Source organism: Rhinolophus ferrumequinum, chromosome 20 (genome assembly GCF_004115265.2).
Source record: "Rhinolophus ferrumequinum isolate MPI-CBG mRhiFer1 chromosome 20, mRhiFer1_v1.p, whole genome shotgun sequence".
In the NCBI taxonomy this organism is placed as follows: Eukaryota; Metazoa; Chordata; class Mammalia; order Chiroptera; family Rhinolophidae; genus Rhinolophus; species Rhinolophus ferrumequinum.
Window position 1 is genome coordinate 11,532,837 of NC_046303.1, and position 284,241 is coordinate 11,817,077.

The 284,241-nt window shown below is 52.8% G+C and overlaps 4 protein-coding genes, 1 non-coding gene and 2 pseudogenes across 11 annotated transcripts; 1 reads left to right on the forward strand and 6 right to left on the reverse strand.

The window, feature by feature from the left end:
• Positions 1-46,976: 46,976 nt before the first annotated feature.
• Positions 46,977-57,857, reverse strand: GHRHR (growth hormone releasing hormone receptor). The gene is made up of 13 exons (XM_033088616.1): positions 57,759-57,857; positions 57,027-57,136; positions 56,800-56,906; positions 55,957-56,052; positions 54,754-54,853; positions 53,867-53,999; positions 52,281-52,434; positions 51,989-52,049; positions 51,339-51,408; positions 50,488-50,579; positions 49,805-49,934; positions 49,078-49,119; positions 46,977-47,279 (listed from the first exon to the last, which is right to left on the reverse strand). The coding sequence occupies exons 1-13, from the start codon at positions 57,813-57,815 to the stop codon at positions 47,154-47,156; spliced, it is 1,278 nt and encodes a 425-aa protein (XP_032944507.1). The 5' UTR covers positions 57,816-57,857; the 3' UTR covers positions 46,977-47,153.
• Positions 48,285-48,464, reverse strand: LOC117012573 (uncharacterized; annotated as a pseudogene).
• Positions 57,858-81,187: 23,330 nt separating the features above from the next.
• Positions 81,188-92,265, reverse strand: AQP1 (aquaporin 1 (Colton blood group)). The gene is made up of 4 exons (XM_033088601.1): positions 91,691-92,265; positions 82,973-83,137; positions 82,609-82,689; positions 81,188-81,855 (listed from the first exon to the last, which is right to left on the reverse strand). Exons 1-4 carry the CDS (start codon positions 92,078-92,080, stop codon positions 81,676-81,678), a joined length of 816 nt encoding a protein of 271 aa, XP_032944492.1. The 5' UTR covers positions 92,081-92,265; the 3' UTR covers positions 81,188-81,675.
• An 18,904-nt stretch (positions 92,266-111,169) lies between these two features.
• MINDY4 (MINDY lysine 48 deubiquitinase 4) lies at positions 111,170-215,193 on the reverse strand. 3 transcript variants are annotated; one of them, XM_033088709.1, is made up of 18 exons: positions 215,031-215,193; positions 208,445-208,564; positions 204,659-204,894; positions 202,585-202,831; positions 197,227-197,654; positions 167,759-167,817; positions 162,770-162,876; positions 160,178-160,294; positions 158,821-158,909; positions 150,914-151,015; positions 149,264-149,327; positions 148,101-148,166; positions 142,529-142,596; positions 129,274-129,337; positions 126,229-126,390; positions 120,516-120,696; positions 119,880-119,952; positions 111,170-111,756 (listed from the first exon to the last, which is right to left on the reverse strand). In XM_033088709.1, the coding sequence occupies exons 1-18, from the start codon at positions 215,091-215,093 to the stop codon at positions 111,708-111,710; spliced, it is 2,295 nt and encodes a 764-aa protein (XP_032944600.1). In that variant the 5' UTR covers positions 215,094-215,193; the 3' UTR covers positions 111,170-111,707. The 3 variants fall into 3 exon arrangements, 2 of the variants coding, with proteins under 2 accessions (XP_032944600.1, XP_032944601.1); XR_004421170.1 differs by lacking the exons at positions 111,170-111,756; positions 119,880-119,952; positions 120,516-120,696 and adding exons at positions 121,151-121,208; positions 125,038-125,125; XM_033088710.1 differs by lacking the exons at positions 111,170-111,756; positions 119,880-119,952; positions 120,516-120,696 and adding an exon at positions 123,314-125,125.
• Positions 112,753-114,776, reverse strand: LOC117012059 (oxysterol-binding protein-related protein 9-like; annotated as a pseudogene).
• Positions 208,033-208,136, reverse strand: LOC117012584 (U6 spliceosomal RNA). Its single transcript, XR_004421192.1, has one exon. It is a non-coding gene; the product is annotated as a U6 spliceosomal RNA (small nuclear RNA).
• Positions 215,194-240,986: 25,793 nt separating the features above from the next.
• On the forward strand, positions 240,987-279,041 carry CRHR2 (corticotropin releasing hormone receptor 2). Of its 5 annotated transcripts, none has more exons than XM_033087961.1 (13): positions 240,987-241,108; positions 248,998-249,091; positions 254,513-254,638; positions 266,619-266,704; positions 267,442-267,551; positions 267,864-267,981; positions 269,648-269,801; positions 270,286-270,346; positions 271,468-271,540; positions 275,882-275,967; positions 276,127-276,262; positions 276,645-276,686; positions 278,158-279,041. In XM_033087961.1, exons 1-13 carry the CDS (start codon positions 241,022-241,024, stop codon positions 278,296-278,298), a joined length of 1,314 nt encoding a protein of 437 aa, XP_032943852.1. In that variant the 5' UTR covers positions 240,987-241,021; the 3' UTR covers positions 278,299-279,041. The 5 variants fall into 5 exon arrangements, with proteins under 5 accessions (XP_032943852.1, XP_032943853.1, XP_032943854.1 ...); XM_033087962.1 differs by having other exon boundaries at positions 267,445-267,551; XM_033087963.1 differs by having other exon boundaries at positions 267,448-267,551.
• The last annotated feature ends 5,200 nt before the right edge of the window (positions 279,042-284,241 follow it).

Sequence of the window (284,241 nt, forward strand, 5' to 3'; positions counted from 1 at the left end):
GCAGATCCAGCCACTCAGCAGAAGCTGAAGCAATCCGTTTGCAGAAATCCGTGGGGGGAAAAAATGGATTTTTTTCTTACTGCGCTCAGAGTCTTTAATTTCCTGTGTTTGACCCCAAAGGGCTTTTTCATCGACAAAGCGCTTGGTTCTGTGGGCAGTGTGGTTGAAGAGAAGCTGCTGATGGAGATTAGCGATTGGCTGGTATGCTGAAATGAAGGCTCTGAGAAAAGGTGGGCGAGCCAAACCAGGCGTCGATTAGAGGCAGAGGGCAGTGGGGTGGGAGCAACGCAAAACAGCCAAGAGAGGGCCGACTGAGAACAGAAGCCAGGTCGGGCTGTGGTCAGGGGCCAGGTGGCAGCGAGCAAGTTGCCAAACCAGGAAAAAGTGCTCTTGACAACAGACACCTGGAGACAGAGACCTTTCAAATCAGCTGAGAGAGACAGGGAGTTAGGGCTGGGGGCCAGCTGGGAGCTTCTAAAACCAGAGACAGTTACCGCAGAAGCTTAGATCGGAGTCTCTACCCATCCCTCCCTATGTGTCCTGAACTCCAGACTCTTTCAGTGCCCTGAGCTGAACTTGTGGCTGCTGCATGGAGGAGAAATTTCTCCCCTGGGTGAAGGAAGAAGGAGTAGCTTGGGGAAGACAGGGCTGGTGGGTTTATGAGAGGCTGGGGGTGGCGGGAGAAGCATTCCCTGTCTTCGACCACAGAAGGACGGGTATGAGGGGCTCTGCTCCGCTTTAGCTACAGAGAACTGGAGGCTCACTTTGACCCAGTTAGGATCACAGCCAGATATAAGAAGGACTTCCTACCACATGAAATGAGCTGCCTGGGTCACCCTTCCCAGAACCCCCGGCCTTCCTCTCACCTTAACTGGGGCCGCTTGACATGGCCACTCCCTGCCCTTTTCAGGAAAAAGCGGTGCCTCGTTCTGGGGACTCTGCAGGAATCTGGCCAGCCTGCAGGGCTCTGGCCCAGGGGGAGCCCAGATGTCCTACCTCGGGCCAGTGAGTTCTGCAAGTGACTGGAGTCTCACCGGCTCGAGGGTGAGCCTGGAAACTGACCACACCCTCCTCTTCAGGTTTCTTCTTCTCCTGCCTCGTTTTCTCCTGGTGTCCCTGGCTTCTCGCTCTCAGCCTCCCGTTTGGGCGCCTTCTCCGGGACTCACCCACAAAGTGTCGGCGTGCTCCAGGGCTCCACCCCCAGCAGCCCTGTCCCCAATGTCTGCACTCTGTCCAGGTGACCCCATGGCTTTAAACTCCATCTCTCTGCTGCTGAGCCCCTGATGTCTCTCTCCACTCTAAACACCTCCCCAGTACCCCGCTGCCTCCTGGACGTCTCCAAGCGGCTGTCTGCAGTCATCTCAAGCTGAGCGGGACCCACACAGACCACTGAACCCTCTTCCCAACCTGCTTCCTCATCCGGCTTCCCCATCTCAGTGAACAGAATCACCTGCTGTTCAAAGCAAACCCTAGGAAGCATTCTGGTCCCTTCCCCGCCTTCCTACTTCCCCGTGCCCACTCCATCCGTGAGTCCTGTGGATCCTGAATCACCCCACTTCTGTCCGACTCCGTCTTCACCACCATCACCCAGCCATCATCCTCATGGAACGTGGCTGAGCACCCAGATTCTGGAGCCAGCTCTACACTTACTCCCTGTGTGGCTTTAGGCGAGTTACTTAACCTCTCTGGGCCACAGCTTCCTCACATGTAAAGTGAGGATACTTAGAACCTCTCCTTTATGAAGTAATTGTGAAAATTAAATCAAATGATTTATTTTTTAAAAAGAATAGCGCCTGGCACATAGGAATCAGTTTAATCAATGATATGACTGTCCAGCTCAGCACCATCCAATAGAAATATAATGTGAGCTATAAACAGAAGCCATGTATGTCATTCAAAATTTTCTAGTAGCCACATTTAAAAAAATGAAAAAGAACCAAGTGGAATTAATGGTAAGGATACCTTTTATTTAACCCAATATACCTAAAATACAATTTTAACATGTAATCAATGCAAAATATGAATATTTCACATGATTTTTGTTGTACCAAATCTGGAGTCCGGTGTCTGTTTTACACTCAGAGCACGTCTCAGCTGAGGCTAGTGACATTTCAGCACCCAAAGGCCCCAGGAGGCCCTGGGCGGTGGCATCAGCCACTGCAGATCTAAGTGGACTTGATGTTTCCATTCTCCTACAGCAGTCGCTTAACCTCTGCATTACTGACATTTTGGTCAAGTGGTAGAGACAGAATCTGAACCCAGAGTCCATATAGAAAGAGCTAGATGTGAGTGCAGTGGCCCTGGGTTACTCAGAAAGAGAACAGAAGCCCTGGGAACAGCATTCTCAGAGCAGGGCTTTGTAAGCCCAGCAGCACAGTTAAGATTGTGGTCCAGATAACCCTTTGTCGTGGGGCTTGTCCTGTGCACTGTAGGATGTTTAGCAGCAGCCCTGGGCTCCACCCACTAGATGCCAGTAGCATCCCCACCGTTACCTGGAGTCGGTCGTTGCCAAATATCCTGGTGGGGAGTCATTCCTGGTGGAGAATCATTGTCCTTGACTCTGCTGTGTGTACATTTTTCTAATGACCTCTCACTGCACTGAGAATAAAGTGTAGACTCCTCATGATGGGTGGCAGAGACCCGAGACCTGGCCCCCACCCGCTGAGCTCACCTTCTCGTCTCTCCCTGGCACCCACCACGCTCCAGTCCTCCCAGCCTCCTTGTACTTCCTGAATAGGCCACGTTCGTTCCCTCTGGGGGGGGTTCCCTCTACTGGCCATGCTGACCCCCCTTGACCTTCACTCTGCTGATCCCTTCTTATCATTCAGGTCTCAGCGTAAGGCTCAGTGCCAGCCCCCAGCCTCTCTCTACCTGCCCCCAATCTGTCACCGCCCTTGTTCCCTACCCATCCCTGTAGTGTGTGTCTCTGCGCGCCACCTGATGTCTTCCTAGGTTCCTGCTGTCTGTCTCTTCCCTCTGAAACATGTGCTCCACAACCACAGGGACCCTGTCTGTCCGGATGATCACTGTCCTCCGCATCGGGAAGAGGGCCGGCACAAAGGAGGTGCTCTCCGTTAGTATTTGCTCTGGGCTCCAGACCTCAGCTCAGAGGCCCCAAAGTCTCCGCACTCAGCCGTACCAGGAATCTCCCTCGACTCAGAGTCACTGCCTCTCCCGTGTTTGCTTGGCAGCCTGCTCTGGATGGCAGTCAGGTTCTGCCCTGTGCAGTGGCAGTTTGTAGAGGTGCTGAGGGGTGAAAACCCACCCACTGCAGGGTCGTGTTTGCCAAGAAAGGGCGTCTTCTTCTAATTCACGCGAAGGGGCCACTGGCACTGATAGCATCCTTACCCATCTGGCTTCCTGATGCAGCCCGGTGCCCCATCCCAGGGGAACTCTCCATTGTAGCAGTGGTCCCTTCTGGTGCCTCAGGCCTGGCTGGCCCCATGGGACCCAGCCTGGATGGGAAATGCCTGGATCTTTGCTCTGGACTTGGGAATCTGCTGGAGGTGAGACGGCACCCCCTCCCCCATCCTTGTCTGTGGGTGCTGAGAGATCTCCCCCATCCCCCATCACCCCCTCCCCTCGTTAGTCACTTGCAGAAGCCCCTGTCTCCAGGACTCTCCTCTCTGCACATCCCCCGTCAGCCCCACCTCCCAGGACCAGCTCCAGCTGCAGTATCTCTCAGGACAGGGATGGGATGGTGGACCTAACGCAGGAGTGACTGTAACCTAAGGGAGAACCAGCCCCCAGGGCCGGCAAATCCTAGAAATGGCAGAGGGAGAAGCTAACAGAGCAAAGCCCGTGGGGAGGAGAGTCCTTACCAGTGGCCTGGAGTGACGAGCAGAGAGTAGTTTCTGGATCTTCGAGCAAATGGTTCTGGAGACCTTGTCTAATGACACCCTTGACAGAGACAGCTGCAGCGCCCTGTTGGGGCATTTGGGGCAGTTTTCTGAAGACAGTTCAGGGCCTCTTCCACAGGTCTCTGACATCCTGGCTCTTGTCTCAGGCCATTAGTCTGGAGGCCTAGAGATCGGCCCCCACCCCTTTCATATATGGGGAAACTGAGGCCTAAGGCTGTGAGGTTCCAAAAGGAGGGTTCTGGAAAGCAGGGGTCAACGAGAGGGCAGTGTTAGGAGGATGAGGTAGGGGGAAGGCAGCCAGGAGCTCTGAGCCACTTTCCCAGGCCCCCTGGCCCCAGTGCTCCCCCCTCCCGACCCCACTCAGCCTTTGTCTGATTTGCTCCCTGCGACAGCTGGGGAGGCTGAGCCTCGTCCTGGCTCCTGCCATCAGCCATCTCTGTGTGACACTAAAGATGTGTGTGGAGCCAGGCCTGGGCAGCGAGCTTGGCAGGCAGCTCGGCGTTGCCTGGGAGACCACAGAGGAGGAAAGCTGCTCCACACGGCTACCCAGGGACAGATGGCTGGTGGTCCCAGAGGTGTCTCTCTCGAGGGCCACAGCCTCACATACACTTTGCTGGGGTCTCCCAGACACCCATGAGGCAGACAGAGAAACTGAGGTACGGAGGGGTGGCGTGCCTCACTCACAGACACACTGAGGGTCTGTGGGGAGAAACTGAGGACACAGCCAGAGCCCTGCCCCCCAACCCTGGATTCTGCGCACCTCCTGGAGCTGCAACCCAGGAACACACAGCCAGGGGGCGTGTTGGTGTCCTGGCCAGGACTCCCACCCTGACCCTCTGGAAAGACCTCAGGCTCTGGTACAGGCCCCTACTCTGGAGCAGCCGGAATACGTGGCCGCAGAATGAGGAAAACTCCCAGCTCTGGGCATGAATAAGCAAACACTGAGAGACAAAGCTGGGCTCTCTGCTGGGCCCCGACTGGGGAGCCCCATGAGGGGTGCTGACATGGGGGCCGCAGGCCTCAGGGCTGGGGAAATCCACCCCCCTCTTCCTTCCACACAGGAGGAAATCAAAGTGTGTGCTGGGTGGGGGAAGAGTGCAAGCCACTCAGAAAGCCTGTCTGGCCTGGTTCCCCTCCTTGAAGCTGGATAAGAAGGGGTGGAGCCTCCCTCAGACCTCCAGAGACCCCTGGTGCCAGGGCAGGGGTAGGAGGGCGGCACCCATGATCCCCCAGGTGGATATGGCTGTTTTGCTGAAGGTGACTCTAGAATAGACACTCCTCAGCCCTGCTGTGTTTAGTATACAAGCCTTCCAGCCAAGTGCTTAGAAATGCTGAGCGGGGGTGCTGATCCTCCAGCAGGAGAGGGGCTCCCTATGGCCAATCCACGGAGACCCCAAAGCTGGTGGCTGCTTCCCTCTACCCACCTGCCAGTTCGTGAGTTGGTGAAGCGTGAACACCCAGCTTGGGCTGGAGACTGAGGCTGGGTCCTGACGGGGGTGTTGCAGGTAGGGCCAACAGCAAGGGATGGGGAAGCCCTGGGAGTCATCCCGAAGAAGGGGAGGGGGGGGACGGCCCCTCCTGTGAGACATCTGGAAATAGCCAGAGCAGCTCCAAGCACAGATCTTGATGGGTGTCTTCTCACGGAGCAGGAGATGGCTGTGTGCTTTCCAGCGCTGAGATTCAGGCATGAATTAAATGGGAGACAGCCTGGCAGGCTCTCGGGTTCACTGGGTTCACATAACTGCAAGAAATTGCCCCACAGCCTTCTCCTCCATGTGGCAAAAGGAAATCCCCACCTGCTGGAGGTTGTCGCCCAGTCAGCTTCTGCTCCACAGCGCTGCCTGCAGCCCCCGGGGCCTCCCACCCCCACCCCCACCCCCACCCCCCGCCTGCTGCCTGAGCTGTCAGCCCGACTCCCAAACAAGCTGATTATCCCCATCTGGGGAAAACAAAACATGTCAGCAGCCGTGCCTGCGAAGAGGCCTGTCTTCTCAGTGAGAAGTAATCTGAGGAAAACACCCAGCTCTCATCTGAAATAGGAAGTGAATGAACACCCAGGGCTTTCTTAGCCCGGCTTTCTCCTGACACGTGGAGGCAGGCCTCCACCAACATCACCTCCTCCTCCGAGAAGCCTTCCAGGCCTAGACTGACCCTGCCCAGGTGACCCCATCACAGGCTTCACTGAACCCTCCCAGGGCCTGCGGGGAATTTCCAGCCAATTTTCTCCTATTCAGCCCCAAAGCTTTGGTCTGTGTGTATCTCAAAAGTGGACTATTGGTTGTACTGTTTGTTGCTTTATAGGAATTTTGTAAATGGCTCTGGAAATGGGCCGGAAGTCTTGCTGACTCCTCCTGGAAGAATTCTCTTCCTGGTTGAATGGGGTGGACTAGGCCAGGGACGCAGCAGAGTTTCAGATCCAGCTTGCCTCAGTTTGGGAAGAAAAATTCACGACTTAGACGTTCCCTCACGATTTCCTGCCCCTGTATTTGCCGCGGGTTCCCTCCACCAGGCATGCCCTTCCACCTAGCTGGCATGCCTACATGTCTTCTAGGGTAGCTGTCTTCAAAGCCCAGCCCAATCAAACCCCGGTCCTCCCCAGCTTAAAGGGCCCTGAGCCCCCAGGCCAGCCTGTGTACCTCTGTATCTGGGGGGACATTTTCAGCCCCCCGACCCCGCCTCTAGTCTGGGAGCTCCTGTGGGCAGGGATCACGTCACCATGTCTGTCTGCCCAGGAGTGTCCAGGAAATGTGCTAAAGCGAATGCCAGTGAAAGCTTCCACCGCCCCAGCCTGACTTCTCTACCTGCTTCCACCTGTTAGCTGCTGGCGCCGCAGCTCCCACGTCCTCCCCAAACTCTCAGGAGGACCCTTGTGTGGCGTGACTCAGAACCCTCCGGCCCCTGCCTCTTTGGGGGACTGACCTTCTCCCAACGCCTCCTCCAACGAGCCAGGTAGAGTGATAGCGTTTTACACATTGATCTGATCTAACACACACAGCACCACGGTGTGTTCGGGGTCATGCCCCCCACTTTACAGATGTAAAAACTGAGGCTCAGAGCAGATACAGGCCTCAGTGGCAGAGCAAGGTGCTGAGTCGCATGCCTCTTGCTTCCTAGGCCAGGGCTCTTTCCTCTCCATTCGACCAAGCCTCAGGCAAGAAGCGCTGCTCCTCCACAGTGAACCCTATCCTGAGCTCAGGGCAACCCGGTCCTATCACCGTCGTCGGATAAATGTTAAGGGGCATATGGCATATGCCAAGTGCAATGCTAAGGGTTTTGCGGGACTTGATACATGATACCTCTCAGAACAACCCTTTGAGATCTGTGCTTTTATAATCTCCACACTGCAGGTGAGGAAACAAAGGCACAGAGAGGTTAGGAAACTTGCCTAAGGTCACAGCTCATAAGTGGCAGAGTCCATACTCAGTAGCATTCAGGCCAGAGACACAAGAACTACAGCTAGCCAGAATGATGCCCTGGGGGCATCTGCCATGTGCCCCCACACCATGTGGCACCGTACAGAGTGCCAGCTCTCCTCCCCAGCCTGCTTACAGCCCCTGAGAGTGGGCCCAGAGTCGCCACCCTGTCTCCCTGACTCCCCATTCTGACTGTGAGCTCATCAAGGGCAGGAACCAGATTTATCTGCGTTTATGTCCTCCCACGGGGAGCAGAGATCAGAGCTGAACAAAAAGGGAGAACCATGATTCTACATCTACGTTTACTCGGCCTGCTTCCAAGTAGATGTGAGGTGGTTTCGATATTGAGATGCATAATTAGGACAATACAATTATTCTGTAAAACAGAGCTGTTGGAATCCAATCAGCAGTCAGGAAGATGGTGTTCTCGCCGGCCAACAGCAGGCAGGCCCCCGGCTGGGATGCAGGAATCTGGGCTCCTGTCCCTGGCTTTGCCACCATCTCACATAAGTCGTTCCTCCTTCTTAAGTCTCGGTACCTACCTGTAAAGCAGGTAGGCCAAATATATCATGCGGATGTTGAAGCTGATGGATGGTTTTTCTAACTGATGGAACCCTCGGGGATAATCAAGGACAGTCCAGTGGCTGCTGTGGGTGGGGCTGGAGCGTAGGGTTCAATAGGTGGGCCCAGCCCATCCTGCCACAGCAATCAGAGTGACGACTTTCATGTATTTTAGTCATTGAGCTTCTGCTAACAGCGTTTGAAAAAGCCACACCGGACAAGACCTTCTCTGAAAGTCTTTACGTATTTAAAGCCGTCCCTCTCTCTCCTCACTGCAAACCTGCCTACCCAAGCCAAGCCTCTGTGTGGGCAGAGCCCGGTGTTCCCAGGAGGACGTTTGAACCCAGAGGGTGAGGTACTATTGCCCTTCAGGGCAACAGCTAAAGTTCAGGGGCTCACAGCTGGCAGGGATTGCTAACACAGAAGCTGGGGTCCCCTTTCTCTCTAGACTGGAGCTCGCCCTGTGCCTCTAAGACCCAAGACGTGCGTGTTGGTCAGGGAGCCACGGGCTTCAGGGACCCACCCTCACCCCTCAGCCCAGCTCTGCAGCACCTGTGCTGCCGGCAAGTGCCAAGGACACTGTCTCCCCAAAGAGGTCACAGCAGATGCAGGAGGGCAGGCAGGTGGCCCAGATAAGCTTCCATCCACCGGTGGGGACTGGATGTTCCCGCCACAGCAGCTTCAGGGATGACTCAGCTGCTGCCCAGACTGCCAGGTGCTCCCCACATGGACCTCGGAGGCTGTGCTCGCAGCTCCCAGTGCCCAGGTGCTGGCTGCCTCCCTCAGCAGCAGCATGGCGGTGGGCACTGATCTTTGGTCACTGTGACGGGGTGGGTTGCACAGAGCCATCCACTCTCCCAGCCAGTGCTCCTATGGCCATCTTGCTGGTACACCTTGTCACCTCAAACTCTGCTCCAAGCCTTAGCCTCCCGCAAGCGTCTAGTCCCCAGCCAGGGTTATTCATGCAATAGGTCTGAAGTGCAGTGTAAAATTCAGGTTCAGCCTCCGTGGTACCCCTAGCTCCCTGCAAAGGGAGAATCTGGGTTCTGGGAAGGGGGTGCAGGAGTTGGTGACACACTCAGGCCTGGGGTGGTCTAGTCATCTAGCTCTGAAGGTGGGAGGAAGAGAGGAAAGGGGGTAGGAGAGCCACGAGGACAGATGGCCTGGGAGAGGGTAGAGAGGCTTGGTAGTCAGCTTCTCCATCTCAGGACACAAGATGGAGGGCCTTCCTGAGCTTTGGGGACCTGGAGTAGTGTACCCCACATTCCTTTCAGGGCAGTTGACAGACCCCAGCCCACTGAAGGGTGCCCGCACCAGGAGGCCAGACTTGGTTCTGGGATGCGGGCTTTTGCAGCAGCTGATACCAGGCTGTGACTCGGAGTCCCCATGAGCTCTCGCCAGCCTCAGGCCTCCCCGCGTTGCCCTTCTGCGACACTGGACGCCTCTGACCGTGCCCTCGGCTTCCTGACCCCATGCATTGCCACTCTCTCTCTGTCTCCCCTTAAACAATGGTGGGTTTGGGTCTTGACCCTCTTCTCACTCCTAGCAGAAACTTGTAGGCAGCATTTGGAAGGGTCACAGTCTCTGTGGGAGGGGACAGAGATGTCCCCCCACAGGCTCTGATACTCCCACCACCCCCACTTACCCACCCAACTGACTGTCATTGTCTCTCTACCGTCTATATGCCAATGGGCCCAAATCCCTCATTCAAGCCCCAGCCTATCTATCCAGCCATCTTCTGGGCTTCTCCACATGGACACCTCAGAGAGACTTTGGTCACACAGTCCAAAATCAAGTCCATCACTGCGTTATGGCCCCACCATCCCAACTGCCAAAACCATAAACCTAGGTAGGACGAGCGTCTTCTGCATGATCACCCCCATCCAGGTCTAATCTGCTCTAGCCCGTCCCTCATCTGTATTAGGAAGGTATTGAGTCCCTCCTTTTAACCACAGGAAGTGCTCAAGCCAGAGACCACTGGCTTTATCGGTTGTAATATCCTCTCAACTGGTCACCAGGCCTCTATTCTCACCTACTCTCTAGCCAGGGGTAGAGTGAGTATTGCCAGCTGCTAATCTGACCAAGCCATGCCCTTGCTCTAAAACCCTCAATGGCTCCCTATTCCCCATTGCCTCGTGTCTAACACCCTCAGCCTAACTGTCTGCAATCAGCTTCCAGGTCTACGTTGTTTTCTTTCCTGACGTACTCTCCACTCCAGCATTCCCTGACCCAACCAGGTGGAGATTTCCTTCACCTCCCCACTCCTGTCTCAGGTCATTTCTAACTCTGCCTTCACTAGGACGAGACAATACCTCCACCACAGGGCTCTCCTGCCTCAGCCCTCGTCCAGGTCCTGAAGGATCAGCTCCATCCACCATCCACCTCGTGCAGGAGCCTCCCCACCTGCTCTGGGCCCCACCAACCCCCCTTTTCTGAGTTCTCCTGACTCAGCGCACTAAGCCCTACCCTCCCACCTGGCTGTCACCGCGGCCTGGGCTCTTCCCTGGCTGACCTGCAAGGGAAACTAGTCTCCCACCAGCCAGGGGCTTCCTGAGGGCATAACCCTGGTCTCTCATCCCAGTCTTTCCAGTAGACCAAGCAAGCAGAGACCAGGATGCAGCAGGGGGAGTGCAAAGCAGCGCCTCCCTCAGTATCGAGAGGGACCACTCTTACCTGGACGGAACAACTTCTTACATTTTTCTTGGGGAAAAACTGTGGGCCCCCAGTGGTCCTGGATGGGTTTTACACCATGTCTTCTTGTGGGGAGGGGTTTAGGAGCCTGCCTCTTGCCAGAGGGAGGGCCTGGGTCTAGGCTTCCTGACGCCTGGCATGTACCCCTTCCCCACGCATCGACCAGGCCTCAGGATGGCTGCTTTCGGAGGCCCTGGCAGGCCAAACATTCTCGAATTCAGAAGCTGCTCTCTTTGTCCCTGCCCACTGCCTTGCTCACCGCCCTCCCTTCTCCTGAACTGAAATCTCCAGGCCATTGTAGTCCAATTTTCTCCTCAAATAGATGGGTGATTATGCCATTAAGGTCTTCTATCTGCTCTTCAAAATCAGCAAGGAACAGTACATGGGACAAATAATGAGGGTTGTTAGGCAGGAACTAAACAGAAGTACTTCCTGTACCTGTCCCCATCCCTCGACACCCCAAACACCCTCCCCAAAGCCTGAGCTGAGAGGAGCGCCAGCTTCCCCAGCTGGGCATGGGACCCTGGCAAAACACTTATCCTCCCAGACCCACTCATCTCCCCAATGGGCGTTTAGTATCTTCCCCCAAAGGATTAGACAAAGGTTATAAATATTTTAAAGAGCCAAGGAGGAGCTGCTCATTGGAAACTGTTGGTGTTTCCATCCATCCATGATCAGCTTGGGTCCCCTCACCCACTTTGCAGGCTGTCTGCACCAGGCTCATGCTCCCCTTTCAGTGGACAGAACACATGAGCAGAAGTTCAGTGTTTGCCTGCTGTCCCCGCATCCATTCAGAGAGCCGCAGGTAAATCGCACGTATTTATGGAGACCTTATCATATCCCAGACTTGCAGCTCTACTTGGATTATCTCTTTGAAACATCATAACGCCACCACAAAATGATTCCATTTATACACCCAGTTTACAGTTGGGCAAACTGAGGTAGACAGTGGTTAAGCAGTGGGCCACAGAGACATTCAGTGAGCAACTGGCAGGGTTTTGAACCCAAGCAATCTAGTTCCTCGTGTGAACTGTGCCACACTCCCTCCCCAAGTCCCCTCTACCTAAGGACCGAGGGAGGGGGCCTGCGTGGCGCTGGGCCCCTGGATGCCCACAGACTAAAGAACTCACTGAGGTTGTCCTCACCCATTTTCAGAGGAGGCGAGCCACATCAGGTGGCCCAGGAAGTAGGTCTTGAAGGAGGTACACAAACAGGTATATTCTGCTTTGTCAGGCCAAGGGAGAAGGGGGGCAGCGGAAAGCCCTCCGGGATTCCCCAGCCCTGCTTCAGCCGGCTCTCTCTTGCTCTTTCTTTCTGTCAGGTCTCCACCCCCACCTTGTACCGCTCCCATCCTCTTCCACCTGGTCTGGCCTCTGGCTGTCTCCTCCAAATCTCTGCAGGTCACCTGCCTCTCCCCTCCCCAAAGCAGCTCCATCCCAGACAAGAGCAGGCTGAGAGGAGTGCAGGAGTAGGCTGTTCGCTGCCCTGACCTGGCTGCCAAGCCTGCAGGCCAGAGGCACGCTCCTGCCCCTCCCACCCCAGCCCCCCACCCCAACTACCAGACAAGATCTTGAGCACCCACGCCCACGCCCACATTTCCTGCTGAGAGGCAGAATGAACCCAGCTAGCCAGAACTAGCACCCACACCCAGCCCCCGTCTCTCCTCCCCTCTTCCCACCCCACTTCCTCCCAGATGCATTCAGTCACTGACTCAGCAAACACCAGTAAATGCCTGTTCTGAGCCAGGTACAAGGCCCCGTGCTGGGGTCAAGAGGTGAAAGGGACACAGCCCGGGCTCTGGGCCCCAACAGAAGGGAAGCACTGGGAGAAGAACAAAGAAGCCAGCCATGGCCCCTTCCCACCGCAGACCTGAGCTAGGCGAGGGGAAGAAAGGGCTGTGAAATCAGTTTCCGAGTTTTAAGTAACTAGGATTGTGCAGAAACAACATGGGACCTGTCTGAGTTTTCATCAAATAAAGCACAAGACTTCCCCAACAAGACATTTTAAAGGAGCTGCGGGATACAAGACTAAATCTGTTTTCAACAGACCCAAGGCCTGGTTGCTCAACATACACGTAAAGCCCCGAGACCGGTGCCTGTTCCAATCAACGTGAGCTAAAAGATCATCATCCCAGGCCCTCTCGGTCCCAATGGACCTCTCGGGACCTCAATGGAACAAGGCGCTTAGCATGTGCTCCCAGCAGCACGTGCGTTCTGGGGTTGTCCTTCTGTTTATCTACCCTGGAGTTCCTCCCTCTGCAGCCCTGCCACAAATCCATTCAGGGTGTTGGCCAGGCAGGTCTGTATCTTACCTGAGCCCCAGTGCCTCTATCTGCAGCAGGACGAGGCAAACGAGATCCTTTCTGCAGTCTTAGCCCATTTTAACTGTTCAGGTATTAGCAGGGGCCCCCTTGCCTGTGATCCTGAGAAGGAATAAGTGTAGGTGGGCACAAGACTATATAGTGAGTCAAAAGGTAACGTTCAGGAGGACATTTCATATATTCTGGATTTCTGGCTTCTCCTGAGCAATTGAGCCAATATGTCCACATGGCAACAGTTGGGGTGGGTAGGAGCAGTGCCCACCACCCAAAAAAAAGCTCTCCGTTTGACCACAGTCCCCTACTCCATATCACCCCCCATTCCTAATGCCAGCTGCCATTTATCATGGGGCATGTGCTGTTGTTTTAGTAGAAAAGGATTTCTTTGTCACTGTGTCACTGTCCAAAGTGGAAAATTGAGCTGGAGGGACATACGTTTTCAGAGACCATAGCAAAGGGAGATGAAAGGGAAAAAGGAATCCTTGGAAAGATGCTCAGCCACCAAATGCTGGTCCTGTGCTCTTATGTGACTTCTGACCTGAGACTTACAGCCGGTCCGGTTCCGTGAGTGTTTTCAGGCTTCGCCAGGGACTCCCTGGCTGCTGCCTTAACAGGAGTGAGGGGTCAGCATGAGCCCCCAGCCCCTGGGTATTTCTCTGGGGGGCTCTGCATCCCCCTTCCTCACTCACACTAAGACATTCTTCTCTAGACCCAGAACCTCAGGTCGCAGCAGGGGAGGCACATGTCTCCCCAGAAGGAAGAAGACTCGCATGGTGCCAAAGCCAGCATGGAGCCAGCCTGGACAGGAGACGTGGGGACCCCACTGGGCCTTCCTGAGCTGGGGGCCTTTCTCTCAACCCTCAGTCTTCATCTTCTGCAGATCCCCACTTAGAGAACCAGCTGACAGTGGAATAAATTCACCTCCCCCCCAGGCCCTCTTCCTCTGCTGGAGTTGCCATGACAACCAGAGTTCACCCTCTATGCCAAAAACAACAACAAAAGCTCCACCTTCAGCTATGAGGAAAGGGGGCAATGGAAGGCACGTGGTCCAACGCTCTACCTTCTTCCACAGCCCCCAAAAGAAGTGTGCAGCTGGGAACTGAGAAATCTGCAGCAGGCCAGAGGCGAGGAGGATAGGGCGGCAATGGTCTGGAGGGATTTTCCCTTTTCCTTTGTTTTCCATACACTCACGCACAGCTCACTCCTGTCCCAGCAGTACCCACACATCCATCTAGTGGGCAGATGACAGAGGGAGGCAGTACAGGGGCTCAGACACCAGCTGTAGCCCTCGGTTCAGAAGGAGCCCGGCCTCCCAGTCTCTGCCTGGCCCATGCTGTGTGACCTCAGACAAAAACATTTCCCTGTCTGGTGCCCTGAATCCTCAGGCGCTGGCCTCTACATGCCCAGCTCTTCATCACTAAAAGCCAACTCAAGGAGTCGGAATCTCATTCACACTGAGGTGTAAGTGACTGAGAAGGCTTTAAGCAGGATGTGAGATTTTTAGCAGCATGGCTTTACCCTGAGGCGTGAAAAATGGAAAGGACAGTTCCAGAATGACAGCTGGGGAAGAGATATGGCAAGCGGACCCTCCAGGTGGGAACAGGAGGCTCTAAGGAGCATGTCTCCAAAAAAGAAGAAAAAAGAAAGAAAGGAAACGTGACTTTGCAGACTACCTGAGGTGGCTGACAGAATTGAGAGCATGTTTAGGTTTTGTTGCAGAGTTTGGGAAGAATTCATGGTAGGTACATGAAAAATAAGTAAGTAAGAAACAAACAAAAATTAGTAACGTCAGAAAACAACAAGCCCTACAGATGCCACTTCTGAAACTTCTCTCAGGTGTTTCCTTCCACTCTTCCTGGATTCCGAAGGTCAGTAGCCCCCACTCAGGCAGGGTTTGGGATTCTTCTCAGGAAACCTGGACAAGCCCATCTGGAAAAATAAGCAAACTCGGGTTGGGTGCCCTCACCCCCGCAACAAGGAGGCAGGCTGCCATCTGACCATCTCCAGGAAAGCCCATCAATAGCCCGAGACCAGACAGACAGTCTGCATTTGAGGGGCTCTCTTAGTCCCATGTTTCCCCAAAAATAAGACCGGGTCTTATATTAATTATTGCTCCAAAAGACACATTAGGGCTTATGTTCAGGGGACGTCATCCTGAAAAATCATGCTGGGGCTTATTTTCCGATTAGGTCTTATTTTCAGGGAAACATGGTACAAATGGGCAGATGAGGATCACCACACATTTGAAGAAAAAAAAAAAAAGGACATTAAAGGTCAAAGTCCAAACAAAGAAAACACAAGGTCAAACTACAAAAAAAGACAATAGAGACAATGAAAGGAACAGAAGAAAACCTCAATGACAACACTAATGATAACATTTTTAGTGAAAAACAATCACATCCAGACACAAGGAAGTTTTGAAAAAGGAACAGAGAACAAATACGAGCTCTGAGAAATTAAAATAAGAAAAGCATAGGGCAACTGGATGGCTCAGATGGTTAGAGCGCAAGCTCTGAACAACAGGGTTGCTGGTTCGATTCTCACATGGGATGGTGGGCTGTGCCCCCTGCAACTAAAGATTGAAAACGGCGACTTGACTTGGAGCTGAGCTGCGCCCTCCACAACTAGATTGAAGGACAACGAGTTGGAGCTGATGGGCCCTGGAGAAACACAGTGCTCCCTAATATTCCGCAATAAAAAAATTTTTTTTTAATTATAAAATAAGTAAATAAAATACGAAAAGTATAAAATTTAAAAATCAATAAAAGGGTGGAAGATAAAATGTAAGGAATCCATTGAAGAAAAGAAAATTTTAAAAAGAGAATGTAGGAAAAAAATATTACAACAAAGAATTAGAGCTCCATTTTAGGAAGTCCAACATCTGTGTAAAGAAAATTCAAACCCAGCAATCCCTCTCCTGGGTATCTACCCAAAAAAATCTGAAAACATTTATCCATAAAGACATGCGTGCTCCAATGTTCATTGCAGCTTTATTACGGTGGCCAAGACATGGAAACAACCAAAATGTCCTTCAATAGATGAGTGGATAAAGAAGTTGTGGTATATATACACAGTGGAATACTATTCGGTGGTAAGTAAAGATGAAATAGGACCATTTGTGACAACATGGATGGATCTTGAGATTATAATGCTAAGCGAAATAAGTCAGACAGAAAAAGTAGAGAACCATATGATTTCACTGATATGTGGTATATAAAACTGAAAGCAACAAAAGAACAAGACAAACAAATGAAGGAAAAAAACTCATAGATATAAACAATAGTTTAGGGGTTACCAGAGGGTAAAGGGGGAGGGGGGTTCTAAAAAGGGTAAATGGGGTCTAATATATGGTGATGGAAAGAGAACTGACTCTGGGTGGTGAACACATGATGTGAGATATAGATAATGTATTACAGAATTGTACACCTGAAATCTATGTAACTTTACTAACAATTGTCACCCCGATAAACTTTAATTAAAAAAAAAAATTCAATCGCTTCTCGGCCTTTTAGCTAAGATCAAGTGTAAAAAAAAAAAAATTCAAGAAAGTGAAGACAGAAAATGGAGACGAAGAAATGATCAAAGAAATTATACATAAAAACTTACCAGAATGGAAGGACATGAATTTCCAGAATAAAAAGATCCACCCAGTGCCCAGCCCAATGGATGATAAAAAAAAAGAAAAAGAAAAAAAAGAAAATCATGCACAAGAAGATTAAGCAAGGTCATGAAGAGACCTTAGGAGCTTCCAAGTGACAGAGCAGGTCACAGGAGATCAGGAGTCAGAATGGCAATGGTTACTATACTCTCCAGCAACCCTGGAAGTTAGAAGACAATGGGCAATACTTCTCTGGAGAAAATATTTTCAATCTAGAAATCCATGCTCTCAGAAACCATCAACCAAGTGTGAGGATAGATTAAAAATATAAAAGCACTGAAAGTTTTGCTTCCCATGCCCCCTTTCTCAGGAAACTATTGGAGGATTCATGCCACCAACACAGGGAAAGAAAGCCAGAAAGGTAAAGAAAAGAGATTCCAGAAAGGAGAACGTGAATATAGAAGGTATGTGTCAGCATGAAGGTGAAGCACGTCCTCAGAGGACAGCTGGGTATCAGGCCCAGCGAGCAATGAGTCCAGATCAAATCAAGAGCATCAAGGGGAAAATGAAACTGATGTATCTGATTGCGTGGAAACTACTATTGATAGGCGAGTGGCAGAGATGTCAAATGCTTAGAAAAGACTAGCAATAGATATTAGACATCAGGTAAATAAAAAAGGTGTTTATTAACTCTAGAAAAAAAAGAAGAGTTATATAAAAAAAGAATGCAGTTATAATGTACAAATGGGCTCAGCAGTGCTTTTGTTCAATTGGAAAATAATATCTGGGGATATCGGAAGGACGGAAGGGAAAGAAAGCAGATGGAGATGGGCGATTTAAGTCTTTATTTACTATGGCAGGAAGTCAAAAGCTAAGGCCAAAAATTGATAAATCAAAAAATACTGTGTAAGTATATTAAATGAAGCAGAGGATCCAACCAGCGATGTAGAAGACAAGGTAGCAGAAAACACCCAACCAGAACAGCAAAAAGAAAAAGGAATCCAAAAAATTGAGGAGGGTTTCGGGGGTCTCTGGGACAACATGAAGTGTACCAACATTTGCATTATAGGGGTACCAGAAGGAGAAGAGAGAGAGCAAGGAATTGAAAACCTATTTGAAGAAATAATGACAGAAAACTTCCCTAACCTGGTGAAGGAAATGGACATACAAGCCCAGGAAGCACAGAGAGTCCCAAACAAGACGAACCCAAAGAGCTGCACACCAAGACACATTATAATTAAAATGCCAAAGGTCAAAGATGAAGAGAGAATCTTAAAAGCAGCAAGAGAAAAGCAGTTAGTTACCTACAAGGGAACCCCCATAAGACTGTCAGCTGATTTCTCAACAGAAACTTAACATGGCAGAAGGAAGTGGCAGGAAATATTCCAAACGATGTAAAGCAACGACATACATCCAAGATTGCTCTACCCAGCGAGGCTGTCATTTAAAATCGAAGGACAGATAAGGAGCTTCCCAGTCAAGAAAAAGCTGAAGGAGTTCATCATCACCAAACCAGTATTACAATGAATCTTAGAGGGACTTCTTTAAGATGGGAGGGAGGTTAAGAAGGGGTGAAAGGGGAAGGGATTAAGAAGTACAAACTGGTTGTTATACAGTCGTCTGGGGATGTAGGTTATAGCATAAGGAATATAGTCAACAATATTGTAATAACTAGGTATGGTGCCACATAGGTACTAGACCTATCAGGGTGATAGATGGGAATGGGGTGGGGTCAGGGTGGAAAAGGTGAAGGCATTAAGAAATATAAATTGAGGGGCGGACGGGTGGCTCAGTTGGTTAGAGCGCAAGCTCTGGGCAACGGGGCTGCAGGTTCGATTCCCACATGGGCCAGTGAGCTGCGCCCTCCACAACTAGAATGAACTCAATGAGCTGCCGCTGAGCTCCCGGGTGGCCAGATGGCTCAGGTGGTTGGAGCACGGGCTCTCAACCACAAGGTTGCCAGTTCGACTCCTTGATTCCCACAAGGGATGGCTCAGTTGGTTGGAGCGCAGGCTTTCAACCACAAGGTTGCTGGTTTGACTCCCGCAAGGGATGGTGGGCTGCGCCCCCTGCAACTAGCAACGGCAACTGGACCTGGAGCTGAGCTACACCCTCCACAACTAAGACTGAAAGGACAACAGCTTGACTTGGAAAAGTCCTGGAAGTACCCAGTGTTCCCCAATAAAGTCCTGTTCCCCTTCCCCAATAAAATCTTTAAAAAAAAAAAAAAAAAGAAAGAAATATAAATTGGTAGTTAATACAGTATGAGGCATATAATCAACAATGTTGTAAAGATCATGTAAGGTGCCAGATGGGCACTGGACTTATCAGGGGGATCACATCACAGACTGTGTAGATGCCTGACCAATGTGCTATATATATACCTGAGGCTGAAGTAGAATAATATTGAATGTCAACTATAACTAAGTATATAGGTATATACAGTCACGGGATGTGGAGTGCAGCATAGGGAAGGTAGTTGATGGTACTGTAACAGCTATATACGATGTCAGAGGGGTAGTAGCTTGGGGGGTGGGTTATCACTTTATGAGGGGTTTAAATGTCTATTACGTTGCTTTGTATAACCTGAAACTAATAAAATAAATAAATAAATAAATACCGTGTAGGCATATATTTAGAAAAATGTAGCTAAATACAGGATGAAACACCCAAAAGAACTAAGGTTGATTAGAGCCAAGAGCTGTTGCTGAACTTGGAGGAAGGTGGATCAGAGATTGGTACCTTTCATTCTACACCTTCTAGTATAATTTAACCTTGATTATGTGCTGGTGTGATTTTGACTTCCCGAAGTACAATTTGTTTTTTGTTTTTTCATTCAATCCTTGTATCTCCATGACCCAACCTGGCACATAGTAGGTTCTCTGGCACATGTGTGCTTATGGAATGAATAGAGGGAGAGCTCCCGGAGCTGTAAGGGCTTCCTTCCTGTGAGAGGGAGAAGAAAGGAAGGGGGTTCTGCACAGGACTTGGGCAAGCAGAGAGAAGGACCCTGGTTATCCGGAGAGGAAACAGGGGAGCCAAGGGGTCCTCAGAGAATGAACAAGTGCATCTCTCGTATTGTTTAGTCCTTCTAGGAGTTTCTGAATTCTAAAAGTGAGCCCACAGAGAACGCCCCAAAGGAGTGAGGGTGGGAAAGCACCACTTCCGTTTCCTTGGCAGGTGGGGCCTCCTTTGTTCATCGGGATCACATAGCCTCCCACTCCGTTCCTCTCTGCAAAGCTCACACCTGCATCTGTTATTATACTTCTTCCCAAGCGGGAGTCTCCAAGCCCCTGCACAGCAGAACAGCCTGCAGAGCTTGCCCCCGGTCGCATCTGTCTGGAGCCCCTTCCTAGACAGTCTGACTCTTCTGATCTGGGTGAGGGGCCCGAGCTTCCGGGCTGGAACTAGGGGGAGGCCAGTAAGGCACTGATTTGCAGGGGCAGGTCCTGTCTTCATTTCAAACTGTGATACTGTGTGCATCGTAGATTTCTAAATTACTTGAATGTTTTAAAATATGGCATTAAAAGATTATTTATCTTGATTACTGAGTTTAGAGTGCCTCTGAATTCGGCACCCCGGTGAGTGCCTCACTCGCCTCACCCTAGTTCTGGGCCTGGAATCAGCATTGTTGGTTTCACACCTTGCCTTGGGCTGAAACACGGGGCGTCGTCATTGCTCTTGAAGCCTCCTCGGAAGTGGAACAGGGCTTCCCACGGCCCTAGAGACCCTGCTCAGGGAGGACAGGCTGTACGTCAGGGCCGTCCTGGTTCTGGGCACCTTGCAGAGAAGACCCCGCAGCAGTCTGCCTGTCCTGGCTCCCTCTGCTTCCTGGGGGACAGCCTCAAGATGAGCATGGTGACGCTGTTGCCCCTGGTGTGTGCCGGGAAATTTCTAGGGAGGGAAAACCGACATCTGTGCAACCTTTTTTTGGAAGAGCCATCCAAACACAGAACACCTGACACAGAACCCTTCGATTTTCTGAGGGAGTAAATTAAATGCCTGCCCATTGCTTGACTAGCTAACCCTCATGGTGGTTCCCACTGGTTTTAGGGACCTTTATCGAGTGGAGCAGAACGTCATGTGCTAGCTAATTATCACTTACCACGCACCAGGGGCTGTGCTGGCGCTTTGAGCAGATTATCTCAGTGCATTCTCACGCCATCTCATGAGGTACACACCATGATCACCTTCATTTTACAGATGAGGAAACTGATACGCAGAGAGGTTGAGTGACTGGCAGGAGGTCACACAGCTGGCAGAGGGTCGAGCTGGAATTGGTGCTCTGTCATCCTGACCTGACCTTCCCGCTCAGACTCACTCTAGCATTCTGACTCTACCAGCACAAGTGTCTGGTTTCAGACTGTAGTCAGGAAGACAGGGTCTCAAGATGGAGTCACCGCACAAGCCTGGGTAAGCATGCCCTCCCCGTGCTGTCTCGGGCCTCGGTTTCCTCATCTGAACAGAGAGCTTGGGTGGTTATGCTGGCTGTTCTGCACTTCACATGCAGGAATCCTGTGACTGCACCATTTGGGTCCCTGTTCCCACAGTCAAATATCCTGTCAGTGTTTGTTCTGAAAATTCCATGGAGGAGAGTGAGCTGCAGGACAGCAGGTCAGCGGGTTTGACCCTAAATCCTGAAGGAAAGGACAGTGGTGGTGTTCTGGGCCAGGGTCCTGGAAACCTCCCTGGTCGCCTTCTTCAGAGGATTCAGCAACTACCCTAAGCCCTGGGGGGCCCTGGCCTTGCCAAGGATCTCCTGGCTCAGCAGGTAAAGGGGCAGAGGGCGGGGTTAGAGCCCAGGCTGGGGGCGGGGGGACTGGTCTTAGGGGGTGGAGCTGGGGTGGAGTCAGAGAGGCCTGGAGGGGCTGGAGCCCCAAGGGAGAGAAGTCCTCAGGAAATGCTGGATCTGTTCTTTGCTCTGAGGCAGGCAGGAAAAAGCCACCTAAGGCCCCCACCAGCCTGTGATGTGTGTGGCGGGGGGTGATAGAAAGGAGATATTCAGGGAGCTGAGGTTCAGTGAAGCGTCTTACAGGGTAGCAGGGGTCCGTCAATGGTCAAATACAAGGCACTTGGAGGTGCTGGGAGCCAAGTCAGAGGCCGAGAGGAAGCCGCAGCCCTCCCCCAGGAGAGGGAGTGGGTGCCGTGCCCTCCAGAGCCTGAGGGAGCCCCAGAAGCTGTGAGTGCCTGGGAAGCCATCACAGGGGTGACCAGTGATTCTTCTGAGGATGCTTCCTGCTTCTTTGTGGCCAGGTGAGAAGTCAGTAACTGGCCAGGGCCCTGCCCGTGACCCACTGCCTGGGCCGTGTGGTCTGTGTGTCTGTCCTTCCTTTTCCCGTGCATATGTGTGTGGGGCGGGGTGGGGGGAGGCAGCCAACAGGCAGGTGGCCTCTGCTGGGTACATGGAAGAGCCTGGAGGGGTCCTGTCTACGATGAGATCAAGGGGGCTTATCCAGACCACCCCTCCCTGCCCCCAACTCTGGGGGGTCCCATGACCCCTGACACTCTGTATAGTGGGACAGCAACCCCCTTGATCACCCTTAGTTCACAAACACTTGCTTCTCACTCAGCATCTCAGGATACCAGTCACTGGGTAATGTAAAGGGTTTGGGACAGAAGTGACTGGTCCTATAGAAATGGACATACCGACTAGGTCAGGAACACAGGCTCGATTGTCTTTGATCTGTAACCTCCTGACCACGGCAAATTCCCAGCCCCACCCTCACTTCCTTTTTCCCTCTTTCCTGGCCCCCTCCATCTAGGGCATCTTGGTCCCCAATTATTCAGAGCTGCGGGAGGCATGCCGGGGAAGAAATTAGAGCTACACATCAGCTATTCTATATTTACCACCTGACGGCTGAGGAGGATCTATCTTCTGCACAATTAAATGAAAAGAGTTTTAATATCGGCAGGCAAAGGACTCAAGCACCAATGGAAAATTAGGTTAGAGCCAGCAATTGAATTAGCACCGAGCTGCAAGTGAAATGAGGACTCGGACACGAGCGGGTCATCCTTCTCCTGGCCACAGGCCCTTCGTTGGTGGGGGCCAGGGAGGCTGGGTTCCTGAGATTGGCCCCACCCCATCCCTGAAGACCAAAGATGAAGAGGAGCAACGTTTCCCAGAATCCTCTGCAAAGAGAAAGCCCTTGGCCAAGTGTGGCAGAAACCGGGGTTCCCCCCAGCCAGTCAGCCAGCACATCCTGTCCTCTCCTGCCATATCCTCCCCTTGCCAGGTTCCGGCCCTCATCTCCTTTCCCCAGGGCTGCTGCAGCTACCCACTGCCTCTAGTCTCCCTTTCCAATCCAACCTGTAAACATGCACAAACCAGTCTTCCGTAAGCCGGCCTCCTTCCCTCTGTCCCCAAGTGATAGTTGTCAAGCACACAGCAAAAGACTCCAGCCAAATCATTGTCCCTTCCTTTTTCCCCCAATTTTTCACTGAGTTCCTTTCTTTAGATTTATTCATGTGAATTGCATGAATGCACCCTAGATCTGCTAGGTGTTGATTTGGGGGCAAATCTCCCTGTGTGGCCTAGGGAGACGGCACATGCATGTCACACGTGGTGTTTCTGGCCGTCTTCCTTCTCTAGGCACCACGGCTGCCCTGACGAAGCAAACCCAGATCGTTGGCTAGAAATGACGGTGAGTCCGTCCCCTCAGCTCCCTGGAGGTGGACGTCATGTCTCCCATTCCAAACAGAGCGCCCGGACGCAGGCCGTGCAGCCCTGCCTCGCGTGCAGACCTCCAGAAGGAAAGACACAGCCGCCCACTGGGGCTCTTTTGGCCGCGGTCCTCCTTTCAACCTGATGGCCAAGTTCTTCCTTCCTCTTTCCTAAGCCTCTCTGGGAGGAGTCCAAGTTTGCTGGCATTATTTCAAGGGAAGACAGAAATCAGCTGGTGATTACCAGAGAACCCCAGTCACCTTCCCCAAACTCCCAAATCTACCAGCCTTGAGTGTGAACTGGGGGTCTCAGGTTGTTATCCCCATCGCAGAGGGTAAAACTGAGGCCCCAGAAAGTAAAAGGATGAGCAGAAAATTAGATACGGGATGAGACTGTCCTGAGACTCATCTGGAGCTGAGATCAGCGAGTGGAGCGTTCTCCTGCTTACTGCCCCTCAGCTCACGACACATCCAGTCCTGTGCTGAGATGGGATCGTCAGACACAGTGCAGGGCCTGAGACTTTACCCTATTTATGAGCTCACAAGTGAGCCTGCTACTGAGGATACAAGACTCCTGCCTGGGGCAGAGACACAGTACTCAGCTACTCGGGGCAAAGGCAGTAAGCAGAGGTTCACGTTAGTTAGCACTGATACTGCCATGCCACCCCAGTCCCACAAAGGCCGTGTGAGGGACCCATCATGGGTGGGCCACTCCATGGGTTATCGTATAGGAGGGAAACACTGAGCTTGGGAGAATCCCCACTTTTATTGCAAGTGGGGAAGGAAGGAAGCCTCCTCTCTGCCTGGTGACAGATGTTACTGCATCTCTCAAGAGTGCTTATGTCAAACAGGGCCTTGCATACTTGACACACCCAGGAGGAAGCTTCTGGGATGCCCAAGGCCTGTGGCAAACTGTCTCTCTCAACAGGGGGACGATACAGGAGAAGGGGCTGGCATAGCTCCTACCCTCAGCATGCTCCAGATGACCACACTCCGGGGTTGCTTCCTTGGAGTTCCACCTTTTTACCACAGAAGCAGCACCGGGAATTGGGGCTGGGTTTCCCAGATATAGCACAGTAACAGCAAATAGCTAAAAGAAGTGTCATCAAAGGAGGTCTGAGTAAGACCCTATAAACATACTGGAGAAATCGATCTATTACATCAAAAAGCCTAGACTAAGCCTTCATGAGTGTATCAGCTAGGATGAGACAGACTAGACCGCAGTAACAAATAACCCCTCAAACCTCAGTGGTTTAAAATCACGCAGGTTTTTTTATTATTCATTCTAATGCCCATCTCAGTCAGTAGGGCTCTGTTTCAGGCCCCAGACTGATGGTTCAGCCAATATCTGGACCTTTTCCAGGAACCGAGGCTGAAGCAAAAGAGCATGTACTGGCTCCTAAAGCTTCTACTGAGGAATGACCCGCATCACTGCCACTTACTTTCCGCAACCCAGGGTAAGTCAGATGGCCATAACTAACTTCAGGTGGGTGTGGAAGAGCTGTCCTGCCCTGCGCACAGAATGAAGGAGCCAGAGGATGCGGACCCAGCCCTATGACACCCCAGCGAGGGTCTGTGCGCTCGCTACTCTGTAGAGAAACCAGAACAGGAAACCAAAGACGAGGCATCCTGGGTGTGCTTTATGAAAACAAGTAGACAAAACGGAGTTCCAAGCAGCACACACCTGCCTCGGCTCTACGTCAAGAGAGGTTAATGGATACACACATTTTCCAAGTTGTCCCCAAATAGTTAAGATATTAATATACCATAGGGTATGATTCTCCACGTTGATTGACCTTTTTGGTTATCTCGGTACCAGTCTTCTGAGGCTGATCTTCCTCTGACTTAATACTCCCTGGACCCCAGGGAACAGTTAAGTAGGTCTTCACTGAAGGATTCAAATCAATAAAGTTCCTTCCAACTGGGAGGCAGACTTGGGAAGGTAGCCAGGTGGCTGCTCCCTCGTACCCTAGCCTTCCCTTCCTACCAAGTCTCTTCTCCATCTGACATTATTGCGCTTCCCACTTATCAGATGGGTGACCTTTGCCAAGTCACCAAATCTCTTTGTGCCTCGGTCTTCTCATAGATAGAAGGGGGGTGCCATAGTGCCTACCCCATAGGGTTTTATGAGGATTATTTAAGATGACACATGTAACATGCTTAGAACATAAGTCTGCCACTAATGTCTGAGACAGAAAAAGATTCACTATTTTTATCGTTGTTCCATGGACACACACCTGCTCCCAAGATTAGTAAGTTTCCTGACCCCACTGCACCCTACAGTTTTGAACGTGATGCTGCCTCCGGATCTGCTAGATGACTATGATTTCCTCTTCTTTGCAGACTTTCTGCTGACTCCAGGTGGGGAGCAGGCACCTCTATCCCTTAAATGTCCATGAGGAAAACAGTGGGTGCTCCCTCTGGTTGGTCTCTGTACTGGTAACATTGTGTCTGGTGTTCTCCTACATTCCTGAAAGCAAACACAGGTCAGCACTGAGCACGGATTTCCTGTCTGGTCTCTATGAAGAATAGCAACTTCTCCAGCTGCCCCAGTTTTGACCCTAATTCATGAGAAGTAATAAGCCAGGCTTATGATCCCAAAGGTGTATTTGTCTTTTGCCTGGCAGAGCATCTGGATCTCCGTGGGAACTGAAAACGCCCATGCTTAAGGCAGCGCCATATCCAAATAGCCTTCCACCTGTATTGGCTTGCTAGGGCGGCTGTAACAAAAAGCACAGCTGGGCGGCTTAAAGAATAGGCACTTATATTCTCACAGTGCTGGAGGCTGGAAGTCTGAGAGCAAGGAGTCAGGAGGGGTGCTTTCTTCTCAGCCCTGCCTCCTGGTCTCATAGATGGCGGTCATCTCCTGGTGTCTTCACGTGGTCTTTCCTCTGTACCTTGTGTCCCAATTATCCTTCCTGTAAGATCACTGGTCATACCGGATCAGGGCCCATCCCAATGGCCTCAGTTTAACTTAATCACCTCTTGAAAGGCTCGAGGTCCAAATACAGGCACATCCTAAGGCACCGGAAGTGGAAGTTAGGACTTCAACTTCATATGACTTTGAGCCCCAGTTAGGTCCACGATACCTCCCATCCTCAAGTTGTAAGCCCAATACAAGGGCTGGGGGCGGGTTTGGATCCATCTCAGTCTATGGTATGAGCTGCCCACTCTGGTATCACCATCCCAACCATCTCCTCCACTGCCCCCAACTATTGCAGCGTCCCCCAGCCCGATGTCCCTGCAGGAGGCCTCCCCCTCGCTCCAGCCCACAGTCACCTTCGCACCCCTGATGTTCCACAGGCCCGTTCCCCAAATGTCCCATGGGATCAGCCCCTGCCCCTGCCCGCAGCCTGGGGTCACTTCAGGCGACTTGACATCCCCAGAGGGCCCCACAGAGGCTATGCTCGGGGAGGATCCGGGACATTCTGAGGTCCAGCGGCTGCAGACAGGAGGACACGGGGCTCGTGGCGAGGCTGGGGAGCGCCAGGCTGCCTTGGCTCCGGATGTGATATTTGGGATTTGGGAGCAGGAAGAGAGGGGCCTGTGAGGCCTCCCGCTGGATCTACTAGTCCTCCCTGACCCCACCCCTCGCCCACTCGCCCTCAGCAGGAGATCACGGCTAGCAGATGTTCCAGATGCTCCCAAGGGCTCCTCCGCCTCCACGCCCACAAGAAGGTTAAAGGGCAGGCTTGTCATTTCCTGGTGGAGGAACCATAGCTAACCACCAGGCCCGTCGTTTGTGGCATTTCCATGTGTCTCATGACACTTCTGCTTTGAATTCTTCTTCTGTGTGTCTGTCTCTTTATTACCCGGATCATCTGCCCCTGTGGCGGTTGGTCTCACAGCGGCAGGAGGCTCTGTAATGGGAGGGAGGGGCTAGCTACATCAGGGGCTGTTAAGTCTTGTTTTGGTCTAATATTTGTTTGTTCTTAGGCATTAGTGTAACCCCAGTGCCTGGAGCCGTACCTGGCACATGAAGAATATGTGTTCAATAAAAATTTTCAAATAAATAAATGACAAGGAGGAGCAAAGCGGGTCTGGGCCCCTGGTACAATGCTGTGTAAACTAGAAAAATTTTGCCGGAGGACGAGAAGCAGCTGACGGTCCTTAGGAGCAGCAGCTGGGCTGGCAGAGAACTTGAACTCTAGGCTTTGGTCCAGAGGTCAGGATAACAGAAATGGAGAGAGACCAAGCGAGGGCACAGATGGCAGTGAGCCCCCTGTCATTGAACGTATACAAGGTTAGCTAGACACCAGGAGTCCAAGACGTGGCCCAGAGGGAACAGACCAGAGTCCCCGAAAGATAGTCTCAGACTCGATGGTGACGCAGCATTCTGACTGCAGACCTGGCTCTGCCTCTGGCACCCTGGGACCAGGGCAAGCCCCTACCTTCTCTGAGCCTCAGTTTCCTCCTTTATAGAGAGTCAGGAAGCGGTATAACCTTGAATTTCATGAGAGCCACTCTAGCCCTGAAGGTCAGAATTCTTGAGCCTTGGGAGAGTCTGTCCCGAAAGGATGGGCCGTGGTCCCCCCAGAGCTGCTCTCTAGAGGGAGGAGGCGAGGGATGGGGTACGGAGCCCAGGCAGAGGCAGGCAAGGGTCCCAGTGAGAACTGGCTTTGTCCCGACTCCCACGCCTCCAGCCAGCCCCCGCGGGTCCTCAGCCCTGGATCTGGTGGCCCCTAGGGGGCTGGAGGAAAAGATGAAGGCTTAGCAGGGTCAGGGGCCGGGGCAGGCTCCCGGGGCAGCTGAGCGTAGAGGCGGGCCTCCAAAGAACGCACGTCAGGCAGAAGGCCTGGCTCCCAGCTCCTGCCCAAACTGATTCTCTGTGTGGCCGTGGGTAAGTCACCCTCCCTCTCTGAGTCCCAATGTCCAGCTTTACCAAGGCTGCGTCTGGACTCTACTGGGATGGGGGCAGGAAGGAGGCAAGACGAAGCAGGCAGGGGCCTCGTCTTCAGGAACTCTGGAAATGACTAAAATTGGGGAAAGGAGGAGAAAGTATCATGTGGGAAGGGATACACATGGCAAAATCTGTAAACTGGGTTCACTGATCTCTGCCTTGCCTTCCTGCTTCTTTGTGAGAGCAAACAATAAACACCTGTATCTGCGTGTCACTTTTCAGTACTAGAGTGTCCTCCACTTCCTCCTCTTATTTATTTGCAGGTTGGCTCAGAAGCTGGGTGTCACCGTGAGGAAACAGGCTCCGAGGAGTTCAGGGACCCATGCAAGCTGTTCTCTCTGTATGGGACATTCTCCCTTCTGCAGGCGCCCACGTCCTCCGGTGTTCCCCTGTCACACTCGTGTCATTGCTGCCTATTCCCTTGTCAGCCTGCTCCCCAGTCTGTGAGCTCCAGGAGGGCAGGGTGCTGTCTCTCTGGGTCACATCCTAACACAGGGTCTGGGACCCTGGATGGCGATGGTGGGGGCCTGAGTCTGAGCTGGATCCCACCCAAAGAAAGGCCCAGAGCCAAGCAGGAGTGTTAAACAAAGAGTTCTTGAGGGCCGGCCCAGTGGCTCAGGCAGTTGGATCTCCGTGCTCCTAACTCCAAAGGCTGCTGGTTCGATTCCCTCGTGGGCCAGTGGGCTCTCAACCACAAGGTTGCTGGTTCAACTCCTCGAGTCCCGCAAGGGATGGTGGGCTGCGCCCCCTGCAACTAAGATTGAACACGGCACCTTGAGCTGAGCTGCCGCTGAGCTCCCGGATAGCTCAGTTGGTTGGAGTGTGTCCTCTCAACCACAAGGTTGCCGGTTCGACTCCCGCAAGGGATGGTGGGCTGCGCCCCCTGCAACTAGCAACGGCAACTGGACCTGGAGCTGAGCTGCGCCTGACACAACTAAGACTGAAAGGACAACAACTTGAAGCTGAACGGCACCCTCACAACTAAGATTGAAGGGACAACAATTTGACTTGGAAAAAGTCCTGGAAGTACACACTGTTCCCCAATAAAATCCTGTTCCCCTTCCCCAATAAAATCTTTAAAGAAAAAAAAAAAGAGTTCTTGAGAGAACTTTGAATTCAAAGTATTTGATACAAAAGCTTCAGGGAAGTCCTGGGAGAAATCAGAATTCTGGATCTCTTTACACATATTTTAATTCTATTTCAATTCATTTCCACAAGCATTTTTCTAATGCCTCCTTTGTGTTAGGCACTGCTGAACAACCTGAAAAAACCCTGTGCTCCTGGAGCTTACATTCGAATGGAGAGAGAGAGAGATGACAGACAAGCTAGAATGTAAGTCATACTGTACATTAGCCATAGGTGCCATAAAGAAGAAAAGAAAGTGAAAGAGTAGCATAAGACGTCGTATCCTGCAGCTGGTGTTGAAGGGTGCCATTTGGTCAGGGGACCTCACTGAGGTGAAGGAACAAGCAGTGTGGGTATCTGAGGGATGAGTGCTCCAGGGAGAGGGGACAAATGCAAAGGACCTGGGCAGGGCCAGCACGGAGACCAGATGGCTGGAGCCCGGCAAGCAAAGGAAAGAAGAAAGGAGATGAGTCCACAGAAGCAGAACTGTGGTAGCCTGGTGCAGGCCACTGTAAGGCCTTCCACATTTACTTTGAGGAAAATGGGGAGCTACTGGAGAGTTTGGCAAATAATAGGGTTGATTTTGAATTATAATGTTGGGAGGAGGGAGGAACCACCATCATATTTTTCTCTGAATCCAGCCTTGGTATGAACTCAGGTCCAACTAACTCCAAGCTCAGCATTCAGTGGTACTCCCGTGCCTCTGAGAAGGGTGATGCTGAAAGCAGAGGGGCCTCTTCACTTTGAGCGCCAAGCCCAGACCCGGGGGTGTGATGGGGGAGTAGAGGGAAGAGCCAGAGGCCCAGCAGGCAGCCTTCCTGGGCTCTGAGCAGCTCGGTGAAGGAGTATGGCTCCCTCTACAGCAGTAGGATGTGGCGTCTGCCCTCAGGCCCAGGCTGGGGATTGCATGAGGAAAAGGAGAAGGGAGAGATGAAAGCCTGGGCCGGCCAGTAGGCCCTGGGATTGCTCAGTAGTCTCAGCTGGAGTCAGTTCCAGGATCTCCTTGGTCTGGTCCTCCCCACCCCCAGGCTCCCAGCAAGGACCCCAGGTCACCCGGCCAGGTATCACAGAAGGTGCCTCCCATTAGACCCATAGAATGCTGGCAGGCCCCGAGGGAAGGGCGCTTCAGAGGAATTTGGCAGGAGCCACTGCTGGGTTACAAGAGGGAAGAGAAGGTGACCACAGAGGCCAGGGGGGAGGGTCAGGGCATCCTGATCACCGCCTACGTGGGATCAGCACCTTCCCACTCGCCATTCAAACCCGGAGTAGAAAGAACCCAGTTAGGAGGTGTATGAGCTGCATGACTTTGAGCAAGCAGCTGGGGACTCCCTGTGCCTCAGTTTCCCCAACTGTGTCATGGCGAGAACATGCTACTTCAAGAGGCTTAAAAGATGGTACAAGTCAAGGGCTTCACACCGAGCCTGGCACACGAGCGTCCCTCACACAATGGTCCCTCTCATCAGCACTCAGTCAGTCCGGTGACTTCTCTCCCCGTGTGCCCCTCATCCCTGGAGCTGGGCTGGGCTCAGCAGTCGGGAGAGCAGGGGGACTTCTGGGCTCAGCCTGAGGGGAGTTCCTGGGCTAGCGGGGTTGAGGCAAGAACCTAAATAGGACACCAGAAGTGAGCTGGCAACCCACAGGGCTCTCTGAAACTTTTGTTTTCTGCTTCACCCACAGTGAGAAATACATCTTTCATTATGACTCAGCATAAACATTCACAGATATGCACAATGGAAATTAAACTTTCATGAAATAGTACTTGCCCTCACTCGCTGTGACGCACTCTATTTTCTATTTTCTTCCATTTCATTAAAAATATTAAATGCTGGTCACAACCCAAACATAAAAAAGATTAACGAGCTAATGTGAATCTCCAGCCCCGGGCCTGAAACGCAGTTGGGGTCACGACTGGCCTGGGTCAGGTTGTGTGGGCTGGCAGAGAACACGGCCATCGCCGTGGGACTGTCCTCATCAAGTCGCCGCAAGGCCAGTGAGAGACCTGAAGAGAAGACCCAGGAGGCAGGTGCTCCTGAGTAGCTGCTTCCGTCCAGACCCTCTCAAGGAGGGCACTTCTGCCCAGAAGAGCCACCCCTGGGGGAACTACAGGGGTTATATTTAGGCAGAGAAGTCCAAATAGCAGCAAATTAGCATGGGGGTTTGCACAGAGCCTTTGCTGCCAGACTGCCTGTCCAAATCCTGTCTCCATTACCTCCCAGCTCCACGGCCATGGGCAATGCCTCTCTATGCCTCAGTTTTCTCATCTGCAAATTGGGGATGATAATAAAGGATTCTCTGAAGAGAGAGAGAGAGAGAGAGAGAGAGAGAGACCTATTAACATTTTTATTGCTCAGTCAGATGGTGTCTACTGGTTGGAGGCCAGCCAGTTGTGTGCCAAAATATGCCATGTGGGACCTCCGGGTAGAGCTGTCTCTCTCCACAGACCCCACACCAGGGAGCCAGGTCCTCCTTGACACTAGTGGGGAGTGGGTGGGGGAGGGGGTCAGGTCCAAACAGCCCAGCCCAGGCGGCGTGGACAAGGGTCCCTGACCACTGCCCTCTGCGAGGGCACTGTCTTGCCCTGGAGTCAAACAGCTCCACGTTCAAACGCCAGCTCTGCTAGTTCCAAGTTTCATGACCTCGACGCAACCTCCGTGAGGCCTGCTCTGGCATCTGTACAATTGGGAAGGTCCCCGTCTCGCAGGGGCTGCTGTGAGGATTAAATAAGGCGAAGCATGGCGTGAACTAGCCCCGTGCTTGACACTTGGCAAGGGGCATGACAAATACAAGAGGCCTTGCTCCTCTGTACCTCTCTGCCCAGTTCCCACCCCCGTTCTCCCCAGAAACCCCCAGCTCCCAGCACAGCCTCTTCCCGAGGCTCTTCCGGGTGCTCGGCTTTGTAAACAGGTCTTGTGGCGGCAGCAGCAGCAGCAGCAGCAGCAGCAGCAGCAGCAGCAGCAGCCTTAATTTTAGTTCTGGGCTGGGTAATTTCGCTTGATTACAGACCCTGTCAGTGCACCAAGCACTGTCGCTGCTAGGAAGCCAGCAGGCCTCGGCAGGACAGGGCTGGAGCACACGCTCACACATGTGCCCACACACATGCCCACACACGTGGGGCACAGCCTCGTGTGCACACACATGCACCATTCTTCTAGTACCAGGGCCCAGGGGTCCTCAGACAGGCTGCATACACACTGTTTGAGCCCACACTGATTCCTATAGGAAGGAGCTGAAAACAACACATGTGCACACGTGACCGTCCCTGCAGTGGATGACAGCTCTAACAGTAAGGAGAGGGGGACAAGCATAGGAAAGGTTTTAGGACAAGCACTCTCACTTATCCACCCCTTCCAGAATCTTCAGTCTCTCCCTTGCCTGTGGTGCCCAAGGAAGAGCACAAGAAAAACAGATGACCCATGTGTTCTGCTCTGAGACCTCCTCAGGGCTCTGTGCGTGTGAGCACGTGTGAGTGTGTGCCTGTGTCTGGGTAGGTGCATGAGTGTGTAGACATGAGGCAGGTCAGACATCTACTGTGAATCTTGACCTTGACCCTGGGATCAGCGGTGAATAAGACAAGGGATGCCTGACAATAGCCACAAACACATAACATACAGTTGATCGTCACTATTTACCGAGCTCGTGCTCATGAGTGTGCCTCCTAGCTAACATTTATTTGTACCCCCAAAAGTCAGTACTCGCCATGCTCAGTCATTCTCGGACATGCACGGAGCAGTAAAGAACTTGAGTGGCCCAACACACATGCTCCCAGCTGAGGGCCAACAAGGCGACATTCGGCCACCCCGTTTCAGCTCTCATGCTATAAACAAATGACCTTCTCGCAGCCTATTGAGTTTCAGGTTTTTCACATTTTTGTGCTTTTTGTTGGACATTTTGCTGTTGCAAGGAACCCCCAGTGCAGTGCTGAAGTGCTACCTAGTGCTCCCAGTTGCAAGAAACTGCCTCCCAGAGCAAACACGAGTGCTAGGTAAGCTTCTTTCCATCACGAGCTTTGGGGCTGCTGGCCATGAGATCACGGTTAATGAACCAACAATATACAGCCGGTCTTGTCTCACGATGGGTCGACATGATTTTTCAACGTTGTGGTGGTGCAGTGATGTGCCTTCAGTAGAAAACGTACTTTGAATTGTGATCTTTTCCCAGGACAGCGATCTGGGGTATGTTACTGCCTCGTGATGCTGGACAGCAACTGCCAGCCACAGCTGCCGGTCAGGTCAGAAATCATGAGGGTAAACAACCGCTCCTCTACAGTGTCCCGTGTTGTCAGCGTTTTGTGAACATGGTGTTTTATGTTGTGGCCTCCCATCATGTCTGTAAAACGCCCATCTGTGTCTCCAGCTTCTGGTGAGAAGAAAAGAAGGCAGGCAACGACTCTTGAGATGAAACTCAAGATAACGGCCCAGCTGTAGGCTAACAGACGTGTTCTGAGCACGTGTAAGGTGGGCCGGGCTAAGCTGTGACGTGCAGAAGGTTAAGTGTATTACGTGCATTTTCAACTTAACAATATCTTCAAGTTCTGATGGGTTTATCCAGACATAACCCCGTCTTCGTCGAAGGGCATCTGTATATGAAGTAAGGTGTCTATAACCAGAAACATAAGATTAAGCATTGATCGGTTGACAAAAATATTATCACCAGAGGCTTTCAGGAACCCCGTGCTGCATTTCTCCAGAGCGGTGGTTCTGTATTTGCTAACTCAGTGTTCATGGCAAGTTTTTAGAATATAACTACTGTGAAGTATGAGAATCAACTGTAGTTACTGCGAAGTGCCATGAAGAAATAACACCAGCAAATGCACTGCAGCGGTGAGCGATGTCACTGGGTGATCAGGGCGGGCCTGAGGCAGTGACAGTGGTGGGACGAGGGGTAAGACAACAGCCATGGGAGGTGCTGAAAGAGGCCATTGTGCTGCAATGAGCAGCAGCTCAGGGGCTCTGGGGACCACGAGAAGGTGGATGTGCCCAGGGCAGAGCACAGGGCAGGAGGGCAAAAGAGGCTGAGGCCGGGGAACTGGGCTGGCCCAGGCCACACAGCGCCTTGCGAGCTCCAGAAAGGAACTCACGATCGTTTTCCCAGTCAAGTTGGAAAGTGGGCAGTGTCGGGATTAACTATCCCTGCCGTGTGGGCCATGCCCCAGAAGGGCCAACACAGTTACAGCAAGGGGGGTGTCGCAGGAACCCGGGAGGGGAACCAAGGTAGTGGTTCTGCGTCTCCTCATGGAGATTCAGGAGTTACTCCTGAGACAGGCGGGAACGGCTGGCTGATGCGGTTAACACTCACAGAACCGGGGGACCAGCAGCAGCAGCTGGTCTGCGGCTGGCTAAGTGAGGACGCCCAGATACCCACGCGGAGCTGTCAAGGACACAGCTGGATCAGGGGTCTGGGCTGGGTGGGGCACATGCATGGGAGTCGCACGTGTACCCTGAGGGAAATCTTCCCAGCCAGGCTGCCATCAGGGCGTCGACAAGACTCCCTCTAAGGGGATTTCACTGGCCCCGCTACCCTACCCCAGCCCTGGCCCCCAGGCGACTTCCTGTGCTCGACCAACACAAAGTGAAACCCTGAGAAACCTCTCCACACGCAAACATGGATATTCCCTTTTTAAAAGACTTAATTCAGTCCAACAGGTCACGTGTTCCGGGCCTCCCCACTTTCATGTCAGCTGCTCCTCCCTGCAGATCTTTCCTTTCTTTAAATGCTACTCATCCTTTCAGGCCAAACATCCCATTGCTTCTGCCAGGAGGATTTCTTTGACTGCTCTGCCCCACAACTGACCCGTGACATTTGAACCCCCACAGCCCTGATGGCCTGAGTTCCACAGCCTCTGTTCTCAGCATGCATACCCGCCCCCAAAAGCAGGGCTTAGGTCTCCTGACTTTCCCTTCCACCCTGTGAGATCCCCTGGGCCCAGCCCTAACAAGAGGGGGTGCAGGAGATCAGAAGACTAACACCAGTCAGGATCAAAGCCAAGATTCCTGCAGGACTAAAGTTGAGGGCTGAGGCTGTGCTCCATTAGGGCTCCAGCTGGGCCCAAGTTCAAACTGAGGAAGGGGCTGCAGAAAGTACTGGCGCTGTGGGCGGAGCCAGGGCTGAGCGTGGAGTCAAGGTCAGGACTAAGCCTCACGGTGTCTTGTGCTGAATCATGTAGTGTGTGAGGCAAATTTGTTCCCATGGCTGCTGGGCCGAGAGGCTGAGGGGGCCCTGCAGCCTTCCTCAGAGGCTGGCCCAGGGCCATCTGCCTCCCACCTGACTCCACCGTCCTCTGGATGCCCAGGAGGGGCCCTGCCTGGCAGAGATCTGTTCAGTGAGAGCCCAGAGTTGCTCTGTGCCAGCACCATGCCTGGTTGAAATGTGGGCCACACCGGTGCCATGGCGATGCCACCACTGCCAGCCTTTCCCATTCAGTAACCATGGGAATGTGTGCAGGGCTGCGGCTGCTTACGCAACACCTCCGAGGCAGGGGGACAGCCTGCCCAGCACCTCCATCCCCTCTGCCCGCTGGCCTGAGCTGCTCCACAGGAGGGACGCAGAGACGGTCTGTGAACTCGGGTTATGTCATCCCACCTGCCATCCCCAGGACCCCCCCGCCCCGCTCTGTGTGACACACACACACAGAGCACCATCTCTGGAAGGGATGCTTGGTCTGGGGGGAAGTGGGGAGGAAAGAGAAAGAAGACACAGGGGTGGGGGTTGGGCAAGCAGAGGAGAATTCTGACAGATGCGGATAGCTGGCCATCTGGACGCACGTGAAAGGCTCCAGCCTCCTTCAGCCAGCCCCAGGTCCCAGATGTCCAGTATCATAGAGACAGGCCAGCTGCCTGATGGATGGTTCTGTCACTTCCCACAGCTGGAAGCTGGGGCCCCATAAGGGAAAGAAAGAGACAGAGAGAAACAGAGAGACAGGGACAGAGAGAGAGACAGAGGGAGAGAGAGAGACACACACAGAAAGAGAGAGAGAGAGTCTGAAAGACATACAGGGGGAGAAAAAGAGACACAGATACTGAGAGAGAGAGAAAGAGAGAGAGAAAAAAAAGAGAGAGATACAGAGAGAAACAAAGAGTCTGAAAGACAGAGACAGAGAGAGCAAAAGAGACAGACAGATACAGAGAGAGAGAGAAAGAGAGATGCAGAGAAAGGCAGAGCAGGGAAGCACCAGAAGAGAAAAACCCACACAAAGAAGCTCATACAGACCAGACAGGACAGACTCTCAAAAAAAAAAAAAAATCCCAAACATCTGCGGTTTTTCCTTCTTGCTGGTTCCCAAAGACTGGCTCCCAGTCTGAAGGCAGCCCAGTTCCTAATGGTTCCAGGACCCTGGCCCCTGGAAGCCCCAAAGTCTGGAGGGTGAGGCCATCCCAGGATTGCTGGGCTGGACACGCCCGGGTTCCAGAGGGCAGAGGGCATGGGCAGGTGCCCGGATCTTTCCATGCCCCGGGCCCCCTGCCTGCAGGCCTCTCCCTCTGTTGCCTTGTCTGGCTCTCCCTCCAGCTTGCCCTTGTCACTCAGCATCACCACCCTGCCTGAGCCCCCTCTTTCAACCACCAGCCTTTGGCAGGCTTCCCCTCATCACCGGAAACTCAGCTCCAAATCCTCCTTTCCCCTCAACACCAGCCTTCGTCCTGGTTGACCCCAAGGCCAAGCACATGACCTTCTTCCTGCTGGCCTTGCGTTCCTTTGCAGCCCTTCTCTCCAGGGCCCCTCTGCTGGCTCGCAGCAGCCACGCCTTCTGCTCCAGGCAGAGCCCTTGCCACAGCTACAAACCACACCATCAGTGACATGCATCCTCTCGGATGGCAGTCATCTACCCTGCCAGGTCTCCTTCTCAACACCCCCACCCAGATCGCTGACGTGGATCAGATCCCATGCTCATCCACACAAGGGCTCGTTTGCAAATATGGCCAAGCCTGGAGTGCCCCTGTCTCCTGGGCAAAACCCCACCGTGAATAAGCTCAACTTGGCCTTCTCTGTGCCAGACACTCTCCTCTAGGGAAAGTGGTGTTACTCTCAGTTCACGCTCTGAGGTTTGCAGCTGGGCCGTCAACACTGCCTGACAACTGGCCACACTTCCTTCCGACTTGTTCTCTCCACCGTCTGCACTATTATTTCCAAGCCACTTTGTTCTCCTCAAGACCCCCACTGACGCCCGACTCGCACCCCCTGGCAGACAACCTTATCTTCACGGTGAATGAATGCAGGAGCCAGCAGCCGGCTGCCTGCACCCGCCCGTCCTGAGGCCCACACACCTGCCTGCTTCTGCCGCCATCCCCGGGGCAGAGACCACCCTTCCCAGGTCCAGGTGCCCTCACGTGGCATCTGGGCCCACTTCCTCATTCCTTCTCAGGGACCTCGCTCTGTGGCTTGACCTAACCACCATCTGTCAAGGACTCCAATATCCATCTCATCACCATTTATCCAGGTTGTCCTTTTGCAACAAAACAAATGCACCCCACATTCCCCTCCCAATACCGTCCCAGACAAGCCTCAGTAAAGGGTGTGTCTATGCGGCCCGCCTCCGCTTTCTCATGGCCAACTTACTTTGAGCACCCTCTAGTCTGGCTTCCACATCTATCTTTTGCCACAACTGCTCTTGCCATGAGCTCTACTGACACATCCAGGGGCCACTTTGCAAGCCATGTCTTCAAAGGCTGCGTATTAGCACTCACTCCATCTGCTGGTCTCTGTCTGCTGCGCTGCTCTTTGCTTGGTCCCCAAGATTCCCGTTCATCTGGATTTCCCTCCCACCTCTCCATCTGCTCCGTCTCAGCCTCCCCCATGGCACTTGCTGCTCACCCCACCCTCATCTCAGAGAGCTCTCCATTTTTTCTCACTACAATCCAGCCACAGCAGCTTATCAGCCCCCAAAATGCCACATTCCTTCCTACCCCAGGGCCTTTGCACAGGCTGTTTCCTCTACCTGAGATTTTTATCCACTTCTTTACCTGGCCAACTCATATTCATGGTTCTAATCTCAGCTTAGGTATCACTTCTTCCAGGAAGCCTTTATTTTTACCCCCCAGACTGGATTTGGTCATTCAGCCATTTGTCCTTTTGGTACTCTATTTCTCCTTTGTATACCTATTGCCATTATTATGTAATTGTTTGAATGGCATGATTGTCTCCTGGTACTGGACATCTGTCATGCTTGTGGCCAGCCAGCATGTCCTGAATGCCTTTCCTATGTCTGAGGACCTTGCCCCAGGATGCAGGCCTCCTCCAAGGTAGAAGTCAGAACGCGCTCTCCCATGAAGGGAGCTAGCAGTCAGGGTCAAGAGCAAGGCTGTGCCATCCGTGACAGACAGCCCTGTGAGGCTTAGGTTTGGAAGAAAGCAACAAGAGGAAGCCAGTGCCAGGTGGAAGTGAGTTTTTGGCAAGCACAGTATGAAGGACTTTGGCTTTTCAGGACAGCCTTGTGGTGTTCTGGCCTTCGGTCTCCAGTGTTACTGCTGTGAAAAGCTGTGTCTGCGACCAAAACTGGTAGAGTGGGAAATGTGCCCGAGCGGTCTCCTGGTGTGGGGTGGGCACTGCTCCTGGCTGCACTCCTGGAGATCGGTGAGCTCCCTAAAGTTCTTGAATACACTGTGCTTCTGCTTAACCCAGCGTGAGGGCTCCTGTTATCTGCAGCGGGGAGCTCTGACTCATATCCTCCCTAATCAGCCTCTAAGCCTCTTGAGGAGCAGCATTCTGGAGTTGTTGGCAGCTGTGCTTATAGGCTGTAGCAACTAGTTAGCAAATACTTAGCAAGTGAATGAATGAGTGGCCCAGCAGAGCCCAGAGCCCTAGCAAGGAACACCCAGGAACATCCCTGGGGGAGAGCAAAGCCTGGGTCTTATGCCCACCATCCTGTCCTGCCATACCCTTCCTTATAAAAACATTGCTCCCCAAGCTGAGATCAGCCACATTCTTGCTTCTTGCCCAGCAGATGGTGGTGGCGCTCAGCCTGGTGGGACTCTAGGGTTTATATAACCAGCCCAAGTCCCCTCCTCCAGGAAGCCTTCCCTGATCACTTCTGTCCTCTGAGCTCCCACAGCCCAGAGTCTGAGCCCCACATTCCTGTTCTTACTTACATCCAGGTTCGGGTTCCTCCCTGGGAATCTCCCCAATATTCCTGGGCTCCCCAGGGACAGGGAGTGGGCCCCTGATTTTTATTCTTGCCTCCTCCCCACAGTGTGGAGGAGCACAGACTCACCTCAACAGAAGGGAAGTATCTTCCTTCCCTTTAGGAAACTCCTTTCAGGCCCTGAGGGGAGACTGGCTGGAAGGAAGACCCTGCAGTGGATGATGGAAAATCCTACTTTCCCCATCCAAAACCGGGGTCTCAGGGACACTTGCTCCTATTCTGAACCCTGTACAGAGACTCTAATGAGCACTGATTCGTCTGTCTCTTCAGCTCTCACTTTTCTTATCAGCATCTTGCTCCTCGAGACTGGGGTCTGGAGGAGATTGGGGGTGTCCCATTCCTCCTCTCCTCCAGGAGGCTCCTGCCCCCATGCGGACTTCCTGTGTCCCAGGCCCCGCCCAGGAGCCCTGTGTCCATCTCCAGTGTTGGGGCCTCATTCAAGGTTCTTGGCCGCAGTTATTCTGCCACCTGGTGGCAAAGTTGAGCATTGTACACCTCAACTCCCTCATTTCCTGCATTCTGATGTCCCTTCTAAAGACGTCTCAGAAGTCACCTAATGTCCAGCTCTTTTCTGCTACAGATGACGATGCTGACTCCCTGAGAAGGGGAGGGTTTACCCATCAAGGGATCAGCCCAGAACCTCACTGTAGCCTCAGGGCAGGGATCCCCATAGTGGAGGAGACTAGAACAGTGGCAGGGATGTGAGGCTCCAGTTGACATGGAAAGGAGCAAGGAGCCGACTTACAGCCATAAAGGAAGCCCCTAGGGAAGGACAGACAAGTTACAGAGCAACCTGCTATCTCTGCCACCACCACAAACTCACCGCTAACACTAACTGCTAACCACTAACACTGACCCCTAACTTACTGCCAACAGTAACTGCTAACACCAGTTAAACTCCGAGGGAACCACTCTCTCGGGTTGACAAAGATATTGTTAATAATAATGATGATGCAGAAAAACCAGCACACTTAGACTGCTTCTGCAAGAATATACTGGGCCAGCTTTTCTTGGAGGCATTTGCCAACGGGAATTAAAACACGTATCATGTGATGGCATTGGCTCAAAAATTCTAGGTCTAGGAGTTTCTTCTGAAGTGTTTATCTTTTTGAGGTTTATATGAAGAATTGCACGCAAGGAAGTTTGTCATCACAACTATTTATAAATAAAATTGGAGCAACCTTCACCAATAGATTTGTTGAATGGTTATTGGCTAAATAAAGAATATTAGATAGAATTTACAAATTACGTAGCAAAACAAAAGGTTTGCAAGTGTTCTGCAGCAACCATTCATTTGCTCTTTTCTAAAAACAATTTTATTGAGATATACGCGGAATTTAGATGTCATAAATTTCAGCCACTTAAAGTGTACGATTCACACAGGAGATCCAAGATGGAGGAGCAGCTAAACACTGCGCCTGCTTCCTACGTGAGCAAATTAAAATTACAACTAAGCTAGAGAACAACTAACCTGGAGAACCATCTGAAGTCTGGCTGACAAGTTTTCTAACTAAGAATATAAAGAAGCCACGTGGAGACTGGTGGGCTGGGCAAAGACACGGAACTGGCTAACCCCAAACCTCCGTGTGGTGGTTGAGAAGCCGGAGGGACATCTCAGCTGCGGAGGTTTCTTCCCCAAGGAGCGAGATACCCCAGCCCCACACCGGCCTCCCCAGCCAAGAGGACCCTCCACACACAACATCTGGCTGTGAAAAACAGTGGGGGTTCCAACCATCAGGGTGGGCAGGAAACCCAGGCGTCCTCTTAAAGGATCATGCACAGACTCTCTCACCCAGGCACTCACCTTGGGCTCCAGCAGAGGCACAGTAACTCGAGGGGTGTTGGAGACATACGGGGGAAAGACTGAGTTGTGTTGCTTCAGCTAGAGGGATGGAGGACTGTCAGCATTTGCCCTGTGAGGAGGTCCTCCTCGGTGCAGCTGGCAGGCAGGCGCCAGCTTTCCTGTGTTGAGCACGCCCCCTGCACTTACAGCCAAATCTGAATTTGATTGGCCTGGTGAGGTCCGAAGCTCCAACCTGCTGCCTCACCTGGGATCCAGCCCCACACAACACCACCAACATTGCAGGCACTTTCTCCTCAGCAGCCAGCCACGCCCACATTGCACTCTTTTTTGGAAAAGTATCAGAGTCTGTGGGCCCCTGACCTCCCTGTGCTCTGACACTTTTTCTGAGTTGCTCCAGGCTCAGCACTGGCACTGAATCAGAATTTACATTAACCCGGTGACCACAACTCTTCCCATTCTAGTGACTCCCTGAGACCTTGTCTCACCCAACTTGTGTACCGCATGAGGCTTTATCAGTGGCTGAACCTTAAGGGAGCTGGCAGGTGGCAGGAAGCCTCAGGGTTTCCTGGCATTTTGCAGAGCTACTCTAGGCCTGGTACTTGTGGCAGATGTCCTCGGTTTGCAGCGTGGCCTCTCCCACATGCCTCCAGGGCTAGCACAGGCAGTGAACTACTGTGGATCACTTTGTAGCTCCTACCAGGTAGTCCCCGGCTAATCACAGGTAAAGGGGCCTGCACCGGAGCCCCTCCCAAGAGGCCCCAGAACCAACATACTTGGAGGTTAGCTTCAGACCACAGCAGAGCACCACCCAATTAGCCCCACAGGGGGCATACCCAAAGGGTGGTCTCAACAGGCACCGGAGCCCACTGGGGCAAATCCCACTCAGTGGGGTAAGTCCCCACACAGCAGCCTGTAAGCTGTGGATGTGACCAAACCCCACAGCCAATCAGCCTGAGGGTCAATCCCACCCACTGATGTGCCAATAGCAATCAAGGCTTAACTATAACAGGAGGGCACAAACTATCCACACAAGGGACACTCCTGGAGCCACCCAGGGCAGGTGACCAGGGAGACTGTGCCACTGGGCCCCACAGGAAACTACGTAAAGCCACCCAGCCAAGAGACTGAGGGATGTAGGAGATCTACTTAATACATAGAAACAAACACAGGGAGGCAGCCAAAATGAGGACACAAAGAAATACATCACAATTGAAAGAACAGGAGAAAAATCCAGTAAAAGAACTAAATGAAATGGAGGCAAGCAACCTGCCAGAGACAGAGTTCAAAATAGTGGTTATAAGGATGCTCAAGGAACTTAGTGAGAACCTCAACAAAGAAATTACAAGCATAGAAAAGGGACATAGAAACCATAAAAAAGAACCAGTCAGAAGTGAAGAATACAATAACTGAAATGAAGGATGTACCAGAAAGAATCATCAGCAGACAAGATGAAGCAGAGGATAAAATCAGCAATTTGGAAGACAAGGTAGCAGAAAACACCCAACTGGAACAGTAAAAAGTAAAAGGAATAAAAAATATGAGCATAGTTTAAGAGACATCTGGGACAACATCAAGCACAGCAACATTTGCATCATAGGGGTACCAGAAGGAGAAAAGAGAAAGCAAGGGATTGAGAACCTATTTGAAGAAATAATGACTGAAAACTTGCTTAACCTGGCAAAGAAAATAGACATATAAGTCCAGGAAACACAGAGAGTCCCAAACAGGATAAACTCAAACATGCCTACACCAAGACACATTATAATTAGAATGGCAAAGGTTAAAGATAAAGAGAGAATCCTAAAAGCAGCAAGAGAAAGGCAACTAGTAACTTATAAGGGAGTAGCTTATAAGATTGTTGGCTGATTTCTCAACAGAAACTTTGCAGGCCAGAAGGGACTGGCACAAAGTATTCAACATGATGAAAAGCAAGGACCTACAACCAAGATTCCTCGGCCCAGCAAAGCTATCGTTTAGATTCAAAAGACAGACGAAGAGCTTCCCAAACAAGAAACAGCTAAAGGAATTCATCATCACCAAGCCAGTATTACAAGGAATGTTAGAGGAATTTCTTTAACATGAAAAAAAAAGATCAAAATTATGAGTAATAAAATGGCAATAGCTACATATCTATCAACATTTGCTTTCAATGTAAATGGGTTAAATGCTCCAATCAAAAGATATAGGAGGGCTGAATGGATAAGAAAACAAGCCTCTTACATATGCTGCCTCCGAGAGACTCACTTCAGATCAAAAGGCACACACACAGACGGAAAGTAAAGGGGTAGAAAAAGATATTTCATGAAAGTGGAAATGAAAAAGGAAAAAAAAGCTAGGGTAGACATACTTATACCAGACAAAGTACTTTAAAACAAAGATTATAACAAGAGACTGGTAATCCCACTTCAGGGTATTTATCTGAAGAAACCCAAACCCTACTTCAAGGGGACGTGTGCATCCATATGTTCATTGCAGCATTGTTTACAGTGGCCAAGATGTGGAAGCAGCCTGGGTGTCTGTCAATGGATGAATGGATAAAGAGGAGGTGGTACATACATACAATAAAATATTGCTCAGCCAGGGAAGGGAATGGGTGCCTGCCATCTGTGGTGGCAGGGATGGACCTGAGAGTGTTGTGCTGAGTGTCAGAGAGACAAAGACAGATGCAATGTGATTTCACTTAGATGTGGAATCTAAAGAACAAAATAAACAAATAAATAAAACAGAAACAAACACAGATACAGAGAACATATTGATATTTGCCAGGTTGGGGTGAGTGAAAAAGGGGAAGGGATTAAGAAGTACAAATTGGTTGTCACACAGTAATCATGGGAGGTAGGGCACAGCATAAGGAATACAGTCAATAAAGTTGTAATAACTATGTTTGGTGTCAGATGGGTACTAGATTTGTTGGGGTGATAGATGGGAGGGGGTTGGGGGGCAGGGTGATAAAGGTGACGGGATTAAGAAGTACAAATTAGTAGTTACAAAATAGTCATGGGGATGTAAAGTAAAGCACAGGGAATCTAGTCAATAATATAGTAATAAGTATGCATAGTGCCAGGTGGGTACTAGATTAGTCGGGGGGACCATTTCTTAAATTATATAAATGTCTAACCATAAGCTGCACCCCTGAAATTAATATAAAATAATATTGAATATCAACTATAATTGAAAAATTAAAAAAGGGAGGGAAGGGGAAGAAGAGGTCCAAATTTCCAGGTATAAAATAAATAAGTCATGGGGATGTAATGTACAGCATAGGGAATATAGTCAATAATGTTGTGATAGCGTAGTATGGTGTCAGATGGTTGCTGGACTTATGGTTATCACGTCTTTAGGTCTATAAATGTTGAATAACTATGGTGTACACCTGAAACTGATATAATATTGTATGTTCACTATATTTTAATAAAAATCTAAAAAAATAAAATAAATTGAAAAAGTGTACAGAAAAATAAAGTGTACGATTCAGTGGGTTTTTTAGTATATTCACAGTGTGCAACTATCACCATGATCTAATTCTAGAACACTTTATCACTCCTAAAAGAAACGTCAGATCCATCAGCGATCGGTCCCCATTTCCCTCTCCTCCCAGCCCCTGGAAACTTCTAATCTACAGTCTACCTCTATGGATTTGCCTATTCTGGACATTTTCACATAAAAGGACTCATATGATATGTAACATTTGTGACTACTTCTCTCACTTAGCATGTTTTCTAGGTTCACCCAGGCTGTATCGTCAGGTATTTCATTCCTTTGTATTGTAGAACAATATTCTATTGTGTGGATAAATCTCATTTTGTTTATCCATTCACGAATTGATGGACATTTGGGTGATTTCCATCTTTTGGCAAAATGAATAATGCTGTTATGAATATTCATGGTCAAGTTTTTGTATAGACATATGTTTTCCATTCTCTTGCCTACGTACCTGGGAGTGAATATGCTGTCGTATGGTAACTCAATGTTGGACTTTTTGAGGAATGGCCAGACATTTGCCAGAGCAACTGCAGCATTTTCCGTTCCCACCAGCAATGTATGAGGGTTCCAATTTCTCCCCATCCTCAATGACACTTGTTATTGTCTATTTTTTACATTTTAGCCTTCCTAGTGGGTGTGAAACAGCGTCTCCTTGTGGTTTTGATTTGCATTTTCCCAATGACTAACGATATCGAGCATCTTTTCATGTGCTTATAGGACATTTTTATAACATGTATGTTAATTGTAAGCATAAGAAACAAGAGATAAATTTATAAATATAATATGATCTCAAGATATTTCAAAAATGCAGAGAAAATTCTTTTCAGAAACATACAAAAATATCAACGGTGATTGTCCTTGGGTAATGAGATTATGGCTGATTTTTATTTTCTGTTTTAATCCCTTGTTTATCTCCCAAATGCCCTGCAATGAGTATGACTTCTTGTATGAGCTGGGACTAAAGGAGGGGGTTTGACAGGGTTTTTAGACTGGGGCCACACCTTGTCATTTGTCTCACCAGGGAGGGGCTGGGCAGTTGGCAGCATGGCCAATAATGTGACCTTGGGTTTTATATGCTGCATCTCCTTTCACTGAACCCCCTTGACTGTAGGGGCACAGGGTGTCCATCAGAGCAAGAGTGGCAGGGAAAGCTTTCTGGAGGCCAGGGAATGGGGCTGAGTTTGCAATACAGATCTGCTGTGGGTAGACCAAGAAGGAGAGAGATTTCGTTCTGATCTGCAGTGTCCATTTCTGCCTGTTCTCTGTCCTGAAATCTCCTTCCACCACCATCAGTCAACAAACACATCCCCAAGGACAGTGCCCAGTTCTCGTTCTCCTCCTTCCTGCCAAGGAGTAGGGTACAGGAGAGATGGACCATGATGATATTACCTCAGGGTCCTCACGTGGTGGAGGAGGGGGCAGCAGGCTGGGCACACAAGGAAATCACACAATGGAGGGGACATAAGAGAAAGACCTAGAATTGCAGAATCCTCACCGCAGAGAAAAATAGGAAACGGGACCCAAGCACCTCGCAGAAGAACAAACCCAAAAGGCACAAGAAGAGATGCTCACTCACTAGTTAAGGAAATGCAAATTAAAACAACTGAGATGTCACTTGACACCCATTTGACTTGCAAACATTCAAAAGCTGGGTAACGCCAAGTGTTGGCGGAGCTGCTGGTGAGACTGCAGGCTTTGCAGGCATTCTGGAGCGCAATCTGGCATGACTCTGCCAGGTTAAGAAAAAGCCTAACTGATGACCAGGCACTTCTAACTCCTGGGCATGTGTCCCGGAGAGACGCTCATTCACAGGTCTGTGAGGGGACCGGCACGTGGTTGTTCACCTAGAGGGAGGAGGAGACAGCATGGGTCACAGTTAGCCAGTGACACCATGTGACACCATATAGCTTTCAAAACAAGGGACCAGATGAGAGCACGGCAACACCGGGCATCTCTTAAAAGCACAGTGCTGAGGGGAAAGGTGTTAGAAGCAGGATGTGAGGCGCATAACTGACCGCAGTTATGCAAATCAAAGCCAGAGACACAAAACACTCCATATTTTTCAAGAACACGCAGAAACACAAATATTCACATTCAACACTTTGGAATATTTGCCTGTGGAAGAAGGGGAATGAGAGTGGAGGTGGAGACAAAAAGAATCAATATTTAAAATAAATTGAACAAGAAGATCCTTGCACAGACAAATGATGGTGACGTCGCATGAACTGAGGAATGATACACGCCCTCTGCACCAGAGGTCCAAATAAAGGCTGCCGATCCCTCCGCAGGGAGGTGTAGGTATTCACTCACACAGGTATCTATTCATGCACAAGTTTATTGGGTCCTCTGGCCTTGGGCCATGGCCCAGATGCCAGGAGGAGGGACATGAAACCAAGAAATCAGAATTACACACACAGGGACCTGAGGGAAAAGAATCAGGGACAGTACAGGGAAGAAGGGCTGTCTCTGCCCAGGGCTGGGAAGCCCCTTGGGTGGAGGCATGAACTGACGGCTCCCAGGGGACGCTGGTCCCACTCCCCTGGAGGGTGGTGGACCCGTCGTAGCTGCCCAAGTTCAGGTGTGGACCTCAGTCGCCTGATGTGACCAGCCTAGCACACAGACGTCAGCACCTTGGCCCTCGAGCGGGAAGGCAGTGTCCACTTGGCACGGGTCCTCCGGGCTGGCAGAAGCTCGGGGTCATGGCCGTGCCATCTCCGTGAGATCTCAGTCCTCACCTCCAGGGACAAGGGGGGAAATGTTAGACCGCTCCCACCGCCACCTCTTTACTCAACCCCAGGGGGCCTGAGAGCGCAGGGAGAGCGCAGGGAGAGGAAACAGAGTCAGGGGGTCCCGGGCCCGCAGAAGCCATGGTTGGCCACAGCCACTGCTAAGTACTGTCTCTGGAGGACACGTGTCCTCCTTCCTGTGCGGATTTCTGGCCATTCCCTTTGCTCTTCTCTCTATCTTTTAGCACAGCCTTTGTCTGGGCCCAGCTAAAGACATTTCTTGAGTTTCTGGCCTGGTAACTATTCTGTCCTCCCTGAATAACTTAGACTATCCCCTGCTCTGGGGTTCAGCCCTTCCACTGGCCAGTGAGCTGACTTGTGGCCACTGGGGACCCATCCAGAGGACATGACCTAAACTCTGTCTGTCTCAGCAGCTGTAGTTGAAGGGACTGAAAGAAACTGAAAGAAAAGCAGCTTGGGAGGTGGGGAAGTGGGGTGGGGGGAATGTCTGTATCTTCATGTCTCCAAGGGGCTGTCGGGGGCACAGGGAGCTGGGAGGATGTGACCTTCCTGACAGAGCTGATCTCAGGCTGCGGTGAAAGACAAAAGGGAGACAGATCTCTGTTCAATATAAAGGTGAGCTGACAACAGAAAGAGATATTCGTAGGTAGTAAGCTCCCCATCACCAGAAGTATGTAACTATCTGGTCCCCAACAGTTCTTCCTGGGCCAGAGCCCTTCACAACTCTCTGTGGAGTCCCCTTTCCCAGGCCCCACCTGCCTCAGCCAGGGCTGCTCCTTGCCCCTCCCAACGTCCCCAGGGTCCATCAGCCACTACACACAGATACTGTAGTCCTACATCTGCAGTCGAACACCAGATAAGGCTTTGTGAGACTCAGAGAGGCTGGAGTGGGAACGAAGAGTGTCAGAGGGTGGGGAGCCAGTCAGATTTAGAGGTGGCAGGTGAGTGAGGGGAGAGCAGCGCTCCCCAGCTGGGGGCCAGGCCCATGCACCTAGGTCTCCAGCAGAACGCAGAGCGCACTGCAAATCCGTGGCCACCAGAGGGAGCCATGACACCGCACACAGCACAGGGCAGGTCAGTCAGGGACACTGAGCTCAATTCTCAGTGGCCCACCTCTCCCCACAAAGCAAGTCTTTCCTACACTTGATCTTAGCCAAAAGGCCGAGAAGTGATAAAGCAAGTCTTTCCTAAGGAAAAAACATGCGGTGTCTTCTGGGTGGGATGTTTAAATTGGCTCTTCTCCCATCTTCCCGTATTTCTACATGGGCGTCGGCACTGTTCTTTTCATGTGTCTGTCTCCCAGGTGCCCTGCCTCCGTGCCCTTGACTCTGCTGTCCAATATCCTGCCTGATTCTGCATCCAACTCTATTTTCCTACATCCCTGTACGGCTCCCTCTGACTTTCTTGGTTCCTCTTTCTCTCCTGGAGCTGGCTTATCCCCTCGCCATCTTCCCCTTTTGTTCAATTGTAGGAAAACAGAACTGAGAGATCCCTTTAGCCCACCCTTAGATCCCTCTTCTGATCCTGAAAGGCTTTCTACACCCCAGCTGAGTGGAGAATAAACTTGGCCCAGCCCAGCCCAGAGGAGGGATGGATAAAAAAATGTTTACAGGGAGCATTCAGGTTCAGCTTGATCCAGGAGATCAGGACAGATTCCCACAAAGGATTGCAGGAGTCAAGGTTTGGCCTGAGCTGGGATTTACAGGGCCTGGGCAGGAGATAGGGGGCCTTAGGACTTGTGGAAGGGAAGGCTCAATGAGTAAGAATAGCCTGGACAGTCACATACCTCTTGGTTGAGGAAGCAATACAGGATGGCCACGATGAAGCCCTGTGGGGCCAAAGAGAAAGGACACCATCAGAATACTCGGGCCTGGCCGCAAGGTGTCCACAGTCTTTCTACTACTTCTCCCCTTCCCACTCCCAGGTTATGGCTTGAGCCAGGCCTTTGAGAAAAGGGGAAGGTAAGACGCATTCATCACTTACTATGTGCCAGGCACATTGTCTCATGTAATCGTCATTGCAAGCCTTCTGAGTCTGTACTCTTGACCCTATTTCTCTGATTTTCTTTATTTGTGCATCTCCCAGTATTGAGCACAGAGCCTGGCATATAATAGATGCTGAGTAAATGTTGAATAGGTTGAAGGAAGGAAGGAAGGAAGGAAGGAAGGAAGGAAGGAAGGAAGGAAGGAAGGAAGGAAGGAAGGAAGAAGGAAAGGGAGGGAAGGAGGATATGTGGGTGCATAGATGAATGAATAGATGGGTAGGTAGATGGATAAGTAGATAAGTACAGGGTAGTTGAATAAATAGGGAGATGAATGGATGGAACATGGACAGAGGAATAGACAGTTAAATGAATACATAGATGAGTGGCTGAAAGGCACAATCAGCAGCTGTGGAGCGCTGCCCTCCCCTCCTACCACCATGAGGTCTACTGAACCTCATGGCAGGTGGGCAGCAGCCCCTCCCACCTGCCCAAGGACTCAAAGCGAAGGCGCGTCTGTGGGGGCCTTTACCTGAAAGGAGCCCAGTCCCAGCTCCAGTGGGAGGCGAACGCCCAGGCCCGCGCTATCAGGCAGGAAGTTGAAGATGATATAGTGAATTCCAAACAGGGGGATCAGGAGAAGAGTTGACTTGGAGAGACGCCTGCCGGAGAAGACAAGCCCCAGGCTGCCGAGGCTGGAATTTGAAACTCTTATCTGCCCAGTGCTTACCTTCCCTTCCCACCAGCTCCACCTATCAATTCTACACACCAGCCACCCAGGGGGACTCCATCTTTCCCACGTGCACCCAGGGCTCCTTATTTTGGGCCCCTGGGTCCTGCTACTCCCTGTACCAAATGCTCTTGTCTCAGTTTATCCCAGTCAAAGCCTATGCATCTTTCAAAGTCTAGTTCAAAGACCACCTCCTCCAGAAAGTCTTCCCTGACCATACCCCACCCCACCCACAGCTAGGAAGGATCTCCCGCCACAGTCTCCCATAGAAATCGATCCCGGCCCTCATCAGCCTCTGGCCTCGTATGTGGCCATGGGGAGGCTCCACCCTTCCCACGCTGTGTCCCTGGAGGGCAGGGACCAGTCCTCGTCTCTCTCCAGGATCTTGGGGAGGAGCACGGGCCAGGATCGTGAATGGCTGATTGTGAATGAAACCGGACCACGCTGGCTCCTGCTCCCAGCCGCCCCCAATACGCACGCATTACCAGTACTGAGACTGGGTGTGGAGGCTGCCCTGAGCTGGCTCCAGTTTCCTCAGCAGGATGCGAACGATATTGAGAAAAAGCCCAAAGTTTACCTGCAAATAGAGGTGCAGGAAGGCAGAAGGCAAGGGTCAGGGGGTGGCCCTGGTGGCCTGGGGTGGGGTCTCTTTGGGAACTAGAAATCCCAAAGCCTTGAGACACAAGGTTGTTCAGATGGATGAATATACAGATCGTTGCTCTAGAACTTGTAGCCTGAAGACTGGGAGGTCCCAAGCTTAAATTTCAGAGGGCAGGGGCTCGGGGTCCCCCTCACTCTTCCATCCTAGGATCAAGTGCGGGAGGTCAGGCCTTGCCATCCTGCCTCCAGCACCTCCAAGGGCTTTTCGGGCACAACGCAGGTGGCCTTCACTTTGCATGATTGCTGAATTCGGGAAGTGGGTGCGTTCACCCAGGGCATGCAAACCAGTCCTGGCCACTCTTTTCTCATGGGAGAAGGTGGAGGGTTTCAGCTGCAGCACTCCTTCCATTCCCTCCCCCCACTCCCCACCCCCTCCACCTCCCCACCTCCTGGCTCTCACTGCAGTAGCAAATGAGCTGCAACCAGGGTACCAGATTCATCCAAACTCTGAGCTAAAAGGGGCCTGAGTGCTGATCGAGACCCTCCTAGACCCCGGTTTTACCAATGGCATATTCAGGTCCAGAGAGGGCCTCACAGGGAATCTGTGGCAGAATCAGGCTGGAACCCAGTTGTCCTAAATACCAGCCTGAAGTCGTGTTTCCTGTGTGTATGGCCCCTGGGTGGACCCAAGGAGGTTGGCTGAATAAAACAGAGAACACTGGCCCCAGGGACTGACCCCAACAGAGAGGACGATGGGCCCTTTGATGATCCACCAGTAGGGGGAGCTGTTGTCCAGGTCCCAGCACCTACGGAGAAGACAATCCAGGGCGGACGCTGGTGCCAGGAATGCAGCCGCTGGAAAGCCTTTTTCCGCAGTAATGCATGCATCTCCTTCCTCCCCTCTTTCCACCTCCTGGCCTCCTGGCTGCTCTCTGTGTCACTGGAGCCTTCCAGCTTCCCCCCACTTCTCATGCAGACCATCTTGTCTCTCGGCCACTTAGGCCCCTTTTAAAGGGATGCCCCCCACCACGTTGGGCTCACACCTTCTCTCCACCTAGATGGACGAACTTCTTGAACATCAGTCTGTTTGCTGCCTTCTTGCTGGCCCCAACACTTCTCCCATTCCACGAGGCCCCCACTTGCAGCCACCTCCCACCTCTCCCGGAGCCCCAAAGCTCTAAGAATCTGAGTCCCCTTCCCCCGCCCGCCCTGGGCTCCTGCTCCTCTGTCCTGTCCACGGTCGGCCTCCCCACCTCCCACACGCCCGCCCAGCCTGGGAGTTCCTCCTCCTCTGCCCAGCCTGGAGAGCAGCCCTGTTGCTTGACTGTCCAGGCCACGCCCCACGGGCCCTCAGACGGCTGTGACGAGACCATCGCCCAGACTCACGCAACGTCCTCGAAGGCCAACTTGCAACCCACCCACGTGACAGTGAAGAGCAGAGGAAGCCCTGTGGGGGTACAGAGGAGACATGAGTGAGGGGTCTACATCCTCAGCCTGGAGGCGTGCCCCTACCTCCCACCACCACTGCCAGCCACGCAGGGTACAGTGAAGGCGGGACCAGGTCCCACTCTCCAACACTTGTTGTTGGTCTACAGGCCACCTTTCCCCTCTCTGGGCTCTAGGTCATCGTCAGCCCTCCACCTCACCCACAGTGCCGAAACCAGCCCTCTGGGCTCACCCCAGCCAGCGAGGACCAGCCACCAGAAGGCTCTCCTCATGCTGGGCGACGTGGAAGCCAAGAGGCAGGTCAGGTAGACAGCTTCTGCCAACAGCCAGCTGAAGTTGGTCATGGTGGCGAAATGGGAGGTGGCCACAGCGACCTTGCACAGTACCTGTGGGCCAGGGGACTGGGTGCTTCAGAGCTGGGACCCTGGAGCCCCACCCAAGTCTCCCTATCCCCCTCAGGCCCCCTCCACCTGGGCTGTCCCAGAGGGGACGCAGGAATATACTGGGGTGGTTAAAAGCACCGAAATGGGATCTGGACAGCCTGGGTTCAAATTCACCATCTATTAGCTAGGTCACCTCCCCACACCTTAGCTTTTCATCTGTAAAAGGAAAACTTCCAATACGAATCTCATGGTCTCATCAGAAGGACTAATTGCAAACTCTGTGTATGAATTACTATTATTTTCACTTTCAGACCACCCTTCCTGAGCTCGTCAATCCCTAGAGCTGTAGATATGGAAAACCATTTATTCACGAATGGCTCCATCCTGCAAGCATACACGCATGCACCCCACACACTCATTCATTCCTGCATGACTCGCTCATCTGTCAGAGGTGAAGAGCACCACCTCTGAGCTCAGGCTCGGTCCCAATCCCACTACTAAGCAGCTATGACATTGTCAATTGTCCCTCATCTACAAACGGGACTAAAATGAAAACATACGTAGGAAATAAAAGGTGATAATAGACACAAAAGGTTTAGTGTAATGCCTGGCACATAAGTCACATATACATAATATATATGTGTATATATATATAATTACTTTCAAAATTAATTAAGGCCATCTGTTGGTTGATTCATTCATTTCTCCGCTCCCTTCCAGCACCGTTTCAGAGTACCTGGCAAGTGCTGAGCCTCCGCCATCTGCCCAGCTTCCTTTCATTTTCCGTCTACTCTCATTCTCCTATCTCTCCACCCCCCTGTTGACGTCCCTGTGTCTTAGATGTGCCCCAGGTGCTCCTGTGTGCGAGTTCGTTCACCCTGGTCCCTCCATTTGACATGTCTTTCCTCCCCCTCTCTTCCTATCGTTGCTACCCACCCAGCTCCAAAGCCGTCTCCTCCCTGAAGCCTCTCTTGTTCTCTCCCAGCTCTCAGCTCCCGCCACTTGGCAGTCCCACAATCTGGTGCCTTCTGTCCTCTAGGAGGGAAGGGCCCATCTCTGCCCAGCCCCTCACATGCCCGCCCTCAGCCACAGACAGGTGAGTGCTCAGAGGAGTGATAAAATGAAGAGGCTGGGTGGTGGGAAATATGGTTGAGGCCGGACTAGGGAATGGAAATGGAAATGCTGAATATGGCGTGGATAGTAGACTATGGAAACGACTTGGATTTGCACCATAGTTCAGGAAATAGCATGGGGACTTAGGACCTGACCCCAGAGAGAGGTGGGGCGGGAGGGCGCGTTCTTCTGCTCTACTTGGCAATGCCGGAGCCCCAGGGTCAGCCCACAGGACTGGGCAGCCTCAGGCAGGGGCATCTAGGTCTCTGATCCAGCCTCCTTCCCCCCACCTGCTCCAGCGCCCCCCAACCACGGCTGTTACAGTGGAGAAGCTGCAGTGGTCCGTGTTCTCGCCGTGGAAGAGCATGGCGTCCTTCAGGAACACAGCTCCCGCCTTGAGGATAAAGGTGGTAAACAGCTGGGTGTGGATGTAGTTCCGGGGGCAGTGGAGCCTCCTGGAGGGGGCAGGGAGGGATGAAGAAAAGGGGGTGAGGTGGGAGAGGGACTTCTGGTGTGCCTACGGCAGGTGTGGAAAGGCTGAGCAGGGTGGCAGGTGAGCTGGCTTGGACTGACGTGGATTGGATTGGGCTGACCTTCAGGCTTCAGTTTGAGCCGCGCAGGACAGCTGACCAACCACTGCCCTGGGCTCAGTGAAGACGAGGGGACAGAGAACCCTAGCCCCTGACTTCAGGGAGCTCATAATCTGAGGGACAAGGACAGAAATGGCAGGGTACAGCCCAGGGGAGCCCTCCGGCTGGCCAGGGAGATGAGGCTCATCCCTGTGGACAGAGAACAGCACAGGTCAGGTTGTGGGGCTCAGGGCCTGAAGTCTGGGGGAGGGTGGGGCTCAAGAGCGCCAGTGGCCGAAGGGTCGGAACGCTCATGAAGGGCTCCACAGAAGAGGCAAAGAGGTTTCTCAGAAGAGGGTGGGAACTGGGCTTTGAGTTTGGACAGACATAAATGCACTGAGAAGAAAGGAGGCAGACTTTGCAAGCAGATGGAGTAAGTTCCACATGAGCAAAAGTGAAGAGGTGGGCGTGAGTCCTGGGGTGTGAAAGGATGGGCCTACGCACGGGAAAAGAAACGTTAGAAATGGCCGTGGCACCTAGATCTGGGAACCCTGGCATAACCAGGCCAGGAATTGGGCTTGAAGCTGTGGACAGCGGGGAGGCAGCGAAGGTACTTGTGCAGGTGATGAAGACGGCGGACCTGAGAGCGACCAGGATGGCGATGGCCACCAGCAGGGCCACGACAGAGACGCTATGGCCCAGGGTGTAGATGGTCTTCACCGTGGAGAAGTAGGATTGCTGGGAAGGGTGGAGATGGAGAAAGTCTCAGCTACTGAGCATGAGGGAAAGGGAGGCTTCACAGTCTACCCGGTGAGGCTCTCTGTTCTACCCTGAAACTGCCCATCTGAGGCTGGGGTGTCCGTGGGGGCCATGGCAAGCTCCTTCCATGGCCTGAAGTGTTTGTTTTCAGCCTGTCCTCCGCCTAACCTCCTGGTGACAGGGAGGGCGGTGACAGGGAGTGAGACGCTTCACTCCCACTGTTGCTCTGGGGTTGGGGAGAGGCAGCAGCAGAAACTCCGCATCCCTGGGGAATGACAGGAGCTCAGGAGGAAACTGGGCTTGTTTACTGACATCCAACTTGCTCACCACGACGTCCCCAAAGAAAGGGGACAGCCGGCAACAACCACAGGGAAAAGCTCTTTCCATGACCAAGTGTTTGGCTCAATCAAAGTCCAGCCTGGACCCTGAAGGTGGAGATGTGGGGCGCAGGCCGAGGGACGGGAGCAGGGGCCCAGCTCCCCTGAGGGACACAGGTAATCCGAGCCCCTGTCTGACTCAGTCTTTTCACCTGAAAAAATGGTCAGATTCATGCTTTACCAGGCTGAGGGGAAAGAAATATAAGATTATGGGCATGGAAGCAAGCCCTGCTCAGTTTGGAGGTGTGGGGCGTGCCGGCTTATTCGGGGTCACTGCGACCACTTCTGAGCAGCAGTTTCTCTCACTTGCCTACACCACAGCCATACACACTGCTCCACAGACAGGAAGAGAGGGAAGGAGCTGGCCCAGGAGCGCGGGGAACATATATTTCCCTGGAACCACCCCAAACTCTCTGCCCTGGAGATGAGGGCACAGAGAGGGGATGCCAAGGAGATGGTCTCCAGCACATCCCCCGGCCTGCCCTCTGCCTTCCCTCCCGCCAAGCAACGCTCCCACCTATCACCCTTGAACAGATTAGCAAAAGTCTCTCTTCCAGACACTGCCATCTTCTGGAAATCTGCTGCAGTTGATATTCCAACCTGCTGCTACAACGGAATGGGCTTGCCCTACAGTTGTGAGGTGCACCCCACCCCCCAAACACCTCCATGGCCACCCTTCCTGCAAGACGCCTGGAGCCTCTTACCGTCCTCGGTCAGCAGTTCCAAGGGCACAGGGCAGGCCACAGAGTAAGGTGGGAAGGGCTCAGACCAGCCTGCGATCGTGCAATCCCGCTGCACAGCCCCTGGGAGGCAAGTGGAGGTGGGGGGGAGCAGAGGTCTGGTCACAGCCCCTGCCCTCTCCCCAGAAGGGATGGGAGCCATGGGCCATGAGTGACCCTGGCAGGCTGCGCAGACAGCCCCTCCAGGCGGCAGAGAGAGAGGAGCCTTCTCTGTAGACGCCTGGGTTCCAGGTCCAGCCTGCCTGGGACACGTTCTGAAGCCTTTCTCTCTGGCCTCAGAATCACCATCTTTAAAGGGAGAGGACCATTCCTTTGAGAGGCAGAGTAGTGAGTTGGGCCCCCAGCATCCTAACAGCCGGGGGGAGAAAGGAGGCCCCCCTGCTCCTGGAGGGACTGTCCAGCGCAGCTTCCCAGGCCAGGGAGGGAGGCAGAGCGATGCCTTCCCTCCTCCCACGAGGCAGCTGGTAGTATCTTCGCGGTCAGACAGGCTCTGCCCCGCTCCACCCCACAGCCAGCCCTCCTGTTACCATCCAGGGAACACGTACTTGGTGCCAGGCCGTGGGTCCAGCACTTCTGCTGGCTCACTAATCCTCCCGCCTATGCAGTGAATGAGCTTGTTCCCCCCAGGTCACAGGTCAGAAAGCTGCGTTTCACTGACTTGCCCAAGGTCACACCCAAAGAGAGGACATTGTTGAAACCCAGGTCTGCCTCCCCCCACCCCCCAAGCCAGGGTTGTATCTGCCCACATCCCGGCATCACCAGACGAAATCACCTCCCCTGCCCACCCACCACCACACCCCAAACCCTCACCTGGCTCTGAGCTGAAGTGAGAGAAGAAATCCGGGCAGGGGAGAGTCACCCCCTCACCAGAGTCTGCCATCGGCCAGCACAGCAGCCCATCCCAGGTCCTGGGCAGCCTGGATACAGAGATGGGGAGCAGTGCAGACTCAGCCTGGGAGACAGGCCCGTCCAACATCCTAAGAGATGAGCCTGGAAGAGATAAAGGAACCCAAGGAGCCAGCTCCTCCCTCCCAAGCCCCGTACCCAGGGTGGCGTTGGGTACCCCCTCTGCTGCCGGCAGACACGCACTCTCATCCTCCCTCAACTGGGTGATGAAGTCACACTCTGGGTGCACGTGGCCCAAGACCTGCAGAAAAGTTAACAGGTGAGCCAAGCCCGTTGAGTGTTCCTTCTGAGTTCTCTGGCCCAAATGACCTGAGGACAGAGACAAAGCCGGATTTGTTTCTGTGTGCCTGCTGGTAAGCACAGGGCCTGGCTCACGGCACTGACCCGTGGGCTTGATGGAAGGAGGGAGGGAGGAAGGGAGGGAGGGAAGAAAGGAGGGAGGGAGGAAGAAAAGATGGAGGTCAGATGGAAGTTTCCCTTTTTCATCTCTTGGAAGTAAGTTCTAAGACACATTAAACAAAAGTCTTCAGAAGATCTCATGGGAGAAAGAGAGGAAGGGAAGGGAAGGGAAGGAGAGGGAAGGAAAGAGGAAGGAAGGGGAAGGGAGGGGAGGGGAGGGGAGGGAAAGAAGGGGAAGGAGAGGGCAGGGAAAGGGAGAGGAGGGAAGGGATGGGGAAGGGAGGGAAGAGCCATGGGATTTAGGAGTTCTCCAAGCCACAGCCTGCCACCTTCTTGGTAGGGAGACTCCTGCTCTGGGAAGGGCAGTGAGGATCCCAGCAAGCTCCAGCTGGACCCCCGTATAGCCCGTAACTCCCAGATCTGGAGCCTAGTGAGAGGCAGGAGGGTCTGAGCTGGCTACTCACAATTGGTAATGAGCTCAGAAAGCAGAGGCTGCAGGCACCCCGTGCCCTGCTGTCCATGGTGGGGGTCAGCAGTGGCTCCCTCAGTCAGCTCACTGAGCCCCAGCTTTCTTCTCTCTCCTTCCTAGGTGGTTGTTTGCATAGGCAGGAGCCAGCAAAGGGGACAGAACTGGCTGAATATTCACCAGGATTGCAGGACGCTGTGCACAGCTCAGGCCCTGTCCTGGCGTGGGACTCCATGTCCCCAGCAGGGAGGGGCTAAGTCCCCCTACTTCCATCCTCTCTGTCAGTCAGCCTGTTTGTCTATCCTGATAGTGGGGGCCCCGGGAGGTGACAGCCCCAGGACACTTCTTGCCCCAGTAGGTCATATTCTTAACCATTTTCTTCTCTAAGCTCAGCCCCTGCTGGTCCACACTGGAGGGAGCCCCTCAAAATGAACGTGGCTCAGAGAAGAAGACTGAGACCTGGGCCCGTCCTCAGGGAGCCCCCGGTTTGGTTGGTGAGCTTCAGCCTTGTCCCAGGGCTATAGAGGATGGGCTCAGGGCTGTGGGGACCCAGCGGGAGTGGGTATGGGTGTCAGTGGGGGCTGGGATTTGGAGAATGAGCCTAGGAGGAAGCATGGTTACAGGGCAACCAGCGTGGGCTGGCCAGAAGGTGTCATCAGCAGGACATCATTTCTTTCCCTCACAAGGGACAGCAGCCTGGATGGCGAGGTGAAGTGTGCAGATAGCTCGGCTCTGGCTTGGGGTTGGGGGGGGGGGAGCTGACTCTCCAGAAGTCCTGGGGGAAAACAGGGGAAATTGAGGCTCAACAGAGGCTTTCAAGGGGATTCATGGCGCTGGCCATTCTGAATGGAGCAAGAAAACTGTTATCTGTTGTCACGAGCAAAAACAGGAGAACTTTCACAGCCACTCAAATCGTTTTCAACATTCGTTACCCGATCATTTTTGTTGCAGTTTTAGACTTTAAAACGCGGACAGCGTTCTACGTTACCCTGGATCTTGTCCAGCATGTTGAGATTCAAAAGCACATTTTAAGCTGCCAGCACCTGGGAGGTCCTGGCAGTTGGAAGCAGGTCTGCATGTCCCAGAGCTGGCTGGACTGGACACCAGTGACACCAGACATGTTTACAGCTGATGCAAATCATGAATGATGAAGGATATCATCGCCCCTGCCACGTCTGGATTAAGGATAAAACATCAACAGGGTTGTATCTTTGCATTTGTATTCATCAGCAACAAGGTGTTGGAGAAAAACATATTGAAAAGAAAACATGAACCAGCCCAAAGCCCAGACCCCCCTGCCCTCCCACAGGTGGTGGCATGTGCTCCCTGGGGCACAGTGTGAGCAGCCGGTACACGGACTGAGTGCAGTGTTTTTCAGGGTTGGAAACGCGCTCCTCCGTGGCACACCGAGTGAGGATTTGCAGGTTGGGACAGCAGAGCCGAGTAGGTGACTTAGAGGGAAAGCTAGATACACCCTCTGCCCTGCCCTTCAGGTAGAAAGAAGCAACAGCCCAAGGACAAATATGACCACTAATCACTGTGGATAATTAGTGTCCGTGTCATTAGCATTAATGATGGTTAATCATTGATATTGATACTTAATAATAATTGTTTTCTACATTAGTGGTTCTTTTTTGTTTACCCTTCTTCCGCTTCCACCCCCTCACCTCTGAGTTCAAGCCATTGTTTCTCAGTCTAGCTCCCTGGCCCATGCTGGTATTATGAGCCTTGTGCTCCCCCGTCAGTGGACACAGACCTTCAGCTGTTCTCCACAGCCCAGCTCCAGAGAGCTGTTGTTCACAGTCTTAGCTGTAGAGGGCGCAGCTCACTGGCCCATGCGGGAATCGAACCAGCGACCTCGGCAAGCACGGCTCTCCAACCACCTAAGCCACCAGGCCAGCCCTAAATTAGTGGTTCTTAAGAGGAAACAATGTGTCCCCCAGGGAATGTTTGGCAATGCCTAGAGATAGTTTTCATTATCACAGCCAGAGGTCAAGGGTGGGGAGCAGGCGTGTCAAGGTGTTACTTCTGTATAATAGACAGAAACCAGGGATGCTGTTAAACATCCTACAGTGCACAGGATGTCCCCCCGCACCCACAGAATGAACTGTCCAGTTCATAAGATCAATAGAACGAAAGCTGAGACACACTGATCTAACCGTTCCTGTCCCCCAAGGATTCCTGCAGGCCCACTGTCCCTTCTCAGTAGGCCAGGGTCACTGAGTCCCATCTCTGTCTATCTCTGTATCTACTCAGAGTTCAAATTCTGCCTCCACCGCTTGCTAGCTATGTGACCTTTCTGAGCCTCAGTTTCTCCACCTGAAAAATGGGGGGTGATACCTTCCTTGCAGGGTTGATGGGATAATTAGTCAAGGAACAGCATATAACGTACCTCATAGAGAATTTAGCTCATAGTGGACAATCACTGATGGTAGCACGTAATAAGGATGGATTATCAGCAAATAAAGTTAGAACAATCAATTCTTTGTATAGAAAAAATTAGATTTGATCTCTAGCTTGCATTTACAAAATATAAATTTCTATAAGGTTTAAAGCCCTAACTGTAAAACAACAAACTAATAGATTTTTCCCCAATAATAGAAATTTGCTTCTATAACCTTAGAATAAAGGAGATTTTCTCTATAAAAAATAAAAACCATAAGAAAAGATTACTTACGTTTGATCCCATCAACATTTTTAAAAAATGTATTTTCAAGAAAGAACAACACAGGTAAAACTATAAGCAAGGTACAGACTGAAAGAAATATTGGCAATAGTGACAAAGAAGACATAACATCAAAAAAATATTTTTTAAAAAATATCTACAAATTAATAATAAAAATAGAAATAATCCAATAGAAAAGTGAGCAAAGGATATAAACAGGCAATAAGTAAAATATAGGACCAATAACAGAAAATGATGTTCAACATTACTAATACTCAAAAAATAGGAAATAAAAATAATAAGCTACCCTTTCTCACCTATCACATTGCCTAAAATTTTAATGTCTGATACTATGATGTTTGGAAAATAAGGTAGGGAAATAGTATTTTTATACTGTTAAGATGGGGGTAAACCTGGGTACACCTACTTTGAAAAGCAATTTGATATTATCTGTTGAACCTATCAATGAACATGCCTTACAAACCAGAAGTTCCGCTTCTGGATATTTGCCCCAGAGGGCAGCATTGTTTATAACATGTAGCAAAAACAGAAACACAAATGTCCAACAATAATAGATAAGTAAAATGTGATATAGTCATACAATGAAATACTACAGGGCATTAAAAGATGAATGAAGTTGATTTACATCGACATGGAGAGATTTCAAAAAAATGTATTGGAGAAACTTCTGCTTCCAGCCAAGATAGCATAACAGGGAATGATTGACCTTCTTCCTGCGTAACCTCAAGAAATCCAAACAAAATACTCAAAATATTGGGTTTTAATAGGTGAAGCAAAAAAGTACATATGATCATCTCCATTGATGCAGAAAAAGCATTTGACAAAAATCTAACACTCTTTCAAGATAAAAATACTCAATATGCTTAGAATAGAGAGAGTTTCTCTAACATGACAAAGGTCATATATGAAAAATCACAGTGACCATCACACTCAGTGATGAAAAACCGAAAGTGTTTTCCCTAAGATGATGAACAAGACAGGCTGTCTGGTTTCTCCAGTTCTTTTCAACGCAGTCCTACCGTAGAAGTCCTAGCCAGAATAACCAGGCAAGAAAAAGAAAATAAAACTCATCCAAATTAGTATATGTGCTGCCGAAACGAGCACAGAAACTCATCCAAATTAGAAAGAAAAAAAGAAAATTATTTCTGTTTGCTGATGACACGCTATGAATATCCTAAAGAATACACACATGTTTTATGTTGAATATTATATGTCAATTATATATTGAATATCCTAAAGAATACACACATGTGCGCACACACACACTTTCAAATACATTGGAGTAAACTTAACCAAGGAGGTAAAAGACTTTTACATAAAACCATAAAATATTATTGAAAGAAATTAAAGATCTAAAGAAAGGGAAAGATATCTTGTGTTCATGAATTGGAAAACTTAATATTGTTAACATGATAATACTGCCCAAACTGATAAACAGATTCAGTACAAATCCTATGAAAAATCCCAACGGAATATTTTTAAGAATTAAAAAAATCCATACTAAAATTCATATGGCATTTCAAGTTTCCCTGAAAGGTCAAAACAGTCTTGAAAAAACAAAGTTACAACCCTCACAATACTTGATTTCAAAACTTACTACAAAGCTACCATAACTAAAGCAGTGTAGTACTGGCATAAAGATAAATATATGAACCAATGGAATAGAATAGAGAATCCAGAAATAAACTTTTACATGTATGGTGAGTTGATTTTTAACAAGGTTACCAAGACTATTCAGTGGCGGAAAGGACAGTCTTTTCAATGAATTGTGTTGCAAAAACTGGATATCCATATGCAAAAAAATAAAGTTGGACACTTTCCTTACACCATATACAAAAATTAAAATGAACTAAGACCTAAATTCAAGAGCTAAGACTATAAAACTCTTAGTGGAAAACATAAAAGAAAACCCTCATTACCCTGGATTTCACAATGGTTTCTTAAATATGGTACCAGAAACACAGCAACAAAAGAAAAAGAGATAAATCGGATGTCACTAAGTTAAAACTTTTGTGCGGCAAAGAGCATGATCAAGAGAGTGAAAAGACAAACCATGGAATGGGAGAAAATATTTGCAAATCATAACTGATAAAGAATTAATATTCAGAATCTATAAAGAACTCTTGCAACTTAACAACAACAACAACAAAAATAAACAATCCAATTCAAAATGGGCAAAGGACTTGAACAGACATTTCTCCAAAAATGATATACATGTGAAAAGAAGTGTGGCATCATTAGTCAGTCATTTGGGAAAAATAAATCAAAGCCTCTGTGAGACATAACTTTACACCCACCAGGATGTCTATTATTATTTTTTTAAATGGAAAATAACAAGTATTGGCGAGCATGTGGAAAAATTGGAATCTTCATGCATGCTGGTCGGAATGCAAAGGGGTGTAGCTGCTGTGGAAGACAGTTTGGCAGTTTCTCAAAAGGTTAAACATAGAGCTGCCATGTGACCCATCAATTTCACTCCTAGGTATACATACACAAGAATTGAAAGTAAGGACTCCCACAATACTTGTACTACACCAGTGTTCATAACAGCATTATTCACAACAGCTGAAAGGTGGAAACAACCCAAGTGTGCATCAACAGATGAATGGAAAAGCAAAATGTAGTATATAGCTACAATGGAATATTACTCAGCCATAAAAGGGAATAAAGGTGTGACACAGGCTATAACCTGGATGAATCTTAAACATATTATGTTAAGTGAAATAAGCCAGACACAAAAAGACAAATACTGTATCATTTCACTTATATGAGCAGTCACCTTCACAGACACAGAAAGTAGAATAGTGTTTTCCAGACCCTGGGGTGATGGAGGGTGGGAAGTTGTTACTTAATGGGTACAGAGTTTCCCTCTGGGATAATGAAAAGTTCTGGAAATACAGTAGTTAGTGATGATGGTTGCTTAACCCTGTGAATGTACTTAATGTCACTGAATTGTATACTTAAAATGCTTAACATGGTAAATTTAATATTATGTATATTAGACCAAAGTTTTTAAGTGAAAAAAGTAATGGATTACATAATACAAAACTATTAGTGATATATTATGGGGTTTATGGCATATATAAGCAGCAAAAAGTATGAAAATAATAGCAAAAAGGATTGGAGGAGAAAACATAACTGTATGGTTATAAAGTTCTTAGTCTACGTGAAGCAGCACAATATAGTTTGAAGGCAGACTCTAATAAGTTAAAGATATATACTGGAAGTCCTTGATCTGCTACATCAAAAAAATAAAAGAGAGATGGTCAGTTAGCCAATACTGAAGATAAAATGAACCAGATAAAAACCAATTAATCAAAAAATAGGAAATGAAAAAAAAAAAAAAAAAAAAAAAAAAAAAAAAAAATAAAGAAGAAACAAAGAGCAGATGGGACAGATAGAGAAAACAGCAAAACTGTAGAGGTAAACCCAACAATATCAATTAAAAAAATTAAATGTAAATGGACTAATCACTCCGATTAAGGAGACTGTTAGATTGAAAGAAAAATCAAGACCCAACTATATGGTACCTACATGAAACTCATTTTAAACATAAACACAGGTAGGTGAAAAGGTAAATAATGGAAACAGATATACCATACAAACCATAAAATGAAGAAAGAAATGGGTGCGATTATATTAATATCAGATTAGAGTAGGCTTCAGAAGGAAAGATAGTACTGTATTTGTACAATTAAAATTTTTAGGAGATCCAAGACTGTGGAGTAGATAAACACTGTTGCCTACTTCCTTCCATGAACACATTAAAATTACAACTAAATTATAGAACAATCAACCTGGAGAACCATCTGAAGTCTAGCCGAACAAAAAGTCCTACAACTAAAAATATGAAGAAGAAGCCATGTAGAGACTGCTAGGAAGAGCAGAAATGCAGAATGCGCCCCAAACCTCCGTGTGGTGGTTGAAAATCAGGAGGGATAGCTCGGCCACAGAGCTTCCTCCAGAGAAGCGAGGCTCCCCAGCCCTGAGTACTGGTGCCAGGAAGAGGACCCCCACAACATTTGGGTGTGAAAAACAGAATTCCGACAGTCTGGGTGGGACAGAGGCTGCAGGAAGCCCTGCAGAAGCTCAGGCATCCTCTTAAATGGCCCAAGCACAGACTCACTCGTTCGCAGGCACTCACCTTGGGCTCCAGGAGAAGGACAGTGACTTGGGGGAAGGGGCCTCAGAGATATACCACGGGTAGAGTGAGGTGTGTGGCTTCAGGAGGAGGACTGGAGGACAGTCGGCATTTTCTAGGTGAAGTGTCCTCCTCTCGAGCAGCCAGCAGGCGGGCGATAACTCTCCTATGTTGAGCCCATCCACCACAAGCCAAATCTGAATTTGACTGGCCTGGCGAGCTCCATTGCTTTGCCCTGCTGACTCAGCTGGGACCCTGCCCCACCCAACTTGTGCACTGCCAGTAGTACTTTTTCTGAGAGCAGCCAGCCCCTCCTGCATTACACTCTTTTTTTGAAAACTACTCAAATCTGAGTCCATGGGCCCCAGGCAGATAGTAACTGGACTCAGTGTGCTCTGAGACCTTTGCTGAGTCTCTCCAAGCTCAGCACTGGCACCAAACCAGAATCTACATTAACCTGGTAACTGCAACACTTCCCACTCTACTGACTTCTTGAGACCCTGACTCACCCAACTCACGTACTGTATGAAGTTTTATCAGTGCCTGAACTGAACAAGGGAGCCAGCTGGTGGCACTAGGCCTCCAGGTGTCCAGGTTTTTTGTGGAGTTACCCCCAAGCTGGTACTGGTGGCAACCATCCTCGGTTTGCCACGTGGCCTCTCTCATGTAACTTCAAGTTTAGCACAGGCAGCAGACAACCACGGATCACTTTGTAGCTCCTACTGGGTAGCCCCCAGCCAGTCACAGGCAATAGCTCACCTGCCCTACACCAGAGCCCCTCCCAAGAGGCCCCAGAGCCAACATACTTGGATGTTGGCTTCAGACCACAGCAGAGCACCACCCAATTAGCCCCACAAGAGGCACACCCAAAGGGCAGTCTCAACAGGCACCAGAGCCTGCTGGAGTGCATCCCACTCAGTGGGGTAAACCTCCTGCATAGCAGCTCATAAGCTGTGGATGCTGCCAAACCCCATAGCCAGTCAGCCTGAGGGTCAGTTCCACCTACTAATGTGCCAATAGCAACCAAGACTCAACTATAACAGGAGGGCACACACAACCCACACAAGGGACACTCCTAGAGCCACCCAGGGCAGGTGACCAGGGAGACTGTGCCACTGGGCCCCACAGGGCACCTACTACATGAAGCCACCTGACCAAGGTTGAGGGATGTAGCAGATCTACCTAATACATAGAAACAAACAGAGAGGCAGCCAAAATGAGGACACAAATTAGTGTGTCCCAAATGAAAAAAAAAAAAAAAAAACAGGAGAAAAATACAGAAAAAGAACTAAACAAACTGGAGGCAAGCAACCTGCCAGAGACAGAATTCAAAACAACGGTTATAAAGATGCTCAGAGAACTTAGTGAGACCTTCAACAAAGAGACTGCAAGCATAAAAAGGACATAGGAACCATAAAAAAGAACCAGTCAGAAGTGAAGAATACAATAACTAAAATGAAGAATGCACTAGAAGCAATCACCAGCAGGCTAGATGAAGCAGAGGACTGAATCAGCATTTTGGAAGACAAGGTAACAGAAAACACCCAATCAGAACAGCAAAAAGAAAAAGAGTCATAAAAGTGAGGATAGTTTTAAAAGACCTCTGGGACAACATCAAGCATAACAACATTTACATCATCGGGCTACCAGAAGGAGAAGAGAGAAATCAAGGGATCAAGAACCTATTTGAAGACATAATGACTGAAAAACTTTCCTAACCTGGAAAAGGAAATAGACATACAGGCCCAGGAAGCACAGAAAGTCCCAAATAGGATGAACCCAAACAGGCCCACACCAAGACACATTATAAGTAAAATGGCAAAGGTTACACACAAAGAGGAGAATCTTAAAATCAGCAAGAGAAAGGCAACCACCGTGTTTCCCTGAAAATAAGACCTAGCCAGACCATCAGCTCTAATGCGTCTTTTGGAGCAAAAATTAATGTAAGACTTGGGATTATATTATTATATTATGTTATGTTATGTTATGTTATGTTATGTTATGTTATGTTATGTTATATTATATTATAAGACCTGGTCTTATATTAAAATAAGACTGGATCTTATACTAATTTTTGCTCCAAAAGACACATTAGAGCTCATGGTCCAACTAGGTCTTATTTTTGGGGAAACATGGTAGTAACTTCTAAGGGAGTTCCCATAAGACTGTCAGCTGATTTATCAACAGAAACGTTGCAGGCAAGAAGGATTAGCAGGAAATAGTCAAAGTGATGAAAACCAAGGACCTAGAACCAAGACTACTCTATCCAGCAAGGCTGTCATTAACATCAAAGAACATGAATATTTGGCCTGAATGTCTCTTGATGGGCAGGGCTGGAGACAGGGGGATCTCAGGGCAAGGCCAGAATGACCCCTTTTCTTGGCTGAGTTTTAGACCCTCGCCTTGCTCCCCAACTCTGTCCTTCCCCAGGGGCAGAAGCAGTCTAACACAAGAGCACAGCCTCTGGCACCTCAGAATGGGTTCCTACAGACAGAAGCCTCTATCCTGCGCCCTCTGAGAAGGCACCCACCTCGCTGTGGCTCTGCAGGGCCATTGTCTGGCTGGTACCCTCAGCCACTCTCTCACGGACCCTGTGGCCTGGTTTGACATGGGGCCATAGTCAGAGTTCAATTTCTGTTCAGGATTGGAGCTCAGTCTGCAATCTATTGGGGGTATTGGGTGGACCAGTGTTGAGGCTCAGATAGGGGTCAAGGTCGGGGCTAAGCTTGGGGCTGGGTCAGGGCTCAGTCCTGGCCAGGCTCACACCCAGGAAGAGGACCAAGGCGGAGGGTCCTTGGGGTATCACTAATAATGATGCTTAGATTCTTCGGGCTCTCAATGGCAAACCACTTCCTGCCTTCGGGCTTTTAGGTCAGTCTCACAGCAGCAAAGTGATTTTTCTGCTGAACAGAAATCATGGCCCCACAAGTGCACTTGCTAAATAGGGGGCGGGGCAGGGCAAGGTGGGGCAGGGTGAGGTGTGGAAGGGCAGGGGTGTGGGAGGAGTGCTGGCCTCCAGCCAGGCAACATGGGAACAATGTGACACTTTGTTTTCCTCCAAACCAAGAAAGTGCTTTGATTTGTGCATGGATAACTCATTTCTTATAACTTAAACTTCACCACAGACTTTGTCCTCCTCCTTCTGGAGCAAGCTTTCTCTAGCCAGGCCTGGTGATAGGGGTTCCTGTGAGAGATTCAGACCCAGCTGTCCCTGGCATGTGCTCAGCATGGATAATTGTCCTTATTTTGCAGGAGAAGAAACTGAGGTGCCCCAGTTCACAAGGGAAATTGTTCTCAGAGTTGGGGCTGGGACTCAGGTCTCCAGGCTTCCAGCTCCAGGTGCTGTCTGTGGCCCAAGTTCCATGCTATAATTCACTGTAAGATTCTGATTCAAAACGTCAATGGTTTATTTGGTATTGAAGAGGTTTTACACACAAAGTCAAGGTGCTGGGAGCAGAGCCCCCCAGGACTGAGAGCACATCAGGGGAAAAGGCACCCACCGGGCCCCACAAAGGAGGGAGAACAGGCTGCACCCCACACACACTGTCCCACCTGCGCCCACTCCCTGGACCTTCCAGATGAGGCAAAGCACCTCCTCCAGGCAGAGAGAAGATCGACCACTTCACCCACTCTTCTCACAAGTGGGAAACAGACCCAAAGAGGGCAGGAGACCTGCCCAGGGTCACACAGCCAGACAAAAACAAAGTTAGTGTGCTACCTGACCAGTCACTCCTCCCAAAGCAACAGAAGGGACAGTGTCTATGAAAAGTGGCCCTGGGTCCATGTGGGGACAGAGCCAGGGCTGGAAGCTGAAGAGGGACGAGCGGAGCACTACAAGGGGGGGCCAGAGAGGCTTCGGGGCTGGGCCAACACGGTGGGGGGATTCACGTGACACAAAGCTCTGCCTGGCGGCAGTGTGGCCAGTAGTCAGCTGGGGGCAAGAGTGGCCAGTTCCCCGCAGCACATGAACTCCTGTCACATTCATTCATTCATTCAACAACATGGATGAATCTCAGGAACTGAGAATGAGGGAACATCCCAGAAAACCACCTACTGAATGCTCCCATTTGTATAAAGCTCAAAAGAGGGACACTAAACAATAGATTGGTTGGGTATACATACATGAATGATAAAAAATAAAAATAAAAAACTTTTTTTTTTTAAGCCAAAGGATGACACACTTAAAATTCAGGATAGTAGGCGCCTGCAAGGGCTCTTCGGGGAAGAGGGGGGTACACATAGCTAGATGCAAATTGCCAGAAAGGTTCTAGTTCTGTGGATGGGTGATGGGCTCATGGGTGTCTATTAGATTATTCAGCTTCATAATTTACCTCTATAGTGATTAATACCGAGATAGAGCTTAGTATGTGTCAGGCCTTTTACTAAGGCACATTACATCCACGAGCTCATGTACTTGTAATCTTCACAGCAGCTCTGTGAGAAGGGTTCCCACTTTTCAGATGAGGAAACTGAGGCATCAGTGATTTGTTGGAGATCCCACAGCTGATATGAGACCCTGGATTCTCACCCTGGCAGTTCTGATTTCAGAGCCCATAGTCTAAACAAGTCTGGCAACGTACAGAAATTATTGTATAAGTATGTTACTTTTTAATGTGGTAAAAAAAAATATTGCAAGTATACTGGGACAGATAGGAAAAGAAGCTGCCACTTTTTTGCAGGTGAGATATACTTGTAGATGTCCTGCACCTGCTCTCCCTTCCCCAGACAAATCCCGTCCCCAACTGCCACCCCTCTCTTCTCTGGGCACCTGACAGTGTGATGCTGTGTCTCCTGCTAAGTGGCCTGGTGCAGTGAAAACAGCCAGGCTGAGTCTGGAGGAAGCAGCCATGTCCCCTCTGGGTGGATTGCTGAGCCTGGGGCTGGACACGGGGGTGCAGCACTCAGTTCTGATGGCTTGTGTGTGTGGGGGGTGCTGTCCATGGGTTGGGGGGGGTGCTGAGTGCAAGGAAGGGCTGGATGTCCTCAGAGGCCTCTCCCTCCGGCTCACCCTCCCCACCCAAACCAGCTCAGCCCCTCCCAGCCCCCTTATTTCTAAACCATATGTCCCTGTGTCCCTGCCTGCCCCTGTGTTTGTCCAAAGCTGCTTCCCCTGATAACCTGAGGACCAGAGGTCCTGGAAAATGGTGAGGAGCCCAGGGCAGGGGGAGATCGGGGTGCTCTGCTGTGCCCCTCCCCCACTCCGAGGACCTTCAGGGGCTCCCCATGGACACATTAGGGCCCGGAGCAAAGAACTTGCTCAAAAATAGTAGCTGTCCCCCTTTAAAAATTGGATTTCTCTTGCTGCCCCCAGAAGCAATTCCAGACTGCTTGGCCAGCCCCTCAAAGTCAACTGAGGAAATTTAGAGAGGGGAGCCCAGGCAGGGGAAGTGACTTGCCCTCCCCCACGCAGCAAGGAACTTGGAAGTTCTCTGACTTCACCACACTGCCCTTGCACCCAACCTACTGATATGGAGAGAACCTGGGCCCAGACCACGGCTATGACTCCCACTCTGCCTTTTGTAGCTGTGCAACTCTGAATCGGTTGCCTAACCTCTTAGATTTATAGTTTCTTCATCTATGAAAAGTGAGCATTGTCTGTTTTGTTCAATACCCAGTACCCAGAACAGTGCTTGACACACAGTAGGAACTCAGTTAATATGTCTCAGATGGATGAACGAAGGAATCCCTCACTTCCAGCTCATGTATGAGAATCGAGCAAAGCAGTGTATACAGAGTTCCTGCGCAGTGCCACTCATGGCTGGGCCATTGCACATGGGCTCCCCGTGCCCCTTCACTGACCACTCTTAGGGGTCAGCCTCCCTTCTGCCTCCAGCCTGAGACCCCAGATCTCCGAAGCCCAGATCCCTCCTGCGAGTCCAGGCACCAAGAGCCCGGAGCCTGAGGAGCTGCCCCGAGCACCGAGGCCTGCCTCCATCCCAGCAGCGTCCTCAGCGGCTGCTTTCCACTTCTCTGCCTACTTCGTGTTCCCTCCACGTGGTTCCTGGGCAAATAGCACCCCTGGCTGCCCCTTGGGGTCAAGACTGCAAGGCCTGGGTTCCCTAGACACCCCATTCCTCGCTTCTCTTTGTTCAGCAGGGGTCTCCCTCTCCCTGTAACGGTGAGGCGTTAGGGCGGGTAGCTGAGAGGACTATGCTCAGAGCAGGGGGCCTGGGTAATCACGCCCTGGGTACTCACCGTGCAAGGCAGAGCGGGCTCCAGGCAGCAGCAGAAAGAACTCCAGTCCTTGCTCTGAGACTGAGCCCCCAGGGGACTCAGGGCAGGTCCCATCTCTCCTTCCTCAGTTTCTCAGCTTTCTAATGGGAGCGGGGCTGTGGACGGAGGGGCTTCGTTCATCTCCGTATGCCCTCAGCCCTTCTCTGGCATCCCAGCATCCTCACACCCAGGCACTAAGGTCCCCACAGCTGTAGCAGTTCATCCAAGGGATCAGGCAGCTTCTACTCAGCCTGGCCGGCTAATGGGCCCCACCTGCGCCCTTCCCAACTCCCTCCTCAATCCTTAAAGCCCCAGAACCTGCCTTTGGGGGCCTACAGGGATAAGTGGCCAGTGTGAAAAGGGTGGCGCTTCGAAGGGTCCCCCCTAAATGTGCTAAGCCCTGGGAAGGGGTCTCTCTGGCTTCCCAAAGTTGGGCTGAGGCTACAAGATGGTGTTTTCCACCGAAGAAACTGGGGTGAGGGAGAGAAGAAACCAGGCTTGGCAGTGCTACCACAGGCCTCCTAACCTCGGGCAGGGCAGGCGGCTGGACCAGGCCTGGGCCCATAGCCAGGGCAGAGTGGGCAGTGAATGCGGGCGCCCAGGGCCTTGCCTCAGTGAGAGCCAGCCATGCCCCAGTGCCAGCCTTCCTCAGTGCTGTGCTATGGGCAAACCAAGCTGCGAGAGGGGTCCCCAGGGTCCACAGTGCAGAAAAGGCACAGGCACAGTGGTGAGCGCGGGCGGGCAGCCGGCGCGGTGGGCGGGCTCCTGCCCTTGCCCCGGCCCAGAGCTGGGCCCACCTGATCCCAGCCAGCCATGGGGGATGTCAGATCTCCCCAGGTGTCCTGGAGCTTCACAGGTCATGCCCCAGGCCTGCATCCCTCTGTGTGTCCCCCACAGTACAGCTGAGCAAGCAAGAGCCCAGGTGGCATTAGGACAGAGCTGCAGAGATATGAATTGGAGTGTGAGTGACAAGACCCCAAGGATAGCACATGGGTGGGGCTTCCAGGTACAAGGTTTTGAAAAGCTTTGGAGCAAAATCCTAAGACGTGGGAGGGCCCTTCAGGACTCTCAGATTCCATCTCCACTGTACTGAAGGGGAAGCTGAGGTGCAGAGGCGAAGGGACTCACCAAAGGTGCCACATTACGTTGGCGGCAGAGACTGGCCTAGAACTCGGGCCCCGACTCCAGCCCAGCTACCGGCTCTGGGGAGCAGGGGCTCTAGTGTGCCGAGCCTGTCCTCACCACTGTGGCTGGTCCTGTTTCTGGAGACCCCAGGTGAGGATCTGGCCCAGCTTGCCCTCACCCCCATCCTGTGCCACCTTTGCCCACGGCCCCAGGAGTTTGGCAGGGACGCTAGCCCCAGCTGGTTCGAGCGCAATGGAAGGCCAGTCAATGATTCACGGAGGCTCCTTTCCTGGAGGCCTTCTCTGGACGTACCAGGCACCTGCCTCTGGCTCCCGTACAAGTTCCCCAGGGTGGCAGGACAGAACAGGGTGGGGTTAATCAGTGATGGGCCCAGAGGAAGAGTCACTACAAAGAGGAGGGTCCTCCCACCTCACCCCCAGTCCTCTCCCTCTCCCTCTCCCTTTCTCTCTTTTTGTGTCTCACAACCTTTGTAATCTGTCTCTCTTGAAAATTGGCTATTTCCGTCTCTCACCCGATCTCTCCCCAGTTCCCTCCAGCTGTCTCTCTCATACACACACACACACACACACACACACTCTGCCTTTCCTTTTCCCACACCACCGGCACCCTCACTCTGCACTTCTCTCTCACCCTCTCCTCTCCCACCTGCCTTCAGGAGAGGGTTTGACAAACCAAGCCACCCTGGGGTTTTACATAGGGGAATCTGAAAGCTGAGGGGTCCCCAGGCCAAAATGTACAGTATGTGTTCTGTAGAAAACCAGTCCTCTGAAGGAGCGATACGAGTGACTTCCAAAAGAGTTCTGAGGACACATAGGTTCATTGAACTCTGGCTTAGATAAATGAGTGTTTCATTGCAGGCCTTGTCAGAGCCTCTACTATGGTTTGTCTCCCAGAGGGTGATATGCTTTCCAAACCTGCTTCATCACCTGTGGAAAGCAGTCAACAGCTCCAGGAGCTGGAGCTCTCACTCTGCAAGGACCACAGAGGGCAGGTGACTCACCTCAGCCCATTCACTGGTGGCCCATGCACTCAGGTGTCAGCCAGACATGTGGCGGCTAAATTCCATTACCAATCTAACTCTCTAGGATTTTCACTCTAGAAAATCTACTTGAGGGCAGCCTGGGGTGGCTTCACAGTTAGGGAGGAGAGAAGTGCACAGGGAGCTTGGAGTCCTTAGAATTTTCTGGAACTGAAGCCTTGGGCCCCATGGAGGCACTCCTGGGCTTGGTGTCTGTAGGCCCCACATTCCTGGAGGAAGATGCCGTTGCTCCTCCCCACCCAGGAGGTCACGGCCAGCCGCTGAAATTCTTGGAGTTCGTCTCGGATGGAAGGTGCCACTGGGCCGTCAGTCACGATCCGGGTGCATCCGTGACTTCTGGAACTTCACCAGGAGTTTAACAGAGTCCTTGTCACCTCAGGAATCCTCTTGCAGGATGTGGAGCACTCTCCTAGTCTGTAGAGAAGCAGAGAGTAGGAGAGAGAGGAGAAAGTAAGACAGGAGACAAAGGAGTACAGAGGCACGGGGGGCCAGGGGTGTCTGCGTGTCCGTGACTTTGCTGCTGAGACCCAGAAATGTGGGTGGATGCACAGGATGCCAGACCAGGAAGTCACGAATGCTTATTTCAGCACGGCAGGTACACGCTTGGCAGGTGGCCACATGCCAGGAGGCCTGTGAAATGAAAGGGCCATGTGCCCCGTGGCTGTGAGAGAGGCTACCTCCAGAGCCAGCTTCGATCAGTGATTTGATGAAGTAGAAAAACTACCTCCCTGCATTCTCACTGCACCTTCTTGCATGTGGAACTCACTTCCAGGGCCTAACTTCACAAGGAATGTTAGCTGAGGAAGCAGGAGACATGCAAATAGAGGTGGCAGCATTCCTACCCCATGTATAATTTAGTAGGCACTTCGCATTGGGGAAAAAAAAAAAAAAAACCTTGTCATTGACCCAAAAAACAACAACAAAATCAAAAACACCTCATGAGTAATGTAGCCAAGCAAGGAGACCTGATCTGGCAAGGAGGAGAAGGGAGCCAGGCTTCCACCCTGGAAGGCACTTGTTTCTCCCCGCAGGCAGCTCTACATCAGCTGCTCAGAACTCATCAGATGCCTGTCCGCTCCGTGGGTCTGGATAAAGTGCCCTCGCATTGTTCGAAATCTCAAGCCCAATTTCAGGCGTGTCTCCTTGGAGTTCAAACAACCCAAACGTTGTGAGTTGGTCACATGATCAGCTGACAGGCAGGAGACCCTGTCAACTCAGACAGCACTGATTCTTACTTCGTAGGCCTGATCTCACTCCCCCCTACCCCCCCACACACACACTTATCAAGGTGATATTCCAAATATTTTATGACATGAGCACCCCCTTCAGCGGTCAACTTTAAACTTACCGTGTTTCCCCGAAAATAACACCTACCCTGAAAATAAGCCCCAGTTAAGATCGTCAGCCAGACAGACGCATTTAGCACGTTATGACGATATTCCAGAAGAAGATGACCTGACTGTATTTGAGTACATGTAGATTGTAGTACATGAAAAAATAAGACATCCCCTGAAAATACGTCCTAATGGTGTCTTTTGGAGCAAAAAGTAGTGTAAGACCTGGTCTTATTTTCGGAGAAATACAGTAAAAGACCGGGTCTTATTTTCGGGGAAACACAGTAGATGATTAAAATTTTATTGGTTTTATAGGTTGAGTTTGTTTGGGTTTTCTATCAGAGTTCTTTAAAGGCATATGTTATTTATAGCTGTTCAAGTTGCCTTATGCAAAAGACAAGCTAAGTTTAAAAAATAATAATAAAGAAATAAAGCTCATGTTAAATCAGGCGCCAGGAATATCATGGCCACTTAAAAATGTTCCAGGCTGCTGTGAACAGTAGGCTCGCATCCTGGAGAACTTTCTCATGTTTATTAACTTTGGGCTGGCCTTTTCTGGATTGGACTCATTCATTAAATTCACTGTGAGTCAGTCTCTCTCTCTTTCTGTGTCTCTCCCTTTCATTCTTTTCCTCTCAAAAGACTGTCCTTTCTCCCTCCCAATTATAGATCTATTGGCTCACTTAGGAGCTTGTAGAAAAATGTATGCCAGCTTCCTTTTAATGAACACAAGCTAGGCCAGGCTTGTCAAGCTGCTCTTCTACAGGTGCAGGCTGGCTTCAGGCAAACCGAGTCACCTGGCGCTGACATTTGTTAGTAGCGACATGACTGTGGGCAGATGACATTTCTCTAGCCTTTGACCATGTGGCAGGGATGGGTCGCTGCAAGAGCTGGCAGAGCCCTCGGTCTGTGTCCTTACAAAGCTGCGCCATGGCTCTCCCAGGAGTGAGAACCACTGGGGAGTGGGTCCTTAGGACAAATCTGAGGATGAGTACAAATATTGTATTACAAGACTAAGTTCTCCACCAGCCACTCACACACATAGACACGCGTGCACACGTGCGCACACACACACACACCACATATACACACAAACACACACATGCATGCACATACACCACACACACACACACTTTTCCTAACTTGGACCTTACTGGGTGGACACCTCTCATATATATATATGAATTGAATGCTTTGGTTCCCACCCCCAGGCGATGTGCAAAATACCTAATGGCCATGTGAAGACATGAGAACTGCCAATCCACCAGAACTGCCCCAGGACTGTGGTACCACACAAGGTCCTAGAGGCCCCTGCTGAGGGCAGGGTTAACCCTTCAAGTACTGGACTATGGAGAGGCAAGGGAGACAAAGACTAGAGAAGGACCAGGGTAGCCAGGGAGGCCAGTGGGTGGCAGGGTACTTGAGGACCTCAGAACAGATGGAAGTATTTTAATATGTAGGAACCAGTGAGGTCGTACTGACCCATATGGCTGAAGGTCAGTTGTGCACTTACCTCGTTCCCAACCAATACACTGGAAAGAACAGAAGAATAAGCAAAATCCTATATGCAGAGAATGGAGTTGTACTGGAATGAGGCAGTCACCTGAGCAGAACAAGCTCATTAAATTTCTGGGTACCCTTCACCAGGGGCACACCAGGATCCAAAGCCTGGGTGGGAACTACCTAATGAGGGCTGGGGATGATGGCCCTGTATGCAACCGCCTTCCCTGCCTCCAGAACTGCCCCACTGTCAGCACTGAGGACAGTAAACATCACCACCTGTGGGTCCTTGGCCCCCAAGAATGGCCCTGCCCTGGCCCCTAGCTCACAGCAAATTCCATTCATCGTCTTCATTGTATTCTAAACCTAAAGAAAACAAGGTGTCATGCCCAGCAGCTCGTCCATAAAACATTAATCACTATCCCCCTCCTTGAGAAGCTCCTGACCAGTGAAGGTGTGACCTACAGGAGTGGTGGAAAAATCCTAATGGGTCAGCACGTGGCCGGGCCACGCCAAGGGCGGGGGCCCCCTGGCACTAGTCCCTCCAGTGCTTTTCCAGACCGGCTCCTGACTTTGGTTCCAAAGATACTGAGGACCAGACTGGGAACCCCAAAAGGGAGAGAACCCTCCACACATCTACCAGTTCCCAAAAAGGTGCTATGGCCCTAGAAGCCCAGTGACAAATGGCTGCTGTAAGCCACCCATATCCTTTCATTTTTGTCCCTCTTTGAGCCCACGGTGAGCTTTCTAGATAAATGACGTTGCTGGGATCAGGACCCAACAAGGTTGCATGGCATCTCTGTCTGACCAGCTGACTAACGCTGGTACAGAGTAGTTTCAAAGGTCCATTCCTCTCCCATGGACCACTCAGCACCTCTCCAGGGCTGGGAAGAGGAGCATGGAAGAGAAAGGGAAATACGGGTTCACAAGGATCCCGGATTCCTGGATGTTTAGAAACCCAAGACTGATTGACCTAATGCTTGAGATCGTATATATGTGTGGCTAAAAGGCAACGTCAGTTTGATTTGAACTTCATCCCAGGGCTCTCTGGCTGAGGTTCCTTCTACAGGGCTTTGGAAAGTCGTGTGATTTGGGCCAAGGTTCCTAGGAGGCCGCAGGACAGGTGGGGCAGTTGTGGAAGCACAGCGTTTTGCTCTCATGAGTTTAATGGAGACACAAATATTCTAGGACTCAGTAACTGCTGGACTACATCCTGCTTCCTTCTGGGCCAAGTACAGAGGGCACGGCCTTCCGGGCCAGCTGAACCACCTCTGTGTGCACATCTCAGGACATAAAATCCAGTGGAGCAAGGGACATGTGTTGTGGTCCCAGCAGATGGGGTGATAGGTACCCCCCACCCCCACAAAATACCTCACATGTGTAGTCGCCTGAAATGCTTAGCAGCTGGGGGATAAAGGTTGAGTCATGGACTCTTCCAGGAAATTTACTCTCTCCATTAAAGTTTGATGAACAAAATTGACAAGGGCTCTGGTTGCTCCAGAAGCCCCACTCTAGTTCTAGTAATTCCCCCAAACCTTTTCTTCTGTGCTGAACAGAACATGAGCAGAGCAGAGTCAGGGATGATCCTTGGGAGACAGGATACCTGAAGCACCAAACCTACAGGATGGTAGGTGACAGGGAGTCTAGGACAACCTGACTGCAAAGCTTTCTCCCCCAGACCTGAATGGATATCTGAAGCGCCTTCACAGTGCATTAGTGTTCCTCAGCGTGCAGCATTGCCCTTCCCTTTCTCATATACTCTGGTGAGAGAGGAAAACCTCTGGATGAACAAATTTAGCAGACTTTTTCCTGCCAGACAGAGGGTCAAGTCAGGACTGGAGGGTACTGGAGAGGCTGTGGTGGGGCCAGTACCAGGGGAGCAGCTGGGGTGGTGGTGTCAGTGGGTCTCAAGCAGACACCATATCCAGCTGGCCGGAATGAACAGCCCTTCAGCCAGGTGTTCTCCTCCCTTCCTCTTCCCTCTTAATACCCTACAGGCAGAGGACACCTGGCCACCAAGCGGGCCCAGAGCTAAACTTAGTGGAGGTCATGACAAAATGGGTCATCAGCACATAGTGGAAAGAGCCCCATCTTTGAAGCCAGGCAAAGCTTCCAATGAAGCCACCAACCTGCTGTGTGGCCTTAAACAAATCATTTAATCTTCAGGGACCTCAGCATCCTCTATAAATGGGAGAGTCCTCTCCACCTTCCAACAATGTCATAAAGATTAGAAAGATGTATATGAAGTCCCAAGGAAGTTAAGTGCTCAAGATATACCAATTCACCTACCTGTTCTTCAGGCTCTGTCTCTTGGCATTAGGAGTCTTGAAGTTATAACCAAACAATCAATAAGAAAGGCTCTGGCCTAGAATGGCCAGGGGTAGGGAAGGAAGAGCAGAGGTTGAGGTGGGGGCGGCCAGGGCCCACAGGGGGAATGAGAGAGGTGGATGAGACAAGATAAGGGGAGAAGCCAAGAAAGGCTGTGAGAGATAGCTTCAGTGCACGCTCACAGTTGGGTCTGGGTTGCAGTGGGCTGGCGCATATGCTGTTCCCATAGTCTGGATATCGTGACCCCATTCAAATCAGCCGTCCTCAATCTGGAAGGCGCACGGGCCGTCTGCGTGGGCAGAGACTTGCAGTGCCACTTGCAGTGACCCAGTGCACACTGGAAGAAGAAAGCCTGTTTGAACAGCACTGACTCAGTCTTCACTGGGGTAACCTAGTCCCCTGGGCCTGCCTGGCCCCCTTGCCTCACCATCAGCCAAAGCCTTCCACCAGAGGAAGCAGGAACTGTGTCTCTTATGACCAGTGTCGGGGTGCCAGGCCCTTCCCACTCGCCCCTTCCCTGCTCAGCCTACTCCTGCCTGTGTGGTCTAGGGTGATTTCCAGAAGGTTGATGGTTCTCAGAGCCTCCCTGGCTCCAGGCCTGCATGGAAGGTGCAAGCCTACCCATTGGTACAGAGCCTGTCCCCTGTTATTTTCCCAATGTCATTGTCCCTACTTTGAGAAACTAACCTGAAATGTATGTGCATGAGGGGAGTACCAGAGACCTGGGTCCAAGTGTCAGCTTGACATAGACTTGTGCTGAGACTTTGGGACATGTCTCTGAGTGCCCACTTCCCCTCTGTGGAACGAGGACACCCACACCTGCTGTGCCGTCCACCCTGGGGGAGGCTGGAGTGGGGAGAGGTTTTGTGAGTTCAAGAGGCCTGGACAGGCTCTTTCTCAGCCTACACTTGTCTTGGGGCTACACGGGGGCGGGTGGAAAGGCAGGAGCAGAGGCGTCCTTTCAGGGTTCCCCATCACCCTCGAGGCAGAGGCCAGACCACTCTGACCAGTCTTCTCTGACAAAAGCCACAGACCTCTCCAGGGGAAAGTGCACGTCCTTCACTGAATGTGGCTGGTGACCTCAGGAGCGGAGGAGCCCACAAAGCCTCAGGGACCAAGTCACCCTTCGTCTCTTAGCTTCTGTTTGTCATCCTTCACCAGCCAACTAAGCGTCACCTGCTCCTGGCACGAACCTCACTTGGCTCTGATGGGCGAGAGGCTCCCCCAGGGGACTGAGGTCCTGAGCAAAGTCTTGGGTCCCAGTACCCAGCACGGCTATGGGTGGAATCAGAAACATGAGTGAAGGGCCAGGGAGAGGGACACCTGGGCCCTGCTCTGAAGAGAAAAGAGAGGATGATGGGGCCGTCACGCTTCAATCCTGCTTGCCTCCATTCCCTGAATCAAAAAAATGGCCCCTATTCGGGGCAGGACCCTATGTCCCTCAGATGGCGTTCTGGGCTGGGGCTGTGTCCACGCCCTGAGACCAGGAGTCCTGGGGCAGAAGGGCAGGCCGTGGCTCCCCCTCAGATTGGTCTCTAGGGGAAAGGGCCCCAATCTCCTCTCAGAGCGAGAGACCCTCTATAGAAACACGGTGATGAAAGAAGAAAAACTACAGGAAGCCTGGATGACCTTACAAGTCATTTTCCTTTATTTTCTTATTGTATAATGAAATTCCAATTCCAAAGAGACATACATGCAGAGCAGACAGAAGCAGGGTCCTGGTGTACAGCAGCAAGAGCTGGGCAGGAAGCGGGTCTGCCCTGCCTCCCCTCCAGCACAACCCTCGGCCCTCCTGGCCCTTGGCCATTGCCCAGGCAGAAACCGAGAAGCTGGGGATGGGAGGGGCCAGTGTCCTGGTCCAGGGAGTAGCCAGAGACCATGGCCTTGGGGGCCAGGCCTGGCCAAATCATGATCTAGCTATGGGACCTTGGGCCTCAGTTTCTTTATCTGTTAAGTGGGCTAGAAGCCCCTGTGCAGATGTTGTATGGGTCGGGGATTGTTAAGGGCCTCTCGGCCCTCCTGCTGCTTCTGAGATCTGGGCATTGTGCCTCAGTTTCTGTCACCATTGTGGCTACGGACACTTGGGGGGTCCTACTCGGGACTTGGTGGAATTGAATGGATTATGTCAATAGCTGCCCCTGAAACAGACTCTGTGCTCGGAACTGTACCTGGGCTGTAGCCACGGATCCTTCAGCAGGTCCAAGGCTGGCTCTCCCTCCAAGGGAGTGAGGAGGGAAGGCAACAGCCTGGGTCACACAGGGAGCCCATGCAGCTCACTCAGCTGCCCCTCGTGCCTCCAACCAGGAGCTCAGCAATAAGGGGGGATCTGCTCCTCCTCCCCCCTGAGCATCAGCTGGGAGCTTGGAAACCCCCGAGGGACCAGCAAGGGTGTCTGCTTCTGTGGGCCGAGCTGCCTCACGGTCATCTGTCCCTGGCCTTGGCGCTTCGGCTAACAAACTGCCCTTTAATAAACACACGCCTGTGTAACAGAGACCTGTGTCTACACTGGTAGGAGGAAGTGGAGAACCAAATAATGAGCAAGATGATGCAGTGACAGATGGAAAAGACCAACTAAAACTCAATGAAGAAACATGGGCATTCCTCCTTCGCCCTCTAAACAGCCTTCGCTCGGCAGCAGCAGACCTGTCTGGTGAAGACACTGCAGAGGGATCCGACCGGCTCCCCCAGGCATGGAAACCTCCAGTGGCTGGTCTGTGTGTCGCTCAAAGCTTTGGAACATGCGTGTGTGTGTGTGTACACGCATTCACACAGATGCCCACGGGCAGCCCCGCCACGTGGAAGTACGCAGCCATGTGGGACAGGCAGTGCTGCTCCGGACGATACCTTCCAGAACCCATGGTGTGTCTATGCTTACAGAATCCTAGAGAGAGGCCTCAGACCTGTAGAGCTCTCCCTGTCCCTGCCCCTTTACAGATGGGGTCACCGAGGCCCTAAGATCTGGACGACCCCAAGCTCGCGCAGCACATCCGAGGGAGGGCCCCGGAAGCTAGCCAAACGGCACGGACAAAGCTTGTTGCCACTTGCCCCTAACACTGAGCTTCCTGGGGTCTCTTCCCCTCAAAGTGCCCTTGGGGACAAAGTGCATGTGATAAGAAAGAGGGCCACGCCCAAAGGCACAGAGCAGTGATGGTGGAGCCCCGGCACCCGCCACAGGGGAGTTGGTGAGCGACTTTGGGTGGAGGGGTACTTTCTGGCTACCTCCTGTCACACTCTGAGGGGACAACTTATCAGGGCGGGCCCCTCTCTTTCACCTCCTCTGTGACTTCACGGGAGTGGGTGAGTGGTACATCTTGGTCTCCAGGAAGGCCCGAGGCCACGAAACAGAGAAAGAGAAAGAAAGTGATAGAAACAGCCCCACGTCAGGCTCGGCCGCGCGAGTCCCACGGGTGTTTGGGACGTGACTCTGGCCAGCGTGTCAGAGTGTCTATAATATGGAGTTCACCCCTGCCCTCCCGCTCCCCACCCGTGACCCCCCCTCCCCACATGGATGCCAGGGCCAGGCCCCCTCTACTTGGGCTTCATCTCCACCCTGGAGTTGATGTCGTCCGCATCCAGGTCATACTCCTCCACCTGGCCGCTGGTCCACACCTTCACGCGGTCCGTGAGGTCACTGCTGCGCGGAGCCAGGATGAAGTCATAGATGAGCACGGCCAGCGCTCCGCCGATGAATGGCCCCACCCAGAAAATCTAGGAACAGAGCGCGCGTGCTAAGAGGGCGTCTGGCAGGCTGACCGAAAGCCCCTTCAGGACACTTTCCCTGAGTTCCCTGCTCCCCCACCCCCCAGGCCTGGAAAGAGACAATGCTGCACGGCAAGCCTGCGTTCCGCGCCCCCACACCTGGCCCAAGCCAGGACTGTGGTACTGGGCGTCTCCTCGCCTCTGGGTAGCCCAGCTCAGCGTGCCTGGTCCCTTCCTGGGGTGGCCACTGCCCCACCCCAGCTTTGGAAGGCCACAGAGTCTAGTTTGGTAAAAGGCTGGCCTGGAACAGAAACATCAACTGTAAGAACAGCTACATCCATGGAGTTCTTACTCCACCATGCTGCACTCAGCCTGTAGGTGGTGCGGCCGTTTCCTCCCCCACCCCCTGCAACCTGGGAGGTAGAGAGATGTCACCACACCCCCACTTCACAGCTCAGCGAACAGGCCAGCAGCCTGCCCAAGGTCACCACAGCCGGAAAGGGGCAGAACCAGGATTCAGGCCTCACTGCTGGGTTGACTTGGGGCAGGTCTGACCTGGGAGGGGCGGCTCAGCTACGCTGCCAGAGGCATGCCCCCCACCCCGTCCCTTCACTTCAAGTCTCAGTGTCCTGATTCCCTCGGCCCCGGCTGCCTCCCAGAGTGTCAGCGATGGGAGAGGATGTCGCAAGGTGAGGTAGGTAGGTCCTTCCACAGACACCAAAGCCTCCCGCCAACTTCACAGACGGCCCTGCACCCCCTTACCCAGTGGTCCCTGAAGTTGTGGCTGATGACCGCCGAGCCGAAGGAGCGGGCAGGGTTAATACCGCAGCCGGTGTAGTCAATCTGCAAGGGGGAAGGGCAGGCGGGCAGAGAGTGACCACACAGAGAGAAAACACAGAGGAGACAATCAGAAAGAGAGGGGCACACGGACCCAGAAGACGGTCAAGAGGTCCCTGTGCCTCCTTTTCCTGGGCAGGGTCAGCTCCCCAGCCCCAAAGAGCTGATTCCCTCCTGGAATGACCCCAGTGGGTGGTTCCTTCCACTGCCCATGACAGGGCAGCCGACAGCCCCTGCCTGGCCCTGTCCTCTCCACCCCCACGCCCACCTGGGAAGGACCCCTACTCACCGCCAGCAGGTGTCCCAGGGCCACAGACAGGCCTATGGCCAGGGGGCCTGAGCCCCCAAGGTCACGGCGCCTCCGGTCGGTGGTGGCCAGCACGCACAGCACCAGCTGCAGGGTGCCAATTATCTCGATGCCCAGGCCCTGGCCGGAGTTCACGCCGGGGGCCAGCTGTAGGGGAGAAGGACAGCGAGGCTTGGTGAGCAGGCGGGTGGGGACTGGGTCCCAGGGCTCTCAGGCCCAGGCAGCCAGGGCCAGGCCCTCAGTGTTCTCAGAGCCCAGAGGAGGCCAGGCCCAGCTCAAGCACACACAGCAGGTCGTGACGTCAGGCCTGTCCCCCTCCTGGACCTATTGAGGAAACACCAGCTGGGCTCTGGCACTCGCCTAGAGACCTGGGGTGAGGTGGGGCCACTGCATCCAGGGACACCTAGGCCATACCCTGGGGGGACCAAGGCCATACCAGGGAGGTGCGGCCCAGGCACGGGTGATGGTCACGGACAGCCGTAGGAGAAGAGAAGCAAATGGGTGTGAGGGTCCAGCTGGAGACATGGCTTCATGCCTCAAAAGTCCAGAACATTCTACCCCATCCCTCACTGCATCAAAGACTCCCAAAGCTGGGGGTGGGTCCTGCTCAGCTAGCTGGCCCTGCTCCCTGGGTCCCTCTCTCCTTTGTGCTTATCTCCTCCCTCGCTGCTCCCACCCTCTGACTCCTTTCCCACCTCTGTCTGTCTCTCATCTGGTCCAGTGTCTTTCATTTCTTCTTGGCCCTGCCTTCCTGTCTGCCCCCTCGCCCTCCTCCCTCCCCAATCCCCACCCCCCGGCCCAGCCCCCTCCCTCCCTATGGCCACATAGGCCCGGCTACCACCGTCTGGCTGCCACTTGTTCCTGGGCTACTTTTAGTAACATGACTCATGGAAAAGGAAGGAAATGGGAGCTGCCGTGAGGTCACTGGAGCCCGCCCCCTGCACTGCACCAGGGAGCCCCCTCCCCAGGGAGCCCCTGCTCTCTCCGCCATGTGAGGCTTCTCAGGGGCCAGGTGCACCCACACAGGGGAGCTGGGCCATGTCAGCAAAGGCCCATTCTCGAAGATGCCTGGATGTGGCCACGTGGGCTGCCTTCTCCCAGGTAGGGCTGCTGTGTCCAGGTAAGCCTGAACTTGAAGTCTCATCGTGAACGTAGGGGGTGTATCCAAGGCAGTAAGGTATTTTGCAGAATCTGAGGTGGGGAACACTGCTCCACCCCCCAGTGGTTGTCTCAGCGCCACGCTGAGGCCATCTTACAAGAACAATTCTCTTCCCTCCTTTGTCCGTAGGCCTGGGTCACAGGGAAAGTGACTCACATCCCTGCCCTGCGTGGCAGGCCCAGCTCTGGGCCTTTCCTGGCCGACACCAGCGCTGCACCCTCGGCTCAGCCAGCCCTCTGGGCAATGCCCATGTTCCCATCACCCCAAGGGGGAGCGTAGAGGAGCGGCCCTGTGCTCAGGTTCTTACTCTCCAACTTGCTGGCCCTTCCCCTCTCTGGTCCTCAGTTTCCCCATGTGTAAAATAGATCTAAATTTCCCTGCCCACTCTTCAGAGTGGCCAGGGGCTCAAAGGCAAAGGGGCCTGTCTCGGGGCATTTGGAAAGGGCTGGAGGGTCAGGAGGGATCAGAGAGTTGTGGCTTTGTTCTGGTTCTTTTTCGTCTTACCCCCAGGACTGGGGTACAGGCAGAAGGGAAGGGGCCCTGCTGCACAGGGATGTGGAGATGGCCGTGAGGCCTGCCTGGTGGTGGCACAGGCTCCATGGAGGCAAGGCTGGTGAGGCCGAGCCACTTGTACAGATGCCCATCACACTCACACCTGCCACTACCCTCTGTGTCTGAGCCTCGGGAAGTTCGGGGCTCCTTCTCCTGCCTCCTCTGCTCTCCAGGGTGGGCCTAATGGCTAGCTGGCAGGCGTCTTGAAACCAGCCCTTCCACACTGAGTAATGGAGCCAGCCATCGCTCTAAGTGGCTCCCGCTTCACACTGCTCCCCACCCCCACCCCACCCCTCTCACAGATGTGGCCTGAAGGAGCTCATCTCCTCCCCCAGTTCTTAACCAGGTCTGAGCATCCCAGCCCCTGCTCTCCTCAGAGGTACCACTTTTCATGCAAAGTGAGCACAGCAGGGGGGCCTGGGGACATACTGCCAGTGGTCTGAGTCACAGGAACGGGACACCTGCTCGGGGATCTCCAGGATGTCCCTTCCTGACTGTCCAGAGCCCTTAGAACCTGACTGCCCAGAACCACATGGGTTGGAAACCTTCCTCTCCCAAACTCATTACCACCAGCACCACCACTAGGAATCCTCTCCTAATGGCTTCCCTGTCACAGGCCCACACACAGATGTCACCCCTACAGGGGCACTCATGTGTGCACGTGCCTCTGGGTTCTCATTTGTGTGCTTCTGTGTGTCTTTGCAGATCAGTGTCTGGTTACCTGTGTGTAACCAACCGTACGTGTCCAGGCATGACTCCCTCCTTTCCTTTTCCCTTAGACATTAACAGATTTATTAAACAATGGTTAAATGACAAGTCTATCAAAAAGCTATAAAAATTTTGGCCGGCCCTGTGGCTCAGGTGGTTGGAGAGCCATGCTCCTAACTCCGAGGTCACCGGTTCGATTCCCACATGGGCCAGTGAGCTGCGCCCTCTACAGCTAAGATTGTGAACAATGGCTCTCCCTGGAGCTGGGCTGCCGTGAGCAGCCGGAGGTCGGCATGAGCTGCCGCGGGTGGTGGCCAGTGTGAGTGGCCGGCAGCCAGCGAGAGCTGCCGTGAGCTGCTGTGAGCGGCCGACCAACGACTGGTGACAGACTGCTTCAGCTGGGGGGAGTGCAAAGCTCATAACACCAGCATGGGCCAGGGAGCTGTGTCCTACAACTAGACTGAGAAACAACGGCTTGAACCGGAGTGGGGTGGGGAGGCGGAAGAAAGGGGGGGGAAAAAAAGCTATAAAAATTCTCAACTTTCATGCACCAAAAAATATACCTAAAAAGAAATGATGCAAAAATCGACAGACTTTCAAGGAGACTCTGAATAACCCACACAGGATTAAAAGAGTTTAATAACCCCTTCTTAGAAACTGATGGAATAAAGCAATCAAAAAATATAAATAGCACAAACCGGGTGGATTTGAACCACATCCGAGCTTGATTTAAGGAAAACACGTAAAACCCCGCACCCCAAAGTTTGAGAATAGGCACTCTTTTTCAGCCCATGTGGGCCATTCAGACAGACTGGACATGTATTGACCAGACGCGGCTCAGCTAACTCTGAGAATCCCTACCACACAGGGTCTCATTTGTCACTGAGATGGGCTCCGTGTGTGTGGGGGTGGGGAGTGGGGAGGGCATGTCTGTGTGTGTCACCCTGTCCCTGTGTGTCACACACTCACACACAGGTGCCAGTGCTGGCTGGGGAGGGGGCAGGAGAAGGGAAGGAGGCCCCTTGAGTGACAGAGCAGCGGGTCTCAAAGGGCCCTTTATTTGCTCCCAGAAGCCATTTCATCTTCCTGACAAGAAACAATACACAAAACAATGGCTTCCTCCTGCCCTCCCTCCTTTTCCTTACTCCAGGGCAGCCCCCACCCTCCCACCAGGGAAAGGAAGAGGCTCCATGGAGGAGCCCCCGCCCCACCCTCCTGGGGTCCCAGGTCCTGCATAGGACCACCCAGACTTGAGAATGTGCTCCATGCCCACGTGTGTGTGCCCCCATGTGCCCTGTACCAGGGTGTGTGAGTGTGCGTGCGCTTGAGCACATCCACTGGGGAACAGCAGGAAAAACAAGATTGGGAGGCAGGAGGCTGAGGGCATGACCCTGCCCTGCCAACATCGGCTGTGCAGCCCCTCTAGTCGCCACACCTCTGCGGCCTCAGCTTCCTCATCAGCAACGTGGGAGCCTGGGCCCTGCTTCTCGCCCAGACAGTCTGCAGTATTCCTACTTCCCGACATGGGACTCCTGCTCTAAGACCCACGGTCATCCTTCTGGCCAGGACCCACAAACCTGAGTGTAGGATTTCTGCCCCATAGGCCATCTGAACTGCTGGTCCCAGCGTGGCACGGAGCCTATTACAGGACCTCCCACGGGCCCTGCTGTACCCTGCACAGCCAGATGCCCTGAGCAGCCAGCTGCCAAACATTCTCCTGGTACATCCCTAATGACAGGAGCTTATTGGCTCGGAGGCAGCCGCTTCCCAGTCAAAGAAAAAAAAATTCCTTCCTTACTCTGAGCAGACAGTCGATCTCGGATGGTGCGATTTCAGGCACCTTTCAGAGGAACTGCTCCTTTCAGAGGAACTGCTCATGGGAACGGGGCCTTTTCCAGCATCTTCTACCATCTTTTGGGTTGGGGTTTTCAGCCTCGGGGATGCTCACCCCACTGGACTGTGGCGCCTTGGTTGCCTGAAGACCCCCTCACTTATGCCCCTAGGGAGCACTGTGGGCAAGGAGCCCACCTGGTCCCTGGGGCGAGGCCCTGGCCCCAGGGATCTTGATCATGACGACATATTCCTGTCCACCCCTGCAGCCCCAGCCACCAGGAAAACGCCAGACCCACTGGCACTCCCAGAGGGTGGGGACCAAGACCCCCCGGGAGGCTCTGCCTGCAAGACCGGAGGGCTCCCCATGTGCCCAGGAAAGGTTTCCTAAGCCAGTCCCCAAGGGGTGAGCAGGGGACAGGTTTGAGCTGCCTGGCGAAAGCCCTGCTGGGTGAATACTGAAGGAACGACTGCTGGGTGGGGCTCTAGAGAAAGTGGGGAGCACTGCACGGGCGGAGCTCACACTGCGCAGGACGGCATGGCATTGGCCTGCAGTGAGCTCACGGCCCAAGGTGTAAGGGGGGGCTGGGGCCCGGAGAGGCGAGTCCCCTGGGACTGAGACGCCCCTCTCAGAGCATCGCCCCTCAGATGAGGATTTCTCAAGGTGAGGCCTGGCTACGGCCAGGTGTCGGTGGGCAACACGGGGCCAGCGGGGCTGCTCTGAGGGTACTAATGGGGACAAACAGCCTCAGAACTTTCCATGGCGAGGGAAGTCTTCACCGCAAAGGTCCTGCTTCTCTCTGTGCCCTCCCCCTCATCTGCTTCTGGCTGGAAACAGTAATTATACCTCCCAGCTGTGGCACCACCACCCAGCCCCAGCCCCCCTCCATGGGCAGGCCGGGCTGGGCAGGGCCGCTGGAAAATTCTGGCTTTCCTTTCCCCATCCAGCCCCTAACTCTAGAGGAGGCAAGAATGGTCCTGAACCCTGGAAAAAGTGGTGGCACGGGGAGCTTCTCACTCTATGGCTGGGGAAACTGAGGCCCAGGAAACTGCAGAAGGGGAAAGTTTAGGGCTGATACAACAGGGAAAGGCAACCCCCAGGCAGTCAGGCCCAGAATTAGTAGGGCTGGGAGAAGATCTGCAAAGAAAGGAGGTTTGCCATCTGCCTGAGCCCCCTAAAGGGCTGATATCACAGGTCTGGGACCGCCAGGAATCCAGTCCCCTCCAGGATGCAGTCAGACACTGGTCTGAATCCTGAGCCCTCGCCACCCTCCAGAGCCCCCAACCTCCCACCATGACCTCCAGTCGGGCCACCACCCACAACCCACAACTCTCAGGGCATCACCTCCCACGGCCTCCTAGCTGAAAAGCTCTTTCCTGGAGGACGCTCCACATTCAGGCTCACGTGGCACCTCCTCCGTGAAGCCTTCCCGGCCTTCCCCTCCTCTAAGGTCAGAAGTTCGCTGGCCACCCTGACATCTCTTATCACACCTGCCTCCTGCGTCATATCACGGGCAGCTGTGCATAGGGCTTATCTTGCCCAGACTGTGGATTTCCCTGGGGCAGGGAACCAGGGGACTCTGTGCACACTCAGCCTGCTGCACTCCTGGTCCTACGTACAGGGAGCCTGGGAGAAAGAACCAGGAATGGTCAGGACTTCTGGGTTCACGAGTGAGCATCTGCCACATCCCAGAGCCTAGCCACACCCTGCTATGTCCCCATGTCACAGATGGGAATGAGGGCTGTACAGGCAAGGTCACTTGAATGAGGTCACACAGGTGGCTGAGCTCAGGCAGGGGCAAGCTGGGGCACCAACCCCTGCCCCGGAGCTTCTCACCCTGGGCCAAAATCGGGCTTTGGCTCTTAGCACCAGCCGGGAATCCTGTAGGCTGGACAAAGGCCCGTGGTCTCTTCAGGGCGTATCCTGAGCCCTGACTCACTGAAAGTTCTCCCCATCATGTCCCGGGGGGGACACCCCCTGACTCACCCCAACCACTTCCTGCCACTTCTTTCCCTATTTTCCTTGAAAATCTCCATGCCAACGACTTGTTCCACCCAGGCCTGGCTCCGGGTGGGGCCCGGAGCCCCAGGGGCTGTGGGAGCTTGCCCCAGGGCTTGGAAGAAAGAGTGTGCCACCTTCTGGGTAGACTGGTCTCTGTCCCTCTTGAGGCATTAAGCCCCCCCCCCCCCAGGTCCCATCAGACCCCAGGTCCAGTGTCTGACAGGAGCCCTTGGTGGGCGGGAGACACTTTTCCTGTTTCTATGCCCCAGACTTGTGCTTCTGGATTCTAAATTCACGGACAGGGCGGCCTGAGCCACCTCGTCCTCCCTCTGTCCCCCACAGTGCCCAATGCACTTATGGGCAGCACGCCCTCTCTAGGTTCCTTTCAGCCAAACCCTCTGGGGAGGGTGATAAACTCAAGCCCACAAAGTGCGTTGGCTGCAAGTACGGGTGCGGCCCAAGAGCTATCAAGACACCTAGGCCCTGTCATGGGTCCTCAGCTCCGAGGAAACGGCAAGAGAGCAGCAGACAGGACTTGAGGCCGACGTGTCTGCCTCCCAGCCCAGGGTGGGCCGCCTCCTAGGCTGCCCCGTTCTCTCCACTGTCTGCAACCTGCCCAGCCCAGGTAATGGGATGACTGGAAAATGGAGGCAGAGCAGGGAAGAGACACCAGATCAGGAGGGCACAGAGGTGCCAGTCTCCCAGCCATCTGCCTGGGATGCCCGTGTTGGAGGCAATGTCTGCCTGTCCCTGGAGAGGAGGGAAGACGAGCCCACAAGTCCTGGGTGACACAGCCCCTTCCCTCTGAGGACCCTTTCCCCAGCCCTGTCATGCCCCGCGGAGCCCCAATGTGACCCTACCCAGAAGGGTACTCCCTGAGGTCACCTGGCTCTACCCCCGCTGGAGAAACGGAGGCTGGGAGGGGCTCTGTCCCTTACACCCACCGTGGCCACATCTTCCCAAGTTAAGTCTAAACTCCAGGCTGCAGGGCTAATCTTCAATCTTGGGCTGAGCAGGGGTTGGCTTCTCTCATAGGGCTGGGTGAGGTGTCACTGTGACACAAGAAGTGCTAATCCCCCTGAGGCAGGGCCATGCCAGCTGCCCTCTGCACCAAACCTTAACAAGCCTTCCCCGGCTGCAGTACCAGGATCTGAACTTTGGCTGGGAAACCAGAGGACAGCTGCTATAATCACGTACTGCCGGTTCCCTTACTGTCCCACACCCACCTGCCCTGCCCAGGTCTATTCCTCCTCTCTGCTCCTTGGTTTCTTTCCCTCCCTGGGAAGGCACCCCCTCAGGTGTTCAAGACATCCTTCAAGCCTTCCTCAGCCTCTCAGGCCAAATTTCCCCCTGCTGTGACCCAAGCCACATCTGAGTTTGCACTTGGCTCAGGAGCTGGAAAAGCCCAGGTCTGCGACAGCAGGGCACTGCAGCCAACGGCCAATTAGCTGTGCTAAGCGGCCCAGGAGGAATTCTTCTCAGCAGCTGCCACCCAGTCGCCAACATCTGCTTATCATTAGTGCCCCCAGCCCAGGCCCCATGCAACCCAGGAGCCGTAGGCACATGCACGGACACGCACCCCCACACGGGCTCACACAGCAGCACTAACACGCTCCAGGCGCTTACGGAAACAGACCCCACGGGAGCGCACAGGTTACACGAGCTCGAGACCCATGCGGCATCCACGTGTACTCACCTGTACACACAGACACACACACACACACACACACACACATACACACACACACATAAACGTCACACTTCTCAGTGCCCAGCGACACAGAGTGCAGCCCAGACACGAGGCGACATGTCCCCATCCTGGCCACACTGTAATCCAGGAAAACCACCTGCAAACAGCCCACAGATGTTTTCTACCCCCAATCCGTGTCCCATTCCTGGGGCCAGAGAGTGGGAGGGGCTTTTTCCTGGAAGGCCATTTGTTGGCGGACTTTTGTGAATGTCAGGGTTGCCTGGAGGCTGTTGGGGGACCCCGGTGTCCTCCCCACACACTTGTGGACAGCGCTGCAGACATGCCGGGTACCTGGTTTAGGGTGATTGGGGACAGAGGGTAGTTTCCCCAGGGTCCAGGCTGCAGGAGGAGGGAGCTGGTGCATAGACAGGGCTGAGGGGGGGCCAGAAACTACCGGTGAGAGGTGAGGAACTGGCCCACACTACGGCTTCCTCCAGAGCTTATTCCTCACAATAGATGACCGCAGGGGACATTGGTAAGACTGTTGTTCTCTGGGTCTCAGCTTCCCACAGTGCCTGGCAAAAAACAGGCGCTGGGCTACATGCAGAGCTGAGTTCCAGCTGCCTGCATGACCTCCCACAACCTCTGCTTCTCTCTGTTCCTCAGTGTCCCCATCTGCACAATGGGCGGAGGGTGAGACCCGTGCCATCTCAGCACTGTTCTGGAGACACCCCCTGCGGTGGGGGCCACCCTACTCACCTCATTGCGGCCAAGCGAGTTGTTACTCAGGGAGGAGGTGATGCCCGAGAGGATGGCGGTGGCGACGATGGCCCCCACGCACTGGGCAACGATGTACAGCAGAGCCCGGAGGATGCTGATCTGGCAGCTCAGCAGCAGCCCCAGGGTGACGGCCGGGTTGAGGTGGGCGCCACTGATGTGGCCCACGCTCTGCGCCAGCGTGGCGATGCTCAGCCCGAAGGCCAGGGACACCTTCACATTGTCCTGCGACGCACCTGAGGTCTGGTTGTTCTTCAGCGGGTAGTTGAAGCCCAGGGCAGACCCGATGCTGATGAAGACGAAGAGGGTCATGGCCAGGAACTCAGCCACCACCGCCCTCCAAAAGAGCTTCTTCTTGAACTCGCTGGCCATGCTGGCAGGGGGCTTGGCTGGAGACCGCTGCCTGGTGCTGGACTCCCTCCGAGCGAGCGCTGGGCCACAGCCCGGGCTGGGCCTATTTATAGGGCCCCTGGGGGGAGGAGAGGAGGGGGAGTACAAAGGGAGGAAGGCCTCTCCTTGCTCCTGGCCCGCCCCACTCCACACGGCCTCCTCTCCGATGGATGCAGACACAGCTCTGCTGTCGGCCTGCCAACTTCTTTCCCTTCCTCCTCTGCCCCCCTCCCTCTCTCCCTCCGCCCTCAGCCCTGCCCAGCCCGAGGAGGCAGGCAGGAGGCAGCACTGCTCTAATAGGCTTTGGGAAATTCCTCCAGGTTGGCTCCACTCAGGGCCCGAGAGACCCAGGTGTCCCCGCCCTGTGTGCAAAGCTCAGGGGCTGCCCGAAGGCAGAGCCCGGAGCTTCAGATGGGGTGGGGGGCAGGTTGGGCTCAGTAGGTGGACATTGCCCTCCCTGGAGGCGGACACCAGACACCGTGACCCTTCCAGCCTGGCGTCCCCATCCCACCCGAGGTTGGTGTAAGTCTGGGATCCATAGGTCCAGGTGTCCGGAGGGGCAATCTAGGCCTCCTGCACCCCAGCCCAGACCTGGCCACCGGATGCCACTTCACAGATGTCCCAGAGCCCCCGGCCACACCAGCCAGGCCTCAGTGGATGGGCACACGGAGGCATCAGAGGGCACAGAGGACTAACCTGTAGACCGCCCTCTGCTCTGTGGCCGAGGGCAGGCCTGAGAAAGGTGAGGGTGTTGGGAAGCCCCCACTCTGGGAGGCCTCAAGCTTCTGGAACAATTTAACCAATGACTTGGGGGCAGGTGGGGGGAGAGGAGGGCAGTTTAGGACTTTCTTCTCAAAGGCAGTCAAGCTGGCAGAAGCACTGGAGAGCAAAAAGGAGTGACAGTGCCACCAGGAGACTGGATGGCAGGAGGGAGAGAGGAGAGAGACAGAGAGCAGAGGAGGGAGCACCGCCGAGAGGGACGGCAGACACGAGCTGAGATGGGAAGACAGTCTGGCAAAGACAGGAGGAGAGACGGAGTAAGAGGGAAGTAGAATCATCACAAGAATGGCAGTGAAAGGGACGGGTTCCCAGGCAGAGACAGCGAGACAGGCCAGGGCTGAGAAAGAGAGAGACGGAAAGCTTGCAGAAGGTGGAGCGACCAGCTGAAAAAGGGGCGACAGGACTGGACCCAGGGGCAAGAAGCTACAGCGGAAGATGGATGAGGAGGGGGCAGGAGGGACGAGGGACCAGACAAGCCCCTGGCCCAGCAGAGGGAGGGGAAGAAGAGCTGCAGATCCCGCAGCCCAGCCTGTGCCCTGTGCACCCCCAAACAGAGAACCAGCAGCAGCCAACGAACTGAGCAAGAAACTGGACAGTGGGGCCAGGAGGACAGTTGGGAATCTGGGCCGAGTCCGCCAACCTGTGGCACGTTGGTGTGTGGAAGAAGGAGCCAGGCAGGGCCCTGGGCGGTGAGGCCATGCCCAGCACATTGGGGCTATCCCTGGCCCTCCCCCACTTCCTGCCTGCCCCCACCACAGCCCTGCATGTGAGTGCTGCTTCTCCCCATTTTACAGGTGGGAAACTGAGGTCCAGGGAGGGGAAGGATTTCTCTGAGTTCTGCATGGACCAGGGGCAGGGCAAGGATAAGCGTGTCAGTCTTGTGCCTCTCGTCCAGGGGCCATCTGCATAGATGGCAATAGGCCCCCTCCCCTGGACACCCTTCTACCCAGCTGTAGCACCCACCAGGGTCACCCCGGCCCCAGTGATGGGCCCCCCAGCGGTCAGCCTGCTCCATATTTGCCGAGAGAAGTAGGCCCACTGGGCGTGAGGGTGGGGGGAGCTGCACCCACCCCAGTGCACCTAAGTGCCTGTAGTCCAGGATGGAATGACGCGGGCGGGAGTCAGCATGGTGGCCAGCGAGCCCGGCCTGCTCAGGGACACTCTGGAGATAATCAGTGCCTTATTAACCACCTGAGAGAGGGACTAGCCCCACCGGGCCACTTCCCACCACCTCCTCCTGTCCTTCCCTCTAGGCAGTGCTGGCTCAGCTCTTGTGGCACAGAAGGCTCCCTCACACCCCAGGGCTCCATCAGTAGGTCTGAGATTCCCTCACACCCAGGCTTTGCAGGGGATCCTTTTGCCGCTCAGGCCAGGCTCTGAGGGCTGGGCTAGGGTCTTCTGGAGCAGGACCACCTCTCTTCAATATCCTCTGAGAGACGTACACGCTCTTTTCCTCCTCCCCCCTCAGCTGACCCCGACCTCTGCTTGGTGTAGGGATAAGTTCTGACACTTCCAAGTACCAGGTCCCAGCCTGGAGGGCTTGAAGGCGGCAGGGGGAGAGCTGGCACCAGACCGGCAGGGCCTCCTGGACTCAGGCTGGTGTGAGCGTATGGCACTGCAGACGGGAATTGGAGCCTGCGTGGGCCTGTGCGTGCCCCAGGTTCTGTCACAGGGTCCGTGGGCCAGGTTGGGATCCACACACCCAAAGACACACGATGTGCCACCATGCATGAGGGTGACAGTCACCTGGGACCTATTTTATCTGACAAATATTTACTTAGTGCCTTTCATGTGCCACCACTGTTCTGGGCGCTGGGAGACAGCTACAAACCAGACACTGTGTGGGCACCTTGCATGACGCAGTGTGTGACCATGGAGGGCGCATGTCTGTGAGTTTGTACTTGGTAAAGTCCCACGTACTGGTGGAGCCGGGCAGGAGACGGGGGACCCAGGGGTCACAGTGTAGGCGAAGCACTTTAGCCCAGGCGAATTCGGCATCCACCGACCTCAGGATACGTGAAGGTCCTCAAGGCAGCACCCCTCCCCCCCCTGCCTCTCCTCCCCTCTTCCCCATGCCAGCCTGTCCTCTGCCTTCCGTGCCGTTATAGCTCCGTTCCTTTGGAAGAAGGAAGGCATTGCCTTCTCCAGGAAGAGCCATCGGAATGCGGGCATCTCCAGAATAACGCCCACCTCATTCACCTACGATCACCCACAATGCAAAGGGGCCTCTGCAGCCACGACCTGACGCTTTCAGTGGGAAAGGAGGATGGTCTCCTGCTGCAGCCCCCGACCCAGGAAAGCCCACACCTCTCCACCTCCTGCTCCCTGGTCTGCCACTAATCTGGGCCAGTCAGGGGAGACGGGAAGGAAACAGCTGAGGGCCCAACTTTACCACAACCCTGGGGGGCTCGGACGTTCAGTGATTTGCCGAGGAACGGCAGAGCTGGGAGTAGAACGCAGTTCTCCCTGATTCCTAGAGCCCAAGTCTGGTTCTCTGCCTGCCTGTCAGGAAGGGCCCCTGGTGGACCTGGTTACCAGATAGAACCCCAGTTCTGCGGGCCCAGGAACAAGTACAGGGCTGGGGTATCCAGACCCCAGAGGTGGTAGGATGGGTGCGGGGAGGGGCTCAGGGGACCCTCCCCAACTTTCCTAAATAATAAGGGTGGGGTGGGGGCCAGGTAGGGAAAGGAGCACGGGGGCTAAGACCAGACACACAGAGAACCTGGGAGAGGCCACGTCACACCTGTGGGCCCTGGTCTGGGGGCTCGAGCTCCGGGGCAGGGCCCTGCCTCCACCCAGCGCCTCTAGTGCGGCCTGCGGCAGCCTCCTCATCGCTCCCATCACACCGACTGCCCCTCACCCCAGCTCCTGAGCCCTGGGCGGGACTTGAGGCCACTCAGGCGCGGGCACTGTTTGGCCCTGCTGAGCAACGGTCTCAGCAAATGCTTTTCCAGATGTGCCTTACTCCTGACGTGCCCGGCAAGACCCGATGCCAGTCAGAGCTGGCCGTTCCCAGCACAATCTGGGCTCCGTCCCCACCAGGATCCAGTGCGAGAATCTCAGGCTTTGTGCAGAGGGGGTGCATGGGGCCTCAGATCCAGACCCCCTTGGGCTGCGTGGGAAGAAGATGTCCACGGGCTTGGCCGCGGCTGTCACTCTCTTAGCCCACACTCTCTGGCTCTCGCAGGGCAGAGGGGCTAAGAGGAACGGACCCTCCCTCCTGGGCCGGGCAGAGATTTCCCACCGCAGGCTGGACTGTGGGAAACAATGACTTCACTCTCTCCAGGAGGCCCACTGGAAAGATGGAGTTTGGGGTGGGAGGGGACTCAGACAGAAGACTGGCCACGACCATTCAGACACATCAGCTCACCAGCAGCTCAGATGGATTTTCCAGAATCGCTCAGGCTTTCCTGAATCGAGGCTGAGAGCACTAATGGGGGGGGTGGGAAGACAGGACAAAGTCCCCGAGGGTCCCGGAGAGGGGTGATGAGAATCAGAGAGCACCCAGAGAAGCCCTCTGCTGCCCCCCAGCTCTGCGTCTCAACAGGGCGCTCACTGTCATCTCGCCGCTGACCTTGCTCTGGCTCTTGGCTGCTCAGATGGGGTCTGTCTTCCTCCCAGAGCCCCACAGGAGGCAAGGGCCAAAGCAGGGATTTGGCACTAGTGTCTCCCAGCCTTCCCTGGAGGCATGGCCACCCCCTCCCAGGGGGGCAGAGGAGGGGACCCAGGCCCAGAGCACAGACACCAAGAAGGAGCCAGGATGTCCCCTCCAACTCAGCCCAGACCTCACGGCTCTCCACTCACCACCCTGTAGGGCACTGACACCACCCCTTTCCAAGGCCAGAACAGGTCCCTATGCCACCAGGCTCCCTGTCCCTTGTATGTTTGCGTGTACCATCTTCCTTCACCTTCCAACCTGTACCAGCCTCCCGGACCCCTCCTCCATGGCCGCACCCACAGGTACAGGTGTGAGCTCATCGCAGCCAGGGCTGTCCCCTGATGGTCCTGTGGCGGGAGGCTGGACGCTGTCTCTTTCCTGTGCACTGCGCCCCCCCCAGAGCTGGGCTGGGCATGGGGGGGGCGGGGGGCAGGAATGATCCGGGAAGCATCTGTCCTCTGATCATCTGACCCCCCACAAGAGAGGGGGCACCCACCTCTCGAAGCATGTGAATTCCTCCCTGTCTGACAGATAACTCCTGGCCATTTAGGCGTCACACGATCCCCCTTAAATCAAAACCGGATTTAATGGGCCACCAGTGATTCACCAGAGGGAACAATTTAGTCATTTTCTAAGCCCCTGCCTCCTGTTCACCTCTCCTCCCGCCGCCGCCAGTCCCACCCCTGCCTGCCCTGAGCAGTGCTGAAGCTTAGTCAGGCTGCGGGGAGGGCAACGGTAGGGCGGGACAACGTCAAACCTATTTCTAGAAAGCAAGATTTTCTATTCTGATGTTTTACCAATTCTCCAACAATCGTCCTTACTTGATGCCACAGAAGAGGGCCAGAGACATGGGACAGAAAAGAGCTGCCCCCAGCCCAGCTAGGGTCTGTGCCACCTCACGTCCGGCAGCGGGAGCAGAGAGCAGACAGTGGGGCTGGGCTCCCAGTGAGGACACAGGGCTGCCCCCAGCCCACCCCCGACTCAGCCTGGACAGGAGGAAGTGCTCCAAGAGGGAGTGAAGTCACAGTTTCCCCAGCCCTGCCCTGCGGCCAAGGAGTCTGCTGGGCCAGGAGGGCGGCCTCCCTCACGTCCAGAAAATGCTAGTGGAGGCATTTGTGCAGGACTGCCAGCCACACTCTTGGGGGTGGGGCGTGGGGGCTGAGAATGGGCTGCACAGGGGGCTCTGCCTGGAGGCGGTCTCTGCACTATGGGCCCCTGGGAGAAGAGTGGTGCTGACGTGTGTTAAGTGGTCTCAGAGCACTTCCTGGGTACACACACAGCACTTCCTGTGCCCTGGCCTGGCTGCCAGGCTGCCACTGCAGTTCCCTGGTCTGCTCTCCAAGCCCCCAACCCCTCCTGCCCTGGGCCCTCAAAAATCTCCTTTCTTTGCCTTGTTAGATCAGAAAGCATCAACAATGGGAGAAGGGGGACGGATAACATTGGATTGATGCCCTCATTTTGCTCATGGGGACACAGGCTCCAAGAGGTGAAGTGACATGCCTTGGGTCCTTTGGTGACCAGGTGTCCTGGTCCCTGCCTTGGTCTGGTCTGCCAGCCATGCCTCATCCCTTTGTCCTCCACTCTCTGATGACAAGAGGCTACCTCCTCCTCAGACTCCAGCAAGGACTCTGGAAACTGCCCTCCTTAACCAGGAAGCAAGAGGCTTGGGCAGCACTCGACCCCCCCAGGCACCCAGCACCTGACATGCTCGTGCCTCCCAGCAGGACCTGGGAGGCCAGTGAAGAGACGTCTCAACCCCCAGCTACACTGGCGTCCCAGAAGCCTTCATTCCCGTGGCTCCTGCTTTTCTACTTACCTTCTGAGGTTTCCATGCTCCCCGCCCTTATCCACCCCATCCCTCACCTATGGCCACTGTCCCCAGAGGGAGTGTCCGTCCAAGTGCTCAAAGCAAGTCCTACAGGTGGGGATCTGGGCTCTGCCTTCTCCAGCTCTAGCCCCTCTCCCGGACGCCCCCTGGCCTCACTGCCCTCCTGCAGGTCTCGCTGCCTCTGTCGTCCTCACTGCGTCTTTCTTGACTCTGTCTCCTCCTGAGAACCATCACGGCTGCTGGACCCTGCTCCAGCCACCCCTTGGTCCCATGGCACTGCGGGGTTGCCCTTGCTTCCTTTGGGTCCTGCTGCTGGGACAAGCTGTGTGCTTCACAGGGGCCTTTCTGGGCATGCAAAGCCCATCTGGGCTCCAGCTGCGGGCGCAGGTACCCACCCATGTACAGTCTCACGCTCCCTCCCGGGCCCTACGGCGGGGCTGCTCAGATGCCCCAGAGCTTTAGGGAAATCCCTCTTCACCATCTAGTGGCTGTTCTCAGACCTCACCACCAGGATTCATACATTCGTATTTATACCAACTGTCACAAAATTTAAGTTTTAATGTATGTTTTTTATGGAGGAAGAGACCCGCAAAAGAGCCCAGGCTCAACGAAAGTCATAATGTGGTCCTGACCACCATCATGGTCACTTGGCAGTACCCAGGGCAGTGCCCAGGGTAGGGCAGGAGGTCAGCATGCTCCAGCTATTCTCAGACTGACCCCCCAATAACTAAAGCATATTCCTGGGCTGAGCTGTGTCCCCAGCACTTTCCTCCTTCATGATGAGCCTGCCCTTGACAAGTCACACCTGGCCAGGGTGCCACAGTACAGGTCTAGCTGTCCCTTCCTCCTCCCCCGACAGCGCATGGGCTTGCCTGAGCACGTGTGCCCATGCACACACAGCACACGCTTGCACACACAGCACATGCACGTGGACTATGCACTCACAAGGTACATGCAGTGCACACACATTGGCTGCCTGCACAGCACTTTGCAGCATGCAGGTACGGGTGTATAACACGTGCAAACACGTATGTGCATATGCCAACACATACGCATCCTCACAGGTACACATGTTTTCAAACACACGAGTGAAGACACACATCATGGCCACGAGCCCCTGCACCTCCTAAACCCTCTGCCACGTACCCTGAGCCGCAGCGCCTCAGCACAGTCTCTCTGGCACCTCTGAGCGCTCACACTAGTTGCCACCTATGCTGCTCCTAATCCAGAGCTCTCTCTCATCTCATCTCCTTATCATGGAGCTGTATTTAAATGGTGGAGGGGAGGAGAACTGGGCAAGAGTTGTGCAGCAGTGGGCATTTCTGGAACTGCACGGCTTCATAGTTCCTCTGTTGGGAATACGCTGTCTATTGCTTTGGGTGTTCTAATCTCTCTTCATCCTGAGATGGGACCCGCCCACACACCCCGGGTGGGGATGGAGACTGGGACCTGGGACAGGCCAGCTCTGTGCTCACAGCAGGTGGGAGCAGGCTAAGGGTGCAGGGCAGCTCAGGAGAGTTTCCAAAAGTGAGCAGAACCAGCCGCCATGTGCCAACCCACCAGCCAGTGTCAGGAAGGGTGCGCTGGGACCCGACAGAGCGACGACAGGCAGGGCCACCTATAGGACACCCCCTTGCACTATCTGACTTTCCAGGATGCCATGATACTGTGCACTGGGGCTGGTGGGGGCGAGTCTGGGAGGGCAGAAGGGAGGGTGGCAGGGCCCGCCCTCGTCCCCATTCACTGCAGACCCCTCCCTCTGCGGTGCGGTCTGGGGATTCTATTCATGGGAAGCCAACATTCCTGGAGCCCACAGGGCCAGCAAGATCATCTCACACAGGCGATTGCTGTCTTGCCTAATGAGAAAATGATGACATGGCCCCCTGCCCTGGGCCCCTGGGCCCCTGGGCCCAGCCAGGCTTTGGCTCCCCAGCCCCCAGCCCTGGCAGCCTCGCCCCAACACACACACCTCCTGCTTTGTGCTATTGTTCTACAGGTATGCCCACCGGTCCTGGGAAGTCAACTCACAGGCCCCGTGACCACCCCTGCGGGGCCCTCCTGTCGCCAGGGCTGAGTACCTCTGAACTCCCAGGGTATTAGAGCATTAGGACAGGAGGCCTTCAGGTCCTTAAGACCCTATTGCGTGAAGTAAACTGAGGCCACGTGCTAACGTGGCTTCCTCAGTGCCGTACACAGTGAACCAGTCTCAACGACTCCCCCTTCCCGAGAGGTGGCCAGAAAGGCACGCCGTGGACCAGGAGGACGCGCTGCTGAGTGAGACAGACTCCTTCCTCACCCCCCTCTTCCCTGCACATCCCACCTCTGGGCTGACATCGCTGGGATCCTGAAGAGCCAGGGCCAGAGGGGTTGGGGCTGCAGCGTCTGGAATTCACATTGATCTCGCCTCTGCTCAGGCCTGAAAGAGGATAAATATAGTTCTGGCAGCAGCCTAGGGGTGGGTGAGAGGCCTTCCCCCAAGCCCTCCATGTCTGAGAGCCAGAATGCCCGGAAGTGGCCATTTTTAGAGCCAGCTAGGAAAGAGGGACCCACCAGGCCTGGCTCAGTTGCCTGCTTGCATCTCCTGCTCATCCCCATCATGCCAGTCTGAGGACGAGTGGGCAGAGGAGGAGACCTAGGCCCTGGGTCCCTAGGCTGGTTGGAGGGGTCCCAGACAAATACAAGGTAGTCAGAGCAAAGCCCAGGCAAGGTTATGAGCTGCGGGAGAGGGAGTGATCAGTGAAGACGGGAGAAATCATAGAAGCCTTCCTGGAGGAGGCAGGACTTGGAATCATAGAATCTCAGAAACTGAAGGGATCACAAAGGCTGCCTAAAATGTACATCATCAGATCCGGGAAGCTCCTTGGCACCATCCCTGCCAGAGGGCTATGATGCCTCTTATCTTCTCATAGTGGGACAGCTCAGGTGGTCAGAGAGCTGCTCTTTATATGTCACTTCCCACTGCTGCCTTCAGGGCCACAGACCAAGTGTGTCTCCCCACCCCCAAGTGACAGCTCTTTGGAGAAGGACAGACACAAGGACCCATTTTCCAGAGACTGCCACCTCTCAGGTGGGCCATCCCCAGGTCTTGCAGACCGTCTGTGCTCTTTCCTCATCCTGGTAGCAGTGGGGGGAGGGGTGTCTCAGCCCAGTCCTGTCACACATGACAATCCCACTACTCCAGGAGTGGCCAGGAGCAGCCAATGACAGGAGCCTAACACCTAACACAGGAGGATGGCCTTGGTCCCTGAGGGAGCAGACAACTGGCTCACGGAGGGTCCCCTGTCCTGGGGCACATGCCTACCACCTGCCTCATCCTTACAGATGCCACCAGAGGGCTCCCATGCACCCCCCTCAGAGACCAGACCCTGCCAGAGAGCAGACCTGAGGGCCAAAATCAAAGCCAGGTCTGGTTGGAAGGGGCGGGGTTCAGACTTGGGCGGGGCTGCAGCAGAGGTAAACTCCTCAGGCGGAGAAATCAGGGTGGCAGAGGGGAGAATCACTACAGGTCTTATTTCATGTACCTTTTCTATCTGGAGGATTCCATCAGTGCTTCTCAGACTTCAGTGTCAACATGAATCCTCTGGGGATTAAATGCAGATTCTGGGCTCGCAGGTGTCATCTGAGATTCTACATTTTTATCAAGCTCCCCGGTGAGGCCAGTGCTGCGGCCTCAGGACTCCTGATCTCAGGACTCTGAGCAGCAAAAGAACTGAATTACAGAAAAAGAAAACGCCCAATCCCATTGTCGGTAAGACTAAAAACACACGGACAGGGGGGAAGCTTCTCATGACACCAGAGAGAGATTGCAACGGAGCATCACTTTTCATCTGAGCTTCCTGGAAGTCGTGGCAAGAAGGGAAAGAAATGGTTACTAGCTCTCACTCTATGATAACAGAGACAGCTGCCTGTCTTTGGGAGAAAGTCTTTCTCCCTATTCTCGCTACTCAGGGAATTGATGAAGCAGATCTTACTATCAGGAGATGTGAGAAGCAGGCTGTGTTTTAAGGCACTGCAGGGCTTCCTATGAGAAAGACTGAGCCTGGGCATCTCCCTGGGGTACATGCCTGATGGAGACTCACAGTTTAGGTAACACAGTTCTCCTGGTGCCCACCCTGGGTCAGAGCCCATAGGAGACCATTCTTTCATCACCACTGACCCAGACTCTCACTGGCTCAGGCGCCCCTGACAACAGAGGGACGCCTAGAGCTCTCGTGCTCCACTATGAAGCCCTGGGTGTTCAGGGGAGGGCAGCTGAGGCCTAAGTCTGAGCCTCAGGAAGGGGTGAGGTGGGTCTGTGGGCAGCGGAAAAGCCCCACCTCTTCCCAGCAATCAGGAAAGGCTTCCTGGAGGAGGGGACATGGCAGACAGATTTGTTTATGTAAAGGAAGGGAGGTGGTTTGGGGAGAGAATAGTCTGAGCAGAAAGAGGGATAGGATGGGGTGGGGAGGTTCCCTCACTGCTCTTCTCTCCGTGGCTGGCTCAGATTTTCCCAGGGGGCTGGTGGAGATGGGATGGCACATTGCCCTTCTGCTACCCTGGCACCCAGGACGTCCCGTGTTGGCTATCTTTCTTCGCAACCTGAATCTCCGCTTCCCCTCCCAGGCCCTGCCCACCTCAGAGAGTGACCAGGCTGGCAGTGCAGAGGCTCTGCCCTGGGGCATTCCACACGCAGGGCAGTGTGGATGGGAGCTGGGGCTGAGGGGGGACCTCGGACACGTAGGCCTCTAATGGGACTGTGGGCGCAGCCACAGACAGGATACAGAAGAGGACCCACTTGGTCAGCCTCGTGCCACCTTGGGAAGTCACTGCCCCAACTGGGGCATCTTTACTTGTGAACAGGTACGTTCCTATGAAAGTCACAGACTGGTCATCTGGGCCTGAAGGGGGGTCAAGGAGAGCACAGGGTCACATGGGTGCTGGGTTCTCAGCCTTCCTCACTCACTCCTTCCCGGACTGACCTGGGACACACCCATCTCTTCCCAGCCTCCGTTGTGATGAAAGGGACATGCAAGACCCTGATGCCTTTCCAGAAAAGGAAATGGAAAATCCTTAGACAAATAGTCAAGGTGTGTCTGCGTTAGTGGAGAATAAAGAAAAAAAAAAACAAAACCCAAAAAAACGCTTGGTGATTGCTGTGATTGCCAAAGCCGTCAGGGGCTGGAGGGCAATAGGAAGTGGGGTGTGCAGGATCCACTGGGGTTGGATGGCTGCTCCCACCTTGGCTGACCAGGCTTCCTCCTGGGCAGGGCCAGACAGGAGCTCTGACCCATCCTTTTCTGGGCCGCTCGCGGGGAGAAGACTGAATTGAAGGAAAGGCTGGGCTCCCACACAACAGCTCATGTGTATAGACACCAGGACACTCACAGATATTTCCAGAGCCATGAAGTCTCAGGCCTGGGCTGGTGACAGCAGAGGAAATAAGGGGAGATAGGAGAGAAGGGGTTCCAGGAAGCCCCACCTTCTCCACCCTGCGTGGGGGCTTCCAGAAGGCAGGGGAGCAAGGAGGAAGGACTTGGCACCTGTCATTTGTTAGCCTGCAGGCTCTGGGCGAACACCTCGGCTGTCTGAGACTCAGTGTCCCCATCTGGAAGTGGGAGGTTTGAGCCACTGGCCTGTCAGGCGCTGCACACAGCGCTGGCTGCTGCCCCTGGTCTCTGTCTCAGCGGGGGCCACCGATGAGAATACGGGCCCAGCTGTGCAGAGCCACCTCCTCCAATCACCTCATTTTACAAATGGGGCATCAAATCCCAAGTAGAGGGAGAGGGTCTGAAAGGAACAACTGGAGGGGAAGGCATTTCTCCAGCTAGCTCAGGGGCAGCTCAGGGGCCTGGCGAGAGGGGAGGAAAGGGGAACAGGGATTGCTGTGGGGGGTGGGTTTGGAAAGGTTGGGGAGAGGGACTGACTGATTGTTGGGGTCGGCTGTTACGGCGAGGGGCCAGCCGGCCTCACCACGTCGTGGCATCGCATACGGTCACCCTTCTGGATTCTCGGGGAGTCAGGCCCACCCCAAAGCTTGCACCTGCCCCTCCAGCTCCCAGCAAAAGAGCCAACACCAGCTGGGCTCAGGCGGGGTGCCAGCCCGTGCCCAGCACTGCACCGTTCCCCTCACCCCAACTTCCGGAGGTACAGGAGGTGACTATCCTGCTGTATGGGCAGGGACATGATGCTCAGAGAGGTTTCCATTTTCTTTGCTTTTAACTTAACTTAGGTGACACAACTGAGAAGTTGGGGCAAAGATCTAAACCCAGGTCGTCAAACTACGAGCTCATTACCGCCCCACCCAGCTGCCCAGGCCCCTTTCTCACAGTGCACACCCCACGCAGCAAGGAGCCCCAAAATCCAGAGAGAGAACAGCAGCTGGACAGACGTGGGCCTTCTGCCTACAGGTCCTGGAGAGCCTGGGCCATGGCAGAAGCAGATGTGGAGGAAGTGAGAGCCTCAGACCAGAGCTTGGGAGGCCATTGTCTGCTTTCCTGCCAGAAAGAGTCCTGGTCTTCAAGAGATGAGCAGTTTCCACAATGCCCACGGACACCCCAAATGGGCACAGCTGGGGGGTCTCAGACTCTGAGAATACCGATGGGGCACCTAGGTTCCTCCAAGGCCGCCGTGGGACCGAGAACCCTCCTGCCAGCCTGGCTGTCTTCCAGGTGCACTTGGAGGTGGCCAGGCCCAGGGGAGCCAGTCGGTCCCGTCCAGCTGGCCCAAGGTCACCAACAGTTTGGGAAACAATGGGCAGTGGGTCCAGCCGTGGCCAGAGCCGGAACAAAGGCCTGGGCACTTCCTCTAATTGAGGGCCCCTCCTTCATGGTTTGCCAAGGCAAGGGCAGAGGAAGCTTTCCTCGGGACGTAGAGATGTTTTGCAAAGGCTCTTCCGGGAGAGCTGTAGCCACTAGTGCCAACAGGGGAGCAGGGGAGAGAGGGGCCTTGACGCCAGGCCCGTGGCCCCCCCACCTTGCTGAATCACTGCAAGGTAGGGTATTGAGCTTGCTCCTCCTTTCCGTGACCCTAGCTCAGAAGCTGGCATTTGTCCTCAGACCTACCCTCCACACTGGCTGCAGAGTCTTCTAAAACAGCACTGCCCTGCCCTGAAACCCCCCAGGGCTCCCCGGTGCTCCCAGGAGGCCGCTCGAGCTCCTTCCCCGGACGTGCCGGCCTTCAGGACCCAGCCCTCGTATCCTTAACCTGCCCCCCACCCCATACCCCTGGCAGCTCTGCCCCGGTCACCGTGCCTGGGTGCTTCTGTCCCTCCTCCTTCCCAGCCCTCCCTCAGGGTCCAGCTTCACCTCTCCCCCTCCGAGAAGCTTCCTGGACTCTTGGCAGGTTCCCCTTCTCTGAGCCTTATGCCCCTGATAAAATCCAAGAAGGATGTGAGCCCAGAACTCTGGAGAACGGTGTCAGGAGACCAATCAATAACAGAACAATCCTTCCTTAGACTAAGTTTTCCATACACAGCACCATCTGTTTATACAATCACCCAGACAGAATTGTTAATAGCACCCCCTCAGGTTCAGTCCCTGTGCTGGGACAGGGGACGGGTGAGGCAGAGGGGGCAGGGCCCAGAGATGGTGCCCTGAGAGTACCTACACTGGGCACCCAGAGGTCACAGGGAGGGGGGCGCTTATCACCCAGGGCTCCACTCTGCAGGGAGCTGGGACGTTGCGGAACCTCGCAGATGTCAACAGGCCTTAAAACAGAAAATGCCAGATAAGAGCCTAGGATTGGCTTTATCAGGGGCCACAGGAAAGGCGCCAGGTTTAATCTAAAACCACACCCGGAATCAACAGTTTAGAGAGCTCAGGCAGCTGTTGCCTCCCCACCCTGACACCCAGTGACTGGGGCTTTATGCCTGGGGGTGGGGCAAGGAGGGAGGGCGCAGATGTGGGCCGGGGAGGAGCTTCTTCAAAGAGGGGGAGTGAACCTTGGGTTTCATCCCCCAGGTCCATGGGAGGAGAGAGGGAAGACAGGAGCCCCAGGCCCAGGAATAAGGAAACACAGCACGATGCAGAGGGTGTGTGTGTGTGTGTGTGTGTGTGTGTGTGTGTGTACACAGGCATACTTAGTAACGGGAAACCTGTAGCTGGGTGACCAACAACCTCTAACTGGGATCTGGGCTTGTGAGAGAGAAGCTGACCCAGGGCACTCAGAGGGTGGGGCCCGCACTTGCAGTTGGGTAATGCAGGAGGGCTTCCTGGAGGAGGGGCCTTGAGGGATCGGTGGGATTTGACACATGGACAGGGGGAGTGGAAGGGCAGGAACCAGGTGCAACAAAGCAAAGGCTTCAGGCAGTAAGGGGCTCTTTGGGGAAGCAGCTGCTATGTTCTGGGGTGAGTGGAACTGGAGGAGAGACGGGGGAAACGAGAGGCAGGTTGGAGTCACCCTCCCCCCCATTAGACATAAGATGTTTTCCCTTCAGTAAGACTATCGACTGGAGACCCCTGTGAAGGAGAATTGTCCCAGGAGGGCTCTTAACTAAGGATTACTGTCTGGGCCTCAGTTTCCCCATCTATAAAGAGAGGCCTTCAGTGACTTCCGGAGGACATAGGATTGGTATTTTGAGGGGGAGTGGGCCAGACAGTGGGATAACACACTACGACCGGAGATGGCACGAGAGAAGGGGTGGGAAAGCCAACCTCGGGCTTCTGCCATCACAGAGCGCCCCGCGTGGGGTTCTGCTCCCTCTGCGGTGCAGAGCAGATCTGCTGGAGCAACACACAGGCTCTGGAAGCTTGCCAGCCCGACCCCTGGCCAGCTGACCTGCCCACTCACCCGCCCGCCCCTCGTCCTGCATTAAGCAATCTCCGTATCGCAAATGCCTGGCATTTTTGCCTTGTAATTACAGCTCCCACAGCCCCTGAGGACTGGGCATGACGAGGGCGCAGGGAGGGCTCTGGTGGGGGAAGAGAAAGGAATACCTGCAGAGACTCGGCAGCCTGCACAGGTCAGGATCCTGTAAGGACTTGGTGGCCAGTGAGGATGGTCCCCACGGCATCTGTGACCTCAATGCCCTCCTCACCCGCCTTGCCTGGGAGCACCGCCTGAGCCCCTCGATGTGCCCCCTGCCTCTGCCCCCCTCCCCTGCCAGGGAGAGAAGTCCAAAGCAGAGCTCTGAGCCGTCCTTGTCTCCAGGGAAACCGTTCAGCCCGGGCTCGCCGTCTAAGGCCCTCACTACTGGCTGCCTCCTCTCCTACCCCTCTGGGGCTCCCACTCTCGGGTACCCCCAATGAGACCTACAGAGGTGGACTTTCACAGTCTCTTGGCTCTCACCATTCCTTTCACCTGGAAAGATCTTCCACCCAATTCTCCCCTTGTCAAAACCCTGCCCATCCTCCAGGCCCAGCCGAGATGCTACGGCCTCTCAGGAACCTCCCCGACTCCCCCTGGACTATAAAGAGCAAACACTTACTGAGTCCTTGTGACGGGCCAGACCCTGCTCTCTGCACTTCACGACGTATCGACTCACTCAATCCTCAGCCCAGCCCTGTGGGGAGGTAGTTTTACCCATGAGGAAATGGAGGCCCGAGCAGCTTATGTCAGGTGCTCAGGCCACGCAGGCAGGAGGCAGTGAGCCAGGACTAAGCAAACTCAGGCCCTCTGGTCCCGCTGTAGCTTCTGCCTCTGCGGGCCGATGTGGCACGTCTCCTATATGTCCCTTCAGTGCACTTCTTCACAATGGGGACAACTCCTGCGTTTCCACACTGTCACGCTACAAAACTGCAAGCTCTAGAGCAGAGCTTCTCAAACTTGAATCTGACTCACTGGAGGGTTTTGTTAAAATGGAGCTTCTGATTCAGTGAGGCTGGAGTGGGACCTGAGGGCCTGCGTTTCTAAGAAGCTCTCAGGTGTTGTGGATGCTGAATTGCGAGGCTGGGATCTGAACCAGGGCAGGAAAATCCTTGTGTTGCCCTCGCTTGCTTGGCAGAGCTCAGGGCCTGTGGGAGCCTCGCTAAGACCGGCCGGCCCTTCACCACTGCCTGCCCTCCCGGGCCTGGGCCACTGCTGTCCTTCTGACAGTGGGCCCCACCACAGCCCGTCTTCCCTTCTGGCTCAGACACAGAAACTCGAGGGGTCAGTCAGAGGGGTTCTGGACACACCCCTGCCGTAGGACATCCCCCAGCACCCCTCCGAGTCCTGGCCCAGCTCTGACCTCCTGGGAATTCTTCCAGTCCTGGAAATTGCTCTCCTTACCTGGGCTGCCACAGCTCACAGAGAGCGTGGTGCAAGTGCTTCTGCCAACGTTGGTCCATCTCATCCTCCAACCATGGGGGATGGTGAAGAAAGCACAGGGCTGGCAGTGGGAGAGGCCAGGAACTAGTGAAGACTTGGAGAGTGGCGTCCGTGAGCTGGGGTCCCCACCCCCCAGCCGTGGAGGGGTGCATGGAGCCGTGGAGCTCGGAGGGGTGCATCTCCTCTCCTAAAGCCAAGAGAAGGAGGCTTCAAGAAAACTGCCTGAAAACTTGCCCTGTGTGTCCGCATTGTGGGACTCCCGCTCGGACGTCACTGCTCCCGACGGTGGCTGAGCAGACAGACAGGGTGACGTGGGAAAGGTCTGACCTCCAGAGTTGGGGAGACAAAGATGTGTTTGTGCTTCGTGTGGCTCAAATGTGGATCCTGCAGAAGGCAGACTGGAGTCATCTTGCAAGGGGTGGACTCCCGCATAACCTGCAGGAGGATGAATCGTCTGGGACTCGAGAGAGATCCCAGCGATGAGAAGGCCCCCAGACGAGCCTCCCATAGATGAGGGAATGGGGTTAAGTGTTACCATCAGACTGGTCTTACCGCTCACACTGCCGGAAAAGCAGTGGACTCGACCTGTTCTTTCATCCAGAGACCAAGAAACAAACAGTGGAGAGAAAGAGAATCTGATAAGGAGTAGTACGAAAGGATAAACTGCTTCCTGCTCACACCCCACTGAGGTCTGCTTGTTCAGTGGACCGGCTGCACCAGAGACAGAGTGCTGAGCCCAGGCTGAGCCACTGGGAAGCTACTTACCTCTAGGACATGGTCACTCAACTCTAGGACAGGGCGGGTTCTTAGCCTTTTGAGGGAAAAGAAGGGGATGTTATTCCAAGTTCAAAGCCATGAGGAAAACGTACATGTACACGGAGATTTTAATAACATTGGGCGGAGGCTGTGGACCTCAAGTCTACCCACAGACGTCCTAGGAAACTATGCACCCCGTATGGAGAACGTCCACGTGCAGGGATGCACAGGCCTGTATTTCCTTCTCACAGGTCTGGCCATAGTACTGGGGGTTCGTTCAAAGCTCTGGTCTGGGAGAGGGTGACGCAAGGCTCTGCTCATTTTGCATTCCAGAAAACCCCGGGCAGTGGGCGTCAAACTGCACGTATACCTGTGTCTTGCCTTCCAGAAAACTGTTTTTGTAATTTGTTGGAACTGATCTTCTCGAGCAACACTGGGAATATTTTGATTTCTCCAGCCTGCCAATGGGACCCTGGTCAGGAGGTTAAGTGAGTTTCATTGAAAAGACAGTTTTTCCTTCCCGGGCTGATAAACAAGGCTCCTGCAAGGAAACCACCTTCCTGTGCCTGGTCGCTCAGCTGGAGCAGCCTGTCCCTGGCCAAGGAAAACAAATGCATAAACATTTCAGGGACATATAGGAAGCAGTTCTACTGGACGCCCGCTGTGAATGGCCACTGGAGTTTACACAGCAGACCGCACCGGGGCCTCCACCAGCTTGGACAAAGCAAAGCACTCCCTGCCCTTACTTCCCTCCGGGCCCCTCCCTGCCTCTCCCCACAGACTGACAGTTGGCCATAACTCGTGAACAGCCCACAAAAGCACCAAACAGGCTCTGTAGTTGTCACCACTGAGTGCCAGTTTTGTCCCCTGCATGCCTGGCACTTAAAGAGAAGGGGTCTCCTTTTAGCCAGGACTGCAGAGCTACCCAGCCTCCCACTCCCAGGTAATTTCATACTGAGCTCCAGGCAGCACATGGAGGCTGGGGACCGGCTGCCAGCCTGTGGCTATGGCCCTCTGAGACCTCTCCCTGTGCCAGGGAGTATCGTGTACCCTGGTCCCCACGTGGAAACACCCACCTCTGCAGGCCCCACTCAGAGTCCCGGCCCAAGCGCTCACTGGGCACAGCAGCGACGAGCAGGGTACAGCAGCTCCTGAGGGCTTTGCCATTGTGTTTCTCATAGCTTCTCATGTGGAAAGCCATGTGACAGGCTCCTGGAGGCTGGGGCTCTGCCCCTGGGTGCCCCCCTCAGTCCACTTGTGGGGAGCCAATGCAGAGGGTCCTCAACTTTCATTTTTGACACCTCTCTCTCTCTCTCTCTTTTACCAGCGTCCAGTTGGATTTCTACACTTGCTCATATTCCTTTCCTTTCTGAATTCGGTAGGATATAAATGAATGGAATGAAGGAGGCGTCAACTGTACAATTTTCCCTTCACAAGTGATTGTTGTTCCCATGCCCACCTGCCTACTCCATCGCAGCTCTGCAGTGTGAGGGTCTCCACAGGGTCTGCCCACGCACATTTGCAGCCAGTTCTCGGCACATGCCCCACTGCCGACACACAGAGGGACCACATCCACTGCCTCTGCTCAAGACCCTCTTACTGCCCTCCGTGGCCAAGAGATCCCTCCCTAGAAGGTTCTTTCCCCCATATCCACTTGGCCAGGTCCAGCCTACCCTCCAAGTCCACATGACTGTCCTCTTGGGGCCCCGAAGGAACCCGGGTCTGCCCTGGGATGGGCTCTGGGGGCGGGGGGCAGGGTGGGGGGCGCTGAGCTGCTTCTGGTCCACACAGCTGATGGAGCCCAGTGCCTTAGACTTGGGGCAGAGCAGCAGAAGTCAGGCTAGACCAGAGGCATCGTTTGCCTGCAGAGACCATGGTCACGGGGGCTCTGGGGCCCCTCCAGTCCAGCCACGATCCACGCAGACCTGGTGCTTCCTTCGCAGCAGCAGAACAAATGAGTCTCAGCCCTCAGCATGGGTTTCACTCCTGCTTTATAGAAAGCCACCTACCCGACATAGACATAACGAGTGCCCAGGGTCCCGGGGCTGACCGTATCAGAGGCTTGGCAAGGGGACGGCCCAGCGGGGAGCGAGGGAGGGATGCAGTCAAAAGGCAGCAGGGGCCCCAGCCGCTGGCCTCCTTCCTGTCCTTGGCAGTCACAGCTCAGCTGGGAAGGAGCCACGCAGCAGCACAGTCCTGGGTGGGCCCTTCATGGAAGGGGCAGGGAGGTCCTGGATGCTTCTGCAGCAGTGCTGGCCCGGGTGGGGATGACACCCTTCTGAGAGACGTGTCCCTGCGGCCTGGGGCCCAGCTGTCACTCCTGTGATGAGCGGTGGTGCCACAGGGCTTACACACAGGAAAGCTCAGAGGATGGGGTCTGAGCCGTTCCAGTTCACCGACGCCCCCTTCCACCTACGAGCAGGGGGCCAGAAAAAGAGAGTTAGAGCTGCAGGGCCCGCATGGGAGCCATCCACCTGCAGTTCTTGTCTCAGGGGCTTGGAGGAGTCAGGTGCCACCCTCCCCACCTCGCCCTGCACACACACGCACACTGACACACCACACCCTTACAAAACACAAACGCACCCAAGACCCCGGAGAGCGATGGAGGGGGAGGGCATTCATCCATCCATTCCTGCCACAAGTGTTCAGGACAAAGCTCCTTTGTGCCTGGCTCTGCAGGGGCCCTCTGCTAATGTAATTCACACTCGGCTGAAACCAGCCGTTTTCCAGGGGTGCCTGATGGTGGCACTTTAAAAGTATGTGGGAAGACTGAGATACGGGAACATCCTGGAGCATTCAAGGTGCAGAAGGAAGTCCGGGTGCTGGAGCCCAGAAAGGGGGAGTTGTGGCACAGGCTATGGGTGACGGGACGGGCGGCGCCTCGTGGGACCGGGAGGGCTTGTGAGGATTCTGGGTTTTGCTTTAAGAGGCACGGGGAAGGGAGTGACGGGCTGTGGGCAGTTCAGTAAAACACAGATGTGCATTTTTAATTACTTTATGACACCCTAAGAAGCACGGAGGATAATCAGGCTTAGATATAATTTAACAATAGTTCAATTCCAAAATGAAAGTTCTTGTACATGTAAGCATGACATTTCCCAACATGTGATTTTAATCTGTGGCTGAAACAATTCAGAGGAATCACATTTAAAGCAGATGGACTATTCCTGCAAAATCTGGCATTGGGTATATTAACATATACATGTACCCTAAGATTACAGGAACTAGGAAACAGAGGGTGCCTACCTCCACGGCACGCCAGAGCACAGAGTTTGGGGCTGGGGGGGTTAGAAATGCTTTTCACTGCGTGGGATTTGGGGAGGGAGGGAGATGTTTTCACAACCTGAAGTTTTCCTTCAGGACGGAAGTCAAAATGGGCACTGTTAAAGTGTTAACTGTTGATCTGCATTAGAAAGTCCAGTATCCCTGAAACTGGGACTTCAACAAGGAGGGAGGCAACAGCCTCCCGGCAAATAAGACGGTTACATTTCCCAACCAAAGGCTTAAAAAGCACCAGGGGGTTTCATCACAAACCCCACATTCTTCATCTTCATGAATAACCTAGACTCCCCACTGAATTTCTTTCTCCTTGCTTCTCAGCCTCCTGCTCTTTGTCTTCCTGCAATCTGTGCCTGGCTTAAACTGCCACATCAATCAGTGTCCCTGACTTTTAGGTTAAGGGGGACAGCCTTCCAGAGGCAATGAGGTTCATACACATTCTGTTCTTCCAACTTCTCTTTCCTCTGACTCCAGGCAATTTCCTGGTATCTGTAAACACTGCGTGTGCCCCTGTTGAATATTTTTCATACTTTCCACCATGCCCGTTCCCTTCAAAGGAGCAAAAAGGTTTCTTGTCGTTTGGAGAAAACAGGCTTAGCAGTGATTCTGTGCTTCTTGCTTCCATTAAGAGGTTTAATGCAGGAGATGATATTTGCATATAGCCCATTTTGGAACAATTAATATTGCATTCTCCTCTGAGCTCCACCCAGGGCACTGCAAGGATAGACTTTCCATAACCACTGGGGAATGTGAGAATGTAATGTTCAGCATAATCTTGACACAGCCCTGCCCTGCAATTCACGCCCAAGAAATTTTTATCTGGTCCATATATGAACACTGAATTGCATCTTCTTATTAAAACACTCAGCGTAAAAGGCTGAGATGGGTGGGCGGTGGATATCCTGCTCAGTCAGGAATGTCACACTGTTTCAGGGAACTGGTCCTTCCCACACCAGCTCTGTGTTCTCCTCAGTGTATTTGCTAATGCCCTATGACGCGGAGGAATCTCACCCAAAATGAGGGTGCGTGGCTTTCTGGCAACTGATCCTTTCCTTCCAGCGTGAAAGGCTGAGTGGTATCATTTCACCACCTGAGCCACCTGGCCCCTGGGATTCTTCTGGTCACAAGTGCTCAGAAGCAATTCTGGATGTGCCAAAACGTGTGCAGACATCTCTAGAAGAGGGCTTTTCTCCAGAGTAAGGGTGGGAAGAAGTACCTTTGTAACGTATACAGTATTCGAAACCTAACCAGCAACAAGAGCTACATAATCCTCTTGTGCTTGTCCACAGATGCTGCCTCCCCTACGTCAGCCGTCGTGTTGTGTGAATCACAATGGTCAGCATCACTTGTCCCACTGGATGTAGAAGAACTAAGAGATTCTGTGGCGTCTGGGTGCTTTAGACTTTCTCCTGAGCTGCTGTACATCAGTGGGGAGGCAGACCCAGAGGCATCCGTTAGATGCTTGGGCCACTTAGATGGACTCCATCAGCATTCATCACTGCTTGAAGAGGACACACTGGGACTGTGCCTAGAGACAACGTGAAACGGCGGGGAGAAGTCGCACTGCTCCCAAGTGGTCAGTGCCCACTGCCTGCACTGTTTGGTGCTGGAGCCTGGCGGTGTCCCCAGGTAGCTGACATAGGTGCATTCAGTAGGGAAGATGGATGCGGCTCGGACTTGCACAGCGGAGCAGGTTCTGGAGATAAGACAGGCTGGGAAGACATCGTGCTGATCACAGGTTCTCGGGGACGAGACTGAGCTACCTCTCTACTGGAGGAGGAGTGCTTTGGCCACACGGCACAGGGCTTAATCGATTCTACCACGCAACTCGAGATTTTCAATTCTGTTTCTCTGTTCATCATCGTTGCAGGTTTGGAGTGTCATTAAAAAGCTTTTATCATTCTATCAAGCTTTGTAGGTAAGCATGAACCTCTGTAAGTGTCTTACCAAAGTTTTGGATGCTAGGGCCCCCGGAGGGCAGGAGGGAGGGAGGGAGGACAGCGACAGTCCACCCACAGCCTGGCTCCAGGAAGGCCTCAGGGACCCAGATTTGCAAAGGGGAAACTACTGCCCACACCAGGGTGGTTTCTCGCCCCACCAGTCATGGCAAAAATGAAGGGAAGAGTCAGAAATGGACCAGACTTCCTGTATCCCTTTAAGATCCATCCTCAGCCTGCCCCCCCCCCCCCCCCCGAGCCTTTGCCCCACCCCTCCCGGCTTTCGCCCTACCCTCTCTGAACAGGCAGGTGGAAGTTCCTCCTGTGAGCTCCCCCAAACTGCAAACATCGCAGGTCCTGGCAAAATGAGGTCTGGCTTCAGAGCAGTTGCAAGCCATACCTATCTGCCACTAGATGTTCATGTCACACCAACAGTCATGAGTTGTATGGCCAGCCTATGGGGTTTATGTTTAGTTTTTAAGGCTTTGCACAGAAGTAACTAATCCACCATCCCAGCCAACAGGTGCCAAAGCAGGGAGAGTATTAAAAGCACCAGAGAGAAACAATTCGCAATTTGTGATGGAAAGTCAAAGCAGAGACGTTTTAAAAATGGAAAGAGCTGAGACACGAAACTCAGACACTTTTCAGAAACATTGCCCAGCAGGAATGGTTCTGAAAGTCTGTGAGTTAATTACAAGGACAGTCAGAAGAGCTTTGAACATGCAGTTAGGGACAGTGAAAATAGAAACGCTTCCGAATGGGGCACAGCATCAGGGCACCCTCGTCCAGTGTTAATTCAGGAGGAGGCTGCAAGTGAGTGTAGAGCAGGGTTTCTCCACCTCGACACCACTGACATTTGGGGCTAGCTGATTCTGCGGTGGGGGCTGTCTTGTGCATTGTAGGATGTTTAGGAACCCTCCCTCTCCGCTGTGACAACCAAAACAGTCCCCAGACATTGCCAAATATCGCCCGCGGCACAAATCACCCCAGTTGAGGACCACTGGCTTAGGGGTTGAGCTCTGTCACCGCGCCATGTCCTTGGAGGTAGGGTGGGCTCAGTGTCACGGAGGCCTACCTCCCGGCCACAAAGGAGGCCCTTTCTTCTTGGAGCCATCGCCACAACAGAATGGCAGTTACTGCCTCAAACTGCTTCTCAACACTGATGAAACTGGTGTATTTCAGAGTCGGGGGGAAGATCCCTGATAGAGCCTGGATCAGCAAGGAGAAGAGCGCAGGCCTGGTTTTAAAGCCCCCGTTGCTGACCGGTAAAAATACATCTCAGAATTCAGCAGGACTCAGCTGAGGCCCGCAGACTCCTGTTCTGTGTCCTGCCCCTGCAGCACGGCACTTGGTGCTGGGAACCCAACCAGGTACGAGGGATCCCAGGGCAGGTGTATGCAGGCTGCAGGGCGGAGAATCAGAAGCAGGCCGGCGAGGCAGAAGGAGCACCCAGAGAACGCTCCTACGATGGGTGGGAGGCAAAAAGGATGTCAGCAGAGATGTGAAAGCTGGAACAGGCCCATGTGGCAGGTGGGAGGACCACTGAGGGAGCGGGGCGCGGGGCCTTAGGCCCCAGAAGGCACCATTCCCAGATGAAACTCCATTTTCAATCTCTTGTCTGAGCCTCGAAACAGAAACATCTGTGGCCCAGCCCCAGGCCCTGGTTATGAGTTCTTTCCTCTTTCTCTGGACTGTTGACAACTGTTTCATTTTCTCCCACTCTAGCTCGGCTGAAAGGTTGAGAGCGGTCACTGTGTGTGTCATGTTGGGAAACGACCATAAATGAGCCTGTTTTTGCTGAGACAGTTAGAGAACAGCCAGAGGACCGGGGCAGGAGACAGACCCCACATTCCTGACATAAGCGAAGGTAACAGGAGATGCTCTGAGGCCCAGACACACGTCATACTGAACAGTAGACATGGCACACGACCCGGGGACTGTTCAGCTTGGGGTGTTCTTCTCCAAAAGCAAAACCCGCAATCTGCTCTTGTGCAATGTCGCCATGGCAACAACACCAGGTGGCGGGAAATCACACTGCCCGCTCAGTGACCTTTCCCTGGGCTGGGACAACAAGGGCCGAAGCTGCAGGCCCCGTGCTGCTTGTGACTCGAGGTACGGACTGGGCACAGACCCCCACTCTGGAGAGACCCGTCTGTGAAAGGAAGGGACATGCCCAGTGGTGACCAAGGATCTTTCTATGGATCCAAGCCAGCACTCACTATACCTCGGCAGGTGCTTTGAATCTGACTGGCCTTAGAAATGACCTGACTCGGGCACACGTACCCCCTTCCCATCAAGGCGGGGGCTTCTTTGGGGAGCAGGCCTTATCCCTCACAAGGCAGAGCCCACTTGCAGTGGGTCCTCACTGACCTTAAAGGCCACTTTCCCAAGTTTTCGCCTTTCGGCTGTTTGAGAATCTGGGATGAAAACAAACGCAAAGCCTTTGTAATCCAAACCCCTTGGAACAGGCCAGGCCTGCTGTTTCCGATTAGAGTGGTATGTTATCTGATGGGGACAGAAGGGGAAACCCAGCGGTCCCATTCTTCCCCCGCGCACTCCACTTTTCTGGGAACAGTGCTGGGAAAAGTCTCACTGTGTGAACTGCCCAGGTGGACCCACCCAGTGGAGCAAGTGATGGAGAAATGGAGCAGGCAGGCAGCTGCTATCAGGAAAGTCCTAGAGGAGGATGGAGCACTCATACCTGGAGGGCAGGGAGAGGGCAGCCAGCGGGGCCCGGAAGACAGTACCCCTGGCCCTGTGTGTTGCAGCGGCCAGAGGTGGGAAGGTGAGCACCTCACTGACATCTGATCACCTGAGCACACAAGGCGGCCAGGGACGGGGAGGCACTGCTCTCATCAGGCACCGGAACAGGTTCTCAAAAGTGTGGGCCTCGGACGGCAGCAGCAGCAGCAGCGCCTGGGACCTCCTCAGGAACGCAGATTCTTGGGCCCTCCCCCCAGACCTATGGAACCAGAACCCCTGGGGGTGGGACCCACTGATCTGTGTTTCACCACACCCTCCAGGGGATGCCTGGGAAAGCCCGAGGACCACGCTCTAGAGCAAATCTTCCCAACAGGGGAGCCACAGCTGGACACCGGTGTGCTGGAACTCAGATCCCTCAGCCATCGGGGGGCTGGGCGGGGTCTGGGCTGACCAGAGTCCCAGGCCAACTGCCCCTCACCCTGTGCGCTGCACACACACGATGACTTCCTGTCTGTGACAAGGAGTGGGAGGCATTGAGATGCCGGGACCCAAGCACCTCCTGCAACAGGTGAGGGGAGAGCAAGCAGGACAGACACTCCGCCTGGACCACACAGGGGCTCTCTCAGATGCATGCAGCCTCTGCAGCCTCCCACACCGTTTCACTGTTTCATTTCACGGCACATGGCTGCGGGTGCACGAGGGACACAGGTCCTGGGAGACGGGGACAACTGACAGGAGAGGAAGAGGTGCCCCAGGCCTACATTCACACTCAGGTGTCTCTGGACTGAGCTCCCTGACAGAACAGAGCTACGAGTCATTTTCGAGCACTTTCCAATCAGGGCTGAGCCCCAGAAGTCCAATCACTGGCCCATGGTGGGGTGCTTGGCGAGTCAGGCCGTGGAACCATTCCTGGCGAAAGAGGAGTTACTCCAGATGGAGCAGCTGGGGAGGTTCGGGGTGGTGGGCCGCCCCTGGGAGGGGTGCAGAGGCAGACCCACCTTCAGGGAGGGGCCCCAGGGTCTGCAGGTAGGCGGAGCCTATGCCCAGGGTGTGGGTCAGAGCCCTGCTTGGCAGGCCCACCTGCAGGAAGGATGGCCTGTGGCCTCCCACCCGGTCCTGTGGGAGGTGCCAAGGCCGGTGTCACCTCCTTTCCCTGCTGCTGCCCTTCTGTCATCACTCTGAATGAGTGGCCCTTTGTACATGAAAGGAAAGCGACTTGCATGTGCCTTTAATCCTCCTGACGAAAGAAACGCAGGCACATGACCCCATAGGAATGCTTCGTCCCTGGCCTGGTGGGCGGGTAGGTGGCCAGGTGAGCAGATGGACAAATGGAGACGATGTCCTGACATCTCCCATGTCCCCTCCCTCGTGTTCCCACTGTGTACACGGCATCCTCTTTCTCTCTGTGGCTCCACTCAAGGGCTCACGTGCCTGCGCGCGAGCGGTGCCCCGAGGCTCCGGCACGCCCCCTGGATCTCAGGTGGTCAGAGCCCAGGGCCTGCACCCCACGCCCAGTCATTTTACAAGCAGGGAAATAAATGGAGGTTCTGCCTGAGGTCACACCGAGTCATGAGTGGCCGAGACAATAGGAGAGCAGCTTATAGAGCACTTGGTAACGTCCCGGCGCCCTTCAGAAGCCTGGGAGCCAGGAGCTGCCATTATCCCCATTTTACAAAGGATGAAGTGAGGTATAGGGAGGTGAAGTCCAGTGGCTCATGGCCAAAAAAGGGGCAAAGCCAGGACTCACACCCAGGCAGCCTGGCTCCAGACCCACTCATCATGCCTGCAAGTTGTACTACTTCCCTCAGAGAAGGTACTAGAGTCCAGGACTCCCCCTCCCCGGCCTACTCCTCTCATTGCACCCTGAGGCCTCCAAGGTACAAAGGCTCTGTGAAGGGCCTGCCCGAGCTTGGGAAGTCCCCACAGTTCCAACCCCCAACTCTCCACAGGGCTGGGGCCCCACCAGCAAACTCCTGAGTGAAGTGAGTCGTGAATCCCCCCATAGTCCCGGAACCTCAGCCTCCTCTCAAACACTGAGGGGCTGGATGAGTGGAGCCACGGACCCCCACCTGCCTCTGGGGCCAGGGGGCACCTCTGCTCAGTGTTCAGAAGGCCCAGCCGCACCAGCAGAAGTATGGAGCATGCTCCTCCCAGACAGAGGGTGCCGCTGCTCCAGAGCCGGAGGCTACACCCTGGTGGGGCCAGGCCCTCCCACCTTCCTGTCCCGTTCAAGACCCCGGCCCACCCCCTAGGGAACCTAACCTGTCCTTCCTCCTTGGGACCTAACAGCACTCACCGCCCTGGGTGGCTGCTGCCTCGAATGAGGAGGGGGCCTCAAGAGGTTCAAGGGGTGTGCGCTCACCCCCACGCCCCCACAGGGACGTCGTCAGAGGCTGTCTGGAGACACGTCACCCCGCAAAGCACACACTTTCCCACTTGGGCCACGGTGACCACAAAGCGCTATAGATGAACAAGCCCCAAGCACTGTGTCTTCCCGGTGTGCAGGGAGCCCCTGAGGTGGGGTGTCTCCCTTTCTTCCGGCCAAGCCCCCCGCCCCTGACCCCACTCTCCCAGCCACTCAGGTGAGGTTCTACCGCCAGAGTGGGCCCAACTCACTTGGTCCTGATGCAGAGCTCGAGTGGAGGGACGAGGTCATCGTCTCGGTCCTCAGGGGCAGTCTGGGTGGTGTCTGGGGAGCAGGACAGAGGCACACGCTCAGCCAGGGCCCGGGCTCGCCCTCGGCTTGGCACTGACAGCCCGACTCCTGCAACCCGACTCTTCTGGCACCCGACCCTCTTCTCATGTCAGCTGGCCCCCTCACTCCTGCCCATCGGTTCTCACCTGGACACCACAGCACCTCCTCACGGGCCTCCCACCCCTTCCTCCTGCTACCAGAATAACTCTTTCTAAAAACACATCCTATCCCATCACTCCCCCGCTCCAAAATCTCCCAGGTCTGCCCACTGCCTAGAGAATAAAACCCAAACTTGTCGGCAAGGTATTCTGGGCTCTCTACTATACACGGTCTCAGCCTCACCATACACCCTTAACGCCATCCGTTCCTCGAGGCACAGCTGTGGCCCCCTCCTGCAGAAGCCATTAACACTCGCCCTCTGGCCCCCCAGTCCTGACATTCAAGTGTGGCTGCACCGCTCTCTGACTGCCCTGAGTGGGCGGCTATGGCCGGTTTCCCTGACAGTGGGTCTGGACGCTCCCCAGGGAATGCACGGGGACGGGCGGCAGACGTCGCACCGATGGTCAGCCGGATCTGCTCCTGCTGGTTGGCCAGCCCGTCGTAGTAGTACAGGTCGAAGAGCCTCTCAGCCCTCCAGTCTCGCAGGAGCTCCGGCTGCAGGCCGAAGAGGACGCTGAAGTGGCTTTCACTACACACCACCCAGATGGGGAACCTGGGCGTCTTCAGGAAACAGCCAACCTAAATGAGGGAGAAGGGGGCAGAGATGCCGATGGGACCTGCTGGCCCTGGGGAAAAGGGGCCAGGGCATCTTCTGTCCAACCCCCGGGCTGGGCTGACCTCAGAGCCCCTGTTGGGGACCACAGCCTGTGTGTGGTGCTGGGGCCCCTCGTGCTGCTCAGAGGCAGGCCTGTCTCCCAGAGCCGTCCCGGCTGCCTCAGCCTGCTGCTTGCAGGGCCTTGGCCGCATAGCCAGTCATCGGGCAGAGAGATACCCTCGCCCGAAACACAGACGCCCTCTGCCCTTCATCTCCACTGCAGGTGGTACGCAGTACTGCCCATCCTGCCTCCAAAAGCTCCCTCACGCCCAGCGTCTCCACCCCGGACAACGACCTCCCTCCACGTCCTCCCCTCCCCACACTCCCATGGAACCTCTCACCAGTCCTCAAACTAATCCAGCACAGCCGTCCTCCGCGCCTGGCCGTCCACTGTCTGCGGTCTAGAGCCGGCACACCTCTCCTGCCCTTCGGGGTCCTGCACCACCCGAATTACCCAATCAGGGAGCACGAATCACCTCCTTCTAGCTCCCGCTTGGGGAGTACTAGGTACTCAGTACTCAGTACCCGCCCCCCTCTAACGCAGCACATCACTGCCTCACAACGACGCATCTGCCTGCCTGCCTGCGCGAGGCTCTACCCTTAGCGCCAGGAGCAGCGGGTGTAAGTCAATGTAAGCTGATGTTTGACGAATGAAGGTCCTTGTGAGTGAAGTGGAACTGGGACTAGGTAGGACTTTACCTTGAGGACACGTGGGACTCGGAGCCATGGGGAGAAGGGAGGGAGGGCCTCTGGGTGAGCAGTCTGTGGTGATGCCAGCACCCACGTCCAGAGACATTGGGAGAACGTCGGGACATTCAGGAAAGAGAGCAGAGGAAGTGGAAGGCGGGAGCTGGGGGTTCCACCTGAGGAGGGATGCCCTCGGAAAGTCCCAGCAGAGGACAGTCACAGCAGAGGGGGGCTCACGGAAGGCAGATGCTATGGCACGTGCTTCGGGGCCCTCAGCCCCTGTTGGATGCGGGGCTAGCTCTGCCCCGGCCCCCCAGCTTTCTGTGCGCTCTCTCCCTGTCACCTATGACTCCCATAGGCAGCGCCTGTCCCCACCTGGGCCCTGGTTTATTCAGCTCTGTACGTGCCATCAGGCTGGGCTGGTTCGAGCCTAAATCCCCACCAGCCCCGGGAGATGTTTGCTTGCTCAGGTATTTACAGCCACAGCCTGTGGATTAAGGAAAGAATGGGAATTATTTTTCCAGTGGGGAGAAGGGCATACTTTCTCCAGGGCCCGTCACAGAAGAGTGGCCAGGCTGTCTTCCTTGGGCCCCTCGGAATCTACCCGAAAGCTGACTCAGGGCTGGGGTGTCTCGGACAGAGGGGCTGTGCCCGGAAGGCCCTGAATCAGGTCCCTGGTGAAAGACTTGCCCGCAAACAGCGGCTTCCTCCAGAGGGTGGGAGGGAGACCTTTACAATGTGTTCATTTTCTCTTTGTCCAAGCACCCTGCCCCCACCTGGACAGTCGGGCCCTCACTCCAGTCCCGTGTGACATTTAAACCTGACCGCAGAGCTCAATCCTCGGTGGGATGTGGGGGAATTAAATGCCTTAAAGGACGTGGCTGGACGTGCCTAAACCCCACTGCAAACTTGGCTTCCGTTCCAGGCTCAAAAGAGGCTTTCCTGACGAGGGCGTCACCTCAAACAGGGAGCCCTGAAGACTAGGGACCCAGCACTCATTCACTGCAGGAAAAAGAGTCACTGGGCCTGCCAGGGAGCAGGCGTCTGCATAATCAGCCACCCTGAATTTTCCAGCAGAGAGACAAAAGGGCAGCTTGCCATTTACACAACGGTCAAAAGATTAAGGGCAAAAAAAAGCTGCCCAGAGAGTTTATAAATGAGTTTTCTCATTCAAGAGGCCCTTCCAAGTGGGTGACATTTTCCAAAGTCGAAATTCACTTCCTTGGGATTTTGGAGTAGCTGCCCAAAGGCCTGGGGCGAGGAGGGAAGGTGGGGGCACGTTTCCTCCATCACAGGCTGAGGCTTTCTCCTGGGGGGTGAGTGGGCAACACAACCGGGGAGACTTTTGAATGAGGATTCTTACGTCTTTGAGGGGTGGGGGGAAAGGTGTAGGAATACCCCAAACCCGTCTGTGGACTGCCAGCTTAGAAGCCCTCGGTGCAAGGGATCAACATTTGAGTGCTGGCAGGTTAGTCTGTCATCTCAGAGATGGTTCCGGGTACCACGCTAGACAATGGGGGTACGGCAGTGAAGGGAACAAGGGCAGCCTTGTCCTTCCGGAGCTTACCAGATTAATGGGGAGGACAGGTAGTAATCACGTAATCATACAGATGCATTTCCACTGCATTGCCCTGAATCGAAGGACGATGCCATCAGATTCGCCATTATGCTTTGTGTCACCAAGAACTCAAGGCAACGATTCAAATCTGACACACCACTGACTGCAATAATGCCTCAGAAATCTCAGCAATGTTCCAATGGGGGAAAGTGCGCGTCTCAAAAGCAGTGACATATGATACTTGACACCAAGAAGAGGCCTATGAAGGAAAGAATTAAGATTCTATGAGGGAGAATGACACATTTGGGTAAGGGGGCCACGAGAGGAGACCCCGATTTAGGTAGAGTGAAGAGGTGAGGAAAGGCCTCCTTTAAGGAAGTGACATTTGAAGCTGAAACGTGAAGGGAGGGAAAGCAGGGGCAGGTCTCGCAGGGCCTTGTAGGTCCTGGAAAGTCCTGGAGTTTAGTCTATGCATTAGTCTGCCAGGGCTGCCACACCACAGTGCCACGGACTGGTGGCTTAAACACGCGAAGGCCAAGATCAAGGCGTCAGCAGGGCTCGTTCCTCCTGAGCCGTGTCTCCCTGGCTTCTAGATGGCGGCCCTCTCTCTGTCTTCACACGGTCTTCCCTCTGCGTGTGTTTGTGTCTCGATCTTCTCTTCAGAGAGGGACACCAGTCAGACTGGATTAGGGCTCACCCCAAGGGACTCGTTTTAACTCAATTACCTCTTGAATGGCCCTATCTCCAAATCCAGTCACATTCTGAGGTATCGGGGTCTAGGATTTCAACACATGAATTTTGGGGGACACAATTCAGCCCGTAACAGTCTGAGAGGACTGGACAACCACGGAGGGGTGTTAAGCAAAGGAAATATATGGTCTGATCCACTCTTTAAAAGCTCACACTGGCTTTGGATTAGAAAGGGGTGGGGACAGGAGACCGAGGCCAGCTGAGCTGTCACAGGTGTCCAGACCGGCAACGCTGGTGGCTCAGACCAGGGTGAAATTGGACACTTGAGGAACAACTTAGGGTAGGAGCCATGTGACCTCCTGATGGATTGGACATGCTCCTGGTTTGAGTAACTGGACAGACGTGCCGTTTGTGGGGCTGGAGGAAGCCGAGGAGGCTGGAGCTTGTGGCTCCATCTTTTTCTCGGGTCCCTTCCTAAAGGCAGCAGTGAACATCCCCTGCAGGTCACGGGAGGAGCACAGAGGTTAAACTCCCTGTCTCATGCTGTCCTGCCCTGGCCTGTTAGTGTCCCGTCACCATGACGACCACGAGCCGGGAGGGACCTTCCAGCTGCAGCCTGCAATGCAGTCCAACCCTCACTGCTGAGCTCGGGGATGGTGGGAGGTGGGCAAGACCAGCCCAGTGGGGTCACGGATGGCTGATGAAGTCCCGTCATCCCAAGGCCGAGGAGCAAACTTCCACTTGCTGGAGGAGATAAAACTCCTGGTCTTCGGCCCAGCACACAACAGCAGAAGGAGTCTATGTGGATTCAAGGATTTGGATTTTTGCAGGGCCTGAATTTCTTCAGTCAGCATTTTACTCCAAGGGAAGGATGACCGACCCCCAACTGATTGATGTTCCCGTCAATTACCCTCCACAGACCAGAGGAAGATCGTTTACTTTTTGACCCACACCCTTAAGACAAGAATGAAACCAGGGATCATGATAAGCCTGGGGATTCCAGGAGTCCGGCCAACGTTACCCTCTCAGCCTGTGGAATTTCGGGCCGCGTGCTTTCGGAGCCCACCCAGGGTCTCATGCTCGGGGCCCTGGAGCTTCTCACAGACCATGTGCCCACATTCCTGGGCTCCCTCTGAACACCAGCACGTCTGGGAAGGAGCCACTATCACGCTTCTCTACCCAAGTCTTTAGAACGCACAAGTCCGCTTCCTGTCTGTGGGGGTGGGAGTGTCATCCAGAGAGGGGACCTGGGGAGGTGGCCTCTGAGCAGTGGGACAGCACAGCTGAACATGTGGTCATGCAGGCGGCACGTGATGAAACTGAGCCCTACCTGAAAATGCTGGTCTCCACCCACTCGGCAAATCCATTCACCCAGCACTTTCTGCGCGTCCCTCGGGTCAGTGTCTGCCTCCCTGGTTCTGTGGATACGCAGTGAATGAGGCCTCGTCCAGACCTTCCAAGAATCTTTGCAGGGCAGCCAGCACGTTAAGAGCTCCTGCTACTCCCTCAGGACAACCCTTTTCATATAATCAACCACAGAACAATGTCTTCTCTGCAAACATGAGAGTGGAGGCTCAGAGAAGGGTCAGGGCAGGCCGGGACAAGCACGGAGGCCAGCGCTCCCCTGCCCATGCTGCCCAGCAGACGGTCACGTTATCCCCTGCCCAGCTTCGCCTGGGGTCCGGCCCTTTCCGAGACCGTGGCTGCAGGGAGGGAGGAGATGGAGGGACCGAGACACCAGCAAACAGACAGAGTGACACCTGGTATGGGTAGAATTGTGTCCCCAAAAAAGTTAGGTTGCAGTCCTCGCCCCCAGGACCTCCGAAGGTGACCTTATTTGCAAATAGAGTGGTTGCAGATATAGTTAAGACGAGGTTAGTGGAGTAGGGAGGGCCCTTAATTCAACACGACTGGCGCCCTTATGAGAAAAGGAGAAGAGACACAGGGAGATGCATTGAGTAGCCGAGGAACCCCAAGGGTGGCTGAAAAACACCAAAAGCTAGAAGAGGCAAGGGAAGATTCTCCCTGTGGGTTTCAGAGGGAGCAATGCCCCAGCGACACGTCCATTTTGGACTTCTGCTGTGAGAGCTCGTGCTCCAGAATTGTCAGACAATAAATTTGTTGTTTCAAGCCCCCCAGTTTGTGGTGCGTTGTTGCAGCTGCCCTAGGAAGTGAATACAAGGCCTGTAACTTCACATCCCCTGTCACTCGAGAATGGCCACCACCCACGCACACACACAGGACAGTGGCAGCTACTCTGGCCCACAATCACAATATAAACCCCCAGAAGTCCCTTTCAAACAGCCTTTCCCAGGACATGGTATCAGCTGGCTCTGGCTGTGAATTCCGTGCCCGTAGCTGAAGGCAGGGAAGCTGCACCTCTTCCCAAACCTTCTGTGAGGTAGACCCGAGTTCCCCCCAGCTCTGGGAGCTGGGGGCACACTCTCCCTCCCCCGCGCTCCTTCTCCTGGGTCCCGGGGAGCCGGGCCCCTCACTGTCCGGAGACCTGTGCTCTCGGTACCTGGCACACGTTGTAGTGCTCGAAGAGAGACAGGAAGCCAATGTCGCTGCGCGCAGCAATGCCCTTGAGGAGCGTGACGTCCCCGTTCCCAGAATCCAGCTCCACAACATCGTTGAACACATTCGACACGGCTTTCCCAGTCAGGAGCAGGTTGACGAGTTCCTGTTGGTGAGAGAAAGGGGGAAGGCTTGTCAAGGGGACATCAGGAGCAAGGAGAAAAGGGTGGAGAAGGAAGGAAAGCGAGGAGGGAGACAGCCTGAAAGCAGAGGGGCTTGTGACTTGTCCCACAGGCCCTCAGAGGACACTGCCAACTCTTCTCATGAACTGAATTCCGAGAGTGTTTATCCAGCACCCACTGCGCACAGGACCTTATCCTAAGGTTTGGGCGGGGGGTGGGGGGTGTGCGTGGTCCTGCTGGAGGGACACAGTGGCTCCTGACCTTGGGCACTGGGGTCTACAGTGGGGCACCAGGTGTGTGGCTGCACAACACAGGATGTGACTGGGGCTCGAAAACTGTGTGCACACAGCTCTCCGGGGCCCAGGCGGACGTGAGACCATGTGACCGGTCGGAGCCGCTTGGTGGAGCAGTGACATTTGGGTGGGTCTTGAAAGAGAGTAATTTTTTAATAACCTTTTTTATTTTGAAATAATTTTAGATTCAAAAGACTTTATAAAAATAGTACAGAGAGTTCCTGTGTACCCTTCACCCAGCTTCCCCCAAGGATAACATCTTACATAACCAGACCACATTAGCAACACCAGGAAACTGACAATGGTACCATACCAATAGCTCAATTCCAGGCCTCATTCAGATTTCACCGGGGACAGTGGGGCTTCGAGGGGAGGGTGCGGAGGGGACAACAGCAGCAAAGCAGGCAGCAAAGCCCCGTCTGGGTTCCAGATCTCTCTGCCCTTGTCGGCTGTGTGGCATCAGACATTCCGTAGCCATGTGACCTGTGCCCCACACCCGACAGGCCAACAAGCCTGCTGACCCCAAAACCAGGAGACAGTGCATTGCGATGGCCGGAAGGGTCCTTCCTATGCAGAGTATCTAGGGGTCCAACCTCCTGTTAGAAATGGGGAAGCTGAGGCTCACAGATGGGAAAGGATTTGCCCAAGCCGCACAGCTGGTTAGTGACAGAGCTGGACTTCACCCACGTGTTCTCGCTCCCTGTCCAGAGACCCTTCCCGCCCACTCACTTGTACCGTCAAGGTACCACCTGGCTGCCCAAAGATGCGAGAGGAAGGGCGGCTGCAAAGTGCCTGCTCTCCGTCCGCCAAGGAAGGATTCACGTGAGCCCAGACGCAGTGCCTGGGCAGGCCCCGCTATCTAACCCGCTTCCGGCCAGGGCTGGCGCACAGTGAGGCCGGCAGGCAGGGATCTCCCCCAGCGGGCGTGGGAACGGCCATCACAGCGCTTTCTCTGGAGGGCACAGTTCACAGAAGTGTTTTCCCCTGAACTGTGAGAGTGATGCTGGGTTAATAAATCCCTCTGTCAGCACCAAGACCCCTGCTCCAGTGACAGTAAAAGACGCCTCCTCTGATGGCCGCAGAGGGACCCCAATTGGAAGGAGATATCGAGGGGGCCTCATTGTGTCCTCGCAGAGGAAATGAGAAAGAATTTGAAGGAAGTGGCTGCTCTGAGATACTCCACCTCAGGGGCAGCAGCTGCTAGAAAGGCCTGGCCTTTCTCAGACAGGTTGGAGTTTTCCCATCGGTTTTCAAGGGGAATAGAAAGGTTCCTGCTCCCCACCTGGGGTGTGCCTCAAACCTTCCTCAGAGCAGGAAGCCTTCTCAAAATGAGGGAGAAGGAGCAACGTGGGGGTCACCCAGTCCCTTGCCATTCAAAGTATGGTCCGTGGACCAGCGACATCGCCCTTCCTGGGGAGCCTGTGAGACATTCAGAATCTCAAGCCCCGGTCTGGACCCACTGAATCTGAGCCTGGTTCTCAACAAGACCCTGGGGGATTCGTGCAAACGTCAAACGTTAAGAAGCTCAGTTCTAACCCAAATGCCTCATTTTACAAATGAGGAAATTGAGTCTCAGGGAGGGGAAAAAAAATCCATCTCACCTCATTCTGCAAGTGAAACAGCCAATATGGCTCAGAACCCCAGCCCAAGACTGGTCTGGCACCCACTGTACCCTAACCGCCCGGCCTGCACTGCTCTCTGCCTGCCGAGGGGGACACTCCCACAGGGAAGACAGGCCCCCAGAGAGGCAGCTGGACCTCCCAGGTAGCCAGAGAGGCCTGAGGCCTTCCTCTAGGAAGGGGGGCAGCAGCCGCCCCACAGTCCCTTGGGTGCCCTGGACAAGGGACTGGCCCCTGCATGGTGCCCAGGTTATGTTTGCAGGGCTGGCACAGTGAGCCAGGACCCCTAGGACAACTGGGTTTTCGGCTGGGCCCAGCAGGTTGAGCAGCTCTGCCCAGCCTGTCTGTGCCACTGGTCCCCCTGTGTGCACTGAGGGCCAGATTTGACTGTGGCCCAGTGGCCACTTTGAGAGGCCCTGCCAGGTAGAGAAAGGCTCAGACAGAAGCCAGGTGTAGCCTTTGGCTCCCAGTCCTGACGCTTCACTGACAGGATCTGGAACTTGGTGTCAGCAGGTGACTGGGAGGCGCTATGACACGTAATTACGCTCAGGGTCCCCTCTGCCCCCATGAGGCGCCTTGAGGGCCCCTTTGTGACGATGCAGAGGGAAGGGCTGTTGTAAAGACACTGCCCTGTGTAAACGTTAAAGAAGCCACGGCCGTCATTTCCCCAGCTGGCCAGCGGGTCCCCAGCCTGTGCCAGGGCTCTGGGCTGGGCAGGGCCTGGGTCTGCCGTTAGCCTCTTTTGCACCCCCTGTAGCCCCAAGCGCACAGATCAGGCACAGCCAGGCCTCCAGACATGGAAGCTACACTTCCTTTCTAGGTCTCCATGACGATGAAGCCGGGCAGAAGCCACTACAGGAAAGCTACTTGGAGAGGGCTGGCTGGGCAAAAGAAGAAGGGAAGAGGAAGGGAAAGAAGCACATGGCTGCCCCGGCCCCCCACGGCACCCCCTGACCTGTGTGCAGTAGCCATGTGCTCCAATTAGGTGACTGGTGGGGACATCGAAGTCCTGGCGGATGCTGGAAAACATGGAGAAAGCGATGTTAGCGTGTCTCTGCCTCACCGAGGCCGCCGGGCAAACTTCCAGGGGTGGCCAGGGGCTCCCTCACACTCCAAGCTGAGGCCCAGAAATCCGGCTGTGGCAGGAACCTGAGTGCTCTGCTCTGTGCCCCACTGTGGGGCTAGAGCCCCAGGCTCCTCGGGTCACCCTCTCTCTCTCTCTAAGCACCAGCCGCTACTCTGGCCTCACCAAGCCCTCTGCCGATGCAGCAGAATGGTCGCTGGGTTTAGAATCCAACATCCTGTATTCCCATCCCAGCTGTCACTAATGGTGGGGAGTGGGACGTCCTCTGACATCTCCTCTCGGGGCCTCAGTCTGTGAGTCTGTGAAATGGGAGGAACAGTCTAAAGTAATAGCTGTCACTACCTAGGCACAGACCTTGTACCAGACCCTGCACACACACTATTCCTAAACCCTGAGAGAAAACCCAGGCTCGAAGGAGGACTGATTTGCTTAGGGTGCTTGCTTGTGGGTGAGGGAGCTGGCGGGGAACCTGACAGCCAATCTCAGAGGCCTGTGCTCTCCCTCCCCCAGGTCACGACTGTGGCTCCACCCTCAGAATGGGGTCCCCGAAAAGGCACAGCGTGAAAAGCCCCTTTGCTAAAAGAAATCCTCAAACCAGAAGGAACGGGCTTCTGGGGCTGTGCAGTGCTGGGGGCCAATATGATTCAGGGTGTCACGTCAGCAGCAGCCCTGCCACATGTGAGGTTAAGCACCAGGAGGCAAAACCATAGCCTTGAATCTCAAAACCCCCCATCAGGACTTTATTCCTGTTCCCTACCCGCCCGCGGTCAACCCCTCGGGAGATGAAGCATTATTGTTGACCAGGCCGCGGACGGGTAAACAGGAAAGGAGCGCCCATCTACTGAATACACTCAGAGGACGGCAGTGTCAGCCCGCCAGCGCCCCCAGGAAAGGAACACTACACTTTATAGATGTGGGGGAAAGCTCAGGGAGGTGCTGCCAGGTGGGTGACGGGAGGCCGGGGACCTGGCTCCCTCTGCTGCTGCACACAGCCCTTGGGGCACATGGCCCACCCAGACCTGTGCCCCCGGCCTGGCCTGCCTCCTTCATCCCCACTCCATGGAGAGCCTGGAGCGGCGGCCCAGAGGCAGGAAGGGCTCAGCGATCACGTTTGTTTTTCCTTTTAGTGGAAGGGAAGAGAAACCTGGTCTCAATTTTACACTTTAAATCTAAGATCTGCCGGTAAGTCCACAAACTTAAAACACACGTCCTGGTCCCTGTATCCTTCCCAAAAGGAGTTTAGAAACTCAAGCCCCATGACCTCTGCAGAAGTGCTTTCTTGTGGTTTTCAATAACCATGGCCAAATGGGGACAGTTTGTGGTCCACATGAGAAGAAGGGCTGGGGTTGGTACTGTGGGGCCCAGCCGAGAACCCACGGAAGCTGCGGGGTTGGGGGGGCGCTCAAGAAGGGCCCTGGAGGATCGCCCATCAGACACAGCCCAGCGGGCCTGGGAACGAGTCGGCTGGGCGACAAACGGCCAAGGGCTGCAATCGGCCGACACGAGCTCAGGCAGAAGAATTGATGGAAACGCTCTCCAGCACACATAGGCATCTTCTGAAGAGAAGAAAATAACCTCAGAGGAGCCCAGGGTGGACTGATAAGCATCGCTGGCTCCGAGCCAGCCAAAGCTTTCAGAAGCAGTCTGATGTCCATAATCTCACAGCCTCGTGTTCACCCAGCGGGATTGAGAGCCTGCGTCAGCTGAGAGCAGAGGGACAGGCAGAGAGGACAATGGGAGGAAATGGTAATTGCATCCTTAGGTGCAAACACGATGGGAAATTCAGAAGTGGGCTCAGATCTTAAAAGGGAGGAACATCTGTATTTCACATTAGGGCATTCGGGAGACGCCAAGGAGCGGCTTATGGCTTAAGAGATTTACAACTTTGGCAAATCTCGTTGCCCAGACCTCCCTCTAGGAGAATTCCCTGGAGAGCCGAGCGTGAGGAGTCCTTGAGCGGAGGAACAACGGCCTGGGCTCTGCAGGGAGAGCGGCAGTGCACACGGCACAGCCGGCACCAAGCCCGAGTTCTAGCCCCCACTTGCTGTGTGGCTGCAAACCTCGCGTCTCTGTGCCTCAGTCTCCCCTTCTGAGGGGCTTTCACGAGATGAGCGGTGTTATGAAGCTGAATCATGTCCCCCAGAATTCCTAAGTTGAAGCCCTAGCCCCCAGGGCCTGGAAAGAGCTGATTAAGTTAAGTAAGCCCTAATCCAATCTGCCTGGTGTCCTTTCCAAAAGAGGAAATTTGGACACGCAGACGGACACCAGGAATGCATGCACAGAGGAAAGACCGTGTGAGGACACAGCAAGAAGGCAGGTGGCCGTCCACAGGCCAAGGAGAGAGGCCTCAGAGGAAAGCAACTCTGTCGACATCTTGACCTTGGCCTTCCAGCCTCCAGAACAGAGACAATCAATTTCTGTTGCTCACGACACCCAGACTGTGGCACTTCGTGATGGCAGCCCTGGGAAAGAGACACAAGTGGCCTCTAACGTCTTTTTAGACTCAGAGCCCTTTCTTCAAAGAAAATCTTACATGCAGAAGCGCAGTGTATGAAACTTAAAGGCAGGGCAGCTCTCGCTGAAAACCATGCAGAGACTGGTCCCATCCTTCACCCTCTCCACCAGTCCCTGCGGCCCTGCTGGGGAACTCCAAGGTCATGCAGTACCCTGGGAGCAGGGGCGAAATCAGTGGAGGGCTTGCCTGAGCTCTGAGGTTCCTACTTTCTGGGCTTCCGAGAAAGGGAAAGGCCTTTTCCCAGAGACTGACGACCATTGCCCTCGAACAGGCAGGTTGTCCCTTCCAGTGGTCCTGGGGGTTGGACAATGCAGGACCAGGCAGCAGGCTGGTCCTGGCCCGATGAAGCAGGAGGAGCCATGGACCGATGAAGGCTGACCCCTGAGACTGTCCTACACTGGGACCCCTTAAGGGCTCAGGAGCTTGCTGGGATTTTGGGTTCCACGGAGCACACATGAGGGGAGCCTGACTGGACTGCCCAGGGTATGGAAACTCACAAGGAAGGGCTTGGACCTGGCTGCCCTGAGCCAACATGGCTCTGCCCAGGATGCCCACAAGGACCGCTTCTCCCAGCCCTGCCCCCAGAGGATGTCCCAGAGACACTGCTGACTAAGAAACACAATGAAGAGGGTGTCAGGGCTGGCAGAGTCCTTGGGGCTCGGCACTTCGCAGATGGGCAAACGATCCCAGAGAAAGAACACAACAGGCCCAGCGATAGACGCCAGCCCAGACCCAGTGCCGGAAGCCTGGCCTAGCCCTCTGCCACCTCTCTGCCCTCTGCCATCTGTCACACGTCTCAGACGAGCAGAGGTTCTGCCGCTGAGCTGCTTACTATGCCTGCGCCTGGAATCTGCAGTCTCACATTCTTTCAAATACACCCTCCATCCCCTCTGAAGCCTTGTGAGGCCAGGAGGGCAAGAATCGCCATCTCTGGGTTACAGATGGGGAAACTGAGGTCCAGAAAGGCGAAGGGACTTTTGGTTTCATGGTCACAGAGACTCAGTGGCCAGGACTGTATCCCTAGAATCAGGATCCCACGGCGTCCACTGTGGCCTAAAATATGTGACAGTCAGGCAGGCTGGGAGCCCTGAAGCCCCACGCCTGGTCCCCACCCTCTCTGGCCGGGTGCAGCTGTCCCCTCGTCCTAAAGCCGACCGCACAGGCGTCTGAACGTCGCAATGAATGAACAAATCTGAACAATTCATTGGAACAATGAATCTGTGCATTTTGCACAGAAGGTTCAAAATAAGAAGGGAAATATGTCCAAGTGGCCTAGAGACATGGTTCCAGTCTGTGGTCACAGTCGTTCACCTAAAATCAGTGTCCATGGGGCAGGTCAGTGGCCAGCTCAACCTGGGCCTGGCTGAGTGGCCTCAGGCCAGTCCCTTCCTCTCTCAGCCTGCGTCCTCATTTACAGAACCAGAAGACTGGAGCAGGGGGTCTCCGGGGACCTTCCGGGATGTGAGGGAGTGTCGCTGGTCCATGACTCGGGTAATGAAAACACCTTGCCTAAAACAGGCAGTAAGTAACCTGGGAGGACTCGAACAGCCACTTCCCCTCCACCTGAGTTCTAGGGGACCAGGCCCTGGGGACACCGCCACATCCCTTGGACAGCTCCTGCCTGTCCCTCCAGCCCACCCTCCCCCTGAGCCTGCACTGAGCACTGCACTCCCCCACCCCTGCAGCAAGCTCCAGAGACAGCACCCCTTCGTTTGGTGGGATGTCTATTGACTTTTGAGGACACCATCAATAGTGCAAAGGGTAGCCATGGAACAATTCAGAAAAGCTGGGCTCGGAAGTTAGGGAGCCCTGGATTCAAATCCAGCTGCCCCCATCTACAAGTTAGTCCCCTCTCTGAGCCTCAGTTTCCCCACTTGCAATATGGGTTTGATGATGCCTCCTTCTATTACAGATTGCTGTGAGAGCGGAATGAGATGCATTATATAAAGCACTTGGCATTTGGTAAATATCACTTCCTGTTTCCTACGATAACAGCAATAATAACAACAACCAAAAAACAATGAGAGGTCATGATTCCTGCAACCTCAACCGTTCGTATCACGGCCAAGAACCCAGAACAAACAGAGGCCTCCGAGAGCGGTCGAAATGCAGCCATGAGTATCTGAAAAGGATTCGGGGAGAGCGGATATTGATTGTTTTCCCAGGAAGGCCAAGCGGAAGTGGACAGTGAGTCAGAACACCTGGGTGTCAGGCCCCCTCTGCCACCTGCGCTGTGTGACCTTCAGCAAATTGCTTTCCATCTCTGAGCCTTGGGCATGTCATCTGGATGGGGACCACAATAACTACCTCAAAGCGTCGTTGCAGTAAGAGCCAAGGCCATAGAAAGGCTTTGCAAACTGCAGACAGCTCCACAGGTTGGAGGGAATGGCTGTTATGTCCATTCTCCAGGCAGGGGCCTGGAGAGGAAGGGGCTAGACGGGTTCCAGCAGGCAGGGCAAGCTGCATGGAGAGAGAGGGGGCTGCCTGGAGGAGGGAAGAGAAAGCAGAGCTGCCCGAGGCCTTCCACCTCACCACCCACCAGTCCTTTCCCACATGCCGGCACCTTCCTCCCCAACCAGACCTTGTGCAACTGTTCCCTGCAACACCCCCTCCCCACAGCCCCCAACACACACACTGGCCTATGGCTACTTTTCTTCTGCTGCCTGACAAAGCCCTTCCCTCATATCCCTCAGGGCCCTGCTAAGTGTCCCTGCTCCACAAAGAGACACCTCCCTTGCCTCAAGGCACATGTGCCCCATCTCTCCTCAGAAGCCCCTGCCTAGAAGCACCCACCAACTGCTTTTCCTGTGCAGGCAGCAGGGGCTTTGAGGGCAGGGTTATGTTCTGTGTGTCTGGCCCTTGGTGCCCCAAACTGGGCTCTAACCCTGCAGGTGCACAGAAAGGCTCCAAATTCCGTAAGCCTGCCCACACCCATCCTGGGTGAAAGCTGTAAGGAAGGCCGTGGGGGAACGGTGTCCAAAAGCTGGGTCCCAGGAGGTGTGCAGAGGCAGGCTGAAGTAAGCCTCCTACTCAAGCAGCGGAGGCTGGCCCGGACCGCTCTCTCCTCCAAGGCCTGTCCTTTTTATCCGGGTACCCAAGACCTTTGTGGAACAAGGAGGTATAGCCCTTGGGGAAGTGGGTAGGGGTGCTGGATGCACTGAGAGTCAGGAGACTCTCCCCAGCTCTGCCTCTAACCCTGGAGTGTCCCAGGCTTGGTCGCCCTTCCCGGCCCCCCATGCAGCCCTCAGGCTCAGTGTTTATGGGGAGACTTACTGCCCTCAGCCACCCCAGTTGGCACTCGCTGGTCATGACCTGCCACCTCAGCAGCCTGTGTTGGCCCAGACCACGCCAGCTGAGAGTAAATGGCGAGTGAAGCAGGGGGACAGCATGGGCCTAGCAGGGGCCTTGTCGTGTTTTCTACTCTCCCTCTCAGACACACCTGAAGAGCACCCGTCACAGTGCCCCCCGCCCAGAAAGGCACAGGCTCTGAGACTGGGTGCAGGTGTCCGCTGGGCTGCCAACTGGTCCTTAGCGCCTCGGAGCCTTGGTCCCCACATCTGTAAAATGGGATAATAGCCCTAGGCCTGTGGGCCAGCCCCTGGGGTTGTCACAAGTTCCAAAAACTCAGGGTGGCAAGTGAGGGCCCCACTCTCCTCCACCTCCGACTGAAGTTGGGCCTCCTACCTCTGCCTTCCATGGGGTGAAGGGACCACAGGACCCCCAGAGGGAGCCTGCCAGGATCTATGGAACAGAGCTCTAGTCACTGCACAGGAGCCGGGGGCTGCCAGGGAAAGGAACAGTCTGCAGACCAAGGGGGGCCAGAACAAGGGAGTGGGTGGGGCGCCTGCCACTTCCAATGGCACAGCTGTGTCAGCCTGTCACCCACCACCTCGGTCTCTTCAGACACGTGTATTGAAAGTGATCAGTAGCGTGGCTTCCACCCTCGTCGGAATCAAAGTTAGAAGCTGACGTGGAGTGGAGGAAGCTCATCCCGTTTCCCAGTTTCAGTCAAAAGGTCCTGGCATGCCCTTCACCATGCTGCCCAGTCTCTCCTGTTACACATGGGAGACGCAGGGGAGAGGGGCCCAGGCTTTGTCCGGGGCCGCAAAGCAGCGCGAGTCTGTGCAGTCGGGGTGTGGGTGGTCCTGCGTGTGCCTCGTTCTGGGCTGGAAGAGCTTAGGTGGGCATGACAGAGCGGAGGAGAAAGCTGGCACACAGCCATCTATCCTCTCTCATCGCGACAGACATGTGGGAGCACCAAGAGCCTGGGATTTTCAACAGGAACAGCCCCTTATGCCACGGACACGGGCCAGCCCCATTTGTTTCTCAGTGAGCTGCTGGATCTAGAAGCATTGTCCTGAGCCTGTGGGGGCCCCCACCAAGGCCCAGATCCCACCCACCCCCAATCTCACATCTACTCTCCTGTTCTTGATGCAGCCTGAACTTCTAATTCCCGACTGGAGAGCCCATCTCTTTCCCAGCCGGTGCGGGAGACCTCTGCGGGTTTTGACTGCATGTTCACATGCCCCATGGTGGGTGCGACACGGGCCTGGCCACAGTGAGGCATCAGGAGTGGGAGCACGGCTCCCAGAAGGCTGAGGGGTGCTGGAGAAAGGGCTCTCTCTCCACCGGGCTCGCCAGAGCCCACCATGTGGGAAGGCGCCCTGAGAATACAGCTGAGACAGAGGAAAGAAGAGTTAAGAGCTAGAAGGAGGGACACCAGGTCCCAAAGATGACGTCTGGGTTCCTGGATCCAGCCTGTCCTAAAGCCCTGGGCTTCTGATATGAATCAATTAATAGCGTGGTTTTCTGCTGATGCTGGCGAAGAATTGAGTTTCTGTCACTTGCATCACCAACACTCATGGTTGGCTTTCATTTCAGGGCTATTTCCACAACGAGACATAAACTGTTGTTGTTGTTGTTGTTGTTCCACCCTTGGACAGAATTAGAGCAACAGAGCCACCATGGTGCGCGTGGCTGGCTCGTGCTGTCCAAAAATTACTTCAGCAAATGACAAACTACCGCCTGTTTGGGGCTTTCAAGGGTGCCCTTGGGCAGCCAAAGTTGCCATGGGAATGAAGGCCAAGGGTCCGTTGCGTGAAAAGGTTTTCTTCACCAACCGTCTGCCCCCCCTCCAGGCCTCGGCCAAGCAGCGGGCATCGCCAGAGCCCTCCGATGCCAGGCCCTGTGACCACTGAGGGCCTGGAGCACCTGGCGCTGGGCTGCGCGGGCCTGGCTCCCAGGTGACCCTGAGCCCAGGGCCTGAGCCTCCCGGGGGCCTGGGACAGCGTGCGGTTTGGAAAGCAATGGAACAAGGAGACCATGGAATCCTGGATGAGATTTACTGTAAGCAACTCGAGATCTGAGGAAAGGAAAATAGTCTGAAATCAAGTGGGAACAAATAAAACCTTCACAAGGCTTTGCAGTCGGCCCGGGGTAAACAATCCTCCAAGGCCAGCTTTGCTACTGTTCTCTCAGCCTCGGAAGGTGAAGCGGCCCGGCTGCACTCTTGCGTTTACATCCCATGGCTCCCGCCGGGGTTGGGGACGGCCAGCGTTCAGGAGGTGTTGACTTGGGTGCAAGGGCTGCCCCTGGGCCTCAGGCGTGATTCTGAGAGCCTGGCTAGGAGGGCGGGGTGGCCATGCCTTCAGTCTCACACACTCACTCACACACGCACACACACTCCCACATGTACATACTCACATACGCCCACATACACACAATCAAGTCACCCTTCCCACACAATCTCACAATCACCAACGCCCACATCACCTCCCACCCAGCCCCACAGCCACCCCCATCTTTCACACACACACTGTAAAGAACTGGGTGGGTTTCTCAGCCCCCTCTCCGCGTCTCCCTGGTTGAACAGCATGTGATTTGAGACACTCTGCCCTCTCCTTGGGCGACCAAGACAGGTTGTCCACTGCCCAAAGTAGTAACAGATCACCCTGACGTGGCCTCAAAGCTTTGGCAAAGCTGAATCTGAACCCAGAGCAGGGAGGCCTCGGCGACCATCTGGCCCTACGGTTTTCAGAGCAGGGCTCTCCGTAGAGGGGCCTCAGAGATGCAGCTGGTTGTGAGACCGTCCACCTCCCCGCCCCCACTGCTCTGCTTCGTCTGCTTTATACAGTGAACTCCAGCGGATGGTTTCTTCAGAAAAAAATCCCATTTCTTTTCGCTACAAAAAGAGACTAAAAGGCGTTAGTGCAACCCCTTCCTGTCGGAGATAAAAAAGCTAAGGCAAAGGTCGGGTCAGCCATACAGCTTGTGGGCAGTAGCGAGGAGATGGGGACCCAGGTGTCCTGAAGCGATGTTGTACCAATGTGTAAGACCCTTTCTTTCATGTGACTTGTGGGCTCCTGGACAAGCGTCTCAGCTCAGTCTGATAAATGTGCTGGGTGACATTTCTCCCCAGGTGCCCAAATGTCCATAAGGAAAAGCCTTCACAAGTAGCTAAGCCCTGCGGCAGGCCAGGAGGAGGTGGGTTTTCACACCGTTATCATGGCAGAGAACACAGCAAACCTTGAGCCAGGCCTGGCATCCCTCCCGAGACCGAGACCAGAGGCTGTGGGAGCCGGGTAGCGCCGTGGGGCATGCAACATGCCTGGCACATGAGGGGTGTGGACCATTCCAGGAGCTCAACTCCCCAAGGCAAGAAGAGCTTCTTCAGAGGAGCCCTCAGAAATGCCAGGAATGCTAACATGTTACTTTAAGTAATTTCTGCCTGATCCTCTCACAGGATCTGGGCAGCGTCATGAGTGCCCAGAGTAGTCCTGTCCTCATCCTCACGGCTGCCACCCCTTTCAGGAAGCCCCCAGGACCACCGGGAGGAGAGGTCAGCCCCACTCCTATGCCCACATGCCCGGTAGCCCTATGGGAACGTGGAGTGGTCAGGCAGCCATCCTGGGACTGCCCGGGCCAAAGGGAAAGTGGGTCTGGAGAAGCCCCTAGAGGTGGCCCAGGCGGCCCAAGGCCTGCCCTCTTCCCCACCTGATGCCCTCAGGTAGACTAATGAAAACTCTTCTTGAACTTGAACACATAAGAGAGAATCGAATGTCTTCTCTAGCACACCTATGGGCGGCGTACTCCCAGGGCGGGCAGGGGTCTTCCCACGGCTCCTTCTCCTGCCCCATCCGAGCAACAGCACTGGGTGGGTTTCCAAGCCCCCACTCTGCTTCTCCCTCGCTGAACAGCACGTGCTCTGAGATAATCTGCCCTCGCTTTGGGCGACTCAGGGGAGCCCAGGGAGCTCCTGGGCCACTCAGCAAGTGCCTGCCAAGGGTGAGCGCAGCCACAGGTGGGCCCTCACTGACTGCAGGGCACCCCGTGGCTGTGTCTCCACCACAAGGCACCAAGCCAAAATGGAGGGCAAGCAATGACAGGACGGGCACGGAGGCACTGAGTACCGTGGGGATAGGATCAGACTAGCAACGGCCCCGTCCACGGCTTGCTACGCACCGGGAGCCACGTCCACACGTTTCATCTCGTGAGGCAGGAACTGTCATCCCCTCGTCACAGAGTGACAAACTCAGGTTCAGAGGACTAATGCACCAGCCCTGAAACCAAGTCTGTTTCATTCCCAAGTTCAGGTCCTTAAACAACAAACCCAAAGAGCCCTGTCTGGGAACACGCTCTGTGGGCTTTGTGACCTTGGGGCAAGCCACTCACCTGCCAAAGCCTGGTTTCATCTGAAAGACAGGCACGGTGACAGTAATCACAACAGGGCCACCTGACAGGGTTGTTGTGGAGATGAAAGGAATTTCATGTGTAAAATGTGACAGCAAAGGATCTGGCCCATAGGAGGCTCACAAAACGTGGGCTTGTATCATTCTTACTGCTGAAAAGATTGTCCTCTATGTTTTCTTGTTAGAAAGAGGAAAAGGAGGCCACAGGAGTATGACAAATCCGACCCACACCCTGTGCTAAAGCAGGTTTCTATGCCCGTCCTCCTGGAAGGCAGGGGCCAGGCTGGCCGGAGCGGCCTGGGGAGGCCTCCAGGACCATCAGCCTACAGGGCGTGAGAAAGTCCTCAGGGGCGGTGAGAGGAAGGGGACTGTCGTTAGCATCCTCTGTCTCCGTGGCCCTGGGAACAAGGGGAGGAGGTGACTGCAGCTGGATCACACGTGTGTCTGGGAATCACGCAGTGGACTACAGCTGGATCACACGCAGTGAATGGGAAGGGGTTTCGCAGGGTTGTAACTTCAGGCCCATTAGCACGAGGCTCTGCAGGTCCAGCAAGTGGCCTTCCCCACACAGATGCCCCACAGGTGCCATGGCCTGGGCAGCTTGGGTGGGTGCGGTAGGGACGAGGCAGAAGCAGCCCCATTCTACCAGCTCTTGACCACGTGAAGAGCAGCCTGGACGTGGGGCCCAGCTGGACAAAGCTGCCAACACCGCTCCTTACAGGAGCATGTGTATACACAGGGTACCCAGTTCCCAGGCTGGCGAGCCTGGGCCTAGACCCCAGAGCAAAGGGGCCCCCACAGAGGTGGGAAACTGAGGCTGAGAGGATCACACAGCCAGATGTCACCAGGCCTGGTCCTTCCAAAAGCTCAGCTTCCTTTCAATGAGCTCAGGGATCTCACCCTCACCCAGAAACACCCCCACCACACACACCCATGACAACCCCGTCAGCCCAGGGATTAGCAAACCGAGGCTTATGGTCTCCACGCACATGAACCCGGGCCAGGAATGAATCATAGCATTATGGCAGGATTAGAAGGAAAATGCCAGCAGAAAATGCTGTGCGCACACATGTATTTAATAAGGTCAGCCCGCAGGCCAGTGGCACGAGTCCCCTGCCATCCTCCTCACACCTGCACCAAAGGCCACAGGAACATGAACAGGACCCAGCTGAGGCCCGGGGGAGGGGAGCAAGTGTCTCCTTCTGCCGGGCCTCCCCAGCCTGGGCACTGCGCGGCTACGCTTTCCACCTGCCCACTTCCCGGGGCCCACCTGCTTAGGGTTAGTCCCAAATCTTCCCCCACACCAAGCACCCTGTCATACGGGATCTCTGGTCTTGCTCCCCGCACAAGAAAGAAGGATATGGTGAAGCCAAAAAGGAACAACAACGGAGTCATAGATAGGGGAGTCATACCACTATATTCTCGATGGCAGCTGGTCGAGACACAAAAGCAAATATCCGCCAGTACCCCAACACGGGGTCTTCCCAAACCCCGTCTCGCCGGTGGCCAGGCGAGACACAGGAAGTAGGATCAACAAGATCCGCAATGTAATCTGCTTGCAAACTGCACCTGCCAGCCGCAATCCGCAGTCCGCTTTCTCTGCCAACCAACCCACCCCCTAACCTAGCCGCAGTAGTTATATTAGTGGCTAATGGCTAACCGGTAACAGCTGATGACCACCCAGCCACAGCGGACAGCCATCTACTACCCAGCCAGCACCTTTCCACATGAGGCGGAGAGCCTGGAAACTGCTCTCTGGGACTCTGTCCCCACACACCCCGAAAGTGGAAATGCATTTCCCCAGGTCTCCACACACCCAGGGCCTGCTCTCTGTTTGAAAGTGAATTGGACAATCAATTGTACTTCACAAGACTATTAATGTGCTATTAATCTAAACTCTCCCTGGTGACATAATGCCCAGGTGACAAATGTAGATAAGAGGGCTAGAAAGCTCCTAGGGAATGAGTGCACTCAAGGAGCTCCAGCTCTGAGACAGCCCGGAAGCCGCATCTGATGAGGAAGCCTGGACCCAGCCTCCCGGCCCCTCTGCCTCCAAGGCCAGGCTGCCCACCCACTCGTCTCCTCAGGGCTGGCCCCAGACGAGAGCCTTGCAGCCTGCACACGGCCTTAGCCTATGGCCAGTCCCCCTCTCCCTGAGCTCTTAGGGGCCCTCGTTCAGCTCCCACATCTTAGACTCAGTTGTCCATCCCTGCACACATCCCAGGGGAATAGAAATATGTGCTGAAGTGTGCGCACTGGGACCCCAGTGGGACTGTAAACTCTCCAATCATCCCCCATACTCCCCAGCACACATGGGGAGATCAAAGAGAAGGTAGCACTAAACACGCGTTTGTACAACGCAACTGCACTCGGTCCTCCACCAGCCTTCAGTCAGCCTTCTAACCAGGCTCTCTACACAAGCACCCACTGCGCCAAGCACCGCTGTGGGGACAGAGCCAGGAGTGCAGTTTCCAGGCTCTCAGCCTCACGTGGAAGGGTGCTGGCTCAGGTAGTAAATGGCCATCAACGGTGATTGGATGGCCATCAGCTGTGGCTGGTTGGCCATCGGCTGTAACCAGTGAGCCATTGGTCACTAATATAACTGCGGTGGCTACGCTAGCAGAAAATGGGGGCTAGCAAGGAGATGGTGGCTGAGCCTGCAAGCGGTGCAGTGAGGGTTGCGAACAGTGTGGCTCCTGCTTCCTGTGTCTCCAACCCAGCTGCCAGCGAGACTATAGTGGTATGACTCCCCTACCTATGGCTTCGTGGGTGTTCCTTTTTGGCCTCACCATGTCCTGCGTTCTTATGTGGGGAGCGGGAGCAGAGACCCCGCCGGCTGCCCCGCGCGACAACTTCCCTGGGCTCTGGAGAAGCGCAGTGAACAAGACAGGCTGCCAAGGAGTTGAACGAGGAAGGTACTCACAGCTCTGTGGACCGTGACAGGATGGCCGACAGGGTGAGCAGGATGCATCCATAGGGGCCCACTTCGAACTGGGAAGAGGAGAAAGGAATGAGCACCCAATCAGGTCCACACCTCCCTCCTCTCACCCCCTTGGGGGCCGCAGCCCAGGCAGCAGCCTGCCCCCGAGCCTGGGGCCTGCATCCCAGCCCGAGCTTGCCAGGTGGCCCCAAGGCAGACCTTGTGCAGGTCTCACCAGCCAGAACCCTGAGGGTGTCACCCCAGCTGAGTGACAATGGGAGCAGATGCAGTGCTCGCTAAGGAGCATATCCTGGACCTCCAAATCCTGGAAGCTCGGGACCCAGCAGCGGCAGGAGCAGCTTCCATCCCCGTACAAGTGTCTTATGCTCATTATCACAGTTCAGGCTATCACAGGCCTGTTCAATAAGGATGGTAATGACTGCCCTCTGCCATGTAAAGAAACTGGGGCTCAGAAACTGAGCAACTGGCCCGAGGTCACACCGGTAAGCTGGTAAGCAGCCCAGTGGGCTTCCAGGGGCTCCGTTTGATTCCAAACTCCTGACTACAAAGAACTGTGCTGTGGGGGGAGCAGGAGAAAGCGAGTGTGGAGCAGTCAGGCCAGGACAGACAGTGAGGGGAGCCAGGGAAGCGTAAGGGCAGATCCCGTCTTTTAAAACAATTTTACATTTTGTTCCTTATGGATTTTGTTTGGATTAACTTTGTTATTTTTTTAGCTACTGCGTGAAAATATTACTTATACTGATTACTGAGGTTTTTGGGGACCCCCTTGAATTTTGCCCCCAAGATAAGCACCTTACTCATCTCCCCCTAGTCCTGACCCTAGTTTGAGGCCCACAGCCTGGAGCCTGGCTGCCTGGGTCTAAATCCCAGCTCTCCCACTCCTAGCTATGTGACCACATCTTCTCATCTATAAAACAAGGATACCCTCGTCAGGTCATTGTGAAGGTTAGGTGAGATCACCTTTGAAAAGCACTTAGAACAAGGCCCGGCACCTGTCAGCTATTAGTATGATGCTGGCTTCACACTGCCCACCTGTCCAGTGAGCCCAGCATGCCACAGCCTTCCGGGATGGACTATGTCACTTTGGCTCCCTGGAGAAACGCCACCCCCAGTTGCAAATCAGTGTGAGGACCTTACTCATCCCACTTTAGCGACGATACCACGTCTATAAACTATTGTTGAAAATGCTGCCTTTTAAAATCGTGAGTATTACTTACATGTGATCAGTTTTCCTTTTGGACTTAAAACCAGAAAGAAATAAAGAGCTTGTTTTCCTGGAACAATAAGAATTATAGAATTTATCATATTTCCATTTTTGCCTTGGCTGCCAGGAAGCTCAGAGCCAAATATGGTGCTCAATCGTGGTAATTATTTTTAGCTTAAGCTTCTGATAAAATTTTCTCTTCTTTTCTTCAAAATATAGTCTTTATTTTCATCCAGTAATTCAATTAGTCATTCAAAAAAAAAACCAAAACAAAACAAAAAACACCTCATGAAATTTCTGTGTCAAGAGGATACTCCCTGCTAAGGCTATACTTGCAAACAAGATGGACATAGATCTGCCCTCATGAGAAGTAACTTAGGGAAGAAAGAACAATAAGTACCTGAAAAGGGTGTGGAAGGGGCTCTACTCTGATGGGAGATACAAGGTCCTCTGGAAACACACAGGAAGGGCCTTCAATACAGACACAGGGTTTAGTGGCCTTTCGGAGGAAGGCTTTCTGGAGGAAGTGATGTCTAAACAGAAACCCAAGGGACAAGGAGGAATCAGAAGAGAAGGGAATGCTGTTCCAGGCAAGAGGAAAAGCACGTGCAAAGGCCCAGAGGCAAGAGAGGGCAGGTTTTACAATGGTTAAAACACAGAAAAGCCCCGAGGACATCATTGTTTTAATAAGTAACTTGAAATCTTTTTTGGGAAGTAGACATGGAATGAATGAATCAACAGCAATCTTCAAGCAACGTCATCTTAATTCTGTGACATCAGGCCAGTCGCTTCTGTCGTTCTCATTTCCCCCTTTTGCAAATGAGGATAATTAATGCATGGCGCACATTCTGTGAGGCCATGTCTGTGGACATTTTCTGACCACTCCAAAGGGTAATGCTGACGTCCTCGCACAGGGGAACATAGGCTTGGGAGGACTTGGGCCACCCACGCCCATGTTGCAGCTCTACTACAGACCTGCAAAGCTCTCTAAGCCTCAGTTTCCCCTTCTGTAATGCCTGTTGGCTCTGACACAGTTTTCCACGTCCCGTTGGGGAAGTCACAGACTGGCATGTTGCCTTAGAGAGTGACAAAGCTCTCTTAGTCTGTTTCCCCTTCTGAAATACCTACGTACTTCTGCCACGAACTTGCACAGTGTCTTGAGGAAGCCATGACACTTTCGCACTCTATTTCCACCCCCAGCCATGCTTGCAATGAAGTAAGGGACACAGAAACCCACTGTAAGCCCTAACTCTCTGTAAGTGTGGAGAACTGTTCTTCTCACTCGGGCCAGCCTTTTCCACCATCACTGGCACACCCTCAAGGGGACCTGAGCACAAGCCCTGGCCACGCCCCCCATGTGGATGGGTTAGGTGAGACTACAGAAGGTGGGGAAGTGACCCCGCCGCCTGGGTCTTTGGCCCTTCCTGGAACATGACTGAATGGCACCAATAGTCCATTTTGTTTTTTAAAAACATTTTTAAAAATTATCTCATCAAATTCAAGCTGCCAAGACATGGGAGGCCAAAGGGCCAGGCGCCTGCATTGAAAGGAGAGATCAGGAAGGCAGTTGGGCTGGAAACCACCATTAGGGTCCGGAAAAACGTCTGGTCTCACTTGAGAAGCAGGGACACTCCCCCACGCTGCTCTGACCTGGAGAAACCTGAGCCCACCATGGAACCCCAATCAGAGGCAGGGGCGGAGGCACCCTTCCCCCCCAGCTCACGGGGACCCAGCCAGACACGTTGCCCAGAGAGTGAGTGGTAATGAAAGCACAGCAAGGAGGCTATTTATTTTGGGCAGAGATGGTACAGTGTTCATTTCCAGCCCTGGCACGAGGAAACCCTCTTAGGACCAGGCCATGAAAAATGAATATGGTGAGGGTAGTGCTGAGGCAGCTCAACGGCTTCCAGCAAAAACATAAATTAAACTGCAGGGGAAAACACGGCCTTCCCGAGCGAAGAGGACCACATACTGACCGCCTGTGTGCAGGGACCACAGCCCGGTGAGGAGGGAGAATTGCTCTGAGCCCAGAGGCTGACAGAAAGGAGGCGGCTCCCTGCCCTGGTGCGGGCCCCACGCTCTGAACCCCTTTCACAGTCACTGTCTGCTTGGATTTCACCGAAACCCTGGGGATACAGGCCAAGGCAGGAGGGAAGGCAGGATGGAAAAGACCCTGGTGCTGAGGGGCCTCCCAGGGGCCATGAGTGGGCAGTGACGAGCCTCAGAGCTTGGGTCAGGTGAGCAATCACCCCGCCCCAGAAGCCTCAGGAGGCACTTCCCTCTCCTGGCCTCTGTGGCTCCACGATCTGCTTCACCTGACGTGTGAACACAGGTGGTCTTGGCTCTGGTCAAATCACGCACACTGATGCTATCGGCTTTGCTCGTCTCTCAGATGCATTGCTGTGTTGTCACAATGCTCTGTGAGTGTTTATTAATAGAGTACCTGGTACTTAATTTGGAAGACATTCTCTCCCATGCATTCAAGTTTCTTCTTTAAGAACCACGGTTGGACGGTAAAGAGCTGGAAGTTATCTGTTAATTAGTCCCTCTTCCATTTTCCAGTTGAAGCAACTGAGGCCCAGTGACTTTTCTGAGGCCACATGGGATCCAGGAATAAACTACAGGAGGTCCCCGGGTCCCTGCTCCAGGCCCCCAAAGCTGCACTGAGACAGGTGGGGAGTGCTGTGCGCTGGCAGGCGGCCCACTGGGCTATGTCCCTGGAGAACCAGAGAGCCAGGGACAGGCAGCACGTGGCAGCCAGCCGGGGTCTCCCCACACCCAGGCCAGGACCCCTCCCACATCCGCGCCCCTCCCACACACCTCCCGGACAGGTCAGCTTGAGCAGCCAGTGCAGATAGGCAGCGTCCTAGGCTGGGCACCAGGGCCAGGCTCTGGGCCTCTCCTTGGACAGCATCATCCCGAGGCAAGAGCTCTGGGAGAGAGGATTTCAAGTGGCCCAGTGCCCCAGTGACCGCACACCTGCCTCCTGTGGCCTCAGGGCAGGTCCCCTTTCCAACTCAAGGGGCATCTGTGCTGTCAAGGCCAGGACACTGCCCTGTCTGTGCCCCGACCCTCCACGTCTTCAGCGAAGTGTGCCAGGGGAGGGCATTGTGACAGCAGGAGTGCCTAGCCTGCTCCCACAGCCAACAAGTTCTCCCCCCCTCCAGGCTCACCACCAAATCCTCTAACGCCTTGTCTGGAGCCTACGAGCCGAGCCCACAGCCCAGAAGCTGAAGGACGGGCAAAGAGGCGGCGCGGGGGGTCAGCCTGCACACCAGGAGGGAGCGGCTTGGAGCTGTCTTTCCTTCAGCCCTGACACAGGACGTCAGGACTGCGAGCCTTGCAGGTGGGGATCTCAGAGCCCTTCAGCGTCCTGGCCGTGGCGTGCTGCACCCTCCCTCGCAAAGCCTTCCCTCGCTCACGTCTGCGTGTCTATAACTAACCTGTCCCAAGGTTGCCTTAAATAATGGTGACAATGGTGATCGTAATACATAGGAACGCTACCGATTCCTGAGACCGGCCTGCAGTTCGTCCCCACATTGTACAAATGGGAAACTGAAGCACGGAGGGTTAAGTGGCCCAAGGTCCCAGGACTGCTAAAGGGGCTCCCAAGAGGCAAACCCAGGCCAACGGCTCCAGAAACCACGTTCTTCACCCCTGGAGCGCTCAACTCCGTCCGTCGTCCACAGGGCCATGCGGGTGCAGCCCCACTCTGAATGCCCTCAGCCCTTGACTATGCTGCTCCCAGGCCCTGGCTGAGCCCCACCCCCCCACACAGCCAGAGTGGGTGCACGGATCTCCTCCAGCCAACGGGGTGCTCCAGAGGCCCTGCCCGGCTCCCGGACACAGAGGGAGAGCCTGTACCGAGTAGGTCGCCATCAGCGGTGCTCAGACCTGCAACCCAGCCCAGGAATCCACGTTCTCGTCAACTCCCCAGCTGGTGCTGGGCACCACTCACTGACAAAGGGCCCTTTGCTTCCAGAGGTGGCTGCCTGCCTCAGACAGAGAAAAGCTCTCATAACCATAGTCTGTCCACTGTTACCCTTCCCTTGGACCCTGCTCCATCCCACTGCTGCTTTCTGCAGCCCCCGCTGTGGCCGCTCTCTGTACCTTAGCCATGGCCAGCCCTCAAGGATGCAATGGCAGAGATTGGATTCCTGCCCCCAAGTCCACTCTTCTCCAGCCTAAATCCCCCCACTGCCCTCAGCCACAGCACCCAGGGCCAGCACCAGCTCCTTCCCAGCCTCTCCGCCACCCAACACCCTTCCCCCAGGTTCACCAGCATCTCTTCTGCAGACAAAGCAGAAGGCTTAACAATGCCTATCCCACAAATGAAACCACTGTTCATACCTGCTGGATGCTTTGTTGAAGAAAAGTCACCAGCTCCTCATAGCAGGTCAAAGTGTGGAGTATGAGCTGAGAAGACAGAAACACACCGTGAACTGCCGGAACCCCATAATGGTGGCCCGTCCTGGATCATTTCCTGTGGCTCTGGCTTCAGACGCTACCAAACCCCACTTTAGGAGCTGGGGTGGAGAGGCAATCCCACGCTTGTGTGTGATTTAAGGGCTGGCAGGGCCTTGCTGGGGTCTCTGGGGTTTGGCCCGTCCTTCAATCAGCACTGGGCCCACCTTTAGAAACCCAGGACTGGAGACATCATGCGACTAAAGCCACAGAGACAGCGTCCTGCAGGGCCCAATGGGGGGACTGCACCCCTGCAGGCTCGTCCTGATATCTGACAAGCACCTGGGTGCAGGGGGCACAAGGGAGTCGGGAGCGGGGTGTCTCATCCAAACCGCCATTGCCAGACCAGTTCTAAGCCCAGCGGGCAGAACCCTGAGTTCAGTGGGGAACAGTGGTTACGAGTCTCCTTTGCTTTCTAGGGAAGGTCAGGAAAAACTCGTTTTAGAGAAAACACCCAACAGAGTGAGACCCTTAACGAGGATCCCAGGGCCACATGTGTCCAAACCTAGGACAAATGAGACAAACTAGGTAAAACAAAAACCCTCAGGGCAGAAGAGGTTAATTCGTGGGAAATGCCACTGTTTTCTGTATTTTCATACATCTCGTTTTCTTTCCCTTCCTGTGTCTTACTTAGGTCTGGCTTTATGGCTGGTGCTTTGTCCTAGCAAAGCTCTTCTCCACCTTCTAACTTCCTCTCCCCTCCACTACCCTCTCAAAAACATCTCAGAGAAGACGCTGAGGACATAAAGAGGGACGCGGAGAAGGCTGGGGTTAGCCAAAAGGCATTATGCCCGGACCGCTGGGGGAACTTCAGGCTTGGTGCAACCTCAACATGACAGGCCACCCAGCAGTCTCTTGGCCATAAAGCCAGTTCTGGTCACAGCCCGTCCCCAAAGGCCCCCACCTCTGCCCGCCCCAGTCCCAGGTGGAGGGCTGGGGCCTCAGGGGGGTCTGGCCCATACCCAGCTGAGGAAGGATTTACTTATATGAAAGGAGACCGTGCCCAAACAAAGCCAAAGTTTGCGTGATAATTTTCCAGAAAGCCGTACTGTTTCTAAGACTCCATCTGCTTTGTATTTTCCTGTTGGACTGAACTGCTCTGTTCCCGAAGGCCTAAAAAGGAAAAGGAGATGCATGAGTCCTATGCATGGAAAGAAGCTATGACCTTGAGCCAGGGCAAAACCACATGCGCCATTCAATGAAGACAAATGGGAAGGTGGTTCCGGGGGAAAGAAAGGAGCCAAGGCTTTCTCCTTCTCCCCACTTTAAACTCACCCAGTAGGCTGGGTTCAGAGAACACCACTAACAGAAGAAAACAGGGGGTGGGGAACGGAAATAAGACAGCAGAAGGAGAGCTGGGGATGACTAAACCCAAGCCGTGGCCGGAGGAAGTCTGCCTGTCACCCACCCACAACTGACAAATACATTTCTGACCGAGGAATGCTGACTTGCCCTCCACATTGAGGGATTTCAGGAATCCCAATCTCTGTCTTCTCCAAGCCTCCCACCCAACACCATCAGCATGCAGTACCCTGCGTGTGCAGCCCACAGAAACACGGACTAGAAGCAGGTTTTGGATTTGGGACCCAATGCACCATCAGCATCCCGCGTAGCCTTGGACCAGCCCTTCCCTGTGCTTCTATTTTCTAGTCTGTCAAACAGGGAGAAATTGAATTTTTGCTTCATCTGCTCTCAGGGCTGCCAGGCAGATCCTAAGAGCCAGGGTTAATAAGTTAACTGAAACATGGGTCCCCAGGAAAAGCACCCTGCACAAACACTACCGATAATGGTAATTAATACCTACACTGATGTGGCACTTGGTATGAGTCAGGCGGTGTTCTAAGCACACCACATTTATTAGTATTTATTATTTATTGATATGAAAAAATGATTTAAACTGATAATATTATCATTTATTATACATTTTATTTATATTGACTCATTTAATTCCCTCACAATCAGCCAATTAAATAATCATTATCATCCCCATTTTCCAGATGAGTAAACAGATGAGGCACAGAGAAGTTGCATCAATTCCCCAAGGTCACACAGCAACGGAGTGACAGCATTGGGAAAGGGAACCCCTTTGACTAAAGCTCAGCCACACTGTTGGGGCCACGATTGCTTCTACTCTGTCAGGCCAAAGAGCCAACGAGCCCACTACCCATGTGGGTTACAGGGGTGACATCCTCCATCCGCGATAGGGAAGAGGTAGCAGGGAAAATACCATGGGCTATACCATCAACCACTGGCCTCTCTGAGTCCCCTCCTCAAAGGAACAGGGATCCAAGCAACAGACCAGAGTGTGCTTTGGGGACAAATCGGCAAGGTGACCGGGTCAACTGAGAGGCTGTTTTCCAAGACCTCCAGATCAGAATAACGGGGGAGCAGGCTGCCCAGGTCAGAGGTTTTCTCAGGCGGGTTCCAACCCCTTGAACTCCCCCGGGAGGGAGGCAGGGCAGATCCAAAGCCTGTGCTGAGCTGAGAACGGAGCTGTGGGGAGGGCCTGGGCCCCTCCCAAGGCAGGGCTGCCCAGCACCTCAGGCTGACTCTCTGAGCTTGTCCCAGCATGGGACCCAGGGCAGAGGTCGGGAGGACACACAGATAGTACACTTATCCCCAGGCAGCACACAGTCGTTTGTCCGCAGCTGTGCCAGCCCGAGGTTGAGTGGTGGCACACAGCCCCGGGGCGTACTTACAGTGTGACCACAGCTCTCTTGTGTCTCCCAGCCCGCCACACAATGTCCGAGATGGCCAGGGCCAGGCAGTGGGTCCTGTGGGCGTTTGAAGGCTGCAGCTGCCTGAGGACAAGAAAGGGAATGCATTTATGCCTCTGGGGACACAAGCCAGGGATGGTACAACCCTGTGGCAGAGGCCCATCCGTTCCTCTGCCACCCGGAGGGCTCCAGGAGAGCCTGGGAGGTACCTCCTTAGATGAGGACAAGGGGAGAGCTTGAGGGAGGGGCCCTGGGCGGGGCTGGAGGAGGAGCAAAGAGGACCCTGGAGACCTGGCAGGGCCCTGAGGTGTGTGTAAGAAAGGGCCGTGCTCCAGAACTCCTGCCATCCTGAGGGAAGGAAGCGACCCCTGGCAAAGGCATGGCACTGCCCTGCCCTGGCCTTGCTCAGTCCCGACACCTGGGCCCCTGGAGACCGGCTCGTGTAGCAGGTGGTCTTCACCTCACCAGCTGTAAGGAAATAGAACCACAGGTACGGAGGGAAAAGCAGCCAGACTTGCTGGTGACTTAGATATCCTAGGATCCCACAGGGCATGAAGAGGTGGGAGAGGAGGGATTCGGAAAGACCTCTGGGTGTTCAGGGGTGCATGGTGGTACCGCCAAGGAAAATGAATACAGGGCGGGGATCGGGGCTGGGGGAGGCGGTCGGAGGTGCCCACGGGGTGCCCAGGTGAAGCTGTCGGACACGTCTAAAGCCCAGGAGAGTGGCTGGGGCTGAGTGGAGCTTTACGAGCCACCAGCACATGAGCGGTCCGTGGCACATTGAGTGGCTAAAATTTCCCAGAAAGGAGAAAGGGGCAGAGGCGGTGGCCGAGGGTGGGACCCGGGGAACTCTAGGGTGTGGGGGAAGCAGAGGAAGGTGGGCAGGGGCAGAACTGACAGATGGTGCCATCCCACTGTCTTAGGAGCAAAATGGGGCTTTAAGACACATGGGCAGTCAACGGTGTCAAAAACTGGCAGAGGGATCTCTGATGACCAAAATGGTAACTAAGCGGCCCCTAGTGGGTTGACAGACGCTTCTTTCAGTTTCCCATTTCCAGGGCTCTGCAGAACTGGACTGCTTGCCGACTCCTGGATTCTGTGACTTTTTTTTCTAAATTCTTAGAAAAAGCAGGTTGAGTGTCTCTCTTCCTAACAAACAAAAAAGCCTTGATGAAGACCCTGCTGGGGCCCAAAGGAATACAGAATGGGGTTTCCAGGTTTTCAATCAGCAAGTAACACCTGAGCTCAGTGCTGAGTTGTGTGAGGGAGAAAGAAAACTGGCGTTTTGTCCGTCCTCTCCAGGGTAGGAAATCGGGAACCAGGACACAAGGACACAAGTGACCCTGTGGACAGCGTGTGGTCACCACCCAGGGCCTGGGACACAGACATTGGTCTACACCCACGCTGTCATCGTCCAGAGACTTTAAAACAGGAGGTGACATAACATGGCGGCCCTCCAGCTTCCCCGTCCATACACTGGTGACAGTGGTACCTCCTTCACAGCTGGGAGCTTTAAAGGAGATAATGTGTGTAAAGCCCGTGGCACAGTGAATGTTCAATACAGGGCGCCTATTACTCTCGTTTTTCTGGAAACATCAAGTCCCCACTTGGGCCTTGGTGACGGAAAGGTGAACTCTCAACATCTGATGTGAAAGTGGTAACAGCGCCTGACATCAGGCGACCCTTCAAACCCAGCGACACAAACGACAAGGGCAGCAGCAGACTGCTTGGCTGGTACGGCTGCAGCCTCGGGACGCCCGCAGCGCTCTGCCAGAAAATGGCAGTGACGGCGCCATCACCAACCGGAGCTGGAGGGAGCAAGCACCAGCCCGGGCCACCTTTGAAAACAAAGGAGAGCAAACATCGCTCTGGGTTGCAGGAGAGGCCTCGTCAGGGACGTAGGGACCTGGAGAGCAGGGATTGGGCCTTTATCTCTTTGGAGCAGAACTCACACACATGGACTCTGTCATCCCCACCCACAGTGCCTGTTTCCTGCCCCGTCCTCATCCAGGTGACAATCACATCCTGTCGGTTGTACCTCCTGAGTCCCCAGGCCAATCCCTTCCCTGGCCCTATCAGGTGCCCAGCTCCTCAGCTGGGCTGTCACAGCCAGCGCCCAACCAGCTTTTCTGCTCCATCCTGCCCCTCTCTCCAGTGCTCGGTGCATATACTCACTACGCGCTCTTCCTACAGCGCAGGTGAGACCAGAGCACTCCCCCATGAAAACTCGAACGGGGTAGGAGCGGTGCAAAATCAGGCCTGCATTGGACACTCTGTCTAGAACACTTGTGCTAGAAAAACTCCAGGTGTGGAAGTAAGGGTCACCTTTCAAACACTCTCTGTGATCTACACTGACTTACCGAAGCAGGGAATGCTCGACTGAATTCTCAGGACAGTCACAAAGATTTGAACAGCCAAGATATATTGAGTACTTAGCAGGTGCCAGGCAGACACTGTTAGAAGCATTTCACATGTACTGTTCCATTAATCATTAAAGCAACCCTATGAAGGCGGAACTACTATTATCTCCTTTTAAAAAAATGGGAAAACTGAGTTACAGGGACTAAATGATTCACCCCAAAACGCAGTTTGTAAAAACTGGAAATATTAAAACAGCATTGAGAGAGGAAAGAGAACTTGGGGAAATGGAGCCAACCGTCCAGAGCAGTTGGCTTGGGGAACCAGTATCCCTTCGCCTTGGAGCCTAACTTTCCAGCACCGTGCACCACCATCAAGAGACCTGGCTCCTGGGCCGGGCCTGTCTTCCTGACCTCACAGACTCTGACTACAGACCCTCGTGTTTCTACACAAACGTCCTCGTGCTCTCCCTGGCTTCCACTTAGTGCCTCTCCCAGTTTCTCCATCGTCCCTGGAGCCGTCTCCAGCCTGCTCCCGTGAGACACAGCTTTCCAGAAGACACACTGGAGTTGGGGTAAGTGCAGTGGTCGGGCCTGGGTTCCATTCCTGGCTCCCAGGCCTTGGGGAAGCCCCTTGTCCTCACTGACTTTCACCTGCCCCCTTACAAAGGGGGCAGTGGGGGCCAGATGTCCCTAAGCATCATTCCAGCCTCGCCATTCTGCCATTTAGCCAGCCCCAGGGAAGAGAGGGCCATGCACGCATGTGTGCGTGCGGATGAGAACCCAGAGCAAGGAGCTGCTGGGTTCAATCTCCCAGTCTCCACATTCGCCGCACGACTCAGTGTCTGCCTTCACTGGTGACAGCTCGGTGACAAGGATGGTCCTCCACTGCCTTCATCAGCCAGCCATATGTTCATCAAACTCCTACCATGCATCGAGCACCTGGCCAGGCTCTTAAACCAAGAGAAGTTTCTTTAAGAGTTTAATTCCCACAGGAGGAGTCCAGGATGAAGACACTTGTCTCGGGGTGGGGGACGGGTGTGGGGGAATAATTCATTCTGTGTTTGCCTACATTACCCAAGTCTTTCAGAGATGTTTCTACCGTAATTACCACAAAACAGTCTGACCTGTCCACTTTTACATGCCCACTAGTCTGAATGTATACAATTCAGAGGAAAACTGGACAACGACTGGAGTTGGTGACTCCATCCTCTCTGCTCCCTCTTGGGTTCAAAAGTTGCTCTATGGAAGGGATGGAAGGAGGCTGGCATGGAGGCCACCAGACCTGAGTTCCAAGCCTGGCTCCGTCCCAATGTCTGGAGGGGTCTTGAGAAGTGCCTGTCCTTCTCTGGGCCTCGATTTCCCCAATTTCAGAAGAGAAGTGGAGGTGAGAGGACAGGTCCCCGTCTGTGGCTCTCTCCGGGCCTGCAGGCCAATGAGGGCGCATCATTCCCCACCACTGAGCCGGCTGGCACCACCCTCACGTGGAAAAATACCGCGTCCTGCGCCCAGCTCTGTCCTGTCTGACTGAAGAGAGGCCGGCTGCCGGCCTGACGGAACGAGACTTAATTAGACCAGACAGTCCCACAGAAGAAACACCCCTGCTGCCAAGAAGGCTTTATTTCAGCATGACTTCCCTGGAGGGTGCAGTCACCTGCTCTGTGTGGCTTTCACAGAACCATTTCCCCAACAGTCGTGAGGGGAGACAGCAAAGAGGGGGGCTCCACCGCCCAGGCCTGCAGACCCAGCACAGAACAGCAACTACAGGGGTACTGGGCCCACAGGTCCTGGAGCCCCCCAGGGCCCAGAGCTCGTCATCTGCAGACGCTGCCAACGTGTGCTGTGCCAGGTGTTCCTGAAGACATAGGGGAGTGTGCCCGCTTTTCTTTCTTTCTTTCTTTCCCTTTTCTTCCTTCCTTCCTTCCTTCCTTCCTTTCTTTCTTTTTATTTTAAGGAGGATCGTTTCTGACATCCTGGCATTTCCGAGTCAGAAGGGAAGCACACGCAGGCCATGCAGGAACATCAATGAGCCAAGCGTTCAAAATTAATATTTAAGAAATGAAGCGATGACACCAAAAGAGGTGGGGATTGAGAGAAGTTCCTGTGAGGTGCCACTGTCAGCTTTGCTCCCACGAGGCCCCGAGCAGGGGCAGCGGGAGGAGGAGACCCGGGATGGGAGGCGTGTGGAGGCATCCGGTGCTGTCAGGGGGCCATGGCCCACCACCCCTGGGTCCTCCCCCAGCTTGACAGCCCCAGAGCCACCTCTTCCTGAGTCCCCTCAGGCGTGTCCAGCAGCGCAGGCTGTAAGTCAGAGGCCGGGTGACTGAGCCAAGCTCTCCACACGTCCCTCTCAGTTGGGTATGAAGAATGCCCACTCAGGCTTGCTCTGCGGTCTCTGGGGACAGGAAGTTGACCCACTACGCTTAGCCTGAATGGAGAGCAGCTCTGCAGGCTGGGCCTGGGGCAGCAGGGGCTGGGGGCACAAGAAGGGAGGGTTTTACAAGGAGCACCCACAGTTGTGGGGCTCTAAAGCGAGGTGAGGTCACCCTCCTGCAGCTTCTCCTTCCATGCTCCCTAGAGGTCCGGGGGGGGAGGTCCCCAGCCAGCAGGCCGAGCTCTCCCAGCTCCTTGGCGCAGACCTCTCATCCAACTAGGCAGCCTTCCCCCAGAGTGGGGCTCCTTCCCACCAGGTACGCCCCCACACACAACCTCTGCAGCCAGAAGCTCCTTCCTTCTTTTCCCTGTGCCCACCCCACCACTGCCCCCAGGACCAGCTCAGCCCACCAGCATGGCTGCCTAGGGCCTTGGGTCGGGCTGGCCCTGACTCCTCTCTCACGGTCTCAGCGGATGGAGAGCCCCTGGGGACCAAGGCTGCTTTCCTTCCTGCCCTACCTGCAGAGCCTTGGCGCAACTCTCCATCTAATCGGAGCTAAAATAGACACCTGTCCATATAAAATGGGGCCTGAGTCAGTGCTTGGCCAGCAGCTGACTGGCAGGCAGTGGCAAGTGGAAGAGAACCTCACTTCCCACAGCTGGCATGGTTTTCTTTCTACCCAGAGCCCGCCTTGGGTCCCCACCCCAATAGCTTTCTGGCTCCCGAGCCCTGGCTCCCCTCTCTGGTGTGGAGAGCAGAGCTCTCCCCCAAGGACGGGCCTGGAGAACCAGAGGTTTTCACATCCCCTTAGGGGGCATGGGGGTGGCAATAAGGAACCAAGCCTGCCTTGTGCCCCAGGCAGACATGGCCATTCCTGGAACCAACTTAAAAACCCTACCCCCACTCCTGGGACATGATCCACAATTTCCACCAGAAGTTTAGAGTCCAAGTTGAAAAGCAGCTCGAAAGGGACATGGAGCTAAAATGAGTTACAAGACCTCTCCCATGAGGGCTAAGGCCAAGGCTTGACCCCAGCAGGCGGCCAGGCCCCGAGGCCCCGCTGGCAGCCTGGCCCTGACCCATCCACCAGCCCCGGTCTTGCCCTGCCCCTCCACAGTCTGCCCCAGCCACCCCAGGCCACGGTCCTGGCCCTGCTCTCCCTACCCTCAGGCACTCTGCACAAGCTGCCCTCCTTCCCCGCCCTGTCAGTCTGGATAACTCATGCATTTGTCCATGCATTCATTCAACAAGAATTCTAAGGGCCTCTTCCGTGGACTAGGCCCTGGGCTGGATGCCAGAGACGGGCTTGAACCAGGCAGAGCAGGAAGGCCTCTGTTCTTCCAGGGCTTGAGTTCTGGGGTGGGGGTGTGGGCACACAATGACAGGTATGTACGTGGATGAACCTGGAGGCAGGTTTCAACTGAGGAGGGTGGAGGGTGGGGAGCTGGAGAGGAACAAAGACAAGTGAGATGTCACTGTGCTTCCAATCAGAGTGACGCTGTGTTTCTGGTCACCATCGGCGACTTGAGAGAAAACTCCTTAACTATTACTCTGCAAAGTAATTAGACAAACTATATTGTTAAACGAATTACAAAATGCCAAGCATGAAACGCTGCCTTCACTTGGACCCTGTCTAACTCAAAATCGTCAAAGCTGGTAAAGCGTTCCATTTGTACCGAGCTTGGCTGGATGTCTGGGGAGCCAGGGTGTCTTCCCAGGAATCTGAACCTGAGTAAGTGGGGGATGGGCCTTGTTTCCTTTAACACAAGCTTTTAAAAAAAGGTGCTGGAATGCCGATTGCAAAAAACATGTGCTTTTAACTAAAGGTCAAGAACTGGCCAAAACTAAGCTGTGATTTTCTAATCCACTTAATTACAACTTTGGGGAGGAGAATGGAGGCAGCTACAGGGCAGGAAGATTCTTCCGGGGTGCTAGAAATATTTCCTTTCTTGATCTGGGCGATATAATCATGGGTGTGTGTGATTTGGCGACAGACCACGGATGAGTTGTGCACTTCTGAATTATGCCTTTTTCTATATGTGTATTTCAGCTAAAAAAAAAAAAAAAAAGAAGACCAAGTGTCAAACGTTCTGTGGTGGCTCTGAGGGTGACTAGTACATAGTGGTGACTGGGCCCGCAGGGCTGAAAAGGTAAGAGAGCTGCCTCCTCAGACGCCATGTGGCCCCCGCGCGGCCCAGCACCTTTCTGATTCTTCCATCTCTGCACCAACCACGGTGCAGGATCATGGTTTTTCTGTCCCTCGACCTGACAGAGCATTTCTGGAGAACAGAGAATCCATCCATTCATCTCTGCATCACTTGTGCGTACACAGAGAAATGTTCTAGAAATGTCTGTTGAGTGAGTGAGAATGAGGTGCTTATGTGCAAACACTTAATAAATGAGATGGAAAACACAGGGCCGGAGGGCGTGGAAGCAACGTACGGTGGGGCTGGCTGGAATGCGTGTAACGGCTGTTGGCAGAGGTGAGGTAATGTGGGGAGTGAGGGGAGACCCGGACCCGGCCGAAGGGTCAGCAGGTTGGTGTGGGCATGGACGAGAGGGGCAGCTACTGCGCTCGGCTCCTGAGGAGGCGGTGGCCTTAGTTTTGATGCTGCTGCAGCAGCCAATTTCCCTGAGGAACAGGGCTTATCAACCTTCCCTGCCTTTGACAAATGCACGCAATTGATTTTACTGGTCAGCACAGGCCCTGTTAGCCAGCCGCCATTTCCCTTTCCAGAAGACGGGAAACGTCAAGGAACACACGTGCTTCCTTGCTTATTTTTTCTGGACACTTTGGAGAAGCCCCTGGAAAAGATACCCTGTTTCCCCGAAAATAAGACCTAGCCGGACAATCAGCTCTAATGCGTCTTTTGGAGCAAAAATTAATATAACACCTGGTATATACTATATGTTATATATTATATTAATTATATTAATTATGTGTATTATATTACATTATATTATATTATATTATATTATATTATATTATATTATATTATATTATATTATATTATATTACATTATACCAGGTCTTATATTATAGTAAAATAAGTCTGGGTCTTATATTAATTTTTGCTCCAAAAGATGCATTAGAGCCGATTGTCTGGCTAGGTCCTATTTTCGGGGAAAGACGGTGTTGCCAGAACAAGTGGACTTACCGAGTGCAGTCAGCTCTGCCATCTCCTTCAAACAGGAGTTTTTGTAGGACACAGCCTTGAACAGCTGCCAGAACCCCACAGGGACCACCCTGCAAAGAAAGACACAGGTCAGTGCCTGTAAGAACTAACCCAGGGAAGACCCATCTGTTCCTCCAGAACTAGCCTCTGCCCACAGGTTCCAGAACACGGGGGCCCTCCAAGCCTGCCTCTGAAACAGGGGTGTCTGACGAGGTGACTACTTCTACAAAGTGCTGACCCTCTGTCACTGAGGGGATGACAAAGGTCCCGGCGCCCATCACTAGAGGGAGAAGACAGTCTACAATGTCTGGTGGGAGGAAAGCGACCCTTCACAACAGTCAGACATGAAGCTGGGGACGTCACCATCGGTTTCCAGTTATCCGGGGAAATCCACATCCACAGGCAGAGGTGATTGTCATTGTCTCCCCAGCGTTCAAGGCCCATCCTAAAGGCCTCCTCCTCCAGGGAGCTTTCCCCAACCACCTCAGCTAGAAGTGAGTGTCTTGAGAAAACTGCTTATGTGAGCTCACTTCTGCCCAGCGTGGGGCCTGCTTCGGCACCCATTAGGTGTGGCCTCGTCCCCTCCCATGGCAGAGTGAGAAGGCTCCGTGAAGAGCTCATCTCTGGAGGCGTCAACAAGTACAAGGATTGTCAGAGCAGCAGGCCGAGGGCACCCTTGAATCGGGGGTGCAAGATGACGTACACCACCCAGGGGACAGAAGATGGTTGTCTCGCGGTTCTTCCTCAGGCAGTGTGGGGCAGCGGGAGGTTCCTGGGACTTGAGAAATGGAGCCAGGTTGAGCTGCTGGATTTCGAGGCCCTTCTGGCCTTTCAAGTGCACATGTTGGGAAATGTGCATAAGCCACGTTCAAATACTGCCACAATCTACCTACATCTCCCTGCCTTCTATCACACGCCCTTCTCACGCTTGACACTTCTGCCATTTCCTGCAGCCCCTGGGTTCCCACACGGCCGCCCTCCCCTTTGTTCATGCTGCCACGTGCCTTTGCCTCGAGCATCCCGTCTCCAGCTCTCCCTGCAAAATCATTTCTCAATACTCAGCCTAAGGACCCTCTCTGGTGCTCCTGGCCAGTCGGGGCCTCCTTCCGCTCCAGCTCAGTGGGGATTCCGGTATCACTCACCACTCCCAGTAAGGGTCGTTCTCCAGCTCTTGCTCTGCCAGCCACATGTAAAATTACCGCACTGGGTGACAAGAAATGGGGGGGCGGGCTGGCACTGGATATAATGTTCGCAGGATTTATCACATGGGGACGTCCCACCCCTATCTATCCAGGATGGGCCCACAGTAGTGTCCTGGGGACACTTAAAAGCAACCTGCCTTCTTCTGAACAATGCCATATTTCAGCGCGGCTATGTCATTAAACGAAAAACTCTGAAGTTTCCATTCTTCATTGAAACAGCAAAAGCTAGAGCCAAACAGAAGGGTCTTTATGTCCTGTCAAAAGAAGAGAGAGTTTTATTAGCTGTTTTAAAAGCAAACAATACAATTCTCAGTGTATGTGTTCCCACAGGAGCTGGTCTGGGATTCTAGCAGGGCAATCCATTCTCCAGAAGGGTTATCTATTTTCTTGTTATTTTGCAAACCCATTCTTCTCATATTTGAGGAAAGATAAAATCGACCCTGAAGGTCTTACCTCTGGAACATCTGTAAACCAAACCACCCTGTGCTGACCCAAGCCAACATGTTTTTAGATTCCTTAAAGGGAAGTTGAACCACAAAATTTTAGTTTGACCAGGGAACTTGGAGGTTCCCGACAGCACATCACAATCCCCTTTACTAAACTCTCAAGAATTCTGATGCTCAGGCCACATGCCAGGCCAACTACATCAGAATCCCTGGGGACCAGAATTCCAGTATCTGGATTTTTCAAAGCTCCCAGGTGATTCCAATGTGCAGCCAAGTTTAAGAACAGGTGCTCCAGGGCAGGCTTAGCAAATTATCACCCACAGGCCAAAGCCAGCCCCGCACTCGTCCATAAAGTTTCACTGAAACACGGCAAGGCCCTTTTGTTTCTATAGTGGCTATGTTTGCTTGTACATTATGGTGGCAGCGTTGAGTGGTTGCAACAGAGAACCCCAAGGGTACTGTCTGGCCCCTTAGAGAAAAAGTCTGTCACCTGCTGCTCTAGTACAAGCCATTACTACATGTAAGAATCTCCTCTATAACATCACGTGAGAGTGGTCCCCCAAGACCTCAGCTTCAACACCCCAACCACCTAGGGAAGGAATTCCGACCACCTCCCAAGACAGCCCCTCCATTTTTTCACAGCTCTGTCTTCTCTAAACTTCTGGCTGATATTGAGCTCATTGTTCATCTCCAGTCAACCCGAACCCTCGCCTCCAGAGCCCCAGGAAGTAAGTGCCAAACCCTCCCCCTGACTGGCCGTTGGACAGGAAGGCAGAGCCTCTGCCAGGATGCACTCTCCCCGTGCTAACTGCCTCCTCTCTGTCCGCCATGATTTTACATCCAGGGGTCCCTGAAGGGCCAACATGTGAATTCTGATGCCACCTCCCAGACCTCCTCTCTGCATCCGCTCTTCCCTACAAACTCTGCTCATTTCCCTCTAGAATTAGTTCTTCCTTTTCATTAAGTACAAGGAGAACCTCTGCGACAGAGCATTTGTCTACATGTTATCAAATGTGGGCTGATGGCACAGCGCGGAGAGGGACGGGTAAATTCATCTGTCAGCGCTTGGTCCCCTCCTTGCACCAACGACAATCATCCACGTATTTGAACTGGGTTTACTGAGAGCCTAGATACTACAGGGACTTGAGTTTTCTGGCCGAAGCCCACGTCTGTTCTCTTAGTCACAGGACGGCAGCTCCCAGCTAGGCTGGACCCAGGTCACAGGGTGACAAGCCAGGAAACCTGGGTTCCACCTGTCATGATACATAAGCTGTAGGCCCTCCTCTTCGCTGTGTGGGGCTCAGGTTTTCCAGCTGCTTTTGGAGATGCTACTGCTAGGGGCCTCTACAGACCCTTCCCAACTCGAGTCCTCACTGCAGAGAATCACAGCCCTGTGATGACAGATGGCCAGATCGCTTCCTCCCAGCTTCGGGGCCACTTACACGTGTCTGACCCTCTGTGGTTTCCAAAGAAGGAAGGAAAAGGGAGGGGAGTGGAGGGGAAAGACAAAACCTCTAGAAAAACCTTTGACTTTGCGATCTGTGTACTGAATAAATACTTAGTAAGTAGGAAGAGAAAGGGGTCAGCTGTGTCCCCAGGATATTTATTTTCCTCCTGGATCCCAGCTGAAAAGCTAGTAGATGACAACAGGAGCAGAATGCATCCCACAGGAACCACTGGCCAAGGGGAGGGGTGAGGCCATTTGGCAGTTGAGATGGTGAGGAATCCAGGACACTGCTGCAGAGGAGGCTGCTAAGGCCAGGAGCCTGCTCCCTAAGTCCTGGGACCGGGGTCCCCTCCACGAGGCCACTGGTGTGAACCCTGCGGGTACCGAAGAATTGTCAGCCCCTTCTTATCCTTTCCTCGCTGAGCCCAGAGACTAGTCCAGGAGCAAAGCCAGTCTAATGAGGAGAAGTGCCCTGTTCCATCCCACCCCTGGAGGGGCCCATTGCAGGCGTGGTGAAGCAGCTCGGGAGGAAAGAACGGGATCCCGGAATGTTTGAATGGGAGGAGATTAAGACCTTTTGTCTCAGAGATGGAATGGGAGGCACCAGGTCTCGGCCCCCCTTTTCCTGACTCCCAGTTCAGCTTCTCTTCTACATCACACCCAAATTCCCATTTTAACAATAACCGAGAGGTTATAATGAGATGGATAAGGCCAGAGGGATCAAACTCACCTCATCCACAGGAATTCAAATCAAGGCCTCTTTCAATTCACACCACACCAACTCACACCCATTCAAACCAAGATGCATCAACATACACGTTTAAGTTGACACCTACCTTTGCCACTGAGAGGTCGATGGGCTTTGACACTATTTGCAGCTTGAGCGTTGAGGGCACTGGAGAGAGAATGACTTCTTCCCTTATCAGTTCATCCTCCACATCCTCTGAAAGAAAACCGTGGCCGTGTGAGCTCCTTGTCATAACTCACGGAGCACAGAAGCTGAAGTTGCTTCACACCACGGACAGTGATGCATTCTAAGACGGTTTGAACCAAAGGTGGGCTCCTCCACCATCCACCCCCGCTCCTTCGGGGCTCCCAGGCCCTGATCAGAAGGAGAGCAGGCAGAACAAGACAGCCCTCACTCCCTGTCCAAAGCCCACGCTGGTCCGTGCCACAAGGATCCTGGCGGGTGGGACTCGGCTACTGGTCCACCAGAAAGTTCTGCTTGTGGACATACAGTGAAACAAATGCCTAGGGCCTGAGCCACCGAGTCAGGCCCGGAAAGCCTCACTCTGACGAAAAGCCACATGTCTTACGAGAAGTAGGCATAATGCACAAACCCGTCCCCCGAGGACAAACATGAAGAGGGCAGAAGTAGGAAAGGAAACTCCACCATTCCTAATAATAAGAATAAGAATAAGAATAATCACTACTGTGGCTTTCATTTATTAATCACATGTGTTTTATCACCTACGCCCCATAATAACCCCTGAGGGAGTAATTATCATACAGTCCCTCCCAAGTTACAGATGAGGAAACTGAGGCTTAGATAAGTAACTGGCCTGAAGTCACACAGATGGAAAGTGGTAGAGGTGGGATAAAAAGCCAGTCCTCATGGCTCTGTCATCCTACCAGCCAGACCTCCCTGGACCTCCAGCCACTAAGGGGCACTAAGTCTCATTCCGGACATCGTCTCCTTAGAGCTGGGGGCGGAGGCCCAGACAGGGTCCCACCGTGAGTCCTGGCAACACCTATGCCTCCCCAGCTGGCCGAGGCTCCCGCTCGTCCTCACACCCCCTGCAGTAGCATTTACCAGAAAACTCAGATGAAGGACCCAAGTGGAAACAACCCAAGGCAATTATGCTGGCAAACAGCCGGCCAGTCTCCCGAGAGTCCCTGGAGACTTTTATTTTCTTTTTCCCACTTCCCCAGATTAAATGGTTACTTTAAAAATGCACCACACTATATAGAAGTCAACATTCTCTCCCATAATTCTGTGCACCTGGGGCTACAGACATGTCACTGGAGATGGTGTCCAAAGGCCAACAGCCCCAGGACACATATCTTACATCTTATTTTATAGCCTTCTTTTCTCCCTTGGAGGAGCAGTAGGCAGAGTGCAAGGCCAACAACTAGAGGCTCCATCCACGGAAAAAGAGACAGATTTCACCTTTAGGCTGAAAAACATTTTTTTATGTAAGCCTGGGATTTAAAGGAGAACCTGAACTTCAATGAGAACCCTTCATCGTTAGGGTCTCTGAAAAAGCCGCCCTGTGACCGTGGCCTTACAAAAATACCCTAAAATAAAGACCAGATGTTTACCCAGCAACATGCACAGGTCTTAAAATCATGGTGCTGGGTGGAGAAAGTAAGAAAGCAAATGAGATTTATATCCATTACAAATATATGCACAGAAAACAATGGTACACATTTTGCAAGGACATGCACAAGCAAAAAGATATCGACTAAATACACAAGAATGGTTGCTTTTGGAGAAGAGGGTCACGGAAGTGTGGGGTGGGGGCTAAAGGAAAATAATGAAGGAAAGGTAAGAGGGAGGGAGGAGGAGGGAAGGCTTTGCAAAAGTTAACACTGAGAATTTTTGCTGGAGGAATGAAGATAATTCAACCCTAGATACCAGAGGCCCAGAGGGAGAGAGTAGCCTGAGTGATTCCACCAGGTGGAAAGCCTCCTTACAACGCCTCGGGCAGACTGTTTCCTGGAGGCACAGAAGGGGCACTATTTAAGCGTATTCGAAGGCTTCTGTTTAGTCTGAGGTCGTCCAGGAGGGAGCCAGAGCTAAAACATGCTCTGCTTGGGCCCCATGAAGTAAGTCTGAGGATGGCGTGTGGGGCCCAGGGGAAGCGGGCCGGGTGGAGGCCCCAGGAGGAGGCAGCCTCCTTTGGCTTCTGCTGGGAGGAAGTTGGCCCAGTGCAGGGAGTTGGTTCAGGACCACATAGCAGGCCTCGGGCCCAGATGTGGCGGGACCGCCATGCAAGGGAAAAACAAAGCACTGCAGAGTGACATGTTGGCCAAGCAGACAAAACCGTCTGCAAATGCCTGCGGTTTGAGAATGCTATTTTTAAGATCCTGGGATAAAGGTCTGGTTGAAAAGAAGCAAGGGATTTTGTTTCTCTTACCATTTTATTTACCCCTGGGAGGAAAACATATACATACATACATACATACATACATACATACATACATACATATATATATATATATAGTAATACATAATAGAGGCCGTATGCCTCTTTTTACAGGTGCTCACTCGGTATTTCTCACTAACTACAAGGTATCTTCTCCTGGAAGTGCCTCAATGCCCCCCGACTCAAGAATCTCAGCAGAGCCTCCCTCCTGGCTTCCGTTTTGATAACAGACGCCATCTCCCAAACCCTCCACCAGGGACCCGGGTAAAACCTCAGCCCTCTCCCACACACCACGCTGTGCCAGACTCCAGATTGTTCGGCCTCATGCCTTGCCCAAGCCCTTCCTCTCTTCTCTGTTACAGAAACACGTCATCAAAGCACTCGTTCATCAAGCACTTTACCCAGGATGTACCAGGGGTTATGTGGTCCAGGGATGATTCAAACATCACCCCCGTCTTCCAGGAGATCACTGCCCACCAACAGGAGGAGACAGAGCCCCCAACAAGTAATATAACGTAAGTACTAAAAGAGAGACGAGTGCACAGGTTTTAAGAGCAGAGGGGACGAGGCAAATAATTCTGCCTTAAAAGGTCAGGGAACTGTCCCATCAGAGGTCAGGATTTGAGCGGGGTCTTAAAATACCCATAGTGTTTCCCCAGGTAGAAGAGGGGCCCAATCACCTCTTCTCTGGACGATCCAAAGAGCCCCCGCGCCAGCCTCCCGACATGCAGGCCGTACTCCTCACACACAGCACAGAATCTTCGCGTGCTCCTTGCACGAATCATTCAGTCAGAACCCTGAGCACAGCACTCAGGCCCTCCTTTCCCTCACCCTGACCTTCGTTCCTTCATTCCCAGCCCCACCTCACCCTGACCCCACGACTTCCCTACAGCCCAGTCACCGCACGCGACTCGCTCTCTCACACTCCAGGCCTTGGCCCGTGAGGTTGGTTCATGTCACATGTCTACTTGGCAAGGCCTTGCCCATCTTTCCAAGCCTAGTCTACATCCCATCTCCCTATGGAAACTTCCAGAACCCACCACAGAGCTTGCTTTATATGTCTCTTGAAGCGGTGAAGAACTACTGACCATGTGCTTCCTGTGATGCCCTGGGAGGACACCACGCGTCCTTCGTCCCACCCCACCCTGCCCTCCAAGAAGGCAAGGCCACTCTTTATTGGCCTGGATCTGCTCTCAGCAGTCCTGGACGCGCGCTGGCACGTAACAACAGTTGGCTGAATTGAACCAAAGGAAAATGAATTGGGGCGGCAAAGAGAAAGCTGTTCCTCTGACCAGATTTCATTCTTTGTTTCTGTCCCCCACACCAAAACTTCTCTTTCCCTTTCTCTTGGTGACTGAATTCTATGATCGCTTTTATCTCCTTCTCCTTTTCAAAACTGTTAGCGGAGCCACTAGCAAAGAGGGGTCTGCCCCACTCTGGAAAGCACACACACACACACACACACACACACACTTCAAACAGCTGGGTTCTGAGAGACTCGCTAAAAGCCTTCCTTCTAATAGAAGCCCTCTGGGTTCTGAAGACCGGGAACTGCTTCACTTTATGTCCAAACACGACTGGCTTTCACTGGAAAATCTCAAAGTGAGGTGCTTTCCAGAAAAGCTTCAGGCGCCAGCACTTCCTGACTCCGTGCTTCATTCTGCACGGCCATGTGCAAAAACCTGCCCCTTCCTGGGGAGGCCAAATGATCCAGCCATTTCTGATGATTAGAAAAGGAGGAGCTGTTACCTCTGAAGTGAGCTCCACAGAATAAACAAACCCTGCCCCCGTCATTCAGTGGCCGGCCCCGCCTTTCAACTTCATCAAAGCAAACCGTCAGACTGCAAGTCTCACACAAGTGACTTCTAAAGAGCGCACTGCTCTCTTCCTGCCCCTTAAAAGGAGAGGGAAAGTATGGGAACAGCTCCTACGCTCTGTGCCCAAACCTTCCAACAGGTAAATGGCTGGCTTCCTGGAGACGAGGCTCTCAAACTTCCTCCTTTCCTGTCTGGTTGTTCATTCTCCTCCATTCTGCTGCTGCTTTTGCCAAGCCCTGCAAACACACGGGTCTTTGGCAGAGCAGACAATTACAGAAAGAGAGGAAAAGAAGGTTGCTTCAAAACTAAAGAGTGGGTCGACATGTTCTCCCCCTTGATCCTGGAGAGTAGTTACACAGACGTACGCCTGTGAAAACGCACTGCGCAGAGCACTGAAGGTGTCTGCACTTACGTACGTCACTGTATTTTACACCTCAAAAATATGCTGATAATTTTTTTTAAAAAATGGGCTTCCCCAGGTATAGTTGTACTAAAATTCTGACTGAGAATAGTCTTCTGGAGACATTTGTAGGTTCTGAATGGCCTTAAGAGAATCTCCAGATGCAGAAGCAGCTCCTCTGCCTCCACCCTACCCCTCCCCCTCCCAGTGAGGATCCAGAAATGCCAGGCTTCTTATGAGAATTTCTCGAGGAGAGAAAGAGAGGCGATACAAGAAGACATCAACCCAAAAGCGAGAAGTTGGCTCTGCTCCCTGGGCCAGCCCCTCCCTCCTGAGGTCAGGTGGGAAGAAAGGAGCCCCCACCCCCGCCCACAGAGAGCCCTACCACCCATGTCCTCCCATGGGGAGCAAACGACCACAGGACCTGACAGGCCTAGCAGAGGCAGCAGCCACACCTACCAAGCTGCAGGGCGCCCAGGTCACCATCGGCCTTGCTGGACACTGGCAGCTGATTTTTCCTAGAAAAAAGGAAAATGTCAGTGTATCAGAGGAGAATGACAGAGAGATGCAAACAGCAGAGAAGAATGGGAGGGATACGGGGATGGGGGTTCCCCCTAGTCCTGGGCCTGCTACTCTGTGTGTGCCTTGCACTGGTCACTCTCACTCTCTGAGCCACAAGTTCCATATAGGATGGGACCAAGTCATCTTTCAGTGCTGTGTTCTCACAGACAGACCAGGACAGACAGACACACACACACACACACACACACACACACACACCAGCCAATAGAGGATGGTAAACCCTATAGTCTGACACTTGCCAAGAACCTAATGCAAGTTAATTTGCTGATGTCACCATGATCCTGCTGGGACACACACACACACACACACACACACACACACACACACACACGTCAAGTTCTTGTAATCATTACACAGATTATTTTCATCTCATCTCTATTTTTTTGTTTGTTTGTTTGTTTCCTTTCTCTCAGCTTTCTTGTAAAGCCATCAGCCACCATTTATAAGAAACCTCTAAAATGCACCAAAGAACCTATCCTTCTCTTACCTGGAAAATTGTCCTATGATTCTGATTTGTAAATTCAGGTGTATGCATGAGGAACTTCCGTTAAGCGATCTACCTGTATTTTACCTCTCGTTAGGGTTTTCTTCCCCTCTCCAGCATGCATCCATCTGAACTAACATAAAGTCATTTTCTAAAAAGAATGTATTAAAAATAAACATATTACATCACTCTCTGAAAACCCATTGACTATGTTCAAGAAATGACAGCTCTTTTGATGGGGGCATTGAAATATATTTTCCTCCAACATCCTTGCAGGGTAAGATATGATTGAAGTAACAATCGCAATCTTGCCATGGTACGTTCTATTGAATTGGCTTCCTCCTGAAGATGTGTGAAGGGGCGTGAGGGGAAGATCGCCGAGGACATGCAGTGCCACGTCTCAGCACATACTGCTTTGGACTCCGCGTTTCCTTCTCTGCTCCGGGAACACAGCGCTCTGCCCAGGCGGCCCTGCTCCTTCCCTTGCCTCCCCCACCCATCAGGCCCATTTTCCTACACCCCTACCTACCAGGATTCTGCAAGCGTTCTTGTGGGGAATGGGGAAAGGAAGAGCCGGAAAGAGGAGCTAAGACGCGGAGGGGCAATAGAGGATGTGAAAGGAGGGGCGTCAAGCCAGAGGCTGTGTCACAGCCACCCCCCGCCAGCCCCCAGCACTTGCATCCAAAGCCCCCTCCAAAGGTTCCCAATTCTTCAAAGGTTCCCCATCATCATCAACAATAATCATATTCATTAATGATTTAAACATGACAGCAATAAGAACAGCAAATGCTGTTATCTGACACCCAATTCCAGGCACTGCCCTGAGTGTTTTGCAAGCATCAAAAGTCTTTGGCTTCTCAGAACAGCCTCATGAAGTATAGTCTCAGAGAGGTCTAGTAATTTCCCCAGAGTTACACAGCACGCAAGTGGCAGCACGGGAATCTGACCCCAGGCAATGGCTCCAAAGACCACCACATATGCTGCTTCCTTATCTAGTAGGATGCAGGGCCACTGGGGCGCCCCACGGGCTACCTACGAGCTGGCGCCAACGGGCCCAGCCTCAGCCCCCTGGACGCTCACATCCGCCTGCATTACCTCCAGGCTGAGCCTCAGCCCATGTCTCTCTACGTTTTCATCAGCTGTTCCCTTCACCTAGAACACGCTTTGGCAAACGCATGCTAATCTTCTACAGCGCAGCTGCGATGTCACCTCCTTCTCCACTCCACAGTGCATTCATTCATTTCTTTACTCCCTCACCCAAAAAACATGTGGCAGTTATCTGGCAGGCCTGTCTCCCCACCAAAGGGAGGCCCAGCCATGTAAAATGAACAGACATACACCACTGTGGAAGGCTCTAGCAACGGTCCCCAGTGATAGCCAGGCCTTAGAAGCTGTGAATGGTGCCTTGCAAATGGATCAAGTTAAGGATCTTGAGGTGGAGGAGGGTATCCTGAATTATCCAGGTGGGACAAATGTAATTACAGGTGTCCTTACAAGAGGGAAGCAGGAGATCTGACACAGAGGAGGAGAACTGATGTGATGACGAAAGCAGGGGTTACAGCGATGCACTTTGAAATCGGAAGAAGGGGCCACAAACCAAGGAATGGGAGTGGCCACTAGAAGTTGAAAAAGGCAAGGAAACAGACTCTCCCCCAGCACCTCCAGAAAGAACTAGCCCTGCCGGGCACACCTTGACTTCCGCCCAGGGGCAGTGATTGCAGTGATTTCCTCCACAACAGTGAGATAATAAATTCACATTGCTTTAAGCCGACCGTTGGTGGTAATTTGCTACGGCAGCCACGGGAAACCACTACTAGTAAGAAGAATCACCAAGGAGGAACATCGGGCAGGGTTCTCCTGGCGGCCTCGGAATCCGAGTGCCCAGCGCCCCTGGTCAGTGCTCCACAAACGGCTGCCGAGTAACACGTGACCAGCATAGAAGCCAGGTGACTCACAGGCCTGCCAGAGCCGGGACTCAAACCCAGGCCACTGGTTCTAAATACTCTATTTTGCTCTTTCTTCTATTTTTTTGCTTCCTTCCCCTTCCCAGAACTCCCCACGCCTCCCTGTGGACCATGGGACAAGTGGCCCGCCCGAGCTCCTGAGGGCAAAGCCATGAGGCACCGTGGTGGCCGTGAGTTGTTGTGCTGTGCAGGGTACAGGGGGGCACTCCCAGTCATGAGACTTCCACCCGGAGCCCCATCCATCAGCTGCAAGAACCCAGCTCAGATGCTTTGTGCCCATTTCCCATAGATCTCATCACCAGAGGAGACTTCAAGGACGGTCACGCTCAGGGAATGTGCCTATTGTTCCTTTCATGTGTCCCTTTGTGGAATAAGCTTTACAAAGTTGAAAAGGTCAGTTTAAAAGCATGTTCTTGCCTTTGAGTGAACACTATTATGAAAAACAATGACACAACGATAAATCAAGGATTCAAAACACGTTTTCAAAGTGTGATGGTGCAGACACCCAGAGACACGTGTCAAAGTGTGCATCTAATAAATCCACGGGAGGCAGGCCGCAGACACCCAGCTCACCTGCTGTGTCTGGGGCCTCCGCTTCCCATCCAAACTCCTCTCTGTGCCCCCACAGGACAGGCACTGCAGGGGTTCAGAGCTACCTGGGGGCAGGACTCAATCCCCGGGTAACTGAATCCTGGCTGAGTGGAAAGAGCCACTCGGAGGTCTGAGCCCTGTCCTTGCTCCTGCCACTCCGCATGACCTTGGGCAAGTCACCTATGTGTGCTCTGTGGGCAGCAGGTGCCTCATCTGTGCCTCGGAAGAAGGCTGAGCACGCCCACTCACTGTGGACAAGACCATGTGCAGAGGCTCTAAGACGATGGGCGTGCCCGAGCCAGGCTATTCCTGAAGATGCTCTACTGCTAATACATCCCAACACTCAGGATCTTTCACCAGCTCTTAATATGAAAACAGAGACGAGGAGACGCTCCTTCCTGTATGTTTGGTCCTGGACACTTGGCTACATTGGTTGTGGATTCCAAAAGCAAACGTGCCCCATGAGAATAAAGATCCTGATCACGTACTGTACGTTCTACTGGATGAAAACGCAGACCCCACTGTGACTGAAGTCCAAATGGACCCCACTCATGGAGCAAAAGAATCCAGAATATAAGAAATTAACATAACATTTCCCAAGCCAGTGACAGCCCAGCACACCTAAGCAAAGCAATGGGAGATTACTTCCACAAAGCAGGTCACACAAGATTCCCAGTGTGGGGCAGAGAGAGACTTTTTTTTTTTTTTTTTTAGAGTCCCACTGAAAATATGTACAAAATAAAAGACTATTAAATATATTGAGAAAATGACGCACCATAAGTGAAAGCCAGGTAACACAGCATATTATAGGACTCCCAGGAACTCGAGATAACCGAACAAAAATCTAGAAGACTTGTAATTTGAGATATTGGAGACACTTTTTTAAAAAAAGAAATGAAAATCATAAGAAAAGAAAAAGACTATGAGAAAAGAACGGGCAGCTTTGAAAAGTAAATACAGTCATAGAAATAAAAAAATGTGTGGGCATATAATGATGGTGATGGATAATACCATATTAAAAATATATATATACAATATATATATAATATATATATATTTAAAAATCTGTGATTCTGCTTCTAGAGGAGGAAGAAAAGAAGGGAAGTGGGAGGGAGGGAGAAATAATGAAAAGCTCTTCTGTATAAAAAACCATCAGCTAATAAATATAAGAGGAACGATAAAAATTAGAAAATGGTGTATTACAGAATTGTACACCTGAAATCTGCCGTGTTTCCCCAAAAATAAGACTTAGCTGGACAATCAGCTCTAATACACCTTTTGAATATAACACCCGGTGTTATTTTACTATAAGACAGGGGGGTATAATATAATATAACATAATATTATATAATAATATAATACCAGGTCTAATATTAATTTTTGCTCCAAAAGATGCATTAGAGCTGATTGTCCGGCTAGGTCTTATTTTCCGGGAAACACGGTATGTAACTTTGCTAACAACTGTCACCCCAATAAACTTTAATTTAAAAAAAAATTAGAAAATCCCCATTTTATAAACTCCTAATATGGAAAAAGATCATCAAAGGATGCCAAAACCACTGGTTGAAAGGTTTCTGAGGAACAGGCTATTTATATAGTCTGAAGGTTACAGATTCCTCATTAATTGCAAAAGGGAAAGTTACCTCTTTAATGATGAACAAACTACCTAATGGAATGATCCAATTCAGTATCACCAAAAATAAAACACACTGACCTTATGTGCTCCTGGTGCGATGTAATGGGAAAGACACAATATCACATATGTATTGTCCTTGCCCAAAATGCTTACCATTAATCTAATAATGAAAAAGGCATATCTAGAATATGCTCATTCTATAAGCAAACAAGACCACATTCATGATGAGAAACAAAATATAGGGGAATTGTTTGAGATTAAAAGAGACTAGAGAGACATGGTGACCAAATATAAGTGAACCTTGAATGGATCCTCGACTGAAAAAAATAAAAGCCTGAAAGAACAGTTTTGGAGTCATTTGAAAGAAATTTGATTATGGGCGTTTATGTTAGCTGATGTTATTGACTCAATGTGAAATTTCTTGGGTGTGATAATGGTACCATGGTTATTTATGCAGGAGAATGTTCTTGTCCTTAGCTGAAATATCTAGGGTGAAATGCCAAGACATCTGAATTTTACTTTCAAATGGATGTATGTGCTACAAATACATATAATATATATGGGAGAGGGAAAAAGAGAAGAGAGAGAAAAGAAACCAAATGGGACAAAATCTTAGAATAGTTAAATGTTAAATGTTGGTAAAGGTTACATAAGTGCGCCTCGCCCTACTCTTTCAACTTTTCTACAGGTGAGAACCTTTTTAAGCTTGGGAAAAAAGCATTTGATAACTTGAAACGGGTGATCAGATACAGTGAAGAAACAGAAGTGACCAGGAGCTATCAGATGACATTACCCAGAATGCAACTCAGTCAGAAGAGAGATAAAGCAGAGGAAAGAACAAATAAGATACATGGAGAGGAGAAAATTGGAAGGCCACAGTACATCTAAAAGAGTTCCAACAGGAAAGACTAAAGAGAATGTAAGAAAGGAAATTAGTGAAAAGACGATTGCTAAGAACTTACCAGACAAGAACCCTCACAGAAACATGTCATTTTGACACTACCGGAATACCACAATGAGAAAAATCTTAGAGAGCAGACTACCCATAAACAACAACTTAACCAAGAGACATTTTTAATATCCAAAATATTAAAAGTAAGGACAAAGTGAAGACATTTACAAACAAAGACTAAAAAAGTTTATTTACCATCACAGACCTTCATAGAATGACCTACCAACGGACTTATTTCAGGAAGAAGAAAACTGAACTCAGAAGGAAAAAGTAGGATGAGAGAAATGGCAAAAGAGAAATCTGCAAACATTTAGACAAATCTAAACGAGAGCTTACAATAAAAATAATAACAATGGCAACTAATTTGGGGTAGTTAAAAACAAAGGGATAATGCTACTAGATAATAAACAGGGCGCCTGGGAAGAGGAAGTAATCAGGGTCACCGCTTTCTAAAATCCTTGCATTTTTTTGAGGGGGTAGAGAGATTGATGAAACGTTGTCGGTTATACTCAAAAATGTAAGTGTAACCATTAGAATAGTAAAAACATAATGTATAACTTCCAAATCAGAAAGCAGCAGAAGAAAAAAATACAGATCAGCTAATTCACAAGAAAGAAGTGCCACGGTGGAAAACAGTTTGGCAGTTCTTCAAAAAGTTATCAACATAGAATTACCATAGGCCCCTGCAATTCCTCTCCAGGGTATTTATCCAAAAGAATTGAAACAGGGACACATGTTCAGAGAAGCACTATACTCAACAGCCAAAAGGTGGAAACAACTCAAATGTCCACCAATGGATGAATGGATAAACAAGATGCTATGTTCATACCACGGAATGTTATTCTGCCATAAAAAGGAACGAAGCGCTGACACAAGCTACAGCATGGATGAACCTCGAAAACATTACGCTAAATGAAAGAAGCCAGAGACAAAAGGTCACATATTCTCTGATTCCACTTCTGTGAACTACTGTACATTGGTGGTTGTCAGGGGCTAGGGGGTGGGAGGGATGGGGAGGAACTGCTTAATCGTAAGCGATTTTACTCTGAAGAGAAGAAATAGAGGTGGTGGTTATACAGCATCGTAATGTACTAAATGCCACTGAACTGTTCGTTTTAAGATGGTTCCTCTTAAAAGAAGAAATAAAGAAAAAGGGTGACACAATTAAAGTATAAAATACAATAGGACAAATGATTTCAAGTACATCAGTAATTACAACCAGGCAAATAAATCAACCTCATCAGTAAAAAAAGACACTCAGATTGATTTTTTAAATTAGAAATATGCTGTTTCACAAGATACATGACACAAAAGGTGAAGAGTAAAGCAAGGGAAAAAATGTATCATTTGTACACCAACCATTGAAAAGCTAATGTAGCTAAATACTATCAGATAAAAAAAGATTTTGGAATAAAAAGCATTATTCGTGATAAACCTATCTGTTACAGAATAACAAACAGAACAACTCAAGAAGAAAATATAGATACCATGAACCTCTATAAAATGAGGTTAATTATAATCCTACCTCAAAACATTGTGGTGAGAATTAAACCGCTTAACATATCAAGTACTGAGAATAGCAGCCGATACACAGTAATTGCTACATAATAGCTGAGATGGTGGTGGTGGTGGTGATGGTGGTGATGGTGGTGGTGGTGGTTAATGAGGCTAGAAGAACCTTGATTCGAAAACCTAACACTTATAAACGTAAGCGCAAAAATATGAAATAACAAACAACTGCATCAGCCATCAGTTTGAAGAAAATTATGATCAAGGAGCGATGCAAAAACATTTTAACATTAAAAAAAATCTAGTAATGTAATTCACACCAACAGGTTAGAGGGGAAAAATGTAAAATCATTTCCACAGACGCAGACAAAGCATTTGATGAAAATAAATACTCGTACCTATTTTAAAAACAAGAATAGAGCAAGCTCAAGGGAAGGGAAGGTTCTCGCTCTACTTGACACATGTATCTGAGCCCCACAGAACATCCTAACACTGAAGCACTGGGAGCACGCCTACTGGAGGTGGTGGCCAGATGAGGAAGTCCATATCCCACAAGATGCAAAGCTACACTAGAGACACACCAGAGTCCGTGCAACAAGTGACACTGACAGCCACGGCGCCAGAGTCCTGGTTTCCTGACCCGGGTTCAGCACTCGCTATACGATCCCTCTTCAAACGAAACATTCTTTTGGAATGAACCCAAGGGTTTGATGCTAATGAAGCAGAGAGTTGCTCTGTCGTCAGTGGACATATAGGAATTGGACAGACAAAGCCATCGGACCAGCTCTTGCCAGAGAAGACTGGCATCACCTGACAATAAACTAATTGCCCTGGGTCTCAATCTCCCTTTGTCCAGCATCAGCTTTGGGAGGCTGCAAGGACCACAACGTCTAGTGATTGTGGGCTTCAGCTCTTCAGAACCATCCAGCCCCCAATTGCAAGAGCTTCTGGGCCGCGTGCACCTTTAGCTGCAGGAGCTTCTGGGCCGCGTGCACCTTTAGCTGCAGGAGCTTCTGGGCCGCGTGCACCTTTAGCTGCAGGAGCTTCTGGGCCGCGTGCACCTTTAGCAAGCCCAGAGGTGCAGCTGTGCTGTGCTGTTTCCTGCTTTCCCAGCAGTGACTGTGCATAGCCCTGTGCATAGCTGCTTAAAACTCTCCTTAAAGATTGGACTTCGGGAGGAGAAAGCCTAGTGAGGCGGATCCCTGCAGGCAAGCTGATTTAAAAAGAACTTTCTGTTTCATCAAAGTTCTCCATGGAAGATTTTTTCTTTCCATTTTCCTGCTTTCCATTTCTTTGGCTTCCTATAGAGGCTCAGCCAAGCTCCCTGAGAAAAGACAAGGTACAGATCGTGATGAGTTAGCCTTGGAAGGTGCCAAGAGCGACACCGGGCATAGCCTTGGCCTTCACAGATGAGGAAACTGAGCTCTGAAGAGACAAAGGAGCTCCTCCAGGGTCTTCACTTCCCAGGAGCTCAGCCCGGTGGGGTCCATGTCCCAGTCTCAGAAGCGCTCCCTCTCCCTGGGCTGCCGAATCAGCAGGCGTTTTTAAAATTAAGCCATAGAGAACATGACTTCTCATTAAGGGTTGGGTTATCGAGAAGTCATCATGTGCATTAACCATCACAATGTGTAGCGACTTTAACAGATCTGCTTTATACCCTGCGGTTGCCAGTTCTGTTGACCTTCAACATATAAAAAGAATCTTTTTTTTTTCTTTCCTCTCTCTTTTCTGGTCTCATAAGGATGTGGAAAACCTGACTAGAATTGCCTGGTCTGACATTTCCTGTGACAAAGCACTCTGTTTGGAATACTGTGAAAGCAATCTGCCCTAACAATTCAACCCAAATAAATTATCTTCCTGAAACTAGTGAAAAAAACTTAATAGGGAATTAGGCTGCATACCCAAGTCTCTCTCATCCGGGTCCATGATGACGAAGGTTGGACAAAGATAGGGATCGCCTGGTGAGGACAGATTTGGGGGAGGGGGGACATTGATGGCCCTGCATCCTCCTGGAAAAGCCATCGGCGCAGCCTGCGCAGCTGGAGAGAAGACACGTTGTACTCCAGCCTCCTGAACCATTGTTCTTCGGGGGTGATTTCTCGGCTTAACTATCTTTCCGTGCGGCCCCTCCCCACAGGCTTTGGCCCACACCCTCGACAAGAAGTGTGCAGAGCGCACTTCCCAAACCAAGTCCCACACGTCTCCTTCCTTGTACATTCCAGGCACAGAGAAGAAATTTACCCCGGTCACCAAGACATCAGACTGGGAGGGTTTCTTCAAGGGTACTCAACTGGCAAAACAAAACTGAATCAAATGAGACCTTCCCTCATATGATTCTTGCTTCCTCCCAATTTGGCACAAGGCCTTGGCATACAACTGCTATTTAATGGATGCTCTCTCTGGAGGAGTGCTCAGAGTTCCCTGGATGTGGCCACCCATCCGAAAGTGCTGGAACGGCTACCGTGTCGCGGTGATTTCCCGAAATCAACTACCGTGTTTCCCCGAAAATAAGACCTAGTCGGACAATCAGCTCTAATGCGTCTTTCAGAGCAAAAATGAATATAAGACCCGGTCTTATTTTACTGTAAGATCGGGTCTTCTATAAGACCCGGTCTTATTTTACTGTGAGACCGGGTCTTATATTCATTTTTGCTCCAAAAGACGCATTAGAGTTGATTGTCTGACTAGGTCTTATTTTTGGGGAAACACGGTAGTTTAATCCTGTGGCCCTGTCAAGGGGGGTGGGGGAGTAGGGAGCGGAGCTTTTGCCAAAGCTCCCCCCACCCCACCAGTAGTGGGCAGAGCCAGAAATAGAATTTTAGGCTCCAGACTCACCCTGGTTAATTTTCATCTATGCCATGCTGGATGCTAGAGGCACTGACTGCATTTTCTTAGGACCGAAGTACATTAGGTCAGGTTGGTGACTGTCCCCTTGGGCATCTCAGTGGGCAGGGCTTTGTGGCTCTCCCGATTCCTCTCTCCCTTCCCTTCCCTTGGGCTGCAGTTTCCCCAAGGAAGGGGGCTGAGCTCAACTTCACCAGGCGACCGGAGAGGCAGGCTTTGCTCAGCATGCAGCAAAAAGATGGGTAGAGATGATGTTACTCCCAGGAAAGGAAAGAAAAATATCCTCTTGAGGGAAAAGTGGTTTCCGTGGAGGACATCTCTGGAACATGGCCAAATCCACTGAGTAACCATTGTTGCACCTGAGATACGCAGTTCGCTGGGCAGAAAGGTACCAGTCCACAAGCTCCCTTCTCCTTGGTCTTGCCCCTCCCCTCTACCCACCAGCAGGTGGCTACCTAGCTCAGCCAAGCCCAATCACCGCGACATGCTTGAAGAGCCCAGTAATCAGGGCCAGAGCTGGAGACGTGATGTGGCGCCTGGCCCAGGCCACAGGGACCCCCAGTGTGAGCCCCAGACTGCACGCCCAGCAGGCGGGATCACGGAGCTGCCTCCGATTAGGGCTCCTGGCATTGGAAGGAGGACCCAAGGGGATGGCTCTCCCAGAGACAAAGACTCCCCCCGCCCCGCCCTCCCCGAGGCTGGTACGAGAGACCAGGGTGGAAAGGATTGCCTCTACACCTTGGCCCGGTCCCAGGGCATCTCAAGTCACCCTTGGAGTTATAAAAGGGAAGGTTCTAACATGCCGCCCGAAAGACATTACATAAGAGTTGCTGCCGGTTTCCATAGTGGCCTGGAAAGCTGTGTGGAGATGTTGACTTAGCTGCTAGGAGAAGCTGCTTTCTGGCACCAGTCCTGCCCTTTCCTGACCTAATAAAGGCTGAAATATCCAGGGAAGGGGCTGCCCCTGTGGGAGAGGCTGACTTTCTCCGAGAGCCATTACACATTAAATCCACTTAGGTGCTGTTTGGGTAAGTACGCCGAAGGGTGGCTTAAAACAGCTCCTGGGATGCAATAGTTTCAGTTTGAACTCACAGAGCATTCCCCTGCGTAAGCATCAATAAAAGGGGCCATGACCGGTGAGTCTGAAATGACACTGTCCGGTGCCAGGTTAACTTCATATCAATTTGAAAATAAAGCTATTTGGGTTCATTTATTTTTTTGGAAAGGTAAGGAGGCTCACACTTAAATAACACTTATTATTAGAGCTCACTTTCCCCAAGTGGCCCTGGGTGAATAGTCACCTTCCCCGGGCTTCCATTTTCCTCTCTGTGACATTCTAAGGGTTCTAAATGTTCTATAGTTTTTGCTCTCACGATAATAATCATTTGTCTGGGAGGTTATTTCTACTTTACCAAGCACTTGCAAAGGCCAGTTTTCAATTTAATTCTCACAGAAGACCTTTGTGGGAGGCAGCATAGGGACATGTTAGCCCTATTTTCACAAATGAAAATACTGAGGATCAGAAAATTGGAACCAGTGTGACACACTGGTCCATGGTGAAATGAGGAAATTCAGCAAAAATACAGTGACTCTCTCACGAGGCTTCATTTGTTCATTTTAAAGGTTGGACTTTTATTGTAAGACTACGTCTATATTTAGATTTTATAAAATTGTTTTAATATTCTTACTTAGCCAGAAAAATAAATAACAACCTGAATAGTGTCTGATATACCACGACGTTGACAAGGCTGAAGCTTCAGGGACCCACACTTGCACAGGCCCCTTCCAACAGGCCCAGCTACCTGTTGGCACGGTCTTCTATTTTTGTCAAATGGGCAAAAATGATGTACTTTTATATTCTCTGTCTTAAGGAGGCCATCCAAACTGTGTTAGTTTCAGGCCCACAACGTCTGAATCTGAACCTGAAGTTGGTCCCCGAGGGTTTTGTTCTTGGTCGTGTTCTGCTGGCCCATGAATTCCCAGTGACCCACTGCATGGGCCAGTCCAACCCCTCACCCTAGTTTGTACAGTGAAAGGCCCAGGCACACCCGGCTCCTGGAGCACCTGGCATCCACCCCATCACACTGCCCCACTACAAAGGAGGAATCTCCAGGAAATTGTGACCTACTCCAAAAGCACAGACGGCCGTTTTCTGGGCATTTCTTAGAAAAGGAGAAAGAAACATGTTGCTTTAAACCCAAGTTAGCTCTGCAAACTTGGAGCATTACGCCACTCATACACATAAAACCAGAGCTGTGGAATTTCCATGAGTGAGCCAGCCCCAACTCAGGACAAGCACACCGAGCTAAAATTAGATGTGTCCCTGAGCCAGCTGGGCGGCCACCCTGTGCCTGTTCTGCAGTCGTTTTCACTTGAAATGGGGTGTGAGGGTCCCTAGGTACCAACCAGATTGTGGGGCCCCTCCCTCCCCACTCTTCTGGGATCACCACCCCAGCCTGAAATGAGGGTTCCCAGCTCTTCAGCCCAGATGGCTCATGGGGGTGGGGCCCAGCAGGTGGGGGTATTCGGTAGGGAGCAAGGCCATGGCTAAGAACAGCCCCTCAGAGGTCGGAACTCTGTGCCGGAACTTTCCCCGACCCCCAAAGCAGAGAAGGGCAGGACCCACCTTACACAGAAGTCAGGAACTGGGGACTGAGAACTTCAGCGCAGGGCAAGTGTTCACTCCTTAAGAGGTAACAATATTTTATGTGAGTGTTTAAGCGAGAAGGGAAAAAAAAAAAAAAATCAAAGCAGCAGAACCTCTCTTCTCCTTAACAGTGAAACTTCTGCAGAAGCAGGATGAGGCCCTTTGGCAAGGCTCTGCTTTCCTGGTTTCTAGGGATCTGCATCCAAATACCACAGGCACAGACTGAAAGCACACACCCTCCCAAACCTCCTGGAGTCTCCACTTCTCCAGACTGCACCCTCACGCCCCCCGGTGGGGTAGACGGGCCAGGCCCTACAGACTATGGCCCCTTCTGGAGCGCGTGGGCGGGAAATGGCCCCAGCAACGCGGCCAACAGAAAGAGCTTTGACCAAAGGTATCTGGAGCTTTTTCCAGAACAAATATAAAAACCACGTGAAGCAGCTGGACTCATGTCGGGCAGGCTCCCGTTGGAAATGTCGCGTTGAGCTTCGCGACGTGGGTGTCATCAAAGGATTCGGGGGCTTCGAGAAAACCGCCAGAGGGTCAGGGGAAGGAAGACACAGCCAGCTAGTCCTGCCAGACTGTGGGTGTCAGATTCCAGTCCCACAGCGGGGCGTGGGGGTGGCGGGAGTCTAGCGAGGGAGGGTAGGAACCAGCTTCGTACAGCCCACAAGGATGACACCGAAAGAGGCCGCTTCCTGCGCATCCAGAAAATGTATATAAGCTGTTGTTGCAGTAACAGCCAGCGGTTCCCAGGAGGTCAGAGGGCTTCTGTGTTATACCCCGGGTAGGAGGGAAGGGGCTCCCACACCCCACTCTCGAGCCGAGCCGTGGTGGGCTGTTCCCGCGGTGCTTTGCGCTAGCCTCACGCTCTCTCTCATCACCTCACCCTGATTCCAGGGTGCACACATGACCTTTAGGATCCTCACTGAGAGACAGAAGACAGACCCTGTTGACTATTCATTTGGCCTATTTGTTGCATGTGTTTTGTATTTTCCCTTTTTATTTTGAAAAATGTTAATCCCGCAGGAAAATTAAAAGACTAAGACAATACCACTATACCCTTCACTTACAGGGACAAATGGTTAACATTTTGTCATATGTTTCTCTCTCTCTCTCTCTCTCTCTCTCTCTCTCTCTCTCTCTCTCTCTCTCTCTCAAGACACATACTTTTTTTTCCTGCTGAACCATCTGAAAGCACGTTGCAGATATCATGACGCATCGTCCCTAAACACTTCAGTCTGTATCTTCTGAGGGCAGTCGCCTACAAAATCCATGTGGGGCTGGTTTGTGTAACGACACTTTTTAAAACCAGGATCCTTGTTTAAGTTTTCCCCGATCGCCGCACATCTGGTAAGTGTACCCTTTGGGAGTTATTTTATTTAAAAAGAAGAGTAATAAGTCAGTTGTAATGTCTTTATTAAATATTAAATAGGCCAAAACCAGTTCTGGTTTTTATCTAAAATGGATGCTTTCAACTTCTCTTTTCTTCTTTTACTGCACTCTTACTTAGGAGTGTATTGGATTTTCAGGATGTCTGACCGCCTACATCTGGGCTAGAAAACGACTTGAGATTTGTTACGCTGAGAGGAAACGGGGCTAGGGGGAGGCTCTGGGTTGTGGAAGTCTGTGTGAACGGATTTCCTTGTTGGCTCATGGTGTTGGCTCCTAGACACCTGTCGAAATACCCTTCTAAGTTCACCTGCCCTCTATCTAGTAGCTTCTGGAATATGAATACTCAGTGTGTCATTGTTCCACGAGGAGGCGAACGTGGAATCATGGAGGGGGGTCTAAGCCTTGCAAAAGAGCCTCCGGTCCTCAGATAGATGGTGGCAAAGTACTTGGTCTTGGTTTCTATCTGTGACTGTTTCCATTTGCTTGAGTTTCTTTCTTTTCTCATTCAGAAGAAATTTCATATGAGGGGAGAAAGGCTGAAGAAGCGACCCTGGTTCCAAAGGAGGCGTCGGCAGCGATAACAGGAATGGCACCCGCCTCTCGCGGACCCCCCATTTCTCTGGACAGAATCCTCCACAGAATCTAGTGAAGCCCTGGACCCAGCGCAGAAGATTACATCCACACGGGGCCAGGCCAGGCAGCTCACTCTGCCAGCCCACTGGCCAGGACTGGCGTCGAGGACCTTCTGGAAAAGAGGACGGAGGGAGTGCCCATCCAGGTCAACAGCCAGAGCTTTCCAATACACCCAGCCTCACCTTGGGCTTCACTGCAAAAGGGCGCAATTAAAATGCCTGTCCCAGGGAAAACATATTCAATCTGCAAATGCTCCTTGAGGGCCTTACCCATGGGAGAGACTTGCCCCAAGTCACAGGCACTCAGGCCACTGTATCTCCACTTCCCTCGGCCGTGGCCCACACAATGGATCTGAACATTTCTCTCTGGCCATCATAATCTTCCATAATCTGGCTCTAACCTTACTTCCCATCCCTCTCTTACAAAATTTCCATTTATTCAGGAATACATCCATCCATTTAAGAAAGGAGGCTTTCTGACTAACTAAATATTGGTGGGAAAAGTCAGTATTTGTTAAAGTAACTATTGTGGGCCAACTATCCCCATCATTCCATTTATTCTTCATAACAATCCTAGCTATAGGTGGGTGTATTATCCTATTTTGTGGACGAAGAAAGTAGCCACAAAGAGACAAAAAAAAGAAAGAAAATAAAAAGTTGTGCCCAAGGTCCCCCTGTTAGTAAGGCACAAATCTGTCAAAGTCTAACATCTCAGGCCCTTTCAACCTCACCAAGCTGAGAGTTACTAAATATGTTAAAGAGGAGGAGCCATGTTTCAAAGTCTCCGAATACGGTAAAATGCGGTGTTTCCCAAACAGCGGTCCTCAATAACTCAACAGAGCTTCGCTTAATTGGAATAAATTTCAAATAACTCAAAAACTAGGAGAAGAATCGGCTCTTTCACTGGGGAGTTAAAAGATACTTTGGGAACTTGCGATGCCCCAGGCCCGTCATTAGGGACATCAATTACCATTGTGGAGGGCGGCAGGAAACGAATCTGGTTACTGTCAGCGCTGCCCCGAGACCCCGCCCAGACACACACTTCCTGCCTCCCTGAGTCAGTGAATGACAGCTTCTCCTGTCTCCTGCTGGGGCCCAGCCCTTGGCTTACAGACACCCACATGTCTCCAGTCCTGGAAAACAAGACCCTGCTCCCTAATCCTCTACCTTCTCGAGCTGCCATCCTGCCCCCAGGTCTTCCTTCACCTCCAAACTCCTTTAAAACACCTCTATGTTCTCTGCGCTTGTCCTTACCCCTGCCGTTCTTCAACCCACTGCACTTGACCTTCTGTCCCCAGCAGCCTGCTGAAAGCACTCTCTCCAAGCCCCTCCCATCGCCAGACCTAGTAACCTTCCCAACCTCCCGAGGGTCCAGAGCTGCCAACCTCCTGACCCTCTCTCCTCACCTCCCAGGCCTCCTCCTGCTCTGACCACTCCTTTTCCTTATCACACCAACACGTGGCTCTCCCGCTGCAGGCTCCTGACCTCCGTGCCTTTCCCAAGGGCCTCTGGCAACGTCTGCCCCTCCACGGACTTCAGCTTTCAGCCCCACACTGGCACCGCCCAAACACCCCTCTCCCACTTCCCAGAATCGACGTTTCTGCCTCACCCCTAACTGTGGAAATAAAAGCTCCACTGGACAAATCCAGGAACGGGCACCTCACCCGCTCTGATGCAGCCAGTGCCTCCTGCTTCAGGGCTCCCATCTGTGCCGACTGCAGGCCCGGCCTCCTTCCACCACAGCCGGTGGTTCTCCGTGGCACCGTCCGCTCAGAGGCCGGGCTCCTCCTGCCAGTCACCCCGCGCAGTCCTGCAGTGGCCCTGGCCTAATCTTCCTGAAGCACAACTCCAACCGGTTACAAAAACAACCATTACATAACCAAGGCCCCAAGAAACTGTTCTGTTCCTCTCCACTGCTCTTTGGCCTGGCTCTCAAGGCACGGCCCCGTCCTCCAGTCAGTCTGCCCTCCTCCCGGTCCCCACACGACCCAGGTGCACCAGCCTGCCCACCGCCTCTCTGCTTAGGATCTTTCTACTCCCTGAATTCCCAGACCGACCCTCTAAGTCTTTGCCCACCTCGGCTCCCCCACAGCCCTTCTTCACCAGACAGCGGCCCGAGGACAGCAGTTAAGACTGAGGCCCCTAGAGCCAGACTGACAAAATGGATTTAGACGGGTTGGCCATTCTGTGCCTCAGTTTCCCCACCTGTAAAATGGTGCCAGTAGCCCTCCTAGCGTGGCTGTCAGGATGAAGTGAGGGAATATGCCTAAAGCTCTTGCAACAGGACCTGTCAAATCATGAGTGCTCAATAAATATCAACAGTGTCACTGTTCCTTCAACAATTCAAACTCTAGCCCCACGGCACTCTGCGCTTGTCCCCTTGTCACTCATCTTATTTTTCATCCTGTAGAACATTTATGCGTATGGAGGCCTCAGCCTCGTTGGGCCAGGAAGCTCCCCTCCGCAGCGCTTGCCCCGACACTATTCGGAACAAGTGAGAGGCACTCCATCAACGCTTTGTCGCACTGGATAAAACTAAATAACATGTACTTAATGAGATCAAAAACTGTTTACTCTATCGGGAAAAGGCTCCACTTCTGAGCGACCCATGGCCGTGAACCTGGCCCCAACAGGAAATGGAAGCAATCCCCTGGCTTTAGTAACTGCTAGTGGAATGAGCAGAGAAAACAAAGTCGAATTTTCTGGAACGAGACACACACATGGAATCCAGCTACACAGGAAACCAGGCTGGCAAGTCATCTCTGTGATCTGAAGGCCTCCGCACAAAATGCCCCCAACAGAAACCAGCATCAAAGGCCATCTTTCCAAGGTGAAGGCGCCGTCCACTGAGTCACGGCAGCATTCTGCCCACGGCTACCATTTGGGAAAACCAGCCGGGAACACGAAGGAAGGGCCCCTCCAGCAGGATGCACGGGATTTGGCACGGGAAGGTCTTCAGCTCTCTCTGCCCAGCCCCCAAGGTAAGCAGCCCGTTGGAGTTACACTCGGGGTGGGAACAAGGACCTGCCTTTTCCCTAAAGCAAAGCCCTTTCCCAATCCTTAGGAAAAGCTATGGGCTTAGGCGATTTTTCCATGAGCCACCGTAAGTACACACTATCCAAAAAAAAGTCTGCAAATGCAACAGAAAAAGAAGGCCCCAGAAAAAAACGGGGGTGGGGCGGTCAGCGCTGAGAAACAGTAAGAGAGCTGCTCCCCGCCACAAGAGAGGTCTCTGGAGTCACTTACGAATGAGATGCCAGGAATTTCCAAAAACAATCTCAGGCTTGGAGGAAGGTGGAGAAGAAGGATAAGTAAATGCAGGCACAGCCCTGAGGCCTGTGGCTGGCCCCCAGCTGGGCTGCCCCAACCCTGCTCAGCCTATATGGCACCTCAGTGGGCACCATCCAGCCGGCTCTGGGACAGACCCTGTCTGCTATTTTTAGGTGACTTCTTCTGTTTGCTTAATCACTAGCCCACTCTTCTGTGTGCTCCTCGAGTGAAAGGAAGACCTCAAAGTTCACTTCCCTGCCCCCAAGGCAAAGCCAGTAATTCAGCTCCATCTAGTACGTTTGGAGCCCTTCTGAGCAAAACTGAAGGAGGCAGAGTCCCAGACAACTCACCCCCATACTCAGGCAGCTGACAGCCCAGCGGGAGAAACAAGGTGGCCCATCGGCTCTCTCCAGTGTGACATTTGCTGCGAGAGGTATGAGAAAGGGGTCCTATCCAGGTACCGCAGCAGCAGGGAAGAGCTGGGGAAAGGCTTCCGGAGGACGGCAACATTCCAGGTGACAACTGTGAAACATCACAGGTGTGATGGGTTGCGCTGGTTGGTTGGGGGTTTGGTGAATTGATGGGTTGGTTAGTTGGATGGACGATTGGTGGGTCAGATGAGTAGTTGGTTAAATGAATGTATGAATAAAAAAATGAATGAGTCGATGAATAAATGCCAACAAGTGAACTTGAAGACAGTTTGGATTATTCTAATGCTATTAAAGATGATCAACGTAATTTTCATGACACTGTCCCAAACAGATCAGCATAAATTTCCCTTGCAGTCTCCTTAACTATGTACATTCTGTCATCTGCTCAATATTTATTGGCAGGTCCAGGGATATAGCTAGGGAAAAGAAAGAAAGAAGGCCCACTCCAGTCCTCAAGGAGTTCATGGAAGTAAAAATAAGTTATGAAATCATTATGCTATATTGGTTATCCACGATACTAAGGAACAAAGAGAAGCAGCCAGACTCAGTGGACCAGGCCAGCATTTGACACACGCAAGGCACCTAGGGTGTAAAACTTAGGGAAGCACTCACTCTCAGGTTCATGGAGCCACCTGCACCACAGCTGAGGCCCCTAGAGAGTGAGTGCCTCCTTAAATTGTGCACCCCAGAAGCCTCACTTGCTCCACTCTCATCCTGGCCCTGTTGCTGGCCTCACTCTGGGGTTCTGGTACCCAAGGTCTGCTGGAAGCTACCTGGCAGACCAGCAGATAAGCATCTTGGAAGGAGAAAAAAAAAAAGCACCCAGAAAAGAAGAATCTCTACACCCTTGTCCTTGTCCTGCTCTCTGTCATTCATCTCCCAAAACTCATCCCTGGGTCTTAACAGCCTCCTTGCATCTAGCAGCAGCGGCTGTCTCTGCACGGATCATCTTCCCAGCCTGCGTGCCCTGAACTTGGGCCTACGGCTGCGCTGGCGAGGCCCAGGTGTGGTCAGAGGAGGATGTCAGAGCTGCACGCTGATGTCCAGAGACAGACAAAACGAGGTCACTCAGCCGTCCAGGGAGAGGTGTGGACACTCTCTCCCCTCAGAGCCACACTTTCTTGACCTCAAAGGAAATCTGAGTCATGGGATGTCTCCGTCCCCTGGGAGATGCACTGGATCAAAGCCTTGGAAACCCTGGAACCTAGCAGCTGTAATTGCCACACAAGGAATCGGGCATCAGCCCCATTCCTGGAGGGCTCCAAGGGGTCTGTACTGTGCCCTGGGGCCATTTCTCGCAGTTGTCTCCTGTGCGAGCTTGGGAGAGGCCAGCCTGCGGAGAGAGCGAGCTGGCATTCTGCTTTGGGCTGGGGGCGCACATGTAGGGGGAATGCAGGTAAGACGTGGGAAGGAGACCAGCTGTGCACAGGGCACCAACGGCGGGTGTGGGGGGGCAGCCATCCCCGCCACAAGAGAGGTCTCTGGAGTCGCTTACGAAGGTGAGGCTGCACCAGCACAGGTGCCCCAGGCAGGCCACCTGTCCATACAGGAAAGCAACTGTGTGTTGTGTTTGTTCCAAAAGTCAGCTAATTTCAGACATAAAGTCCAAATAATGTGCAGAGACAAATTAAAATGGAAATTCTACCCAATACTCGTCCTGTGCAGTGCAGAAATTCTACCCACTACTCGTCATCAGACTCGGGATGCTTGGATACGGGGAACAATCAAGAGACCGCAAGTGCCACATCCTCTGCTCAGCCCTCTGCCAAGACCCAGGTGGCACGGCTCATTCCGTCGCAGGACTTAGGCCTGTGTGCGCTCCTGACCCAGAGCGCGGGAGCGGCTGGGGACCCAGGAGGGGCTGGGATTCACTCATTTCTCTCCCTGAGTGCCTGTCCTTGGTGGGGGCCTGGTGGGTGTCTGCTGAGTGAAGTCACAGTGGTAAGGCTAACCAAAGTCTCCGGAGTCCTGAAGACTGGTGACACTCTGCTGCCACCTGGTGTCCATTTCCTGCAAAACTCGAAAATCTGACAGGCGCTCTCCCCCAGTGAAAAGAGTTGCTAAATTTCCCTGGACTTGCCCACTGGCTCCAACACACAGGCAGGGACATGGATGCTTTGGGGCCCTGGCTGTGTCCAGGCTGCAGAGAGCCACGCAGAGCAGGGCAGGTTATCGCAGCCATCCCCACCTGATGTTACTGGGGCACCACAAAGCCTTTGCGTTCAACACGGTCTCTGTCAACCCACAGCCCTCCTTCCGGGTCAACAGCACCCCCTTCACTGTTCGCCGGTCCTTCCACTCCTCTGTGAGGAGGAGAGCCTCATGGCAGGCCCTGGGCTTTAGAGGCAGGGAGCCGTGTCATCCACCCCCAGGAGGACGTCAGGAGACACTCCCTGTCTAATTGATATAACAGGACAATACCCCGCCATGAAGCCAGGGACGGGTTAGCATGGCACTCCTGCAGTGAAGACTGGGGGGTCATGATGGCAGGGGCCGTCTGCGGGCCTGTATCAGGCTTCGTTCCAGTCTCCCCTCTGGGGTCTATCTCCTCACCTGTCACCTCCGTGTTTGGCCTGCGTCACCAGGGCCGCCCATGCACCAGACTGATGTCTGTGAACCGGCGTTGCAGCTTTTCTATATTTATGACACCGGGAGCTGGCTGAGTATAGAAGGAGCCACGAGAACTGACGTGGAAGGCACTGGTGCCCCATCCAGATGCCCCCGACTGGGCACACCCATCCCAGCTGTTGTCCACGTTGGCTGCTAACGGCTCACAGCTGCACCCTTCTCCAGAGGATCGCCCTCTGCCAAACTCACCCAGGAAGTGGCACACTGCCTGCCCCACCCCAGGACGGGCAACCCATCGTCAATGACTGACGCAGGAAACAAAAAAGCTCACTCGTGGCTTCAAGGTGGGACCAGCTCTCACCTCGCTGTGGGATCAGATGGAGACCCCACATCCTTGCTGGGACCTGCCCTGTCTTACATCCCTCAATAAGAACATGCCCCCCCAAATTACATGCACCGGACCTTCCATCTCAGGCTTGGCTTCTGGTTCCCAAACGTGGCCTGCAGCACATCACCTGGGGGGCTTGTTAAACACATTGCTGGGCTTCACCCCCAAAGTCCCGATTCAGTAGTTCAGGCAAGTTGTGCTTCTAACAAGTTCCCAGGTGACGCCGACACTGCTGGTCCAGGGATCACAGCTGGAGAACCACTGTCCCTGGGGACCTGACCTAAGACAGGAGTCATTCAAGTAACAGGGAAGAGTGAGCAGTGGCGGCACGTCCAAGGCCACATGTAGAATGTAGGGCGGGGGAATGTCAGGGGTGGAGGAGCCCCTAAAGTGCAGTCCATCGACCCCTCCACTTACGGAGAGGAGCAAGAGGCTGGGACCGAGGCAGAAACAACCTGCAAACACAGGAAGGAGTGTTTGACTTCAAGGCCAGCTGAGGAGTTGCTTTCATTGTCATCTGAGAACAGCTATGAGCAATCCCATTACCTGGGCCTCTAGGAATAGTCCTGGAGTGAGAGACAATCTCTTAACAGCTTCAGTAAGACCCCAAGGCCGAAAAGATGGTCCTGTCACACAGCAGCAACAGGGCCTGAAATGAGACCCACAGGACAGATGACGGCTCCCCTCTGTGGTTCCAAGCACACGGTCCCTGACCCGCAGGCCAGTGAACAAAGAAACACCACCGGCCTGACAGACAGAATCAGGGCGAGCGAGGGACATGGACTAGGCCCAGTGCCCACAGCCTAAACCTGCTTCTCCCCGTCTTCCGCATTTCTGGGAATGGCAACTCCCTTCTTATACGTTGTTCAGCAAAAGCACTGGAGTCATCCTTGCCTCCTAATACAGCACATCGAATCCATGGGCAAATCTCGTTGACTCCCTTCCACGTGCACCTGTAACAACGCAGCCCATATCTCACTGCCTTCGCTGCACCGCCCCGATTCAGGCCACCATCAGGTCTCCTCTAGGCTTCGGCCCAATTGGTCTCCCTGCGTCCACCGTGGCTTGCCACCTTGAGTTCCTTCTCAACCCGGCAGCCAGAAGGATCCTACAAACACTTGAGTCAGGTCATGCCACACCTCTGCTCAACCTCCGAAGGCTCTCTTCCCTTCGAGAGTACAAGCCAGTGCTTTCTATAGCCTCAGGCCCCTCACTCCCTCTTCTCTCCCTCATCCACTCCAGCCTGGAATAAGCACCGTACTCCGACCGCAGGGCCTCTGCACAGCTAGTCTCTTTGCACGTGCTCCCAGGGATCAAAAGCCTGGTTCCCTGTTTTCCTTGTCCAGTGTCACCTTCGCAGAAAGGTTCTCCCTGGCTACCCCTCTGGAAAACAGCAACCCCAAACCCAGAGCTCCCTCTCACTGCTCCTTGATTTCTTTTCCCTCATAGCACTCCGGTGTGTTTTATATTTACTTGTGCGGTTGTGGTTCTGGGCTGCCTCCCCCGATAGGAAGTATAAGATCCCAGAGGGCCGCGCCTTGGTCTGCTTCGTTCACACAGAATCCCCAGTGACTAGGGCTATCTATGGCTGGCACACAGTAGGCCATCACAGATGACGTGCTGCTAGATGTGAACAACGGGTTCTCCAGGGAGGGGGATGCTGATTTGCAGCATTTGCCAATTTCCAAGGTCTAAATATCTCCCACCCTGACCAAGTTCAAGCTACCACCTTGAGGTCAAATGCAGAATCAGGAAAAAATGCTAACAGTCAGCGGGTTAGAGCTGGTACGAGCTGACTCTGACACACTACGGCACTCACTACAGAGTTGCTGAATAAATTAATGAATAAATGATTGTTTCTGTGACTTGAAAGGGTCTTACTGAGGACATAACTCTAGGAACTCGGGATCTGAAGGCAAGTCTCTCCAAAACGAAGGGAGTTTCTGCATGAGGAACAGGACGCCATATGCTGATTGGTGGCACCTGCGCTGGCGGCTTATCCTGAATACAGGAAGGACCATGCATAGTTAAAGCGGTTAGGAATTGAAATGGGTCCTAGCGGACCACCTATTCCACTCCACTCTTTAAAACACCCATTTTAAGACACCTTTTAAAAAATCCACCTAAATGAAACTTCAGTTCCATAGACTTTATCATACTTTAAGCTTGTGTTCTAGGAAGACGCCCGTTTTCCCCAGGGTGAAATTAACAACTACCTGGAGCTCACGGGAGCCAATGGCAGGCCCCGTAGCCAGGCATCCTTCAGGTGCCAAACCTGCTGATCCTGCGGGCATCGCGCAGCCCTGGGTTTTCCTGGTTCCCTTCCCACACGACCCACATTAGGAAAAGACAGACAGACAGGGGAGAATGACTGGAACATGTGAACATGACAAAAATTCTTCCAGGAGTGGTAGAAAGGGAGACTGAGATGGGGAAAAGTGAACACTTTAAAAATTGTAGTGAGACCAAAAACGATTTTAAATGCTGTAGGAAAAAAACAGTTGCCCTCCGTGGTGGGCAGAATAATGGCTTCCCTTCCCAAGATGTCCACGTCCTCATCCCGGAAAGTGTGAACATGCTGGGTTACGTGGCAAGGGGGAGTTAGGTTGCAGATGGAGTTGCTAAGCAGCTGACCTTGAGATGGGAGAGTATCCTGGGTTACCCAGGTGGGCCCCACGTAATTGCAGCGGAGAGGGAGGCAGAAAAGGGAGAACCAGAGATGGCCGCCTGAGAAGGACTCAGCCCGATGTTCCTGGCTTTGAAGATGGAACAGGAGCCACAAACCAAGGACTGCGAGGGTCTTTACAGAGAAGCCGGAAAAGGCGAGGAAACGGATTCGCCTCTAAGCTTCCAGAAGGAACGCAGCCCTGCTGACACCTTGATTTTGGCCCCATGAGACCCAATTCTGACCTCTATCATCAGAACTATAATAAATTCGTGTTATTTTCAAGCCATTAAGTGTATGGCAATCTGTCATACCAGCAGTAGGAAACTAATACATCCTCGTATTGGCTCACACTGTCAGGCTGTTGGGTCCCTGATCCTAAGGGACGTGTGACCCTGGAGAGACCCATGCCCCTCTCTGGACCTCAGCTTCCCCATCTGTACCAAGAGCCATGCCATCTTGGCTCCCAAAGACCCATGGCTCACAGTCGCTTGAGGGGACACGGATTTGCTTGGTGGCTCTGGCACCTAGATTCTGTTGCTGTGGCCACTGCCATGAGTTGAATTCCCAAGGGAAGCCAACAGCTCTTCTCAATTTCATGCCCGTGATTACATCCAGGTCTCCAAACAAGATGAACCCAAAAAGGGCCACAGCAAGAAACATTATAATTAAAATGGCAAAGGTTAAACACAAAGAGAGAATCCTAAAAGCAGCAAGAGAAAAGCAATTAGTAACTATAAAGGAGTCCCATAAGGCTGTCAGCTGATTTCTCAACAGAAACTTTTCAGGCCAGAAGGGATTGGTAGGAAATATTCAAAGTGATGAAAAGCAATGATCTACAACCAAGACTACTCTACCCAGCAAGGCTGTCATTTAGAATCAAAGGGCAGATAAAAGCTTCCCAGACAAGAAAGAAAAACTAAAGGAGTTCATCACCACCAAACCAGTTATTACAAGGAATGTTAGAGGGACTATTTTAAGATGGGAAAAAGATCAAAATTATGAATAATAAAATGGCAATAGCTACATATCCATCAACAATTACTTTCAATGTAAATGGATTAAGGCTCCAATCAAAAGACACAGGAGAGCTGAATGGATAAGAAAACAAAACACTTACATATGCTGCGTACAAGAGAATCACTTCAGATTGAAAGACATACACAGAAGGAAAGTAAAGAGATAGAAAAAGATATTTCATGAAAATGGAAACAAACAACAAAAAAAAGCTGGGGTAGACATACTTACACCAGACAAAATAGACTTTAAAACAAAGGCAAACAAGCAACAAAGAAGGACCCAGCGATCCCACTTGTGGGTATTTATCTGAAGAAACCCAAAATGCCACTGCGAAGGGACTCGTGCATCCATATGTTCATTGCAGCATTGTTTACAATGGCCAAGATGTGGAGGCAGCCTGAGTGTTCATCAATGTAAGAATGGATAAAGAGGAGGTGGTACATATATACAATGGGTTATTGCTCGGCCAGGGAAGGGAATGGATTCTTGTCATCTGTGGCGGCATGGGAACTGTGCTGAGTGAAGTATATCAGACAGAGAAAGACAGATGCAATGTGATTTTGCTTACATTTGGCATCTAAAAAACAAAATAAACTAACAAACAAATCAGAAACAAATTCATAGATACAGACAACATTTTGATGGTTGCCAGATGGTGGCGGGGTTGGGGGTGTGGGTGAGAAAAGGGGAAGGGATTAAGAAGTACAAATTGGTTGTTACACAGTAGTCATGGGGATGTAGGGTATAACATAAGGAATATAGTCAATAATATTGCAATAATTATGTATGGTGTCAGAAGGGTACTAGATTTGTTGAGGTGATAAGACAGGAGAGGGTTGGGGGACAGAGTGAAAAAAGTGAAGGCATTAAGAAGTGGAAATTGGTAGTTACAAAATAGTCACAGGGATATAAATTAAAGCATAGGGAATATAGCCAATAACATAGTAATAGCTATGTATAGTGCCAAATGGGTACTAGACTAGTCAGGAAATCACTTCTTAAATTATATAAATGTCTAACCACTATGCTGTACTCCTGAAATTAATATAAAATAACATTAGATGTCAACTGTAATTGAAAATTTTAAAAGCAGGGGGAAGGTGAGGGGCAATAAGTGGTGAAAATTTCCAGGTATAAAACAAATAAGTCATGGGAATATAACGTACAGCATGGGGAATATAGTCAATAATATTGTGATAGCATGGTACAGTGTCAGATGGTTGCTGGACTTATGGTGATCACGTCTTCAGGTATATAAATGTTAAACAACTATGGTGGACACCTGAAACTCATATAATATTGTGTGTTAGCTATATCTTTAATAAAAATCTTAAAAATAAAATAAAAACAAAAAAGACAAAAAGAAAAAAACAGTGAAATAAAATAGAGAACTCTAAGACAGGCCATGTCTATATGGGAACTTAGTAAAGAATAAAGATGGCTTAATAAATCAATGGGATAAAGAACAGATTGTAGAATAGGTGACATTGGAAAAACTGTCTTACTATGTGGAGAAAAATAAAAGTGGATCTTTTTATCCTGACAAATACAAAAGATTAAACACCAAAATGTGAAAGTTAAAACTATAAAGTTACTAGAAATAGAGAATACCATTGAAACCAAAAGGCAAAAAAGAAATTAATAAAGAAAACTTCAAAAATGTAAATCATAAGGCAAACAACATTGAGTATGCCAAAATTAAAGATTTCTGTTCAACAAAGGAGATAATTATAAAAGTTATTAGACAGATAACAGAATGATAAAAGATATTTTACAAAGTCTAAAAGTAACAGAAGATTAACATCTACCAAAAGAAAATTAAATCCTCTTTCAAGGAAGGTAATGTTAACCAGAGCCTATACAATTATTCACACACAATTTCTGGAATTCAATCAAAATTATCAAAAATGCAACGAAATGGGACAAAATGATCAAAACCCAAAAGAAAAACATATAATAGCAATAGACACACAGGTGGTCCAGATATGGAAGTTCCTAGACAGCAACTTAAAAATAACTATAAATAATATGCTCAAGAAAATAAAGGAAGATGAAGAATTTCACAAAAGATTGAAATCTATTTAAAAAAAGAAATATAAATTCTAAAACTGAAAAATAAAATAACTGAAATTAAGAATTTATTAGATATATTTAATAGCACATTAGACATGACAGAAGAGAAGAAACATGAACTGGAAGATAGATCAAGAGAAAATATCTAGATTAACGTAGAGAGAGAGAAAGATATGGAAAATATAGGAAAAATTATTTTTAAAAACCTATGGAACACAGTGAAAAGATCTAGTGCATTTGTGATGGGAATCCCAGAAGAACAAAAAAGATGGGACAAAAAGGATCTTTGAAAAGATAAACAATAATTTTCAAAACTGATGTAAGGTGTTAATCTACAACTTCAGGAAATGCTACGTATATACGCTATGTATACCAAACAGAATCATCAAAGAAAACCACAGCTAGGCACAGAATAGTAACATTGTTAAAAAATCAAAGAAGGAGAAAATCTTAAAAGAAGCCAGTGGAGAGGGGATTGGGGGAGAAGCAGCTAGAGGTTAAAAAAAAAAAGACATAACTTTCAAAGCAGTAGCAATAAAAATGTCAACCAATTTGTTAGAAGAAATGGTGAAAGCCTAAGGCAAAGGAATAACATAGTTAAAGTGCTGGAAAAAAATAAAGTACCAATCTAGAATTCTAAGCCCATTGAAAATATCCTTCAAAACTAAAAGCAAAATAAAGATATTTTCAAGCAAAAACTGAAAAAAAAAATTATTGTGACACAGCAGCTAAAGAAATAGTAAAGGAAGTTTTTCAAGCAAAAGAAAAATGTAATATTTATTCCAATTAATATAAAAAATTATCAGACTGGATTAAAATTCCAAATGTGTGTGCTCGTAAGAGATAAGCTTTACATATATACAGAACTATAAAGAAATTTCAATTCCAAAGCATTGAAATCATACAGAGTAGATGTGACCAAAGTGGAAATGTTAGAAATCAAAAACAAAGAGATAACCAGAACAATACCTCAAATGTTTTGAATTAATCAATACATGTCTAAATAACCCATGGGTCAAAAAGAAAAAAAAAAAATCACAATGGAAATTAGAAAATATTTTAACTAAATAATATGAATATATAACCTATTAACATGGGATGCAGACAAAATATTATTTAGAGGGAAATTTGTACTCCTAAAAGATATTGTAAAAAAAGAAGGCTGAGAATCAATTATTGATTATCAATATTGATAAAATAGAAAATAGCAGCAAATTAAACTCAAAGAAAGTAGAATGAAAAAAGAATAAAACAGTGGAAATCAATGAAATAAAAAACAAATGTACAAAACCAAAAGTTAGCTCTTTGAAATAGTACATTATGCAATCGATAATCCCCTAGTAAATAGGGAGAACACAAATTACCAGTATGGGAATAGAAACAGAGATATCTCTGCAGATCTCACAGACTTTAAAGTGATAATAAGAGAATATTATAACTATATAATTTCATTCCAATATTTAAAATCTAGATAAGAGGGTAAAATTCTTTGGAAAAGTACAACTTGCAAAATTGATATACAAAGAAATAGAAAATTTGAATAAAAAAAAAATTTTTTTAATTGAATCCATAATTTAAAACCTTTCAGCTCATTGCTCAGAAGGCTTCACTGCTAAATTCTCCTAAATATTTAAGGAAGAAATAACACCAACCTTACACTACCTCTTCAAGAGAACAGAAAAAAGAGGGCTCACGTCTAGCTGGACCTAGGTACCAGAATCTGAGAGGCTATTGCCAGAAAAGAAATTTGCCAGCCAATCTCCTCCATGAACGTCTATACAAAACCCTACACAAAATATTAATAAATTGAACCCAATAGTATGTAAAAAGATAATATATCAGAGCCGAGTGGGGTTTGTTCCGGGAAGGTAAGACTGAGTTAACATTCAAAACTCAATCAATGTAGGACTCACCAAGTCTACTGCAAAACAACAAAAGGAGGAGTAAGGACAGGGGTTAAAACAAACTGGCCCCACAAGATTCCCGCGGGAGCTGATTCATCACCCATCTCCAGTCTCCCCCAGGAAGCAACTCTTGTGCCATGTCAGCCTGACCGTGTGGCTACAAATTTGTGTGGGGACCATCTGCTAAAGCCTTCTTGACTTTGAGAAGAAGTAAGAAGGGCCCAAGAAGCACCCCTGGCAGCTTCCCCGGGCATGTGCACTCTGGGCCATAGTCACCTTCCCTACTGCACAGGCTTGCTGTAGGAGCCCCAGGAGCCACCAGGGACTTGATGGCTCTCTGGCAAGAGCCATCACCTGGCACCGCACGCTCACCTGAGGGGCAGGGGCTGGCTCCCCTGCCTTTTGAACGCTCTTTCCAGCCTCTCCTGGGTGGTCCTGGCATTCCCAGCAGGCAAGAACTTCAAGGGCGTCCTGTCAGCCTCTGGGCCGCTGTCCACAGCTGGGCTGTCCTCTGGACGACCCATCCAACTGCCATTCCCCCTGTGGAGCAGCCCTTGGCTCAGCAGGTGAGGAGGGTTGCTGGGCACAGATCTGCTCTTCTCTGAGGTGGGCTCACTGAGCTGGCCCAGGGGGCTCCTGGTGGTGAAGCCTGTGCTGGAAGCCAGGCCCTCCTGTGGGGCAGGGCAGGCCGGGGCGTGGGTGGAGAGCTCGGGTGCTTTCCGCCTCTCCTCCTCCTCACGGGGCTGGGTCATGCTACTCAAGGCCGGGGGCCGCCTCAGGGAGCGTTTCCGGAGGGAATCCTGAAAGGGACAAGGATAAAAGCAGTAAGGATCCCTTCAAGGGAGGTGGGAAAAGACTTTATCCCACTTCAAGCATTTGCCCATGACGTTCCCTCCCCCAGGAAAGTCCTTCCCCACCCCCCACCCAAGTCCTCCTCTTAAAATCCTACCTACTCTTTGAGGAGACACTGCCAGGCCACCACATCTGTAATGCATTCCCTGTACCCCAACTGCATGAACCCCCAGAGCATGCCTCTGCCCTCCTCCTACACCCCTACAGGGAGCGGGTCCCAGCAGCTGGTAAAGCTGTGGCTCCAAGGGGAGACCTGGGTTCCAATTCCTGTGTCACCACCAACCAGCTGTGTCCCCTCTGGCAAGTTATTGAACTTCTCTGTCCCTCACTTCCCTCCCCTGTAATATAACCTGTCCACAGTCCACCATCTGAAATTCCTACATCCCACCACCTCTGAAAACAAAAATGTCTTTTGGAATCCTGTAACAAATTCTTTCTAACTACTTGGAGGTTGCTTAGTCTCCTTTCAAGTGTGAATGAATGTTCCTGTTTAGTTGCAGAAATGTTAATGGTTTTGTTCAAGGGGTGCTACCCCCAAACCCTAGGGCAGGGTATATGGTGTGTGGTTTCTGCACTGTAGTTCTTTCCTGAAAAAACAATTCTAAATGACAAAACACACCTGGCCCAAAGGTTTCGGAAGGAGCAACTAGGAACCTGTAGTACCTCTCTCTCCCGGGACAGTGTGAGGATCAAAGGAGAGACCCTCGGAAAGCACTAGCACAGCACCAGAGCCATCACGGCAGTTCACAAATATTAGCCACAGTACGTACCTTTGCCCCTGTCCCCACTTCCTTACGGTCTGACCCCACCCCCTCCTGCCAGCAGTCTAGGAATGGCAAAGGCCATTCTTCATTTTTCTCTGGTGTCCACAGAGCTCCCAGCTCAGTGACCTCCACCTAGTAAGCACCAAGATTTGCTTAGTTTTTGAAAGGAAGGAATTCCAAAGGAATGAGCTGATAGGTCCTCTAACTATCAATGATTAACTGGTGAAATGGGAACTCATGTTGTCACCAATGTCGGGTGGGGGAGTAAGGGAAAGGGACAAAAATACACCTGTTGGGCTTTTCCTGGACCTCTCAGCATTTCCAGAAATAATCCTGAGCCAAATAGTATAAAGCCTGTGCTGGAATAAGAACAGCTAATTCTGTAGTGTTTTCGCCTGGTGGAAATTACGAGGCACTATAAACCTCCTCCAAAGACACCCAGGGCGTCCCCTGCCACAGAGCGAGGAAAACGTGAGTCACCATTCCCAAGGAGAACCAAGCTTCTGGCCAAGGGCAGGGAACCCAGCCTCTTACTCGTCCTTTGAAAGTGCAGAACTGACCTAGTAGTGAAAAATGATGAAACACCCAGCAAACCTTGCTCTTTTGAGCAACCAATAAACATGACCAAGGGATTCAAAGGCCCACAGAACACCTTCCATAAAACCTGGGGAAATACTACAACAACCCATTCTTCAAAGTCCTTCACAGGATTCAGATACCCCAGGGAAAAGCACACAAAATACTGACTAAGTGGAGATTTTGAAGGCAATCTCTTGGGAGTAAAGCAGCCCCGAGTCATCTCGCTCACACTGCAGTCGGGAAGTGGGGTCTCCACTGCACAGATTGGATGATTCGACTGTCATGGTAGGACTGGACCCTGGCATTCACCTGGTCCACCAGTTCTCAGAGTGTGGTCTGGCACCTGAGGGGTCCCCAAACCCTTTTAGGGAGCTCAAAACCATTTCGATAAGATCAATACGAACGATTTGCCCTTTTTCGCTCTGTTGACATCTGCAGTGATGATGCAAAAGCACTGCTCAGAAAACCTGCAGGTCCTTAGCGGAAATCAAGGCAGTGACACTAAGCTTTAGTGGTACTCGAGGTATTCACCGCCACTTGCAATAAAAATAAGTAAATAAAATGCTAATTGCACTGAAGAATGTCCAAGCTGAAGCACAGATATTATTAACGTTCTTCGATATTGTCCTGACGGTCCACACTCTCTAATATTCTGTGTAATAATATTCTAATGGGAGGTAAATGCCCGCCGTCTGCTGGACGCAGAGGATGACGATTATCTTGAGGAAAAGTGCTTGTCAAACATCTGAGCTGTGAGCTGAACCTGCGATTTTTTTTCATGGGACAACTGACAGACCAACCAACTACGGTTATAGTTAGTCAGACTTGGATATTTTGCAGGCATTTCCTCAAAAATAAATGAGCCTGTCACCTCAAGGGAAACCCATGATGTAGTGGTGTCAGTGAAGAAATACAAGTTTTCAGGCAAAAATGAGAATTTGGGGAAACTTGTATCTGCCACTGTGAGTTTGGGTGCTTCACAATCCTTAACGCCTTTTCTGAGTTGGGTGATAACTTCAACAGATGTGATTTTCTTAATGTGTTTTTGTTTGTGTGTTTGTGTGTGTAATGAAACGTGTCAATATTCAGAAGATCTATATAACTCAGTAAACCAATATTTTCCAAGTGACCGTGCATCATGTTACTAAACCATACAGAGGTGAAAGATCCATTCAAAGAGCAAGACAGACCAAAGGAAATGGATAAAGTGCCTAAAGTTCATCGGTGTGGTTGCACATGCCACATTCAGAAACTACAACTAGTTTGGATGTAGTATCAAAGAATCGCCCTAGTTTTCTGAAAAGACTTCTAAAATACTTTTTTCCCTCTTCCAACTGCATATCTGTATGAGGCTAGATTTTCTTCATCTATTTCAACCAAAATGCCATCATGCAACAGACGGAATGCAGAAGTCAAATACGAGACTTGAACTTCCTGCTACTAAAGCCAGGCATGAAACAGATTTGCAAAAATGTCAAACAATGCTATGCATCTCACTAGTTTTCTGTTTTGGAAAATAAAGGGTTTTTAAAACAAACATGTTGTTTGTGTTAAATGTAATTACTATTGTTATTTCTAATGATTAAACAAGTGTTTTTTTAATTTCTCAGTTTTGGGGTGGCCGGTTAGCTCAGTTGATTAGAGTGCGGTATTCTTAACAACAAACTTGCCAGTTTGATCCCTACACTGGGCCACTGAGAGCTGTGCCCTCCACAACTAGATTAAAACAACTACTTGACTTGGAGCTGATGGGTCCTGGAAAAACACATTTAAATAAATAAAAAGTTAACAAAAAATATTTCTGTTTTAATTGCTAATATAGCAAATGTCAACAGGCACAACCCACATAAACAAAAGCTCTTTGGGCTTCTCAATAATTTTAAGAGTATAAAGAGATCTTGAGATTACAAAGTCTGACAACTGCTCATCTAGTCTAAATTCTCAACCAGACAGGACCTCTTCTACAATGTCCCCAGCAGACGGCGTATCTGGCCTCCCCTGAACACAACTAGTCTAGTTCCTTCCAAAATGGCCTGTGCCATGACACTGCTGAAGCAACGGAGAGCTCCTTACACTGGCCTCCACCCACTGGTCCTAGTTATGCTCTCTGAAGCCAGCAAGCAAGTGTACATCACTCAGTCCAACAAAGGGCCACACACCATGCTCTGTGCTCACCATGGTGGAGTCCCTGCTTTCCATGGGGTTTATTTATAGCCTAAGCTCAAGATGGTGAATAGAGCTGATCTCACTTGCCACTCCACTCCACGCATTGGGAGTAACTGCCCAACATGCCCGGGAGCTTCTGAAGTCACATCCAGACTTGATAGGGAAAAGGGCACTGAGATCCGCTAGCAATGTCTGCCACAGGCACACCATCAGGGAGCGGCATGGAGAGGTCACCTGAAGGCCACGTATTTGCCATCCTGCGACTAGGCTATTCCTATCTCCATGTTTGAAGAAATCTCGTACATTCCGTCCTGTGTCCCACTAGCCCTGTCCTCCCAAGATGGAACCCTCCTGAATCTTTCCGTTTTCTCCAAACTCTTTACCTTCCTAGTTCTTTTCCTCTACACATGGTCTGGTCTGTGAATGTCTTTCAAGTACAAGACACTTAGGGTGAAACATGATGTCAAGGTGTGGTCTGAACCACACAGAATGGAGCAGGCCTTCCCCCCTTTGATCTGAACACCAACACTGCTATACCGTCTCAGAGCCCCGGAATCCCAGAGTTCGAAAGTGCCTTAGACCTGGTCTAACAAACAAGACCACAGCCAAGAGAAATAAAGACGCAGAGGCAGAGGCAGGAGGAGGGTCCACTTCATCTGTAAGTGGGGTTTTCTGCACTGCTGCGTCTACAGCCCAAGCCCACACCTACACACATGACACGTGAGATTGGAGGTGACCAGCCGTGGACGCCGACCACCTCGGTTTGGTTTGCTTAGGCTCGCTGATTTATCCGATACTACACTTTGAGTTTGGGGTTTGATTTTTCCTTTGCTGTTTTACAAAGTTCTTTTATACTTACTCTCTCGTTTGGTTTAGTCTCCCCACCTGACCACAATCTCTCCGTAAGGGACACTGTACAGTGATGGTGTTGATCTTTAGAATGCTTTACTTTGAAAGCAAAGCAAGTGAAACTATAAGGACTGGGGGTTCTTTTTCCCTTGTAACTATCATGGTTTAAAAAAAGATGTTCCCTAGACTTGGATGGTCCCCCCACTCCTGAATTGCAAAGATAAAGCTGGGCAGATGAGTTCTCACTCGGCAAAGCAACATAAAAACATGGCATCCACCTCGTTGACAGGATGGGTAAACCGAGGGCAGGGAAGGAGACAAGGCCTGCCCAGAGTTCCACAAGATGACAGTAGAGCCAGGGAGAAAACAGAGGCAGGTGTTCTTCCCATCCCACCACCCAGATCCCCTCTTCTTGGGCTGTCTTGTGGGGTACCCCAAAATAAACCCAGGCAGCACCTTAAACCCCTCCCCTGATTCTCACTTTCCACTCTCATAATAATAATAGGAGCAACAACGCCACCTGTGGAGAGCTGGTGGTGGGCCCAGCCATCATGCCTCGGGCGATCAGGCCAGACTTTGGCCTGATCTTCTCTCCCACCCTCTTCGTGTCCAAGGAAGGCTCTGACAACTGAAGATTGTCCATCTTCTCCCATGTAGGAGCCACAGGGGGGCTTTCAGCTAGGACAGTGTGCACGGGCTTACTTTTGTGTGGGGGCCTTTTGGATGACACAAAATTACCAAGTACATCCCCATCAAGATTGTCGTGTCTGCAAAAAAAAAAGGTATTTCCATTAAATAGATTCCTCAGAGGAATCACTAACAATGATAATAAAGTCCACATTCAACAGGCACTCATACAAGCCCATTCTCAAATCTGTGGTGATTTCCAACCAGCCAGTGCTTCATCCTTATAGGTAAGGAACAGAAAATACTTTCATATCAGGGCAAGCCTGGCCTACAAAATGGGACTAGGACAAAAGAAACAAAATCAGAGTTGATGATCCATGCTAGGATTCCTCAAATACCTTCAAATATTGAATATCCTCAAATATAAAGAATATCCTTATTCCAGACCCAGATGATTAAGGAAAACTGTAGCCCTTCAGTACAGTCATGCGATATGTGGAGCGCAGTCCTACTGCGTGCGTGCCATGAGATAGCAGACAGAATGCAGCAAACTTGACCTTCCCCAGCAGTGAAGGTTCAGTAAGATTAGGTAGGCGTGCCAACAGCTTCTTTTTCTGGGTTTCTTGGCATTGAAAGAGAGGAAAAGAGTAAGAAAGAGAGAAAGATAGGGTGTGTGTGTATGAGAGAGAGATCAAGAGAGAACAAGAGAGACAGTGATAGCAGGAGTAAGAAATGCTTTACAACACAGCCGGAGGAAAATATCCGTTCTCAGGAAGTGAGACCCACTCTCAGCGACAACATACAGCATGTTAAGGTTGTAGTTTATTTAACATGACTGTTTTCCAAATGATAGACGTTCAATCAAGAATGCCAACTCATTTTCTTCCTAAGAGTTCCTAAAGGCCTTATTTTTTCAGCTTTGTCCCCCACTACAGTGTTTTGTAGCCTTTGAAGAAAATGCTAACAAAGTAAGCCCCTGACCCACAGGAATCATGGCATTTAAATGAGACATTTTGAATCATAAGCATTCTCCATCACAAAGGTCCATCCCCATGGCCCCCAGAGGAAAGTAATAGTGCTCCATGACAGGAATTCTGAAAGGCTGAATAACGGCTCCCCAAAGATGTCCACATCCTGACCCCTGGAATCTGTGAATACGTTACCTCATGTGGATAAGGGTTAGAGATCTGTGGTTAAGTTAAAGATCTTGAGATGGGGAGATTATCCCACATTATCTGGGTGGGCCCAGTGGCATCACGAGCGTCTTTATTAGAGGGAGACAGGAGGATCAGAGTCAGTAGGAAGGGATGTGATGACAGAAGCAGAGGTTGGAGTGTGATGCTCTGAAAAGCAGAAAGTGGCCACAAGCCAAGGAGTGTAGGTGGCCACTAGAAGCTGAAAAAGAAAAGGAAACAGATTCTCCTCTCAAAGCCTCTAGAAGGAATAAGCCCAAATGATACCTTGACATTAACCCAGTGAGACCGATTCTGGACCTCCAGCCCTACAGAACCACGAGATAACAAATTTGTGTTACTTTAAAGACAGCACGATGCCTTATGTCAACTTGGCTAGGCTATGGTGCCCAGTTGTTTGGTCACATACTACCCTAGAGAGTGCCATGAAGGTATCCTTCAGAGGTTATTAACATCTACGATCAGTTGACATAAAGGAGACTACCCTAGATAATGTAGGTGGGCCTCATTCAATCAGTTGAAAGCCTTATGAGCAAAAATTGAGGTTTCTAGAGAAGAAGTAATTCTGCCTCAAGCCTGTAACACAGAAATCCTGCCTGAGTTGCCAGAAGGCCAGTCCGCTGTACAGATTTCAGACTTGCCAGCCCCTGCAATCGCAAAAGCCAATCTCTGGAGAACCCTGACTGTTTACAGCCACTGAGCTTATAGTAATTTGTAATTTACTACAGCAGCAATGGGAAACTAATAATCCACAGTGTAAATGAGAAGAGATACCTGGCTTTGCTTGTTTCTGACAATGATGTTCTCCACACTGCCTCTTCATCTGCAAGGTTGTATATATTTACCAGCGTGGTCTCTGAGCACCTCAATGGTGATTTGTTATTTTTCTTTGCAATTGAAAGTGCAGGGATTGGTGTTTCCTGAGTAACATTCTTAGCAGTATTTCCAAAGTGATCCAGAAAGTATCTGGTCATGAGTTCAAGGCTGGTTTTTAGAGGATTTTCTTTTGCCTATCAGTGGAAGAAAAAATATCATTAATTGTATAGACAGCTTAAGAGAAAGGGTGGAAAAGATGGCCATCCTAATTCTTTGACATAATTTTATCAACTTCTCACTCATTCATACATTCTTTCAGGAAACATCACTGACTACCTATGTGAAGGACTGTGTTACAACAGAAAGATCAAGACAAAAATTTCTACCCTAAAAGAACCAGCATCCATTACATGAGTCAGGCAATTCAATTTCAATTCAAATTTCCTCTTGGGTTTTTTCTCCTAGGAATAACTTTGTGAAATATATATCATTTCACTTAAAAAAATTAAGGGATTTTTTTTTTTATCAATCCTTTAGGGATTGATAATTCTACAAGTTTATAAACATTTGGGGCCTGAATATTCTCTTAGTTTGTGTGCTTTGCATCTAACATTGCACATTAGGGAATATGGGGACAGTGCAGGAGCAAATTAACTGCAAAGAGCACAGACAGGCAATCAGTATCGACTCAATTTATACCCCGATTTTAAAAAGAAGATAAAATGAAACTCTTCAGTAGTTGGTTTTGGAAATAAACGATATCAGTATTTCCCCACCCTGAATGTACCAAATATTACCTTTGGAGATTTTTTTAAATACATATTTCCAGGCCCCACTGACTCTTACTAAGCTAGAATCACAAAGGTTGGAGACCTGAATTCTTTTAAAATTCCCCTAAGTAATTTGGACAGACATGGTTACACAAGCAGTGATCCACAGGCTGACCTCAAGGACCGGGCCATGTAACTCTATCAGTCCCCACCTCCCTTGCCCGGGAACACCAGGCCCTTAGGAAGTGAGTCCAGATGTGGGGCACTCAGGGGGTTTGCCATCAGAGCAATAAAGTACCTGACAAAGAACCTGGCGCAGAGGGGGACTTGGGCATGTCCAGTCCTTTTCCCTTCCTATTCCCCTGCTCTACACAGCAGAACTCAGCAACCAAGACCCACAGCCAAATGGGTTATGGCCAAATTCAACAGATTTATCAGGCAGGCAAAATCAGGGTGTGGTTTTATTGAATTATTTTTAGTATGGGATCCAAAAAAATATTTTGTCTAAGTCTGAATGAAACTTACAAGGAAGAGAGAGTCAGGGGAAAGATGCTATAAAATTTATTTCAGCCTTTTTTTTTTTCAATATAATAGATTTAGGGCCCTGGATTACCTGGATTATACTTTATGGCTTTTCATGTCACTTTGCTCATAATAGACAAAGCCATTATATGACTCTAGACATCGTTTCTCAAAACCTCAATTTACATAGGCATTTTTATGTATCGTATACTTAATAGGGAAAGACAAGTTACTGGAATTAACATTAATTCGCAGGGCTTCCCTAGAATCACACTAGCTTTATCCAAATGTCAAAGTCATTATGCAATGGATAGATTAATAAGTATTTTTTCTGTAAAATATAAACTCCAATTCATTGTAGAACAGCTAGTAACCACTGTATAAATCAAATAATCAAGGTACTTATCAAGCTCTAATGAAAATATCTTAAGTATTTTAAGATAATGGTTCCTCTAGGGAGACTACAATATAGTGAAGAAATAAAAATAACATAAATGGCAAAGATACTCCTAGGAAATTAGGTAAAGTTACATTTACATAAAAATCCCACTGTAGCAGAGTGGTTATTGGAATTCTCTGGTTCACTGTCTCACTCTCAGTGGAAAAATCTTCCTAAGATGTGCAGTCCAGTTTCCTGCCTTAAAGTGCAGCAAATGAAGATTTCTGGATATCTGCTGCCTGGGTCAACTGTCTTCTTTCTAAAGGACTTCAGCTGAGCACGTACAGGAGGTGGAAGAGCCCGAGTGTCACCCCACGACTCAGAAGACAAAGGGATGTCTTTTCTGAGCCTCTGATGAGACTACCTGGCTGCCATTGCCCTCGCTCCCCCAGGAGGAGCACAGGACTTCTGCCAACCTGAACGGTCCTCCAGGTTGATACCAGTTGGCTGAAGTTTATGGGTTTGCCTGCAATTCCCCACTTCATTTCATTGAAGGAAACTTGGCCTAAGTTCCTCCCTGGGCGATGATGTGCACAGGGCGGTTTTCAAGCTGTACTGAGGTTCTGCCGGGTGTTCCAGAAAAGCCTGGGAGGGTTGGGGGGTAACTCAGCCCCATACCAACCCAATCTGCTAAGATTACACTTGAGAAAAGGGTTACAATTAAAGGCAGCTTGACTGCCATTACTGCGCTAGAACTGGGAATTAGAAGAGCTGGTTCTAGACTCACCCCCACCCTGTAACTGCCTGTGACACGGTGACAAGCCACTTGGCTCTGGCTCACAGCACCCCGGGGGGGGGGGGGGGGGGGGGCGGTCCCATGTCCCATCCTATCAGCGGCTTAAACGCTGCATAGCTCAGGCCTGAGGGGCTGCCCCAGAAAGCCAAGAAGGCAGAATCTCTTCATTCCCTCTTCAAACAGGGCTGCTTCCTTTCGTGGTTTTGCATATTGGAATTCTGCAGGGGATATCATTTTATTGCCTTGAAAAAAAAAAGTGGTGATCAATGCTAAATTACGTGATCATTAGGTTCCTTCCAACTCTGATACTACGCCCTACCACGAGGCAACATCTGCTGGACAGCCCATTCTTAAGTCAAATAAAAGATTCTGTCTTCGGAACAGAAAGAGCAATTAATTCAGACGGCAGCTTCAGTCAGTCAGTCAGTCAGTCACATAATCCACAAGGACTGACTATTTGCTACGTCATCAGGCAACGTGTTAAGTATGGGGATACAACAGTGAACAAAAGAGACGCCATCTCTAGCCCCCTGCTGTGTTCAAGGTGGTAAAGGAGGCGGTACTAATTAAATAATCACACGAACACTCGGAGTATTATAAGGGTGCTAAGTACGACAAACGAAAACTGCAGAGAGCCATGAAAGCTTGTAAGGGGCTGAGGGCACCGAGGCGGGGGTTCAGGGACGTCTCACCCATTCTCAATGCCAGTGCACCTGGGTGGGCTGAACCGACGCCTCGCTCCTGCCTGAATGAAAGGTCACGATAGACTTCAGAAGAAAGTACATTACTCAGAACTGAAGGCAACCTTACGCAAGCAGGGAATGGACATTCTTATTTTTTTATTTTATTTTTTATTTTTCTTATTAAAGATACGGAACGCCTCACGAATCGACGCGTCATCCTTGCGCAGGGGCCACGCTAATTTCTGTATCATTCCAATTCTAGTATATGTGCTGCCCAAGAGAGCATGGGAATGGAAATTTTTAGTATAACTGAATACTATATTCTTAAGTACAGGCTGGTTCGGGTTCAAAATGAACCTCGTGGCTGCGCATGCGCGATGTGTCCCTGTGGGCGGCCCGAAGGCCTAAGGATGAAACCCCGACGCACACTCGGGATTTGTGAGCCCTGGGCTGGGTCTCCTTCTCCCTGAGCGCAGGTGTGGCCAGCCTCCTGCCATCCATCTCCGATGGCTTGGCAGAGCCCACGCGTGCTTTGACGTTGCCAAACTCAGTTCCAGAACATGACGCCACACGTTCAAAGCACAAAGCACGTACCTTGTTCTCCTTGTAGAGAAATTCAAGATGTAAAACCTTGCGGAGGTCGTTTCTGCTGTTTATGCTGAGATCAGAGCGTGGGCGTTCCTGGTCCATGGTCACACATGTCTTCTTTAAGCCCTGAGGGAAGAAATCTGAATCATTATTTCCATTTGAAATCAAAGCCTTCCGTTCTCTGACGCAGAGTCTAAACAAAAGAGTGATGTTCGTTATGATCCTTCTTATCCTGCCTTCCTCACAAAGATACTGCAAAGACCAAAAACTCAGTGAGGAACTTATTTTTATATGACTTTCACACTTGACACCATCTTCACAATTACTATTCTGAATAGTAATAATGATAGAGGGCCCCTCCCTGCTGGATAACAGTGTGTCAACAGTTCAGATGACCCCATGGGCTGACCTAAGCACAGCTGGCATTGTCAGACCATTTCACAGATAAGGAAAGTGAAACTCAGGTAACTGACTCACCCAAGGCTGCTCAGGAGCCCTATGTTCGGCTGTGGGCTTGGGGCTGCAGAATATGAAGTTTTAAAAGCAAATAAAAGGAAAAACATAAACAAAAGGCCAATACTCATGACCTTGTTTTTTCAAATGGGAAGCCAGGGTTGATTTTTCCCAAGGTAACACTGCGAGATCACATAGCTGGGGTTCTGACCGCCCCCGCCTGTGAGTCCAAGATACTGGGACCCAGGACCACAGGAAGCTGCTTTCCATCATCCAGCCTTGAACTCCCAGAAGGCACAGCTAAGACACACTCTGGCAATGGGAACTGCTGTTCTCCCTACAGCCTGGCTTCTTCATTGGAAAAACGGCTGGCTACAGCAGCTGCGGCTGCCCACCTCACCAGGCCGCGGTGATTCCTGAATGACGAAGGATGAGGCAAAGATGCCTCACAAACAGTTCAGCCTGGCGTAAAGGGAGCCCTTTGCTCTTGAAGGTTCCAACCCCAGTGCCAGGAAGACCTCACCATCTGCCCTCCCTTTGTGTTCAGATTTTTGCAGAGACTCCGGGAAAACAAGGCAAAACCGGCTGCCTGCCATGAATTGAGGCAGGAAGAATCTGTGAAACGAGAGGTATGAACACAATATACCTTGAACCAAGGAGAATTTAAAAAAAAGCCTTAGGGAGGGGAGACAGAAAGAAATGGAGGAAAGGTAGGGACACGCCTGGGGCATTAGGAAGTCAGCTGGAAGGACAGGTGAGAATGGAGAGCAAGCGCCAGCACTTCATCTGGGCTTAGCCACGGCTAGCCCACCAATCAAAGTGATGTGACACCTCTATAATGAGGGCCCCTCTCTTCTGGATAACAGTGTGTCAAACAGTTCACATCAGCAAGTCTTGGCACATTTAGCAAAGTCTCCAGGACTACGGTGCACGCTGGCATTTGAAAACCACGGGGTGGTGGACGAGGATCCTCAGGACTCCTCCTCCCATCCAGCCCGCTTAATCTTCATTCACCCAGTAAACATTTGTCATGCACCTACTATGTGCTCGGCTGTTTTAGATGCAAGAGGTACAGAAGGAAAAAGACAAAGTACACCCCCCGCACCCCCGTGGAGCTGACATTCCGATGGGAAAGCAGACCATAAACCAGGGGTAGATTTATAGTTACGGCAGTTGCTCATATACAATACGATGGAGACAAATAAAACAGGGAGAGCAGATATAAAGAGGAAGGACACAATTTGAGAGCATCATCCATGTGTTCACTCCTATCTTCCAGTTTCCCCATCAATGATCTGAAAGGAATGAACCACTAGTCCACTGGTTCAGCTGCTGGAGGCAGAGGAGCGAACAGATCAAGTCCTAGGCCTCATGGAGCTTACATTCTATAGGGAAAAGCCAACAAGTGTAATATGCTATGGGGGGGGGAAAACATAGCAGAGTAGGAGATAGAGCGGGCCAGGAGGGAGCATGGGGAAGGGTTGCTGCTTTATGAAAGGTGGCCAGGAAAAGCTTCATGATTAGGTGATATTAGAGCAGAGATGTGAGAAAAGTAAGGGAGCAGCCCATGCAAACACTCGGGGGAAGAATGTTCTAGGTAAGGAAACAGCAAGTGCAAACTCCCTGTGGCAGTCACAGGAGGCTGGTGCAGCTAGAGTCGCATGACTAGGGACAGTTGCAGGAAATGAGGTCAGAGAGATCACCCAAGTCAGGGAAGGTCTCGTCAGCTTTTGTGAACTGAGGGGCTACTGGAGGATTTGAAAAGAGGAGCACCCTGGACTGACATAAATTTGTATAGGATCACTTAGCTGCTACACTGAGAACAGATTGTCGGAGGCAGGGGAGTAAGCAGAAACCACTTAGGAGGCTCCTGAACAACAACGCACGTGAAAGATGGAGGTGGTTTGGACCAGGGTGGTGGCAGCAGAAGTAGAAAGAAGCAGCTCCATTCTCTATGTGCTCTGAAGGTAAAGCCAACAGATTTATTGATGGACTGGAGGTGGGTTCATAAGAAGGAAGAAAGCCAGGAATGATTCCAAAGGTTTTGGCCCAAGCAACCAGAAGGATGGTGGTGCTATTTACTGAGGTGGGGAAAATTGCAAGAGGTAAGGAGAATCGGGAATTGAGTGTTGGACGTGTTAAGATGCTTATTGGATGCCCAAGTGCAAACGTAAAATCGGCAGTTGGAAAGAATGCAAGAGTTCAGGGAGCGCTCTTGGCTAGGATAGACATTTGGGGATTGTCGGGATATTGATGGTAAACCCACAGGACTGGTGGAGGCACCTGGAAAATGAGTGGAGAAGAGAAGAGAGCACAGACTGAGTCTTTGAGCTCACCAGCACACACAGCTCAGGGAAACAAGGGGGACCAGAAAAGAAATTGAGGAGTGACCAGAGAGGTAGAGAAGGGAAACCCGGAGGAGGTGGTCTACAGGAGCCAAGTGGAACAAGTTTCCAGGAGGAAGGACATAACCAACTATGCCAAACTCAACTGTTACACCACGCAGTGTGAGGACTGAAAATTAAAGGTCATATGATCTCACTGATATGTGGGATATAAACCAAAAACAACAAAACAACAAGACAAACAAATGAGAAACAAAAACTCATAGACACAGACAATAGTTTAGTGGTTACCAGAGGGTAAGGGGGGTGGGGGGTGGGAGATGAGGGTAAAGGGGGATCCAATATATGGTGATGGAGGGAGAACTGACTCTGGGTGGTGAACACACAATGGGATTTACAGATGATGTATTACAGAATTGTACACCTGAAATCTATGTAATTTTACTAACAATTGTCACCCCAATAAATTTAAAAAAAAAAAAGAAAGAAAAAAAAAAAGAAAATGAAAGGTCACTGACGTGACTTGACAAGAGTTGTTTCCATGGATTGGTGGTAACAGGAGCCTGATTGGCCTGGGTTGAGGAAGCAGGGAGGAGAACTGGAACCAGAGCATACGTAGCTCTTTCATTAGGTTTTGCTGCAAAAGGAAGACGAAAAATGGACTACTGGCTGGCGGGGGTTGGTGGTCAAGATGGAATTCTGCAGGAGTGACAGTAGAGAAGGCAAAATGTATGATGCAATCGAGTGAGATGATGATAACTCAACAGTGTCCTTGAGCACACAGGTGGGGACAGGCACACAGGGAGGGGTTGGCTTTACCCAGGGGTATGGAGACTTCATTCAGAAGAGCAGGAGGGAGGGAGGAGGAAGGTTAGTAAGTGTGAAGGTGGGAGACTGTTATTCTCATGCCGGCTTCTTACTTGCTCAGTGAAATCAGATGGGCAAGGAGCTTTGGGGTTTGAGGAGAGACAAGGTGTGAAATGGTCGTCCAAGATTTGAGAGAATGAATGGGCAGGAGAGCTGTAACCAGTGGGCAGGCGCCTGGAAAACGAATGGAGAAATGTTTTAAATTCATGGCATCATGGGGGTGAGTGGCCCTGAATTTAGAGTGATGACGTCAATGTGGCGGTGTGTGTTTCTCAAGCCGCACTCAGCTCTGCGGTGCAGGCCTGGGGTAGGTTTCCAGGGAGCTAACTTTTCGACATCGGGGGAAGATGATGGAGGGAGAGAAGGGCAAAGGAGTCGGGCATGCTGTTGGGCGTGATTATAATGACGGGCAAGTAAGACGTGGAGCGAGACTGCAGCAAGGCTGAGGGACAGTGAAAAGGTGGCAGGGACGATGGAACAGACATGTGAGTGAGGTTGAAGAATAGTGTATGTCGGACTACCAAGGGGGGTGAGCTGGAAATGAGGAGGGTGGGATACTTGGAACTGCGATTATGGAAAGGGTGCGGTGTTGGTAACGACAAGCCTAGGGCACGACCACAGGAAAAGGCAGTGGAGGTAGGATGGGGTTTGTCACTGCAGAAGGGTCACGAACGTGGGAAGCTGAGGCACCAGGAGAGTCACCTCGGTGGATGAGCCTGACATCGCGAGGAGACTACTGTGACTGTCCCTGGGGGAAGATGACATTTGGTGAGTTCAAGAAGGCCAGTGCAGCTGGGTACGATGTAGGGTGAGGGCAGAGGAAGCAAAGGTAGAAGATGAGGTCCGGGGGGAGCTGGCAGCCAGGTCACAGAGAGCCTGCAGGCCCTGGTGAGCCCTTTCCTTGGATTTTATTCTACTTGTACCAGGAAGCTCATGGAGAGTTTTGAGCGGAGGAGTGACGTGATCTGACTCACTTGCCCTGGGCAAGTTTCTTTGCCTCCTTACTCTCATGACAGTCTTACATGAAAGGGAATAATATACCTGCTTTCAGGACTGTTACGAGGATTTGAGAAAACAAGCAGGCACCTAGGAGGTTCATCACACCATGATGGGAACTCTTGGTTATAAGTGCTGGGTCCCTGCCTGCCTTGTGCCAAGCTGTGGGGGGTACATGGTCTCTGCCCAGGTGCAGAAGACGATGAGAAAAGCAGCTGACCTGGGCTGCAGTCCTAGCTCTCCACAACTTTCTGCGTGACGGTGGGCAACTCCTTTCTCCTCTCAAGAACTTAGAGTGCTCAGATAAAACATGGGAGGGAGGAGAGGCCAGGTGAGCCCGACGATTATGAAGCTTCCACCCAGTTCAGGTAGCGGCTCTGTGGACCGATCTAGTGGGTGAGACAGGCAGATGTATAAACTATAACGTGAGCACCAGTGAGCAAACCACCGACAAGATGAGTCAGCCATGCCAACTGGAGTTACCTGAGAAGAGCTCTTGAAGGAAATGGGACTTGGCGGGCTATGGGTGGAAAAGGGAAAAGCATGTGGAAGAAGCTAGAAATGAGATTGGGATGGTAAGCTGGGGTCAAGCTATAAGGGAGCCTTGGATATCAGGGGAGGACTCATGAAAGTGAAGGCACGAGGAAAACTCTGCGAGTTCTGCGTGGTGGCCAGACTTGAAAGAAATGACGGTAGCGGTCAACCGCACGGGGCGCGTCACTGATGTCCAATGTCTGGCAGGGATTCGGTGATGGAAAGTCAATTAGCCAGAAAAACGGAGCAAATGCAATGGAGCCACATGCATTTACATTATTTTTAAATAAAAGTACACGTTTAAGAAACAAAAATAGACTTTCAAAACAGGTGCACATCAGAGATAGGGGGAGACAATATTGAATACCTACTGTGCGCCCCATATAACGCTTGGGAGTTGCCCCTATATTTATCAATCCCCATTATAAACCTGCCAAGGGTAAATCTTCTTATTCCTGTTTTACAGATAAGGAAATTGAGGCAGAGTGTTCCTACCCAAGCTCACACTGCTAGCTAGCTATAGGGGGTATGTGAACTGCTCCATCTGACTCCAAAGCCCTTCCCTTTCCTGTTCAAAACATTGTTTATTTTGTGTGTTTTAATCCCTGACAATTGCCCTTTGCCCCACCCAGCACCCAGCAGGACACCAGGAGGACACCACACACAGCAGGTGGCTTGCCTTTAGTCACTTTGTTTAGGAGTAATTGGTGCTGTCCCCACACTCCGTAGCCTTGACCCCCAGCCCCCTCTTTCCCAGGGTTCCCTCACCTGTCCTGGAAGGGCAGATGGGAGCTAAGGACCTCCCCAACTTTTTAGTATTCCCGAAACTCTCCTGGGACAAGACAAAGGAGAACTTAAAAATAAAAAAGACGAAGCTACTGAACTGTTGATGAAGGTGGCTGAAGGATTTGACTGCCAAGAACTAGTGTTTACCCCTTGGGCTCCCTTTTGGGGGCAGTTCTTCCTGACGGGATTTCAGTGCTGGGATGGGTTCGTCATGGAGATGGGCAGCTAGGCTTGGGCCGGGACTGCCTGCTGTGTTCCCGGAGCCACGGCAGGGAGAACGGAGCTGGGCCACGTCCCCTCCGCAGCCTCCTCGGCCCGCCGGCCGACCAGGAGGGGCGATGCCTGGGGAGGGCGGCCGCGGTCTTGCCCATCTTTGCGGGAAATGCGCGGTGACAGAAAAGGCTCCTGGGAGATGTAGTTCTACCGGCCCGGGAAAGTGGAGCTTTTGTCGGGCATCTCTCTCTGGGGCATGCAGCGGGCAGGGCAAGGTTCCCCGCCCCCGCCCCCCAAATGTGCAGAGGTTGCAGGGGTCCAGACTCCCCAGCCTGCGCCCCACCCCCACCCCACAATTAGAGGAACTGCCCAGAGGTGTGGAGGGCGGTGCCACGAACCTTTCTGCTGAGGAACTCCCTGATCAGAGAGGCGGCCACCTCCTCCACGAAGAGGCTGTCCATGCTACCGGCTCTGCCCACGAGGCCGCGGCCCCGCAGCCCCCTGCCCCTGGGTCGGTTGGCCAGTATGGCCGTGTTGCCTTGGCGACGGTGTCATCCGCGCCTGGAGAACTCCTCCCCTTCCCTGGGAGCCGGAGGGCGGGAAGGCGAACGGGAAGGGGAGGAGCGTCCTTTAAACTCGCTTCTGGGAGCGGGAGGCAGAACCCGCAAGGCAAAACGCCCAGTGCTGTCGAGGGGTCGCCTCATGGACTGCGGGCTGGGGTCTTTGCTCTGGCCCTGTCCATCTGTGTGGCCTAGAACAAGTCACTGCTCCAATCTGAGTCTCCATTTCCCAAGATGAGAAATGGGGAGAATGCCTGCCTCCTTGTTCCAGAGGAGTAAACCCCCAGCCAAGTGACCCCTAGAGGTAAACTAGCACCACAGCTGGTTCCTGGGCTCAGCGGCCGATTGACCTGCGCTGGCCTGGACTGCGACGGTCATGGAAGCCCAGGACTCTGCCCACTCAGCGCTGACATTCAAGTCCACGTCCCTCCCCCGGTTGCTGCCTGTTTTCTCATAACCAGACTGTTAGTTATTGAGCACCATGCATTTAACACACATATTATCACATCTGTAATCCTACAATTTCCAGGCAAGATGGTTACTACTGTCCCCATTCTTCCAAACAAGACACTGAGGTTGAAACAGCTTTAGATTTTGCTGAAGCCCACACAGCTAGGAACAGGCAAAGCTGGGGTTCCAGCCACACCCGTGCCTTCGCCAGTACCAGCTTCCCCAAACTCATTCACTTGGGTACCACCTTCACCATCTTGGGTCCACCTGCACATAACCTAGTGTATTTGTGTGCTAGGTAGGGCTGCCACAGCGAGTACCAGGGAACCGATGGCTTAAACAGCAGAAATGTTTCTTCTCACAATGCTGGAGGTTAGACGTCCAAGATCCCTAGAAGAACCTTTACAAGGTCATATGTCTCCCAAGACCCTCCTTGCCCACATAGCCAGTCAGCTCACATTCCAGGCAGCTCCAGACACGGATGACATGTTCTCTCTGGGGTGTAGGAGGGGCATTGGCTTTTGTCCACCCAAGTCTGACCCACGCAAAGCCCCTAATGCTCTGAACTACGGCCTGGGCCTCTCACTGAGCCTTCAGCTCCCAATGTCCCAATCCCAGTCCCTCCTCCACCAAGCAGCCTCCCAAAGCAAATGCAGTAGTGCCTGTACCCTGTTGAAACCCTGGCCGACATTGTAAGGTCCCAATGCAGCAAGAGACCCTCCACCCCCTGGCTGCTGCCTCGTGCCCTAAAGATGCCATGCAGAGCTCCCTGAACCAGTCGAGCGATCTCCTTTCTGCATGTCCTTGCTACACAGGATTCTTTCTCTCTCCTCCAGCCCATGTTCCAGCTCTGAACAGCTTCCAACACGCTGTGCAGGAAAGGGCAGTGATAGAAGGATCTAGCAGGAACCCCTCACCCAGGGAAAAGGGCAGCCTCCATTTGCTATTCTGCTGCTGAAACCAGTATTTTCCAACCCACTTCCACTGTGCTTTTTGAGGTCCCTCTGCCTTCTGTCAGAGATCGGTGACCTGCGGCGAGTCCTCTTTCCACCACCAGCTGGGTCTTGGGATCCTGGCTGCAGAGATGGGGCCATATGAGATGGCAATGGCTCCCCATGGCCACGAGAGGGCAGTGCAGGGCAGAAAGCTGCCTGCAGAGGTGTGGGGAGGGGCCTCCTAAGAAAGATAACTGCTTGCTCAGAGCACATTTTGACCCATGGAGGTTCTGCCAGGCCTCACCTAGCGGAGAAGCCATAAGCTGGAGCACACAGAAGAGCGTGGAAACCCTTGGACAGGCAGGGCCTCTGTGAAGCCAGAACCCTCCTGTCTCTGTGGGTCCTGGACATTGAATTTCAGCTAGGGCCTGGGAGACTAGGGCTTTTCAAACTAGTGTGCGTGTGAGTCACCTGGGAGCTTGTTCAACTATGGATTCTGATTCAGTAGGGCTGAGCCAGTAGGGCCTGAGATTCTGCATTCCCAACAAGCACCCAAGGGACATCGATGCTGCTGGTCCGAGGACCCTCCTTTGAGTAGCAAGGCAGCAAGGAGTGCATCTTGAATTCTGACTTTTCCCTGAAATAATGGGGTTCTGGGGCACACCTTGGAGTTGGCACACCTGGCTTCTCTGGCTCTTATCTCCACGTAAGAGAGGAAGGAGGGCCCAGTGCTCTGTACAGAAAACGTCCTCTAACCCCCTTCTGGGGGAGGGGTTCCCCTGCTACCTCTGCACCTTTGGGCTCCAGCTTTCAGAGCTGGGTGGCTCCTAAGGAGGTCAGCAGGGGCTGGAGGACCCCTAGGAGTTCACTGGGATCTGGGGAGCCCCAAGGAGGTGAAGACTTAGGGAGCCCTAAGAAGTCTGTGGGGGCAAGGGAACCCCAAGGAGGTAGTGGGACCTGGGGGCCCCGAAGGAGGTCAATGGGGACTGTGGCGTGTGCAGGCAGAGGCTGAGAACTGCTGCAGGATGGTGAAGAGAGACTCCTGCAGCCCAGCACACACACAGGGGGAACCCGGTCCAGAGGAGGTAATTTCTGGGCTTCCCTTTAGACCTGAACACCAGGACACTCAGGCCGAGGGTGGGGCGTGCTGTGGGGGTGGCTGGCTGCCTGTGGGCAAGGGCACAGCCAGGGCAAGCAGTGGGCAAGAGGGAAAGAAGCAAGGCCCACCCTGAGAGTCAGTGAGGGCTCCTGCAGCAGCTGGTGCTGGTGTGGGCTTGGAGGGGTTTCCACAGGCAGAGTGCCAAACAAAGGGCTGCAGGCTGGGGGCAGGGGCAATGGGGACGGGGCTGATAGTCCTGGCAAAGGGATTGGTGTGATCAAAGGCGGTGGGAAGGTAGGAGGGAGGGATTTGCCTGGATCAGGAAGGCTGGGCTGCTGGTGGGTGCAGGCCTAGCAGACAGGAGACTGGAGAAACAGCATGGGTCCCAATAAACAGGGTGTCACATGCCAGGACTCCTGATGGCTCTTCCTTGGGAAGGGGAGGGCCAGGAGCAAAGGAGGCGGAGATGCTTCTCTGTGGCTGTGGTGCATGCTCTTGCGAACATGGAAGACTTTCTGGTGGAGGCAGCAATGAAGGGCCTTGGCCTGGGTGTGCACCAGGAAGGAGGGGGCACGGGGGTATTCCCAGAGGGAACATGGCCTGGAAATACTGTGCAGATGTGGCCGCTCCTGCTGGAGAGCCCAGCTGAGACCCAATGGGGCCCGTGTGGCTACAGACAGAGCAAGTGAACATCTGTAATTAAGGGAGAAATCCATTTCCTGCTGTTGTTAGACGACCCAATATGCTGAAAGGAAAGCAATGTATTTTTCTTTGTAATGATAACTTCTGGATCTGAGAAAGATGTTGGCTGTCAATTCTGCGGGCCAGCAAAATACACCCTCCACCTCTCCCCTGGACTTACAGTGCTCATTTTAGACCTCAAAAGGCATAACTGCTTGTTTTTTCTTCAAGACCACAGAGCTGGAAATCTTTTCTACTGTAGCAGCAAAGGCAGACACCTCCTGGAAATCCATTAAGACAGCCTAGCATTTGGTTTTCAGACAGCCAAATAAACCCCTTTGCTCCCGCACTGCCATGGTGATGGGGAGTGGAAAGGTGTGACAGAATCCCAAAGCCATCAGATGGGCACTATGGCTGGAACCCACCCACTGTTCGCCCTTCCCAAGAGCTGGCAGGAAAGGAGATCCCAGTGGAGGCAGGACCTTGGAAGACCGTGGAGCACCCAGTTCAGATGGGAAATCTGAGACTCAGAGAGGGGAACAGCCCGAGGGCTCAAAGCTGGGTGGTAAAGCATGTGCGGTCGTTTCAGCCAGCAGTTAGGAGCCCTGGACTCCAGGCTCAGCTGGACCTCTCATCAGCTGTGTGGCCTTGGGTGGGTCATGTGACATGGCAGTGGCTCCCCATATGCAGGTGGTGAAAGGAAGGGGTCCGAGGCCTTCTCCTCTCCCTCTCAGCATTTCTCCTACACAGACGAAGTCTTTGGGCAGGAGAAGTGGGTAATTACAAAGGACTGCAGGAGGACCAGGTACTGAGGGCTGGAGCGACGTGGCCACCAGGTCCCAGGTTCTTTCCTTGCCTCAGTTTCCCCAGCCACACCAAGACAGCAAGGACAGACATGAAGCTAGAACACAAGGAGGCTGGGCTTGCTCAGAAATGAGGTGCTGAGTTGGAGGTAGGCTGTCCAGGCTCCAGTTGGGCTGGAGCAGCTATTCCCCACGAGTTCCTCCCGGCCCTAATATTTGCTTCTTCTGGGTCCCTGTTCTGGGGCGGGATCTCTGCTCCTCTTTTTTGCTCACCTCTTAGCTCCGTGTTGTTTCAAGGTTTATAAGTGAGAAGGTGCTTAACTCACACGGAGGTCCCTGGAGGTGGCTCACATCTCCCCTAAACCATGTGATTCACAGACAAGGCTGTGAGCCGCTCTGTTTTGTGCTCCGGTAATTATTTAATTATTTGGAAGTGCCTGTTCTACGTCAGCCTTTCATATGTTCCACAAGGGCGAGACTGTGTCTTTCCCCCAACACGTAGCACAGTGCCTGGCACACCGAGGGAAGGCGGGACCATCGTGTCAGCAGCGGGAGCCTGGCTGCGGGCGGCCCCAGCAATGGAAAGGGAGAGGCAGAGGAATGTTCCAGGCCAGGCAGCTCTCCTTCTGCAAGGGCCATGTCTGTAGGAGGGGGCAGCTGGGTGAGGGGGTAATGGGTGGGGCCTGGCTGGGTACACAAGCGTCCACTGCAATGTGGCCAAGGAGGGCCTCTAGGAGGTGGCATCTGAGACAAGAGTTAAGAGAATGAGCCAAGCAGGTATCTCGGTGTCTTCTAGGCAGAGCAAACAGCCAGTGTAAAGGCCCTGAGATGGCAGAGAGCCTGGCAAGTCCCAGGGACCGTGAGTGCCTGCGTGCATGCCTGTCTGGGTGTGTTTGTGTGTGTGTGCGTCTGTTGTGTATGAGGCATCTGTGTGTGTGCATGGGACGGACATGCCTGCAGGATGTGTGTCTTTCCTGCAGGAACCTGTGTGTGTGTGCACATGGGCACGCGTACCGTGTGCGGAGAGCTCTGTGCACGACGTAAGTACCAGGTTCTTCCTCTGAGTGAGGTGGGAGGCACTTGAGAGAGGAGAGAAATGATCAGACTTAGCCTGAAGGCCCACGGAGGGGGGTGGGTGTGGAAGCAGCCGCTGGAGGACCGCAGGCCACTGCATGGGCATGTGGCTGCCACCCTGGGCTACCCCCACCCCGCCTAGGACTGCGCTCCCTTCCGGAGCTTACCGAAGCTCTGTTCAAGGCGCGAGGCAGGGGGATGCAAAGAGAAGGGAGGGGTGCGGCCACTTGGGGGCGGGAGGCTGTTGGGCTCAGCCTGGGCCAGGGACTATTTCTGGTGCGTGTCATTGTGGAAGAACTGGGGAGAGAGAGAAGGGACCGCTGGGGATCGAATCACCCTCAAGCCCCGCTTCTGCTCCGAGGGCTTTGTAAACAATGCCCCAAATAATTAAAAAGCCATCCTGCGCTCCCCCTCCTCCTGCCTCTGGGGAGGGATATTCATCTGCAAATAAATTAAAACCAAATCCAGCAATTTGCATGACTCCAGCTCTCCAGCTGCATGTAAGCGGCGGTCCCTTCCAGATGCCTGTAGACCACGGTTAATGAGCTGCTCCAGAGCAGCCCTGGGGGGTGTCTGCGCTCTGCACTGTCCGCGCAGATGAGGTGAAGGGGATTGTGGGGGTGACGAGGGCCCCACTCATCTCCAAGTCTGGTTTCTGTGGGGGCAGCGGGCTGTCTGTGTGGACGGCTCACTCAGTGAGCTCCCCTGGCTCCCAGTGGCCTTGGGAAGCCGCCATTCACATTTGGGGAACAGGAAGATGGCTTTGGCAGATCGACACTGTGGGAAGAGGCGCTGGCATTGAATGGGTTGATGTGACAGGACTTCAAAAAGAAAAAAAAAAGGCTATGCAAATTCAAAGTGGCATCACATTATGCAACCTAAAAATATCAACAGATACCAGTCTGAGCCCTGCTTCTCTAGGTAGCTGAGAAACCATCTGAAGTCCCGAATTTGTCACCTCTGGACAGCCATGTCTCTCCAGAAGGGGCCGTCTTGGTGACACTAACAGGAGTCTTGACCAGGAGGGCCTGCGAGAGGCAGTGGGGGGTCCAGGCCCCCACCCCTGACGGGAGCCAGTGGCCTCTCCCCCAGGCAGTTGCTCTGGCCCGACTGCTGGCTACCCCATGGCCAGGGCACCTCGTACATGAACGAAGCCAGGGGACTCTTGGCACCTAGAAGGCCAAGCCCTGCAGTCCAGAGGAATGTGTCCCACCCACCTGCAGGCTCTCCAGGTGGTGGCCTCACTATGCTGAGAACCAGGGCACCCCATCTTGTCCTGGCAAAAGCCTAGGGAGAAGAAGCTGGGTCTCTCTCTCTCTCTCTCTCTCTCTCTCTCTCTCTCTCTCTCTCTCTCTCTCTTTCTCTCTCTGATTCACGTCTGTCTCTCCCAGCTCATGGCTCCCACCATTTTGCCATGTGCCTCCCACACCCAGAGCACTGCATTCCCCAGAGGCTGTGACCTCCCCAATCCAGCCCCCAAAACCAATTCCGGGCACCCAAGTAATCGATCCTTCCTGGACAATGGACTCAAGGGCAGAGCCCAGGAGCCCTGAGGCCTGCCTGGAAGCACAAAAGGAAGCTGGTTTAACTGTCCTGATCTGGGGGGCTGAACAGGCAGTTTATCCCCCTTCTCATCTGCTTAAAGGGACAGAACCGTCTAGAACTCTGTGCCCCATCAGAGAGCTGGAATCTGATCAGATGGAGTTGCTCCCCACTACCTCCCCAGACAGGATTTTCTGGGCAAATGTTGCTGTCAAGTTCTTGTTGGCAGGTAATAGAGGGTCGTAGTAGTAGCAGCTGTCAATTATGAAGCACCTACTATGTGCCGGGCACTGAGTTTCCGTGGTTGACTAATTTCCACTTAAGCTAGGTGCCATTATTCTGACTTTATAGACAAGGCAACTGAACGTTGGTGAAGTCAAGAAATTTGCTGACACTCACACAGCTGTCAAGTGACCTGCCCGCTTAAGGTATAGAATGTCACCCTCCCCCATGTCATCATTACTACAATGGAATCTACAGGTATTCATTTCCTGGGGCTGCTGTGACAAATTACGAGGATGTGGTGGCTTAAAACAACAGAAATGTATTCCCTAACAGTTGTAGAGGGCAGAATCCAAAATCCAGGTGTCAGCACAACCAGACTCCCCCCAAAGGCTCCCCCACTGCATCTTCCAAGGGTCCCTGGGGCCCTTGGCTTGTGGCAGCATAATCCGAGTCCCCGCCTCTGCCCGCACATGGCCTTCCCCTCTGTCTGTCTGTGTCTCCTTCTCTGTCCCTTAAGGCCCATCCCGGCAATCCAGGACGACCTCATCTCAAGGTCTATGTCTTAATTACATCCACAAAGACCCTCGTTTTCAAATAAGGTCATATTTGAAGTTTCCAGGGGCCACTACTCGCCTCACTACACTCTACAAGGGCGAGGATTTTGTCTTTCGTTCACTGATCTGCTCCAGGAGACTAGAACCGTGCCTGATTCATAGTAGGTGCTCCATCACTACTTCTCGGATGAACGGATGAGTGTATGGACAGATAGAATGACAAAGCTGAGGATCAAAACCTGGTCTGCGGGACTCTACAACCTCTGACCTGAGGCTTCCTTGATTTCGTATGTCATGCAACCTAGGATCACACCTGGGCTTCAACATCTCACCATTTTTACTTTTAAAAATGACTTATTTTCTGAATCTAATCAGAGGAAACATCAGACAATTCCAAAGTGGATATATCCTACAAAATAAACCACCTGGGCTTTACAAAAATGTCAAGGTCATGAGACTAGAAAAAGTTGAGGAAAAGCCCCAGAGGAAGGAGAATAAAGAGACATGACCGATAAATGCAGCACGTGACCCTAGATTGGATCCTGGAGAGGAAAGAGCAGCTATAAAGGACATTATTGAGACAACTGGCCAAATTTGAATATGAAACACACAGATTAGCTAACAATGCTGTGTCGGTGTTATAGTTATGTTTCCTAATTTTAATCATTGTACTGTGGTTATGTAAAAGAATGTTTTTGTTTTTAGGAAATGCACACTGAAGTATTTGTAGCATAATGGACATAAATATGTATGTATGTATGTATGTGTGTGTAATATGTAATATACATATATATACATATAGGTGTATACACCCATATGAATGAATGAATGAATGATGATAAAATGTTAACAATTGATAAATCTGAGTAAAGGCTATCTGGGAGTTCTTTGTACTTTTCTTGCAACTCTTCTATAATTTGAAATTATTTTTTTAAAATGATATAAAATTTACATAGGTCACATGTGAATATGTCACAAAACCCAACAGGTAGAAAGGATCCCTAGGCGCCCAAAGGCAGCCGCTGTGGCCAGCCCTGGGGTGTCCTTGCATTTTCTCTTTGCTCCTTTGTCCCGGCTCACTCTGATACCCAGTATGAGTAGCAGTGGGTGGGGAGGGAGGAAAAGAGGGAGCAGCTGCTGAGGGGAAGAGGGAAAGGCCTCCTGCCCAGCCCTGGGGATGCTGGTAAGACTGCTGGACGTCAGAGGAGCACACAGGCAGCACCCAGGCAGGGACACAGCTCCTTTCCTGTGTCCCAGGCCCTGTTTGGATCCTGCCCACCCCTCCCGCCCCTGCTTCCACTGCCTCTCCATGCGTCCAGCCCCACCCAGTATGCCAGTTACGTTCCCCACCAGTGGCCCCATCCAGGGGGTATTTATCATTTTTAAAATGCCCAGCAAGGGTGACTTGCATTTGTGGGCAGGGCAGGAGAGGCAGAAAGTCCTGAATGACTTGGAGAGGTTTTTTCCCATCCTCACAGCCCTCACTCAGTAATTACAGTCAGCCACACCAGGTCACACGACCGTGCTTTTGCCTGTCTTGTGCCCTCTACCCATGGGACTTCCCTCCCTGCCAGCCTGACCTGCTCATGTACACAGAGGAGGAGGTGGGACTTAGTTCCCGGCAGTTGGGAGCCACTGACGCTGCTGGGCCTTGGAGAGGGAAGGGGAGTGCCCAGCTGACTGTGGCCCCAGGGGTCTGCCTATTGCTTGCCAGTCCCAGGCCCTTTGTCCTGGGCCTGGCAAGCAATAGGCAGACACCTGGGGCCACAGGAAGCTGAGCCTCGGGAAGACCAGCTTTCATGAAAAGCACACGGTCTCCCCTGGTTGACTTTTGCTGAGTGGCCATCGTATGGGCTCCAAGTCAAGAAACTGCACTGGGAAAGCCTTTCCAAGGAAAAGCTCCATGAATCACTGAAGACTGCCACCTGGAAAATAAGCAGAGTAATGGTTACTGAGGGCTCACTGGGTGTTCAGCCCTGTTCTGCGGACGTATCTCATTGAAGCTTCACAGCACTGGGCGTAGATGGGAGTAGATACATAGGATATTCACCACATGATGAGGGCTCCATCTTCATCACCTCATCTGAATTAAATCACCTCCCAAAGGCCCTACCTGCTAACACCATCACATTAGGGGTTAGAGCATCAACACATGAATTTCGGGGGGGAGGGCACATCCAGTCTATAACCGTGTGTGCAATCCTTCCTTACATTTCTGGCTGTTTCACGAGACTTCTCCAAGGGCTGAAATGTGAGCAGGACTTTGAAGAGCAAAGCAGGGCAGGACAGTGAGCTGAGCTGTGAGGTCAGGGCGACATCTGCTCCTTCTCCACAAATCCATCATTCTGACCCCAGTAGACAGGACCTTTCCTTTGGCTAGAGCCACCCCTAGCTGCTCCTGCATCCCAGCGCTGCCCAGGTGGGTAGCCTCATGCCTACACAGGTCCCTGGGCAGAGATGGGCAGGTGGAAATGAAGGTCTTCTCCACACTGGGCTTGGTTTCTATGGCACTGGGCTGAGTGCCTCACACAGGACTCGCACAGAGGGAAGGTGGCAGGGAACAGGCTCATGGTTCCCCGTGCAAAGGGCAGACAGTAAGCATCTTGTTGAACACAACAAAGTGCCTCCCCCACCTTGACCTCCAGAAGGATCCTGAGCTACATATTCAACTGGGGTCCTCCCCATAACCACCCTGCAGGCAGCGGAAGCAGCATGGGGACAGAGCTCACCTGCCACAGATGAGTATGTCCTATAGCCAGAGAAGGCTGGCAAGTATAGAACTGAGCCCCTCTGGAGACAGGCAGAGTAACCGAGGCCCAGGGAGGTTGCAGAGTTCATTTAGGGTAAAGCTGAGTGGAATTTGAGGCTCTTCCCCGGTTCCTGTAGCCCTTCTCTACTGAAGAAGAAAATGGCAACCGGAAACAGCTGAGGATCCCTGATCCAGCATGGCCTGGACACAAAGGAAACCTCAGTGAGTGTTGAATGGGTGGATGAATAGAAGTGGGTGGGAGGGAGAGAGGGATGGAGGGAAGGAATAGGGAGAAAAGGCAAGGAAGAGTGGATGGGTGGATGGATGGATGACAGATGGATGGATGAATGGATGGATGGATGGATGGATGGATGGATGATGGATGGATGGGTGGATGATGGATGGATGATGGATGATGGATGGGTGGATGATGGATGGATGATGGATGGATGGATGGATGGATGGATGGATGGATGGATGGATGGGAGGATGATGGATGGATGGATGAATGGATGGATGGATGGATGGATGGATGGATGGATGGATGATGGATGGGTGGATGGATGGGTGGATGATGGATGGATGGATTGGATGATGGATGAAGGATGGATGGATGGATGTGAGGATGATGGATGGATGGATGGGTGGATGGGTGAATGATGGATGGATGGATGGACAAACACTTATCTAAAAGATTCTGAGTAACATCAGGACATGCACTACATTCTCTCATCTTGGAACTGACAGAACGGCAGGCAGAACTGAGAGTCAGGCAGGATTCCATGAATATCTGTTCATTAATTCAAGGCAGTAAGACGTAGTCTAGAGCATGGCCTCTGGAGTCAACCAGGATTGAAATTCCTACTCTATGATGTGCTAGCTGTGTGACCTGGGGAAAGTTACTAAACCTGCCTGAGTCTCAATTTCCTCATTTGTAAAATAGGGGTCATAAGAGCCTCAATTCATAGGGTAGTTGTGAGGATTAAATGAGGTTATATGTAACGTGCTTGACATATAAAAGAACTAAAAATAGTATCACTTGTTATTATTATAAATTATTTATGTCATGGTTACATCTGCACTTTTCTGCTCACACTGCTCTTGCCACACTGTGCCCCAGACATGCCAGGCATGCTCCTGCCCAGGCCGTGGCACCTGCCCTGTGCCACGCTCTTTCCCCAGAGAGCCTCATGCCTCACTCCCTCACCTCCTTCAAGTCTTTTTGCTCAAGTGTCCCCATTTTGGTGACACCTTCCCTCACCCCTTTTAAAATTTCCCATCCTGCCCCACCACTGGCACTCTAATCTCCCTCCCCTGCTTTATTTCACCCTAGCACCTATCTCCATGTGCCTTACTACGCCCTTGACGTAAACATCGTGTTTCTCGCCTGCCTCCTACAGCAGGATGTAAGATCCATGACGGCAGTGATTTTCATCCTCTCTGTTCCCCAGTGCTACAATGGGACCTGACACATAATAGGCCCTCAATAAATAGTGGTTAAATGAATAAATAATATGCTATGAGGATGTGCTAGGCCTTACGCCCATGTCCAAAATCCTAGCGATCCCAGTTGAAAGGAGACAGATGTCCAGATGGAGGTAGAAACCGTTATCATGGGAGCCTGCAGAAGGCATCATGGGAAAGGTGGCCTTTGCCCTACGCGTTGGAATGTGGGGAGGCTGTGCTCAGGTAGAGTGGGGAAGGGGCCATTATAGGCTGTGGGGCAACCTCAGCCAAGGCCCCGCAGAGAAGAGGAAGTGGCTGGGGACCTGAAGTCCAGGGGTCCCCTAAAGCAGGCCAGCCCTGGGCAGGGCCAGGAAAGAGGTACAGGTGCCTGTGGGGCTGACAAACCAGGTTGCTGCACAGAGTGGAGGGGACCGTGAAAGGTCGGAGGCAGCCCTGGGTGGTGGTGGGGTTTCCCATCCCAGACGGGCAGCCGACCTGAGGGAGAGATAACGAGCCTTCTGATCAGAGCTGCCCAGTAGAGAGGTTGCCTTTCCCGAGGAGGCTCAGATGTGCATTACCGCCTGCCTCCTTCTGCACTCTCAGAAACTCCGGATCTCAGCCCATGCTGGAGCTAGAGTGGGAAGGCAGAAAGCCTGCTGGGGCGATCAAGCCTTTCACTCTCGATGAATTACACCTGGAAGTGGCCCCCCACCCTCCCTGAGCAGTAGGACGCTGTCCCCTCCAAGCAGAGACCAGAGGAGGCCACTGATTAAGAGGAAGCCTGGTTGTCAGCTCCAGCCCAGTTAGGCCCCCACAGGGCCCAGCTTGACAGGGGCTGCAGAGGGAAGGCTGGGTTCTCAGGGGCAGCCTTGTGTGAGCCTTGGCTTGGAGTCAGGGAGCTTCCAGGGCTGAGAAGTTGGCCCTGCCTCTTACTGATGCTGGCTAACACCTTCAAAGTCTCTGAGCCTCATTTTCCACACTTGGGAGAAAATCAGCCCTGGCCTGGGCCAGTCAGACTCTCTGGGGTTTGGAATTGGGATTCATGGAAACCTAGGGAAACTGAAGACTCGAGGGCTAAGGGTACTCACCTGGGACAGCTCATAGAGTCCAAGAACACAGAAAAGCAGAGACAGCTAGTGCTTGGGGGGGCCCTGGGGACCCCAAGGAGGCCTACCTGAGTTACTGATGAGTTTCCCAATCCAGACCTCCGTCTGCTCCATTTCCTGGCCTGGGTTCTCTGACTCACCCCATGTCCTCTTGTTTCTCTATAAATTCTCCTCTTGTTTGTCTGTCTGTTTTGATAGGATTTCAATTGTGTGGTAGACTGTGTTTCCAGGGGCCACACAGTCTCCCCCAGCCCTTGCCACTCTCCCACCAAGAGGTGAAGCCCATTTCGCCTGCCCTGGCGCTGTGACTGGCTAAGCCGAGGGAATGAAGCATCAGTGACATTCAGGGGCTTCCGGGTCCAGGTATTAAGAAGCCCTGGCAGCTTTCACTTTTGCGTTCTGGGGGAAGCCAGCTGCCATGCGATGTAAAAAAGTCGCTTCCCTGAAACTGCCATGCCTGAGGAAGCCTGAGCTAAGCCACTTGGAGGAGCCCCAGAGAGATGTCCACCGAGGCCCCAGCTGGTCCAGCCATCTCGTTCCGAGCTCCAGGTCTTTGTAAATGTTCCAGCCCCAGCAGATGGCTATGGAACTGACCATAGCTCTCCCCAAATCACAGAAGCATGAGCAAACAAATGATGTTTCTGTTAACTTACATTTTGGACTAGTTTGCTATGCAAAAATAGATAATACAAATTGCAGCCAAAAAACTCTAGTCAAATTCCTGAGTCCAAGTAGCGACATGAGTGGGGGACACCCAGTTAGGGTGAGACCCCCTGAACTGAGGAGGTCTAGGGTTCAGGTTCCAGCTTGTCTGTGGGTGACTGTGACTCTAGTGTCCTCACGGGCAGACGCCTGCCTCACCCTGCACTCCCCCCACCCCCACCCCCTGGGCCTGTGAGCGCTGTTGCTCATGGACCAGCCCAGCGATCTGGAACCTCAGGGGACAATCTCCCCTGAGCCACATATTCCTCCTCTCCCCCTTCAGCTGTATCTTCACGGAGCACCTAATCCATTCAGTGAGCATTTCCTTTACAAATGGCCAATAACCATATGGAAATGGGCTCAGCCTCCTAAGCAATAAAGGAAATGCAAATTAAAGCAAGGATGCAATTCACCTTCCTATTTGTCAGACTGGCAAAATGAAGACAGGCCGTCCCTGCAGCAGACAGGGGAAGGACGTTATTGGAGATCTCGGGTGCAATCTGGAGGACCTGAATAGCAGCAGCTATTCAAATACCAAACGTCTGTTTTCTGCAATTCAGCCATCCCACTTCTGAGTTTCTACCCAGGGAAATACTTGCACATGTTACACAAAGAGGCTTGTACAAAACTGTACTCTGCGGCATTGTCAGCGATGGTGAAACTCTGGGACCGTACCACACCTCCATTAACAAGAGCAGTGTGTCCTGCTCTGTACACAAGGCAGTCTTCACCATACATAGCATTTTAGGCCACATTCATGCGATAGCATAGGTGACATACATAAGGAACACATAGCACAACAGTATCGCAACGAAAGATCTCCAAGACATATTGTTAAGCGGAAGAGCACATGTACAGTATCGTATTCGTGTAAACAACCTCACAAAAACAGAAATATAAAAATTGGATGTAAAAGCAAAATTTAAGGTGCAGAAAGGAACGCAGGAAACTGATAAAAAGTGTTTTCAGGGGAGACTGATTGTGACGGGAGGACCAAGGGCGATGTTTGTCTCTCCTATTTTTATTTTTTAATAATGATAATGCATTTGTGTATTCCTTACGTTATTAAAAATATTTTTTAAAGAAGTAATTATGAATGCCAGTAGGCGCTGCTGAATTTTGGGGGGCAGCCGAGAAGAATCCCGACAGGGGAGAGTCTCAGACTCAAGGGCTGAGGGAGCAGAGGAGTGGGGAGGTCACTGGGGGCTGGAATGGTCAATGGCCGCCATGGCGGGGACAGAAATCCTGGCCAGATCCTCCCGGAAAGAACCCCCGTTACACTAGTCACACGGCTCAGAGGCTTCATGATTACACTGATGGCTGCTCTCCCTCCCTAGGTGCCAAACTTGCTAACTTGCCTTGGGTTTGCCTTTTCCATTAGGTCATCGGGTTGATTCCTTGATATTCAAACCTACGATCAGGTCACAGCCCTCGACAGAGGAGCTGTCATCGGGAGAAGCAATGCAGAGTCCCGTCTAGGGGGACTCAAAACCCAGTTCTGATGGCCTCGCTCTGGGGGCCTGAGCAAACCCATCCCCTCTCGGCCTTGCTTTCCACATCGAAAAACAGGCCCATGAAACCAGATGTTCTCTAAAGGCACTTGCAAAGCTCTCTATTTTGTGTACTAAGTTGCCAGTTATTGCTCGAGTTCCATCGTAACGCAAACATCTGTAAAAGGTCAATGTCACTTCTGGTCCAGGCCAGCAGAGGGGTGGGGTGACCGCCTCCATCCTGGCCGCATTTTCCACTCACTTTCCCATTCACAGCAGCTGGACTGCTTGAGTGTAGGATGGCACAGGCACTAACTACCCACTTTGCCTGGCCTAACGCGTGTCATCCCCAGAACAACCCAAGGAGGTAGGGACTATTACAGGTACTAACCTGAGCTCCACTCTACAAAGACAATTGTGACCCAGAGAACTGAGGTAAGTCTCCCAGGATCACGCAGCTAGAATGCAGCAGACACAAGTCTAACCAGGCAGTCTGGCGTCAATCAATTTCTACGGAGCTCCTACGAGGTACAGATGATAGAAGACGCTACACAGAATCCATGCTTGTGGGCACCTGTGATGGTGTTTATGTTGTGTTCAAAACCCAATTTCCCCTTTTCCCAAGCAGCCAGGGAAAATAAATGCAGGACCTTTTGAATTCCCTTTGTCAATATTCTATATACCTGCCAAAGAGAGCATTAGCAGATTGTGCAAAGTGATGCATTTCTCCGCGCAAATACCTCCTATCATTGGAATCAATGGCTCCATTGCTCAGTTTGAGAGCTCTGTCTTTCCTAAGAAAAGAAAAAGGCTTTGAATGAAATTCCACTCTCCCCTCCCAGTTACACCAGCCAGAGGGGCTGGGGTGGGGGTAGAGGGTCAGGTGGGCTCTGAAATTCAGTGGGACGGCTGGATAGGGGGAGAGCTGATGGTCTGATTTCATAGCAAACCCTGGGAAAACAGGAAGGGTATTTCTGAGGACCTCAGACCTTGGGTGGCCCTTCCTGCAGAAAGACACCCTAGCATGGTGCTTGAGACTGCTTGGGTTCAACTCCCCGGTTCACCACTTACTGGCTCTGTGACCTTCGGCCTGTAACCTAATCTCTCTGTGCTTCAGTTTCTTCATCCCTGAAGCACAAACAGCAGTAAGAGTTTATGAGGATTGTATAAATCCATACAGTATATGCAAAGAGATTAAATTCCTGCCTCACAGGGCACAAGGCTACATACGTACATATCAGGGGTTACTATCACAATTTCAGGTAAACTCACAAAGCCCATCTCTTGGAAATGAAGAAGTCAAGGGTTTGGTGTGGGATTCCACATCCTCATTAAACATGCTTCCTTCTAAGAATAGCATGATGGCCTTCCCTGAACACAAAGCAACACTGACTTTCATTGCCTCCTTCCCTCCACTGTCTAATTGTCTCCATCCGTGGGTTCCCATCGCTTCTCCTTCTCTGGTGGTTCAGCCCCCATGGCCGCCCACCCAGCCTGAGCTGTTCCCTGACTGTAGAAGAGTCAGCCTCCCTGAGAATGCGGCCTGGAGTTTTCCTCTGCTGCCCCTCCCACTTCCTCTCCCCTCGGTGGACCAGCCTGGGTCACCTCTTCCTGTCCTCCCCAAGGAGAGCTGACACAGGGATGCGACCAGATCGTACCCACTGACCACAGGGGACGAGGTTGCTGAGAAGACATTCTGGGGTGAAACGCTGGCCACAGAGCACAGCCTCCAGCAGCCCTTGAAGGGCGGGCCTCTTCTCTCTGACTGGCCAGGACTCTGCAGCGCCCTGACTGGGGTTTGATTTCTACACTTCATCCTGATCTGACTTAGAAGCAGATCTCCCAGTAATCTCTCTCCCACCACCCTTTTGGGGGTTTGTATGTGATGGGGAGACTTGTACCCTGGGTTCCAGACCCTGAATTAACCCAGAGGCCTCACTCTCCCCACAGCTTCAGCATCTAAGTCTCCAGCTGCAACTGGAGACCATGAGGCTGTGCAGGGAGGTGGGGCAAGTCCCAGGCCCAGGGTCGGGGGCCTGTGGTCTCCTCCCTGCTAACCATGCTTACACACCCAGCATGACCCACCCAACCTGCGTCCCCCAGCACAAGCCAGAACCAACCTCCCCCTGCTAAAGGCCAAGTCCTACATTTCTAAATACAATTTTTCTTTCTGTGAAAAAGAAACGTATGCCCTTGTAAAATTTTGGAACATAGTGAAAAGCACAAAGGAAAATGTAAGAAATTACTGACACTCCCATAACCCAACGTTTTCTGTGTTTAACAACGTGTTTCTATCCTTTTCTATTAGACACATGATCATCAGCAACATCCAGTAAAGGAGTTGGGCACCCCGCTCCTGCCCCCAACTAGTAGCACTGGGTGTTTACATGGGAGAGGAGATTCCCAGCAAAGCCAAACCAAGCCCACCCCTGGGGTTCAGACACACAGGCCTACAAGATACACAGGTATGGGGCCGTGTCATGGTTAATGTTATGTGCCAACTTGGCTAGGCGCTGGTGCCCCGTCGTTTGGTCAAAAACTCATGAAGACGTTGCTGTGAAGATATTTTTTAGATGTGATTGACACCTAAATCAGTAGATTCTGAGTAAAGCCGATTGCCCTCTGTATTTTAGGTGGGTCTCACCCAATCAGCTGAAGGCCTTCGAAACAAAGACTGACGCTTGTCCAAAACAGAAGGAATTTGGCTTCAGGTCTGCCACAAAGAATCCCGGCCTGACTTTCCAACCTGCTGGCCTGCCCTGGAGATTAGAGATCAAGATTACAACATCAGCTTTGATTTGAATTTCCAACCTGCCAGCTTCACCGTGGATTTCAGCTTGACAGCCCCCACAATTGCGTGAGCCAATTCCTGAAAATAAATCTCTCACTATATAAACATATCCCAGTGGTCCTGTTTCTCTGTAGAGCGCTGACTAACACAGGAAAGGCGGTATGACAGGGCTGCTCTGAGACCCCTGGGGAGAGTCACAGCAGGCCAGAGGCCAGAGGAAAGGAGTGGCCTGCATGTGCCACCGTGGCTATTATTTGAACTGTCTTGACCCCGCCTCTTTGGTGGCCTGTGGGTGACTTAGCCGTCACCAGAACTGTCCCATTAAGCAAACCTAGTGGTACCCTGCGTGGGGCCGCTCACAGAGGAAAGCCGGGAGAGAGGAGTCTGTTCCCCTACCCTATGTTCCAGCCGACTGTAGGGACTTCTGTGGCCAGCACAGCTGGCAGCACGCTGGCGCCAACACAGTGTCTGTCCCCCGGCAAGGGTGAGCGGGCGTGGCAGAGGCGAGGTTAGATGCGGCAGACCCCATGGCAGCTGACACCGAGCAGCAGGGACTTGGTTCAGCGAGCTGGGGGAGGGTCTGGCCACAGCGCTGCCACGGAGCAGGAGTGGCTGCACCCCCTCCATGGTGGGGGCCGAGGAATCCACGTGGGGGTCTGTGCAAGCCCGAGAGAAGACACAAAAGTGGGCTCAAGAGGCCAGCGGAAGCCGGGCCTCTGCCCAGAGGTGACCTGCGCTACCTAACTGCCCAGGAGGTCACTGAGTGTCCTTAGGCTGCAGGAGAGTGTGCTTACACCACCTTGAACGAAACCTGAGGCCAGCTGTCCTCACAGGGAACGACAGACAGGTGGGGAGGCCACAAGGAAAGCAGCCCTCGCAGCGTCGGGACACAATTTCTGTCCTCTCCACAGGTCTGGGCCTGCTGGCCAGGAAGCCCCACCTCCCACTTGAGGCCTATCTCTGAGTCCAGAAGAGGCCAAGGTCTCCTGGCTCCTGGCTTTTCTCTAGCCTGCAGCACTGTTGATTTTTGTACATCTTGGGAAAGTAGGAGGGGGTGAAGCAGGAGATGCTAGTTTTTAGCTCATAATCCCCATGTCCATGTCCCCTAATTTGTACCTTCCAGGGCCTTATCTCGTTTCAGGAACAGTGGGAGCCATGGAGAAGAGGATATCTGAGTGGAAGGAAATGGATTCCACTCCATGTCACAGACAGGCTGGCCGGGCTGAGGGAGCAAAGCAGAGCTGCCACCAGCCAGTGGGCCGGAAAGATTATCAGAGTGTCTGCCTCGGAGGCCATCAGCCCTTGGCCTGGAGGCCAGACCCCTGGGATCTGAGTTTCCCCAGCCTCTTCGACATCCCCCGGGTAACATATAGCAGCCCAAACAGGATCCTTATCCCCATTTGGCAGATATGAAGGCCCAGGAGGAGAAGCTTTTTTCTAAGGGCGGACACTGGTAAGTCATGCAGCAGGATGGGACCCTTCCATCCCAGTCTAGGCTTGGGGACGAGAGAGCAAGGCAGAGGACAAACTTTCCCGACCTCTGGCCTCATACCACTCTCCTCCACCCCCTCCTGCTGAAGCAGTTGTGGCATCTGACTCTGGCTTCTCCTCTGGCTCTCTCCTCTGGAGGGACTCCATTAGAAATGGCCACTTCCCTGCCTTGCCAGTCTGGCACCGCCGGCCTTGGTCTTCTCCCCGCATTACTCAGATTCCCAGGTTCAATCAGAGGCTCCCCAAACCTCCCAGCCACTGTGCCTGACCTTGCCCAGCAAAGGGCTCAAACCAGGCCCTGCCGGCCTCACAGACCGCTTGCCTTTATTAACCTCCTGCCTTCTGGGAGCCCCACACATCACCTCGCAGCAGAGGCAGCCGCTCCAGATGGGGAGGATGTCCCTGGCTCAGCTCACTCTGCGGGCAGAGGGGGGCAGGGAGCGGGCCAGCGAGCCCAGAGGAGAAGCCTTTGGAGGGGTGGCCCTCCTGCGTTGGCACCAGGCCTCACTGGGCCTCGGTTTCTTACCTGTAAAATGGGCATGTGAATTGAGTGACGGCTAAGGTCCCCTCTGGCTGCCACGTTCTCAAGACAGAACTCAGGCCCCCACACTTCTTATCGACAGAGCCTCCTGACTGGTTTCCTGCCTCTGAGTGAGTCCCAGCCAAGCCATTCTCCACCCTGCTCTTCTACAATGCCAAACTGACCGTGTCATCCCCATGACTAAATCCCTCCCATGGCCGCCTTGCCAGACAGGCCCTCTGGAGGGCTCTGCCTACTGCTGGGCCTCACCTAGCGCTCCCTTGCCCATCCATGGTCGGCGCCACCCACACGACCTCCCCGCAGGTCCCTGAGCCTGTCTCCTCCGGCTCACGTCTGGGAGGCCCTCCCCTCACTCTGAACGCCCCTCCCTCCCCGGCCTCTACGCCTTCGCCTTCACCTCGCCGAGCTCTGCGCATCCTCCCCGCCCCCGCTGCTGGGTTGCTATTGGTGACACCATGCTCACTAGTCCCCATAGCCCTTGCCTGCTCACTCGTCTTTCTCCCCCACCACTCTGGGACAGCTGCTGTTTTCTCTCCCTGCACCCTGCACTTAATCGGTACTCAATAAATGCACGTTTAATCCATACTAAGGACTGCCTTCTCCCTTCCAACCAGCGCTCTTGTAGGAGTTCAGGAAAGGCAGACGTGGGTGGACGCATCCAGATTCTGTCCCGCGTGCCAGGGGTTTCTCAAGGCGCTCTGCCTCTTGCCCTGAGACGCTCCTAGTCATCCCCGGTGGTTCATTCACTCAGCAAACACTTGTTAAGAACCTACTCTGTTCTAGGTACCATGGTCAAGCTTCGCACAGGGCGTTGCACATAGTGGGCCCTCAATGTTTGTTGACTTTGAACTGGAAGAAACAAAATGACAATAACGACGTTCCTTTACGCTTCTAGGAAGTGGTTATCCACCTGTTTTCACTTTAGCCTCACCATGGTCCTCCACCGTAGGTGTTATTTCATTTTACAGTTAAGGGAATTGGAGAAAAGATGGAGGGCGTGGGATAGGCATCCTAGGAGCCACGGCAAATACTGGAGCGGAGGTGGAGGCCCCGAGGGCACACCGTCCCAGGGGAGGAGCAGAGGCCGGGTGTCTGCGGGCCCAGCCTGTGGCGCCTGATCCTGGGAGCAGCCTGCACAGGAGACAGGGGACAGCTGTGAAACCAGACATGACAACCAGAGTCAGGTCCGAATGCCACTCAGCCCTTGGCGCGTGAACTCCACCGGAAAATACAAGCCCTCCAGCTATTCTCCAGGTGCGAAGTTCAAGGCTCCTTCAAGAGCAGGTACAAACTCTGCCAGAGCGGACTTAGTCCCTATTAGTCAAACACAGTGACTTGTTTTTCTTTAGAGACGAGTGACAACAGAGCTGATCATAACTCATACTTGGAATTGGCATCCCTGATGCAGGATTTTGGAGGAGAAAGAGAGAGAGAGAGAGAGAGAGAGAGAGAGAGAGAGAGAGAGAGAGAGAGAGAGACCAAAGTAACATCCCACCGAACCCACAGAAAGAAAGAAAAAATGAGGAAAATCAATAGCTGTTCTTCCAACAATGCTATGAAATTGTGTTCTGAAATGGCATCGCAAAAGCATACTCTGCCATCTGAGACTAAATTGGTGTGACCACAGCTAAAATAAGGAGATAGCCTCATACATCTGGGGGACAAGATGTCACCGGGCCATAAGCTCAGGGGGGAGGGGCAGGGACCCCAGGCAACCTCATCTGAACAGTCCCAGCCCCAGATGAGAGATCGGATCAGTGTGGGGGCCCCGCACAGCAGGACAGACCCCACTCTGGACTGAGATACCGTCTTCTCTCTCACCTGCGCTGCTGGACTGGCCCACGTTGCTCTCTCCTTACTGCTGAACTTGTCATCTCCAACCCCAAACTGCCCTGCTGCTGGAGCAAGCCTTGCAGAGTGCAGACCCAGCCTGGTCCCTCCCTTGCTCAGAGAGACACGCAACCCAAGTGTCCCTAAGAAACCCAGTCCTCCCAAGCAACCTACACTGACCCGACTGCCCAGCCCACTAGATGTACAGAAAGTCTGGGCTCTCCCCAACAGTTCCGATTCCGAAACATGGGGATGGAGTATCTTCCACTTTCCTGGTTGCCTTTTACTCGGAATTCTACTCCTGTGCAATTCCTGATCCCTTCTAGGTCAGAATTCCTAGGGTAGTAAGCAACAGAAACCCAGACTGTCTCGGGGATCAGGGAAGATTTGTTGGAGAGCTCCCTCCCTGGGGGCAGAGGCAAAGCTGGCTTCCCCAGTGCCTGGAAGGCCACCAGGACCTTCGCTCTCCCTCTCTCCCTTTCTTGCCTCTGGAGTGTGGCAGCTCATTCCCTCAGCTCAGATTTCCGAACAGCCACGCAGCTGCTGCACGTAGCATCTCTCAGTTTCTCCAAAAGGAAGGAATAGTCTCTTTCTTTGATGCAAAATTTAAAAATCCCAGGGGAGGATGCTGATCGCATCCATTCAGATCAGCTGGCCCTTTCTGTACCGACCAACTGTGGTCAGTGGTGGGAGGCCCTCTCATTTATCCAGCCTGGCCGATTGCATTGGGCCAATCCACAGTGGCCCACTGCCAATCAAAATCACGTTGGGAGTAGAGCAGGCCCTCTCAAGGGGACGACAGTGCCCCCAAGGAGGCATAAAGCAGGTCTTGGGGGGCGGAAGAGTCTTGGATATTACAATAGTTTGTGGCCTCCCATAGATACGCTATACATCTGAGGTATGACAATTTCATAAGGGGGGAGCAATTAGGAAAAGATCTAAAAAGGCTCCTTGGGGAAGGAGGAGGTGCAAATGACAAAAAACAAACAAACTAAGAAACAGTGGAGTAAAGGATGGAGCGTTTCTCAGAAGGACAGGATCATTCTGGACAAAACCAAGAAATGTCCAGCACTCCCTCCTCACTCCTACAGCTGCCAACCCCTCTCCAACCCTTTATCCACAGGTGGCACAGCACCTCGTCCTCATTCCCGAGCAGCATGACAGCAGCTGCTGTACACAGGGGACTAGTCTCTTGTGAAGATGGGGATGGCCAAGGTTATCACCAGCCCCTGGCGAACATGCCCTGACCACTCACACTTCAAGGAAGCCCTTCCAGCCACCCCTCCTTGCACCTGGCCTGCCCTGCAGTCCTTTTCTGAGTACCAGGGACACCCCCCAGCCCAGACCCAAGCCCTCCCACCCCTTCTCCATCTTGGATGCCAAGCAAAATCTAGGCGTTTCCACCTCTTTGCAAAGCAAACCGCGCATTTCCCTTCTAAGGCCATCTCAGGTTGATCTTTCATAATCACAATGGCTATGAAGGCGTTTTCAAAAATAAATAGGCTTAAACTTCTAAATGACAGTTGGTATTAGCCTGCCAGCTCACAGTTGTTGGCAGGGTTTCTTCTACCACCAGCAGCCTGTGAAAGGCAACAAAGGCTACCAGAGGATACCACGGGAATTCAAGGGTCTTGTGTGCTTTTTATTATTGTTATTGTTTGTTTTTCACTATTACGTTTAGAGGGGTCAAGTCCAGACTTCCCTGCCCTGAACCTGAGGTCAGGTTCCCCAGGGAGGAGATGAGGAGTCACCTGCTGTGACTTGTAAAGGAAGTATTCCCAGGAGATGCTGGTGAGAGAGGGGGCAAAGCAAGAAGTCCCCGGCAGTGAGACGCAGGCAAAGTCCCAGCCTCCTGGACCCCATGAGTGTTAATGACACCTGGACTTCTTCCACCTCCAGTCAACGGCTAAGCATGCCGTTGGGAGCTGGGGTTGGGGTACCTGGGCATCCCCACCTCCAGGCAAATTGTGGCTCTAGCTGTCCAAGGATGCTCCTCCTAAGAGTGTTCCAGGCTGTGGGGGCAGAGGCGAGGGAATGAATTTGGAAGCACAAGAAGAGCCCTGCCAGGAAGGAATCAGGCCAATTACCTATGTGCCTGCGCCACAGGCCCTTTAGAGCCAGAGCAAACCAAGCTCCCTTCCAGCCTGTCCCCGACCGCCTAGCCCTACACTGGCCCCTCCCCAACCGGGCCCCCAGTCGAGCCAGCCTGCACTTGCCCTGCTCCTGCCCACCCTGACTCCTCCATCTGGAGTGAAGTTCTCCCCTTCTCCCTCTGTTTAAATCCTGCAGTACTGTCCTCCCCTCCCCAAATCCCCTGCCGCCCTGCCCTGAGCTGCCCCCCCACCTTGTACTATCTCTCACTGCCCGTTGCAGTTACTCATGCCCAGATCTCATGGGCTTCACCTCTCTTCCGGTGGCTCGCACAGCCTCCATAGGCTGAGGTTGACCTTGAGGTCAGAGCCTCTGCTCTCTGCTTAACATTGAGAGGCTGGCCAGGGGGATACTCCTGGAAGACATGCTGAAGAGAACTGTGGGACCTCATAATGACCCATCAACTCTCCTCCTGAATCTACCCGCCCGTCAAAGCCCTGCCAAGGGGTTGTCTCCTGCCAGGAGTCCTCTCTGACCAAGACCACCTGACCAGGTCCAGTAAAACCATATCCTGTGCCGGCTCCTGGGAAGGGGTTCCACTCCGTCACTTTCTAATGAATGAGGAGATCCAGTCACCTCTTCCACAGCTTTTCCCATAATGACCCCACTGGGGCTAGGCTCTATGCAACAGAGGAGGAAGGGGAAAAGAAATAAAAAAAGGACGGGGGGAGACTGGGTTCTGCCCAAGCTGACTGGAGACCAGCCTTATCCAAGTGACAGTTAGGGAACAGCCAGGGCCTCAGACTCAGGCCAGTGAGATTTCAGGGGAGGGTGATGTGGGAGCACTCAAGGAAGGCTGCCTGGAGGAAGGGGTGAAGGGGAGGAGAGAAGGGGAGGAGAGAAGGTTCCCGGGCAGGGAGATCAGCATGAACATAGTGTCTGAGTTTCTGGAACCCAGGCTGCGTTCTCTAGGGCCTGTGTGCACCCTGTCTGCACGCTGCAGGAAAATCGCGGTGCCCCGCTAATCACATTCTTCAAATGCTTTTCCCTCAGATCCTGACAACTGGAGCTGCTGCTTAAGCTCTGAAACTCCCTGCACCAGGCCCACCTGTGGGAACAGGTCCAGAGGCTACTTCAGGGGCTCCCTCAGCGCAGGCCTCCCGTCCTGAGCCCTGACCCGGCCCCAGGCCAGACCTGTCCCCACCCGGGACCAACGCTGCTCAGCCCTGCCCGACATTAGGATCCCTGGGCAACTGACTGAAACCCTCCAATGCCTGGGCCAGTGCCAGCCTCCATAATCCGAATCTGCACTTGCTGAATGTGCTGTCCTCAGTGTTTAGGGGTTTAAAACATTTTTTAGCATTTCATTTCAAATTTATAGGAAAGTTGGAAGAATGACCCGTCGTATACCCATATACCCATAAACCCGTTGCCCTCCTTTACTGATTATTTACATGTTGACCCATCTGCTTTATGGTTCTCTAGATAGATAGATAGATAGATAGATAGATAGACAGACAGACAGATAGAAATAGATATTGCCGTATTTCTGAACCATTTAAAATTGTTGGAAACACGGTGCCCCTGTGGTCCTAAACATGGTTCCTAAGAACAGCTCTTACCTACCCACAGCGCAAGTTATCAAATCAGGAAGTTGAACACTGATACAGTAGTGCTATTATTTAATCTGCATCTACATTCAACTTCCAAAGGTCCAAACTGGCATCGGAGCCTGGTGAAAGCTCCCCTGACAATTAGAAGATGCGGGCGGTTCTGGGAAGCCTGATCAGGGTGAGACGCCCCCAGCCCACTGGGCACTGAGGCCACAACCTCAGCTGAGGCCCCCTCCTCCCTATCTCTTTTTCTCTCCCCTCCCCCCACCGCAGGTGGCTATAGCTGAGGCTAAGGTGGTGGCAGATAAAAGGCATTAACCCCTTCTCTGCAAGCTGGAGGCAGACCTTGGTCCCTGGCTGCCAGGGAAGAAGCGGCTGCCCAGCACCCGCTATAAATAACCCGGAGGAGGCCGACTGGGCGGCGGTGTCACGGCTGCCTGCCCTGGGGGTGGGGGCCAAGGGAGAATACCCCCATGCCCAGGGCCTGGCCTTGGCCTCGGTGCTGGGCCGGGGCGGGGGATGGAGGGGGGGCGCTACACGCTCTGGCCCGGGGGAGGGGCAGGCAGGGAGGGACGTCGGCGCTGAGAGGCGCGCTTCTGTCCCCAGCCGCGCGGGCATGGGGGCTCCCGCTGGGGCCCCGCGCGTCCTCCGCTCTCCACTCCCGCTCCTCTGTCTGCTCTGCCTCCTCCCTCGACTCCTCAGAGTAAGTGTGGGCAGTGCGGTCGGGTCTCCGAGTCCCGGCGCCGGGAGCTGGAGCTCCGCGCTGTCGTGACTGGGGGACGGGAGGGGGTCTCGGTGTTCCTTTCCTGGACCCAGTTTCCCTCAGCCCTCTTATGAGTGGGGTGGGGGAAGTCTCTGGGCCTTTGCTGGCAGGTTGGGGTTGGGGACCCCTGTGTGAGATCATGGGAGGGAGCTCTTCTGCCTGGACGAGGGGGCAGGTGAGGGAGAGATGAAACTCTAATAGCAGCTAGAACGGGACTGAGAGGCCGCATGGACGATGGGGGCTTCTGGCTGAACTAGCGTCGCGACATGACCCTCCTCACTTCCAGAAATTCGTTATCCCCCGTCCATTCTGTCCCCTCCCCCATGGATCCCTTCCATCTCTCCTTGCAGGAGCCTCAAATCCCTTTTTCTCCTCACCCCAGTTCTGGCCTTTCCCCTAAAAGCCCCCATCTCCTGTGGCCCTGTCCCCACCCTCCTCTTAGTGCCTGAAACCAGACAGTCCCCAGAACCAAATGAGCAATGGGACAGTGGAAGCGCTGGGAGGACCAACCTCACCAAGGGTCTCTCAAAGCTGTCGGTGGGTTTTGGCCAGCGTCAAGGTCTGCAGGTGGGACCTGGGGATAAGAGGATGGAGAGGGGCTATAAAGAAAGAGCTGAAGAAGTGGGGTTAGGCCAGGCGGGCGTGATTCCCAGAAACAGATTCTCAGATGCAGGAGGAATCACCCTTTAACCCCGTCCCCATTTTTCAGATAAGGAAATTGAGGCTCAGAGAAGACAGGCAACCTGTGCAAGGCCACACTTTTCATGAAAAGCCCTGACATTAAAATGGTTCAGAGTGCAGAGAGGGCCTCAGAGGCCACACACCGCGGGGGCCAGAGTCAGGCTGGAAGTCAGGAGGCCTAGTCCTGTCCAGGACTGCACCACAGACCAGCCGCAGGGACCACTTCCTGGGCCTCGACGTCCCTATGTACAGAGGACCATGGCGGACTTTCACTCAACACTCAACAGATAAGCAGTGAGCATCCACTGGCTGTGACAAAGTGGCTTTGCTGACAGACCTGATTCGAATCTCTGCTTTGCCGCTTCGTGTGTGACCTTGGACAGGTGACTCAAATTTTCGAGCCCCAGTTTCCTCCTGGGTAAAATGAGGATGAGATCAGTGTGGAATAGATGAGATGACACAAGTAGAGCTCTGAGCGCCATGCCTGGCACAGAGTGAGCACTCAGTAATGCAGCCATGGTTTTGTGCCAGCCACTAGAGGTGGAGCATGAAGACACCAGGGGCCCTGCCCGCCCAGGGGGTCTGGTCAGGTGGAGACGGATGGGCACCATGCTGAGATGTGCTCAGTGCCCCAATGGGCAGACGGCCTCTAGACCTGCGAGGTCCTTTAAATGACATCGCAGGCTGTATCTGGGGTGGGTGGAGGTGTGCGGTGGGTGGAGGTGTGCGGTGGGTTCACTACCACCCCCACTCTCTACAACTCCCCAAATCCTGGGCTTTGAGTTCTTTTTGCCCCCTCCTGCTGGTTCTTGAGATAGGTGACTTCTAAGACAGCCAGTGTTAGGGCCTCAGTTGCCTCACAGCCCGCCCATCTGGGGGAGGGCATGATGCCAGCTGCCCAAGCTGGTTACATGGAGAGGGTTCTGGTTGCTGCTCCAGAGCCAGGCCAGGTGGAGGGATCTTTGCGAGGGTCCCCTGGGTTCTGGGGGTGTCAGAACCAAAACCTCTCAGGCAACAGTCTGTGGTCCCCTTAGAGTCACCCAGGCCCTACCCCTGGCCCCCTGGAACACCTCAGCCTGATACTAGAGACTAATTACTCACCCAAAGTCACTCAGGATGTAACCAGCGAGAGGGGAACCTACCCGTGGTCTTCTGGCCCCAGAGCTCAGCTAGCTGGTCTGATTTGCAGTTGGGAACGTCCCAGCTGGTGGGTGAGTGGGGAGGAGCCTGGTCCAGCCTGGAGACCGGCCTTCCAGGGCGCCCTCTGAGCCCTTTGAGAGGCAGTGCTGTAATTGTGCAGCCTACCTGCTACACACGCACTGAGCTCTGCGCTTTACTAAAGTACCAGGAAAGTTAGACAGTCATTTACACAGCTAGAAAAGGAGATCGGGTGAGGCTAAGGAATATGGATGCTGGATTCCAAAGCCTGGATTCTAACCTTTTGAGCTACTTCCGTCCGGCTCTGTGAAGACCCCGGAATCTACCAGCCAGCCCATCTGGCTGGGTATAGCCCCTCAGACCTTTGGGGAGCACGACGCTTCCCCTCCCCAGGGTCTCAGGACAGCATTTCTGTGGCTTCTTGCCACAAGTGTCCTGATTTCTGTGGGAGTCATCTGTCCTGAGAAGTCCCCCAAGGGCCCAGGCTCCAGGAACCTGGACCCTTACTAACCTGCACAGCCCTCCCCAAGGCCAAGACCAGGGCCCTGTACACACACTCCCCGGGTCTGCAGCGCCAGGGTAGGAGGTGGCAGGTCTCAAGGGCCATTTGACAGGAGCTCATTCATCTAATGACTTCCCCAAAATTCAACTACTTTCTGAGTGTTTTGTAACCTGATCAGCTAAGTTTTCCTCTCTGCTTTTGCCATTTTGTTGATGTTTAAGTATTTTATTTTTAAAGCAATTTGTCTGAGGGCACTGCTTACTTAATTCTGTATTCCTGGTAAATCTCAAATTTGCAGCACTTTATGAATTAGGGAACTATTCTGTAGTCCTCTTAACTGTCATTTTCCACTTTATCTAATTTTCAACATTCTTAGGAATCCTCAGCCAGTGGGTCTGAAGTTACTTTATTCAAAATGAGAATTTTTTAAGATGTCACTTCGAATCTACCAGGGGGAAGGATCGATTATTCAATAAGCTTATTTTGTTTATTGCATTTAGCAGGTACATAGGGCTTACCATGTGCTCAGTGCTGTTCTCAGCACTGACATACATTACCTATTTTTAAAAAACTTTTATTTTAAGTGTGTTTTTCCAGGACCCATGAGCTCCAAGTCAAGTAGTTGTTTCAATCTAGTTGTGGAGGGCGCAGCCCACAGTGGCCCATGTGGGGATCGAACCGGCAACCTTGTTGTTAAGAGCACCGCGCTCTAACCAGCTGAGCTAACCGGCCGCCCCTACGTTATCTATTTTAAGCTTCACAACAACCCTAGGAGATAAAACCATCATTGTCCCCATTTTACAGATGAGGAAGCTGAGGCGAGGTCATGTGCCCAAGGTCAATCGGCTGGTAAGGGGCAGGGCCAGGATCCAAACCAGGTTGCCTGACTCCAGATTCCCTTGCCTTAACAAAAATGTATTTTAATGTGATTTAATTCTAATGTCAAGTTACTTTTAGGACACTCAGATGCCAAAACAACTCAGAAAAGGGTGACTTCTAGGCAAACTGGACATTAGATGAATTGTTATTAAAATTATTAAGGAGATACTTTAAGGCCTAACTGTCCCATTATAGAGCTTCCTACTGGCCAGCTCCCTCTCCCTTTATTGGGCCAAAGTATTCCCTCCTCCCTCCCCCTGCTCTTTCCTCCCCTCCCCCCCCCCAGACACCTGTGTGCAGGGCCCAGGGCTTGGCATAGGTAAGGGGAGAGGGACAGAGGAGAGAGAGGGAGCCACAGGACGTCAGAGATGACAGAACACATAATGGGAGGTCTGGACGTTTCTCCAGGCGAGTTGGAGGCTGAATTAGGACTAGAAGGGAGAGTGAGTCATCTTAGGAAAAGGGACCCCGAGAACAGAGGCTCGTGATGTAATACAGAATTGTACAACCGAAACCTATGTAACTTTACTAACACTTGTCACCCCAATAAACTTTAATAAAAAAGAACAGAGGCTCAGGGATGGGAGAGCCTGCTAGAAGCTGCCGAGGGAACTTGGGGTCCTCGAAGTCTAGCACCTGATAAGTTTACAACCGAGTAGCTAAGATTTCTCCTTCCAGGAAGCCTGCCCAGATGCTCCGGAAATATTACCTGCTTCCTTCATGTGATTTTCAGTCCCTTGCCCTCTGCCTCAGGCAGCCTCGGCTTCCTGAGTGCTGCCCATGGCCTCCATCTATCTGCTCTGGGCCCAGACTCACTGCTCCTCCCCACGCGCCTCCCCTTCTCTCCTCCTCCTCGTCTTCCCACCCTCCCCTCACTGCCCCTTTCCATACCCCTTCTCTCCTCCCCATGTCCCGCTCTCCATCTTCCCTTCTCCTTCTCTCCCCTCCTCCTCTCACCCCATCTCCTCCTCCACACTCAATGAAACCACTAAAATGAAAGGAAACCTGGGGAGGAGCCCTGTCCCTCCAGAGGAGCCCTCTGTGACCTTGGACAGAGAGGGAGGAGGCAGGGAGCGGCTGACTCCACTCCCCTCTGGTTACTGGCAGCCTGGCTTCTGGACCTATGGTCCCGTAAATCTCCTAGGCTTAGACCAGGGGCTAAATTTAGATGAAGCTTTGTCACCAGGCCAGGAGGGAGCATTAGGCTGGGCCAGACCCCCTGGCTCCAGGGAGGTGGCACCTTTGGGGCCTGCCTGGTCCTTGGAGCACGGGTTCTGCCTGGACAAGACCTAAGGTGGAGGAAGAGCAGCTGGTGTCTTGGCTCTGACCTGCTGCCCTCCTCCCCCTGCCAGGGCCTCTCCCTCACCCTCGTCTAAGGTAAGGGCTTCCACTTCCAGGCACACAGAGGCTGGAACCAGGATTAGGGCTAGCCTCGCAGTGAAAGTTCAGAGAGAAGGAAATCTGACAAGCAGGCAAAGCCTAGAACCCAAGCTCCCAGAATTGGGTGTGAGGGTACAGCTTTACCTGGCTGAGAGAATCATCATCTCATCTGTCCACCCATCCAGCCAGCCAGCCAACAAACATTTACTGAGCACCTGCTATGTGCCAGGTTCTGGACTGGGAGCTGGGGAGCTGGGATATGAACCAGACAGATGTGGGCCCTGAGTTCTGGTAGCCTATAGTCTCATGCGGCAGGGGCGAGGGGTGGGAGCAGCTCTCTGCCCCTGGGACAGCCCAAAGTTGATCAGTACAGAAGCCCAAGCTCCCCATAATGCGGTCTGAACCCCCCATCTCTGAGCTCCCTAAGTGAACCTCCGAAAGTCCTTGACAAGGACTTTCACACGTGCCTTCTACGTGCCAGGCTCTTGACATACAGTAATTGAATGCACACCAAAACCCTATGGGTTTGTATTGTTCCCATTTTACAGATGAGGAGAACAAGGCTCAGAAAAGTTAAGTAACTTGGCCAAGGCCACAGAGCTAAGAAGCAGCATCCCCAGAGCTCTGAACACTGGGGTGCTTGCAGTCTTCCCGCCCTGAGAGCTCATCGCCCAGGTCTTGGGTGGAATTATCCACAGCTGTGCTTCTGCTCTCCCTGTCCCCTGGGGTGGTTTCCTAGGGCAGCGGCCTCCCCCTTTCCCTCCCCCTCCTCCCTGCCCTCCCGCCCCCTCCAGTGGCTCCACCCAAAATAGACACCTACAGGATATGTTGTGGGTTTAAACTGAGTCAAATCCACTCAACCAGCCCCTTGAAGAGAATGAAAATCTTTGTCTGTGCCAGCTTATTGGACCAGTGGGCAAGTTACCGGAGATGGAGCCAGATCTGGGAGTTATTCCCAAACCGCTTTTGATCTACTCACGTGTTCTGCCCAGTCCCTAACCACACGCATCAAAGCTGCGCACAGCGACCTGTGCCCAGTGCTTTGCTCAGCAAGGAGGCCCAGCCACAGCCTCAGACCACAGCGTCTCATGCAAGGACAGTCTCTTGATGCCTGAGTCCTAGGGAGGGTGCCCTGACCTCATCTTTGTGGGTTCAGGCCCCCCACCACCACCTCCAGCCCCAAGGTTGACATGAAATACCTGAGTGACAGGACCACACTGTGGCAGTTGAGGGCTTTGAGAGAAGGAACTTGCATCTAAAATACAAAGTCTGGTTGGCCTGAGGGTCGGCCATGGACATTGCACGCCTCTGGGTTGAGCATTGCCTCTGCTGTGACCTCAAGGGGCTGGCGTCAATCTCGGTCCCCCCGGGGGGCATTACTAGCTGCCTCTCCAACAAGGGGAAGGAGGATTGGGAAGGTGCTGATGAGTCAGGCTTGGGGCCCACACTCTCCCCAGAGTCAGCTGAGGGGGGGAGGCCTCATAATTCTTCTTGGAAGATTCTAGGGCCAGCCTCACCCCTGCCAGGTGGCTTGCTGGGCCAACAAAGCCTTTCTGATGCCCAAGTAGATGCTCCCAGCAAACCTTCCCCCTAACCCCCAGGATATGTGAATATCGTGTTTCCCCGATAATAAGACCTAACCGGAAAATAAGCTCTAGCATGATTTTTCAGGATGACATCCCCTGAACATAAACCCTAATGCGTCTTTTGGAGCACACCTTAGCATAAGACCTGGTCTTACATGTGGGGAAACACGGTGGCAAGACCATGGCCCCAGTATCTATCTTGCGGGCCAAGAGGCAGGGCTCCTGGCTGATGGCTCAGGAAGCCCCTCACAGCACCCAGACTCAGACATACACACCCTGCATACGCACAACACACACACACACACGACACCCAGACACATACCCACACACACTATGCACCCTACATACCATGAGTGACACACACGACCACACGTTACACAGACATAATATATAACACACACATAGACACACAGACACACACACACGGCCCAGCTCCCCAGCTCCGCCCGCACCCTGCATTGTGGGTGAGATTCAGCAGATCCCAAAAGCAGTGAGTGCCTGTAAGTGCTGTCCATGCCACCCTAGGCTCTGGGGTGGGACAGGAGACATTGCTCTCCTGTCTGACCAGGTGGGGTCCTAATCAGGAGCTCCAGGCCCGCGTGGCAAGGCTGAGCATGTGTCCTCCGGCCCCAGCGCAGGACATGGACTGAGCCCATGATGGGGAACGTGATGTTTGGGGGCTATCAGACCCTGGCCCTGGGGACATTCTGGAGCAAACATGGACCCAGCTGCCAGGGAGGGGACATTTGCCAGGCAGAGGAAAGGACAGGGCTGCTCACTGGGAAGGCAGTGGTTCTGGCATCCTAGAATCAGGAATGTCACCGTTGGGCAGGGCACAAAAATCCCGTATACGCACGCATGTGCACACACACACATGCACACACAATTTATGCACACACACTGGCCACAGAGAAGGAAAAAATGGTGGTCTTGGGAGGAACGTGGGCAAGGGTTAGAATTTGAGAGTGCATTGCTCTCTAATCTCACACCATACATTTCCCAGCCTCTTAGCCTTTGCACATGCTGTGCTCTACCTAGGCTGCCCTTCCTGGCACCCCCTTTATCAGCTAGGCAAACTCCTACTCAGCCTTCAAAGCCCACATCAGCATGACCTCCTCCATGACACTACCCATTCCTCCTCAGCAAACTGTACACAACTGTTAACAAGTAACACACCCATCCTTCCCACCGGAAGATGGTCCCCTCAAGGGCAGAGATAAACACATCACTTTATCTGCCTGAGTATACCCACTGGGTCCCCCAGCCACAGTAGGCATTCTACAAATATTTATTGGGTGAAAGAACTGCTGGTGGACCCTGACCTGGCTTTGCTGATAGAAGGACACGGGATCCACCCATCGTAGGGGTGCATCCCCTAGAGGCCGAGGGATAGGTTGAGCAAAGTCCTGCCTCAGAGGTCAGGCCGCACCAGGCCACTCCTGAGGCCCTCACAGGGTTCCAGGCCTGGTCAGGCTGCCATTGCGCTGCATGGCCTGGGGCATTTCCCGCCTCAGTTTCCCCCTCTGTACAATAGAGGTAAGAGAAGTAAGGGATGAGTGACAGAACAGGGCAGGGAGACAGACATGTGCTGTCAATGGGTAGCCAGGACCTGACCTCTGACCCTTGTCCCTCCTATTTCCTAGGCAGCCGAACCAAACCAGGTGTCCAGCGACCAGCCCCCGTGGGCACTGCTGGAACAGTACTGCTATACAATCACTACCCTCGCCAACCTCTCAGGTATGCAAGCCCTCTGCCAGCCCCCTGTGGCAGAGCCCAGGAGATGAGGGCGGGCCCCCAACCTGCGGGAGGAAGAGGTTTGCCTAGGCCAGCCATGCTCGGGCGGTAGTGGCCGGTGACTGGCTTTCAGGCCTGGCTCCTGGTTTTGTCTTCAGCTGGGCCCTTTCCCCGTTTGGAGCTCAGGCTCTTCCTGAGGATGATGGGTTTGACTGGGAATTGTCCTCCAGCTCCCAGTTCCCCGAGTCTACCAAAGGAAGCTGCCTGGGTTGCATTCAGAAGACGGAGGAGAGAACACCCCTTTGCTTTCAAACCCAGCACAAGGTGTAAAATACATTCTCCAGTTGCCATGGCTACAAGTGTCAACTCCTAGTAAGGACCTTCGGAGCAGCAGCCAGGCCCCTGATTTCTGACCCTTCGGGGTTCTCTGGGGGTGATTCAGAGTCAGGGTCAACCACTGCGGAGCTCAGAACAGCCCTGGGATCTCATGGGCTCCAGAGAGCTGTCCCGAGGGCCCCACCCAACGTCTGGGCCTTCTCAGGCAGCCTGAGAAGCTGGGGTAGGGGCGCGCCCCTGGGACCTGGAGCTGCCAGGGCTCAAGGAGACCAGGCTGCCGGTCGGCCCTGAGTCCCAGCACCAAATGCAGCCTGACATGGGCATTAAAAAGGAAAGCCTTGCTGCCAGCCCTCCTTACAAGGGGTCAAGAGCTCAGGTGTTGGGGTCAGACAGACCCAAGCCTGGAGCCTAGCACCTCCACCTGGCAGCTGTGTGACTCTGCACAAGTCACCTGAGCCCTCTGTATTAGTTTGCTAGGGCTGCCCTAAAATACCACAGACGGGGTGGTTTAAACGACAGAAATGTTTCCTCATGATTCTGGAGGCTCAAAGGCCGAGATCAAGGTGTCAGCAGAGCTGGTACCTTCTGAGGCCTCGTTCCTCGGCGTCTTCCCCTGCCCTTCTGTGCCTGTCTGTGTCCTAATCTCCTCTTCCTGAAAGGATAGGCGCAGTTTTGGATTAGGGCCCAATGACGTTATTTCAACTGAATTACCTGTCTCCAAGTAAGGTCCCACTGTGAGGTATTGGGGGTTAGGACCTCAACATATGTATTCTGAGAGACATGATTCAACCCATCACAACTCCTGAGCCTCAGTTTCCTCATTGTTAGAAACGAGTCTAAATCAACCTCAGAGTCTCTCTGACACGGTTGAATGAGAGACCCCGGAGACACCCAGCACGGGCCCTGTCAAGCAGCCTTCAGGCAGGAAATGGAGGCCCTGCCCTCCCCACACCACAGCAGGAGGGCTCCAAACTTCCCCTCACGGGAGCTGTCTGCTCTCCCAGGCAATGCTGGTTTATCAGCAGACCCACTGCCTTCTCCCTGCCCCCACCCCCGCTTCCCACCTATCAGTGGCACAGACCCTGCTTTCCCAGGACCCCTGGAGAACAGTAACCCATCCCCCTCCTCTCAGTCTAGTGGGGGGGGGGGGGCGGAATCCCAGCTTTTCCAAGCACAAGGCCTGTCCTGCTCAACTTGTAATATCATGCATCTGTTTACAATGGATACATTTTACACACACACACACACACACACACTCACACACACACACACACAGTTTGGAAAAAATATTTTTAAGAATCAAAGAAGACAATAATGTTCCTTATCCCACAACCCAGAAATTATTGTAATATTTATATCATCGAGAAGTTTATCAACCCATAGAGCCTCGTGTTTTCTCATTTTTGTTTTTATAAAACTGGGACGATCCCATGTCCACAGCTCCATCACCCGCTTTTTCCTCGTACTATCACTCAGAGTGAACATTTGCCGTGTCGTTCAGTGTTCATCCACCACGTGAGGCTGCCTGCACAGCAGCGGCTGTGGGGACACAGCATCCTTCATTAACCGTTCCCCTGAGTGGGACGCGTGGGCTGTGAGGATGCCCTTGGACTTCAGGAATAGTTGCTCTGGACCCCACATGGCAGTGATACCCTTTTCCATGTCCACGGACTGAGAAAATGCATCACAACTAACATAAAGTTCAAAAACAAGTAAAAGCAAACAAGCTATTGTTTAGACGTGCACCCATGTGATAAAACTGAAAAAGCTAAGTGCCAGGAAATGGTAAATGCAATACTGAAGAGAATATTCCCTGGGGGGGAAGAGTGGACAGAAAGATACGTAAGAGATTGGTAATGACCTAGTGTCAGATTAGGTGATATTAATAGAATCGTTATATTTACTGCTACACACAAACTTCCATGAAAGAAAAGATGAAAATAAAGTTAGGCCGTACAGGCTATTGATGACAAGCAGTCATGAATCAAAGGCCATGATCGATCCAACTATGTATCTCTGAGGCCCAAATAAAGGAAAATAGACATAACCACAGGTTTCAAGCAGGTTTTAAATGGATTATTTCTGTTTTACTCATCTCAGAGGCATCTAATAGGGCATACATGATAAGGCATAGTATTTATTTAGTCCATATAAGGGTCCAGTGGATTCAGGTATCCCTTGAAATAACTCCCCAGTACACACACACACACACACACACACACACACACACACGCACACGCACACGCACAAGGGCTGGTCAAATGGGAGGAGAGCCTTGGCCCTGGAGACAGGCACTTCCTCTTTCAGTAGTGACTCTGAGCACAGGCTTGGAATATTCTGATGGGTTCTGGGGCCTGTTAGTGAACACAACCAGCCCTGCCGTCGGGGAGTCACAGGCTGGTAGAGGAGACAGTAGAAAAACCAACAGCCTTGGTGTGACATAGACTAGCTCCTAGCAGATAGAGGCACCTAGCAGAAGGAGGCATCTAGCAAAAGGAGGGCCACCCAAGCCAGACAAGACAAGGAGGTGAGAGCTAAGCTGGCCATTGGGAGGACAAGTGGGCATCGGCTAGGCCAAGTGGAGCACAGAGAGGTAAGGGCATCCCTGGAAGAGGGAACAGCACGTGCCATGGTGCAGAGTATAGAGTGATTCCAGGGAATGACAAGTTTTTCCAAAGGGCATCTCAAGTGAGCAGGAGGGAGCGGATAGGAGATGGATGATCATGAAGAATCCTCTTTGCAGTGATAAGAGCTGGGCTGCATCCTGAGGGTCGGGGGAGTCACTCTGGTGAGGAGGAGTGACCTTGGGTCTGTGGGTCTGTCCTCAGGCCCCAACTGGCCAGTCAAGATGCGGAATGGCTCTTGGCTCTGCCACTGAAATGGTCCCTTCCCAGAGGAACCTTTAGTACATGTGCTTTCCCAGTGAAAGAGCAATCCAGGTCACTCAGGCCAACCTACCATTCTGCAGAGAGCTGCATGTGAGACAAGAAGTCCTGGCTTCTGGTCATTGGGCACTCGCCACCCTGTGAGATAGCTGCTCCCATGCGTGGTGGCTCTGGTGATGGACAAATCAGTAACTTAGCTTGACGTCTCCCTTTCCCTCTGTGCTGTGATCGGTGTGTGGTGGGACCTCGTCTGTGCATGAAGGAGACAATTTCCTAGTGAAGACATGGGCTGACCCTGCCAGCCACACACTAGCTTATGTATGACCCTGTGGGGCAGAGCTCAGTCTGGAACTGGGAGCAGCACTTGGCCTAGGATGGGGGTTGGGACTCAGGTCTGAGGCTGGGGCTGGGACTCAACCTCTCCTTCTCCGCTCCTGGCACTGGAAGTTATGGTCACCAAGGGACCTTTGCCTCCGCAGCTACCCAGAGCTGAGCCAAGGGCTCTAGCTGTCTATTTGGGAGGCAGAGGACAGACCTGGCTGGCTGGCCTGCACTTGTCACTACCAGTCAGCCAGCCCCGGGGAGACGACAGAGCTGAGCTCTGGTCTCAGGGGTCGGGCTCTCCGGCTCTGCCTGGACAGTCCCAGCAGCATTAATACGGAGGCTGGGGAGACCGAGCACACAAAGGCAGCCCACCTGCCCCCTCCCCACTGCCTGCTCAGGGCGTAGTGCTGGCCTCTGTAGGGTGGGTTCAGCCTTCTCTGGCAGCTTTGTTCCCAGTGGAGGCTGGCGGGTGGGGGGGGTGGTTTGACCAGTTCCGCCTCAGAGAACATTTCACTGATGGAGAAAGAGCCCCAGAAGAGAGGGTAAGAACTGAGGTCACATGCAGGGAGAGTAGAAACAGGCAGGACCAGAACCCAGCCTGAGTTGGGGCATATGACACCCCATGCCCTGTCTCCTGAACCCACATGCCCCACTCAGCCGGCATGAGCAGCGGTCCAGACCCACACTGGGCCCTCAGAATGGAGCAGCTAGTCCTGACCCTGCTCAGGCAAATTCCGTATCTCACACATGTGCAGAAACCAGCTTTGGGTGGCCCTGCCCAAGCCAGGAGGAAGAGAGACTTTATTCTCTCAGGAGCCCAGGCCAGTAAGACCCAGGTGTTTGAAGTCCTCCAGATAACTTAAAACAACTTCTCCCATGGACTCCGACACCCACCAACTCCTGTCTCCAGGACCTCCACACTAGGCTGGCTCCCCTCCGAATCCCTTTCCTTCCCAGCCCCCACAGCCCGCTCCAGGTCTTCACCCATTCAGGCCACTTATCTCACTAGACCTTTCCGTAGCCTGCATGTTTCCCCCGAAGGCCCTCCAATCCACGTCCTGCCGGGAGACCGCAAGGGGCTTCTCTCCAGCGCAGATCTGCACGTGGACTCTCTGCCCCTCCCCCACCCCACCCCTGCTGCCCGCCTCCCGTGTCCTCGCTCAGGTGCAAGAAACTCAGGCGATGAGCCGCCCAATTGTGGCTCCCTATTCGGGAGGCTACAGTGGATTCTTCCGGCGGGTGGGCGGCCGCGCTTTGCTGCCTCAGCGCCTGGGACCCTCGGAAGGGGCATTCCGCCACCCCAGGTCCGCGCTGCTCATCCCCGCCGCCTTGCTCTGGACCATCCCCGGGCCTAAGAAGGCCGGCCCCGCCCTCTGACGCCGCCATTGGCCGTGACCGAGCGGGTGGGCCCGCCACTCGGTGCGCTCTGCAGGCAGCTCTTCTCCTCTAAGGTCGGGACTTGGCTGCTCCCGGCTACCCGGCGCCGCGCAGGCAGGCTGTCCGGCCGGTCGGGGCTGCGCAGGCGGGCGCCAAGCCCTGTCGCGCCTTCGGCGCTCACTCTCGCGCCCGGTCCCCAGTAGCCGCGCCGGGCGCGCACTCACTCTCCCTCTCAGCGCGCGGCTGCGGGGCGCGATGGACGTGGCACTGCTCCACAGCCTGCTGGAAGCCAACTGCAGCCTGGCGCTGGCCGAAGAGCTGTTCTGGGACGGCTGGGCGCTACCCCCGGACCCCGAGGGTAGGCGGGGGGCGAGCGGACCCAGCCGGCGCGGGCTCCTTCCCTGGCACGCTGGGTGCGCCCAGGGCCCCGCGCTCTGAGCGCCTTGTGCCCTGCGTCCCCGGCAACCCCTCTGAGCCCCGCTCCGTTTTCTCCCGTTGCCAGGTCCCTTCTCCTACTGCAACACGACCTTGGACCAGATCGGGACGTGTTGGCCCCGGAGCGCGGCCGGAGCCTTAGTGGAGAGGCCGTGCCCCGAGTACTTCAACGGCATCAAGTACAACACCACGCGTGAGTGCCCCGGACCTCTGCGCCCGCCTCCCAGGAGGGCGGGTTAGGGAGTGGGGAGGGCTCCGGACCCGCGTCGTGGACGTGCTGAGGGCCGTGGCACCGTCAGACCGCTGGCGTTAAGGGCTCCTTCTAATGTTGGGGGCGCTCCCGCTGCCCCTTCCCCGCTGTAGCTCCAGACCTCAGTAAGACAGTGATTTGCCCACGACTCCCGTGATCGGTGCGGTGAGAACCCAGAAACGGAAGAAGGAAATACTTCCTCCCTTTTGTGGGCAAACCTCTCTTCCATATTATAGACTCTGGGTGTCCGAAGTTCCTCCATTAGGGCTTCTCTTTGTTTAGCCATTACCCCCCCCCAGGGGGGCCGGGGACGCTTATGACGCTTATGCAACCCCCAGGGTGAACGCGATGATCAGACTCTTTACTACCAGAGAGAAGGGGGGCAGGAGGCAGGAAAGATGGGGTAAGAGCTTTTGTTGAAGAAGCATGTAGTGCGTAGGGCGTCTGGGACAGAGTGTGGGGTGTTCCCTCTTTCTACCCCGATGTCTCCAGGCTGGCCCTCTGGGCTGTGAGTCAGGAGCCTTACTCCAGCACCCCAGGCAATCCAGGTGTCTGAATCAGGACCACCCCCCACCCCCCCCACACACACAATGGCCTGTGCCCTCCTTCCTCCTGGAAAACCACTGGCTAGCTTGACACTGGGGAAGATGGCAGCAGAGGGTGCAGGAGTCACCTCGCATTTAGGGGGGAGTGTCTTATGTGGCCACAGGGCAGTAATCACGGACCCACCCTGACACGTCACCCACATCGCCAGCCCCGCCCCACCAGCAGAGCCTCCTGAGAGGGAGTGGGCTTTCTGAAGCCCCTCATCCTGGAAACATCGCAGCAAACTCTCTCTGAATGTCTGTCTCAACACTGTCACAGCTCCCCTATGCCCTTGCTTGCCCTCCTTCCGTCCTCCCCCCACCCACACTCAGCTGTCCAGGCCCTCAGAACCTGAGGCCGCACCTAGAGAGACGGTAAGACAGCAGTGGCTGCATCCAGTGCTGACCAGCATTTCCCTGTGCACCGGTGGAGGGCTCTGGTGGGCCTGGGGGGCAGGTGTGGGCCTAATGGGAGGGGGTGTTGGAGGTAGTGAGGCCACACAGGAAGATTTCGGCATCATCTGAGGACCTCCTTCCTATTGTGATCAAAACAGACCTCCCTGCTTGGAAGTGAGGCCCTGAGCTGGGAGGTACATGAGCCGAAGGAACAGCTTTCATGCTCCTTCCCAGTCCCGAGATTATAAAACTATTTTTAGGATCCTGTAAGCTGTACGGGGTGGGGCAGTGGAGCCAGGGTCCCTGATTCAGATGGGGCCCAGAGACTAAGGGCTACGTGAGGTGATGCCTGTTGACCAGAGGGAGCTCTGCCTGGCCTGTCCTGTCTTCTCCCCAACCAGCCTAAAGTTCCCTGAGGGCAGGACCTGGGCCTCTTCTTCATGGCAGAGCTGAACACAGTATTTATTCAATGAATTTATTAAATGCCTACTATGTGCCAGCCACTGCCTTGGCATCGAGGCCCTCGTTCACAACTGCAACACAGCAGGAATTCAGAGTGAGCACGAGGGGGCTGTGGGAGGGGGAGAGGAGGGCGGGGAGGCGGGGAAGCCTTCCCAAGGAGGCACCTCGCACACCAAACCATGCATCTCATCAGATGAGAAGCTGAGGAGAGGTCAGGGCACCACCGAGGCTAGCAAATGTAGTGCCAGTTAGCCCCTGGGATCTGATGAACAGTTTTCTTCGTTTGGACCCAAGTGCTGCCCGCTCTATAAGTGCTGGGGACCAGAAGGAGCACAGAGGACAGGGAACGGGGCCATTAACCAGTGCCGCCAGCTAATGGCGACGGATACGCAGTGACTGAGTTTCCTCCTCCTCCGCCTCTGAGCTGCGGCTTCCTCTTGCTACGCTTGCCTTTTCAGTGGATCCTTCCTTTCCAAAGGACACAGGCAGGGAAACAGCTCCTATGAGAAGCCTGGGGGAAGAGGAAGAAGGGTCCTGCCTCCTCTTCCTGCCCAACTTTGTGAAGCTGCAGCCAAATCCCCGGAAGCCTCATCCTCTAAAGAGTGGGCATTGCCCGGGTGGGTTAGCAGCTTAGGCATTTGTCCCCACGAACTTTGGAGTGTAGAGAATCTGCCACAAAGCTACCATGCACAGGTCATTCTCCATGTGTCGGCTACCACTGAGAGAGTTCTGCATACATCATCCCACTCATCCCCACTTCCCGAGGACCCCTGAGAGATGTACTGCTTTTATGCCCATGTTGCAGGTGAGAAAACTGAGGCCCAGAGACATGAAGTAATTTTTTTAAGGTTGTGATCAGCTACTGTTTACCGGCACAGGCAGGAAAAAAAAATCCACAGCCCTCATTCTTCACCGTGGGCCGTACTACCTGCACGAGAGACAATTTGTCAGGAGAGCTGAGAGAGACAGAAAAAGACTCCTCTCTCCACCGTGGAGGGCCAGGGAGGGCTTAGATCTCTGGGCTGGACATCTGGGGACAGGTAGGAGTGCAGCAGTGGAAGTATGATAGGTATTGTGGAGGAGCTGGACCGTGCTTTGTGCCTCGGGACTGCTGAGTGTTGCTTGGAGCACAGTTGTGGGAGACAGCCAGGGCGTGGACCTGGTCAGACGGGGAGGGCACGGCACAAGTGGGTGCGGGGAGTCAGGGAGCCTGGGGGAGCAGGTGAGCAGAGGAGCTCGGCTCTGGGCACAGTCTCTGGAGGCAAGAGGAGGCTTTAGGAGGCTACTGCAGCTGGTCCAGGTGGAGGGGAAGCTGCAGGCGCAGGGGAGGGATGGATGGGAGACCTTGGGCATTTGTAATTGATAAGACTGGGGTAGGGTGGGGTGGGGTGGGGAGGGGGTTAGGCAGGACTGACACCAAGTGTATGGGAAAACAACGAGCACAGGTGGGGAAGTGTTGATTCTGGGAAGTGTTGAGTGGAGATGTGTAGAACGCAGCTGGCTGCATGGGGGAAAGCCCAGGAGAACGCTGAGGGCCGGAGACAAGGCATCCGGGAGCTCTCGAGTGTGTGGTTAGCTAACAGCTACAGGTAGCAAATTTGGGAGGCCAGGTGAGAGCCTGGATGATTCTCAACCCAGAGACTATTTCCAAAAGCAGCAATGACCAAAGGAAAGGAAGGGACTTGCCCATGGTCACATATGCTAGTCTGTGGCAGAACCGAGTTAAGGTCCATGTGTCCCAGGCCCCTCCAGGGTTCTCCTTGCCACCCATGCTGCCATTTCAGTGGACCAGGGTCCAAGTGTCTGTACTATTTGTTTGACCTGTGTTAACTCATTAATCCTTATACTCGCCCAATGACAGAGACATAGTACTAGGTTGGTGCAAAAGTAATTGCGGTTTTTGCAATTAGTTTTTAAAATTTTAAACTGCTATTACTTTTGCACCAACCTAATATTATATTCCTATTATACATGCAGAAACTGAGACACAGAGAAGTTAAGTGGCTTTCCCAAAGTCACACAGCTTGTAACAGAACAAGGATTCTAACCCAGGCTCTGCTGCCTCTCAGAAAGTAACTGTGCTGGGTTGAACAAAGAAGCAATTTGTTGAAAGGACATTGGGGAACTTGTGGATTCACTGGGTAGGCTAGAGAACCAGATTTGGGGCCTCCAGCTAAGAACTCAGGGCACAGCCGGCCTAGTGAGGGAACCCCCACTTTTCCAGAGTGGGCCCTGACAACGCTACCAGACCTGGCCACCAGATGGTCATAGCCCTGCTGGCACCACTGCCCTGGGTGTCTTAAGTTTCCTGCAGTGGCCCCCGGGAGGCTTTCTCCCCATCTCCATTTTGTGGGCCCCCAGCTCACTAATTCCATCAGGCAGGTACATCTAATGGGGTGAGGGGAATGTGTGTAGCTCTAGGTCACACACTCCAGCTCTGGCTACGAGGGAGCCTGGAAGGTGAGGCCCTGGCATTTCAGCTTAATGGCAGATGGTGGCTTCTGTCTCCCCCTGGCCCCCAGGTTTCCCCAAGCCCATATGGGAAGCAGGTACAAATCCTGGGCCACCCAGAACTATCCTAATGTCCATACACAGTCTAACCGGGGCAAGACCCATCCCCTTCCTGGGCCTCAGATTCCCGGTCTGCAGGGAGCTGGGAAGTGGATGAGCCCAGCAGTGGTGTGAGCAGACAGACCCCTTCCGTTTTCCTCCCACCTCCCACCCTTCTACTCCGACTCTGCTGAGCCTATCTCTGTGTGTTTGTGTTTCTGTGTGTCTCCCTGCCTCTGTCTCTGTTCCTCTCCGTGTGTGTTTGGTTCTGGCTCTGTCTCTAGGCACACTTTCTCTCGGTCTTTTTGTATGTGTATGTCTTTCTCTCTCTTTTCTCTGTCTGTGCTGCTCTTCCCCTCCCTCCCTCCCTCCATCTTCCCTCTCCAGCTCTCTTCCTGTCTGTCTCTCCCTCTTCCATCTGACCTACTCTGGCACCTCTTCTTGCCTGTCCCTTGTGGTCCTGACAGCTGCAAAAGAAGCTGCGGCCTCCTCCTGGACCAGGTCCGTTTTCCTCCTGCAGAATCGCTAAGCCCAGTCTGGCTCATCCTCGGTCTCCTTGCTCTCAGGCTCCCACCATGTCCTGTTGGGAACAGCTGGTCCCATCTGTATTGAGGCATCTTCCAGGACAGGGGAAGAAGGGGCATCTTACCTAACCCGACTCTGTGGAGAGGACGGGGTTCTCACTTCCCAGAACCCCATTCTAGAGATGGGTTGAGGCATGGGTGGTGTTACAATGGAAGTACATAAGCTCAGCAGAGGGGTCTTCCCATTGGGTCTGCCTGCTTGTGCAAGAAGATCCTCTTCAGCCCTGAGGGCACAGGGCTGACAGGAGAGGCTGAGCCCTGCTTCAGGGAGCCCTCGGCTGCTAAAATCAACAGTCAGGGATTGGAAAGAGGGGCTTGGTGGGCACTGGAGCATTCCTGGAAGGCTTCCCAGAGAGGGTGGGCGTGGGCCTCGAAGCAGTGGGGACGTCACATTGGTCCAGGACAGGCCTAGTGCAGGGGTGGAGCCTCAGGGTGGGTCCCTCTGGGTTGAGGAAGTAGAAGCTGTGAATCTGGAAACTCAGGTGTGCGTTCTCAGTGACAACTGATCACACCCTGACCCCTGAGGCCCAAGGGCCAGACGTTACGCTGGGTGTGAGGACTGTTTCCATGCTTGGAGAGAGGGAAAGTGGGACATGCATGGCTGTCACTGGGGCTTTGGCAAAGGCAAGGAGGAAGGGACAGAGAGCAGAAATGGATGCCCCTCTGGGCAGCCAGTCACCTAGACTGTCCCAGCTGCAGGGCCTTCTGAGATGAGTCCAGCCCTCCCCTGCTACTTAGGGGTGGGGATACCCAGAGAGGGAAAGACACTTGTCCCGAGACAAACCCTTGCTCCCCACCCCCCGAAAGCCCCATGTCAAAGGGAGGACATAGGAGTCTGCCAGCCAGAGATGTCTTTACTCCACGTTACTTCATAGAAACTGTGGCTGAGAGCCAGTTCTAATTCCGGCAGGCCACTGGCCGCCTGTCTCCCCCTTGGGCAGGTTTCTCTCCTCTTTGGGACTCAGTTTGTCTGTACGAGGTGGGGGGTGAGTCCTTGTGGCCACTGTCCCCTCACATTCCTCCGTGCCACAGCAGCCTGTGCCTCTGAGGTCCCCGGTAGCCTTCTCCCCCATCCTCCCTCGGCAGGCCGGCGTCATGGCGACGAGCCCATTGAGCGTTGCTATGGATTACTGGAAGGAGGCATCCCTGTGCAGTTGAGGCTGGAACGGGGGTAGGAACCTCCTCCCACTTATGCCTCCCTAGGGAGGGCTGTGATCTCATACCATGAGCTGCATTCCAGTTACACCCCTTTCCTTTTTGTGGGCCCAGTGCGGTCTCCATTACACTGCTCTGTGTCTCCCTGACTCAGTTTCCCCACTGTCCGCTACAAATATGTCTGCCATGCCTGCTCAAAGATGGAAGGGCATCACGAGTGAAAAGTCCTTGGGAAATATGGTGCTGATGGTTTTTGGAAGTCCAGAATGGACACCCCAAGAGCAGTGTCCACACAACACCGAGGAATGGAATAGAAGTTCCCTATCCCTCATCCCAGATGTCACAAGTAGGTGGCCCTGGGGAGGCCCTTCCCAACCTGATGACCGGGTTGGTGATGACAGATTCCCAGGCTCTCGACCCAGCACCCCTTCTAGGTCAGATGGGCTCAGAGCTTAGGTGAGCGTCACCAGCTGTGCTCACCTGCACCCCCAGCAACGTGCTGTGATCAGATCAAGACAGGACATGTTCAAGGTGGGTCCCCGAGCTGGCTAGCCTCAGTTAGCAGCAGCAACAGCTAAGCAATGCAGGAGGCTGAACTCAGGGAGAGACACGTTGATTGTTTGGAAGCTCAAGGGAACTATGCTGTTGACGCCATGACTGCCACACTTCCCCAAATGGTCTCTTCACTGGAGGCAAAAAACAGTTAGCCGTGCCCACAGCATCACTGCCCAGTCCAGGTCATGGAGGCTGTTCCTGCAACAGGTAAGGACAGTGACCCAAGGTGAAGGTCAGAGAGTTCCCAGCACGGCCCCAAGCCAGACAGGAAGGAGATGGCTGGGTCTGGAGCAGTCCAGCTCCAGGAAAAGGCAGTAAGGGGATGAAGAGAGGAACATCTGGCCCCTCAGGCATTGTCTGGCCTGACATCCAGACACTAAGTGGCTAAGACGCTGCAGAAGCAGCACTGCTGACAGCCTCTTCTGGACACAGTGTAGCAGGGAGAGCATCTCTCAGAAAGCCTGACTCCAGGGTCTCCCGTGAGGAAACGTATCCCAGGGGAAAGATCTAGTTCTGCCCACTCATTGTTGGTGACCCCAGGCATGTCACTCTCCCTCGTTGGGCCCCTTCAGACCAAATGAGGGCGGTCACCTCCCCGTCTTAAATTCCCAAGGAGATGCCTGCTGACTCAGTTTCTAATGCACTTTTCTGGGGACAATCAAGGCTTCCTGGCCCAGCATCTGGAGGATGCTGACCATAGGCTCACGATTTTAGACTGACACCCCTCCCCCAGGTGGAGTTGGATTTCCATGTCAGCAGTTCTGGCTGGCGGTGGGGCTCAGCCAGCTGTGGCATGTGTGTGAGACCCGAGATGCCTCCTGCATGTGTGCCGTTTTGCATTTGCCATGTACCTTAGTGGAGCCTGGACTTCCACTCCGAGCCTCTCTTCCTCATTCAGAGTCCCCCAGTCACCTGGTACACCCTGAGCCCCTGTGTGCTCAGCTCTGTGTAGCCCTTTAGAAAGGACCAGAGGAGAGGGCCACCTAGGCCCTGTCCCCTTAGGCTACCTGGGAAAGCATGACCCCTTTACAGGGGTCAGTGAGAGAACAATCCTGACCCAGCTTGAACTAGGAGAGGTGAGCCGCTGAACCCTCAGGGGGCTGGAGCAGTCACAAAAGCATCTGGAGGATGTAGGGCTGAAGCTGGCTCTTGGAAAGGGACATGATTGGTGTGACCTTCTAGGGCTGAGTGCGGGGTGGAGAGGACGGCTGGGTCTTCGGAGCTCTCCAAGGTGGAGGCACTTACGCAGATGGTGGGAGTGGTTTTATTCTGCTATCCATGGTGCTGAAAGTGCCTCCACACTGTGACTTCCTTCCTTCAGTAAACAGGTATTTGCTTCTGGTCCTTCCCGCCTTCCTGTCAGCACCTGCCAGAAGCTTCCCACCCTCCCTTCTTGTCATTATCTTTCTAGGTAGTCAATGGCCATGCTGCTGCTCCTCCACCCATGCCCACTCACTGTGCCACTCACTACCCATGCCCAACCTGTCTCTTGCACTCTGTCCCCCATAACTACCACCCACACGGTCCTTCCTGGTCCCTCTCTCCTATGGCCTGTGTCCCATGCCTCGCCAGTTACAATATCAGAAGTGCCAACCTAGGGAACACTTGAAAGTGATGTTGGGATGTGTAGGGTTGTCGCAAGCGTTCCAGGTCGCCACCAGCATTTAGCAGATTGAGAAGGCCCACACTACAAATACTTGACCCACCTAAGATGGCAATGCCATCAATGAGAACCGATTTACATGACTTTTTCTGAGAGGTGAAACTCAGGCCATGAGGGGAGGGACTTAGCCAGCCAGAGACAAAACTACAGCTGGAATCGAGGCCCCCGTCCGCGCTCAGCTACGCTTCTGGACCACTCGGGCATGATTGCCTGAGCCAGGAACTCTTATCAAAGTATCAGCATTAGAAAGGGGGAGAGCCCGTTGCAATGGGGGCTTTCAACAGGCGAGGGCCACTCTGGGGGCACAGTCCTGGCACATTGCTTGGGGTGGGGTCCTGGCTCCCAGGCCAGAGAGACCTGGAAGAGAAGACCCTGCCTGCGTCACCCAGACTCTAATGCCCCTGGCAGGCCATGCTGCACACCATCAGCCTGGATCTTGGCAGGGGCATCTGTGTTTCTGTGTGAACAGGCACCCGCCTCCCTGCTCCATCCTGGTAATTCTGGCCTGGCTACCTGCTCTCATACTTTCCGTGCCCATCTTCCTGTGGTTTCGGAGGGAAACTCTTCCTGTCTTTCTCTATCCTGTTCAAGGCTGTGCCTGAGGGCTCCATGTCCTCATTAGCCAGCTGCCCTGAAGAGCTGGCACATCCGTCTTCCCGTCCCCTGGTACCCAGCCTCTGTAGCCAGAAGCTCATTCCAGGCATGGCCCAGCTCTCTGAGGGAAGCCCCCTCCCACCCTACAGCCCAGACCCTGCTTTCCAAGGTTTCGGCAGATCTGAGTGAATTCCATGCAGCCCACGTGTACTGGCTGGGTCACTCCTGAGGGAGATCCAGTGACTCCAGTGTGGTGTCTGCCTATGTGTGTGTCCCCAGGGAGCTCAATTTCAGTAGCCAAGGACAGGATCAAGACATGAAATCCACAGTGACTTATGGCAATTGCTTTAAAAGAGATTTCTGTTTTCCAAACTACAGACTGTAGCGCAACAGTGGATTCTGAAGTCAGTTCAGTGAGTCATGACCAGCATTTGTGTAAAACAGAAAAAGAATTCATTAGAACAGAATAGAAAGAAAATATTATAACCGTGGTCAAGATACATTTCGCTTTGTGAAACTGGATTCAGTAATGGGTATGGATGTGTGTGTGTGTGTGTCCTGGATTGTGATATGAAAGGGACGTGTTGCTGAAGTTCAAGGGCACTAGAGTGTGAAAGCTTATGTTTCAAGGATGGGACGACATAGAGGAGGCGTTTAGAAAAAAGAAGAGATTAGTTAATATCTCAGGTGTTGAGGCCTCCAGGAGGAGGTGGCATTTGAGATAGGGTTGAAAAGGTCGGTAGGAGTTTGTCCGTGGGCAGTGGGTGAGTCAGGAGGGTGTTTCAAGGGGGGTTCAGCAGAGAGCTGGTTATGGGCCCTGCCTGCTAGGGCCAATGTCACCTGCCATGTAGACTGGTAGAGATGGGTCTGGAAAGTTAAGCTGGTGCCTGAGTGTCCAAGGCCTTGAATATCCCACTAAGAAAGTTGGACTTTGTTCTCCAGGGCAATAAAAATCTGCTGATGGCTTTGAAGCAGAAACCAATGTGATCACCCTGACAGTCAGGGGAAAGGATAGAGAGAGTCAAGGGGGCAAGAGCAAAAGCAGGGAGGCAAGATAGGAGGCTGTTCCTCCAGTCCAAGCAAGCAGGCAGGATGATGGGTGGAGGGATGGCAGGAGCGGGGTGGACTCCAGGAAAAGACAGAGGAGTCAGAATCCACAGAACTTGGTACCTTGGTACCATAGGGGCCATGACATAAGGCACCAGAAATGTCTCAGATTTGACTGTCTCTATCCTGACCCCCTCCCATACACAATCCTGCCCTGTGGTCAGTACCACGACAAGATATCACCCTTGAGAAATGAATATTCTGAGGCCCTGTCCTCAGGGAGTCCCACACTGATCAGAAACCAGACTCCCTCCCTTGAACAACTCAGGCCAGGTCATGAGCAAGGGCTGGAATTGTGGGGCTCAGGCTGTCAGAACTGGGAGCGGGGAGGAGAGAGAGAGCGAGGGAGAGATCTGTGAGATGGGAGCAATCAAGGAGGCCTTCCTGGAGGAAGGGGCTAAGCACTGACCTTCAGGAAAGCTGAATTACATCTGTGAACACATCCCCAGAAGATACATTTTTCTGCCCTTTGACCACAGCCAGGATCAGGGTCTGTCTCATCTCCCATAGGCCTGTTGAAAGGGACTGTAAACCCCCACCAGGTTGGGGATTGTGGGGATTGTTCATTTCACAAAAGGACCCGCCCTCCCAAGAGACTGTTCGGTGGGTGCTTTTGGCTTCACCCCTTTAGTTCAGCAACATCACTGACCCCAATAATCACATCCTCTTAACACACAACCTTCCCACGGCGAAACAACTCCGAGGAAGGAGAAAGCCCAAGTGGGGAACTGGGGGCCCTGGGCAGGGGTGAGGAGCCCGTGTCCTCGTGCTGGAGTTGCAGTTGGCATCAGACCAGCATTGGCCTGGTTGGCTCACACAGGGGCCAGGGCGGCCTCGTGCTCACAGGCCTCAGAGGCAGGGAAAGGCCAGTAACAACCCGAAATTGGAAAAATCTATGTTCTCGGAGCACCAAATTAAAAAACAATTAAGCTAATCGAATCTCCCCCGTTGTTTCTGCTCTTCAGCAAGTGCTCCTTAATAATTCCATTGCTTTTAACTCACTGTCAGCTCAACGGAAGTGGTTTTTTGTTTTTTTGTTTTAAAGTAACTTAATTATTTCAGAGCTCACTATTTCCAAAAACAATCTAAGGTTCTCCCTCTAGCTCTGTGACACGGCTCTGTGCTATTTATTTCAATTAGCTTTATATTGTATATCTAACATAGGCCAAAAGAAAAATCTACAAACGACTGTTCATTAGCCAGAGAGCAGAACTCTGGTACAAATCACCCCCAAACAATGGATCCCTTAGCATTTATAGTCGAGTCGGGGAGGTAAGATTCCTACTAATCATGCCACTCAGAGCAGAGACCGGCAAAGGGCTGTGGGAGTTCTCAGGTGGGAGGGGGTCCTGTTGGTTGGAGGTTGAGAGTGGGCTGCCTGGAGGGGGTGGTTTAGGAGCGAGACCTTGATGGTCAAGCTAGGATTTACAGAAAGGTCAAGAAGCGCATTCTCTGGCCTTTGTACATGCCCCTTCGGTAAAACCTGCACTTTTGCACGTCAGACACTGCGGCTCTGAAATGTCTCTTCACACATCACATTCCAATGTTAGTATGGAGGCCAGATCTCAAACATTTAGAGACAACATCTGGTGGTCGTCCAGGCAGCTGCAGCTCAAGGTCGGCAGTACAGACCTGTTTCCCCAAAGGGCCCTCGTTCCTATGTGCTCAGTAGCCTAAGGGTTAAGAAGACAGCACCTGAGCCAGGCCTTTTGGGTGTGAATCCTCTTCTCATCCTTCTATCCTTGGCAAGCAGTCTCATCTCTTGGTGCCTCAGTTTCCTCTCTGTAAAATGGGTTACTATTAGTTCCTATTTCGTAAGGTTGCTATGAGGATTGGTACGTGGTACACACCTGGTATGTCCGTGGTAGCTGCTATTAAAATGAAAGTGCTGATACTGGTAGGAAAACTATGGATCTCATAAGCATACAATGATTGAGATAAGGAAGGAGATTATTTGGCATGCTGAAAGTAGTGACTCTTCACCCACAACTCAGGGCTTACACCTGGGTTCCATTTCAAACAAAATTTAAGTGTACGAACACCTAGTCAAAAATTATTTCGAAAATGGGCTTTATCTTGCCTTTCAGCTCCCCTTTGTGGTCTTTTGTGCAGTTGTCACACACATGACTTTGAGTGAGCTTTCAGATATATGTTGTGTTTCCTGGCCTAAGGAAGCTGGGAAGTGGGGGCCTTATCCTGGGGCAACCCGGGAGCTGCAGAGTGTTCCTGAGGAGGGGAGTGACCTGCCTCTTGGTGACTGGCGTCTCTTGTAGGAAATGCCTACCGAGAGTGCTTGGACAATGGGACATGGGCCTCGCGGATCAACTACTCCCAGTGCGTGCCCATTTTGGATGACAAGGTGAGCGGCCCTCCCCTGTGCTGACCCCGGTCCTCATAGAGGTATTAGGATTCAGGCTGACCACAGAGGAGTCCAGGGTGGCAGAACCAGTCCTGTGTCTCCCAGTCACTCCATTTTGCGCCTCTTGCCCCTGCCCCATGTCCTGCCTGGTCCTGAGGGACACTGTAGTGGACTAGAGAAGGGGGACATGGAAGCCCCCCGTCGGGAGACCTCGGGCTGGTGGAGGACACAACCAAGGTGGATGTGACACAAGAAGGGCATGACTGTATAATCAGTGTCCCAATCAGGCTGTGTGACTTCCATCCTCCCCTGGCCTCAGTTTCCCCATGTGGCATTCCAATTCTATGACTCCACGTGGAAATAAATGCAGCCCCCAGAAGGCCAGTCCCCATAAGAAGCTGGGTCCCGCTCAGACCTCACCAGCCCCGCCTGCTCTGGGACTAGATTCCATGCTGCCTGTGTTCTGGCCGCCACCCCTTTAAAGCTACGCCACATTCCTGACCCAAAATGACACGTCCCGCCTGCGTACCCCTCCTCATTCACCCAACGCAGTCCTCTGTGGGGCTGGAACTTCCCCAAAGACTGAGCCTTCCGTAGGGGCCAGGTGTGCTGACGACCCTTGGAGCCACCTCGGCCCCCAAGGTCAGGACACACAGGGGGGACATTGCTAGCGTGCCAGCCCCGCCCTGCCTGTGCCCCATGCCTCCGTCTGCCCATGTGTCTGTCTGTCTGTCCAGCAGCAGAAGTACGACCTGCACTACCACGTCGCACTCATGGTCAACTACGTGGGCCACTGTGTGTCGCTGGCAGCCCTCGTGGCCGCCTTCCTGCTCTTCCTGGCTCTGCGGTGAGTCCTCCCTATCTGTCCTCCCTCATCACCCCCCACCTTAGCCCCGACGCGCTCACCTCCACTGCTCGGGCCTTGGAGCCAGTGGACAGAGGGAGTTTGGGGGAGGCGCCGGGGCCCTGACCGCTGGCAGGTGTGCGGGACACACCAACGGAGCCGGCTCTGAGAGGCCTGAGCGTAGCCGCAAGCGTGGGCAGTGGGCGCGTGGGGCAGCCCTGCCTCACCCCAGGCTCAGTCTCTACCTGGCCTCAGAAAGGCTCCGTCCTAGCTGAACCCTGACCCCAGCTGACCCCTGACCTGGGCCTCCCACAGGAGCATTCGCTGTCTGCGGAATGTGATTCACTGGAACCTCATCACCACCTTTATCCTGCGAAATGTCACATGGTTCCTGCTACAGCTCATCGATCACAAAGCACATGAAAACAATGAGGTCACTGGGCAGAGGCTTGGGGCTGGGCCTGGGGGGGCTTGAGGCTCTGGGGGCACCACCTCTCTTGCCCAATCCTCAGGTGCAGACCCAGACCTGAGCTCACCACCACTCCAATCATTGTCCATCCAGAGCTGTGGGGAGGAAGGGAGCACAGACCTGACACCAGGCTGATTTATCTGGTCCCACTTGCCATCTCGTGATGTCGGGACCTTCCAAAGACCCCGTAGATCAAAGGAGGCTGCACTTAACCTGTGTTGAGGTTTATCTCACTAAATCCCAATGAGAGACCTATAGGGATTATTTGCCCATTATACAGACATGGAAACTGAGGCTCAGAGAGGTTAGGTGGTACTGCAATGATGCCTCTACATCTGGGCCAGCAGGATCTTGAGCAGGCCACATCGTGTGTTAGCTGCCCACCCTGGCAGTTGTGTCAACTGCCACTGTACTGTGTCCAAGTCACTGAAAAACCAGAAACTAGAGTGAGGCCAAGCAGAGTTCACTGGCACACCATTAGAGACTTCTCAATACCTATGGTTTGCATGGCTGGCCGTGAGCAGACACCCAGACTGGTTTGACCCTTAACTTGGTCCCACATTGAGCTCTGCCTCAGCACCAACCAAGTTCAATCCAATTTAGGGTACCCTGCAGCCCTGTATTGGCTGATAAGATGTCACTTGGAGAAAAAGCAGGGTTCAGAGGAGGGGCTCTTTAGCTTCCCACTTGAGCAAGACTTTCTCAGAACAGGAGACATACAGCCACAGGGGGCGAAGGTCAGGGCTGGGGCCATGTGGGAAAGCCGTGGAGGCAGCGACCAGCTCAGCACAGGAGGCTTATCTGATAGCCAGGACTGTCAGACCCAGACGTAGAGGGGACAGCCTGTCCCCGGGGGCAGAGAGCCCCCCATCCAGACTGCTCCGGCCACCATTCCCCACGGCCCTACCTCAGCTCTGAGGGTGCCCTGCCAATGAACGCATGGGAAAAAAGGCCAGGTAGGGTCTGCTGAGAGGAGCTCAGGACCTGGCTGTGGCTCACTGTGGCTCCTCAGCCCACACCCACATGGCCTCTCTGCGAGGTGCTTGGTGGGGGGTGGCCCTACTCAGAGGGACAGGGACAAATTCCCCTCTGCTGGGAGGCACATCACAGCAACATCCATTCTCCCAAACCCACAGACTGGAGCCTCACCTCCATGACTGCAGCCCAGCTTCACAAAGCCTACACTATTATTTAGGTAACGATTTTCTTTCAATTGAATCACTTTTTTCCTACATGAAATTTCATGTCCCATCTCTAGATGGAAACCAGTCTGACTGTTATGGATTAAAGGTGACCCTCAAAAACATATGACCATAAAAACACACCAATGGTATCCATTCTGGCCTCTGCCTGCAGAAAGCTTGGAGCCAGACTCCTTCTTTCTTGATTAAAAAGGGAAATTAGAAAGCGTCAGGGAGAAGGCACAGACACACTGGAACCAGTGGAGACTGGCGTCTAAACTCCGTCCAAAACCGGGAGAGAGAAATGACAAAGGGCGAACCTTCCCAGGATGAGATGTGAGGGCATTTAACACCATGTCCGTGCGCCCCTGTCATGGCCGCCCTCCCTCGTGCCCAGGCGGCACCTGGGGCCCCAGCCCCTGACCCTGCCCGCTGCCCACGTCGTGCAGGTCTGGTGCCGCTGCGTCACCACTGTCTTCAACTACTTCGTGGTGACTAACTTCTTCTGGATGTTCGTAGAGGGCTGCTACCTGCACACAGCCATCGTCATGACCTACTCCACCGAGCGCCTGTGCAAGTGGCTCTTCCTCTTCATCGGATGGTGTGAGCATCCTGGGGGCCGTCAGAGCCAAATGGGGTGGGGGGGGTCCTGCTGACCAGGTCACCTCCCTCCATCCTGGGTGCAAGGACGGGACCACAGCCCTGTCCACCTTCCCCAGAACAGTCCAAAGATGCAGCCACTCCCCTCCATGATGGCGAGGAAGCAGCAAATAGTGCCTCCAGAGGAATCTTCCACAAATAGCCTTCCTGTCCTTGCCTGGAATGGCACATCCAAAGACCTTTGTCTCTGGCTCCGAAAGAGAAGCCTGCCAGTTTCACTTCTCGCTCGGACCTGCTTGGAGGGGACAGCTGAGAGCGGGGGGAGGGCAGGGGTCTAGGGACAGGGCCCCTGTGGACATGGATGGTCTGTAGCTGGATGATTGGAAACATGATCCAGGCCCCCTCGTGATCCCCCACCCTGTGTTCTACAAGAGGGACCCTTGTCCATTGGTCTGTCCACTGCAGCCCGTGTCTGTCCTTTTTTCAGGCATCCCCTGCCCGATCACCGTCGCCTGGGCCATTGGCAAACTCTACTATGAGAACGAACAGTAAGTGAGACAGGCCAGCCACAGGGGCAGGACTGTTAGGGCAGGGCGGCCATGGTTCCGGCCAAGCGCCGGGCAGGAATGGCAGCCGCACCAGGACAGAGTCGCTTTGTGTTGTCCTTAAAAGGAAACCTATGTCACCAGCATGCAGAGGTACCCAGGTGGTAGGTGTCAAGTCAGCTTTCTTTGCTGACTGGGCTCCTGGCTTTCAGGCCAGGGCACGTCCAAGGCTGTCAGTGAGCCTTTCACAGACCAGGGCCATGGGTGAGGCTGGACACAGCCGATGGGATCTGGGGGAGGGGGTAGGAACGGGGTGCAATCCAGGAGCTCAACATGAGGAAGCACTCATAATGATAAAAGCTGCCCAAAAATAAGGGAGCAGCTTTTCTCATTATGCAGAACAATAGTGAGCTTCCTGTCAAAGGGGGTGTTCAAGCAGAAACCAGAAACCCTGGTGCTGGGAGGCAGCAGGGGAGAGTCCTGAGGCCGTGGGTACTGGCTGACCTCTGGGTTGTGGACATAGTCAGTTCCCTGAAGCCCGTGAAGCCCTTCCCGAGGTCCAGTTGGAGTTGCTGGCAGAGCCAGACTGACCCCTGACCCTGAAGCTTTTCCACCCACCATTCTCCCTGTAGAATAACCAAGTCTCCGTGGGCTCCCTCCCTGAGTGAATGAGGCTCAGGACGGAGCAGGCTCCTACCTCTGGATCTCCTGTTTGTATAGCTGAGTCCTGGCACATGGAGCAGCCAGTCCCAACCTATGCAGGAACAGGTAGCATGGGGCTGGACCAGGGCCAGCGAGGGTGGAGTCTAGCTCTCCCTTCATTCATGAGCCTCCTGCACGCCCAGCCTTGGGCCCCCCAGTCAGGAATGGGTGGGGGTGTAAAGAGGAGGAAGAGGAGCCCCAGGCTGCCCTCAGACTGGCTGGGGACACCAGACCCTCCATGCAGGGTGAAAGGCAGCCCAAGGGTGGTCAGGGGAGCTATGACTGTTCACCCAGGCTTCTGGGGAAGATGTAGCCCTGGAGCTTGGGTCTCAAGCAGGGTGAAGCTGGAGGACCCGGGCCCACGTCTGCAGCAGTCCCCAGCTCTGGCTCAGCAGGCCACTTACAGACACCCCTCTTTGCAGGTGCTGGTTTGGGAAGGAACCTGGTGACCTCGTAGACTACATTTACCAGGGCCCCGTCATCCTCGTGCTCCTGGTAGGTGGGATGGGCTGGGCTGGGCACCAGGGAACAGCTGAGAACCACCCAGCAGAGACGCTGGGGAAGGAAGTGGCCTGGACAGGCCCCCGCATGCTCTGTACACACCACCCTGCTTCCGGGCACCTCCCTTCCCGGGTCTCTTATGCTTTCCTGATTTCTAGTGCCTTCCCACATAGGATGTTCCCTTGCCAGGTACAGTGCTAAGAGAGACAGGCGAGAGGGCAGCCAGTGGCAAGAGAAGGGTGTGCAGGCTTCTGAGCAGCACAGACCTACATTCTCTTCCCTCCCCAGCGACCCACGCGGGGCCCAGCCCACCTCCCCCAGCCTGGAGCAGTGGTACCAGAGTGAAGCTAATGAGCAATTGTTCCTAGTCCAGCTCCCCGCCCTTGGCCAAATGTACTTGTATCTGAGGTATAATTGCCGCCCATCTTTAATCCACGGTGAGTTTTAATTAAGGTAGAGTTTACGTAGAGGCTGCATTCTGCAAAATTGAACCCATTATATATCGTACTTAAAAAAAAAAAAAAAGAGAGAGCCATACAAAAAAGCCCCATAAGAAATTGGCATTTATGTAAGACTTATTTCAGGCTCGGTAATTTCAGGTTCCTCTATGTACCGGCTGCCTTAAAGGGCCACCTGCTCCCGTGGGAACCAAGACAGAGCCATCCTCTTGCACACAGCAGGTGCCTAATGGAGGTCTCTTCGGTCTACCTTGCAGACAATTACTGCTGATTTCTTTTACTTCCTTGTTCTCCTTTCTGTGTCTTTTTCCGGGGTTCGTTTGACCCCCATCTTCGGAGTGTCCTTGGCGTATGTGAACCGGAGATGACTAAGAAGCTTTTTTACCCACGGCCTGAAATTCCACCATCAGGGCTCTCGGTTTATTTCCGAGGCAGAAGTCAGTCCCTGGCAGCAGGCAGTGGGTGAAAGGAGTGCCCTTGGAGTCCCAGCTGCAATGAATCACTTACCCCCCCATGTGAATGGCAACACCATGAGACCCATCCCTTCCCGGCCAGCTGCTGAGAGCCCATCCAGAGCCAAGGAAGGCTGGTCTGGACGGGGAACCCACAGTGGTGGGGAGCAAGCCCCCATTGCAAGGATATGGGACAGTGGTGAGGAAATGAATGGAGAAGGGGAGACAAACAGGTGTGCAGGGCTCTGTGTCAAGACCCAACTCCCAGCCTCCTCTCCATGCCCCCTGCCCGGTTCCAACCTCACCTCAAGGGCATTTTGCTTGTCTTTCCCTTGGGGTCCAGGCCACACCCAGCTATTTGCACTGACAGGGCCACCTGCTCCCATGGGAACCGAGACAGAGCCATCCTCTTGCACACAGCAGGTGCCTAATGGAGGTCTCCTCGGTCTCCAGCACTGACCCCGCTGGAATTTGGTGGGGGTCAGGGACAGGGCTTCCAGGTTCCAAGCTGAGCCTTTCTAGAAACTGTGTCTTTGTTATTTCCAATCCTCACATTTGCCAATACCTGGAAGAAGTAGGGAGCATGCTTCCCATTTCAGAAATGAAGAAACTGAGAGGTGACACAGCTTGCTCAAGGTCACCACCAATAAATACCTAGCTGAGCTGAGACTCAGGGGCAGGTCACCCACCTCTCATCCTCTCCTCTCGCTTGCTCCCCCTGCCCCCACCCTTCCCTTCCCCGGAGGTTCACAGCTGCATTTCTGTTGCTGAGACACGTGCTTATTTCCGAGTTCTGGGAAATGAGCCGGCTGGTTGAGTTGGCACAAGGCTGTTGTCACTGTTATTGTCATGGGAAAGGCATGTGGCATTTATTGGGCGCCTCTCTGGGCCAGGCCCGGGGCTCAGTGCTCTCCACGAGGGTTTCCGCCTAGCTGACCTCCCCAGGCAGGCTCAGTAGTTCCCCTGGCTGCACATGTCAGGAAGTGGAAGTTTAGAGACTAACGAAGCCACTTGCCCAAGGCCACACAGATGTGAACGGGAACAACCAGAATTTGGGCCATGCTACGAAAACTTGGTGCGTTCATTTGGGAGGTGGTCCCCGGGAAGCACAGCGACGGGTGGGAGTGGAAGACAAGGAAAGGAGGAAACCAACAAAGGGCTAGGGGAGGAGCAGGCCGCGTGGGGACCAGCAAGTCCAAGGGGCTCAGAACCCCACCCCTCACCCACCGGGGTTGGGGAACTGGGTTCCTTACCCATACACTCCGTGCCTTTCCAGCAGAGGTTGCCCCGGGGACATTAAATCCCCACATTTCCAGGCACCCCCGTTTTTTGAAGGAAGGAAGAAAGAAGGAAGGGAGGAAAGAAGGAAGGAAGGAAGGAAGGAAGGAAGGAAGGAAGGAAGGAAGGAAGGAAGAAAGGAAGGAAGGAAGGAAAAGAAAAATGACAGGAAACTGGGCTGGACAAGATTAGGGTGCAGTAGCCTGTGCTCACTGTAGAGCTGGAATTTGGCGGGGGGCAGGGTGGGGTCCAAGAATGGAGAGCTCCACGTGGGCTGCGGCAGTCAGAGGCTCCTTGGAGCAGGGAGGAAGGTGCCTGTGGTGGGTGAGGTGGTGCGAATGTGGCACAGGGGGGGGCTGGGAACCAAGCTCATAGGAAGAGCGTGACTTGCAGGCTGCACAGACCCGGGCTGAGGTGAGGCGGGCAGCGTCACTCACTGCCTGCCTCGCGCGAGAAGAGGGGAAAGGCCTTGTCTTCCAGACCCTCCACACTAGACCCTGTCTTTGCTCTTGCCTTAGTCTGTGGAACAGGGCTCTGCAGCCAGGAGGTGCTCACCAGCTGCGGGTTGACTGGATGGACGGGTGGGTGGGCATACATGTGTCACCCATTAAATAAATGGGTCAGTGGCTGGCTGGCTGGATGGATGTGTGGGTGGGTAACTGAATGACTTGGCTAGTGGGTTGATGGATGATGGGTAAATAAGATTGAGTGCAGGGAAATGTGGAAGAAGTGAAAATATATCTTGATTCTCTACGCTCACAGAAGTCAGAAAGAATCAGAAAAGGTCAAATATTTTATCTCACGTGTATGATAAAATCAGGACTGACCTATGTATTACGGTGACCTCATGATCGAAGAGAATGTACCAGAAACCCAGGAGCTAGAAATTAGATGAGACTTAGGAGGGAGCAGCTCTGGCTGAAGGCTCCCCCGCCCTCCCGACCCTGGGTTCAGGGGGCCATGTCACTGCAGGTGTGAGCGCAGAGGCTGTGGCCGGGGAGTCTGAGCCCCGCCGGTCCCCAGAGATCCGCAAGCTTAGGGCCACAGGGCTACCTGTCCCGTGATATCTGCCTGTGTCCCCCACTCCCAGCCTGAGATCCGGAACGCAGGAGAGTTTAGGAGTGAGGAATTCTCAGGAGGGGTGTGTGTGTGTGCACACGTACACACAACTTGTGCTCACACACGAGCCAGCAGACACCTCTGACTAATACGTAAGTCCCTCTGACCCGGGGGCACTTTCTAGGAAGGGGTTCCCAGCGTGCCAGGCCTACAGACCCTCGCCTCCCTGTCTGCTCACACTTGGAGACAAATGAAGAGAAACACAGGCACGCCCACGTCCGCAGATACACACACATGACCACACTCTCTGAGGCAAACACACTCCCACCAGCACAGAATAGACCCGCAGACTCAGCAGGAGCATTGGGACAGCAGCACAGCCACACAGACAAGCCGACACGGATTAGCAGGACCCCTGCAACCCACAGACCCCATGGCACGCAGGTCCCAGGGAGAGGCTGGGATGCTGAGAGAGGCTCGAAATGAAGATAAATGAGGCCCTTCCAGGAGCCTGGGAGCAACCCAGCGGCCCGTTCATCTTCATTGCCTGAGGGGTGCCTGCAAAGGTTCTGGAGTTTTCCTGGCACAGGGGATGGACAGTGAGAGACTAATCACTCCTTCAGCAACCAGGTTATTAATCACTTCATCCGGCTGGGTCCGCTCCGCCAGGGCAGGGCTGTCCTTAGTCAGAAGGGCCTCGGGGAGACCCTCGATGGGGAAGTGGGGACCCTGCAGCAGAGAGGGGAGGGAGCTCGGGCAGAGCCCTGAGCCCAGCTCCTGCCAGGTCCCGAGCAGAGTGGGGGTTGGGGACCTCCTGAGGAGCCCTGTCTCAGAAGCAGTGGCCTCTGTGCTATTAACCTCCCGCCTCTGAGGCTGCTTTTCCTCCTTTGGGTCTGGGAGTGGAGAAGCAGGCTCTGGAGCCCTCCGGTGACAGAGTGCCTGCCTGTCCCAGTGAGAACGGAGCAGAGGCCTTGGGACCCCAGGCAGGTGCTGGGGCAACTAGGACAGGTATGTACATGGGCTCTGCTGCCTTCAGCTCACCCACCTCATGGTCCTTCCTTTTCCCTTCTCTGCCTCCCTCTCTCCAGATCAATTTTGTATTTCTGTTCAACATCGTCAGGATCCTAATGACAAAATTACGAGCATCAACGACATCCGAGACGATCCAGTACAGGTAAGTGACGGGTGCCTCGACCCCCGACAGGGAGCAGGGAGGAGGCCATGGTGGCCATGACCCTGCCCTGTGCGGTCGCCCGGGGCGCTCGCTCAGGCTCCCGGCAGAAACAGCTCCGGAGGGAGGCCCCTCCTGCAGCGCCCCCCTCTCCCCCCCCAGGAAGGTGGTGAAGGCCACGCTGGTCCTCCTGCCCCTTCTGGGCATCACCTACATGCTCTTCTTCGTCAATCCTGGGGAGGACGACCTGTCACAGATCGTGTTCATCTACTTCAACTCCTTCCTGCAGTCATTCCAGGTGGGGCGCGTGACCAGGTGGGACGCTCAGGTGCCCCTCCCTCACACAGGACTGGCGCACACGTGGCTCACTTGTGTACATGCTCACATAGAAATGCACATACACGGCCTGTCACCCCCACCCGAGCCCAGGGGGGCCCACCCCCGCTGGGTCTGCGTCACCCTAGCTGGCACCTACTGCTGGCCCAGCACGTGTTCTGAGGACACATGGCGCCTGCCACCACAGTGGACCCCAGTAAACCTGCACCATGGGGGTGGGACCCCCTCAGCTCTGAGCCTCCAGGGTCCCGGTCGGTGTTCCCCACCATCCCGTCCCTACGCCACCCCTCCAGGCAGAGCGCCTCCCCACACAGACCACTGACAGGTCCTTCCTTCCTTTCTAGGGTTTCTTTGTGTCTGTCTTCTACTGCTTCTTAAATGGAGAGGTATGAGACGGGGCCCCGGGGAGGCCTGGGCTCTGAGGTGCTCACACCCCACTCCAGGGCAGTTCCGGTGGGGCCACCCAGCCTTTCGGGAGTGCCCGGGGGTCCCTGACTCTGCTCAGCTCCACCCTGGAGAATGGGAGGTCAGGAAACCACCCAGCCTTGGCGGGCAGGAACCCTGCCTAAGGAACTCCACCCAGTGTATGCAGGCCAGGGACAATGGGCCAGCTCCCCACCATTGTACCGGGGAAGCTGGGGGCGCAGGGAGCCCAGGTTGCAGGGTGTCACAGAAGACAGGAGCCAGGATAGAGGTGGCAACAGGAGAAAGCTTCCCGGAGCGTGTCAGGTGTGAGCCGTGCATCCAGGCCTCTGTGGACCTAGGGAACAGAAAAGACCCCAGCACCTCCCTGCGCTGCAGGGAAGACCACACACCTCCAGGCGGGCTCCAGGGAGCCAGGCACCGGCTGAAGCCTGGTCAGCTCACGCGGCCCAGGACCCTAACGGCTGACTCAAGAGATGCTCAGTCAGGCCTGAGGGGGCTTCTGGGACAAACAGCAGACACAACGCCCAGAGCCGAGAGCCTCCAAACTCTCAAGAGGAATGCCAGTTGGCCCTGAGGTCACTTCCCCTGCCTATGTACAAGGCGACGGTGGGGAGCTCTGCAGCCCTGGGGCCTGTCACTCAAAGCAGCAGTCCCCAGGTGGGAAAGTCCAACAGTGGAGACTGCAACCGCGGGCCAGAGGGCAGGGAGAGAAGGAGCCACTAAAGCAAACAAACGAGGAGTGCTCCGGAGCATTTATTCTGTTCAGCCATATGCTAGGCTAGCATGCAGGGGACACGGCCCATTCTGCAGGAAAGTTCCTCAGTTGCAATACAAATGAGAAAACGGCACCAGTGACGATCAGGCTTTGACATGAAGAGAAGTGTTAGCGTTCTATCTGGGCGGCATGTGCTAGGGGGAGTGAGGGCAGCTGTCAGGAGGTGGCGCGGAAGGCGTTTCAGGAGGGAGAAGGACCACGTACACGCGTGGTCTGAGTGAAGCACGCACTGCAGCAGGGACGCAGGGGAGCGGAAGGTGTGGATCCTCAGCGCAGAATCGTGGAGTCTCACCACAGACGGCAGGTGGCAGAGCGAGTCAGGAGGGGAAGGCAGCGCCTCTAGAGGAAGGCAGCGCCTCTAGAGGAAGGCAGCGCCTCTAGAGGAAGGCTGCAGTGGTTTCCCCAGGACAGGGCTGGGGAACGAGGGCCCCAGACACGCTGCGAGGGGTACCGTGAGCTCCAAGGGCCAACGGCGGCAGGGGAAGGACCCCACTTTTGGAAGCCGCCAGTCCCCGAGTGTGAAGGTGGCAGTCAGGAGGGCCACCCCAGTCTCCCTTACGGCCCTGCAAGGGGCAGGGAGCAGGGCAGAGGAATGTCTCGGACCCCGGGATTGGCCCCTGAGGGCTCAGCTGAGTCTCGACCTCCCCCCTCCCCAGGTGCGCTCGGCCATGAGGAAGAGGTGGCACCGCTGGCAAGACCATCACTCCCTCCGCGTCCCGGTGGCCCGGGCCATGTCCATCCCCACGTCGCCCACACGGATCAGCTTCCACAGCATCAAGCAGACAGCCGCTGTATGACCCGTCAGTCGCCCTGCCTCACCTGTCACTCTGTCGGGACAGCTTCCCCATCCTCCCCCACTGCCCACTGTGGGCTCTCCTTGCCATGCAGGCTCTGGTGGGGACAGAAAAGAGGACGGCCTGGCAGGAGACAGGCTGTGCTGTAGCGCAAGTGCCCAAGAAACCAGGGCCAGCTGGGCCTGCATCTCAGTACGAGAGGGAGCAGAGCGGAGAGGTCACAGGAACCCCGCCCCCTCCAGGAAGAGCGGGGCACGTCTTCAGGCATTTGTCGACACCAGCTTCTCGCACTAGATCCTCACTGTAGCCCCATTCACAGATGGGAAAACTGAGGCCCAGGGCCAGGAAGGGCCTGCGCAAGTCCCACAACTAGTTGGTGGGACTCCCCTGCCTACTCTTGGTGCAGGCCTTCCCGCCAGCAACAGGGTGACCGTCAGCCCTGCGCCCTGCCTGGGGCCTTCATACTCGGTGGCGCCCTCTGCAGTCGAGAGGAGGCACAGCAGCTGGAGTAAAGGATTAATTCAGAGGGCTTCATCCCACCGCCTCTCTCCTATAGAAGACGCCTCACCTACACCCCAGCCCTGACCCAGCCATCCCCCTGCGCCTGGGGCCCCCGGAAGGATGCTGACTCCTTTCTGGGAGACCTGTTCTCAGCCTAGTCCACATAGAGTTAGGGGCTTGGGCAAGGGACATGGCCAGGGCAGCTATACATTCTTAGGACAACCAGATACATAGTGCAGGACGAAACAGGGGATGAGCTGGGAGAAGGAGTGAGGTAGAAATAGCAGAAACCAAAGTATGTCTTTAGTGATTGGAGCTAATCCCCCAACCCCCACCCGAGACTGGACTTCAGCCTCCCGTTCAGAAACGACATCTCTGCTCTGAAATAAACCATGCCTCTGTGGGAACAGCCTCCCCACAGGTCCACCAGGCATCCAAAGGGGTGTCCTGGGCCAAGGATAGTGGGCTGGGTGCGCCCTCGTATGCAGACTCTGGCCCTTGCCTGGGGCCGGTTCTTCCTCTCTGACCTGTATCCCTGCAGGCCTGTCTCGTATCATTCCCGCAGGACGATATCTGCCCCTTCTCCCCAACCAAGGGCAGTTGAATTCAGCACAGAGGAGAGGTACCCTCACCCAGCATGCCACAGCCCATCCCAAAGGCCCAGGTTGTACAATCTGGGGGGAAGACAGACAAAGCCCACAGCCTCCATGAGCACCAACCACAGGGCTGTTTCCGCCTTGGCTGGTAGGAGAGGCTGGGAGTCCAAGGACAGAAGGAGCCCTCAGGCCAGGGTTTGACAGGGCTTTGCTCTAGGTACATCCCCCCAACACACACACACATTTTTTTTAACTATCCCATCTTGCATACATTAAGTTGCCATATGTTTTTTATATAAGTTTTAAAACTAGCGAGAGATGTGATTTCTGACATTTGGTAAATATTTACGTTTTAAAATAAAGCTACCACAACACTTTAAGAAACATCAGACAGACTCCAAACACAGCAGTGACTTAATACCTACTCTCATCTATTAAAAAAAAAAATACAACCACTCTTCTTTAATAGTTGAAAATTTTACATTGTTCCTTTTTCTCCATTCCATTTCGCCTATAGAATTTTATACCAATGCGGTATTTTTTATGGTTGAAATTGCTCACCTTATTGTACTTCTCTGATACAAAATCTATTTAGAAATTGAAATATTTAACTTCCTGTGACCAAAAGTTCTAAGGGTTCTTTTTGGATGGAGTTATTACAACTATTTTTTGATATAAAATACAGGATGCGATTGATTAAAACCACATAGATACTCAAGATTTTTATAAGTAATTGTTAAACCTAAAAAGGAAAATTTATTGAAAACACACTTCATGAAATGGATAGGAACTTAATTGTTCATGAGTCTGTGAATGAATATTGATTGCTCCAATGAATCACTGCAGCATCATTTTCCTTTTCTCATTTTTTATAATTTTACATGCTGAGAAGCCCTTTCACATCAATAAGTGGATGTCACTCGATTCTCTGAACTCCTGAGAAGTGTGCTGAAAATTGCATAGCTCTCTAGCATCACCAATGATATGTCCACTGGCCTCCTGGAGAAGCCACCTTTAGACCTGGCTAAAAACATGAATCGAGAATTATCAGACTTGCCAAGGGCTTTGCAGCCCCGCCATGTGCTCGTTCAGTTTGTCACCGTGGGCACCTGGGTGCCAGCCGGTGCTTGGTCTGGGCAGGAGAGGGGTTCAGCGCTGGGCAGGGCACAGGGTGGTGCACATAGAGGTGGCCTGAGGGCCCCTTCCATTAGCCTCCCAGCGGCTTGGACAACAGGAGCTGCAAGTGGCCCTGCCCCCGGAGGCCACCTGGAGAGCTCTTTGGCAGGAAGACACTGCTCATCAGAGAAGCCACACCCCAGCCACTCATCACTGCTCACTCCTCACATGTGTGCCCAGCTCATTTGTTCCCCGTGGCCTGCTCCCCTGCCCTGGAGAACAGCAGCCACAGTTTGCCCCGGTCCTTCTCCAGTTTGGAGGAGGCCCCTCCTTGGTTCCATGCTGACCCTGCATCTCAGAGGGGTCATGGCCCCCTCTGAGCTCCGGCCTTGAGGGGCCACGAGCCATTCGGCCCTCTCTCTGGGTTCCCCACGCGTGAGCCGCATTAGGCACCTGCTCCTTGCAGCCCAGCCAACCCTCAGTGGGGGCAGCCCCTGGCTGCGCTGGCCTTCCTCGAAAGCGGCCTTGTTAACAGACTCTCCTCTTTAGCAGGCAAGTTCTAGCTCTCAGATCATGGGGGCCCTTAGGCTCTCCTGTTTACCCCTTCACCCCCATCCCTGCAATTTATAAAGCTGGGGGGGAGTCGTGCTCACAAGGGCATGCCTCACACCAGCCGCTGGCCGCCTCCCACGGAGAGACCATAGCACCCTCCCCCAGCACAGATCCAGGCCCCAGGGGGCCATCATCAAAGTGGGGCCATACAGGGCCTGCTGAGGTGATGGAGCATCTGTGGGGTGGGAGGTGCTACCCAGGCTAACGCTTCAAGCCCCCAAGTCTCCCGTGGAGGAGGCTGACCAGCGGCAGACCGGAAATGGATTTACGGTGGGGTTCAGACCCTCCCAGAACCTCACCTCCGACCCGGGGACTCGTGCAGAGGTGGAGACACACACAGAGGCTCACAGACCTGGAGGCAGACACTCCGGGGCCACAGAGGCGTCCAGCAGGTGTGCTCCCCCACTTACCGAGCACCACTGTGCGCCAGGTATGGAAATAACACTGTGAAGTAAACAAGGCTCTTATTTCAAGAAACTCAAAATCTAGTTGAGAATAAACAGCTCCCAAAACAGTACAAGGTGAAAGAAAGCAGGAAAAAGGATTTGTGCTCTGTGGCTACCTGGGTGGATCTCTCAGTGCTATGGTCTCTCCATGGGAGGGGGCCAGCAGCTGGTGTAAGGCATGCCCTTGGAGCACGACTCCCCCCCAGCTTTGTAAATTGCAGGGGTGGGGGTGAAGGGGTAAACAGGAGAGCCTAAGGGCCCCCATGATCTGGGCGCTAGAACTTGCCTGCTAAAGAGGAGAATCTGTTAACGAGGCCGCTTTCCAGGAAGGCCAGCGCAGCCAGGGGCTGCCCCCACCGAGGGTTGGCTGGGCTGCAAGGAGCAGGTGCCTAAAGCGGCTCACGCGTGGGGAACCCAGAGAGAGGGCCGAATGGCTCGTGGCCCCTCAAGGCCGGAGCTCAGAGGGGACCATGATCCCTCTGAGATCTGTCCTGGTGGGAAGAAGGGGGTCAGGCTTGAGGACTGAAAAGCACGTCAGCGTCTGCCATCTGCACCTGCTTTTTCCACGTCAGCCCACGCCGACGGTAGCCCCACGCTAGATGAGGTTTCTGGGACAGGGAGCCAGTGCACGTCCCTGAGAACACACCTGGGTATCTCATCAGAACCAAGCAGGTTGCACGTGGAGAGCAGACTTAGGGAACCCTTGTTTCCAGACTGGGTGGGAATCTAGGAGTCTACACTTTTGACAAGCCCTCCAGGTGATTCTGTTGCTGTCTGGTGTGGGAGCCACAGAACAAGAAAACACCTCGCGTACTGTAGAAAGTGAAAGGGAAAGAGTGACCTGCCTTTCTGGAAACCTTTAGGGCAGGGGTGTCAAAACTGCGGCCCGCGGGCCAACTGCGGCCCGCAATCCATTGTTAATTGGCCCGCAGCAAATTCCAAAAATATATAAACCAGGTGAGGCAATACGTACTTCACCTCGAGTGAGTGGCCCGGCTGTTTGTGTATTTTACCGCATACGGCCCTTGGTGAAAAACGTTGGAAAAAGTTTAGACACCCCTGCTCTAGGGGAAGGCAACTATAGTAGGAGGGAAAGAGGCAATTTTAAAACATGCAAATTTATTCATCAATGTGCTCAGTATGGTTTCCCACCAGGCTCTGCCCTCAGGTGCCACTGAGTCTCCAGGTGGGGCTGCCCCACTTGGAGACGTTTATCAGCAGGAGGAAAGCGCAGGGGGTGGGCTGAGATCACTGCCGTGTTGATTGGTTCCTGCAGGTTTTCTTGTTAGGGATTTCTTTTGCTTAGAGCTTAGGGCCCCCCCACAGAGCTGCAGCATGCCACCCCTCACTCCTCCCGGCCCCCCCCCCCCCCCCCCCCGCCCCATACACCCATAGAACCTTCACAGTGGCCTCCCTTGGGCAAATACTGTCGGTCCTACCGGCGGGAGATCAAAGGGCCGTCTCTTGCAGGAAGCCTCCGTGCGAGCACGTCCCTGCCGGGAGCACTGAGGCTCGGCTGGACGTGCTGGACGCACAGGCTGCTACCTTAGCAAGAGCTCTGCACCCAGAGCTCTATTAAGTCGCTGAATAAAATGACTTTCCTATTCATTTCACCCAGAGCCGGTTAACTCCCAGGCTAGAGTCCAGTGCTGCTAGCAAGACAGACCAAAGGCACACAGAATCCCAGAGGTCTATTAGCTTTGCACAGAGGGAATATTCTTGGCTCAATCCCCCACCACCACCAGCGCCCGGAGGCCAGGCCCACACCGAGGGCCTCCCCTCTTCTCCACCTCACATGTGGACAGAAAATTGGAGAGCCTCCTCATCTTCCCAAGGTGCCACTGCAGGCGTCCAGAGATTCATCTCACCCCCAGGGGCTGCATGCCTCGATGGATGCTGACTTCCTACTGGACAGAGGATGAGCCTGTCCTCCACCAGGTGCTCAGGTCGGGTGACCAGCCCTGGCCTGCCCCAGCTCGGCTAGACTTAGGCCTGTCATCTGGTGTGATTCCAAGCCCCCCTCTCACTCTCAAGTGTCGTGGTTTGAACAATCAACTATGTGATCACCCTACTTAAACCCCACATTTGTCTGAAGACACAGTAAGGGCTACCAATGCTGCTTGAATGCATGAATGATGAAAGCTGGATCTGCAGAAACTTCCAAATGTCAGCTAGGCTGTTGAACAGAGAACGGCCCTTGTTAGATAAGTCCAGCCTTGGTAACTGCTTGTTGGCCAAATGAGTGAGCAGGGACCGGGAGGGAGGAGCCGATTCCAGCTGAGGAAGCAAACTGTCCCTCGTCTCTGCTGTGAATACAACCAAGTAATTAATTATGATTCTTCATTAGCTCTGCAGGACGCGGAGAAGGCCCCTTCTGGCTCCCAGAGGCGCAACCCTGATAAACAATCTAGCATCAGGGATCCTCATGGAGGCTCCCTATCCAAGAAAGTGGAGAAAGTCTGAAATGTCATTTCTTCCTGCCTCCCCAGTCCTGGTCTCTGTTCTCTGGGGAAGGGGAGCCCATGAGCACCCCTGCTGCTGCCTCCTTTCCTTCTTCTTCTTCTAGCTTGACCCAAATACCTTGTCCTTCCGTGCCCCTAGTTCATGCAAATGACCCTGTCACACCCAACTCCTAGTTCAAGCAAATGACTCTCCCTGCCCTGTGTCTCCAAAGC

Bases quoted from the DNA above. Each gene is read 5' to 3' on its own strand.
- GHRHR (XM_033088616.1), bottom strand. From the start codon at position 57,815: ATGGACAGCAGGGCACGGGGTGCCTGCAGCCTCTGCTTTCTGAGCTCA. The intron at 52,435-53,866 runs GTAACAGCCGTG...CCTGGCCCACAG, and splicing joins ACCACTGCAGCTTCTCCACT to GTACTGTGCAAGGTCGCTGT. The intron at 51,409-51,988 runs GTGAGTCTGGGC...TCTTCTCCGTAG, and splicing joins TTGGCCTTCGAGGACGTTGC to GTGCTGGGACCTGGACAACA.
- AQP1 (XM_033088601.1), bottom strand. From the start codon at position 92,080: ATGGCCAGCGAGTTCAAGAAGAAGCTCTTTTGGAGGGCGGTGGTGGCT. The intron at 82,690-82,972 runs GTGAGTAGGGGT...TCCCCCTTGCAG, and splicing joins CCCTGGGACACCTGCTGGCG to ATTGACTACACCGGCTGCGG. The intron at 81,856-82,608 runs GTAAGGGGGTGC...CTCTGTTCCTAG, and splicing joins ACAACTTCAGGGACCACTGG to ATTTTCTGGGTGGGGCCATT.
- CRHR2 (XM_033087961.1), top strand. From the start codon at position 241,022: ATGGGGGCTCCCGCTGGGGCCCCGCGCGTCCTCCGCTCTCCACTCCCG. The intron at 270,347-271,467 runs GTAAGTGAGACA...CCCTCTTTGCAG, and splicing joins CTCTACTATGAGAACGAACA to GTGCTGGTTTGGGAAGGAAC. The intron at 276,263-276,644 runs GTGGGGCGCGTG...CTTCCTTTCTAG, and splicing joins CCTTCCTGCAGTCATTCCAG to GGTTTCTTTGTGTCTGTCTT.
- MINDY4 (XM_033088709.1), bottom strand. From the start codon at position 215,093: ATGGACAGCCTCTTCGTGGAGGAGGTGGCCGCCTCTCTGATCAGGGAG. The intron at 208,565-215,030 runs GTTCGTGGCACC...TTCTTCCCTCAG, and splicing joins GGGAGTTCCTCAGCAGAAAG to GGCTTAAAGAAGACATGTGT. The intron at 126,391-129,273 runs GTCAGGGGGTGC...TCTCACCAACAG, and splicing joins CACATGGCTACTGCACACAG to GAACTCGTCAACCTGCTCCT.